The 280,344-nt window shown below is 51.5% G+C and overlaps 9 protein-coding genes, 1 long non-coding RNA gene and 1 other non-coding gene across 35 annotated transcripts in view; 7 read left to right on the forward strand and 4 right to left on the reverse strand.

The window, feature by feature from the left end:
• Positions 1–562, forward strand: part of LRRC8E (leucine rich repeat containing 8 VRAC subunit E) — a 12,876-nt gene extending 12,314 nt beyond the window's left edge. For all 6 annotated transcript variants that reach the window (XM_035284222.2, XM_054249426.2, XM_078360406.1 and 3 more), the window contains one exon: positions 1–562. This exon is cut by the window's left edge and continues 2,816 nt beyond it. The gene's annotated coding sequence lies outside the window, so the exon portion shown is untranslated.
• Positions 563–3,027: 2,465 nt separating this feature from the next.
• MAP2K7 (mitogen-activated protein kinase kinase 7) lies at positions 3,028–13,746 on the forward strand. Of its 4 annotated transcripts, XM_035285390.3 has the most exons (12): positions 3,032–3,221; positions 4,954–5,001; positions 9,118–9,259; positions 9,426–9,492; positions 9,625–9,738; positions 9,818–9,937; positions 10,081–10,188; positions 10,277–10,456; positions 10,546–10,626; positions 10,727–10,869; positions 11,439–11,484; positions 11,617–13,746. In XM_035285390.3, the coding sequence occupies exons 1-12, from the start codon at positions 3,098–3,100 to the stop codon at positions 11,749–11,751; spliced, it is 1,308 nt and encodes a 435-aa protein (XP_035141281.1). In that variant the 5' UTR covers positions 3,032–3,097; the 3' UTR covers positions 11,752–13,746. The 4 variants fall into 4 exon arrangements, with proteins under 4 accessions (XP_035141284.2, XP_035141281.1, XP_035141283.1 ...); XM_035285392.3 differs by lacking the exon at positions 4,954–5,001; XM_035285393.3 differs by lacking the exons at positions 4,954–5,001; positions 9,118–9,259 and having other exon boundaries at positions 3,028–3,221.
• A 1,728-nt stretch (positions 13,747–15,474) lies between these two features.
• Positions 15,475–18,540, forward strand: TGFBR3L (transforming growth factor beta receptor 3 like). The gene is given in 7 exon segments (XM_035285398.3): positions 15,475–15,625; positions 15,627–15,774; positions 15,852–16,163; positions 16,697–16,817; positions 16,920–17,078; positions 17,268–17,340; positions 18,371–18,540. Coding segments are annotated over 6 exon segments (924 nt in total). The 5' UTR covers positions 15,475–15,509; the 3' UTR covers positions 17,336–17,340; positions 18,371–18,540.
• A 1,214-nt stretch (positions 18,541–19,754) lies between these two features.
• On the forward strand, positions 19,755–22,655 carry SNAPC2 (small nuclear RNA activating complex polypeptide 2). 3 transcript variants are annotated; one of them, XM_035285395.3, is made up of 6 exons: positions 19,755–19,963; positions 20,868–20,987; positions 21,152–21,220; positions 21,487–21,796; positions 21,893–22,208; positions 22,476–22,655. In XM_035285395.3, the coding sequence occupies exons 1-6, from the start codon at positions 19,781–19,783 to the stop codon at positions 22,483–22,485; spliced, it is 1,008 nt and encodes a 335-aa protein (XP_035141286.3). In that variant the 5' UTR covers positions 19,755–19,780; the 3' UTR covers positions 22,486–22,655. The 3 variants fall into 3 exon arrangements, with proteins under 3 accessions (XP_035141286.3, XP_035141288.3, XP_002761724.3); XM_035285397.3 differs by lacking the exon at positions 21,152–21,220; XM_002761678.6 differs by lacking the exon at positions 22,476–22,655 and having other exon boundaries at positions 21,893–22,352.
• Positions 22,656–23,869: 1,214 nt separating this feature from the next.
• Positions 23,870–25,542, reverse strand: CTXN1 (cortexin 1). Its single transcript, XM_002761679.6, has 2 exons — positions 25,337–25,542; positions 23,870–24,924 (listed from the first exon to the last, which is right to left on the reverse strand). The coding sequence occupies exon 2, from the start codon at positions 24,902–24,904 to the stop codon at positions 24,656–24,658; it is 249 nt and encodes an 82-aa protein (XP_002761725.1). The 5' UTR covers positions 24,905–24,924; positions 25,337–25,542; the 3' UTR covers positions 23,870–24,655.
• A 550-nt stretch (positions 25,543–26,092) lies between these two features.
• Positions 26,093–44,128, reverse strand: TIMM44 (translocase of inner mitochondrial membrane 44). 3 transcript variants are annotated; one of them, XM_035285394.3, is made up of 14 exons: positions 44,069–44,128; positions 42,229–42,324; positions 39,445–39,541; positions 37,260–37,430; positions 34,556–34,636; positions 33,755–33,904; positions 33,530–33,669; positions 33,153–33,238; positions 32,503–32,595; positions 32,294–32,418; positions 30,770–30,820; positions 27,430–27,519; positions 27,015–27,125; positions 26,093–26,678 (listed from the first exon to the last, which is right to left on the reverse strand). In XM_035285394.3, exons 4-14 carry the CDS (start codon positions 37,341–37,343, stop codon positions 26,559–26,561), a joined length of 1,131 nt encoding a protein of 376 aa, XP_035141285.3. In that variant the 5' UTR covers positions 37,344–37,430; positions 39,445–39,541; positions 42,229–42,324; positions 44,069–44,128; the 3' UTR covers positions 26,093–26,558. The 3 variants fall into 3 exon arrangements, with proteins under 3 accessions (XP_035141285.3, XP_002761726.3, XP_008985374.3); XM_002761680.5 differs by lacking the exon at positions 39,445–39,541; XM_008987126.5 differs by lacking the exons at positions 39,445–39,541; positions 42,229–42,324.
• A 3,928-nt stretch (positions 44,129–48,056) lies between these two features.
• LOC118150346 (U6 spliceosomal RNA) lies at positions 48,057–48,163 on the forward strand. Its single transcript, XR_004738458.1, has one exon. It is a non-coding gene; the product is annotated as a U6 spliceosomal RNA (small nuclear RNA).
• Positions 48,164–49,316: 1,153 nt separating this feature from the next.
• Positions 49,317–51,651, forward strand: LOC128930435 (uncharacterized). Its single transcript, XR_008478471.2, has 2 exons — positions 49,317–49,452; positions 51,534–51,651. It is a non-coding gene; the product is annotated as an uncharacterized LOC128930435 (long non-coding RNA).
• A 6,996-nt stretch (positions 51,652–58,647) lies between these two features.
• ELAVL1 (ELAV like RNA binding protein 1) lies at positions 58,648–103,496 on the reverse strand. 3 transcript variants are annotated; one of them, XM_035285402.3, is made up of 6 exons: positions 103,397–103,496; positions 89,022–89,209; positions 78,158–78,261; positions 70,477–70,630; positions 64,184–64,409; positions 58,648–60,184 (listed from the first exon to the last, which is right to left on the reverse strand). In XM_035285402.3, exons 2-6 carry the CDS (start codon positions 89,191–89,193, stop codon positions 59,860–59,862), a joined length of 981 nt encoding a protein of 326 aa, XP_035141293.1. In that variant the 5' UTR covers positions 89,194–89,209; positions 103,397–103,496; the 3' UTR covers positions 58,648–59,859. The 3 variants fall into 3 exon arrangements, with proteins under 3 accessions (XP_035141293.1, XP_035141292.2, XP_035141291.2); XM_035285401.3 differs by lacking the exon at positions 103,397–103,496 and adding an exon at positions 102,948–103,110 and having other exon boundaries at positions 64,184–64,319; XM_035285400.3 differs by lacking the exon at positions 103,397–103,496 and adding an exon at positions 102,948–103,110.
• On the forward strand, positions 103,228–143,317 carry CCL25 (C-C motif chemokine ligand 25). Of its 11 annotated transcripts, XM_078360411.1 has the most exons (10): positions 103,228–103,422; positions 123,815–123,922; positions 128,500–135,350; positions 135,482–135,550; positions 135,754–135,808; positions 135,978–136,079; positions 138,611–138,728; positions 138,826–138,959; positions 140,195–140,308; positions 142,891–143,317. In XM_078360411.1, exons 3-10 carry the CDS (start codon positions 135,330–135,332, stop codon positions 142,896–142,898), a joined length of 621 nt encoding a protein of 206 aa, XP_078216537.1. In that variant the 5' UTR covers positions 103,228–103,422; positions 123,815–123,922; positions 128,500–135,329; the 3' UTR covers positions 142,899–143,317. The 11 variants fall into 11 exon arrangements, with proteins under 11 accessions (XP_078216537.1, XP_078216536.1, XP_054105402.2 ...); XM_078360410.1 differs by lacking the exons at positions 128,500–135,350; positions 135,482–135,550; positions 135,754–135,808 and adding exons at positions 104,453–104,816; positions 105,776–105,868; XM_054249427.2 differs by lacking the exons at positions 128,500–135,350; positions 135,482–135,550; positions 135,754–135,808 and adding exons at positions 104,617–104,816; positions 105,776–105,868.
• Positions 143,318–145,962: 2,645 nt separating this feature from the next.
• Positions 145,963–233,823, reverse strand: FBN3 (fibrillin 3). Its single transcript, XM_035285142.3, has 64 exons — positions 233,683–233,823; positions 231,550–231,733; positions 231,337–231,419; positions 230,319–230,417; positions 230,055–230,150; positions 229,086–229,181; positions 225,887–226,084; positions 225,663–225,788; positions 221,326–221,478; positions 221,052–221,234; positions 220,088–220,234; positions 219,892–220,011; positions 219,662–219,791; positions 215,419–215,693; positions 214,029–214,304; positions 213,701–213,754; positions 211,761–211,886; positions 211,550–211,675; positions 208,794–208,913; positions 208,549–208,686; positions 208,352–208,402; positions 207,951–208,076; positions 206,149–206,373; positions 205,821–205,946; positions 203,941–204,069; positions 203,048–203,173; positions 201,189–201,314; positions 200,894–201,016; positions 199,805–199,930; positions 198,319–198,444; positions 194,853–194,975; positions 194,548–194,670; positions 193,970–194,095; positions 193,757–193,879; positions 192,538–192,660; positions 192,132–192,293; positions 191,061–191,129; positions 188,766–188,891; positions 186,515–186,640; positions 185,392–185,541; positions 180,960–181,031; positions 177,608–177,733; positions 177,200–177,325; positions 176,456–176,581; positions 175,977–176,093; positions 175,177–175,305; positions 174,251–174,370; positions 171,267–171,392; positions 170,204–170,356; positions 169,997–170,062; positions 169,648–169,773; positions 168,957–169,076; positions 168,722–168,844; positions 166,521–166,655; positions 165,372–165,497; positions 164,802–165,008; positions 162,772–162,897; positions 161,706–161,828; positions 161,338–161,454; positions 155,628–155,756; positions 155,418–155,537; positions 153,451–153,685; positions 152,457–152,607; positions 145,963–146,814 (listed from the first exon to the last, which is right to left on the reverse strand). The coding sequence occupies exons 2-64, from the start codon at positions 231,714–231,716 to the stop codon at positions 146,473–146,475; spliced, it is 8,589 nt and encodes a 2,862-aa protein (XP_035141033.3). The 5' UTR covers positions 231,717–231,733; positions 233,683–233,823; the 3' UTR covers positions 145,963–146,472.
• Positions 233,824–280,344: the final 46,521 nt, after the last annotated feature.

The following is a 280,344-nucleotide window of genomic DNA, read 5'->3' on the forward strand; positions in this document are numbered from 1 at the left end:
GAAAGACTGACTCAGGAGGTTTGGATAGGGGCCAGGAGTCTGTTCCTAAGTAAGTGTTCCAGGTAGTTCTGGTGTAGGTAAGTGGTCCTGGGATGGTATGTTGGGAAATGCTGATGTAAAGGTATCAGGGCTGGGTGCTGTGGCTCATGCCTGTAATCCCAGCACTTTGGGAAGCCCAGGCAGAAGGACCAGTTGACCTTAGGAGTTCAAGATCAGTCGGCAACATAGCGAGACCCCCACCTCTGCCCCCCCACTAAAAAAAATCCAAGTATCTAAATTCTGATCCCTTTTGAGGTCCTAGACCCTTTGAGAAACTGATGAAACCAGGCACCTCCTTCCTCAGGAAAATGCTGGTGTACAATACACACAAAGCTCTTCAGGCAGCAGAGAGATTTCCCCAGAGAGCTATTCAAGGACTTCCTAAGGTGGGTGGATTCCAGGGTTAGGACACTTGCTAGAGAGGTGACATTTTTCCAAGGACAGGCAGGGACTCTGGTCTTGACTGTTCCCTGTGAGAGGGAGCACATGTCAGTGGGTACTTAATAAATAATAATTATGTGAATTCAAGTTTTGATCTCTTTCTTTTTGAGACAGAATTTTGTTCCTGTTGCCAATGGCACAATATCAGCTGACCGAAACCTCCACTTCCCAGGTTCAAGCGATTCTCCTGCCTCAGCCTCCCAAGTAGCTGGGATAATAGGCACATATCACCACACCCAGCTAATTTTGTATTTTTAGTAGAGATGGGGTTTCTCCATGTTGGTCAGGCTGGTCTGGAACTCCCGATCTCAGGTCATCCACCTGCCTTGGCCCCCCAAAGTGCTGGAATCACAGGCATGAGCCACTGCACCTGGCCCTAGTTTTGATCTCTTATGTGCACTCCTGTCATTGTCTCAAACCTTTTATTAGGGCCAGGCATAGAGGCTCATGCTTGTAATCCTAGTGCTTTGGGAGGCTGAGGTGGGAGGATCACAAGCTTATAAGTTTGAGACCAGCTTGGGCAACATAATGAGATCTTATCTCTATAAAAACATACAAAAAATAGTTGGCCAGGTGTGCTGATGTGGGCCTGTGGTCCCAGCTACTATGGAGGCAGAAGCAGGAGGACTGCTTGAGCCCAGGACCCAGGAGGTTGAGGCTGCATTGAGCTGTGATTGCACCAATGCACCCCCAGCCTGGGCAATAGAACAAGATACTGTGTCTAAAAATAAGTAATTAATATTAACCTTTTATTTATTTTTGTTTGTCTTTTTGAGATGGAGTCTCGCTCTGTTGCTGAGTCTGGAGTGCAGTGGCATGATCTTGGCTCACTGCAACCTCTGATTCCCAGGTTCAAGTGATTCTCCTGCCTCAGCCTCCAGAGTGGCTGGGATTACAGGCACCCACCACCACACCTGGCTGCATTTTGTATTTTTAGTAGACATGGGGTTTCACCATGTTGGCTAGGCTGGTCTCGAACTCCTAACCTCAGGTGATCCCCCTCCCTTTCATCCTCCCAAGGTGCTGGGATTACAGGTGTGAGCCACCGTGCCTGGTCTATTTGTTTATTTCTGAGACAAAGTCTTGCTTGCCCAGGCTGGAGTGCAGTGGTAAGATCTCGGCTCACTGCAAACTCTGCCTCTCCGATTCAAGCAATTCTCCTGCCTCAGCTTCCCAAGTAGCTGGGATTACAGGCTCCGAAAATACCATGCCCAGCTTTTTTTGTAATTTTAGTAGAGATGGGGTTTCGCCAGTTTGGCCAGGTTGGTCTCAAACTCCTGACCTCAAGTGATCCGCCCACCTTGGCCTCCCAAAGTGCTAGGATTACACGTATGAGGCACCGTGCCCGGCCATAATATTAAACTTTTATTTCATGTGGCCAAGCAACTCCCGTGTGCCAAAATCAAGGATGAGTCTCTTGTTCTCAGAGCAGAGGCACAGAAGGCCACCTGGAAGAGGGGAAGGTAAAGATCTCAGCTATAACTCTACGTTTGTTTGCACTCCACCCACAAGTCGTCACCAGTGGAGTTCCGACAAGCCTGGAACGCTCATCCCAAAGTGTTCACTCGTTGGACCAGGAGCTGGAAGGGTACTTAGCACAGTCCACCTGGTCCTGGCCACCTCCCAGATGTCTCTGCAAAATCGGAAACTTTCTGGCATCTAAGAGCAGAGGGAAGCTGCTCTTGGGGGAACCCTGCGTTTCAGATGGGACATTTCCCCAGCACGCCTCAGGCTGCCGGGGCCCAGGCACCGAGCACCTAACCCGAGGGCCCGTCCTCAGATAGGAATTCTGCACGTCCAGGCGCTGGGCTCACGTTTCAGGTGTGACAGCGATGAAGGGGGAGACTTGAGGTTTCATGTGGGTAAGGACAAGAACTCTGGCCTTGACCTTGGCCCGGTCGCCGAGGTCAGCGGTCACGCCGCCGTGTTCCCACGGCCGTCCCCTCCTGCCTGGCTTTAGCCAACTCTGAGCCTGGTGGGACCGGCAAGAAGGGAAAGGGCTCCGCAAGGAGCCTAATTACAGTGAGGAGCCGGCACCCCGCTGCCAGCGGGAGGCTAGGACGCAATTAAACACAAGAGGAATCCTAACAAAGCACCACTGGTGAGGAAGGCATTCTGAAAGGACGCCCAAGCCGACCGGAAGAGCGAGGACTGGGCTGAGGCTGCACAGCCGTGGGGACCAGGTGTAGATCTCTACTTCAGAAAGAGGTTGCAGGAACACGCATGCACAGAAACCACGCGCGCAAACACGGTTTCCCCTCAGTATGCATGCGCGCCGCTTTCCCCGCCCACCGCCCTCGCTAGAACGGCGGGTTTCCTCGCAGCGCCTCTCTCCGGAGCACTCGGGAATTGGTGCATGCGCACCACGGTGGTGGCGACAAGGGGGGTTGCACGTTGCCTGCCTCGAGCTCTAGGTGGCGTCATCCTTCGGGCTGAGCCGAAGCACGCACGCGCGGAGGCTCGCAGCTGGGGAAGGGCGGGTGCGCGCCGCGGGCATGCGCCATGAGGGGCGAGACGGCGGCTCGGCGGGGTCATCTAGGCGCAGGCGCAATGCGGTGTTTGTCTGCCGGACTGACGGGCGGCCGGGCGGTGAGCGGCGGCTGTGGCGGCGGGGAAGATGGCGGCGTCCTCCCTGGAGCAGAAGCTGTCCCGCCTGGAAGCAAAGCTGAAGCAGGAGAACCGGGAGGCCCGGCGGAGGATCGACCTCAACCTGGATATCAGCCCACAGCGGCCCAGGCCCAGTAAGCACGGCGCCGTGGGGGAGGGGGCGGGCGGGGCGGGGCGCGCGCCGAGGGAGGCCCCGCCCCTGTCGCCAGGCCCCGCCCCCGCTTCCGGGGCGCTCGCGCTCCTCCTCTCCGTCTCCCCCGTTGTGGGCTCACGGGGCGAGGGTCACGGTGAGCCGGGGGGGGCGTAGGGCCGGCGAGCTCCGGGGGATTCCCACCCTCAGGGCCTGGGGGCCCAGTTCCCGGACCCAGGCGAGGCCTCCAGCTGATGACCCGCCCCCATCGCCGTCATCCTTTGGGTCGGGCTCTCCGGACTCCACGCGTCCGTGATCACGTCCAGGTGGCCCCTAAAATACAGACACGTCCCTTTTGACCCGATGTTACCACTGCTGTCATCTCAGGGACTGTCCAGCGCGCCCCACCCCTGGCCTAGGAGCTTGTCAGCCCTTGTAGCGGACGATCCACGCACACGCGCACGCCTGCCCTGGGGACACCTGAGGTCACTTGACCACATAGAGCCCCTCCCCATCTCTTCTGACCGGAGGATTTTCCCTCTCGCTCTCCCTGTGACCGTGTATGGGGTGGGAGGGTGGGACGGGGGTCCCTTCTTCCCCCTAGCGACAATAACCTTGGCTCAGCAGACCCCCCCCCCACGTATACCAGGCCCCCTCAAACCCCTGTTAACAGTTTCACTGCCACCATTTTGGTGAGCGTGTGTCTGACCTCTCCAGAAATGGATATCAACCCCCAGCCATCACAGCAACTTTGTCACCTGGGTTCAGGTGATGGCTTCCTTTCCTTCACACCCACCTGACCTGGGAACACCTGAGGCCAATGCGACTCTATCTAGGCCTGCTCCGCACCCCGCAGCAGACATCCACCTGTTTTCTGATGAATCCCACCAAATTGGTACCTACCTCCCTGACTTCTTATTTTCCTAGATCAGTACTTCCCACTCCACATGCACCTGACCTGGGAACACTGACCACATCTAGTCTCCCGGCATTTTCCACAAGAGCCTGGTCTCTGAATTATCTGGGCTGGAGAGAATCAGCTTTTCAAACCCTGTGAACGCCACCCCTGACCCATGATCCTTTTTGTGTCTTTCTTGACCCAGTGAAATGTTCTCATGTCTCATCCAATAATGACCTTTGTAGTTTATGTAGCTCTCTATGGAGTCATTATGATAGGGGAAGAAGGTACCCCCTGTATCGGGGCATCCCACGCATTCGCTGGTCACCCAACCTGACCATCACAGCCTGACACCCTCCTGTGCCTCCCTCTCCTGACCTGAGTCAGCATGGGATCCTCCTTGGGGAGTCTCTTGGGGGCCCAGATAAATCGTGGAGGTGGAGATTCTGGCGTTGGATACTGCCTGGAACAAGAAGCCCTCAAAAGACAAGGGAGATCCCTGCTAGCCCCTGGGCGCTGCCCTCCCTGGCACCTGAGTAGCTGAGGCAGGGTTGGGTCTAGGGCCCCAGGTGCCTTCAGGGGTGGCCGTTTCCATGTAGAGCTAGGAGGCCCTTGGCAGGCAGGCCCCCGAGGAGTCCCCTCCAGGCGTTTGTGTCTGTGTCAGCTCCATCCCATCCTCCTCGTCCTCCCCATCTCTGTCGGTTCCCAGCCATCTCTGCAGTCCGGTGCCTCCCGCTCCTCCTTGTTTATGATTTGATTTCTTTTCTTTTGGATGAATTGGTCGTTTCTGTTGTGATTTATCGTGGTGTTGTTTTTTTTCTTCCTTTTCCCCATCCAGTTATTGTGATCACTCTAAGCCCTGCTCCTGCCCCGTCCCAACGAGCAGGTACCAGCCTTTTTATCATCGCTGCTTGGACATGTGCACCATTGACCTAACCGCTCCCCTAGCCGCAGAATGCCGTCCCCCAGCCCCCATGCTCTGTGTGTCCCCCCCATGTCCCCTACCCTCACTCTCACTTTCTCTCTCATTCTACTCGAGCAGCAGTCAGCCCAGCCCGGCCTCCTCTGTGTCCTCCACCCTTCTCCCCTCCCTTCCTCTCGGCTCCACTTTGGACTCCCTGGAGGAGGAGGTGGGCTCCCCACTGAATGGGAGTCTGTGGCCTTCAAGGGGGTGCCTGCCTGTGTGTATGTAACTGAGAGAAAGAGAAAGCTGGGCCTGGTGGGTGGCCTGTGCCTGTGAGTCTCTCTCAACGACATGAATACATAGCACCGTCCTGGGTGCGACGCCTGCCCTGGCGCCAGGGACACAACAGTGAATAGAACAGACCGAGCCCCTCTCCTCTGTAGTGGGGCACACTGGGCAGGGAGCACATTCCCACTAGAGAGAACATTCTAGCTGGGTGAGTGGCCCTGCATGGGGCCAGTCTCGGGGGAACCTCTGGAGAAGGTGGGGTTTTGAACAAAGCCTGTGGGGAGGCCAGGCACAGTGGCTCACACCTGTAATCCCAACACTCCGGGAGGGGAGACAGGAGGATCACCTGAGCCTAGGAGTTCAGGACCCGCCTAGGCAACGTAGCAAGATCTCTCTACTAAAAACAATTTTATTTTTAATTTTTTTAGAACAACTGCAAAAAAATTTTTTAATTAGTCAGGTATGGTGGTGCACACCTATAATCCCAGCTGCTTGGGAGGCTGAGGCAGGAGGATCACCTGAGCCTGCTAGGTTGAAGATACAGTATGCCATTATCGCACCACTGCACCCCAGCCTGGGTGACAGAGCCAGATCCTGTCTCAAAAATTTAAAAAAACAGGCCAGGTGCAGTGGCTCATGCCTGTAATTTCAGCACTTTGGGAGGCGAAGGAGGGTGGATCACTTGAAGTCGGCAATTCTAGACCAGGCTGGCCAACATGTTGAAACCCTGTCTCCATAAAAAATACAAGAGATTAGCCAGGTGTGGTGGCAGACACCTGTAATCCCAGCTACTAGGGAGGCTGAGACACAAGAATCTCTTGAACCCAGGAGGTAGAGGTTGCAGTGAGCCAAGATTGCACTACTGTACTCCAGCCTGGGTGACAAAGCAACACTCCATCTCAAAAAAAAAAAAAAAAGCTGTGTGAAGTGGCTCACTCCTGTAATCTTAGCACTTTGGGAGGCTGAGGCAGGCGAATCATGAGGTCAGGAGTTCGATACCAGCCTGACCATGGTGAAACCCTGTTTCTACTAATTTTGTATTTCTACTAAAAATACAAAAATTAGCCAGGCATGGTGGTGTGCACTTGTAATCCCAACTACTCAGGAGGCTGAGGCAGGAGAATCACTTGAGTCTTGGAGGCAGAAATTGTAGTGAGCCGAGATTACACATTGCGCTCCAGCCTGGGCGACAGAGTGAGAGTCCATCTCAAAAAAAAAAAATTTTAAACCCGTCTTGAAGGAGGTGAGGGGAGAGAAGACAGCCCTGCCAGGGCCCCGAGCTTGCACACCTGTGTTGGGAGAGAGACTAGATGGGATGTCCGGCCCTGTGTGTGGTTGTGAGTCTGTGTGTGTGTATGTGTGTGTGTGTGTGTCCAGTGGGCAAGGGGACTGTGTCCTGGTTGCATGGATGTTGGAGCCACAGCACCCCCCCCGTGTGTGTTGTGCGTGTGTGCATTTGCACGATGTGTGCGTGCATGTTGACGGGGCAGCCTGCACACCTGTGGCTCCTGTTGGCAGATGCGTGCCCTCCAGCCTCTCACTGTCTCTCATCCGTTCTGTCTCTCTCTCTCTCATCCTCACCCTCTTGCTCTCACTCCACCCTCCTGAGCCGCCATGTGGCCGTCACCACCTCTGTGGCCGCTGTTCTCAGGGCCTTTGTATACCTCCTTCCTCCCATGCCAACCCGAGCCCTCCCCTACCTGCATCCTCCTGTGCTCCAGTCTGTGGGCTGGCAGCCTCCTCCCTGGGCTCTGGGGCCACCCTCAGAAGGCCTGGTGGGCTGCGCCAGTGAGGGGATCCACAGGACTCCTCGAGGGATGTGGTCCTTACCCCATGAGAGCTGATGGTGCGGGGCGGGAGCAGGACTCGGATAGTCTCTGAGGGCGAGAACCAGGCAGTGTCTGAAGAGACACCAGGTGCAGAGGGGTTGGGGACTGGGGACTGGGTATGCAGGGAGCATAGGCCCTCAGGATCCAGAGAGGGATCAGGGCTGTGGCTCAGGCCACGGGCAAAGCAGAGGCGCCAGGGACCTGAAGAGGCAGGGGGAGAAGCCTAGCCAACACAGTGAGACCCCATCTCTTCTAAAAATACAAAAATTAGCTGGGCATGGTGTCGGGTGCCTGTAATCCCAGCTACTCAGGAGGCTGAGGCAGGAGCATCACTTGAACCAGCAGGTGGAGGTTATAGTGAGATGAGATCACGCCACTGCACCCCAGCCTGGGAAACAGCAAGGATCTATCTCAAAAAAAAAACACAGGGGGTGCTGATGTGGTGGTGCCGAGGCTGCAGCGGCCAGGACAGCGGGAGGGGCACAGGAGGCAAGGCCTCTAGGCCAGTCATGAATGCTGGGCCTGGCTGTGTCCTGGGTTCCCCAGAGCCCTTCCCTGGCTCCTGCATGGTCCTCTGGGAGGGGAGCTAAGGGGCACAGCTGCTGCAGGGGCTGGCGGGACCAGGTGGGGGCAGTGCTGGACCTCACATTGGGACTGAGGTCAGGGTCTTCCTGCCTCTCCTGCTGGTTGAGATCAGGGTCCCAGGCCCACAGCAGAGGGATGGAGCCCAGCTGCCAGCATGGGGTGAGTTTGTCTGAGTTAGACCAGGAACCTGCAGAACTGTGGAGAGAAAAGGCAGATGAGGCAGGAGGAAGAGAGGAGGAGAGAGGGAGAGGGGTGTCCTTGGAGGGCTTTGGCAGGATGGCAGGCCCCAGCCTCTGTGGGAGAGGTGCCTTGGGAGGTGCTTGTAGCCGTTGCCAGGGCCTCTAGGATGTGAGGTGTCAGGATTGGCTTCTCTGGAAGCCACGTTAGCCTCCTGGCCTCTGTTCCTGCACCCGGTTGCCAGCCCAGCCAGGGAGACCCCTTGCACCTCTGGGAAGCTGCTCTCCTATCCCAGGCCCCTCTCTGGCCTGTCTCTGCAGCGCCTCCTCTGGGCACCTGGGCCAAGTCTCGGCTCCTATCTGTCTGTCTCCTGCTCTCCCACACCTAATACTGCCTTCCTGCCCCGGGGTGCCCGCTGCCTGCCTGCCGCCTGCCCACCTGCTGTAGCATGCCCAAGCTGCCCGCATGCAGGCTGCTGGATGAGCCGACCCCCGCCTGGTCCAGCATTGCCCCCACCTCGTCCTGTCAGCCCCTGCAGGAGCTGTGCCCCCGAGTTCCCCTCCCAGAGGATGCAGGCCCCCTGAGGTTCTGTTCTGCCCCCATGCAGAACAGCTCTGCAGGCCAGGTCGGGAGGTCCCCATGTTAGCCCATGGGCCCAAGGGGGTCCTCCCCGACCCCGGAGCAGAACGTGGGGCAAGGCAGCCTGAAGCCTGAGTCTCGTGCCCACTGCCTCCTCAGGGTGGCTCTCCTCACTCTTGTCTGGGTGCCACGTTCAGTGCTACCAGCAGGGCCATTGCCTGGGCCAGCCCCGGCAGGCACTCTGCCCTCGCCTATCCAGCCTGTGGGCACTGTGGCCCTGGGCCCGCTTCCTGGGCAGAAGTGGGAGGAAGTGGACACACCTGCCAAGGAGGCTGCCCACCCAAGGGACACCCCAGCTTCCCGTCTCGTTTCTCTTTCAGTGTAGACTTGGGGCCCATCTCTCTGCCAGCCTCCTCCATGTCCTTCAAGGTCAGGGGATGAGAGAAGGGACTCTGAGGATAGTCTGGGTGGGAAGGAGACCCCAGCTCCAGCCCTGCAGGGTGGGGGGCTGTGCCAGGCTAGCTGGGGAAGTGCTGTAGGTGAAGGTGAGGGTCCTGACCCCTCCCTGGAGCGCCAGATGTGGAGCTGAGACCAGCTGGGTGCTGACCCCCCTTCCCCGCCACTGGTCTCACCCCCCCAGCCCTGCAGCTCCCGCTGGCCAACGATGGGGGCAGCCGCTCGCCATCCTCCGAGAGCTCCCCGCAGCACCCCATGCCCCCCGCCCGGCCCCGCCACATGTTGGGGCTCCCGTCAACCCTGTTCACGCCCCGCAGCATGGAGAGGTGAGCCAGGGGTCCCACAGGGTGGATGGGCAGCAGCGTTGAGGGGGCCGCCATGCCAGTCCCGGGAGGAGGATGGTTAAACCAGTGGGAACCCCAGTGTGGGGGTCTGGGGTGGCCTTAGGTTGGTCAGGACCTGTCTCCACCAGCACCTGCTCTGTGTCCCCAGCATTGAGATTGACCAGAAGCTGCAGGAGATCATGAAGCAGACGGGCTACCTGACCATCGGAGGCCAGGTACCACCTTCACTGAGGCGGTGGGAGGGAGGAGGCCCAGCCAGGCAGGGCCCATCCTGGGGGCACCAGTGGGGGGGCAGGGGTGTGGTGGCAGAGGCCCCGGGGATCTTCCACCTCTCCCTCTCCTCCCAGCGCTACCAGGCAGAAATCAATGACCTGGAGAACTTGGGCGAGATGGGCAGCGGCACCTGTGGCCAGGTGTGGAAGATGCGCTTCCGGAAGACGGGCCATGTCATTGCCGTCAAGGTGAGCCTTGGCGGCCACTCGGGCCAGGCCCTGTGTCCCGGGCTGGTGCTAAGGCTCCCTCCCGTCCCTGCCCGTGTAGCAAATGCGGCGCTCGGGGAACAAGGAGGAGAACAAGCGCATCCTCATGGACCTAGACGTGGTGCTCAAGAGCCATGACTGCCCCTACATCGTGCAGTGCTTCGGGACCTTCATCACCAACGTGAGTTCCCGGCTGCGCCAGGTTCCCCCTGCCCCCCACGGTGCAGGCTCTCCACCTCTCTCACCCGTTGTCCCTTCCCTGGGAGCAGAGCTGCTAGGGGGAGGGCCAGAGACACAGCTCCCCTGCGTGCCCCCTTCCTGCAGACAGACGTCTTCATTGCCATGGAGCTCATGGGCACCTGCGCTGAGAAGCTCAAGAAGCGGATGCAGGGCCCCATCCCCGAGCGAATCCTGGGCAAGATGACAGTGGCGGTGAGTGGCCAGGTGGGGCAAGTGCTGGGTGGGTGGCCTTGGACTATGCCCCTGCCCGTCACACACAGCCTCCCCTGCTCACCTGCAGATTGTGAAGGCGCTGTTCTACCTGAAGGAGAAGCATGGTGTCATCCACCGCGACGTCAAGCCCTCCAACATCCTGCTGGATGAGCGGGGTCAGATCAAGCTCTGCGACTTCGGCATCAGCGGCCGCCTGGTGGACTCCAAAGCCAAGACTCGGAGCGCAGGCTGTGCCGCCTACATGGCCGTGAGTGGGGGCCCTCCAGCAGGGGAGGGGTGGGGGCTGGGATGCTGGCCCCAGCCTTGGAGGTACATCTTCCTGTCCTCCCCTTGCAGCCCGAGCGCATCGACCCCCCAGACCCCACCAAGCCTGACTATGACATCCGGGCTGACGTGTGGAGCCTAGGCATCTCATTGGTGAGTTAGTGCTCTGCCCCTGTCCTCCAGCTTCTGTGGGACTTGGAGGGAGAACACGACCCTGTCCCGGCTGGTCCACCCTTGCCCGTCTCCCTCACAGGTGGAGCTGGCAACAGGACAGTTTCCTTACAAGAACTGCAAGACGGACTTTGAGGTCCTCACCAAAGTCCTGCAGGAGGAGCCCCCGCTTCTGCCTGGACACATGGGTTTCTCAGGGGACTTCCAGTCCTTCGTCAAAGACTGGTGAGGACCTCCCCTCTGGGAGGTCGGGGCAGCCCGCAGCTCTGGGCAGCTGGGAAGGCCAGGGCGGGAGGGGAACGGAGGCCCCACACTGGAATGGAGTGGGTGCAGCTGTGGGCAGGCTCATGGCTGCCAGACAGGAGCTGGTGCCCAGGGAGCCCCGAGTTGAGTTTGGACCTGGCCCAAGGGGACAGCCAGCCCTGTGGTGTTTGTTTGGCAGGGTGGCCATGGGAGGTCCTGGGGACCCTTCTTCAAGCACAGCTACAAGTGCAGGAGCTCCACATCTGATTCTCTCAGGAGAGCCCCACCTGCCTCTCTGGGGGACCTCAGCCAGTTTTGGCTCCCCAAGCCAGGCCCTTGCCACCTGGCCCTAGGCCACGAGGCTCAGAAACACACAGTTGGTCCCAGCTGTTAGCAGGGGTCCTGAGGACGTCTGCAGCTCTTTCCCCCACACAGAGCCAGGGGACCCCTGGCTCCTTGGGGAGGACCTGAGCATAGGGGCGGTGGGAGGTGGTTGGCCACTATCCCCTCCTCCCTCGCTCTCACATCTGTCTTCACTTTTCTTCCTCTAGCCTTACTAAAGATCACAGGAAGAGACCAAAGTATAATAAGCTACTTGTGAGTACCTGTGGTGCTCCCAGTCCCGGTCCCCATCCCCATCCCCAGTCCCCATCCCCATCCCTGTCCTTGTGGAGGCTCGAGGCCAGGAGGGAAGACCTTCTCCTAAGCCCCACCCCCTCGGGCCCACAGGAACACAGCTTCATCAAGCACTATGAGACGCTGGAGGTGGATGTGGCGTCCTGGTTCAAGGATGTCATGGCGAAGACTGAGTCACCGCGGACTAGCAGCGTCCTGAGCCAGCCGCACCTGCCCTTCTTCAGGTAGCCGTGTGGCATCGGCCAGCCCCACAGGGGGCCAGGGGCATGGCCAAAGGCCCCCTTCCCCACCCGGCCACCCAGCTGCCCTCAAGGGGAGACCTGGGACCTGGACAGCCACCGAGGGCTGAGGACAGAGGGGGGGGTGCCCATCCACCCCCCGTCCTGGGCCAGCCAGGCTCCAGCCCTTCCTGCCCTGGGGTCAGCCGGCCACGTGCATCCCCCGACAGACACTGTGAACGGAAGACAGCAGGCCGAGAGCAGAGTTGCTGTGCATTCAGCTGCAGCTTCTGGGCCAGGGCGGCCCCCAGGGGCCAGGAGAGAGCTCCCAAGTCCTGCAGCACCAAGCTCCCAGCGTGCCATGCCCTCCACCACCCCCACAGGCCCGTTCCCCCTCTGTTGCCCTCTGTCCCCCGCTCTACCTCTCTGTCCCTGTCTGGCTCTCCCATCACCCTTCCTGCCTCTGTCTCTCTCCCGGCCTGAGCTTGGGCCCAGCCCCCTCCGGATGGGACCCCTGGGTCTGCCTAGGTCTCCCATGGAGCAATGAGTCAGTGGCCCCCAGAAAGGCGGTGTGGGCATTTGGACTGCGGCTGGACAGGGCTGCACTCTCTCTCTCTCTTTGATCTCAGGGGGTCCTTTTTGGAGTTTATTGTATTTTATTGTACTTGGTGGGGTGTTTGGGGTGGGGGGTGGAGGAGAGCTTGTTCTCAAGGGGTTTGTCGGTACCTTCAGAAACTTTTACCAAAGTCACGTTTAGCTGCTTGTGGTGGGGCCCCCAACCTCCTTCAGGCACTGGGAGGCTGGGGCTGCTGCTCTGGGGTCTCTGGGTGCCACAGCTTGGGGATGAAGACCTTGGGGTGCAGTGGGGTCTGCGGGGCCGTGGCCACACAAGATGGCCTTCAGGGAAGGTGGGCTTGGGGCATGGCGCAGAGCAGGTGACCAGAGGGACTTGGTGACAGAGTAGGGCCATGGGGCCGAGGGAGGGGTCTGGAAGGAGTCAGGGATCGAGGGTAGAGAGAGTGTATGTGGGGGTTCAAGGATGTGTGACAAGCTCCAGCAGGGACAGGGGCCAGGCTGAGGGTGGGGGTGTGAGGCCATCACCCTCTGTCATGCCTCTGGCGGTCCCTCTACTCATGCACACCTGGCCCAGCCCGTGATGAGACCTGGGACTGGGAAAAATCGGTTGTGCACTGGGGGCCCAGGCCAGGGTGCTCCCTAGAGCCCACTGGGGTGGCCAGAGCAGGAGGGGGTGTGTTTCCTTTTTGTGGGTGTTGCATGCAAATCAAGTGGACAAGAAACAAAACAAACAAACAAAAGAAAACCCCGTGAAACCACAAAGAAAAACCAACACGAAAGGCGGGGAAGCCGGCCGGCCCTGGTGGAGGCCGCGCAGGCGCAGCATCGCTCTCCTCTCATCTAGCCTGTTGACTCCCGTTACGATATTCACAAAATGCCGCATGTTTAAAAAGTCATAGATGTCATGGTCTCTCTGCCCCCAGGGGCAAGGCCACCTTCTCTTGCCCGTTGGCCTGTGTCAGGGGCGAGGGTCTGCTGGGCGGGAGGGAGCGGTGCCAGTAAGCCTAGCCCTTTCCTCCTCCCCTGGGTCCAGCTGTGGGGGCCTCTGCATATTGCTGGAAGGTCACATGGCTGGTCCCAGGGCCCAAAGAGGCCCAAGACCAGGTTGCCTGGTTTTATTTAACTATTTTGTTTCCTGAGTGTGTGTCCGCCCACCCTCACCCTCTTCAGTGTTAATTGGGGAGCCCTGGGGGAGTCTTATGCCTCCCTGCCTCTCTCCCAAGACCTCCCCGCTCGTCACCAGCCATCCCTCTGGATCAGGCAGAGGGCGGACCGGGTGGGCAGAGGCCCGGGGGCGGCTCAGGCCAGCCCACCAGCCAGCGGACCCCTCCTCAGGCTGCCAGTGTTGCCCTGCCCCTTTTTAAAACAAAATGCCCTTGTTTGTAAACCCTTAGGCGCTTGAGAATAAACCCCTCCCTTTTCTTCCACAGTCTGTGGTGTGTTGTGGGCCTGGCAGGGTGAGGTGGAAACGGGGTGGTGTCTGGTGGGGGGGGTCGGTCATTCTAGTGGATGAGGCCTTTGCATTGAGGGGAGACTGAGGCAGGTTTGGGAGCTGGGTGTGAGGTATCAAGCAGCCAATGTGAGGGACCCCCTGCCCCCATTAGCCCCAGGTCGGGCAGCAGAGGATCCCTTAATCCACCCAGGCCTTGGTCATTGGCTCTGGTGTCAGCCCCTGTCTGCCACCCCCGCTCCCTGCATCCTTCCTGGCCAAGGACAGGGCCACCTGCCCACGTTCAGGGCCTTCGTGCTGTCCAGCTGGTGTGTCTGCTCTGGCCCCAAACACTCCAACCTCAGCCAGTCAGCATGCTAGGTACTGTGCTGCTGCTGGCCCTGCTACCGGGGATCAGCACTGTGTCCAGCGGGCCACCTGGTATGTATGGGCAGGGAAGTGATGGGTCTGTCATGCTCCTAGCCCTGTGTCACTCTTTTTTTTTTTGAGATGGAATTTTGCTCTGTCGCCCAGGCTGGAGTGCAGTGGCGCGTGATCTCTGCTCACTGCAACCTCTGCCTCCCAGGTTCAAGCGATTCTCCTGCCTTAACCTCCTGAGTAGGTGGGACTACAGGTATGCGTTAGCACGCCTGGCTAATTTTTGTATTTTCAGTAGAGATGGCATTTCCCCATGTTGGCCAGACTGGTCTGGAACTCCTGACCTCAGGCAATCTGCCTGCCCTCAACCTCCTAAAGTGCTGGGGTTACAGATGTGAGCCACCGTGCCCAGCCATCGTTCAACTAGACCTCTGGTCCAACCCCCCCCCCTGGAGGGGGCGGGAGTGGGGTGGGGTCTTCCTCTGTCTCCCCATCCCAAGGATGGCTCACATCCCCACTTCAGCAAAGTCCCCTGCAGTCACAGAGAGGGCCAGGGTTGTGGGAAGCGTCCAGGCTACCCAGGTGCTCTTCAGAAGTCGGGGGTGGGGATGGAGGCAAGGAGCTCATGCCTATATTCCCAGCACTTAGGGAAGCCAGGAGTTGCAGACCAGCCTGGGCAACAGAGACTCCATATGGCTGTGGTGGCGTCTATGGTCACAGCTACTCCAGAGGCTGAAGCTGGAGGATCACTGGAGCCCAGGAGTTGGAGACTGCAGTGAACAGCATTCACACCACTGCACTCCAGCCTGGGCGACAGAGGGAGACCCTGTCTCAGAGGAAGAAAAAAAAAAAAAAAAAAAAAAAAAGGATGTGATGTGCAGGTGATCTTTTGTGTTTGGAGCTTATCCATCTTACCAGAACCCTGCTCAGCACCTCCTGAAGGCAGACATCAGTGTGTGTTTAGGGTCACGGAGAGGGCAAGGGACCCCATGGTTACCCTCAGCCTGGACAAGGGGAAGACTCCCAATCTTGGTGGCCTAGCTGGGCTTTGGCTGTGCCTGCGAGAGTCTCTAGGGAGGGTATTCTCTTTACTTCCCTTCCCCGTTGGTGACAGCATCTGCATCCTCTTAGAAAGGGGAGCTGCCGGTCCTGCTGTGTCCCCGAGAGCAGCCAGGGGGAAGATGGGGGCCTCTCACTTCACTCAGCCTGATCCCACCATCTGGTGCTCCTCACTGTTTCCCTTCCGTCCCAGGGAGGCCCTCGCCAGCTTCTGAGGCTTCTCTTGGGGTGCACGGCTTTGCACCCTGCTCAGCTGCTGGGCTGTGCGGGTCGCTGGGGACGGCAGGGGGCGCATTACCGTCGGGGAACGTGGCGCGGAGCCCGTCATGGGTGAATCCGCTACCGCAACCACATTCCTTTTCCAAAGGCGGCGGCGGGGGCGAGGTGGTCGGGCCAGAGGCCTAAAGGGTAGCGCACGTTCTCTCTCCTCCGGGCCGACCTTTACCCCCACCAGCGCCCCAGTTCCCCGCGGCGCCTGGCCCCTGGCTGCGCAGACCCCTCTTCAGTGTGAAGCTGTCGGACACAGAGGATGTCTTCCCGCGCCGCGCGGGGCCGCTCGAGGTCCCGGCCGACAGCCGCGTGTTCGTGCAGGTGGTTACTCCGTGGACACCAGGGGCGGATGGGGACGGTGGGGACGGGCAATCTCTGATGGCGCCTTCGTCCCCCAGGCGACCTTGGCCCGTCCCTCCCCGCGCTGGGGCCTGGCCCTGCACCGCTGCTCAGTGACGCCGTCCTCACGCCCGGCCCCGGGGCCGGCCCTGGCGCTGCTTCGAGAGGGCTGCACCGCCGACGCCTCGGTTGCCTTCCCGTCACCGCTACCGCCGAGCCCGAGTTCCACCCGCCCTGTGCGCTTCAGCTTCCGCCTGCGCCCAGTCTTCAACGCCTCAGTGCAGTTCCTGCACTGCCAGCTGAGCCGCTGCCGCCGCCTCCGGAGAGTCCGCCGGGCGCCTGCATCCCTGACTCCCCCGCCGCCATCGCGGGTGCGCAGCGCAGAGCCTGGAATCTGGGCGCCGGGGCCCCTCGGGAGCTGGGCACGAGCCACTCTGGTGGTGGAGAGAGGATACCCTCCGGGTCTGAGGATATGGAGGTTGGGGTGGAGGGGTTAGGTGTAGTGGCCCATCTCTGTCAACAGAGTTTCTCCGGGGATAGTGTGGGCACTGAGTTCCCTCATGTACAGCTCTGGGATCCTTCAGAGCTGGGGGCTGGATGCAGAAAGCCACAAAGGGGACACATTTCTGAGAACCTGGGGTTGGGTCTCACATTCGAGGTGCTGGGAGAGCCGGACCATGTGATCTTGTGGGGCTGGGATTTTGGGTCCTGAAGGGCTGGGTGGCTAGCCACTTGTATGCATAGCCACTGGGTTCAGGGACCTCTAAGCGGCCGAATTTCCAGGGGTTCCATCGTGGCTGTGGTGGAGAGCTGGACTCAGGTCTCTCTCGGGGGCACTAGGGACCAGAGCCAAGATCCCGGGGCCCTAATGTCCCCGGCTATTTCCCACCTTCCTCTCCCCCAGTGTCTGCCTCAGGATGAGGCTTGCACCGGCGGTGGCAGCGTTGAGAGCCTGGCTGCCAATGGCCCCCACCTGCACACGCTGACGCAGCCTATCGTGGTCACCGTGCCGCGGCCGCCCCCCAGTGAGCACTAAGTCTTCCTCCGAAGGGGACCGTGGGGCTGCAGTGGGGGGTGGGAAGGACACCTGGGTCCTGGACCCAGTCTCAGCGTGGCACTTCCCACAGGGCCGCCCAAGATCATCCCTGGCCGCGCCGTGCGCCCCGAACCTCCGGCGCCGGCCCCCGCGGCCCTGGAGCCCGCGCCGGTGGTGGCGCTTGTGTTGGCAGCCTTTGTGTTGGGCGCCGCGCTGGCCGCCGGGCTGGGCCTCGTCTGCGCGCACTCAGGTACAGACCTCCGCCATGCCCCCAGCCTATTCCGGTGCGTCCGGACAGGGGGCGGCCGCGATCCCTCGTGCAGGGCCTGATCAGCCCTAGCTAGACCTGCCTCTGCGATATCCACAGCAGCCCCCAGGGGTCGCCCTTAGCCTGGCCTGGCGCGCAGCAGCGCTTCTGCATCCCGCCTCTTCCTTACAGCGCCCCCAGCCCCCGGCGCGCCCGCGAGAGCCTCGCCCGGCGGCCCCCATCCCAGGAGGCCCCAATGAGGAAGGTAGGTATGGAGGTGGGGGGAGCTGAGGGAGGAGAAGATGACAGTGCCCCCCCCCCTTTTTTTTTTGAGACAGAGTCTCCTTCTGTCGCCAGTCTGGAGTGCAGTGGCGCGATCTCGGCTCACTGCAACCTCTGCCTCCCGGGTTCAAGCAATTCTCCTGCCTCAGCCTCCCGAGTAGCTGGGATTACAGGCCAGCTAATTTTTGTATTTTTAGTAGAGACAGGATTTCACCATGTTGGCCAGGATGGTCTTGTTCTCCTGACCTCGTGATCCGCCCGCCTCGGCCTCCCAAAGTGCTGGGATTACTTACAGGCATGAGCTACCGCGCCCGGCAGCCTTTTTTTTTTTTTTTGGGGGGGGGGGGACTAAGTTTTGCTCTTGTTGCCAAGGCTAGAGTGCAGTGGCGCGATCTCGGCTTACTGCAACCTCCGTCTCCCGGGTTCAAGCTATTCTCCTGCCTCAGCCTCCCGAGTAGCTGGGATTACAAGCATGTGCCACCACGCCCGGCTTATTTTGTATTTTTAGTAGAGACGGGGTTTGGTGGTCTCCATGTTGGTCAGGCTGGTCTCGAACCTCCAACCTCAGGTGATCCACTCGCCTAGGCCTTCCAAAGTGCTGGGATTACAGGTGTGAGCCACTGCACCGGCCCCCAAGCACAGGAGTAAATGGTTTACGCCTATGAACTAACCGAATTCCCTTAACAACCTCCAGGTGGACACTATTATAATCCCCATTTTAGAGAGGAGAAAAATGAGGCATTCTCTGAATTAAATAACTTGTCAAAAGTCACAACACTGGGTGGAACTCGAATTCGAACTCAGGCAGTGGGTCACCCCCAGCTGGCACAGACTCTGGGTCGAGCCAAGGGCATCAGGTGAAGAGAGGCATTAGGTGAGGAGAACTCAGTAATCAGACCCGGCTCCCACTCTCACCGGACATACAAACTGATGGAAGAGGCCAGTGGTCTGCTGGGAAGGGGGTGGCCCACTTAGCGTCCCCTCCCTCGCTGAACCTCAGCTGCCCCTCCCAGGGATGATGCGCCCCCAACATGATCCGGTGATGCACCCAGCTACCACTTCCAGACCAAGACCAACAGGACCGGACCCGCCTCCCTGGACCTCGACCCGATGGGGCTACGACCCCTGCACTTCTCTCCTCCCCGTCCCTTCCACCTGTGCTCAAAATAAACCTCTAGACTAAGTTGTGGTGCAGTCAGCGAGTGCGCAAGGTGCGGGGTGGGGAACGGGTGGGGAGGCTTGGGGAGAAAGCTGGGAGCAGGACTTTGTGGGGATTCCTGAGAAATCCTGACAGAGGAGCAGAGCCTGTGGTCGGGAGCCATATGCCCATATATTCGTGTGCACTCAAGGGCTATGGGACCCTCAAGGGCGTTTTGTCTCAATCAGAAAGGGACACCCGGCCGGGCGCTGTGGCTTACACCTGTATCCCAGCACATTGGGAGGCCAAAGTGGGTGGATCACTTGAGGTCAGGACCAGCCTGGCCGACATGGTGAAATCCTTTTCCTACTAAAAAAAAAAAAAAAAAAACAAAAAAATTTAGCAGGGCGTGCCTGTAATCCCAGCTAATTTGGAGGCTGAGGCAGGACAATCACTTGAACCTGGGAGGCGGAGGCTGCAGTGAGCCGAGAGATCGCGCCATTGCACTCCAGCCTGGGCAACAAGAGCGAAACGCCGTCTCAAAAAGAGAAAGAAAAGCAAGAGACACCCAACCCGACAAGCCTAAGTTTTAAAATAAGTCCTCCCCGTTCCCTCCTCTCCTTACCCGGACACCTGCCCATCGGCCTCCTGTGATCTTCTTCAAGCCAGGCCTTCTCCGCTCTCCACTAGCCCTGCCCGGGACCCTGCCCTCGCTCAGCCTCGACCTTCTGCCTCTGCTCCAGTCTCTTAGTCTGGACTTCGCCCTCTTCTTAGACTGTCAGTCTAGTCTAGAGCTCCTTAAAATCCTTCCTGCCCGAGCTTCACTCTCCTCTGCCTAGACAAGAGTGGGACTGACTACCAGCTATAGTTTACAAAGGAGGAAACTGAGGCTCGGTAACGCTAAATCACTTGCCCAAAGTCCCTAGGCCTGTCTGATCCCAGAGCCCAGTCTCTTGACCACAACTTGACCTCTACTCTGCAAGAAGCAAAGCACACAGTAGTAGTACTTCATGAGTTAGTCCAGCATCAGAGGGAGGCACGAGGTCCAAGATGTTGTCTCTACTTCATTAATGAGATAAGGTGCAGGCTGAGGGTCTCCTTCGCCCCGCCCCAGTTCCGGTGCCAATTCCCCCTTCACCATTGGGGCAGGTCCTCGGGCCCTGTAAACGCGGAGCCACGCCCCCACGTGCGTTCGCCTCTGCGCGATGCTTTATGGCCTCGGCGGCCCCCGTAGCTCCGCCCACTGGGGAAGCGGCTTCAGAGCGCCTGCGTCTTCGTGATCGGCATGAAGCCACCTCCCAGGCGGCGAGCGGCCCCGGCGCGCTATCTGGGCGAAGTGACCGGCCCCGCGACCTGGAGCGCTCGCGAGAAGCGGCAGCTACTGCGACTCTTGCAGGCGAGGCAGGGTCAGCCGGAGCCGGACGCTGCTGAGCTGGCCCGGGAGCTGCGTGGACGGAGCGAGGCTGAGGTGAGATGCAGTTCTGGGGACCGGAGCGAGGCTGGAGGCGGGGCTAGGGTAGGGCGGGGAGTGGGAGAAGCTGCAGCAGGCGCAAGCGGGACGGGGCCAGGAATATAGGCGGTCGGGGGCGGGGCGTGAGGCTGAGGTTGGGGGCGGGGCGTGGGGCTGAGGTTGGGGGGACGTCAGTGGGTGAGCTTGGGCGGGGCGTGGGTGGGAAGAGAACGAGGCCTGGGGGCGGGGTATAAGTGAAGCGGAGGGGCGGGGCGATGCTGGGGGCGGGACGTGCGTGCCGCTGAGGGTTGGACTGTGGGTGGGTGTTTGGGGGCGGGGCGGGGCGAGAGCAAGCCTTAAGGTTGAGGCGAGCTTTAGCGTAAGAGGCGGGCGGGGCATAAGCGAGGCAGAGGGGCGGGACGAGAACGAGACTTAAGGACCGGGCCGGTTTGGGAGTAAGGCGTGGGCGGAGCGTGGGAGGGATGAGCGCCAGCCTTAAAGGCAGGGCTAGCCCCGGAGTAAGGTGTGGGTGGGTCGACAGCGAAACTTAGGGGCGGAATGAACTGGGGATAAGATGCAGCAACTTACGTTGTTGGACCTGGTACAAGGTTGAAGTGAGAGTCAGGGAATGGGGCAGAGTGGACAAAGAAGGGAGTTGAGTAGGGTAGTAGTCAGCATAGGGTTGAGTCCTGGCTGCGGGGAGGAGCCGGAACGGGCCTGGGTCTTACACCTTCCTTAGGAAGCTGGTCACACTCTGGATGGGGCTGGGGCCTGGGCAGTCACTGGGACCCCAACACTGGACTAGCAGGAGGTAAGACGCAGTGGCTGGGCCCAGAGCAGGCAAGGCAGCGGGCTTTAGCTTTTGTGCTGCAGCCCTGAGCTCACAAAAGCCTCATTAGCCCTCCTCTGCTGTCCTTCCTAGATCCGGGTCTTCCTCCAGCAGCTCAAGGGCCGTGTAGCCCGGGAGGCCATTCAGAAGCTGCATCCGGGTGGCCTTCTGGGACCAAGGCGCCAGGAGGCACAGCCCCCAGCTCCCATAGAGGTGAGGCAGATGAACAGGACGAGGCTGCCCAGGGCCGGCCCCGGGGGGTAGGTGGAAGTTGCAGGGATAACCTGGTTAGGGTATCCCCAGGAGGGGCAGGTCTTGGGTGATCCCTGCAGGCTGATCCCTGGGCTGACCTTGTACCTCTGGCTTCACTCACTCAGGTCTGGTTGGATCTGGCTGAGAAGATAACAGGGCCACTTGAGGAAGCCCTGGCAGTGGCTTTCTCACAGGTACAGCCATCCCCCAGGCAGGTCTGGGTGTCCCAGAGGACAGGGTCACATGAGCCAAATCATGTGAGCCTGGGTCCAGGGCCTTTCCCGTTGCCAGCTCTGTGGCGTCCATCAGTCACTGGACACCTGGAGCCTCAGTGTCCCTGGCTCTGAGGCCATCTGCTGTCTGAGCAGTCTGTCTAACGGTGGCAGGGAGGATGGGGGAATGTGTAGATGGTGGGAGGACTTCCCAGCTCCCCTTCCTACCTGATTGCTCTGCCTGCCAGGTACTCACCATCGCGGCAACGGAACCCATCACCCTCCTACACTCCAGGCCCCCCAAGCCCACGCAGGCCCATGGAAAGCCACTGCGCCTGAGCGTCCCTGGAGGGCAGGAAGATGCTGCCCCTGAGATACCTAGCTCCGCCCCCAAGGCACCTAGCTCTGACCCAGAGACTTCTGGCTCTGCCCCTGAGAAACCTTCTGAGTCCTTGGCTGGTCCTTCCACTGAAGACTTCACTGTGGACTTTGAGAAGATCTACAAGTACCTGTCCTCTTTCTCCCGCAGTGGCTGTGGGCCTGAGCTCTCAGCAGCTGGTGAGAATGGTGAAGGAGGGGGCAGGGGCAGAGGTATCAGAGTTCCTGGTGGCAGGCAAGGGTGTCCCCTTATCCCTCTTCTCCATCCATTGCTAGAGTCCGCTGTGGTCCTTGACTTGCTCATGTCACTTCCGGAAGAGCTGCCTCTCCTGCCCTGCACAGACCTGGTTGAGCATATGATGGAGACATACCTAAGTCTGACAGCCCCCCAGCCCAGCCCCGCTGGAGGGAGCCTGGGGCCTGTGGCTGAGGGGGACAGGGCTGCCTCCAAGGCACCAGAGGAGACCCGCCCAGCCCCCGAGAAGGCAGAGCACAGCAAACTGAAATCGCCCTGGCAAGCAGCTGGCATCTGCCCCCTGAACCCTTTCCTGGTGCCCCTGGAGCTTCTGGGTCGGGTGGCCACCCCTTCTAGGTGAGGGGCATGGTGGGCAGCAGGCACACCAGGCCCCCTGCTCTGGGCCTTGGTTCTGCTCAGCTGGCACTGGCTCGTTCTGAGGACCCTGTCATGGGGGAAGGTGATGGCGCTCAGCTGTGGGGTGGGCCTCAGATGTCCCATCCTTTAGGGGTCCCAGAAGTGGAAACCCCATTGTACAAGGGTTTGGTGGGGGTTACAGGACTCCACTCACTAGCTGCCTGACCTCCAGGACAGGCAGACAAGGCTGTGCCTTGTTCTCTACAGGGGGCCATAGCTGGCAGTGCACACCATAAACCCCCAAGCACAGGTTCTTCCTTCTTGTACCTCAGGACCAGCATCCCACCTTCTTCAGAAACTGACCAGTCACAGGTACTCCCTGCCAGCAAGGTTCTTCCCCCTCCTGGGGGTGTTCTGTGACCATGAATAAAGTTCTTACCAATCTGCTTCCTTCTCTTTTGCCTGTGACTTAAAGGTGGGCGTGGGGGCCCTAAAGTGCCAGAGCTTGGGGTTACAGGGCTGGGGTATGAACCAGGGAGGAGAGCTGCCATCCCATCTGGCCTGATAAGGCCTGGGGTGAGGAGCCCTTTGGCAACTGTGGAGGTGACAAGTGGATGGGAAGAGGAGAGCCAGCAGGGTATCTCGGGGACAGGTGTCAGGGATGGGTTTCAGAGTAAGGCAAAGTCACATTGCGCAGATGGAGGGGAGAAGCCAGCAGAGTGGGGTGGCCTGGTGAGAGGAGTAGTGCCCCAGGCTGGGCGATTGGAAGAAGGTAGGGGTGGGCTGCCCCAAGTGGCAGGAGGCTGGAGGGAGGGAAGTGTGTCCCCTGGGGTGGCCTTGGGACCTCAAGGTTCGCTAGAAGTGGGGAAGGATGGGCACTGGAATTGGGGCTGACCCTAAATCCCTGCGGGTGCTGCTGGGTCCCACCTGGGGCCCCTCCATCAGTTTCACCTGTCCTGTGGGTGTGGACTGAGGGTCAGGTCTGGGGGAGGGAAGCAGATGTCCTCCCACGGCACTTCGCCCAACGCCCGGCTAGTCGTCCAAGTCAGTAAATTTGCTGTTGTGGAACCTGTGCATTCACCAAGCCTTCCTTTTATAGAAACACTCGTTCCTCCCAACACACACTGCACACAGCTCCCCCAGGCTGCACATCTCCTGGGAGGGCCTTGGAGCCAGCGTACTCCATCCGATGGCGGTCACTGTCCCACCGTGCCAGACCCATAAACGCTGCCAATGGTGGTGGACAGGGGGAGGAGGTTTGGGCTGCAGGTGCGGTCCTAGCCTCCCTCCAGGGCTGGTGTAGGGTGCTTCTCCCACCTCCCCGCAGGGTTGAGTATCTCTCACCACCCCCAGGTCAATACAATTGTGTGTGGAGAGGGAGTGGGGAGCATGGAGATGGTTACACACCAGCCCCCACAAAGCTGGGTGAAAGGTGCTTGTGATCTTGGTGTCTTTGCATCTCTGGGAAGCTTTAGAAACATGCAGAAGCCAGACCTGGGTTCCACTTCCAGCCCTACCAGACTGGGCTAGTCACGAGCTGCCTGGCCCTCAGTCCCTGAGCTTGTAGAATAGGAATGCTAACGGGGCCTGGCTCATTCTCACGATCTCTAAGGGGAGACACGCTATAAACAGGAGGCGCCAACTCAGCACGCTGCTTGGCATGCAGTAAGCGCTCAATAATAGCTTTTATTATCATCTTCGGCTCAGAGGCAGGGAGGAATGGAACGGCATGGGAGGGCTGTGGGAGGCGTGGCAGGAGAATCAGGAGGAAGTGGCAGGAAGGCGGATGGGGGGCAGCGGTGGGCACCGGGGCAAGGCGCGCTGACCTGTCCTGGGGCCCGGGCTGGGGGCAGGAAGGTGCCTGCCCGCGTTCTCCCGCCATGGCAGGCGCCACGCATCCTCGACGCAGCCGCCATGGCAGGCCTTCCGGCTCCGTCTCCAGGACAGGCTGTGCAGGGCATATTGGTATGCAGTGTCCACCCCGTGGGCCCAGGAGAGCCTGCCCCGCAGGGCCAGAGCCCAAGGACGGGCTCAACACTCAGTCAAGGTGGGGTTGACGACGGCCAGACGGCAGGGGAGAAGGGACAAGAGGGTCCCCACTTCCAGGAACGCACAATAGCAGAGCCACTTAAACGCTGGGGAGGGAGCGGTGCGGGGTCTTCCTCCCTCCCGGGATTCAGAGTCGGGGTGGGGCAAGCCGGGCGGGTGAGATGCGCAGAGAGGAAGGGACAGGGCGGATAAAGGCACGAGGTGGGGCTCCGGCCAGGCCAGGAGGGGACATGAGAGGGGTCTCGAGGGGGAGGGGCTGAGCTTCTCCCAACTCCCTCCCCAGTCCGGGCTGGGGGCTCCGGGGAGGGATCCTGAGGGTAGTCCTGGCCCCGCGGCGCCCCCCGCCCGGCCGGGCCTAGGAGACCCCGCGCAGGGCCGGCTGGGGGGCGCCGCGCCCCTCACACTAACGCGTAGTCGAACTGCCCGCGCTCGAGTGCCTCCTTGTGGTCGGTCCAGGACGAGGCGGGCATGCGGCTGTAGGGGTCGAGCAGGATGCGCACGCAGCGCACCATCAGCAGCACCAGCACCACGAGCAGGCAGAGCACGAAGGCGAACACCGTGCGCTGCTCGGCGTCCAGGCCCGCGCCCACCGGGGGCCCCGTCGACGGCGGCAGGGGCTCCGGTGACAGAGTCCACGTCGCGCTCATGGCTCACATCGCCGCGCGCCCTGCGGAGGAGGGGACCCGCCCGGGGCGCCGGGGCTGAGGCTGCGCCCTCCCTCCCGCGCCTCCTCCACTTCGCCCCCTCCTGCCGCCGCCGCCGCCGCCGCTCCCCTTACCGTGCCCGACCCCATCCCCCGCCCGTGCCTCAGTTCCCGGGCTACGCCCATGCCCGGCCAGCCGGATCGCCGCCACCACCACGCGGGGACCCAACTCCGGCCGTGAGCGCAGGTGGGGGCGCTGAAAGCAGGGAGAGGGAGCCGCACCCGGCCCGAGCCGCGCACAACAGGTGCGAACGCGCGGCCGCCGCCAGGGCGCGCGGCGTGGAGATGGTCCCTGCGGTCCCTGCTCCCCACTCCCTTTGTTCTCGGCGGCCCGGGACCCCCTCCCCCACCGTTCCCGCCCAGGCGCGCCCCTCACCCTGGCTGCGACCTGGACTAGGACCGACGGCCCGGCGGCCGCACTCTCTCCGGGACCCGCGCGGGCTCCGCGTTCGGCCTCTCCCCGGCGGCGGCGGCGGTGGCGGCGGCCTGGGCTCTGGCGCAGCCCACCCCACCCGCCCCTGGAGCGGCGGAGACCGAGGCAGGCAAGCAGCGCGCGAGCCGGGCCGCCGCGGCTGTTCCCATGGCGACGAGGGCGGGGCCGCCGCGGGGGGCGGGGAAACGGGGGGCGGAGGCTGCGCAGGGAGCGGCGCACGGGCCCGCGACCCCGCCCCGGCTTGCGGGAGGGCCGAGTCCCCGCCCCGGCGACCCGCGAGCACCCGGGACCTCGCTGGGGCGTGGGCAGCTGCCACTCCCACCTCCAATGCCATCTCGGACGCCCCATCCAGCCTGCGCCTGCATTCTCCTCCACCATAGACCCCACTCCAGACTCCCTGTTTGGGAAGGGGACCTCAGTGTCCCTAAAACACTCATATGGGCACTCAAGCTCCCCAGGCCCTGGGGACCTCAATCCTCAGAGAGCTCCGGCAGGTCACTGTGACCAGCAAGGCCCCTAGTTTTGTCTGTCACTGGCCTCCTCCCTAGAAACAGGGTCCAGCCCTGGGCACAGCATCCACACGCTGCGGCTGCAGTTCCTTGCTCGACCTTGACAGCCTCCCAGAGCAGCCGCCTGCTCTCACCCCCAACCTCACTACGGCCACTCCCGCGCCAGGGAAGACACTTTAGACTCCGGAGCTGCTCTTCTGCACTTCGGTGTTTTATTCTTTCCAAATCTCAGGCTTATGCACAGGTTGGAAGAGCATTGTTAAAATAAAAAATGGACCTAAAGTGGCTTGGCTGAGATGGCCAGTGGGCCACTGAGTGGTGGGGCCCAGGTCCCACCCTGCTGCTGGGGGAGTCCCTGGAGCCTCTTGGCACTATGTGGCCTGTGTGCACCCCGGGTGACCAGGTCCGGGACCCCTGCAGGGCAGAGCGACAGGGCAGGGGCCGACCCTAGGGGGAGTGTCTCCAGTCGCAGGGAGAGTATCTCTAGCAGCCACCCGCCACCCACTCCCCAGCCAGCTGCTCCTGCATCCATTCTGGCAGAGCTGGGGGCAGAGCCTAAAGTCTTGTTCCCAGAGGTCTGGAGTTGCCGCAGGTGGTATCACGGTGCCTCTGCGCCTGATGACCCAGCCTGGGGCTCCTTGGCTTCCAGGCCATACTCAGAGGATCTGCTCTGTGCTGGAGGCTGAGATGTCCAGGAGCCGCCAGGCTGCATAGGGGTTGAGCTCATCCTGGTCTCGGCAGAGTGCCCACACGTACAGCATCCGCAGCACCTTGTCCTGTGGGGTGGGAGTGGCATAGTTTAAAGACGTGCAGGGACCCAGGCAGCTCTGGGAGGGGCCAGGCTCTGTGGGGCAGGAGCCACCCACAACCTCCCCAGGGGCTGGGAGCAGAGGCCAGCACAGCCGCCTCGACTCAGGAAGCACTCAGGTTTTGGTAAGGACGGGTCTGCTGGTCTCTGACCTCCCTCAACCCCAAACTCTGGCTCAGGTTTCTCCGTATCCCCACCTGGTCCCAGAGCTTCCAGCTCTGAGCTGGTGTCCCTGCCGGGTGGCCACACATACATCCTGGGGACAGGCAATGCTGTGCCTGCCCAGTCCCACTCCCTCACTCACCGGGTCACCTTCCACCACCTCGCCTTTGGGGTTCCTGACCAGCATCACCAGCTGCGCTTGGAAGGTGATGATCAGCACTGGCCCTTGCTCCATCATCTTGCCCATGGCCAGCTGCAGAGGGGCCAAGAGGGCGGGTGGGCTTCAGAGGACTGCCCAGCTGCTCCCCTGGAGGTGGAAACCCCTGCACCCAGGCCCTGCTGGGAGAAGGCTCCAGTACCAGGCCCAACACCACCCCCTCCCCCTGGGCCCTGCCCCTTAGACCAGGCCTCCCTCAAGACCCTCCACTCAGACAAGCCAAGGCCTCTGGAATTGGAACACAGCCCCCAGCCCCTGGCAAGGCCACCTCCTGGGCCCTGTCTGGGCCAGAGTCCCCACCCCTGATGGTGGCCCAGGCCCTGGAGAAAGAGGTGCTCACATCAACGTTGTCGATGTCTAGGATGCGAGAATGGAACTGGAGGCCCAGCGCCTTGGCCTGCTGGATGGGGTGGGCCAACTGGCTATAAGTCTGCAACGAGAGACCAACCCACCTGTATGATGCCACCCAGGGCAGGCGCCATGCCACACAGAGCCACTGCCCACACACCCTGGCGCCCAGGTGCCCTGCTGCCAGCCAGCAATGGCAGAGGCCAAGAACCCAGGTCCAAGCGGGGAGGCAGCACCACCCACTTACTGGCCCAGATCACACATTTCCCTCTCCTGGGAACGGCACTCTCTCCACATGAACCAATGAAATCAGGATTAATCAGCAAAGTGGGTGATTCTCTTGGAACAAAATCCCAAATCCACTCCCAGGGCTAAGCGGGCGGCCCCTTGGCTGATCTCTAATACTTTCATATTCACCGCACTCTGAATCTTGGCCTGAGATCAAACGCCTCTTCTAGGATCTATCCTCAGCCTGAGGCTGGCTCTGTCACTGACCAGCCCCCAGTGTCACCCTCAACCCCCTTGTGCCTGCGCCTGCGCCTGCGCCTGCGCCAGGCACCGGAAGCAGCCCCCGAGACACGTTTTCACTGGAAGCTTCTCTGGACTTGGCATGAAACCGTAACAGAGAAGATGTTCTGATAGCATCTACTTTTTATGGAAATGACTGATCTGCTGAGGAGAGGGAAAAAAAAAAACAAAGAAACCCAGCCAATCCTAATTGTTCGGTTTCTTAAAGGTGACATTTTAAAAACAACACCTCTGTGGACGTGGCTGGACCTTCAGCTGTGTTTTCGGGGGCACCAGGAGCTCCCTGGCAAAGCGAGTCAGCTGTGGCGTGATGATCCCAAGGTAAAAACAAAACCAAAAGCCAAAAAAAAAAAAATCCACATCGAAACTCATAAATGCCTGCTGGATTAGTCACCATGCAGGGGAGTATTTAAAAAGAAAATCTGACATGTTCTCCTCTGCGTTTTCCAAGTTGTTTATGAGCTGGGTACAGAACAGAATTAGCCAAGAAAGATTCTGGATCGCTTAATACGAAGAAGCTGGGGCAAGAAAGCACACAGGTCAGGGAGCGAACAGGGTGAGACGAGGTGGCGTGAAGACACAGGAATTGGGAGCCCCACAGGGATGGGGACAGGGGCAGGGATGGGGAGGCTGCCAGGGATGGGGCCAACAGCTGGGCACGGTGCTGCCAGTGGCCCCAGGACCCCAAGCCTTGACTCCGAGAAGTAGCTGGGGCCTCATCAGGACACACAGCTCTTTCCCGGTGTGCAAAGACTGTCAATGTTTTGTTTTGATCTGTTTCAGGATCGTGTCATGAGGACAGCTAATGGGTGTGAGACACTCAGCACACCCTGGAGGCTCCCGGGGCCTGTGCCCCACAGGTAGGGGCTAAGAGTCACTGCGGAAAGTTCCCGCCATCTTTCCAGGGCTGTCTGGTTGCCAGGGTTACTTTTGTGGGTTTCTTCTGGCCGGGGGCCAGCACTGCCCTGGTTTCTGTGACCACACTTCATTGTCACAACCCCTGGGAGGTGAGCACAGGGACTCTGCTCTGGCCTGAGAAGTGGGGTGGGTGACACGTTCAAACCCCACTTGGCTCCCACGCCCCCCAGTCACGTGTGAGACACACATTCACCCTGACCCCCGGCCCCAGCCCGAATCCCAGGCCACTGCAGCCACCTGAAACAGGGTAGTCAGGCCCCACTGGAGACCTCGTTTTATTTCATGGCTACAGTCACCTCTCCTGGGACTCCCCTCACTAAAATTATTATTATTATTATTTGAGACAGTGTTGCTCTGTCACCCAGGCTGGAGTACAGTGGTACAATCTTGGCTCACTGCAACCTCTGCCTCTCGGGTTCAAGCGATTCTCCTGCCCCAGCCTCCTGAGTAGCTGGGACTATAGGGCACCTGCCACCAGGCCTGGCTTCTTTTTCTATTTTTAGTAGAGATGGGGTTTCACCATGTGGGCCAGGCTGCTCTTGAACTCCTGACTCAGGTGATACGCCCACCTTCACCTCCCAAAGTGCTGGGATTAACAGGCGTGAGCCACCGCGCCCAGCCTACTATTTCCTTAATAACAATAGGTGACAGTGTCTTGCTCTGTCGCCCAGGCTGGAGTGCTGTGGTGTGATGACTCTCTATAGCCTTGACCTCCTGGGCCAGGTGATCCTCCCTCCTCAGTCTCCCGAACAGCTACGACAACAGCTACCTGCCGCCACACTTGACTCTTTTTTTTTTTGGATACAGAATCTTGCTCTGTCACCAAGGCTGGAGTACAGTGGCATGAGCTGGGCACACTGCAACCTGTCTCGCAGATTCAAGCGATTCTGCATCAGCCTCCCCAGTGGCTGGGATTACAGACGTGCTCCACCATGCCTGGCTGTTTATTTTAGTAGAGATGGGATTTCACCGTGTTGCCTAGGCTGGTCTCAAACTCTTGAGCTCAGGCAATCATCTGCCTTGGCCTCCCAAAGTGCTGGCATTACAGAGCCACCAAGCCCTGCCACTTGGTTCATTTTAAATTAGTTTGTAGAGACAGGATTTTGGTATGTTTCCCAGGCTGGCCTTCAACTCCTGGGCTCAAGTGATCTCTCACCTTGCCCTGCTGGGACTGCAGTCACGGGCCACTACGCCCAGACCTAACCAAAATTATTTTAAGATTGGAGGAAGGCTGGGCACGGAGGCTAACGCCTATAATCTCAGCACTTTGGGAGACCAAGGCAGGCAGATCACGAGGTCCATGAGACCATCCTGGACAACATGGTGAAACCCCGTCTCTACCAAAAAATACAAAAATTAGATGGGTATGGTGGCACATGCCTGTAGTCCCAGCTACTCAGGAGGCTGAGGTAGGAGAATCCCTTGAACCTGGGACGCAGAGTTTGCAGTGAGCCAAGATCATACCACTGTACTACAGCCTGGTGACAAGAGCGAGCCTCCATCTCAAAAAAAAAAGACTGGAGGGAAAAAAAGACCCAGTAAAATTGGCAGCTTTGTGACCTCTCACGAGCATGGGGGACACCCCCAGCCATCTCTTAGACACAAGCCCAGAGAGGGATTATCCCTGAGGAGTTTAGTCTGGAAGCAGAGGACTGGCGGGTGACACGGTGCCTAGCCTGAGAGCCCAGATGTGTCACACGCTGAGGAATAGGAGGCGGGGCGGGGCGGGGCGGGGTGGGGTGGGGTGTCAGGCACTGGAGAGACAGGAGGATCCCCCCACCGGGAGCCCAGGTTCTGTCTGTTGGGAGTTACCCCAACAGAGCCACTGAAGCAGAACTTCTCCATGGTAATTTTTTAGGCCTTAAAGAGAAAAAAAAATTACTCACAGCTTCATAGCACCAGTCTTTGAGAATGTCAAGCTCTCCAGAAATCATAGCCTAAAAAGGAAAGAGAAAAGGAAGTGCCAGAAGGACAGTGGGCTATTAAGGCATCAGGCAAAGTCCTGAGAACATTCTCCAGTGGTTCTCAGGTAGGTGGGCTGCCTGCCCTTCTACCTGGCCAGGCGCAGAGGCCCCTCAACCGAGGCCCTAAATTATGGAGGCAGGCGGTGGTGGTAGTGGGTGGGGGGGTTTCTTGGATACCCCTGGCTGCCACCTGTGAAGTGTGGGTGGAGCTGTGGCACTGGGTGTCCCTCCCTAGGCCCTGGGAGCCAAGACCCTGATGGTGAGTGCCTGGCTCTCCTGGGTGCAGGTGGAGGGCAGGCTGCAGGTGACCACCCAGGAGGCAACCCTCGGTAGGACCCCCTGGAACCTGGTGCAGAAAGAAGGTGGCTGGGGACCCAGCTTTCAGCCTGGCCAGGAATCCGAGCCAGGGAGATGAGGACCCACACTGTGGCTCCAGTGGGCCCACATCCTCTGTCCCCCCAGGAGACCACATTTTGGACTGCAAGGCTCACCATGGGACTGACTGCCTCCTAACGGCTAGGGGCAGCAAGAGGGAAGGGTGGGCTGTAGGGGGCAGCCTAGCCAGGAGCTGTTTCCACAGGATCCCAGAGCTAAGGCTGGATCCGGTGAGGGGGAGGGAGGTGCCTGGAGCAGGGAGAAGAGCGGGAAGGAGCCGGATGCCTGTGGTGAAAACTGTGAGCGGCAGGGCGAGGGTGGCCAGAACACTCGGCACCCATCACCCACCCTGGAAGGCACTGCAGCACTCAGGCTGCTGTTTTGGAGCATGGCGCCCATCTGCACCACCTCTTAGCCCTGCCTGAAGTAGGGAAGGACAAAGGAAACCGGAGGAGGAAAAGGAGGGTCAGGCGGAGGCCGGTGGGGCCAAGGGTGGAAAGTCCCATGAAGGAACTCCTTTGACTGGGTGGAAGGTGTCCAGGCTCCTCCTGCATCCCCAGGGCTGCAGAGAGGCAGAGACTGCAGGGAAGAGGCCACCAAGCTCGGGGAGAGGCTTGTGGGGGTCAGGCTGCAGCATGACCTTGAGCAAGACCCAAGGAGGGCTTTGGTGGCCAGGGACAGCACCATGAAGGAACCCCCTTGGCTGCAGGTCTGGGTCAGAGGCAGCCCAAGGCCAGCTCTGATGCCTGAGGACAGACTCCCACTTCTCCCAAGGGTAAGAGGCTCCAGGCACCTTGGAGACAAACTCTAGCCTCCAGCAGCTACTCCCAGCAACCTCAAGGGAACAGCCTTAGGCAGGAGGAGTGAGGGAGACTGGAGGCACCAGTAAGGCCCAGGAGGTATGTCGGGCACAGCCCTGGGGCAGCTGCAGCCAGGCAGGAGCCCGTGTGCAACCAGCCTCCTCAGAAAACAGCCTCCGCAGTAGAGTTCCCAGCAGCACCCAGGATGCCAGCTGAGGTCGGGGAGGTGGTGGAACCAGGCCCTGCGGCCTGGGAGGGACACGGCACCCACCTCCAGGACGTTGGGGATGATGTCATTCTCACACTGCTTTAGAAACCGGTCCTTGTCGAAGGCCGGGTCCACCCGGAGGATCTCCGTGAGTGCCTCTGACATCTCTGTCTTCGAGAACAGGCCCCCTGCAGGGAGCAGAGCCTGGAGTTCAGCCGGGCTGGGGACCCCGCCCCACCAGCAGCCTGCAAGCCTGGGGGTGACTCACTCACCGAGCAGGTCGGTGACCTTGTCCGTCAGGGCCCGGGACGCCCGAATGAGCGCATTGTCGCTTTCGTCATACTTCACCTTCATCTCGAAGAACCCTGCGGAGGATGGGGCAGGTGCTAGAGGAGAAGGGGCCCCTTTCAGAAACACGCCCCTCCCTTGAAGCTTCCAGGGGCTCCCTGTGGCCCCTGAGGAGTCCATTCTGATGCAGGTGGGATCCAGGAGGGGTCGGCTGTGGGCCTGTGTCTTCATCTTTGCTTGGGGACCGCTGCCTGCCCACCTACCTGGCCAGGCGCAGAGGCCCCTCAGCCGAGGCCCTAACAGGGCTGTGTAAATTATGGAGCACCACCCCGCTGGCTGTTGTTGCTTTCACTACAAAGGAAACACACGCCTCTAGCGGTCCGCACAGGACAAGGGACAGGGGCCTGCTGCTGGTTCTGGGGCCCTGACTATGTTTGAGGGAGCACCTGGCTTCTGGCAGCAGAATCTACAGCCGCACCATCAGGTGACCCGAAGGAAGTGACTGGCCCACTGGGACCCCAGTCTCCTCTTCTGCAAAATGGGGCTGTCTTGCAGCCAGTGCAGGGGGAATCACTGTGTGGTCCGCTGGCCGCCCGGGCCACAGCCACCCGCCCCCCGAGGTGCCCTCACTCACGGTTGAACACCACGTTGTTCTCCTTGAAATCCTTCCACTGCTGGTACCACCTGGAGTCCTTATGCAGAACGACTCCCAGGGCCTCCCTGGGGAAGAGGGTGGGTGCTGGGGGTAAGCGGAGGCTTTGGGGCCACCCTGTGTCCTCCTGGGTCTATAGGGAGGGACAGCAGAGGACAGCAGGCAGCTGAGACCTCAAAGCCAGGGGTTGCAAGGACCCTGCCCTCACCTCTCACCCTCCAATTCAAGGGAGCCGGAAAGCTTGCGCAGAAGGCAAACTTGAGAAATGGCCTCCGGAAGGAACCTTCGACAGGCCCCCAAAATAGACAGTAGTGACAGCGCCCAAAATGGGGCGGCGAGGGCCACGGGCTGGCACCTACTCGTTTGGTTCAAACACTTTCTCCTCCTTGAACTTCTCTCCTGCAAACTCTGTCCTCTTTCGGAGTCGCTGGGGCCTTCGGTAGGGCCCTGTCTGCCCCAGGACACTGTCGTCAATTTCCTTCTTCACGGACTCCACCCCCTGTGAGAGAGGCACAACAGGCCTGCGGTGGGTGTCTGGGTTTGGCAACCCCGGGCCGCACACCCTGGCCCAGGCCTGGGCTCACCTGGGAGAGGGCTCTGAAGGCCGCTGTCCTACCCAGCTTCTCCCCGCCTTTGGACATCGACTCGGCTGACTGCTTGGCCGTCTTGGCCACTTCCTCCACACCCTCCTTGATTTTCCGGCCAAGATCACTTTTACTCACTTCATGAAGGCTCTACTGAGACAGACAAAGGGGGGCGTTGGCACCAGACCCAGGGGCAGGGGATGCAGGAGGAATGAACTCCTGCTGGAGGGAAGGGCAGATCTGGCTTCTGAGGCCAGCATAGGCCTTCTGTGCTCCTGTGGCGCACAGAACCACCAGAGCCACGAGACCACCACCATGGCTTCCTGGGTGCTGGTCCCTGGGCGAGGGGTGAGATGCTGGGTCAACTGGCCCCTCCTGAAAATGGGCAGGAGTCCTCTGGAGACAGAGGAAGTGCTCGGACCCCATGCTGGGCAAACCCAGATAGAACAGGTGACAGAGGAGAGCCTGCAGCACCCCAGGAGGCCTCCCTCCCGCCTCCACCCTTGCCTGGGGATGGAAGAGGCCCCTCCCCTCCTATTTTCAGGCTGGAAAAACATTTTCGTTTTCTCCTCGTCCTGGCTTACTGCTGCTGAGTTACAGGGTCAACTGTCATGCAAGGTCACGAGTCTGACCTCATCCTGTGTGTGCCTGGGGAACTCCAGAAGCCTTCCCGAGGGTGGTCCCAGGCCCCATGTCACCCAATGCTGCCAAGTCACCCCCCACCTGGGAGCCGACTCTTCCTTCAGCAGCAGGGGGACTGCGGTGGCCCCCAGGGGCTCTAGGTGGGTGTGGGACTCTTACCTCCTTCATGGTGCCTGTCAGCTCCCCAAGCTTCTTCCATAGCACCTCACTTGTCCGCATGGTTTCTGACTCCATGGTTTTCTAGGTAAAGAGTGTTGTGTCTTTGCCCGGCTAATTTTTGTCTTTTTAGTAGAGATGGGATTTTACCACCTTGGCCAGGCTGGTCTCAAACTCCTGACTTCAAGAGATCCACCTGCCTCAGCCTCCCAAAGTTCTGGGATTACAGGTGTGAGCCACTGCATCCGGCCAAGCTTTGTGTCTTTAAGTCTGTTTTGATATAGCAGTGCCATTTCTCTTACAGCCAAAGGTCCAAGAAACATTTTCTCGGCAGCCCCTCCCTCCCCACGCCTGCCACCATGCGCTGCCTCCGGGGCCCCTGACAGCCCATGTGGCTTGGATTAAGGGTCTCAGCGGCTGGGAGCTCCCTGCCCAGAAGGCTGGCAGACTCAGACTCTGGCGTGGCAGCTACCTCCTGAGAACAGGAGGCCCAGTTTGACTTTCACTGGGTGGCAGGAGGTGACCTTGCCTGTCATCACTCTGCCCCTCATCCAGCCTCCAGCCACCACAGCTTGGTCTTATGTCTCCCACACCATCCATCCCCCGTAAACCCAGCCTGCACTGTCCTCAGGTGGCCCCTGCCTTAATGCTAAAGAGGGGCTGGGCATGCAGCTATAGTCCCAGCGATTTGAGAGGCTGAGATAGGAGGATCGCTGGAGCCCAGGATGGGAGACCAACACAGGCAACCCTGTCTCTACAAAAAATAAAAAAAAATCAGCCAGGCATGGTATCCCATGCCTTTAGTTACACCTTCTCAGGAGGCTAAGGTAGGAGGATCACCTGAGCATGGGGAGGTCAAGACTGCAGTGAGCCATAATCGCACCACTGCACTCCAGCCAGGGTGACAGAGCAAGACCCTGTCTCAAAAAATCAAACTAGGCCAGGCATGGTGGCTCATGCCTGCAATCCCAGCACTTTGGGAGGCCAAGGTGGGCGGATCACCTGAGGTAGGATTTCCAGACCAGCCTGGCCAACATGATGTTGGCCTCTCTCTACTAAAAATACCAAAATTAGACACTCGTGGTGGTACATGCCTCTAATTCCAGTTTTTTGGAAGGTTGAGGCAGGAGAATCATTTGAACCCAGGAGCCAGAGGGGCAGTGAGCTGAGATCGTGCCACTGTACTCCACCCTGGGCGACAGAGCAAGACTCTGTCTCAAAGAAAACACACACAAAAAACCCCACAAACTAAGTCAAACGAAAACAAAACCCAAGGGACCTGTGGCAGGTGCCTGCATCTCTGAGGCTCAGCTGCTCATTGGTAAGCTGGGGACACTTGCACCTGCCTCGAAGGGCCCTGACAAATAAAGGAAAGCAGAGCCATTCCCAGAAGCCAGGCCTTGGCAGCTGCTCAAGAAGAGAATTAATAATCACAGGCTGGGAGCAGTGGCTCACGCCTGTCATCACAACACTTTGGGAGACTGAGGAATGCAGATCACTTGAGGCCAGGAGTTCAAGACTAGCCTGGCCAAAATGGTGAAACCCCTTTTCTACCCAAAAAAAACCAGATCACTTGAGGCCAGGGGTTCAACGCCAGCCTGGCTAACATGGTAATACCTGTCTTTACTAAAAATACAAAAATCAGCTCAGTAGTAATGCCTGTAATCCCACCTACTCAGGAGGCTGAGGCAGAAGAATTGCTTGAGCCTAGGAGGCAGAGGTTGTGGTGAGCTGAGATCGTGCCACTGCACTCCAGCCTGGGTGACAGAGTAAGACTCTGTCTCAAAAGAAAAAAAAAAAAAATAAAGAAAAATCAGCTGGGTGTGGTGGCAGGTGCCTATAATCTTAGCTACTCAGGAGACTGAGGCAGGAGAACAGCTTGAACCCAGGAGGTGGAGGTTGCAGTAAGTCAAGATTACATCACTACACTCCAGAGCAATGATGCCTGGGTGACAGAGCAAGATCCCATCTCATAAAGTAATTATACCAGCACCATCACCTAGTTTCCACCCGGCTTCACTCAGGGGGCGACAGCTGGGAGCTCTCAGGAGCGCTGCATCCCACGGCTGATGTGCATGTGTTGCCTGCGGTCCTGTGAAGATGTGAACGCTGGCCTGGCAGTTTGGGAGGGTGTGAGCCTCTGCATCTGGCACCCACTCCCAGGAGCAGCCACAACTGCTGGTCTGGGGACCATGCTTGAAGGTGCACAGAATGCTACATGGTTTCATGGCAGAACCCAGAGGCCCGGAGACCTGCTCCTGTCCCCTGGCTGCCTCTCATTAGTGCATCAGAGCAGTGACCTCACGAGCCACCCTGCCCCCAACCGTCTGGCCCTGAGCTCCTCTGGCTGAAGCTGGCCTGGAGTAACCCTGGCTCTGGAAACAGATATGTCAACCAAGAAAAATAAGAAACAAAGGCGCCTGACAAGGTGGCTCACGCCTGTAATCTCAGCAATTTGGGAGGCCCAGGCGGGCGGATCACCTGAGGTCGGGAGTTTGAGGCCAGACTGACTAACAGGGAGAAACCTCGCTTCTACTAAAAATACAAAATTAGCCTGGCGTGGTAGCATATGCCCGTAATCCCAGCTACTTGGGAGGCTATGGCAGGAGAATCACTTGAACCCAGGAGGTGGGGTTTTGGTGAGCCAAGATTGTGCCACTGCACTCCAGCCCAGATGGGGGAAAAATAAAGCAGCAAAGGAACTCACGTATTTCCTTCTGGCCTCCTGGAGCGTGTCTGATTCTTCCAGCCTCCTGGCCTCATCGCGAAATTTTTTAATACTTTCTTTCATTTCTTCGTTTTTGGCTAATTCTTGTTTGATATTATCTAGCAAGCCGGACAGAAAGCCTTTTCTGTTTCCAGAAGAATATGATTTGGACTAGAAAGAACGCAAAAGAAAAAAACATTTAAGGAACACAGTAGGGCCGGGTGCGGTGGTTCACGCCTGTAATCCCAGCACTTTGGGAGGCTGAGATGGGTGGATCATGAGGTCAAGAGTTTAAGACCAGCCTGGCCAACATGGTGAAACCCCCTCTCTACAAAAAATACAAAAATTAGCTGGCCTGTAGTCCCAGCTACTCACGAGGCTGAGGCAGGAGAATTGCTTGAACCCAGGAGGCGCAGGTTGCAGTGAGCTGAGATCGTGCCACTGCACTCCAGCCTGGCGCCTGGCGACAGAGCAAGACTGTGTCTCAAAAAAAAAAAAAAGTAAAGAACACAGTAGAAGAACATACAACAAAAAGCCCCACAGAGGGACTCTAAGGGATTTTTGTTCTGTTTTGTTTTTGTTTTGAGAAGAGTCTCACTCTTTCGCCAGGCTGGCGTGCAGTGGTGAAATCTCAGCTCACTACAACCTCTGCCTCCCAGATTCAAGTGATTCTCCTGCCTCAACCTCCTGAATAGCTGAGACTACAGGTGCCTGCCACTGCGCCCAGCTAATTTTTGTATTTTTAGCAGAGATGGGGTTTCACCATGTGGCCAGGATGATCTCCATCTTTGAACCTTGTGATCTGCCTGCCTCTGGCCTCCTAAAGTGCTGGGATTACAGGCATGAGCCACTGCGCCCAGCCTCTGAGAGATTTTTTTTAAATGTTCTCTTTTCTGTTGATATACATTTAATGATGATTAGCTATCTCTTTTATAATAATAATAATAAAAGACAGGCCGGGTGCAGTGGCTCACGCCTGTAATCCCAGCACTATGGGAGGCCAAGGCGAGTGGATCACAAGGTCGGGAGTTCCAGACTAGCCTGGCCAACATGATGAAATCCCATCTCTACTAAAAATACAAAAAAAAAAAAAATTAGCCGGGCATGGTGGCAGGCGCCTGTAGTCCCAGCTACTCAGGAGGCTGAGGCAGGAGAATCGCTTGAATCCAGGAGACGGAGGTTGCAGTGAACTGAGAGAGCACCACTGCACTCCAGCCTAGGTGACAAAGTGAGACTCTGTCTCAAAAATAAATAAGATACAATAAAAGACAAAAAGACAGCAGGTGAAAGTGTGATATATCCAGATAACAGAATATTATTCAGCGCTGAAAAAAAATGAGCTCTCAGCCGGGTGCTGTGGCTCACACCTGTAATCCCAGCACTTTAGGAGGCTGAGGTGGGAGGACTACTTAAGGCCATGAGTTTGAGACCACCCTGGGCAACATAACCCTGTTTAAAAAAACAGGCCAGGGGCGGTGGTTCACACCTATAAATCCCAGCACTGTAGGAGGCTAAGGTGGGTGGATCACCTGAGGTCAGGAGTTCGAGACGAGCCTGGCCAAAATGATGAAACCCTGTCTCTACCAAAAATGCAAGTCAGCCAGGCATGGTGGTGTGCACCTGTAATCTCAGCTACTCTGAAGGCTGAGGCAAGAGAATTGCTTGAAATTGGGAGGAAGAGGCTGCAGTGAGCCAAGATCACACCACTGCACTCTAGCCCGGGTGACAGAGTGAGACTCCATCTCAAAATAAATTAAAAAAAATTTTTTTTCCACATATGCTTTCACAGACAAAAATTTTTTTAATAAAAAGGCAAACTAACAAGAAATAAGCTCGCAAGCTATGAAAAGACCTTAAAGGCATATCACACTCAGTCAAAGACGCCAATCTCAAAAGGTTACGTACTGTCTGACTCCAACTACAGGACGTTCTGAAAAAGGCAAAACTATGGACACAGTAAAAGATCAGTGGTTGCCAGGGGCTGGCGGGAAGAGGGTGGGACAAGTGGGTGGAACACAGACAAATTTTAGCACAGTGTAACTACTGTTATCATACGGTAATCATGGATACATGTCATTACATATCTGTGAGAGCTCAGAGAATGTACACCACTAGGCGGGAACCGAAGGTAAAGCATGCATTTGTTAATAATAATGTATTGGGGGCCGGGCATGGTGGCTCACACCTGTAATCCAAGCACTTTGGGAGGCCGAGGCAGGCGGGTGGATCACGAGAGGTCAGGAGTTCAAGACCAGCCTGGCCAACATGGAGAAACCCTGTCTCTGTATAAAAAAATTTTTTTGTTGTTAAAAAAAATAATAATAATGTATCAACATAGAGTCAGTTGTAACAGATGCGCCACACTAATGCAGGAGATGGAGAACAGAAAACTGTGTGCCCATGGGAGGGGGGGGTGTGGCAACTCTCTGTACTTTGTATTCAATTATCTGTAAAACTAAAACTGCTCAAAAAGATAAAGCCTTGTGACCCAGCACAGTGGCTCATGCCTGTAATCCCAGCACTCTGGGAGGCTGAGGCCGGTGGTCAGGAGTTCAGTACCTGCCTGGCCAAGAGTTAGCAGAGACAGGTGAAACCTCAACTCTCCTAAAAATACAAAAGTTATGTCTATCTCAAGAAGAAAGAAAGAAAAAAAATAAAGCCTTGTCAAAGTAAAAGCAAGGCCAGATGCGGTGGCTCACATCTGTAATCTCAGCACCTGGGGAGGCCAAGGTGGGCGGATCACTTGAGGTCAGGAGTTCCAGACCAGGTTCCCCAACGTGGTGAAACCCCGTCTCTACTGAAAATACAAAAATTAGCCAGACATGACGGTACGTGCCTGTGATCCCAGCTGCTCGGGAGGCTGAGGCAGGAGAATCGTGTGAACCCAGTAGGTGGAGGTTGCAGTGAGCTGAGATCATGCCACTGCACTACTCCAGCCTGGGTAACAGAGTGACCCATCTCAAAAAAAAAAGCAAAGTAAAATGCAGGCTGCTTTTCCAATAAAAGAAACACAGAAGACAGGAGACAGCCTCGCCCTGGAGCCCTCAGAGCCCTCAGCGTGACTCAAACCAGGCAAAGGTCAATACCCAAAGGGGCCTCATCACAGTGCTGGAGTGGGAAGGACTCTGCGATTCCTGATCGCAAAGGACACAGCACAGGGGATTCCTCCCTAGGATTCTGGGGCTGAGAGGATTTCCTGGTCCTAGAATCCTGCCAGTCCCCCCAGGAGAACTGGGGCCAGACCTAACTCATGTGACCCATGGGCCTGGGGCCTGGCCCAGAGCTCCCTCTCAGCCTGCAGGATGATAGTCACAGAGAGCCCCAATTGATGTTTCTCCCCTTGGGGAAAACCAACACACCTGGGGGCCAGCCCTAGGGAGGTCAGGAGAGAGGCCAAGGCTCAGCTCTGCATGAAGAGCCACTCTTGCAGACTGCTCAAAGACACAGCCTTCAGCGCCTGTCCGAGAACCAGATTCACAGCCCTGTTTCATCATGTGCATAACAGTGGTGGGCTCAAAAAAAGAGACAGCAGCTGGCGCGGTGGCTCACACCAGAACCCAGCACTCTGGGAGGCCAAAGCGGGCGGATCGCCTGAGGCCAGGAGTCCAACACCAGCCTGGCCAACATGGTGAAACCCCATCTCTACTAAAAATACAAAAATTAGCTATGTGTGGTGGCGCATGCCTGTAATCCCAGCTACTCAAGAGGCTGAGCAGGACAATCACTTGAACCTGGGAGGCAGAGGTTGCAGTGAGCTGAGATCTCGCCACTGCACTCCAGCCTAGGCAACAGAGTGAGGCTGTTTCAAAAAAAAGAACAAAAGAGAACCAGCTTAATGAATGATCATAGGATAATCAAATCAGGGGGAAGTGGCCACCTGTAGTCAACTTTTCCACAGCTGTGTTGGGTATACGAGCTCCAGGTGGGATCCCCTCTCTGGCTCCTGTCAAGCCACAAGAAACAGCTGCATCCAGCTTGGGGCTTAGGTGTGGAGGCGCACACCTGTGGTTCCAACTACTCAGGAGAATGAGATGGAGGATTGCTTACGCCCAGGAATTCAAGGCTGCAGTGAGCAGTGATTGTGGCACTGCACCCCAGCCTGGGCCACAGAGTGAGACCCTGTCTTAAAAAAAAAAAAAAAAGCCCAGTGCTGCTCCCCAGGACAAGTGGCAGCCTACTGGCAGGCTGCAGTCCCATTCAGACACCACCCTGGCCAGCCTTTCTCCAGGGAAGACCAGGTTCTAAGCAAGACTATCCAGAATCATACTCCCTTACAGCAGCCCTGCCAGAGACTCTCGGGCTATAAACCTCGGGTGTGTGTGACGGGGGACTGGAGAAGTAAGGCAAAGAGTCACAGGTCCTGTCCCACACCCACGATGGCCCCAGGACAGGACCAAGGCGGCAGCTGAACTGAGGCTCTGGGTGCAGAGAGAGAGCGAGGGAGACAGAATGTGCACACTGCCCAAATGCACGGCTCTAGGGAAGAGAGTCACGTTTTGGGTTTCTGTCCTCACGATGCTGAGACATCAACAGAAGCAACACAGTTGAAGAGGAGCAAGCAGGAGAAACTGAGGTCTGGGTGTGACAAGTGACCGACTCTGTACCAATGCTCAAAGCGCTATCTCCCAGAAAAGGAAATAGCCATGTTGGTGAGGGACCCATGGGCAGAAGTCACAGGGATGTAGAGTTCAGTTCAATACAGGGGTCTCTTCCAAGCCGGAGAACCAACACAACAGGCTATTGTGATAGCATCTTATTCCCTAACATCAAGCAAGAGGCAGGTCAGGTGCTTCTGGGACCAAGAAGGCCAGGCACACTGGGCTCTGTCACTCTCAAGACCCCGGACACAGAAGGCCCACCAATGAGATGGTGTGAGCCGCCACCGCAGCTCCACCCGTCTCCTGCCAACAGGATCTGAATTTTCAGGTCTCCCCTGTGTCTGCTGTCCTGAGCAACCTGAGTCACTCACCAGTGGCAGCTCTCTGCCCGGCCGGCGCATCTGATAGGTCAACCCATGGGGTAGGCTGTGGCTGGAAAAAAAGTGGATTCCACCGCTGAGGCATCTCTAATTGGGGGGAGAGAAAAGATCCATTCTAACAAGACGTTGACTGAGAAGTAAGCAGACCATACACAAAACAGCAGGGGTCACCTGCGACTCACTGGCCAATTTTTTTTTTTTTTAATGACATAGTCCTGCTCTGTTGCCCAGGCTAGAGTGCAGTGGTACGAACTTGGCTTACTGCAGCCTCCGCCTCCCAGGTTCAAGTGATTCTCCTGCCTCAGTCTCCCGAGTAGCTGGGATTACAGGCATGTGCCATCACACCCGGCTAATTTTTGTATTTTTAGTAGAGAAGGGGTTTTGCCACGTTGGCCAGGCTGGTCTTTAACTCATGACCTCAAGTGATATGCCCGCCTCGGCCTCCCAAAGTGCTAGGATCACAGGCATCAGCCACCACACCTGGCCTTTTTGGCTAATTTCTATCTTATGCCTGATGCATGCCAGGCACTCTGTAATCTTCCCAAAGTCTGAGAATCGAGTAGAAGCTGGTGGAAAGAGAAAATGTTGTGTCTGTACTTCCAGGGCCTACATCTACCCTTGTGCCCCTGAAACTGGGGTAAACAGACAGGTCCTAGGAAATGCCAACCCATAGTGGGAAGAAGGCTAAATGTACCAGTACAATTTAATCCTGTAGCCTGAGAGTAGGCACATTAAGCTTCTATGCTAGTGGCAAGCAATCTTCTCTCGAGAGCCCACCCCATTTCTGCCAGCCTCCAAAGATGAGAGAACTGGATTTTCAGAGACAAATGTGGATAACTTATTGCTCCAGGGACAACTCTGGAATAAACCTACAATGTCCCGCTCAAGGGTTGGGCTATAAACAGAGTAATGTAGGGGAGTCACTCTGGGCAAAGACTCGGCTGACCTGATGTAAAAGACACATTCTGGCTGGGTGCAGTGGCTCACACCTGTAATTCCAGAACTTTGGGAGGCCAAGGCTGGTGAATCAAGAGGTCAGGAGTTTGAGACCAGCCTGGCCGAGATGGTGAAACCTCGTCTCTACTAAAAATATAAAAATTAGCCGGGCGTGGTGGTGCACCTGGAATCCCAGCTACTCTGGAGGCTGAGGCAGGAGAATCGCTTGAACCCGGGAGGCGGAGGTTGCAGTGAGCTGAGATCGCGCCGCTGCACTCCAGCCTGGGCGACAAGAGCGAAACCCCGTCTCGAAAAAAAAAGCAAGAAAGAAAACTAAAAGAAAAAAGAAGTAACTTGGAACGTGAGCAATATGAAGTGCTACTTTTTGGGTGCGCGTTACACGTCTTGACTCCCACTGCCCTGTGGACCCAAGAGCCTGCCAGGGCGCGAACCACCTCTCCCACGTCCACAAAGAACGTTAGAAGAAACGATACAGGAAGAGGAGGACCTTGCATCAGCGAGCTGTTAATGTCACGGGTTTTTTTGGTTTTTTTTTTTTGCCTTCCCCAGTCTACTTTTTACCCAGCGGGCGCCGCCGCCCCGGCTACCACTCACTCTCCCGTGCATTTGGGTCTGATAAGAGGGTGAAGGGTGATCAGCTCCTGCCAGGCTCCGCGCATCGCCGCCCCCTGCCCGGTGCGCTCGGTCCCTTCCCTCAGGCCTCGCTCTTTGCCCCGTGTCCTGGCCTCTGCTGACCCAACGACCCAACCCCAAGCTTTCTACTGAGCCCAAGCAAGGGTCGCGAGGGTCAAGGGCCCGAGAAGAAGAAAGCCTTGGTGGCCGAAGGCCCAGAAGACCCCTAAGCCCGCCCTGCCATCGCCGCATCGCCGCTCACCCGCGGACAGCGGCACCAGCCACTCCGTAGCGCCGCCGCCGCCATGTCGAAGGACCGTGTGACCTTCTCGCCGCGCGGCCCGATTGCGTCATCTGCCGCTTCATCCTGGAGTGGTGCAAGCCTGGGAAAAGCCAGTGGGGGGCGGGATTTCGGAGAGGTCCGGCCCTCGGATTGGGTCCGTCATGGGGGCGGGGCATTAAATGGGTGGGGAATTCCTAGAGAGCTTGGTCTCTGATAGGGCAGGGTTTTGGAAGAACCGGGCCTGTGACTAGATGTGGCACCGCGGAAGCGTGCACTCCTGGAAGGATCAGATCTATGATTGGGAGAGACTATGAAGGGGCGGAACCCAGGGGCGTCGTTTCCGTCTCCTGCGGTGATTCGGCTACAGATCGCACCTGGCGGTGGTCGCAGGCGGTACTGGCACGTGGAACCACCCACCGCAGGGACAGATTCAAATGGATTCTGACTGACCGGCGGCGGACCAGCTCGTGAGTGATAGTCTATGGCTGTCCCCGCAACGATTGATTGACAATGACTGAGAGACCAGCAAGTCAGTCACTCCAGGAAAGCGAAGGATCCCACTCTTGTGCCGCGCTTTGGGAAGACGCCTGTCGGTTTTGGCCGGGAATAGGAAGGAGAAGCTGAGATCAGGCTGACTGTGGTCCAGTCCTACTTCGATTCAGTGTGAATTGCCACTCTCTGCCCTGAAGACGCCCAGGCCGTTGTCATTTCAGCACACCTGATGCTATTTTCCATTTGAAGAATGCCGCCACCAAGTGGCGGTATTTTAACATAGCCTTGCAATCCGGGGATGAGGAAGGAGAAGGGTTGGTCCCCTGGGGAGCTAATGCTGTATGTTGCTGTTGCTGTTTGTCTTACTGAAGCCCTTTGCTTTTTTTTTTTTTTTTTTGAGTGAGAGTCTTGTTCTGTCACCCAGGGTGCAGTGTCGTGATCTAGCTCACTGCAGCCTCCAGCTGCAAGTGATCCTCCTGCCTCGGCCTCTGAGTCCCTGGGATTACAGGCATGAGCTACCGCGGGCGGTGCTTTTGCACTGTTAAGCTGTGATATGGGTTTATGGGACTTCATTTTTTGGAAGGGAGGTAGGTTGGCCCTGGAGGGCATGCATTCCCTGGCTTCTGGGCTGGACAGACGTGTTCTCCATCTCAGGAGCTGCCCCTCGAGGTGGGAGTAAGAGATGAGGGCCTTTACTCTGGCTTTTTTCGAGATATCTTTATGCCAAGAGGAGCAAACTAGTTAAGTGGTTGGTGTACACAAGTGTGTTGCTGAGAATAAAGTCTGGGCTAAAAGAAATTGGGTTTTTTTTTTTTTTTCTTTCTTTCTGAGACAGAGTTTTGCTCTTGTTGCCCAGGCTGGAATGTGAGGGTGCCATCTCGGCTCACTGCAACTTCTGCCTCCTGGGTTCAAGCGATTCTCCTGACTCAGCCTCCGAGTAGTTGGGATTACAGACATGCGCCACTGCACCCAGCTAATTTTGTATTTTTAGTAGAGATGGGTTTCTCCATATTGGTCAGGCTGGTCTCAAGCTCCTGACCCCGGGTGATCCGCCCACCTTGGCCTCTAAAAGTGCTAGGATTATAAGCATGCTCCACCGTGCCTGGCCCAAAATTTGGATTCTTAGTTGTGGTTGAAACTATGGAGTTTGGCAGGTCATGGTGGCTCATGCCTATAATCTCAGCACTTTGGGATGCTGAGGATCTCTTGAGCCCAAGAGTTTCCAGCCTCAGCAACATAATGAGACCTCGTCTGTACAAAAAATACAAACCATTAGCCTAGTGTAGTGGCACGTGGTTGTAATCCCAGCTACTCAGGAGGCTGAGGTGGGAGGATCGTTTAGACCACTTAGGAAGTTAAGGCTACAGTGAGCCGTGACTGTGCCAGTACACTCCAGCCTGGGCAGTAGAGACCCTGTATGAAAAAAAGAAAGAAAGAGAAAGGAAGGAAGGAAATGACATGAAACGACAGCATTAGACAAGGGCACCCAGGGGCAGTGAGTGTGTTCCATGAGCATGTCAAAGGCCCAAAGATCAAGTGGGGACAGAAGAGTCCTTTAAGCTAAGATCCATGGCTCAGTCCTATTATCCCAGCAACTCAGGAGCCTGAGGCAGGAACGTCACTTGAGCTCAGGAGTTCCAGACTAGCCTGGGCAACATAACGAGATCCTGTCTCTACAAAAATAAAAAAATAAGCCAAGTATGGTGTCTCTCACCTGTAATCCCAGCTACTCAGGAGGCTGAGTTGGGAGGATCACTTGAGCCCAGGAGTTGGAGGCTGCAGTGAGCTATGATCATACCACTGCACTCCACCCTGGGTGACAGCATGAGACTGCCATCTGTTTTTTTTTTTTTTTTTTTGAGATGAGTTTTGCTCTTATTGCCCAGGCTGATGTCTAATGGCACCGTCTTGGCTGGTCTTGAACTTCTGACCTTAAGTGATCCAACTGCCTCAGCCTCCCAAAGTGCTGATATTACAGGCATGACCCACCCAGGAGTTGGTTGTAACTGCAGAAGCCCGAGTGTGTTTTTATGCTGTGCTGGTAGGGAGGAAGGAGTGGAGGAGATAGAGTAGGGCTGGGGTGCCCTAGGGAGCAGTGTGTCCATGCCCGTTTCTCCGGGAGGGAGTGGAGAGAGGAGAGAGCAGGGGCTGGGAAGTTTGCTCATAGCCTGAAAGGATGTAGAAGGAGTGTGGATTTCTGCTTTGCTCCAGTCTGGGAGGAGATGGGAATAGAGAACCCCTGCGCTGTGGGAATGGGAAGGGAAGGGGCTGGTGCAGGTAGGAGGATGCTCTTCTGGGAGCCCCAGGCAGTCACTTGGGGACCTGACCATCATGTCTTTTTTTTTTTTCAGATTCAGATGGAGTCTCACTCTGTCACCCAGACTGGAGTGTGGTGACACAATCTTGACTTACCTCCACCTCCCGGGTTCAAGCGATTCTCCTGCCTCACCCTCCTAAAGCTAAATTTTGTATTTTTAGTAGAGACGGGGTTTGGCCACATTGGCCAGGCTGGTCGCGAACTCATGACCTGAGGTGATCCATCTACCTCAACCTCCCAAAGTGTTGGGATTACAGGCATGAGCCACCACGCCTGGCTATTTCAAAATGAATGAAAGAGCCTCTGCTGGCACGGTGGCTTACTCCTGTAATTCCTGCACTTTTGGGAGGCTGAGGCTAGAGGATTACTTGAGGCCAGGAGTTCAAGACCAGCCTGGGTGACATTGTGAGACCTCATCTCTAAAAAATATTTTTTTTAAAGAAAACTAGCTGGGTGTGGTAGCACATGCCTGCCTGTGGTCCCAGCTACTTGGGAGGCTGAGGCAGAAAAATAGCTTCAGCACATGAGAGTGAGGCTGCAGTGAGCTATGATTGTGCCACTGCACTCCAGCCTGGGTAACAAAGTAAAACCCTGTCTTTGTTGAGTGATATCAACACCAGTAAACATTTATTAGCACTGCTCAGGCACCAGGTTCTGTACCAAATGCTGACCATGTGTCATCTCTTTTAAATCTTCCAACAATATTAGCTACTTGGGAGGCTGAGGCAGGAGGATTGCTTGAGGCTTGGAGGTGAAGGCTGCAAGTGAGCTGTGATCATGCCCCTGTACTCCAGCTTTGGTGACACAGCAAGAGTGAGACCCTGTCTCCAAAATGACAAAAACAAATATACATTCCTCTAACAATCTTGGGTAGATAGAGTATTAATTTTTCTATTTTTTTTTTTTTTTGAGATGAAGTTTTGCTCTTGTCGCCCAGGCTGAAGTGCAATGGCGCAATCTCAGCTCACCATAACCTCTGCCTCTTGGGTTCAAGTGATTCTCCTGCCTCAGCCTCCCGAGTAGCTGGGACTACAGACAGTTGCTACGACGCCTGGCTATAATTGTTCTATTTCTGTATAACAAATTACCACAAACTTAGATGCTCAAAACAATAGCCATTTATCATCTTGCCGTTCTGTAGGCCAGAATTCTGGCTGGGTACTTGCCTGGACAGTGCACATGCTGAAATTGGAACAAGAGTGAAAAAATTAGCATGGCCCTTGGCCAAGGATGACATGCACATTTGTAATGCATTCTAGATTTTTACAACAATGTACACATAGTTAATGCTGCATTGTACACTAAAAATTTGGTGAAGAGGCTGGGCACGGTGGTGCATGCCTATAATCCTAGCACTTTTTGGGAGGCCAAGGCAGGTGGATCACCTAAGGTCAGAAGTTCAAGACAAGCCTGGCCAACATGGTGACACCCCATCTCTACTAAAAATACAAATTAGCCGGGCATAGTGGCACACGCCTATAACCCCAGCTACTTGGAAGGCTGAGGCAGGAGAATTGCCTGAACCCAGGAGGCAGAGGTTGCAGTGAGCCAATATAGCACCACTGCACTCCAGCCTGGGAAACAGAGAGAGAGAGACCCCGTCTAAAAAAAAAAAAATTAGTGAAGAGTAGCCAGGCATGGTGGTACATGCCTGTAATCCCAGCTACTCCGAAGGCTGAGGTAGGAGAACCACTTGAACCTGGGAGGTGGAGGTTGCAGTGAGTGAGCTGAGATCGTACCAGTGCACTCCAGCCTGGGTGACAAAGTGTGACTCCATCTCAAAAAATAAAATAAAAGTAAAAGTAAATAAACAAAGTACAATGAGATTATTAGGGTATGGGCCCTAATCCAGCAGGACCAGTATCCTTATAAGAAGCAGAGATTAGGCCAGGCAATGTGGCTCATGCCTGTAATCCCAACACTATAGGAGGCCAAGGCAGGTGGATCACAAAGTCAGGAGATCGAGATCATCCTGGCCAACATGGTGAAACCCCGTCTCTACTGAAAATACAAAAATTAGCTGGGCATGGTGGCGCGCACCTGTGGTCCCAGCTACTTGGGAGGCTGAGGCAGGAGAATCGCTTGAACCCGGGAATCGGAGGTTGCAGTGAGCCGAGATCGTGCCACTGCACTCCAGCCTGAGAGTGAGACTCCATCTCAAAAATAAATAAATAAATAAAAATTTAAAAAGCAGCAGAGATTAGGACACAGACACACACAGAGGGACGACCATGAGAAGACACGAGAAGACAGCCATCTACAAGTCAAGGAGAGAGGCCTCAGAAGACACGGACCCTGCCGTCACCTTTATCTCAAACTTCTAGCCTCCAGGACTGTGAGACAATGCACTTCTGTGACTGAAGCCATGCAGCCTGGGTGCTCTGTTAACTGCAGGCAGAGCCAACCCATGCAGGTGCCCCTCAGCCTCCTTCCTCTGGCTCACAGCCCCTACCCACTCACACTGGCTACTGCCCGCAGGTCCCTGCCATCTGTCTGCCTTCTGCCTGGCCTTTCCACCCAGTGGACTCCTCCATCTCCAGTTCTCCTTCTCGAGGTATAATTATAGCTGCTGGCACTAGTGCCTACCACCACTGTGCCAAAGCGTCTGCCTGGCCTTTGGAGGCTGTATCTTATTTAACCTGGCAGCCCCGGGAGACAGGGATTATCATTAGCTCTCTTATACCAATGCAATGCAGCACCCAAGGCTTCCCGAGCAGAAGGGGGTTGCCCAGGGCCACGCTGCTAGCATACAAAAGAGAATCTGTCAGCTGGGCATGGTGGCACATGCCTGTGGTCCCAGCTACTTGGAAGCTGAAGTGGGAGGAGTGATTGAGCCCAGGCATTCGAGGCTGCAGTGAGCTGTGATTGCACCACTGCACTCTCACCTGGGCAACAGAGGGAGACCCTGTCTCAAAAATTAATGTAAAAGCCAGGCATTGGCCGGGCACGGTGGTTTCACACCTGTAATCTCAGCACTTTGGGAGGCCAAGGTGGGTGGATCACAAGGTCAGGAGATTGAGACTATCTGGCTAACATGGTGAAACCCCATCTCTACTAAAAATACAAAAAATTAGCCTGGTGTGGTGGCATGCACCTGTAATTCCAACTGCTCGGGAGGCTGAGGCAGGAGAATTGCTTGAACCTGGGAGGCAGAGGTTGCAGTGAGCCAAGACCATGCCACTGCACTCCAGCCTGGGTGACGGAGTTAGACTGGCTAGGAAAAAAAAAAAAGCCAGGTGCAGTGGCTAACACCTGTAATCCCAGCACTCTAGGAGGCTAAGGCAGGTGGATCACAAGGTCAGGAGTTCAAGACTAGCCTGGCCAACATGGCGAAACCCCATCTCTACTAAAAATACAAAAATTAGCCAGTCATGGTGGTAGACACCTGTAATCCCAGTTACTCGGGAGGCTGAGGAACAAGAATCGCTTGAACCCAGGAGGCAGAGATTGCAGCGAGCCAAGATTGCGCCACTGCACTGCAGCTGGGCAACAGAGCGAGACTCCATCTCAAAATAAATAAATAAAACAAAATAAGGGCTGGGCGCGGTGGTGGCTCAAGCCTGTAATCCCAGCACTTTGGGAGGCCGAGGCGGGTGGATCACGAGGTCAAGAGATTGAGACCATCCTGGTCAACATGGTGAAACCCCGTCTCTACTAAAAATACAAAAAATTAGCTGGGCATGGTGGCACGTGCCTGTAATCCCAGCTACTCAAAAGGCTGAGGCAGGAGAATTGCCTGAACCCAGGAGGCGGAGGTTGTGGTGAGCCGAGATCGTGCCATTGTACTCCAGCTTGGGTAACAAGAGCGAAACTCAGTCTCAAAAAAAAAAAAATAGGGTGTGGTGGCATGTACCTGTAGTCCCATGTACTTGGGAGGCTGAGGTAGGAGGATCTCTTGAGCCTGGGAAGTCAAGGCTGCAGTGAGCTATGATGACATCCACTCTAGCCTGGGCGACACAATGTGAGACTCTGTCTCTACAAAAATTTCAAAAAGTGGCTGTGGCCAAGGTGTCATTTCCTCCCACTTGGATTCCAGACTTTCCAAGTGGAATCCCTATGGGGGGTTTGGGCATCTCTCTTTAGAGGCCCCAGGTCCATTATAGCACCTCACCTGGCTTTTTTTTTTTTTTAATGGAGTCTTGCTCTGTCACCCAGGCTAGACAGAGTACAGTGGCATGATCTGGGCTCACTACATCCTCCACCTCCCAGGTTCAAGTGATTCTCCTGCCCCAGCCTCCTGAGTAGCTGGGATTACAGGCATGTGCCACCACGCTCAGCTAATTTTTGTGTTTTTAGTAGAGATGGGGTTTTCACAATGTTGGCCAGGCTGGTCTTGAGCTCCTGAGCTCAAGTGATCAGCCCACCTTAGCTTCCCAAAGTGCTGGGATTACAGGCATGAACCACCGTGCCCGGCCTCATTTTTACACTTTTTGTAGAGACAGGGTTTCAGCATGTTGGCCAGGCTCTCTAACTCCTGAGCTCAAGTGATCTGCCCGCCTCAGCCTCCTAAAGGGCTGGGATCCCAGGCGTGAGTCACCGTGTCCGGCCGCTATGATGTGATTACTGTGTATCGCATGCCTGTATCAACATATGTCCTGTAGCCAGTGAGTATATTCACCTATTATGTACCCACAGATTTTGAACTCCTGAGCTCAAGCGATCCTCCCGCCTCGTACCAGCTCTCAGGGCAAGTTGCCGGAAAGTCCTCAGGCTCTGTCCACCCACCCCCAATAAAAACACACTCATGTCATGACTCGGCTCACAAACTGTGGTTTTCTGGACAGTGCAGGTGTCTACGTTTCTTCTTCTCTTCCAGAAATCCTTTTACATTGTGCTAAGAAATTACTGAGGTTGAAACACACACACAAAGCCCATGGGAAAAAGGATGCAGGCCTCAGACCCTCAACCTTGAAGGGAGCAAGGAAAATAGCCCTCACAGAGGCAGGGGTCCGGAGGGTCTGGTGGAGCTTGAGCATCCACCGCCAGGCACAGGGCCCTCACTCGGGGCTGGGCCTTTCGGGCCCTGAATATTGCAGTGAGGCGGGGATCAGAAACCATCTCTTCTCCTTGGAGGGGCTTGAGGGGAGATTTCCTTGCTTGCTTTGCAGTGGCTGCAAGAACTGTGGCGAGAGCTTGGGGGTGTCCAGGACTCTCTGGTGTCTGACCCTGAGCCCATAGGCCCCTTGTGCCCCTGCAGGTCGTGCAGGCAGTACTCAGCCTCCTGCTCACCCTCAACTTCCCACCCATCTAAACCTTGAAAGTTCAGAGGCACAAAACTAAGGGGGCGGCCGAAAGCCATGATGCTCTACGCCAAACTAAGAAAATGACTGCCAGCACAGCGTGTGCTTTCCAATCCGCCGAGTTCCGCGGTCTCATCTGTGAAATGGGTGCATGAGGTCAAGTACTGTGTAAAGCAAAAAGCTAACATTAGCCATCGCATCCTTCCTGGCACAATGTTACTCCCCTAAATACCCTGCCCCCGCTGCTCAGAGCACCCTGAAACTCTGCTCCCCTACTGTGTGGGGTAGGGGTTCCCAGTCTGCTCTCCCTGTTGCTCAGTGGGTGGGTCCTCATAGGTTGGCCCACCTGGGTGGGGTAGAACATTTTTAAGTCCTTAACCTGGGACCAATGCTCTCTTGCCCACAGGGCTGTTGCGAGATTTCAAGGTGGCTTCCCAGCCCAGAGAGGTGGCTCATGCCTGTAATCCCAGCACTATGGGAGGCCAAGGTGGATCACCTGAGGTCAGGAGTTTGAGACCAGCCTGGCCAATATGATGAACTAGAGATGGGTCTCTACTAAAAACACAAAAATTAGCCGGGTGTGGTGGCACATGCCTGTAATCACAGCTACTTGGGAAGCTGAGGCAGAAATGCTTGAACCTGGGAGGTGGAGGTTGCAGTGAGCCAAGATTGTGCCACTGCACTGCCTGGGCGACAGAGCAAGACTCCATCTCAAAAAAATAAAAAAAAAAATGGCTTCCTGAAGTCATTATGGCAGAGGACCCAGGGCAGCAGAGGGTCAAAGGTCTCTTTGCTGCACCCCCCCACCCCCGCCAATAAAGACACTCTCACGTCACAACTCAGCTCTCGTATTACTAAACACAAACTGTGGCTCTCCGGGACAATGCAGGTCTGTTTCTTCTTCTCTTCCAGAAACCCTTTTAAATTGTGCTAAAAAAAAATGATTGAGGTTGAAACACACACACAAAACCCAAGGACAAGAGGATGCAGGCCTCAGACCCTTGACCTTGAAGGGAGCAATGAAACTGGCCCCCATAGAGTCGAGCGTCTGGAGAGGTCTGGTGGAATGCAAGCGTTGCCCGCCATGCATGGGAGGCCTCGCTTAGGGCTGGGGCCTCTCGGGCTCTGAATTCTGGGGTGAGTTGGGGATTGGAAGTCATCCCTGGAGCAGAGGGGTAGATGGGGACTGTCAGGTTTCATTAAGGTTCGTCTCACAAATGAGACTCTCCTAAATTTATTGCTTCTCAAGGTGAGTCTCTGACCCTGGCATCACCAGGGAGAAACAGGTTTTCAGGCCAGGCGTGGTGGCTCGTGCCTGTAATCCTAGCACACCCAGCACTCTGAGGAGATCACCTGAGGCCAGCCTGGCCAACATGGGGAAACCCTGTCTCTACTAAAAATACAAAAATTAGCTGGGTGTGGTGGTGTGGGCCTGTAATCCCAGCTACTTAGGAGGCTGAGGCCGAAACTGCTTGGGCCAGGCAGGCAGAGGTTGTGGTGAGCTGACTTGTGCCAGTGCACTCCAATCTGGGCAACAGAGCAAGACTCTGTCTTAAAAAAAAAAAGCCGAGGGGCCGGGCGCGGTGGCTCACGCCTGTAATCCCAGCACTTTGGGAGGCCGAGATGGGTGGATCGTGAGGTCAAGAGATCGAGACCATCCTGGTCAACATGGCAAAACCCCGTCTCTACTAAAAATACAAAAAATTAGCTGGGCATGGTGGTGCGTGCCTGTAATCCCAGCTACTCAGGAGGCTGAGGCAGGCGAATTGCCTGAACCCAGGAGGCGGAGGATGCAGTGAGCCGAGATTGCGCCATTGCACTCCAGCCTGGGTAACAAGAGCAAAACTCCATCTCAAAAAAAAGCCGAATCTCCTTTGAAATGATGCTCCCCTGGGGGAGGCAGATGCATTCTTAATTTGGGGAGGTGCAGACACCCAGACCCTTTCTCCTGGGTTTACAGGTTGGTCAGGAGATCCACTAGCCTGAGCCTGAAAGTTCCAGGAGCCCCAGCCGTTGGCTCCTGGGGTCTGAACACCAGAAGGATGGCCCTGCGTGCCCTCTGGCTGGAAGACAGCCCTGGCCCTTTGGCCCCAGGTGGTGTCGGACAACACAGGGTTTTCCCAGAAGTCGAGGGATCATTTAGCCATGTCTGGAAGAGAAGATGAATGCACACCCACCAGACGCACACATAATAAACTAGCAACTTGAAAACAGGCTCCGTAAATGCCTTCTGAGAGGCCCACCCGCAGGCTGATGTTAGCTCAGCTCTCTGGGTGCTGAACGTGACCACCTTGTCCTTCTGATTATTGGTAGCAGCTGTCACCATCCCTACTTGATCTCATTTTCCTGAGGATCTGGAGGGGGTGGGTAGCGTGGACCCATCTCACAGAGGGGAGAGCAGAGACTTGGGGAGCCAGGGACTTTCCCCATGTTGCACACGAGGGAGTGGTGGCAGAGCCAGGATTCAAACCTGGACTCTCCAACCTTGAGACCCCTTTGCTTGTAACCATTCCCACCCCCCAGGAGATCAGTCTCACAGAGGGGACACTCCAGATGGCCCCAGGGCTCAGGAGTAACCCAACTGTGGTTCCACATACAGACGGGGGAAGAGGCAGGATCCTCAGGTCACTGGTGGGGAAGCGCTGGAGTGGGAAGCAGATGGAGGGGGGCCATACCCAGGGGCCACTCACTGGGCCCACTGACCTGTGAACCTGGAGAAGAGGGGCAATGGGTCTTGGGGGAGAAGAGGAAATATTTGGGTGGGAGCTGAAGGGCCAGGGGTGAGCTGGCACAGGGCACACCTGCATTGGGCTTCCCCTGGAGGGGTCAGCTGTCTTCAGGCTCCACCTCCTGGGGCCTGGCCCAGCCTTACCTTGGAGGAAAGAGGTCCCCTGACCCCTGGCACTCTATTACTGGGCTGTGGGCTGCTCACAAGTCACACACCATCACCCCTACACCAGCACATCTCAATGATCCCACTTCATTTATTACCAAAATATCACAGAATTCCAGTCATAGTTAACATACAGCGTTTAACACAAACCTGATCCCTGTAGAAAGAACTGAGTATCTGGACAATTGAGTCGTTTGGAACCAAAAGCCACGCCCCAAACCGCATCACTCCATACTTCAAAAATACGCTTTTTTGAGAGCTTTGGAAACTGAATTAAAATGTCTACACAGCTATGAACAATTGTTTAATAAAACTTTTTCATGTTTCCATTACATGTAAATATATCAATTTGGCATCTCTATAAAAACTCTGAAAATGGTGCAAAAGTTTCATTCTCTTTGAGAAAGCCATTGACAAAAAATATTCACACTTCACTAAAATTTTGAAAAATGGTCTTCTTTCAAAGCTTCTTTATTAATCTGAAGTCTTCTGGGTTATCAAAATCTAGGTTTGCTTTTTCCTCCTAAAACACTAAGGAACATTTATTCACAAGGATTTAAAAAAAAATAAAAAGGCAATGGGGTGATGGAAAACTGATAAGGGGTTTTGTTTTTTTTTCTGAAAATAATTTAAAAAGCTTAAAAGTTACATAAGCATCTTCAAAAGAACACAATGGGATTCATTTTATTGTTGACTTTTGGACACCAGTGTCAGACTTTATTGAAAACAAACCCATGTAAAAACAAAGTTAAAATGAAAAATGGCACCTGAAAAATAAATTATTTTATATAAAACAAATCAATAACTTAAAACACACTAATATACAAAAAGTCTAACCATCTACTGTACAACATGGGAATCGTTTGAGAGCCTCCCCCTCCCCCAAAGCAAGTCACTGTAAACGGAACATCACGTGGTCATGGTCAAAGAGGTGGCCCCAAACCAACGGAAAAGGCTTCCCTTCTGATGAAAGAAAAATCCAGTCCTGTCAAAGTCTCCGTTAGCCTACCTTAGGTACTGGCAGTGACTTACAAGCGAGAAAAAGAAAAAAGTTTTTTAAATGGCCAAGAAAAAAACCCCTGAATTATGTCACTGAAAGGTTGTAGAAAAATAGGATACGGTCATTAGAGGTCAGGGGAAAATCAAAAGGTTTGGAAACGTGAACCCTGCCTGGGATTCAAAATTCAGGTTCTATTGCCATTGTTAAGAATGTGCCAATTGCCAATGCCACTTAAAAGAAAGCACTTGTGACTTCAGGGCTGTCTTGGGAAGTTTGGGGACAGGATCCCCCCCAGCCCCAGAGTCTGCTGAACCCTGGGGATTCTCTCCTAAGGAGCTGTAGGTGAGGTAGGTCAGGGGAAGATGGGAGGGGATTGAAGTCAAGGGGTGAGTGGAAAAGATGGAGGATAGAGGCCTTCTGTCAGCTGAAATTCTTATTCTCTTTTCATCCAATCATAGGAAGGCTGTGAAAAGCACATGGGGCTGAATCTGATGTGAAATGTAACAGCTGAAGGATGTCAATTTCAATTTTCAAGTCCGATGCCGGACTGGGTAGGTCATGTCTTTCCAATGCCTGGTGGACAAATGGCACCAGTTTGGAAGCAAACCGGGTAGAGGAATTGCCACTAACCGTCTTCGGGTGCTTCTGTTTCTCTGATCCAGCAGGGACCCCCAGGGCTGCCGGCTCCAAAGGGCCGGCCTTGGCTCCCAGCAGCAGCACAGTTCAGTTCCTGGAGGCTGGGTCTCCAAGACTAAGGCCAAGTGCAGACTCTCAAGAGGTTAAGGCAGCTGCCCGTGGCCAGGGAAAAGGGAAAGGCTCACCTTCCAGGAGAAGGTGGCGGAACCCACCCAGCACCACCCACGGGTGGGCCCCCAAGGAAGCCCATAAATTTCAGGATATTCACGCATGATGGTGGCTGGGGAGGAGGCTCAGCACCCGGGAGGGAAATCAGTCACAGAGCTGCGACTAGAGGCACAGCCAGCACATAAAACTGTGGCTTGGCAAATTACACTGGAAATGAAGTAATGGCAGAGCCAAGGGGAACAAGGGAGAATTCATTTAGAAACAGGTTCATAAATTCAGAGCTGTGTGGGGTCTAACTACCAGAAGTTACACAGGTCAAAAGAGAATTCAATCAAAGCCTCTTTGGTATTTACCAAACCAGATTTTTGATATAAATGAACATTATCTACTCTGAACGCTTTTTCATCAAAATTCCCAAACAAAAGGAGAGCACTCATTTTTGCTAAATACAAATACGACTGATCTATGTAAAATGTTCTAACAAATGGTTTCTTTTGGGTTGTGCCTTTTAAGAAAAGGGGTCTCCCCTTTGCAAATAGGCCTTGGTAAGATGTAATGCACTTTGAGGACACAGGGCCAGCAACTAGAACCTCGATGGGAATGAAGATTGCTTTTCAGCAGTGACAGTTCAAAAGCTAAATCCTTCCACAAGCTTGTTACTCCCAAAGAAATGCATTGTTTTTGTTTGTTTTTAGCTAGAAGGCTGTTCAGACAGCGGAGACCACATGAAATGAGAATTTCCTGAACTGAGAAACTTCAGGGAACTTTCAAAGGCTCATACATGTCACAGTTTCTTCTCACCTGTCCCAGCATCAGAACAATGGATAGGATTCAGACAAAAGGGAGCGAGGAAAGAAGCTGAGGTGCTGGCTACAGGCCCGTCATCATTTTCACGGTTGAAGCTTAAGACAGAGTTCTCTATTGAACGCTAGCTATAGGCATGTGGGGAGTGAGACTTGAGGATGAGTTTCAGAAGCGGGAATCCCACCTTCCATCAGAAGATGTTGGCCTGGGGAAACCTGAAAGGCTTATTTTTCCAGGAAAACATTCTGGTCCCAGGGTGGAGAGTGCTCTGGGGCAACAGAGCAGCAACCCTCTTTTGTGTTGAATCCAGGCAAACAGGCCTTGGCTCTGGCTTTTCCTGAGTATCTGGGATTCTGTGGGAGGAAGGAGGTCCTCCGTGGCACCAGGCCGACTTTTATGAGACAGGGCCTGGGTATGGATGGCAACATTGTCAATTTGCAAGGATCGTGCACACAGCCCCTCAGTAAAAGATCAGGGAAAGGGGAGGGGACGGGCATCCTCAATTGTACAGGCGCCTCTCAAGATGCTGACCTGCTCTGGGGATGGCGGTGCCTGCCTATTGCTCAGTTTCCCACTTCAATAAATAAATAGACATAAATAAACAGATAAATACAGCCGTCATCTCATGATAGCAGTTACTAAAAAAAAACAGCCTAATGTCACGTTTTAGTCTTGCGTCAAGGTTAAAAACTGCTGGTACTAAGTTATCCTGTTTTTGATTCTCTCTGTATACTAGTTATTTATAAAAACCAGATCCCAGTCCTGAGGAGTTTTGGGAGATCTGGCTCTGGCTATCTCACAGGCTTTCTCTTTTACCCTTCCTCCGGGCTCCCGGTTTAAAAGCCACTAGTCTGTGACTGCACATTCCTGCGTCACAAATTCAGAAATGCTTTTGCTTGAGGCAAGTATCGGTTTCTTAAGATCTTATGACTCCTCCCTGAATGTTGGGCCGTCTGCACCTTCCCTAACCAAAAAGAAAGAAAAGGTAAAATAAAAAACAAAACAAAATTCGAGCAAAACAAAATCAAATTTAATGGTCTTAAATGCAAAAGTAAAAACAAACAAAAAACACAAAAAAGCAAAAGAAAATTAACAGAACAGAACAACCCAAAATGTCAAGGCAGTTATGAAGAGAACTTTGAGGGTTAATCTTTAAAACTACAAATCAAAGGTTTTGGTTAATAGATAACTGGCAAGAAGTAAGTACTTTTCTGCTGAGTGTTCATACAAAAGCAAAATTTCAAAACAAAATCCGACTAAAATAGAAAAAGGTCTAAGCGCTCACGAGAAGGGATGCGAGAAATACAATGCTCAAATGTTTCTGTGTTATTAAAATACAGAGCCATCTTACGCCTCCAAGCTATGTTAAATGCTCTTAGAAATGGGAGAAATGGTCGTGAACAAGAGTATCCAATGTGGGGGGCGCCATGCATGCAATGTGTGGACAGAAACTCGGGGCGTCAGAGTAGCAACACATCTTCAGGCGTGCCTGGAGCTTAGATCTGACTCTGGAATATACTGGAGTTTCCCTGAAACTCTTTGGTCCGTTCCCATTGGTGCCTGGGCTTACAAAACACGTTTGTGTCCTTCTCTGGAGGGCCTGGCCCGGCATGTGGCCCCAGCCCCAGTGGTGGCCCACACTGGACGGGCCCGCTGCCATTCCCAGGACCACTCGGCAGAGCCCGGGACAGAGTGAGCAGGAGGTGGCAACGGGACCTGCTTGGAGAAGCAACTTCCTGTCAACCAAAGCATACACATTGCTTAAAATGGTGAAGCGGTTGAGAAAACGCACACTCAGCATCTGTCTAACATCTTTAGATTCAAAACTAAAACTAAAAGGTGATTTTTTTTTTTTTTGCTACCCGGTCTGTGGAGACACTGAATGAAACGCGTGTTAGACAGTCTTAGAGGTTAAAGCATGCTTCAGGTTCACCACCATCCAGAGGGACTGGTTAGTCAATGCAGTTCTACTTAGATTTCTGTTTAATAGATACCTTAAAGGAAATAACTTACGAAACTTAAGATTGGTCTAACATTGTGGGATTTCAAACATTTGAACATGTCGGTTGCATCCCAGAGTATAAAAACCTTCTCACTTCTCATTCAGACAAAGACAAACACTTGTGAAAACTGGCGCAAAATGAGTTGTACACTAACAAGAAAAGTTTCAACGCCTTCACTCTTAATTATCTATTCCGTACAAAAAAAAGCATGAGCGAGTTATTTGTGGGACTTGTTGGTTTTGAAGGAAACCTGTAAGATCTTGTCCCCCAGGCGGTAGCCATTCAGGCTGGCTATGGCCATCGCGGCTTCTTCATAGTTTGTCATGGTCACAAAGCCAAACCCTTTGCACTTGTTGGTGTTGAAGTCGCGGATCACTTTCACATTGGTGACGGCGCCAAAGGGCCCAAACATCTGCCAGAGGATCCCCTCGTCGGCGTCCTGCCCCAGGTTGTAGATGAAAATGCACCAGCCTGAAGAGGCGTTTCCGGGCACGTTGACGCCAGAGAGCCCGCTCATGTGATCGACACCCATGGGGGAGAACCTGGCGAACAGAGAGCACAGTGTCAGGCCAAGGTTGGTGCAGGTGTCCTGGGGATGGGGCTTGGCCTGGATGCAGGCTGACCATGGCCGCTGGGCCCCTTCCCGCTCTGCGCGGCCACGAGGTGCTCACGGTCGAGACACTGCATGGGTCAAAACCATGACGTTTTTAAACTGGGAAGAATTAAATATGGTAGTGGAGGGTGGGACCCTGTTCTGTGAGGAGCTGACTTGAGAGGCTGGCTGGTGTCCTCCACTCTTCCCACTGTGTATGTGGGGGGGGTCTGTTTAGTGGCTTCTGCAGCTGCCCACAGTTTAGATGATGGGCACTTCTCCTGGTTCTTTTTTTTTGAGATGGAGTTTCACTCTGTCATCAGGCTGGAGTGTAGTGGTTCGATCTTGGCTCACTGCAACCCTCACCTCCCAGGTTTTAAGCGATTCTGCCTTAGCCTCCCAAATAGCCGGGATCACAGGCATGTGGCACCATGCTGGGCTAATTTTTTGTATTTTAGGAGAGATGGGATTTCACCATGGTGGCCAGGCTGGTCTTCATCTCTTGACCTCGCGATCTGCCCACCTCGGCCTCCCTAAGTGCTGGGATTATAGGTGTGAGCCACCAGGCCTGGCCTCCTGGTCCTTCTTTGAGGGTAAAAATACTCTAACAGCCTCAGCTGTCCCTGGAGGAAACTCTTCGCGTACTGTGAGGGTGCGTGCAGGGACTGGAGAACTCCTTTTTCCAAATTTTGCACCTTCCCCTCATCATGACCCACCCCCAAGGGTTCACAGTCCAGTGGTCTCTGGTTAGAGTACATCTATGCCACAACCACTGCAGGCATAAGAATTCATTCCCAAGCACCAGGCAACCAACCTTCTGTAGCTGGGGCCCAACATCCCATGAGGGCCAGGGGCCAAACCACTGAGGGCTGAGAACTCAAGGGACAAGGATGGGCTCTGGGACGCCAGCAGCTGCAGGCTCACCAAACTTGACCACACACATGGGGCTCTTTCCACAGCAATACTTTTATTCACATAAAAAACACCAGGCATGGTGGCTCAAGCCTAGAATCCCAAAACTTTGGGAGGCCAAGGCAGGAGGATCACTTGAGAGCAGGAGTTTGAGACCAGCCTGGGCAACACAGAGAGACCTCATCTCTAGGAAAACAACAACAAAACCTCAGAAAACTGAAACTCAACTAAAATAAAGCCTTCTGAAAATGTATAGATGATGCGATAAGGATTAAGGTAGATGACAACAGTTCCTAAAGCCATGCTGCCCTCTACAACTTTCTCAAATTACAAAACTAAAGGTCTGAGGGTCAGCTTGGGAATATCTGAGTACCAGCATCTGTGAAGCCACACGATGCATGCAGAGAAGCATTGCCTGTTCCAAAATAAAACTGGGCTTCAGGCTGTGGCCCTGTCAGCCAAGTGCAGCCCCTTCAGGCCCCATCTGGGGTCAGCGAATGCCTTCAAGTGTCATTAAACAGATTCACCTTCTCGACAAACATGAGAAGACACCAGCCCCCAAGGGACAGCTCACTAGCCCAAGGATGATTTTCTTTCTTTTTTTTTTGAGACAGGGCCTCACTATGTTGTCCAGTCTGATCTCAAACTCTGAGGCTCAAGTCATCCTCCTGCCTCCTGAGTAGCTGGGACCACAGGTACGTGCCACCATGCTGGGCTAATTTTTATATTTCTTTGTAGAGTCAAGGTCTCACTATGTCGTCCAGGCTGGTCTCAAATTCCTCGGCTCAAGTGACCCTCCTACCTAGGCCTCCCAAAGTGTTGGGGTTACAGGCTGAGTCAACACACCCAGCATTCTCAGAAATTACTCTTGTTGGTAGTTTCTCTCCTGCTGATTTCTTCGGTCTTGACAGTCATAAATCTTTACCCCTCTTTTCCTCCAACCCCAATTCTTTTCCATCCCTTACCTCTGGGCTTTTCCAGACGTGATAGGAACTGACTGTAGACTGCCTGCTGTCTGGGTCTTTCTTCCTCCTCTTCTCTCAACCTCCTGTGGCAAATCTTCTCTTCTTTCCCTCCGGGCTCTCCTGTCCTTCCCGCTTCCTTCTATCACTTTGTCTCGGTGGTTGCCCTGTCACTCACTTTCCTGCTAGACCAGAAATGTCTGCTCCTCTGCTTTCCCCTTTCTTTTCTCATTCTCATTACTGGGACCAAAGTCCTGCGTCTCCTCCTCCAACCTTCCCTGTTTTCCTTCTAGGCTAAGGAATAGTTCACCCAATGCCACCACCCACATGGCCTGCCCCATCAAGAGCACTGCCGACTATACGATCAGATTTCCATAGCTGAATTTTAAAATTCAGCTCCATTCTGTCCAGAGGAGCTTCCCTAGCCTTATCTTCAAACCAGAATCATCAAGGCAGGCAGGCCAGCTTTGGAACTTGAGCTAGGCTGAAAACGCTGGGTAACAGCCATGAGAATAACACCTCTCACCGCAGCATGTGTGGCAGTGAGCAGCACCCACCCAGCCTCACTGTTAAAACAATTATGACTATAATTGAGCCAGGCTCATGACTATACCCCCAGAACTTTGGGAGGCCGAGGTAGGAGGATCACTTGAGGCCCGGAGTTTAAGATCAGCCTGGGCAACACAGTGAAACCCCATCTCAACAAAGAAAAAAACATTAAAAATAAAAATAGTGGGAAATCTGTTCTTGTCATACCTGACAAGAACAAGTGTCAGTGCCCTCCTTGAGGTTTTGTCAAAAACAAAACAAAACAGCCCTGACATTGAGACCTCTGCTGTTTCTGAGGCTGCAGCACACCTGCTCCTGGAGTCCAGGGCACTGACTCTCACCGTCTCTATCCCACTTGATCCCATAGTCAGAACCATTTTCAGGATGGAAGGACTAAGAAATCCAGGAAAACTGCTCCCCTCTAGGACAGGGCTTATAAACAGAATGCATTCATCCAGCGTTCACCAATGCAAATGACTCCACAAGGCAGGTGTCTGAAAAAGGTCTGCCTTAGGGCTGCTGATCAAATGTCTAAAAGCTTTGGAAGATCTGCTCTCACCTGAGTATACCTAAGGTAACGTCTTTTCTCCCACAGATAAGAAACATTCAGTATTCTTTTTTTTTGAGAAAGGGTCTCACTCTGTCACTCAGGCTGGAGTGCAGTGGTGCAAACAGTTCACTGCGGCCTTCACCTCCCGGGTTCAAGCAATCCTCCTGCCTTGGCCTTTCGAGTAGCTGGAACTAAAAGCCAGTACCACCATGCCCACTTAATTTTTTCATTATTTTTTGTAGGAACAAGGGTCTCACTTTGTTGCCCAGGCTGCTCAAACTCGGGGCTTCAAGTAATCCTCCCATCTCAGCCTCCCAATAGCTGAGGTTACATGCCCCCCACACTGGGCATGAAACCATCCTTAAAGCTCGAGACTCCATTCTCCCGTTACTCGGAACTGCGCACTGAGCTCTAAGTGCTCATGCTCCCAGGAGCCAGTGGGAACCGGTGCTGTATTTTTTTTTTTTTTAAGACAGGTTCTGGCTCTGTGGCCCAGGCTGGAGTGCAGTGGTGTGATCATAGCTCACTGCAACCTCAACCTCCTGGGCTCAAGCCATCCTCCCACCTCAGCCTCCTGAGTTGCTGGAACTACAGGAGCACACCACTATGCCTGGCCAGTCCTGTATTTCTTGTAGAGATGGGGTCTCGCAATATTGCCCAGGCTGGTCTTGAACTCCTAGGCTCAATCGATCTTCTCTCAGCCACCCAAGGCACTAGGATTACACACATGAGCCACTTTGTACAGGCTGGTGTCACTGTTTTGATTCCCATGAAAAACAACACCTGGCTGGAAGTAAATGGCTTTCCTACAGACACCTTTCTGATGGAGGCTGTGGTGTGGCGCTGCAGAGTGATTCTGAAAGTGCTTTCTGATGGGATCAGTCTAGTGTTCCTGTGGTTTCCATTCTGTGGCTGTGCAGTCACCTGCCACTGGGGGTACATGTGGCTTTCAGGAGTGCGCACCCTCCCGACCCACCTGAATCTCTGCGCCTGGTGGTGAACGGGGCCTCCAAACCGTCGTGCTGGCGAGTGGTACAGCTGCGAGAGGAGTGCCACATTTTTGTTCTGGTTGGGATTGGCTGCAAACTTCACTGTGATGGGCTCAGAGGAACCTGGGGGTTTATGACCATTGAAACTGGTAATTGCCTCTTCTGCCTCCGACCGTTTGTCAAACCGGATAAACGCAACCCCTCTGGACAAACCTTTTTAACAAACCAACAAAAACGGAGTTAGGGGGAAAAACGCTAGGACTTTCAAAACTGAAAAGCAAAAGTCAGGTCAGTCTACTGTGGGCCAGACTGGAAGCCTGGTTAAGGAAATAAACAAAAATCAAACCTAAAAGTGAAAACAAATGGATGGAGTAAAGAAAATCAACAACTAACAGAAGATTAAAGTTTTAGACTTTCTTCCTGGTTGAAGCCACAACTCCAGTGTTGGCGCCCAAAGATACTTTGGTGACAGACATCCCCAAGAGACACCCAAGGCTCTTATTTGGAAAAAAGCAACATTAGGAAACAGCACATCCGCCGTCACTATTTAGCCGCCAGGTGCCTGCCACAGAATGGGTATGTGGATGTACTGTGGGGTCGGTGGGTAACAGGGTTGGGGTGAGGGCTGCGTCTGAGAAATCCTCCCTGGGCTCTGGGGCCACCCACCTGGCTGCTGTCTCTGGGGCCCACTGTGACAGTGGGCCTCGTGGCTGAGCCTGCCGCAAAGGTGCCCAGCTTAGCCTGCGTGCCTTCTCCTTCACGCCAGGAGGGTGTGGGGTCCTGTGGCTGTCCCCTTGCCAGGTCTGTGCTGCTGCTGTCCCCTCACTCTTGTCTTGGGATATTCCACTCTAAGGTCCTGCACCCTCCTGTGGGCCCCAAATTGCCATCAGAATCAAATGAGGCCAGAACGCTGTTCAGGCTTGCAAAGCAGAGCTGAACCTACCCACAGGCTCACCAGGCAGGTCTGGGGTCCCTGTGTGGGAAGGGCCAGTCCTGGATCCCCAGCCCAATCCTGGACAGAGCAGCATGAGACCTGAGGCCTGCCCTGGTGTGGGCGGCACTGGTCAGCCGGGCACAGGTGTGAGATGCCGAGCAAGGCAGATGGAAGGAGAACATGGCTGTCCCCCACCTCTGCCTGTCCATACGCTAGGCCCGGGAGGGAAACACGAGTAGCACCATCCCTTGAGGAACCTGGGGAGCAGGCTGGAAACTGGATGCAGTTGAGGGAGATGGGAGTGAGGGTACACTGGGCAGTGGACTAGCTCCTTCTCCTGGGGAGAGGACATGATGAGGTCAGAGGAAGGCCCAGGTGGGAGAGGTGACAGCTGAGGGGCCAGTCTGAGAGTGACATCACTGGGTGGGAGTCATCGGTGTGTCCTGGTGGGAGAGGCTGCCGCAGATGGCCCAACCCAAACACCCTGGTTCTTAAGACTTTTAGTTGAGCCAGGCCAAGGCTTGTGCTTGTGGTCCCAGCTACTCCAGAGGCTGAGCCGAGAGAATTGCCTGAGGCCAGGAGTTCAAGACCAGTCTGGACAATATAACAAGATATCACCTCTTAAAGGGGGAAAAAAAAAAAGACTTCTAGTCAAAGGGTGTCCTAAGTCAGGTTTTTTCTTCTAGGTAAAGGCCTGTGGTGCATGGTAAAGAACAATGACCAGGCCAGGCGCGGTGGCTCACGCCTATAATCCCAGCACTTTGGGAGGCTGAGGCGGGTGGATCACGAGGTCAAGAGATCGAGACCATCCTGGTCAACAAGGTTTTAGTACAAACCCAGTCTCTACTAAAAATACAAAAATTAGCTGGGCATGGTGGTGCGCGCCTGTAGTCCCAGCTACTTGGGAGGCTGAGGCAGGAGAATTGCTTGAACCCAGGAGGCGGAGGTTGTGGTGAGCCGAGATCGCGCCATTGCACTCCAGCCTGGGTAACAAGAGCGAAAACTCTGTCTCAAAAAAAAAAAAAAAAAAAAAAAAAAAAAACCACAATGACCAAAGCCAGGCAGCCTAGGGCCTTGGGTGACCTGTCCAGCAGGCACCCAACTGTCCCCATGTCCTGTCTCCATGTCTCACCTGGCACCTTACTCCACCACTTCCCAGAGGGTCCCACCAGCTGCCCCATAATCCCAACACCTCAGGCCCCAGGTGAACACACAGATAGCAGCCTTAGTAAGGTCACACCTAGCGCTGTGCACATGTGCCAGGAATATTCTGGGGCTCAGGCCCATTTCTGAGCTGCTGCTCAGAAGGAACACCTGAAAACATAACCCTGGCAGATGCTGCTTTCATTTATTCTCACACAACATGAATGACAGCTTAGTCAGTCTTGGAAACCTAAACAAAAATCTAACTTTAGGCAAATACGACTGACAGTTGACGCTGGCTGGCTCTTAGGGAAGCTGGCTCCAAGCAGATGGCATCATTCTGTTTCTAAAGACCCTGCAGCCCAACAGAGAGAAGGCATGCATGCAAGTGTGGGTTCCTCATCTGGTGTTGTAGAGTGGCTTTCAAATGCAAGCGAAATGAAGAAAACTTGAGTAAGCAGGGCCAGAAAGGATGCTGTTTAACACAGGGAATAGCAATTCACCATATTATTTTTTTCTGAGACAGGGTCTCGCTCTGTCACCCAGGCTGGAGCGCAATGGCTCAATCTTGGCTCACTGCAACCTCCACCTCCTGGGTTCAAGCGATTCTCCTGCCTCAGCCTCCCAAGTAGCTGGGACTACAGGCATACACCACCACACCCAGCTAATTTTTGTATCTGTAGCAGAGACAGGGTTTCACCATGTTGGCCAGGCTAGTCTTGAACTCCTGACCTCAGGTAATCCACCTGCTTTAGCCTCCCAAAGTCATGGGATTACAGGCGTGAGCCACTGCACCCAGCCACAATTCACTATATTATTTAAGGAATGTATACTTTCTGAACTTGGCTCTGCAATTTTGGTTTTTGTTCTCCCAGTGTTTTCTATTTTTTATATTTAATATTTTTTGAGATGGAGTCTCACTCTGTCACCCAGGCTCAAGTACAATGGTGCAATCTCAGCTCACTGCAATTTATACCTCCCAGGTTCAAGTGATTCTCCTGCCTCAGCCTCCCCAGTAGCTGGGACTACAGGTGCCTGCCACCATGCCCAGCCAGTTTTTTTTTTTTTTTGAGACGAAGTTTCGCTCTTGTTACCCAGGCTGCTGGAGTGCAATGGCACGATCTCGGCTCACCACAACCTCCGCCTCCTGGGTTCAGGCAATTCTCCTGCCTCAGCCTCCTGAGTAGCTGGGATTACAGGCATGCGCCACCATGCCCAGCTAATTTTTTGTATCTTTAGTAGAGACGGGGTTTCACCATGTTGACCAGGATGGTCTCGATCTCTTGACCTCGTGATCCACCCGCCTCGGCCTCCCAAAGTGCTGGGATTACAGGCTTGAGCCACCGCGCCCGGCCCAGTTTTTATTTTTAGTAGAGATGAGGTTTTGCCATGTTGGCCAGGCTGGTCTTGAACTGCTGACCTCAGGTGATCTATCTGCCTCAGCTTCCCAAAGTGCTGGGATTACAGGCGTGAGCCACCACGTCCGGCCTCCTTGTGTTTTTAGAATTTACCAGCAAAGTCCAAGAAATGGCATAATCTCCAGATGAATACATTATCTTTTTTTTTTTTTTTTTTAAGAGTAGGGGTCTCACTATGTTGGCCAGGCTGTTCTAAACTCCTGGGGTCAAACCATCCTCTCACCTTGGCCTCCGTAAGTATTGGAATTACAGGCATGAGCCCCCACGCCCAGCCATCCCCATCTCTTTAACACTAAAAAGCCCATCACAGGAAGACAAACTTCACACGCTGCCCTGCTACACACTTCTCTTCCCTGCTGCCCACTGTGTACCTCATGAGGTGCCAGCAACAAGCACCCTCTGTCCCCAGCAGGGAGAGCCACAGCCCCGGGACAGGAGCCTCATCTTCCTACCAATTCTGCACCCTGGGGTGGGAAGCAGGGCTGGGGAGACCCTCCCGGCTCCCTTCTCTCTGCTTCCCTCACCCCCCTGCAAAGATGCCAAAGGTTCCTTCTGCCACCTTGAGTTTCACAGTGGGTGCTGGGGGGCAATACTGAGATACCCCCAACAGCCTGGGAGACACTACCTTGGAGAGGGAAAGGAGGCAAAGTCCCCAGTAGCTGTGTGCAGGGGTGTATTCCCCCAGCCTGTAGCCTGTGTGTGCCTCAGAGACTAAGGATAGTCCCAGGAGAGTTGGGTGTCTGGGGGCGTGTTCTTAGACGCTGGGGGCTCCGAGTGGAGAGCAGGATCCCCTCATTAGAGCTGGGCTATGGCTGGAGGGGAGTGGACTGTGGGGCAGTGAGGTTGGCTCCCCCGGCCCCAGGCACTGCGCAGCCAGCTCAGATGCCCCAGTGCAGAGTTGGGGGCAATGAACCCATGCACTGGCCCAACAGGATCGTTCTCTCAGCTGGCACTTCTAAGGTAAGTGAGGGGACTTCAGGGACCACAGGACTCTTCTGGTGCAGACCAGGGGATTACATCAGGTAACTGGCATCCCCCGACCCTCTTTCCAGAGCGAAGGCAGAACGGAGGAGGCTGTGTGAGTGAGCCCTCTCCTTTAGCACTGTCTAGTGCCAGGGCATGAGTCTGTACTAGGCTATTTGTGGTCCCCAAGAGCCCCCATAAAGTGCACAGCGGCCCCTTCCCTTCCTTGGGCCCCAGTGGGACTGAAGGCTGGCAGTGGCAGGGCCAGTGCGCACTAGGGGGGCTTCCCACAGCCGGCCAGGAGGAGGGAGAGAAACTGATGAGGCTGCCCACCACAAAGCATGTAGCTCAGGGGATGGAGGACAATGTGCGTGTCCCTCCACCCTGCAGGCCAGGAAGGCCCCACCCGTGTTCGAATGAAAGGTGAGGTTCTGGGCTGCTGGGGGAGCACTGCTGTTCTCTCAAAAAGAGGTCATCTCAGAGCATGACTTCCTGTGGTGCAACTACTCGGTGTATTTGAACACCACAGCCAAGGTGGGAGGAATATGAAAACCACCCACACAACGCCCAGGCCTCGCTGGGTTTGGCGAGCAGACTCTTCCCTCCTGGTTGGTCAGCACACTCCCACTCCTACTCCAAACAGAGCTGAGCGATCTGAAATCCCCTCAGCGTGGCCTGAGCTCCCCATCCCCAAGGTGGGGCCATGTGCAGGGCTTGGCACATGGATGTGGTGGTGTACCAGTTTCTAGCCTAGCAGGGCAGGCGGGCCAGGCAGTGGGTCGGGAGCACAGCTGTGAGTGCGGGCGTGTCCCCAGCTCCTCACTGCCTGATGGTGTCACACAAAACCCAGAGCCCATGTTCAGTGCCAAGACAGCCTGGAGGGGCCAGTGAAGTGGCCAGGACTGCCTGTCCAAGAGAGGAATTCACCACCATGTGTTCTGTGCACTTTAGATGTGCTCCCCAGAGAGGAGCATCTGAATTCTGGGGATTTGGGGCCATCAGATTACTGCACCCCAAACACCTGCAATGAGAGCCACAGTGGACAAATGTGCAGCAGCGTTTTTTGTCCCCAAGAAATAGGGTCTTGCTCTGTTGCCCAAGCTGAAGTCCAGTGGCGCGATCATGGCTCACCACAGCTGTGAACTCCTGGGCTCCAGCAATCCTCCTACTTCAGGCTCCTGAGCAGCTGAGACTACAGGCCTGAACCACCACACCTGGCTGTGGTATCCAATTTTTTTTTTTTTTTTTTGAGACAAGTCCCACTCTGTTGCCCAGGCTGGGGTGTACTGGCGTAATCTCAGCTCACTGGAACCTCCACCTCCCAGGTTCAGGCAATTCTCTTGCCTCAACCCCCCAAGTAGCTGGGATTACAGAGGCTTGCCACCATGCCCAGCTAACTTTTGTATTTTTAGTAGAGATGGGGTTTTACCATGTTGGCCAGGCTGGTCTTGAACTCCTGACCTCAGGTGATCCACCCACCTCGGCCTCCCAAAGTGCTGGGGATTACAGGCGTGAGCCACTGCACCTGGCCTGCAGTGTCCTTTTCACCCCATTCATGGGCAAGGCCAGGACATTCACCTGCCTGAGGGAAGGTGTGAGAATTTCTTGGTGCTTTCACCGTACATGAAATGCTGGCCTAATCCCCAGCTTCTTTTAATGCCATCTTACCTCCTCAAACCAATGCCAACTTTTCTCATTTTGGTACTGTCCTCATTTGTAGAATAACTAATGACATTTAAAATCAAATGGTGATCTGCCTTCCCCAGACAACCCAGTCCCCACCTAGGGAATACTGTCCCCATGCCTCAGGCCCCTGTGGTACCTGTGGTCTGATCCACGAGGACCCTTGAGTTGATGATCCGCCCAAACCGTGAGAACATGTCCTCTACGTCCTTCTGGGTCATGGTCCGAGGGAGCCCACTGATGTACAAGTTGGCATCTTTGATGACCTCTGAGCTCGGGCGAGCGTATGATACCTTAAAAACACAAACACTTTCTGGATTAGGACAGGCATGTGGCCAAAGCATTGAGGGGGGTGCTACATTTTGGGGTTAGGAAAAGCCAACACTGGGGGTAAGAAATCATACAGGGAATGATTCTCATCGCTGACGCTGACCACCTGCAGCTGCGTGGTAACTCACTGCAGGATAGGCTGTGAGCTGGGGTGCCTGGAGTGCTTCCTCACTGGGTGCTCACCATCCCCAAGGAGGCAGGCCTGACTCCCATGTCACAAAGCCCAACTGAGGGCCCACAGCTGGTAGTTGGTCACCTCTCTGATGTGCTGGACAATGAGTTGGTGCTAGAGATAAGACCTGGTGCCTGAAAGAAGCCAGTAATACAGTGGGCCAGCTGGGAGCTGCTGGGAACACACGAGACTCCTCTGCCAAAGAGCAAGCTTGCCACAAAAGCCCTGATGGGGGCTGTGAGTTCTGGGAGGACCCAGAGTTTGTACTCAGATCCACTCAAGTGTACACTATTAAACGACTCAATGTCTTTTGGACTTCTATTTTGCAAAGTCAAAGAAAACTTAAAGAGAACCTTCTGGGTGCTTTGACAAAATGGCACAGTTATCATTCGTGTGTGGAGGGTGGTGAGGGGAACCCAGAGGCCAATGCAAGAAAAGGCCTTCGGTGCTTTCCCAGGTTGGCGCTGATGGCCTTGCAGACCCCACAGCCCAGAAGGAGGAAGAGGACAAGGGTGGAACCTTTCTGTTTGTGAAGGGGCAGTCTGGCAGGACTCTCAGCCGTCTGGAGGTTGGAATATGGAGGAGGGGGCAGGAGCCATGTGCCCAGGAAGGGTGGGGACTTGAACCTGTGTGAAAGGAAGTTCATTCCCTTCGAGTGAGGGGCACAGAACTTATGAGCCGAGGTGAGACCAGAACACAGGGAGAAACTGCCGCTCAGGAGTCACTGGGCAGAATCTGTGTGCCGAGAACACACAGGCAGCATCCTTTGAGAAGCTCCTATCATGTTCCAGAGAAGGAACGACAGACATTGCTGCTGCCCATAGGGCAGCGGGCAACCCAGCAGGAGAGCATGAACCCCATGAGGAGAGGAGTGGTGGGGCTGGAGGCCAGCTCCACCTGGTGGCAGTGGGAATCGAGGGAGCCCGTCACTATGGGGCCCATGAGGTCTCTGGGGACACCATGCTGCTCCCAGGCCTGGGGCACTTCCATAAGCCTGTGCGCAGGAGCTCTGAGGGCACTTGGTCACCCTGTGATTTGGCTTAGGGGTTGCCAGTGCTGTCCCCAGAGAAAAAGAGGCTGCCTTGGCCCCCAGCCTCCTCTACAGTGTCCAGGCCTGCCTTGGCTCTCTGCAGACCTGTCTGGACTTGGCAGTATTTGGGGGCCTGCCAAGCCATCACCCTGGTGCTGGTGAAGCGGAGCTAAGGCTGGCACTGACTGGACCTACTGACGTGCTTGGATGAAGACCCAGAGGAGAAGTGCCCTAGAGCCAAATGCTGGGGAAAGCTCTGATGCCTCCCAAGGACAGGTGTTTCCAAGGACCATGGGAACTCCGCTTTCCTCTTCTCTCTAGACACTGTCATGTTCAGTCAGGCCAGATCAGAGCAGCTGGCGCACTGCGGGCGTGCACCAACCTGGGGCTCCCCGACCCCTCAGCCAGAACCCTCTTTCCTAAGCTCCCAACACTGCTTGCTCGCTGGCGTCAATAAGGTCTTTTTCTAGCTGCCCATTCTCGAGAATTCATTCAGTGAGGGGTTCAATTGTGCTCCCCCCCATCCAAATTTACATGCGGAAGTCCTAATATCTCAGGACCTCAAAACGTGACCTGATTTGGATACAGTCATCATGGATGTAATCAGTTAAGATGAGGTCACACTGGTACAGGATGATCCCTAATCAAATGTGACTGATGTCCTCATAAAAGGGGGAAATTAAGGCCAGGTGTGGTGGCATAGGCCAGTAATCCCACTGTTTTGGAAGGCTGAAGGGGAGAATCGCTTGGACCCAAGAGTTCAAGACCAGCCTGGGCAACATGGCAGGACCCCATCTCTACAAAAAATAAAATTAGCTGGTCATGGTGGTGTATACCTCTACTCCCAGCTACTCAGGAGGCTGAAGTGGGAGGATCGCTTGAGCACAGGAGTTTGAGTCTGCAGTGAGCCATGATTGCACCACTGTAGCCCAGCCTGGGTGACTAAGTGAGGCCCTGTCTTTTTTTTTTTTTTTTTTAAATGGAGTTTCGCTCTTGTTACCCAGGCTGGAGTGCAATGGCGCGATCTCGGCTCACTGCAACCTCCGCCTCCTGGGTTCAAGCAATTCTCCTGCCTCAGCCTCCTGAGTAGCTGGGCCTACAGGTGTACCACCATGCCCAGCTAATTTTTGTATTTTTAGTAGAGACGGGGTTTCACCTTGTTTGACCAGGATGGTCTCAATCTCTTGACCTCATGATCCACCAGCCTCGGCCTCCCAAAGTGCTGGGATTACAGTGAGCCACTGAGCCCGGCCCGGCCCCGCCCAGCCCGGCCCTGTCTTTAAAAAAAAAAGAATTCCATTTAGAAAGGGGAGAAATGTGGATATAGGCACTCGCATAGAGAAGTGCTGGTCGAAATACCCTCATCCCTGCCTTGGCCTGCTGTGTGAAGATGGAGGCAGAGACTGGGGTGACACTTCTCTAAGTCAAGGAACTCCAGAGACTGCCAGCCTTCACCAGGAGCTGTGAGAGGGGCCTGGGACAAATCCCTTCCCAGTGCCTTCGAGAGAAACCAACCCTGCCGACACCTTGGTCTTGGGCTTCCAGCCTCCATAACTGTGGGTCGATACCTTTTGCTGAAACAGCCTGGCCTGCAGGGCTTTGTCACGGTAGCTGAGCAAACTCCTACCCTTCCCTGGCCACTTGGCTTGCCATGGATCCCTCCACTCGCATCAACACCGAGTTCCTCCTGTCTCCATTTAGTTCTTGACTGCATTGATCATGACCTGACACACTATGTATTTTACTTACTTTTCAAGTTTTTTGTGGAGACAGGGTCTCACTATGTTGCTAAGGCTAGACTTGAACTGGATTCGAGTGATCCTTCTGCCCTGGCCTTCCAAATGGCTGGGATTACAGACATGTGCCACCCTGCCTAGCACCTATTTTACTTATGTAACTTCTAATTTTGCAAACAGACTGTGAGGCTCAGACTTGTGTGTTTCCTGCTGTATCCAAAGCACCCAGAGCAGCCTCAGGTGAATGGCAGGCATCTGGGGACCACTGCTGCATGAGTGGAGCAAGCAGTTGTTAAGAACGCCTGCCTATCTGCACTGCAATCCCCAGCGCTGGCTTCTGTGGGTGACAGGAGTTTTGCTGTTCTGGTTCCTGAGGCGTGGATTTCACAAAGTGCTGGGGAAGCCTCCAGGTGACAGCATTAAGTGCCTATAGCCACACATAGTACCCGGTTTCACACCCTGGCTTTGCTCCTCCATCCCTCCGTGACCTTGGCAGGGCTGTTTTACTACTCGAAACATCAGCTTTTTCCAACCAAATCTGGGGACCATCCTTTATGTGGCTATAAGGAGGGCAGGTGGGATACTGGACGGAAGGCCTGGCCCACTGTTGGCCTTTGGTAAGCACTGGCTGTGTGTGGCACACAGGGACCCAGCAGTGACGTAGAGCTGTACACAGACACTCTGCAACGTCCTGGCAGGGACACCAAGCTGCACCTGGGCCATGCTCAGCCTGTCACCTCCATGCAGGAGCACTCCCACTGTGGCTGCCTGGCTGCTACTATGGGGAAAAGACTAATAGGGATGAGGAGACAGGACACCTCCCTCTCGACTCTGCCACCAAGGGAATGACATCAGGATCAAAGAGAACAGAGTGGACAGGATGAAGGCAAGGGCATATCTGGGCTGTCTGTGAAAGGCTAGGGCTCTGGGAAGCCCTGCCTGCAGGGAGGAGTGTGGGGCAGAGGTGTGGTTCCCAGGATGTGCTTGGGTCTCCTCTAGGATGCTACCCTCGCCCTGTGCCCCTGCAGGTCCTGCTGCTTAGAATACCCTCATCCCTGCCCAGGCCTGGCTAACTCCTCCTCCTCCATATCTCAACTCTGGCTTTCTTGAGGGAGCCTTTCCTGGCACTGGCCACTATTATAGGCTCCCTGAGACCGTCCTGGGGCCACCTAACACTAAACAGTGGGCACCGCTGGGCTCCCTGAGGGCAGCCACAGGCCAGGGACCCCCAGCACATAGCAGAGGGCTTGGCCCTAGCCCATACTGTCATAAAGGATTTGTCTGGGGGTCCTAAGGATTGTCATAGAGGATTGTCTGGGGGATTTGTCTCTGTCCCAGATTCCTAGGAGGGAGCTTCTAAAACTCCTGGAATTTTCTCTTTGTTACTGTGAGGACTTGGCTCCCACTTGAGTTTGTGCTAAGTAATGGCTTGGGATGGACTCCAATACCAGAAAGACCAAGCATGTGACTAGAGGGTTGAGGTGATACTGGTCTGACCTCCAGGGTGGGGGAGGGGAAAACGGTGCTAGGGATGGAGTTCAATCACATCCGAAGACTCAATCAATCATGCATTCACAATGAGAGCCCAGTAAAAACACTAGACACCAAAACTCCATGGAGTCTCCTGGCAGGTACACAAGTCACATGCAGGGAGGGTGAGGCACCTGACCCCACTGGGTGTGGACTCACGAGCTCTGTGCTTGGGACCCTCTTGTGTGGCTTTGTTTGGCAGGCCCTGAGTTGCAACCTTTATAAACAAACTGCCACTGGAGGCATGAGTTCCAGGAGTCATTCTAGTGAGTTATGCACCCTGAAGGAGTGGCGGGAACCTCTGAATTTGAGCCAGTTGGCCAAAAGTGCAGGGGCCTGGGGACCCCCAAAGGGCGACTGGCATCTCAGGTGAGGATGGTCTTTTTGGGGGACCAAGGCCTTAAATTTGTGGGGGCTGTGCTAACACTGGGTGACTGGTGTCACAATAGAACTGCAGGACACCAGGTGGCATCAGATCAACACCGAATAAAAAAATCCAGGATGAGCTGAACACACAACTCTATACAGGCCCTTATCCCGCTGCACAAATGAGTCACCCTTACATTGAAGAGGGCAAGGGATCCGAAGTCCCTTTCCCTTGGTCTCAAAGTATCTGGCCCAGCATTGGACACTGGCCGGGGGTTCAGTAAACGTTTGCAGAATGAATACGCTTGAAGCACAGAGGACCCCAGGGCCATGCCAGAGGAACTGCCAGAGAAGCCAGGCCCGGACAGCTTCGGGGAAGCCCCAGGGAGAAATGACTGAGGACTGTCACATCCCCTCCAGGCTGGCCTGTTTCTGCAGAACTAGGACAGTGGTGAGAAGCCACTGAGAACCAGATTCTGCCAGCAGAGGGCAGGGCTGCTGAAGGTGAGTCAGGCTTCTGCACACATGGCTGGGATGACAGGAAGGGATATCTGTCTAGGCCTGCGACCCTGGGGTCCTGCACGGCTCTGGCTTCAAACTCAGGCAGCCACTCCCCAGTCTTTCCTACCAACTTCAATCCTAGAGAGGCAAGAGAGTCCTGTTGACACAATTGCATTGGCATCCAGCTCTTGCATTTGAGTAAATGGAACTGCTGCACAAGAGTAACCAACTGTTCTGTTCCACACCTCAGCCTGGCTGCCTCAGAAACAACCTTAAATATTTTCTTTTTTTTTGAGGCGGAGATTCGCTCTTGTTACCCAGGCTGGAATGCAATGGCGCGATCTCAGCTCACTGCAACCTCTGCCTCCTGGGTTCAGGCAATTCTCCTGCCTCAGCCTCCCGAGTAGCTGGGATTACAGGCATGCGCCACCATGCCCAGCTAATTTTTTGTATTTTGAGTAGAGACGGGGTTTCACCATGTTGACCAGGATGGTCTCAATCTCTTGACCTCGTGATCCACCCTCCTCGGCCTCCTAAAGTGCTGAGATTACAGGCTTGAGCCACCGCGCCCGGCAAAAATATTTTCTAAATGGAGGAGAGAACTCCTAGGAAATAGGGAGTCCAGGGCCAAGGATCAACCACCGGGGGCTGGAGGTGAGGAAGAACTATCTCTGCTCAGGTGGAAATGCATGGTGCTGGGCTGCCCTCACCAGCCCCTACAGTGGAAGGCACCTTTGGGGACCTGCGCTGGACACGAGGATGCAGCACTGGTGCACCTGCCCTCAGGGAGCCCACAGCATACCATGTTCATGCTGCTGGCACAGGGTGGGTCTGGGAGAGCTGCTGCTGAGCAAGGGTTTGGCCACTGAGTAACCAAGATCATGGGGCAGTCCGAGGGCAGGGACAGAGGCCTCCTCTTAGCTGAAGGTGCTGCCACCACCAGGTCACAGGACCCTTCCTAGTGGGTAGGCAAAAATCCAGGCTCCCAGGGTCTGCCCTGCAGTGACTCAGGAGGCCCCTCTGTAGCCTGGGAATCTGTATTTTACAGCTCCCCAGGGAGCCCTGGCAATCAGATAAGCTGAGGAAGAACAGCCGCCGTACAGGTCCAAGAGAGACCCTTCTGGGCACCTCATGTGATTCAGGGAGCACCATTCTCTGGGGTAGGGGCATCTAGCAGATCTAAAGGTTCACACAGGCCCACCACATTCCAAATGGCCTCGGAGAAGATGACGGGATTCTGGCCGATGAGCCTGCATGTCCATGGGTACCTTGTGAAGGCAGGCACCAAGGGCGGGTGGGCACAGTGGCTACTGCAGGAAGCCTGGTCGGAAGGACCTCTGCCTGGGGCACAGGAGGCTCAGGGAAGGCTCAGCAGCTCCCAGGACTGACAGGAGACCAGGGAGCAAAGGTCGGGAAAGAAATGAGGCTTGATTCAGGCGGCAGGAGCTGCCCGTGATCAGGGGAGCCAGAAAGCAGACACTTGGGGATGGGCGGATGTGGGGCTTGAGGCTGACAGCCTCAGTGTATGAGGGAGTGGGCCAGATAATGATGACAGAGGAAATCCATCTGTGTAACCTAGAGGAAGGACCTACCAACTCATCCCAGGAAGCCACCACAGCCCTGCTGGAGGTGCCACTTCCAGGCTGCTGCACAGTTGGCTTCCTCAAGTCACCTGCTGCTGTGAAGTCTCCACATGTGGCACCCACCTGTCACATGTGGCTGTCCTCTTGTCTACTATTTGCAGCCCCGACTCATGGGGGCACTGAATTTGTCTGTTTTGGTCACTGTGGGGCACACAGTAGGTGCTGAGTGAATGCTGGCTGAATGGGCAAGAGGAGGGTTACAATGGGCCCCAAGGAGCTTAGAGGGAGCACTGTGCAGGCTGGGGGTGGATGGAAACACAATGAGCCAGGCAAGACAGATGGTGGGGAGGCCTGGGAGCTGACGCACCCTAGGGACACCCTGGGCAGGAAGTGGGCCCTGAGCCACCCATGTGAGGCCTGGGATGGTCACCACCTGACCAGGGTATCTGATGGGAGCCCTAAGGAACGACTGTGCTCACAGTCCCCTGGAGAGAGACCGTGAGGCCGGGTGGGCTCAGCACAGACCTGTGCCCAGGCCAGGAATGGACATGGTGGTGATCAGATCCCTTTACCTTAATGGTTTTTGACTGGAGCCTCAGGCCGTTCAGCGTGTTGATTGCTCTCTCTGCATCCTTTGCAGTCACGTAGTTCACAAAGCCATAGCCCAAGCTGTGTCCTGTGCAGGAGAACACAAGGACATTGGTAAGTTGACTGCCTGCGAGTGAGAGGTACAGGGAAGTCAGGCAGCACTGTATCTGCCCAGCATCTGGAAAATGGAATTATAGGTGCTAGCAAACTTTCTTACTTTCTTCGGCAAACACGTACATTTTCTGGAATGAACACAGGTTACTTTTTTCTTTTAAGAGACAGGATCTTGCTCTGTCACCCAGGGTGGAGTGTAGTGCTGAGATCACAGCTCTCTGCCACTTCAAATTCTTGGGCTCAAGAGAGCCTTCCACCTCAGCCTCCAGAGTATCTGGGACTACAGGCCCACTCCACCAGGCCCAGCTAATGTTTAAAATTATTTGTAGAGATGGGGTCTCTCTATGTTGCCCAGGCTGGTCTAAAACTCCTGGGCTCAAGCAATCTTCCCACCTTGGCCTCCCAAGTGTTGGGATTACAGGTGTGAGCCACTGTGCCAGGCCAAGGTTTTATTTTTGTAATTTAAAAAGCCCTAAAAGTGATTTAAAAAGGAATATTTAAAAATTGAAAAAAAACCTGCTATGGACGACATCTTTCTGAATGATCAGTCCTGTGGGTGCCAGCTGCTCTGTGGGGCCTGGGTGGTGAGGATGAGGAAGGTCATGGCGGTGGACAGGCTAGTGGACCCCAGTTTGTGTCGCTGTTGCTTTGCCACTTTCTTCTCCAGAGCAGGAGGGCCTGCTGGCACCACCCAACACCAGTTTCATTTATCTCCCCAAGCCTGAGACCAGCCCGGACCCGCTGTGGGGCAGAAGAGGATGGGGAGCCCAAGGAGAGGCCAGGGGCTGAGAACCCCCAGCCCCGCAGGGCAGGCCCTGCCCTGGTGTCATAGCCCTGGCCATCTCCTGAGCTTCTCTCGGCAGTGGGGGAAAACCAGGGTCACAGGCAGGTGTCCCTGCACCCCCTCTATGAAACACTCAGCACAGGTACAAGTGAACACCCACTCACTGGATACCACAGGAGGGAATCAGGATGGTGGGGGCTGGACCAGAGGGGACAGTCACTAGGGTGGGGGTTCAGAAGGAGCTTCATAGAACATCTGGCCAAACACCCTCACTGAAGGAGAAGTGAGGAGGCACAGGGAAGAGCGCAATCCCTGTCCTCCCCCGAAGCTTATCCACTCAGTTGCAAGGCTAGTGAGCATCAGCTGTGGGTGGCCAGCCCGGCAGGCCTCACCAGCACTGTTCCATTCCCGAAGCCGGCAGAGAGTGACAATGAGCAGATTGCTGAAGAGGAGGAGGCCTGGAGCCTCACTGAGGCAGAAGGCCATCCACAAGACTGACTCTGAGTTATTTTTTAACAGTTTTATGATATGCTTGGGTAGGCTTATAACTTGGCTCCTCCAAACAATACTTTTCTTTAGAAAACAGGTCCTGTGGAGAGTTCCTTCTATCACGTTGCTTTAGCTTAACCTATTTCTAGAGGACTAGTACTACAGGAGAGGTAAAGTTCAAAAAGTAGATCCTATAAGACGTAACATATAGTTTTCTTCTAAACATCAAGGTATTGCTCAGGCACACTTCAATAACAAGATCTGGTCTACTAAGGAATCCAGCATGATAGCTAAACACTTTAGACCACAAACTTACCATACATCTTACAACACATGTTACCCTCCTGGCACCTGGGCCAGGGGCATCCAGACCCCTCTCACTGATAGCAAGATTACAAATCCGCCAGAGAGCCTAACCCAGGTTTGCTACTTTCTTTTCTCTCATTTTATTAATTTACTTTTTGCCACTTTCTTTTTAAAATAAATTTTATTTTTCAGAACAGTTTTAGGTTTACAGAAAAATAAGAGGGATAATACCAAGTTCCCATACAGCCCCTCCCAGTTTCCCCTATTGGTACCACTGCACGTGAGTATGGAGCACTGATGACAATGAATGTTCCCATTAACGTCAGTCCACGCCCCATCCACTTCCTTAGTCTTTCCCTCAGGTTCTTTCCCGCCCCGGGATCTCATTCAGGATCCCACGTGACATTAATAGTCATGTTTCCTCAGGCTCCTCTAGACTGTGACCGTTTCTTGTTTCTCGTGATCCTGACAGTTTTAAGGACTGGTCAGATATTCTGTAGACTCTCGATTGGGTTTGATGGAGTCTCTGTCATGGTTGGAGTGGGTGTTGGCATGGAAGAACATGCGTGGAGCGCCCTTCTTGTCATACCATGTCAAGGGCACAGGCCACTGATATGACTTATTGCTGCTGTCGCTGACCCTGATCAACTGGGCCGAGGCGGGCAGTGTTCCAGTTTTTTTGGCTATAAAGTGACTCCCACCCCTTTCCACTCTGCCCTCTGCAGAAGGAAGTCAGGACACACAGCCCATGCTTAAGGAACGGCTCGGAAGAGTTCCGCTCCCCCTCTGCAGGAGGCAGCAGCTACAGAAATGATGTGCTGTTAGCTCTGCACAGGCCACTCTTTCCTAAAGAACAAAACCACACTCAGATCCTCTAGACCCGTGTTTGTAATAAAACTACATGGGGCTGAGAGACTCAGCTCTGGAGCCCTGGACAAAGTGAGAACATGGAGCAGCAAGATGGCAGGACCAGGCCCGTGTGGAGTGAGTTGGGATCACAGCTCAGAGAACAAGCAACAGAGCAGCACAGCCAGGTCAGCATGGCCAGGGCCTCTGCAAGCACCCCAGACGGTAGTGTGAAACCAGACCACAGAACGTCTGTGATATGGATTCCTGACCAACGATGCCAGCCTGGCTGGGTTTTTTCCTTCCTGAACACCTGCTCTCCAACTGCTCAGTGCCATCTGCATTCGGGCCCCATCTTTCTGCCCCATCCACAAGCCTGGACCACCTGCCTCCTTGGCTGTGGCAGCTCAGATGGACTAAGAGCTGCTTGAGAAAGTCACACACCAGTAAAAACTCAAGCCCCAAGCCCTGGTCCTGTGTCCTCAGTCACAGCCAGCTCCTCTCAGCACATAAACGCGGGCCCTGCCTGGCCCAAGTCCCTGCTTCCTCGTCTCCCAGGTGCTGGGTGGTCCTGGCTGATCCCCTAGGATGGTCACTGCCCTGGGGACCATTTCAGGATGTGTCCCCTGAGCTTTCGGCAGCTTGGGGTAGGGCCCACACTCTTGGGATGCCCCTCCTCTGAGATGTGGAAACCACATCAGATTTCCATCTCCCTGACTGTCTCTGCTCAGGCTCCTCATCCCCTGTCCATTCCATGGAAACCCACGGGCCCCAAGGATCCACCTTTGGCCCTGTCTCTGCCATATGCTCTTCCTCACCACACACGTGCCCAGGCCTGTCAACATCACTGAGGGAGTTGCACACCCTTGGACAGCCCCTGTTGCCTTCCCTGGTAAAGCTCCTCCTCTGTCTTCAAGGAGCTGATGCATTAACTGAACACCTACTATGTGTCAGGCCCTGTGCTCGGCTGGGGGTTAGTGATGCATGACAGAGGACAGTGGCTGCCATCATGAAAGCTGTCACATCCCTGTGGGCAAGTCAGACAACATTGTGGAGAGAAACTGACAAGCGTTAGATAGGGGACAGGAGGGCCCGTGGCGGAGGAGATATTTGAAACAAAACCTCTGTGTGGCTGGTGTGAGCAGTCCAGACAGAATAGCAGGTGCCAAGTCTCTGAGGCGGAGATGATGCCAGTGTATTCCCAGAAAGAGGTGCCCTGTATGGCAAGAGGCCTGGGAAGTGGCCCCTGGCAGCAGGGCAGAGCCAGTGTGGAGCCAGTGGGCTGGTGATCTAACCCAGATAGGAGATTTGGGCTCTGTGCACAGGCCAGGGCAGCAAAGGAATGCCCCACCCAGAGGACTGCGCCTGGGGTAATGGGGAATGGCTCCTGACCTCCCTACAGGCTGGACCTTGTGGGTCAAGGCCTGGCTTCATCTCCTATGTCTGCTCTCCTTTCTGTGGTGGGTGCCTGGAGGCAGTCACAGGGGAGGCAGGTGAGGGACAAAGGTGCCCTGGTTTCCACCCACTGGGTGAGGCCATCAACTGGAATGGCTTCGTCCAGCACCTGACCGCCCACTTCCACCCTTGCCTCCAATACAAACTAGTCTGGGCAGCTTTTTAAGCCTCCACTGACTGCTCAGGCCACGCCCCCAACCAATGAAGTCAGAAAAGGAGAGGGGGTTGCCAGCTGGCCTCAGTGGTTTTAAGACAGGGTCTCAGTCCGTTGCTAAGGCTGGAGTGCAGTGGCACAAGCTTGGCTCACTGTAACCTCTGCCTCCTAGGCTCAAACAACTCTCCTACTTCAGCCCCCCTCCAAGTAACTAGAACTACAGGACCTCACCACCATACCCGGTTAATTTTTGTATTTTTTTGTAGAGATGGGGTTTCACAGTGTTGCCCAGGCTGGTCTCAAACTCCTGAGCTCAAGCAATCCTCCCACCTCAGCCTCCCAAAGCGCTGGGATTACAGGCATGAGTCACTGTGCCCGGCCTCCTCAATGGTTTTCTGTGGGAAGAGATGGCCAGAGGCAAACCTGTGTTACTTACAGTTAAAGGATTACAAGCTTTTAAAAGTTTTTAAAGCTCCCTGGCAATTCCAATGCATGGGGGGCACAGGGCTTTCCATGGTTATGCAGAGGCAGCCGCCAGAGGAGAAGTAGAAGTGGCCCCCAAGTTAGTTTCTCCAGGTAGCGTCCATAAGCTACCTGCACCAGGGGCATCTGGAGTTTAGGGCAACAACTTGGCTCCCTAGATGCCCCCATCCCAGTCCAGGACCCAGGATGTCCAGCAGGCATGGAATTCCTATCTCCAAACTCCTTAAGGATGCTTCTCCTGCCCACTAGCAGCAGAGCCTATCAGAACCCCTGTCTGGAGACGAGAGATCAGCCCCGAGATAGGAGGCCTGAGGGCTTGTGAGGGAGCAGGAGGACAGGGGCCTGTCTGGTGTGCTAGGGGGCAAAAGGGGCCCCTGGGATGGGAGGTGGAGAGGCGGGGAAGCAAGAAGCAGAGACTGGCAGGGAGGAATGCCTAGTTCTCACTTCCCTCAGCTGAAGGAAGAGCACAGGGCAGAGGTTCTGGGCTCTGGTTCTCTGCCTGCCTGGCAACAGCATCCCCCTCCAGGAAGGTTAAAGCACAGATGGTCAAACACACTGAGTTGCTGACTCAGGGGCCTGGGAAGAGCCTGAGACTTGAATTTCCCCAGGTACCCTGATGCTGCTGCCGGCCCCAGGACTGCAGCCTGACGAAGACAAAGCTGCCTCTGCAGGGAGCACCACGGATGCCTTACAGGGCACCCACACCCCGCCTGCCCCGGGCAAACGCTGGCTAGTGCTCTCCAATTTCCAAACACATTTCCCTCTCTTTGGATGAAGGTTAGGATTGAAGAGCTGGTTCCCTGTCTTCTGCTGCCAGACACAATGCTTCCATCCCTCAGTGCTTCTTGTAGCTAGAAGAGCCCTGACTTGATGTGGGATGCAGGGCTGAGAGGGGCAAGTGCCCTGTGGATGAAACCCTCCTCTGCACCCTGAGGCTAGGTCCCATGAGTTCTCTCTTTAAAGGTCTACAGGGGATTAAGGGGAGACTTCACTGAGAGACAGACAGTGGGGAATGAATTAATTCAGCAATAAGAAACAGCCAAGGTCCACAAAAGAAATGGGCAAAGGACAAGAAGGGTATTTTACAAAAGAAGTACCAATAGCCACTAAATACAAGCAATGATGAGCTTCACTAGAAATGGGAATCAACCCGATCGGATTTGTTCGTCCCTCACAGGGTGGCAGAGGTGAGAAACCCTGCCAAGGGCTAGTAGATCAGGGCCAGACAGAAAGCAGGGTGAACTAGGCGTCCCCTAGAGAGCGAGTTGGCAACAGGGACCAAGAGTCTTTAAAAGGTATACTCTCTCATCTGCCACTTCGCAGGCAGGAAGACTTTCTATGGAAATAACCAGTGAGCAAAGATTTGTGCCAGAACATTTATCTCAATGGGGCTTTCAAACATCAACACATGGGGAGCTGAATACTATGCAACTGCATGACGATGGGATCGCGAGATATTCAGTGAAGAGGAAAAATGTCCAGATACAGGAAGGAAAGTCGATCCGCAGCTTGAAGGGTGAGCCAATTCTGCAGAGGTGTATGACTGCTTATGGCCATGAATACATAAAGAAAGTCGTCTGGAGGTTCACATGTCCAAAAGCTAACAGCAGTGTGATTGTGGGTGATTTTTTTTTTTTGCTTGGCTCATGCTTAAGTTTTTTTCTGTGAGGATCAAGCATGACTCATAGTAAGAAAAAAGCAGCCAGGATGGGAAAGTCTGGAAGGGCATTCCTGCACAGGGAACAGTGTTCAGAGAATCACCAGCACCCAAGAGTAGGGCTTGACTGGAGGGGTGCAGGGTGTACAGCAAGTGGTGAGAGAGGGCAGGTGCCCAGGGGTCTCGGGAGCCCCTGGTAGGGGTGCAGGCTTTAACTCAACCAGAGGTAAACAAGACAGATCCGTGAATGGGGCTGCAGCTGGTGGCTTCAGCATGGCAGGCCATCCATGATGGTGGAGAGTTGATTCCTTCTGATCCCCTGAGGGACATATGGGGCTACTTCGGAGAGACCAGACACCAGGGCAGGGCTGCCCAAGAAGGCAGAAGGCAGGACAGCCAGGCGCTGCAGCAGCCTCCTTAGCTGGTATTTGTGGGTGGAATGGCCAACAACCAACCAACGCCATATCCCCAACATAAGGACAAGGGCCAGGACAGCCAGAAACATTCTGAGCTTTGAGGGTGGCAGTCCCTTCCTCTCAGCCATCACCATGCTCCTCTTTCCTCCTGCCTCCAGTGCCTAGCCCTTGGTTGGCACACAACCAGTATTTGCTGAATGAATAGATGTCCATGATGATCTGCACTCTCCCCCATTCCCAGCACCATTCATTTACTCATTCATTCACTCTGCAAACACGGACTGTGGCTATGTCTAGGCCTACAGAGATTAATGAGGCTCCTGCCTCCAAGAACGATACCGACGTGCTGGACCAGAAAGCTCCAGCTCAGTCGTGGGTGGAAACCCCGCAGTGCAGGTTGGCCTGGGTGCCATGAAAACCCACAGTAGAGCATCTGACACTTGGGCCAGGGGAAGCCTCCTTAAGTAAACATGGCTGGGACCTCAACAGTTTGAGGAGGGGAGTGACAGGGTCACATTTGGGCTATCAAAGAGGCCCCTCTGCTGCAGTGAGGAGGGCAGTCTTCAGGGAACGCAGGGGGCCAGTTAAGAGGCGAAAGTGATAATGTGGGCCACAAATGGTGATGTCCTGGGCTAGGATGGTGGCTGATGAGAAAGAGGAAAGGGATGGACTGAGAAACACCAGGAGAATGAGAGCCAAGGACACTCCTAGATTTCTGAGCAGAGCCATCAAGTGGATGGTGGTACCACTGGCTACAGTGGGGACAACTGGAAACAAGTGGCTGGCTTTCGGGAGAGTTAGGTCAGTTTGGAGTACACTGAATTTGAGGGACTGAAGGCATCTGGACCTCAGAACAGCTTTCTGGTCAAAAAGGAGGTGGCAGACAGAGGGCAGCTGGAAGCCACGGGATGACTCTGCCCACCCCAACTGTCGGCTTTCGAAGAAGAAGGCAATGCATAACTCCAAGAACCAGCTGAGTCAAAGGCTAGGAGAAAGGCGCTAAAGACAGAGAGGGCATGGCCTCAGGGCAGTTAGACAGGACGGGGGAGGAGGTGCTTCTGAAAGCCAGTGGAAGAGGATACTTCTGGAAGGGGGTGGAGACAGGGAACAGGACAGTCGGTGGGTGAGAGGCCAACACACACAGCAGTGGCTCTCGCTGGGGAAGACTGCCTCCTAGAGGACATGTGGCAATGCCAGGACATTTTCAGGTTTCACCAATGGGAGGTGCTACTGGGACTACATGGGTAGAGGCCCCGGGCCAGCACAGTGTCCAGAGCACAAATGTGGAGGAATTCTGAGCTAGAGGAAGCTGGAACTCTGGAAGGAATTCCTTTCAAGACACTCGAAGCCCAGGAAAGGTAGGTACTTGGAGAGCCCGAGGCTCCTGGGAAACCAGGAAGGGAAGGAAGGATTGGGCTGGAGAGGTGGAGACGCTGTTAGTTCCACTGTGAAACAGGAGGCGGTTATCAGCTGAGGGTGAGGGAGGGTGGACAAAGGCCTGAGGAGGCAAACAGGGAAATGGCTGTTGTGGGACTCAGGGACAACTGTGTGGTGAGTGGAGCTAGGCCAGGGATAAGATTTGCTGGGGTGCCTGCCTGGCCATGTGAGAGGCTGTCTTGCGGTGTTGGGAGAAAGCAGTTGGCTGGAGAGAGGGGTGGTGAGACCTAACGCTGTGCCCCGGGCCCTGCCAGCAAAGAGGTTTGCCCACACTGGCAGCAGGATGAGTAAAGCCAGGCTGCAGCATGTTCTCCATGAAGCTCCAGTCACTCACTTCAAGAGCTACTAGCAAGAGGCTGGGCCAGTAGCTCTTGCTCTGTCATTTGAAAGCCCAGGCCCAGACACTCCACAACTTCTGGTGCGCCCATTACTAACTACTGTCCAAAGATAAGACAGGGCTCATCTCTGAACTGAACTAATTCCCAAATTACACTTTTGCAGCCTTAGTTGGTTCTCAAAACCAGTTTTCTACAGACTGAGCCAAATCTAGGTGTTCCTATTAGCATAGCTCACATTCCTTTGAAAACCACAACGAGGGAACAGAGAAATCAGGTTCCAGGAGAAGGACGGCAAATTCTGCGGTAATGCTTGCAAAATCTCTGGTGCCCAGGAATACCAAGGAAAATTCCCTTCCACCAGAAAGTAGGAGGAGAAAGGCGAGACTTGTTAGTGGCACAGGAGAATTTTTAAAACCTTCTCGTATTCAGGATGGTCTCCTGGCTTCTACAATATTCTAACACATAAGTTTGTATATTGCATAAAGTCCCTACTGAGAAGGCGTTAATTAAATCAGACTTTCAGAGATGAAGGACAGAAGGCTTCTGTATTCAGTGCCCCCATCTGAAGAGCTAATTTTCTGTACAGACACCAGACAGGCTCTTTGGGAGGCATTTAGGGGTCAGGTGTCTTAATGTAACCGGGGAAACACTGAAGATAAAGTGTGATGATGGGCACATTAGGTTCAACACATCACTCTATGTTCAGGTATGCTTGAAATTTTCTGTAACAGAAACTTTTTCTTTTTTTTTTGAGGTGGAGCCTCACTCTGTCGCCAGGATAGGGTGCAGTGGCATGAACTCAGCTCACTGCAACCTCCGACTCCCTGATTCAAGTGATTCTCCTGCCTCAGCCTCCTCAGTAGCTGGGATTATAGGCATATGCCACCATGCCCAGCTAATTTTTGTATTTTTACCGGAGACAGGGTTTCGCCATGTTGGCCAGGTTGGTCTCCATCTCCTAACCTCATGATCCACCTGCCTCAGCCTCCCAAAGTACTGGGATTACGAGCATGAGCCACCGTGCCTGACCCTTAACTTTTAAACTAGTTTTCTTTTTATTTTTTTGAGACAAGGTCTCACTGTTGCCCAGGCTAAAGCACAGTGGTGCAATCTCGGCTCACTGCAACCTCCACCCTTCAGACTCAAGTGATCCTTCTGCCTCAGCCCCACAAGTGGCTGAGACCACAGACACGGACCACCATGCCCAGCTAAGTTTTTGTCTTTTTGGTAGAGACGGGGTTTCACCATGTTGCCAAGGCTGGTCTTGAACTCCTAAGCAAGTGATCCTCCCACCTCGACCACCCAAAGTGGTGGGATTACAGGCATGAGCCACCTGGCCTTAAATAAGTTTTCAGTATAGGAAATCACAGTCCCCAAACCCAGGATAGCAGCCAGAGCACCGGGAGGAGTGACCATTCCTTGGCTTTCTAAAGCAGGGCAGAGATGAAAAGGAAGGGGGGTGGTGGTAGAGGAAGGGGGAAGAAGAGAAGAGCAGGCGTTGGGAGAAGGAATGGGGAGGAGGGGGAGGAGGGGGAGGAGGAGGAGGAGGAGGAGGAGGAAGAGGAAGAGAGCTCCCCACATGGTCTGTCCATAATTCTCTCCAGAGTCCTTGAAGTCATGCTGTCGGAATGGAGGCCACTCTGTAAGTAGGGCCTTAACAGGTGCCAGGCCCTCTGCAAACACCCATGAAGTAGGGACCATCAGGATGTAGGAGCCACCATCTCCACATTCCGGATGGGGACACAGAGGCTTAGAAGTTCTACTGTGAGTGAGTGGAACAGCAGGGCTTTCAGCTGCCAGACTCCCGCCCCTCTGAGAGTTCAAGCTCAGCGTGGTGCAGAAGTTCAAGTTGATGACGTTGACAGTAAAGAGAGCAGCCCAAACATAACGAAGGGCTGTCCAGGAGATCCTCCGTGTTCTGCTGACCTGGGCCTGACCAAGCACAGGGGCCTCAGCGGGCAGACAGGGGTAGGCCTGCCTGCGCCTACCCTGGACAGGACACTCGCCAGGGTCCTTTCCACACATGGGACCCAATCAGCCCAGGCCAAGCCAGGTCAGGCTGTGCTTCTCCAGCCCCTTCCAGCTTTCAGAATGCCCTGTCTCTGGTTCCTTCCTCTCCTCCCACTGTCCTATTTTGTACATGCTCTCTGTCTTAACAATGAATTTTTCCTCTTTTGGGAACTTATGTCCGATCTCATACAAGAGCAAAGGACAAATGAAGTTTGAAATGAAAATGAAACTTCACAGTCAACGTTTCAAGGCTGCAGTTATCCTGCACTGTGGAACGTCACAGAGTCACAGGCAAAGGAGACAGTGCCCAATGGGACAGCCACCAATACCGCTCTTAAAAAACGCCTCCATTTCTTTACCTGCTACTTTATCCCGAATAAGTTTTGCAGATTCAACTTCACCAATGCTGCTGAACAGGCTTCGTAACTCATCCTGGGTCATGTTCTGAGGGAGGTAGTTGACGATCAAATTCGTTCTCCCAATGTCACCCCTGCAGTCTTCGGCCATGTGGTCTTCATAACCATTAGACATTGTATTTTTCAAATATCTGCACAGGAAAAAAGAGCAAGTAAACTCCAAATGTTCATACTGCAGTATATGAAAGCAAAACTAGTAAGTGCATTTGCACTCGATTTTTTTCTTTCTTTCTTTTCTTTTTGAGACAGAGTGAGACTCTGTCACCCAGGCTGGAGTGCAGTGGCATGATCTCAGCTCACTGCAACCTCTGCGTCCCAGATTCAGGCAATTCTCCTACCTCGGCCTACTGAATAGCTGGAATTACAGGCGCCCTCCACCATCCCCCGGTAATTTTTGTATTTTTAGTAAAGATGGCTTTTGCTGTGTTGGCCAGGCTGGTCTCGAACTCCTGGCCTCAAGTGATCCTCCCGTCTCAGCCTCCCAAATTGCTAAGAGGTGTGAGCCAGGGCGTCCGGCTCTGCAGTTAGAGATTCTTTTCTTTGCTGCATATTAACTTACAGTCACACCAAAATCTGCATGTGGATGTTTACAGCGGCTTTATTTATAATTGCTAAAACCTGGAAGTAACCAGCATGTCCTCCAGTGGGTGAATGGATAAACAGACTCCATTTATGTGGTTCTGTACACGGGCATATTTTTTTATGATAAAAAGGAATGAGCTATTAAGCCAGGAAAGGCATTTAAAGAAACTTTAAATGCGTCTTGCATGTTCTGCACATGTACCCCAAAACCTAAAATGCAATAAAAAATTAAAAAGAAAAAAGAAAAAAAAAAAGAAACTTTAAATGCATATTTAAGTTGTGATTAAATCTGTGTGATTCCAAGTCTATGACCTTCTGGAAAAGGTACACTACAGAGAAAAAGATCAATGGTTGCCAGGGATGTGAGTGGGCGGGGACAACAAACAGTGGAACCCGGAATTGTCAGGGTTTTAGGGCAGTGAAACCATTTTGCACAAAATGTAATGGTGGATGTGGACAATACATGTTTGTCAAAATCCACAGAATGAACAACATACAGAGTGAACTGAACTCTGAATTACGGGCTTTAGTTACTAATAATGTGTCAATATTGATTCACCAAGAATAAAAGAGGTACCATGTGAATGTGAGATGCTAATAATGGGTGTGGTAGCACCATCACAGCTCACCATAGCCTTGAATTCCCGGGCAATCCTCAAGCGATCCTCTTATCTCAGCCTCCTGAGTAGCTGGGAATACAGGCACGCGCCACCACACTTGGCTTATTTTTGAAACTTTTTGTAGAGATGGTATCTCGCCCAGGTTGGTTTTGAACTCCTGGCCTCAAGTGATCCCTCCATCTCAGCCTCCCAAAATGCTAGGATTACTGGCATGAGCCACTGTGCCCGGCTTCTTTTTTAAAAATTTTTTATTCAGCCAATACTTCATTCTAAAGCCAAGGAATGAGCGTTTTCCACTTTACAATTTTTCTGTAAATATAAAACTGCTCTAAAAAACCATCTAGGAACACAAAACAGAACAACTCTAAGTCCACTAGGAGGGCTTCGAAGAGATCTACAAACAATTCCAGCACCACAATTTAAGATCCTGTAAAAAAAAGCCTTTGGGTTGTCTCTCGAGAACATTCCAGATTTCCAACTGCGTTCTCCCCATGTCCAGAGCCTGTGGGGTGTGCTGAACCCCACGCCTGGACACCCTGTTGCCGAGGGGGCAGGCAGGCAATGGTCCTCTGCACCTGTTTATTCCCAAAGACGCAGTGACTGAGCTGGAAAAAGGTGAGGGTTTCTGTACCAGTCAGAGGAACTTGGTCTTCACAGCTTGCAGGCTTTGAAATGTCTTTCTCAGTTGCTGAAGTCTTTCCTTTCGGTGATAAACATCAGAGCCAGTGATGGCTTCGGAGAAGAGTCTGGATCAATGCGGCCGAGAGTGCCAAGTCTGCCCTTCTGAAAGTGTGTCGCACACTGAGCTCGCTCCTCAGAGGTCCCTCGACCCTGCCTCTAAATATGCAGGTAGTCACCCGTGTATGACCACACCCTGGGAGGTCTTGGCGAGAGCCCACCCGTTTCTCTAGATCCCTGTTGCTCAGTTCTCTGTTATGTTTGAACACCCAGTGCCCACGGTCACCCGCTTTTGGCCTTCTCTAAAAATAGCCTTGCCAGCGGTTACATAAAAATCTGAACACATCTCTCACATGGAGACTTCCTACCTACTCCCTGAATCAATGCCAAGGGAAGAATTAGGTCTGGTTTCTTTTTTCCTGGGGGAAACATCCAGGTCTTCCCTACCCTCCTACTACTCTCAGATACTGTGCAAAATCAGTAGAATTTCCTAGCATTTCTTTTACTTGAGGATGTCCTATGCTCCTTGCTCTATAAAAAGTAGGTTAGCATCAAAAGCCATAGAAGAAAAGATTGAAAAGTGAGACTCCATAAAATTAAAAACTTCTGTACGGCAAAAGGCATCATAGACCAAGATGAGGAGAAATAGCCTGGGAGAAAAGATTCACTGCCTATTCTATCATTTAGACCTGTAGTTCTCACCCTGTGTCATTCTGCCCCCTAGGGGACACTATGCAATGTCTGGAGACATTTTTGGTTACCGTGACTGTGTCAGGACCAGAGGTTGTGAGGCGCTACTGACATCTGGTGGGTAGAGGTCAGAGAGCTTTAAAGCATCACAAAACCAAGAGGGAGGTAGATAAAGGATATTAGTGGCAATTTATAAAGGCCTGAAATTCACATGGCTCATAAGTCCAGAAAAAGACACTGAACTTCATCTTCATGAACAGTGAGGAAAATGAAAAAGAAAATCAGATGCTACTTTCTGTCAGATGCATAGAATAAAATCCAGTGCAAGATCACCTGCTACTGATCTGAGTATGAGAGGGGTACAACCTTCTGACTCACAACTGCAGGAATCTGTTCTAAAGAAATAATCTCACAAGTGCAGGAGTTCAAGACCAGTCTGGGTGACAACGTGAGACCCTGTCTCTAACAAAAAATAATGTAGTGAGCATGGTGACCCGCACCTGTAATTTCAGCTACTCAGGAGACAAGGGCAGGAGGATCACTTGAGCCTAGGAGATCGAGGCTGCATGTGATCCAGACTGGGAAAAAGAACAAGACCCGGTCTCAAAACAAAACAAAACAAAACAAAAAAAGTGCAAGGAAGTCACTACAGCATGGTTCGTAAGAGTATAAAACTGGATGTAATCTAAATATTTGTTAATGGGGGATGGCCAAATAAATATCAACTTTCAGTACCAGCTCGGGATCACTAGGATTACAGAGTTTAATCATGAGAAACTCCATGTGTCTGTTACACTATCTGTGGCCATGAGATTTTAAAATAGATCACTGGCTCAAAAACAAACAGGCAAAAACACTTGCTGGAGGCTGATCCAAACAGAGCACAAGGGTTAACTCTGAAGAACTAAGTGCAACTAAAGCTTGCTCAAAATGTGATTCCAAGCATTTCCTTTCTTTCTTCCTCTTCTTTCCTTTGCCTTTCCTTCTCTTCACCCTTTCTCTAAGAGTTAGACATCTACTCTGCTTTTTCTCTCATTCTGCTTTCATGGAGAGTGAAATGGACAATGGTTGCCCCATGCTTACTGCCCACAGTGTGGTATCCTCTAAGCCTGGGAAAAAGTGGACCTTCTGAAACACACATCATGGCCTGTGGGACAAATCTAGCCCACTGCCTGTTGTTATAAATAAAGTTTTATTGGAACACAGCCTGTCTCATTTGTTTATGTATTGTCTGTCTATAGATAGTTTTGTACTACAATAACAGAGTTAAGTAGTAGCAACCGTATGGTCTAAAAAGCTGAAAATATTTACCATCTGGCTCTTCACACACACAAAAATATGCCGACCTCTGTTATAAAATGTAAAAAGACAAAATTTCTAGGAGAAAAATCTTTGTGGCGTTGGGCTGGGCAAAGATTTCTCAGCCATAATACGGAAAGCCCATTTCATTAAAAAAAAAAAAAAAAAGATAACCCAGATATCATCAAAATTTAAAACTTTTGCTCTGTGAAAGACACTGCTAACAGAATTCAAATCCACTGACTGAAGTAAACATTTGCAAAAAGGACTTAGAGTCAGAATACTTGTTTTTGTTTGTTTTTTGGAGTCAAAGTCTTACTCCACTGCCCAGGCTAAAGTGCAATGGAACGATCATAACTCACTGCAGCCACAAACTCCTGGGTTCAAGCAATCCCCCTGCCTCAGCCTTCCAGCTAATTTTTTATTTCTTGTAGAGATGGGGTCTCACCATGTTGCTCACACTGGTCTCAAATTCCTGGTGTCAAGTGATCCTCCCAACTCAGCTTCTTAAAGTGTTAGAATTATAGGCGTGAGCCACCTTGCCCAGCCCAAAACACATTTTTTTAAGCTCTCAAAACATAATAAGCAGGTCAGGTGCAGTGGCTCATGCCTGGAATCTCAGCACTTTAGGAGGCCAAGGTGAGGGATCACCTTAGGTCAGGAGTTCGAGACCAGTCTGGCCAACATAGTGAAACCCTATCTCTACACACACACACGTGAGGCATGGTGGTGCGCATCTATAATCCCAGCAACTAGGGAGGCTGAGCGAGGAGAATCACTTGAACTCAGGAGGCAGAGGTTACAGTGAGCCGAGATAGTGCCACTGCACACCAGCCTGGGCGACAGGGTCAGACTCCGTCTCCAAAGAAAAAAATCCAAACAAACAAACAAACAAACAAACAAACAAAAACCAACAACAACAACATCCCAAAAAACCCAACACAATAAGCAAACTACCTTGTTTGAAAAATGGCAAAGATTTGAACAGATACTACACCAAAGACTACATATGAATGGTAGACAGGCACATGAAAAGATGCTCAACATCATTAGTCAGATTAAAATCACATCGAGACACTGCTGTCCACCTATCAGAACGGTTAAAGCAAAATAAAACAAAAACAAACAACAACAAAACAGACAATGTCAAGTGCTGGCAGGGATGTGGAGCATATTCATGCACTGCTGGTGGGAATGCAAAATGTGAAATGTGACAGCCACTCTGGAAAACAGATTGGCAGTTTCTTATGGTAAAATATACACTTAGCTTGGGATCCAGCAATCCTACTAGTATTAAGGCAACAGAAAGGAAAACCTATGTTCACACAAAAAGCTGTACACAAATGTGTACAGTGGAATTATCAATAACCACCCAAAACCGCAACAACTCAAATATCCCTCAAGCCATTAATGAATAAACTAGGATACACCATACGACGGAACACTACTCAGCAAAAGAGGTACTACCAATTCATGCTACTTGTGTGAATCTCAAATACGTCTTGCCACATCATTTCTATGCCTTCCTGGAAAGGGCAAAACTGTAGGGATGGATCTGTGGTCACTGGGTTAGGAAGTGAAGGGAAAAGTTGATTACATAGAGACAGGAAAAAGGAATATTTCTGTTTCTGGGAGTGTGAACTTTCCAATCTTTATTATGATAGCAATCAAACAACCCTATCCATTTGTCAAAACTCTACTCCAAAGAATAAATTTTCCTACATGCACATTTAAAAATAAATTGGCTTAGTGTGGTGGCTCATGCCTTTAATCCCAGCGCTTTTGGAGGCCAAGGTGGGAGGATTGCTTGAGCCCAGGAGTTTGAGACCAGCCTAGGCAGCATAGCGAGATCCCATCATTACAAAAAAAATAAATAAATAAAATAAAAAATTACCCAGGCTTGGTGGTGCACACCTGTATGCAATCCCAGCTAATTGTGGGGCTTGGTCGGGAGGATCACTAGAGCCTAGGAGGTCAACACTGCAGTGGGCTATGATTGCGCCACTGCAGTCCAACCTGGGCGACAGAGTGGGATCCTGTCTTAAAAACAAAAACAAAACCACAATAAAAGTAAATGTTAAAAGGTTTAAAATGAGAACTTCTGCTTTGCTGCCCTATTCCTCCTGACACCTGGAGTCAAGGCTGAGCAGCCCCTGCAGGTCAAGTTCTTGGTCAACTGGCAACAAGACAGAAACCACAATCCGCACCCCCTCCAAAGCAGTTTCATGGCGTTTCCGGATCCCATCCTGCTCTCTGGAGGCCCTTCCCTTGACCATCTCCGAATGTGAATCACCGATCCGGGGCCAAATCAGCTTCTGTCCCACAAGCTCCAACCCTAGCCAGGCCTGGTCACTACTCAATTATCAATGACCCCAAGTTGGAGCCACCTCTGTCTCTCTTAAGATACAAGGCCTGCACAGTCCCGCAATCAAGACGCTCGCGCCTCTGGTCTCCCCTGTCAGTAGTGTCACCCTCTGCGGAGGCTCGGAGATCATGCTATAATGCTCACGGTCAGGTATGCTGTTAATAAGCGGTCTTGGTTGGCATGGTGGCTCATGCCTGTAATCCCAGCCCTTTGGGAGGCTGAGGAGGGCAGATCACCTGAGATTGGGAGTTTGAAACCAGCCTGGCCAACATGGAGAAACCACGTATCTACTAAAAATACAAAAAGTTAGTCAGGGGTGGTGGCACATGCCTGTAATCCCAGCGACTCGGGAGGCTGAGGCGGGAGAATCGCTTGAACCCAGGAGGTAGAGGTTGCAGTGAGCCAAGATTATGCCACTGCACTCCAGCCTGGGCAACAAAAGCAAAACTCCGTTTAAAAAAAAAAAAAAAAAGTGGCCATGAGTTGTTGTGACACTGCAGTTTCCCAGGGGTGAGACACAAGGCCTTTCACGATCAGGCCCAGGCAGTTCTCCAGCCTCAGTTGCCATCCTCCCTTCCTGTTCACTCCAGCTTCTTCCAAATTTACTACAGGCCTCTGTTTTGGCTGTTCCCTCTGCAGGGTACAAGTGTCCTCTCCTTCATTTCCCCGCTCATTTTAAAAAATTAATATTTTATTTTATTTTGAGACAGAGTCTTACTTTGTCTCCAGGCTGGAGTGCAGTGATGCAATCTTGGCTCACTGAAACCTCCACCTCCCGGGTTCAAGTGATTCTCTGCCTCAGCCTCCTCAGTAGCTGAGATTACAGGCGCGCACCACCACATCCAGCTAATTTTTGTATTTTTAGTAGAGACGGGGTTTCTCCATGTTGGCCAAGATGGTCTCCATCTCCTGACCTCATGATCTGCCCGTCTTGGCCTTCCAAAGTGCTGGGATTACAGGCGTGAACCACTGCATCCAGCCATAATATTTTATTATTTTTTAAAAAGAGATGGGGTCATGCTTTGTTGCCCAGGCTGGTCTTGAACTCCCAAGCTCAAGCAATCCTTCCACCTTGGCCTACCAAAGTGTTGGAACTGCAGGTGTGAGCCACCATGCCTGCCTCCCAGCTCATTTTATTTTTACTTACTTACTTACTTATTTATTTATTTATTTAGAGACAGTCTTTCTCTGTTGCTAAAGCTGGAGTCCAGTGGCACAATCACAGCTCACTGCAGCCTCGAACTGCCTCAGTTTCCCAAGTTGCTGGGACTTACTGGTGTGTGCCACCATGCCTAGCTAATTTTTATAATTTTTTGTAGAGATGGGGGTCTCATTTTGTTGCCCATGCTGGCTTCAAGTCATCTTCCCACCTGGGCCTCCCAAAGTGCTGGGGTTATAGTTGAGAGCTACCGTGCCAGGCTGGCTCATCTTTAAAAAGCTACCTTCCTGGCCCAGCGTGGTGGTTCATGCCTGTAACCCCAGCACTCTGGGAGGCCGAGGCGGGCAGATCATCTGAGTTCAGGAGTTCGAGACCAGCCTGGCCAACATAGTGAAACCCTATCTCTACTAAAAATACAAAAATTAGCCGGCCGTGGTGGTACAGGCCTGTAGTCCCAGCTACTCATGAAGCTGAGGCAGGAGACTTGCCTGAACCTGGGAGGCAGAGGTTGCAGTGAGTCAAGATCACACCACTGTACTCCAGCCTAGGCAACAGAGCGAGAATGTCTCAAAAAAAAAACCAAAACCACCTTCTCCCAGGACAACAGGTTACTCTAGTTCTCAGTGCCTCCATGCCACTGCTGTAAACCTTTGTTACTGTCCCAATCACTCCTGTCATTATCTGCCTTATACTCAATGACCAATGTCAATGGTGAGAACCTTGAGGGCCCAGGTTATAACACTGCCACCTAACAGTTGCCAAGTAAACCTAGGGTATGCCACACAGCAAGACCAGAGGCTGGTGGCTCTCAGACCAGGCTGGAGTGCAGAGGCATGATCATGGCTCACTGCAGCCCTGGCCTCCTGGCCTCAGGTGATCCTCCTACCTAAGCCTCCCAAGTACCTAGGACTACAGTTGCACTCTACTGTGTAGTCCTACTAAGTCCACTATGTAGTCCTGGCTAAGCTTTTTTACATTTTGTAGAGAGCGGGGTCTCACTTTGTCACCCAGGCTGGAGTGCAATGGCACCATCTTGGCTCACTGCAACCTCCACTTCCTGGGTTCAAGTGATTCTTCAGCCTCAGTTTCCCAAGTAGCTGGGATTATAGGAGCCTGCCACCACGCCTGGCTAATTTTTGTATTTTTAGTAGAGACGGGGTTTCACCATGTTGGCCAGGCTGCTCTCGAACTCCTGACCTCAATTGATCCACCTGCCTCGGCCTCCCAAAATGCTGGATTACAGGAATGAGCCACTGCACCCAGCCACATTTTTATGTTTTGTAGAGAGGGGTGTCTTGCTATGTTGCCCAGGTTGGTCTTTAACTCCTGACCTCAAGTGATCCTCCCATCTTGGCCCCTCAAGCACTTGGCTTAGAGGCAAGAGCCACCGTCTGTGCCTGGCCTCAGGGATAAGTCTTGTTTGGATGATCTTTGAGGGTTTTTTACTCCAATGCACTATTTCAAACAATTCTGACTGTCTATGTGACATCAGTGATGTTGTTCACATCTGCAGATTATCCAGTGCATATACAGGGGAGAGAAAGGTGTGTGTCTTTATGTATGACAGAAAAAGACAGAGTAAAGCAGTGAGGCTGCTTTCCACCAGGCATGCATGAGAATCAGTTTCATTGCATCATATCAGAGCAGGTATTCTAAACCACTTGAGCCAGAGCAAAACTAGAACAGTCAAATCTATCTTCAGGCTCAATCTTGACACTTCACACATCATCTGACAGGGCTTGGACCAAATAATTTTAAAGATCCTTTCCAGATGCAACATTCTGAGTCTTCAAGGTAAAAAAGTCTTAGGTCATTCAGAAAATGCTCTGTTGCCAGAAAAAAGCCCAAAGCACCACCTGACCCAGTTATAACTGCCATGCAAGGAGAGATCTCAGGTGGACATGGCACCAGCTCTTTCCAGGCCCCTGCCCATGGCCCATGGAGGGGTGGGATACCTGGCTGGAGCAGCTCCAGCTAAGTGACAGCAATTCTCTATCAGCCGGGCTGAGAAGCCTGGGGCAGAAGCAGGTCAGATGTGACTGGCCTGTGGCCCAGTCCAAGTGCCCCACAGCCCTGCTAAGAGCTCTGGCTTCTTTCTGGCTGGTCAAGGCCAAAGGCCACTGTGGGGATCTTGCAGAGAAGTGCAAAGCAACAGGGCACAGCAGGAAAAAATCCTGGGCTCTGGAGCTGGCAGGCCTGAGCTGGGCACTAAGTCTCCTGCTCATCGGCTGAACTGCTATGCAAAAGTCACTCCACTTTCCAGAGCTCAACCCCGCTCTCCCCCTGGCTCCACGGCACCTAGTACAGTGAGAACCTGTCTCTAGTCCCATTTCATGAACAAAATCAAGGTGAATATATGTCTCCCCAACCTCCCTGTCTGCAGCTACTAACACCTTCATCTCCTCTCCTCCTGTCCTTGCCCTCTCTTCAAACCATCTCCACCGCCTGAATTATTTCATTTGGTGGCATGGCCCCACCTGTCCCCCAAGCTACCTCTCTCTATCCCTTGGACCTAATCGGGCACCATGTCCTACCAGTTTGACATGTGAGATCTGTCTTTCACTGTCCTCCCACCTCTCTGCCACCATCCCTATTCAGACTCCTGTCTGCTCCTGCTAGACTAACTCCTAAAAGGGATTTCAAACTCAGTGTCTCTAAACCCAGCTTCATCTTATTCTTCCTAGTCACTTCCCTTCCTTGAGTCTGCCTGTTTCTGTTCACGGTAACATGAGTCTGGCCATCGAGTTGTTCAGGACTGTTCTCTCTCCTGTGATTCTTTCCCCTTATATAAATGTCTTGCTCTTAAAAAATTTGTTTTTGTAGAGATGGGATCTCACTATATTGCCCAGGATGGTCTTGAACTCCTGGCCTTGAGCGATCCTCCCGCCTTGGCCTCACAACCTGTTGGGGTTACAGATGTGAGCCATCATACCCAGCCACAGATGTCTCTTTGACAAGTACCTGGATCCAGTCACTTCTGAGTGTTCTGCTAATCTTTCCTTCCCCTGGTACAGACAAAATATCAACCACGTGCCAGGCACAGAGTAAAGCATCAGGCACACAAAATAAAGAAGTCCCAGTCCTGATCCTCAGCGGTTCAGCCATTACAGGGCCACCTTGGTACTGCAATAGCCTATGACTGGTTTCTCCTTGTCTCTTCCCCCAGCCTCTCGACCAGGGTAAGCAGTGAACTAAAACTGCTCAGTAGCCACCCCGGCCTAGCCGCAGGATAACTCGCAAGTCCTCACCCAGTGGACACCTGAGCACTCCTGCCACAACTGTCCACTTCAGCCTTTCTGCCCCTAAAGACCCCACGTGGCTCTCTGAACACACTTCGATGTTCCCACCTCTGGGCTTTGCTGTGTCCTACAAAGCCCCACCCTACTATCTTTGCCTGGCTAGCTCCTCTCCACCTGTCCTGCCTCCTCTCCACCAGGAAGCATTCTGGGATCTCTTGTGCCCACCCAGGTCCCTTTGCTGGGCTTCCAGATCAGTCAGGACAAAACTCTCACCGCACTCACCAGAGTGGGCTGACCTATACACGTCATGCACACTCTAGAGCCGAGCGGGGGCCCAGGACACAGTATCAGAGCAGGTGTGTAAGGAAAAGTCGTTCAGAGAAGGGAGCGAGCCTCACTTCCCTCCCACGGGCTGACTTCCGTCAGTCTTCCCCTGACCCACAGCTCGGGTCAGCCGTGCCGCCTAGCTACTGCCACCTAGGGGCGCCAGCCGGGTGCTGTGCTTCTCTCACCATTCAGCCTTGAATTCGATTCAATAAACTGAACGGGATAGAAACACTAAGGAGGGAGCAGTTGATTCCGGTGGGGGTGGAGGAAGGGTGGCCATCAGACGAGGCTTCAAACAGCCAGTGAGCTCTGGGCTGAGCCATGGAGCATGAGCAACCGATATCCAAGTGGAAGAGATCTGTCTCCTGGTGGAGGTTGCAACCAGCAGCAAGGGTTAGAGTTTGGGGTCTATGTCCAGGGACAGGGAGGGTTAGGGTGTGAAGGAACTGGCACCCCAAACTAAGGGCTTCTAGCTTTATGTTTTAAGCCACCAAAGAGGTCAAGAAAACGTGTCTTTTTTCTGCCCAAAGACTTTAAACCAGAAAGGACACATGAGATGTGCATTTACAGAAGAAAACTCCTGCAGGAGTGTAGAAAGAGGGAAGAGATGGGAAGCAGAGAGTGAGAGAGGCAAGAAAGCACGAGGAGGCCAGTGTTTTCATAATTCTCTCATTTCTTTTACTTGAAATAGCATTAAGGGCTGGGCATGGTGGCTCACGCCTGTAATCCCAGCACTTTGGGAGGCCAAGGTGGGTGGATCACCTGAGGTCAGGAGTTCGAGACCAGCCTGCCCAACATGGTGAAACCCCATCTCTACTAAAAATACAAAAAGTTAGTCAGGCATGGTGGCGGGCGCCTGTAATCCCAGCTCCTCAGGAGGCTGAGGCAGGAGAATTGCTCGAACCCAGGAGGCAGAGGTTGCAAATGCAGTGAGCCCAGATGGCGCCACTGCACTCCAGCCTGGGTGACAAGAGTGAAACTCCATCTCAAAAAAAATAAAAAGAAAAAGAAATAGCACCATGATCTCAGACTCAATACATCCGAACTGAAACTCTGCCTGCTCAAAACCAATGTGTCAACATGAACAGTATTATTTCCTTCCACATTTGGAGACGTTCATATATCTCAGACTCTTTGTGGGCTTTGAAGTTGCAAAATTTCATAATACATCCCAGCACAGAACTTTGCATACAGAAGGTATTCGATGACAACTGAGTGGTGTGCCCTGGAGCCTTGAGATTTTAGGAGCAGCACAACCCGGTAGTTACGAATAAGGGTTTTTAATCAAAGGGCCCTGGCTCAGCCACGTTAGTGCATGAGACTGGTCATATCAAGCAACCCATCTAAGCCTCAGTTTCTTCATCTCTAAAATGGAAATTAATGGAAATTGTAACATCACCTGCCTCAAGGACTGGAGACGAACGTCCACAAAGTGTCAAGCACATAGTAAATCCTCAATAAAAACTGGTGGTTATGTGTAACATTTATTCAGTGCCTACCAGGCACAGACCACGGCAATGCAACGGGTTTCTCACACCCTTCAATGTGCACCACACTTTTGTCCTTCCCATTTTACAGACAAGAAAACTAAGAGGCAACAGAGTCGCGCATGTTTGAGGTCTTGGAAACATCTTCCAGGGGGCCCGTAATTCCAGCTACTCGGGAGGTTGAGGCAGGAGAATCGCCTCAGATTGGGGCTACAGGAACTTCTGCAGGAAGGTTATTTAGTTCAGTGATGGTTCTCACCTGTGTGTGTGCGCGAGCGCGGAGGAGACCGCGACCACCCGCCCCCCCATCCCCCCATCCCCCCCCCCCCCCGCCACACACACCCCCCACGTAACTCCGGACATCTGGCACTGTTTGGAGATATTGTTGATCCTCACGATTTGGGGGATGGGGATACTGCTGGCATCTAGTGGGTAGAGGCCAGAAATACTGCTCAACTTCCTAAATTGCACAGGGAAGCCCCCCCACCACACACAACCAAAAACTATCTGACCCCAAACATCAGTAGCACCAACGTTAAGAAACCTCTGCCTAGCCAGATCGTTCTCCTGATCTTCCTACTTCTGGAGCACTGGCCATCCGGATCCCAGATGAACACTTTCTAGCAAGGGGGCTCAGTCCCGCCGCGGGAAGCCCGTGTAGAAGTTGAGCAGAAGTTCTCCTTCTCAACCTGCCCTGCACACAGCAGGGACCAAAACCCATTTTAACAAGCCCCGCAACCCAGAGCACCGGAAAAGGAAGAAAGAGCATCCATCCTCCATTGTTCAACTCCGGGCAGCTTGTATCTCCAAGACACACACATATTTCACAAATCCTAACGTCCCACGCCCCACAAACAGCTTTGTTAGAGATGGCGCTCAAAAAAAAAAAAAAAATAGATGCAGTTTAGATCCCCACCCCCCCGGACTCCCAGTGTGCCTACTGAAGGGTTGCATGCTTCTCAAAGGACCTCGCACCGGCCACGGTGCTCTGACAACGACCACAAAAGAATCTGTGGGATTTCCCGGGGGAGCGAGCCCGTGGGCCTTGACCTCCGCGCGCTCAAAGCGCTCCCCGCGCTCCCCCGCCGCTGGCCTCACTCTTCCGCCCCCGGAGCCCGGGCTTCCAAGACGACCGGGGCCCCGGCGGTGCAGCCCGGCCCCCTGGCGCGTGCCCACGCCGTGTCCCCCTGGCCCGTCCCTCGAGGTGCCCGAGGAATCCAGCCCCGGGGCCTGTGGCCGGCGCCCACATCGGTCCGCCCCGGCCTGACTGCCACGGTCCCCATGCGCGTCCCCTCCCTCGGTCCGGCGCGGCCTGGGCCTCAGTCGGTGCAGGCCCGCGGGCGCCCAGCGGCCAGGCCAGGCGAGCTCAGGCCTGCCGCGGCCTACCCCGTCGGGCGCCGCCGAAGGCTCCCCACCGCCTCACCTGGACGCGGGCGGGCTGGCCCGGGGCTGCTCCGGGGCGGGCGGGCGGCGGCGGCGGCGCGGCGCTAACGGCTCCGCTCGGCCTCGGTAGCGGTGGCGGCGGTGGCGGAGACGGCGACGGCGACGGCGGCAGCGGCTCCTCCTCAGCGCGCACGACCCGCTCCGGCCCGCGGCCCGGACACGCCCCCCCGGCGCGCGCGCCCATTGGTCGGCATCCGCCATGGCGTGCTGCTCATTGGTCAGCGTAGCTGTCGCGGCGCCCCCAGGCGAGCGGGGGAGGCGGGACTTCCGGTCGGCGCCGCCTGCGAAGGACTCCGCAACCGGCGGAGACGCGGGCGGCCAGCTATGGCCGCGGAGGGGGCGAGCTGGGGTCTGGACCTTGGAGGCTGACAGAAGGCGGTGACTGAGAGGCGCCTCTAGTCGAGCGCTCGCCGTGTGTTCCGCACCTACCTTTACTGCCGCCGCCTCCCATGAAGGTAGGAACGGTCAGCACGCCGAGGTTACGGGGACAGGACCTGTGTTCGAATCCCGGCCCAGATGTTTCTGCACTACGTGCCGTTAAGCAGGTGCTGACGTCATCTCGCCGGGCCTCAGTTTCCTTCTCTGGTGTACTGAGGAGGCGGGGCATGGAACGTGGTCAGCTTCACATTGCTCTTTGAGCAAGCCAGTTTCTGAAAGCTCAGCCTCTTATTCATTAAAATGTCATTGAGCGCCTACTGTGTGTCAGTCACTGTATGGGCAGTGAGCAGAAAAAAAAAATACCTGGCCTTATTGGGCTAACATTCTAAGCCAGCGCTGGCTTTAGTAGAAATAGATGCAAGATACATGTCTAATTTTTTTTATAGAGATGAGGTCTGGCTCTGTTGCCCAGGCTGGTCTTGAACTCCTAGGCTCAAGTGATTCTCCTGCCTCTGCCTCCCAAAGAGCTAGGATTACAGGTGTAACTGCACTATGCCTATTTTTTCCTTTTCTTCCACACCACCCTTTTTTTTTTTTTTTGAGACAGGATCTCACTCTTGCCCAGACTGGAGTGCAATGGTGTGATCATGGCTCGCTGCAGCCTCAACTTCCCTAGCTCAGGCAATCCTCCAACTTCAGCTTCCTGAGTAGCTGTGACTACAGGACATGTCACCATGCCTAGCTAATTTTTTATTTCTTGTAGAGATGAGGTCTTGCTATGTTGCCTAAGCTGGTTTCAAACATCTAGACTTAAGCCATTCTCCTGCTTTAGCCTCCCAAAGTGTTGGGATTACAGGCGTGAGCCATGGTGCTCAGCCTATTTATTTTTTTAATTATATGTTTTTAGAAAAGTTTATTAGAGATTAGGTCTCACTGTGTTGCCCAGGCTGGAGTGCAGTGGTTCTTCACAGGCCCAGTCATCCCACAGGATTAACTCCTGACCTCAACTGATCCTCCTGCCTCAGGCTCCCAAGTAGCTGGGACTATAGGCACAGGCCACCACACCTAGCTCACATGGGTAATTGTTAAATTTTTTTTTTTTTTTAGATGCAGTTTTGCTATTGTTGCCCAGGCTGGAGTGCAGTGGTGCAATCTCAGCTCACTGCAACCTCCGTCTCCCTGGTTCAAGTGATTCTCCCGTCTCTGCCTCCCGAGTAGCTGGCATTACAGGCATGTGCCACCACACCTGGCTAATTTTGTATTTTTGGTAGAGACAGGGCTTCTCCATGCTGGTCAAGCTGGTCTCGAACTCCGGACTTCAGGTGATCCACCTGCCTTGGACTCCCAAAGTGTTGGGATTACAGGAGCGAGCCACCACGCCCGGCCATAATTGTTAAATTTTAAAGTAGCCAGCATTCTGGGTCATCACCGTGCAGTAGAAGTATAAGCCAGCCACAGATTGGTCAGTGAGGTATGTAATTTAAATTGATTAAATTGTTAGCCTTGTTTAAAATGAAAATAAAATAAAAAACAGGTAATGTTAATTGTAATAATGTGTTTTATTTATTTACTTTTTGGCAGAGTCTCGCTCTGTTGCCAAGGCTGGAGTGCAGTGGCGGGTTCTTGGCTCATGAAAACCTTTGCCTCCCTTGTTCAAGAGATTCTCCTGGCTCAGCCTCCCAAGTAGCTGGGATTACAGGCGCCTGCCACCACACCCCTCTAATAATTTTTTTTTTTTAGATGAATCTCGATCTGTCTTGCCCAGGCTGGAGTGCAGTGTCATGATCTCAGATCACTGCAATCTCTACCTCCCACGTTCAAAGCAATTCTGCCTCAGCCTGCCCAAGTAGCTGGGATTACAGGCACAAGCCACCATGCCTGGCTAACTTTTGTATTTTTAGTAGAGATGGGGTTTTACCATGTTGGCCAGGCTCCTCTTGAACTCCTGACCTCAGGTGATCTGCCTGCCTTGGCCTCCCTCCCAAAGTGCTGAGATTACAGGCGTGAGCCACCTCACCCAGCCTAATTTTTGTGTTTTTAGTAGAGATGAGGTTTCACCATGTTGGCAAGGCTGTCCTGCATGCTGGCTGTTTGTTTGTTTGTTTGTTTTGAGATCGAGTCTCACTCTGTTGCCCAGGCTGGAGTGCAGTGGTGCCATCTTGGCTCACTGCAACCTCCACCTCCTGGGTTCACATGATTCTCCTGCCTCTGCTTCTTGAGTAGCTGGGATTACAGACGTGCCACCGTGCCCAGCTAATTTTCTGTGTTTTCAGTAGAAACAGTCATTATGTTGCTCAGGCTGGCCTCGAACTCCTGACCTCAAATGATCAACCTGCCTTGGCCTCCCAAAGTGCTGGGATTACAGATGTGAGCCACCACACCTGACCCCTGCATGCTTTTGAAATCCAGTATGTATTTTATACTCCACAGCGAGTGCATCTCAAGTTGGACCGGCTACATTTCAAGGGCTAAACTATCACATGTTGCCAGTGGCTGCTGCATTAGACCGTGCCACGCTGGTTGGTGAGTCAGAAGGGAAACCAAGTGGATTCCATGTCAAGTGTTGAACAGGCTAAGAAGAAAAGTAAATTAGGGAAAGAGCTTGGGGAATGTTGGAGTTGCTGTTTGAAAGAGGATGGTTGGGATGGTTGAAGAGCTGTCATTTGCAGTTGGACCCAAAGGAGTTGAGAGCACTGAACAAATAGTTACATTCTTCATTGTCTGGTGCAGTGTCATCCAGAAGAACTTCCCACGATAATGAGCATGTTCTGTATCACACCGTCCAATTCAGTAGCCCCTGGGTCCACAGGGTTTTCTTTTCTTTTTTCTTTTTGAGACAAAGTCTCAGTTGCTCTGTCACCCAGGCTGGAGTGTAGTGGAATGATCTTAGCTCGTTGCAACCTCTGTCTCCTGTGTTCAAGCGATTCTCCTGCCTTAGCCTCCCGAGTAGCTGGGACTACAAGCATGCACCACCATGCCCAGCTAATTTTTATATTTTTATTTTCATTTTTTATTATTATTACTTTTTGAGATGGAGTCTTTCACTGTTGCCCAGGCTAGAGTGCAGTGGTGTGATATCGACTCACTGCAACCTCTGCCTCCCGGGTTCAAGCAACTCTTATGTCTTAGCTTCCTGAGTAGCTGGGACTACAGGTGCCTGTCATCATGCCTAGCTAATTTTTTTGTATTTTTAGCGGAGACAGAGTTTCCCCATGTTGGCCAGGCTGGTCTTGAACTCACAACCTCAGGTGATCCACCTCGGTTTCCCAAAGTGCTGGGATTACAGGCATGAGCCACCACACCTGGCTTCCGTGTGTGTGTGTGTGTGTTTTATGTGTTTTTGTTTTTTTTTTTTTGTACTTGACACATGGCTGGCACCACTAAAGAACTGACTTTCTGGCCAGACAACAGTGGCTCATGCCTGTAATCTCAAGCACTTTGTGAGGCCGAGGTGGGAGGATCACTTGACACCAGGAGTTCGAGACTTTATTGAGTTGTGATCATGCGATAACACTTCAACCTGGGCAACAGAGCAAAATCCCATGTCTTTAAAAAAAAAAAAAAAAAAAAAGGCTGGGCACAGTGGCTCACACCTGTAATCACAGCACTTTGGGAGACCAGGCGGATGGATCACAAGGTCAGGAGTTCAAGACCACCCTGGCCAACATGGTGAAACCCCGTTTCTACCAAAAGTACAAAAATTAGCTGGGCATTGTGGTGGGCACCTATAATCCCAGCTGCTTGGGAGGCTGAGGCAGGAGAATTGCTTGAACCTGGGAGGTGGGTTGCAGTGAGCTGAGATTGCACCACTGCACTCCAGCCTGGTGATAGAGAGAGATTTCATCTCAAAAAAAAAAAAATTGACTGTAATTTTTTAATTAATTCAAATTTAAATTTAAATAACCACATAGGGCTAGTGGCTCCTGTAGTGGATGGCATAGGATTAGTACTGTGGTAAGCACTCTGAATTGAATGGGTCCATGGCAAACACTTTATGGACATCCCCCTGTGAAATTCAAGAAATAGCTCTGTGACATAGGAGTTGTAATCATTGTTGCCACAATGGAAAATAAGATACTTCATCCATTCATCTATAGTATTGTTGATAGACTTTATTTTTTAAGCTGGGCACTGTGGCTCATGCATATAATCCCAACACTTTGAGAGGCTGAGGTAGGCAGATCACTTGAGGTCAGGAGTTCCAGACCAGCCTGGCCAACATGGTAAAACCCCGACTCTTCTAAAAATACAAAAATTAGTCGGGCATGGTGGTGGGCACCTATTTGGGAAGCTGATCACACCTACCTGGGAGTTTAAGACCAGTCCTGGTAATGTAGCAAGACCCCCATTTCTAGTAAAAATTCTGAAAATTGGCTGGGTGTGGTGACATACCTATGCTCCCAGCTACTGAGGAGGCTCAGGTGAGAGAACTGGTTGAACCTGGGAGGTCAAGGCTACAGTGAGCCATGATTGTACCATTGCCCTCCATTCTGGGTGACAAAGTATGAAAAGAAAAAAGAAAGAAAGAAGAAATAAGAAAATCTAAATTTTAGATTTGCAGAAATACTGCCAAAGTAGCACTAGAGTGTTACCAGGCCTGCTGCAGTGGCAGGTACTTATAATCTCAGCTACTTAGAGGCTAAGGTAGGAGGATCTCTAGAGTCTGGGTACCATAGCCAGACTCTTCCCTTTTCTTCTTTTTTTAGAAACTGAGTCTTACTCTGTCGCCCAGGCTGGCGTGCAATGGTGTGATCTTGGCTTACTGCAACCTTCTGGATTCAAGCGGTTCTCCAGCCTCAGCCCCAGCCTCCTGAATAGCTGGGATTACAAGCACCTACCACCATACCTGGCTAAGTTTTGTATTTTTAGTAGAGACAGGGTTTCACTATATTGGCCAGTCTGGTCTCAAACTCCTGACCTCAGGTGATTAACCTGCCTTGGCCTCCAAAGTGCTGGGATTATAGGCATTAGCCACCAGACCCTGTGTTAAAAACAAACAAGCAAAAAACAGAGTTACCATTATTCCCTAATAGTAACATATTTTAATTACAAATTTTTAACATATTAGTAACAAATTAATATAATGTAATGGACCAATACTGATACTTTGCTATAATTTAATGGACCTATACTGATACTTTGCTGTTAAGTAAAGGTCATAGTTTATTTAGTCTTCCTTTGTGTTTCCCTAATATCTTTTTTCTCTTCCAGGATCCCACCCAGCAGACCATCTCACTTTTTTTTTTTTTCTTTTTTTTTGAGATGGAGTCTCACTCTGTCACCCAGGCTGGAGTGCAGTAGTGCGATCTCAGGGGTGCTGTCTGTTCACTGCAACCTTCACCTCCTGGGTTCAAGTGATTCTCCTGACTCAGCCTTCCAAGTAGCTGGGATTGTAGGCATGCACCATTATGCCTCCCTAAATTTTGTATTTTTAGTAGAGACACAGTTTCGCCATGTTGGCCAGGTCTTGAATTCCTGACCTCAAGTGATCCACCTGCCTCGGCCTCCTAAAGTGCTGGGATTACAGGTGTGAGCCACCGTGCCTGGCCAGTCCATCTCACTTTCAGGGATCTTGTTAGGCTCTTCTTGGCTGTGACAGATTCTCAGACTTCCCTTGTTTTTGATGACCTTGACAGTTTTGAGGAGTGCCAGCCAGTCAAATATTTTGGTACAGTGTCCATCCCTCTATTGGAATTTATCTGGTGTTTTTTTTGTAAGAATGGGATGATGGGTTATTGGCACCAAGATCAACGAAGTAAAGTGCTGTTTTCATCACACCATATCAAGGGTACATCCTATCAACTTCATTATTTATTTCTTTAAAGAGACAGGGTCCTGGCTGGGCATGGTGGCTCATGCCTGTAATCCTAGCACTTTGGGAGACAGAGGTGTGTGGATCTGTTTAGGTGAGAAATTTGAAACCAGCTTGGCCAACATGGTAAAACCTAGTCTCTACTAAAAAAGTACAAAAATTAGCTGAATGTGGTGATGCACACCTGTAATCCTAGCCACTCTGGAGGCTGAGGCATGAGAATTGCTTGAACCTGGGAGGTGGAGTTGTAGTGGGAGGCAGGGGTTGTAGTGAACCAAGATTGCACCACTGCACTGCAGCCTGGGGATTATGTGTGCACCACCATGCTCAGCTAATTTTGTATTTTGTAGTAGAGACAGGGTTTCACCATGTTGGCCAGGCTGGTCTTGAACTCCTGACCTCAGCTGATCTACCCGCCTCGGCCTCCCTAAGTGCTGGGATTACAGACATGAGCCACCATGCCCAACCCTCCTTTTCATTTTGGATATTGTGGAAGGAAGTCACTATGTGTAACTCATACCTATGGTATGGGAGGTTATACTCCATTTCCTTAAGGATGGATTGTCTGTGTAATTTTTTTTTTTTTAATTTTAGAGACAGAGTCTTGCTCTGTTGCCCAGGCTGGAGTGCATGGCTCACCGCAGCCTCAACTTCCTGAGCTGAAGAGATCCTTCTGCCTCAGCCTCTCTAGTAGCTAGAACTACAGGTGCGTACCATCACACCTGGCTACTTTTTGTATTTTTTTGTAGAGATGGGATCTCACTGTGTTGCTCAGGCTAGTCTGGAACTCCTGGCCTCAAGCAGTCCAAGCCTTGGCCTCCCAAAGTGCTGGGGTTACAGGTATGCATCACTGCATCTGGCCCTACATAAATTATTATTTTTTAAGCTTGCCCACAGCTGAAACAAGTTTTCTAGAATCCTGCATGGGAGATTTATCTCACTCTCCCCCATTTATTGAATTCTATCAGCATGGACTGCTGGATATTTATTTTATGCTTTAGATTATAACCCAATACTCCTTTATTTTGTCTGTCAGATTGTCCCAGCTTTGGCCATCAACCACTCTAATTTGGCTTCTGTGGCCCTTTGACATAGTCCCATCAATGTGTTTTTCAGAGTTTTGTTTGTTGGTTTGTTTTATTTGGAGCAGTTCCTTACTTTGTGGCAGCACAAAATGCTCCAGGCCTGTCTTGTATATTTCTGGCCTTTATTCTAGTAGCAGCCATTTTTCCAAGGGGCTGTGGTTCCTTTTCATAGAGAACGGTGTGGGAAGGCAACATCTGTCACGCCAAGAGTGTTCATGGCTACTGGAATGTCATTTCTTTAGATATTTTGATTACCAATAGATTTTTTTTTTTTGAGACAGAGTCTCACTCTGTTGCCCAGGCTGGAGTGCAGTGGTGCCGTCTTGGCTCACTGCAGCCTTAGCCTCCTGGGCTCAAGCCATCTTCCCACCTCAGCGTCCCGAGTAGCTGGGACTACAGGCGCACACCACCATACCCAGCTAAATTTTTGTATTTTTTGTAGAGTCAGGGTTTTAGCATGTTGCCCAGCCTGGTCTAAAACTCCTGAGCTCAAGTGATCCACCCACCTTGGTCTTTTCAAGTGCTAGGATTACAGGCGTGAGCCACCAAACCCACATCAATAGCTTTTTTTCTTTTCTTTCTGTTTTTTAGAGAGGGTCTGCATTCACATCATTTATTCTTTCTGAGTTTCAGTTTCCTCATCTCTAAAATGGGGGTGGGCCGGATGCAGTGGCTCACATCTGTACTCCCAGCACTTCATGAGGCTGAGGCAGGGAGATCATTTGAGACCAGGAGTTCAAGACCAGCCTGGCCAACATGGTAAAACCCCATCTCTACTAAAAATACAAAGATTAGCCAAGTATGGTGGTACACACCTGTAATCCCAGCTACACGGGAGGCTGAAACAGGAGAATCACTTGAACCCGAGAGGGAAAGGTTGCAGTGAGCCGAGATGGCACCACTGCACTCCAGCCTGGGCAACAGAGTGAGACTGTCTCCAATAAACAAAAATAAAATAAAATAAAACGGGGATGATTGTAGTACAGGTGATTTTTGAACAACCCGGGTCTGAACTGCACAGGTCCACTTACAACGGGATTTTCTTCCACCTCTGCCACTCGTGAGACAGCAAGATCAACCCCTCCTCTCCCGCCGCTGCCACCACCTACTCTGAGTGATGATGACGAAGATAAAAACCATTATGATCCACTTCCACTTAATGGATGATGAATGTATTTTCTCTTCGTAATGATTTTTTTTCCCTTGGAGACAGGGTCTCACTGTATCCCCCAGGTTGGAGTACAGTGGCGTGATTTGGCTCACCGCAACCTTCGCCTCCCAGGTTCAAGCGATTCTCCCACTCCAGCCTCCTGAGTAGCTGTGATTACAGGTACCCACTACCATGCCTGGCTAATTTTTGTATTTTTAGTAGGGACAGAGTTTCACCGTGTTGGCCAGGCTGGTCTCAAACTCCTGACCTCAGGTGGTTCACCTGCCTTAGTCTCCCACAGTGCTGGGATTACAGGTGCGAGCCATGGTACTTGGCCTTTTCCTAATTATTTTTTAAAGTACATCTTGTTTTCTCTATCTTACTTTGTAATAAAAATAGAGCATATGGTATAAATAAAATACAAAATATGTGTTAATGGACTGTTTATGTTATCAGTAAGACTTCCAGTCAACAGTAGGCTATTAGCAGTTAAGTTCTGGGGGAGTATGTGTTCAAGGTCAGCTGTAATTCCTGAGGGCACTGTGAGAACTAAATTAAATAACCCACTTTTACAATCTTTGGAACTGAAGGCAGGTGCTGGGACTCACACCTGTATTTCCAGCACTTTGGGAGGCTGAGGCAGGAAGATCCCTTGAGACCAAGAGTTTGAGACCAGCCTGAGCAACAAAGCGAGACTCCATCGCTACAAAAATGTATAAAACTTAACGAGGCATGCTGGCATGGGCCTGTAGTCCTAGCCAGTCAGGTGACTGAGGTGGGAGGATCCATTGAGCTCAGAAGTTTGAGGTTGCCATGAGCCATGATTGTGCCACTGCACGCCAGCCTGGGTGACAGCAAGACCCTGTCTCTAAAATTTTTTTTTTTTTTTAATTAAAACCTAGGTCTGCTTGGTCTCAAATATCTTTATTTTCCTTCTCTGATTTTGAGATAGGAAGTTCTTGTCTGGTTTTGCTTTTTTTTTTTTTTTTTTTTTGAGATGGAGTCTCACTCTGTCACCCAGGCTGGAGTGCAGTGGCACAGTCTCAATTCACCACAACCTCTGCCTTCTGGGTTCAACTGATTCTCCTGCCTCAACCTCCCAAGTAGCTGGGATTACAGGCGTGTACCACCACGCCCAGCTAATTTTTTTGTATTTTTAGTAGAGACGGTTTTGCCATGTTGGCCAGGCTGGTCTCAAACTCCTGACCTCCAGTGATCCACCTGTCTTGGCCTCCCAGAATGCTAGGATTACAGGTTTGAGCCACTGTATCTGGCTCTGGTTTGCTTTTTTTTTTTTTTTTTAGTCAAAAGCATAGTTTTGATCCTGGGGAGTAGGAATCAGCCACAGTAGTTCTGGACATTCTTACACTCCTCTCAGTCCCTGTCCATTCCTTCAGCATAAGCTGTTGTGAGTCCAGACAGTCAGGAGACACAGAAGCTGATTGAGCCTGAGTCCCTGCTCTAGAGGACATCACTGCCCTGAGGCAGAGATGGACACATGGACACATATATCCACCTAGGGTGGCAAGAGATGGGCACAGATCAGCCTCTCACAGAGGGCAGTGTTGGGCCACATTAATCCATGAGGAAGGGTCGGCTGGGCAGAGAAGAGAGGTGGAGAGTTCCGGATAGCGGGACCTGCAGGAGCAACGGCACAGATTTATCGGGGACGATCATTCAGGGAGCAGAGGTGCCAGCTTGGAAGGGAGATAACTGAGGTGGCACTGGCCTTGAGGGGCCTGGAAAGTTGGGCAGAGAAGCTGGGGTGGGATTCCATAGCCCATGTAGTCAGCCTAATTCGGCCCATGCCTGTTTTCTGGTGGCCCGTGAGCCAAGAATGATTTTTCCATGGTTGAAAAAATAACAATAGTATTTTGTGACGTGAAAATTACATGAAATGCAAGTTTCAACGTCCATAAAAGTTGACAGTTTAACACAGCCACGCCTCTCCTTTGTGTGTGGCCAGGGGCCGCTCTTGAGCTGTAACAGGCAGAAGTTGTTCAGATGGGACCCGCTTCATGAATGTGCAAACTGCATCACTTGGGGCCCTGCTCTCCCACTTTTGCCTCTCTGAAGTTCTTTATAGTTAATGAATGAAGGGCCCCTCGTTTTTATTTTGCATCAGGCCATGGAAATTATGTAGCCGGCCCTGGCAACAGAGACCATGTACCGTACAATGCCCCAAATATTTGCTATTAGGCCCTTTAAATAAAGCATTGGTGGATTCTCCCCCAGAGATTTCTCCTAATACCCTGGAACCCATGAATATGGTACCTCACACGGCAGGGTCTTTTTTTTTTTTTTTAATGAAATGAAGTCTTACTCTGTCACCCAGGCTGGAGTGCAGTGGCATGACCACAATTCACTATAGTCTCAAACTTTTATAAGCTCAAGTGATCCTCCTGGCTTAGCCTCCTGAGAAGCTGGGGCTTTAGGCATGATGCCCAGCTAATTAAAAAAAAAAATTTTTTTTTTTTTTAGAGATGGGGTCTCACTATGTTGCCCAGGCTGGTCTTGAACTCCTGGCCTCAAGCAATCCTCCCAACTCAGCCTTCCAGTGTTGGGATTACAGGCATGAGCCACCATGCCAACCTGGTTAAAGATCTTGAAATGAGCCAGGCGTGGTGGCTCATATGTATAATCCTAATGCTTTGGGAGGTTGAAGCTGGTGGATCACCTGAGGCCAGGAGTTTGAGACCAGCCTGGCCAACATGGTGAAACCCTGTCTCTACTAAACTACAAAAATTAGTCAGGTGTGATGGTACATGCCTATAATCCCAGCTATTTGGGAGGCTGAGGCAGGAGAATCCCTTGAACCCAGGAGGCAGAGGTTGCAGTGAGCTGAGATCTTGAAATGAGCCAGGTGTGGTGGCTCATGTCTATAATCCCAACACTTTGGGAGACCGAGGCAGGTGGATCGTTTATTTAAAAATAAATAAAGTTAAGCCTGGTATTTCTGTGCCTGCTCCAGGACCAGCCTCTTTGGGTCAGAACTGTGTGCCAGTGACCCGTTGGCTGCAAGGACTCTGCACACAGCACACCGTGGCCACCTGCCACTCCAACTCTGACCTCATCTGGGACATGAACTCCAAACTTCTGCTAACCTACCTGAAAAGAAACTCAACTGCCTGAGGAAAAAAAAAAATCAAGCCTCCAATCTTCCCCTTACAATCCTTGGGTCAGAAGTCTGAAATTAGTTCTTACTATGTTCTAAAATCAGTGTGCATAGGGTTGGTTCCTTCTAGAGGCTCCAATGGAGAATCCATTTCCCTGCATTTTCCAACGTCTAAAGGCCGCTTGAATTCTTTGGCTTATGGCCCCTTCCTCCACCTTCAAGCCAGCAGTGCAGTGTCTTCCAATCTCTGATTCTGACCCTCCTGCCTCCCTCTTATAGGGACCCTGTGATGACATTGGGCCACCCAGATCATCCAGAATGATCTCCCATCTCAAGATTTTTTTTTTTTTTTTTTTTTATATAGAGTCTCGCTTTGTTGCCCAGGCTGAAATGCAATGGTGCAATCTCGGCTCACTGCAACCTCCACCTCCCAGATTCAAGTGATTCTCCTGCCTCAGCCTCCCAAGTAGGTGAGATTACAGGCACCTGCTACCACGCCAATCTAATTTTTGTAGCTTTTTTTTTTTGAGATGGAGTTTCGCTCTTGTTACCCAGGCTGGAGTGCAATGGTGCAATCTCGGCTCACCACAACCTCCGCCTCCTGGGTTCAGGCAATTCTCCTGCCTCAGCCTCCTGAGTAGCTGGGATTACAGGCACGCGCCACCGTGCCCAGCTAATTTTTTGTATTTTTAGTAGAGACATGTTGACCAGGATGGTCTCGATCTCTTGACCTCGTGATCTGCCTTCCTTGGCTCCCCAAAGTGCTAGGATTACAAACGTGAGCCACTGTGCCCAGCTGTATTTCTTTATTTAAGACAGAGTCTTGCTCTGTCACCCAGGCTGGAGTGCAGTGGTGAGATCTCAGTTCAACCTCTGCCTCCTGGTTTCAAGCGATTCTCTTGCTTCAGCCTCCTGAGTAGTTGAGAGTACAGGTGCCCGCTACCACTCCCAGCTACTTTTTTTTGTATTTTTAGCAGAGATGTGGGTTCACCATGTTGGCCAGGCTGGCCTTGAACTCCTGATATCAAATGATCCACCCGCCTTAGCCTCCCAAAGTGTTGGGATTACAGGCCTGAGCCACCGCACCTGGCCACCAGGTTTTTTAGGAGTCACTTTATTTTCCCCAGCCCCAGTTTGCTTATTTGTACAAGGCAGGCAGTACCCATGTCACCACCATGAGAGCCTGTTTAGAGCAGGCACCCAGCAGGGCACTTAATGTACCGTCTTGGTGGCTGTCCAGTAAACAACACGGGGGTCAGCCACACAGAGGACAGCCACACAGACCTCTCCACTGCTTGTCACAGAATTGCAGCCTCTCTAACACTACGCGTGAGATAACGCAGGTCACTGGCCTGAGCCAGCTTGGGAAGTTTTCCGGAGTTCACTTTCTGGATCTAACCTATATATAACCTTTCCATTCCAATTGCTTTCGTTTGTTTTACTTTCTCTCTTTCTTTCTCTCTCTTCTCTCTCTCTCTCCTCTCTCTCTCTCTCTCTCTCTCTCTCTCTCTCTCTCTCTCTCTCTCTCTCTTTCATTGATGGAGTCTCACTCTGTCACCCAGCTGGAGTGCAGTGGTGCGATCTTGGCTCACTTCAACCTCCTTCTCTTGAGTTCAAGTGATCCTCCCGCCTCAGCCTCCTGAGTAGCCAGTACTACAGGCATGTGCCACCACACCGGCCTAATTTATATATATATGTATAAAATATATACTTTTTTTTTTTTGAGATGGAGTTTCGCTCTTGTTACCCAGGCTGGAGTGCAATGGCGCAATCTCGGCTCACTGCAACCTCCGCCTCCTGGGTTCAGGCAATTCTCCTGCCTCAGCCTCCTGAGTAGCTGGGATTACAGGCACGTGCCACCGTGCCCAGCTAATTTTTTGTACTTTTAGTAGAGACAGGGTTAGGTTTCGCCATGTTGGCCAGGCTGGTCTTGAACCCCTGACCTCGAGAGATCCACCCACCTTGTCCTCTCAAAGTGTTGGGATTACAGGCATGAGCCAACACGCCCGGTCTCCAGAACATTTTCATCACCCCAGAAAGAAGCCCTGTACCCATTAGCTGTCACTCCCCATCCCTGGAACCCACTAGTCTACTTCCTGACGCCATGGAATTTTCTACTCCGGATACTAAATATAAATGGAATATTATTCAATGCTTTCATTTGTATCTGGCTTCTTTCATTGAAGATGTTTTTAAGGTTTATGCACTATTGTAGAAGGAGTAAGTACTTTATTCCTTTTTAGGGTTGAATATAATTTCATCCTATGCCGGAGGCTGAGTCAGGAGGGTTACTTGAGGCCAGGAGTTCCCTTAGGCAACATAGCAAGACTCTAACTTTAAAGTATCTTTTAAAAATTAAGCCTGGGCGGGGAGGTTCACGCCTGTAATCCCAGCACTTTGGGGGGCTAAGGCAGGCAGATCACCTGAGGTCATGAATTCCAGACCAGCCTGGCCAACATGGTGAATGCCTATCTCTACTAAAAATACAAAATTAGCTGGGCATGGTGGTGGGCACCTGTAAGCCTAGCTACTCGGGAGGCTGAGGCAGGAGAATTGCTTGAACCTGGGAGGTGGAGGTTGCAATGAGTGGAGATAACACACCAGTGCACTCCAGCCTGAGTGACAGAGCAAAACTCCATCTCAATAACTAAAAATAAAAATTAGGTGGGAATTGGCTGGACACAGTGGCTCACCCCTGTAATAACACGCTGGGAGGCTGAGGTGGCCTAATCACCTGAGGTCAGGAGTTCGAGACCACCATGGCCAACATGGTGAAACCCCATTTCTACTGAAAATACAAAAATTACATGGGCGTGGTGGCAGGTGCCTATAATCCCAGCTACTCAGGAGGCCAAAGCAGGAGAATTGCTTGAACCTGGATGGCACAGGTTGCAGTGAGCCAAGATTGCACCATTGCAGCAAAACTCCATCTCAAAAAAAGCACTTAGCTGGGAATAGCGGCATGCACCTGTAATACCAGCTACTCAGAAGACTGAAGTGGGAAGATCACTAGAGCCCAGGAGTTCAGGGCTGCAGTGAACTGTAATGCCATTGCACTCCAGCCTGGGCAACAGAGCAAGACACCATCTCTGTAAAATAGATGCACGTATTTAATTGCATGGATAGACCACATTTTGTTTGTTCATTCATCTGTTCTTGGACATGGGTTGTTTTCACCGTTTAGCTACTGGGAATAGTGCTGCTATGAATGTTCGTTTACAAGTTTTGGTGTGGACATACATTTTCATTTGGGGGGTGGGCATATACCACTTGCTGGGGCATGTGGTTATTCCATGTTTCACTTTTTCTTTTCTTTCTTTTTTCTTTTTTTTTTTTGAGAAAAATCTCTTGGGCTCAAGGTATCCACCCACCTCAGCCTTCCAAATTTGTGAGACTATAGACCAGGCACCATGGCTCACACCTGTAATCCCAGCACTTTGGGAGGCTGAGGCGAGTGGATCACCTGAGATCAGGATTTCGAGATCAGCCTGGGCAACGTGGTGAAAACCTGTCTCTACTAAAAATACAAAAATTAGCCAGGCGTGGTAGTGGGCGCTTATAGTCCCAGCTACGCAGGAGGCTGAGGCAGGAGAATTGCATGAACACCGGAGGTTGCTGGGATCTGTGATGATGCCACTGCATTCCAGCCTGGGTGACAGAGTGAGTCTCCATCTAAAAAAAAGAAGTTGTGAGATTACAGGCATGGGCCATCACTTCCAGCCAAGAAAATGAATTTATTTCACAGTTCTGGGGGCTGAGAAGCCCCAAGTCAAGGGGCCACATCTTGCTAGTGGGACTCTCTGCAGAGTCACGAGGCAGCGCAGGACATCACGTGATGATGGGGCTGAGCATGCTATCCCAGATCTCCCTCTCTATTCTTTCTCTTTCTTTTCATTTTTTCTTTCTTTTTTTGAGACAGAGTCTGCTCTGTTTCCCAGGCTGGAGTGCAGTGGCACGGTCTCGGCTCACCACAACCTCCTCTTCCTGGGTTCAAGCTATTCTTCTGCCTCAGCCTCCTGAGTAGCTGGGACTACAAACATGCGCCACCATGCCTAATTTTTGTTTTGTTTTCTTTTCTTTTTTAAGTAGAGATGGGATTTCTCTATATTGGTTAGGCTAGTCTCCAACTACTGACCTCAGGCGATCTGCCTGCCTCGGCCTCCCAAAGTACTGGGATTACAGGCATGGGCCATCTTGCTTGGCTAATTTTTGTATTTTTAATAGAGACAGAATTTCACCATGTTGGCCAGGCTGGTCTCAAACTCCTGGCCTCAGGTGATCTGCCCATCTCAGCCTACAGAAAGTGCTGGGATTACAGGTGTCAGCCACCGTGCCCAGCCTTCTTCCTGTTCATTCAAAGCCACTGGTTCCCCTCCTATGATAACCCATTATGTATTAACCCATAGATCTATTAATCCATGAATGGATTAATCTGTGCATGAGGGCAGAATTCTATGACCCAGTCACCTCTTAAAGGCCCCACCTCTGTCAACACTGCCACATTGAGGATTAAGTTTCAACATGAGTTTTGGAGGGAACGAACATTGAAACCGTGGCACCAGGTGTTACCAGTCTATGAAAAGCTCATTCAAATTGATAAACACCAAAGGAGCAAAGATCAGAAACGGACAATTCACAGGAGGAGAAGGGGAATCTAGGAGCCTGAGGGAGGATGTATCGGGCATGAAGTGAGAGAGGGCCTATGGGCCAGGGTTGGTCACAGCAAAGGATCATTCCAATGTTCCCGGGACCCCAACAGTTGCTATCAAAGGGGTGGCTGCCACTTCAGTGAGAGAAACCCTTTTGACAATGCATACCCAGCTTATGAGAGCGTTCACAGGCTAGGCATGGGGGCTCTTGCCTGTAATCCCAACACTTTGGGAGGCTGAGACAGGAGGATAACTTGAACCCGAGAGTTCAAGACCAGCCTGGGCAACATAGCAAGATCCTGTCTCTACAGAAAAAAAAAAGTTCGGGTGTGGCTCATGTCTGTAATCTCAGCACTTTGGGAGGCTGAGGTCAGGAGTTCAAGACCAGCCTGGCCAACATGGCGAAACCCTGTCTTTACTAAAAATACAAAAATTAGCTGGGCCTGGTGGTGTACACCTGTAATCCCACCTACTGGAGAGACTGAGGCATGAGAATCCTTTGAACCTGGGAGGCAGAGTTTGCAGAGCCAATTGTGCCATTGCACTCCAGCCTGAGCAACAGAGCAAGACTCTGTCTCAAAAAAAAAAAAAAAAAAAGTGAGTTACCTTCTGGTTGGAAACTGGCTAAATACCCAGCAATCAGGCTGGCCCTGTAAATCAGGCATCCACTAGGAGTGACAGTCAGGAGGCCTGTGACTCTGTAGAGTAGTAGTGGCTCTGGGACCCTGGGCGGAGCACTGTGCTGATGCCCTGAAATCTTCATGGTAACATCCTGTTTCATTCTGTTAGCCTCATTTTACAGCAAGGGGCCACTCTGGGGGAGAGGAGGAGCTCAACTGGGTGGGAGGTCATGGGTTCATGGTGCCATCTGTGGGTGCTATTTCTACTCCATCCAATCAAGGGCTTGAGGCTTGAATTTGGGGGAGACAGAGATATTCTCAATGGTGCAGTTAAAACAGTGGCTTCAGATCCAGATGGGAGAGGAAGAAACTGAGGCTGGGAAGAAGGGATGCGTTGGTCTTTTTCTTTGGAGACAGAGTCTTGCTCTGTCACCCAGGCTGGGCTGGAGTGCAATGGCATGATCTTGGCTCACTGCAACCTCCGCCTCCTGGGTTCAAGCGATTCTTCTGTCTCAGCCTCCCCAGTAGCTGGGACTACAGGTGCACACCACCAGGCCCGGCTAATTTTTGTATTATTTTTGATAGAGATGGGGTTTCACCATATTGGCCATGCTGGTTTCAAACTCCTGACCTTGTGATCTGCCCACCTCAACTTCCTGAAGTGCTGGGATTACAGGTGTGAGCCATTGCACCCAGCCTCGTCCTCTTCTTTATAGCATTGCACCCTGGTTTGTTTGTTTTTAGTGACAGAGGCTTGTTCTGCTGCACAGACTGGAGTGCAATCTCAGCTCACTGCAACTTCTGCCTCCCAGATTCAAGTGATTCTCCTGCCTCAACGTCCTAAGTAGCTGGGATTACAGGCGTGTGCCACTATATCTAGCTAGTATTTTATTTTATTTATTATTTTATTTTATTGGAGATGGGGATTCTCCATTTTGGCCAGGCTGGTCTTGAACTCCTGGCCTCAAGTGATCCTCCTGCCTCGACCTCCCAAAGTGCTGGGATTATAGACATGAGCCACCACGCCTGGGCCCCAGAGTTTTCCTTACCCAGATCTCTGCTGCCTTCCCTTCCTGTGGCTGACGCCTTACCCTGTCCTCCAGAAATGCAGCTGCTCTGCCCTCAACCACAGCCCCTGCATCCAGTGCGGGGCCTGGCTCCTGACTGACACATCAACAAATGTGAGCCCTGCTCTCCTGAGTCACTGCAGGTTCCTTCAGGAAGGAGGCAGGGATCTGTTCCCCTTGGCATCCCCAATGCCCAGCATGGGGGGCCTGGCACCCATAAGGCAGCCAAGGCTTGCTGACTGGATGAACAAGCTGTCTTGAGGACACCAGGCTGGTTTATGACATCCCAGTGGACATGAGGCTCGCAGGGACGTGTCCCCCTCTGGCATTGGCACCAGGGCCCCTGCCCCTCTGGATTAGCCCCCCCCCAAGCCTGGGGTCCGTTTCCCAGTAGGCCAGAGAGGCACCCCACTCCCGCTCCAGCCCAAAGAAAACCTGCCTACTCCAAGGGGTGGCCATTGAGGGGATCGGTGACATAAGTCCTACAGAGGTCACAGGGACATGGAGCTGCAGGGAGAACAAGGCAGGCCTGAGGTGAGGGGCGCTGGCAAGGTGTGGAACCGCCACCCCAACCCAGCCCCTCCTCTGCAGATCCCATCACCTCTGACCTGCGCTCCCATGAATGAAGCAGCTCATTCCCCAGCCCAGTGGTTAGCACAGGCTAGAGACGTTTCCCTTGGATGTTGTCTGCCTGACCACCTCTTCCAGCACAGTGAGGGGCCTGGGATTCAGAGGCCAGAGCCAGCCAGGCTTGGGGGTGGGGAGAAAAATGTCACTATTCTTAGATACCTCATCCTGCAGGGCCCTGGGGCCAGGCCCAACACATTCCAGAGGTAGCAGCCATCGGGCCCACACAAATGCTTCTGTTCCCGGAGGAGGCCTAGGGTCACCAGGAACTAAAATCAGCTTTTCCCAAGAAAGGCGGGGGGTGGGGGACAGGGCTAGAAAGGCCAAAGGTCACCCAGTAGAAACTTTCCAGCTGCCCCTGGTGGGAAGGCCCCTCTGAGTCCAGAGGGATGGGGACAGAAGGATTATGCCCCTCTAAGCTACCCTGCCGGCTGGGCGATTCTTTCTGGTAGGGGGCAGTCCTGTGCATTCTAGAATATTTAGCAAGTCTCTGGCACCCACTGCCCCCTCCGCCTAGTGGAGACAGCCAAATCTCTCTCCAGGCATGGCCAGGTGTCCCCTGGAGGCCAAATTGGCCCCAGATGAGAACTGCACTCTGCCCAGCAGAGCTTCCAGGTCACGCCTGGGGGAGGCATTTAGGAGCCTGCTGTTCTATGGACCTCCTCCCTCAACCTGGAATCCTCTACTTTCATAGCACCGTTCCCCACTGCCGCTGCAGCCCTGCAATCTTCCAGAACTAAACCCACACATCACCTCCCGAAGAGTGTCCTGTGGGTCCTCCATCTTGTTTTTTTTGTTGTTTAAGATGGAGTCTTGCTCTGTCCCAGGGTGGAGTGCAATAGCTCCATCTCGGCTCACTGCAACCTTTGCCTCCCGAGTTCAAGTGATTCTCCTACCTCAACCTCCTGAGTAACTGGGACTGCAGGCACCCGCCACCACGCCTGGCTAATTTTTGTATTTCTAGTAGAGACAGGGTTTCACCATGTTGGCCAGGATGATCTCGATTTCTTTTTTTTTGAGATGGAGTTTCGCTGTTGTTACCCAGACTGGAGTGCAATGGCACGATCTCGGCTCACCGCAACCTCCGCCTTCTGGGTTCAAGCCATTCTCCTGCCTCAGCCTCCCGAGCAGCTGGGACTACAGGCACGCACCACCATGCCCAGCTAATTTTTGTATTTTTAGTAGAGACGGGGTTTCACCTTGTTGAATGGATGGTCTCGATCTCTTGACCTCGTGATCCACCCGCCTCGGCCTCCCAAAGTGCTGGGATTACAGGCGGGAGCCATTGCGCCCAGTCGGTACCCCCATCTTATGAGTTTGACCCCCACTGGTGCTGTGGTAAGTAAAATAATGCCCCCTTGGCTGGACACGGTGGCTCACACCTGTAATCCGAACACTTTGGGAGACCAAAGAGGGAGGATTGCTTGAGTTTAGGAGTCTGACACCATCCTGGACAACACAGCAAAACACAGTCTCTACAAAAAAATTAAAGAAATTACTGGGCCCGGGTGCAGTGGCTCATGCCTGTAATCCCAGCACTTTGGGAGGCAGAGGCCAGTGGATCCCTTGAGGCCAGGTGATCCAGACCAGCCTGACCAACAAGAGGAAACCCCATCTCCACTAAAAATATAAAAGTTAGCTGGGAATGGTGCCACATGCCTGTAGTCCCAGCTCTACTTAAGAGGCTGAGGCAGAAGAATTGCATGAACTAGGGGGACAGAGGTTGCAGTGAGCTGAGATTGGGCCACGGCACTCTAGCCTTGGCTACAGCGCGAGACTCTGTCTCAAAAAAAAGGAGGCAGGAGGGTCACAGTCACAGAGAGACTCGAAGAGGCACACTGCTGGCTGTGAAGGGGGAGGAGGAAGGGGCCTGAGACCAGGGCTGTGGGCATCTCTAGACACTGGGGAAAAGCAGAAAATGGAGCCTCCAGGAGGAACCAGCCTCATCAATGCTTTAAGTTTAGAACATCTGACCTCCAGTGCTGTAAAATCATGTCTTGTTGCAACCTCTGCCTCCCAGGTTCAAGCAATTCTCCTGCCTCAGCCTCCCAAGTAGCTGGGATTACAGGTGCGTGCCACCATGCCTGGCTAATGTTTTGTACTTTTGGTAGAGATGGGGTTTCACCATGTTGGCCAGACTGGTCTTGAACTCCTGATCTCATGATCCGTCCGCCTCAGCCTCCCAGCTGGGATTACAGGTGTGAGCCAACACACCCAGCTGAGAAGACCCAAAGCTTTCACCTCCATTTGATCTTTAGACTTAGCACAAGCAGGCAGTAAAGTCTACAGCAGATTTGTAAACAGTCTGCATTAGTGGTTGTTTTGTTTGTTTGTTTTGAAACAGAATCTTACTCTATTGCCCAGTCTGGAGCGCACTCGGCTCACTGCAAACTCCGCCTCCCAGGTTCAAGTGATTCTCCTGCTTCAGCCTCTCGAGTAGCTGGAAACACAGGTACATACCACCACCCCCTGCTAATTTTTGTATTTCGGTAGAGACAGGGTTTCACCATGTTGGCTAGGCTGCTTTTGAACTCCTGGTCTCAGGTGATCCACCTGCCGCCTCGGCTTCCCAAAGTGCTGGGATTACAGGCATGAGCCCGAACGCCTGGCCTGCATAAGTGCTGAAGGAGTGCCTGGCTCAGAGTCCATCTGCAAAGACTGAGAGTACTTTGTACTTTTTCTCTTTCTGCACGCCACCCCCACACCCCTTCTTTTGGCTCTAGGCATTTATGAAATTTCTGTCAAATCACTACCTGATCAGAAACTAAAGGACCATACTCTATAGACCACACACAACAAGAACTACATTTTTTTGTTGTTCTTTTTGAGACACGGTCTAACGCTGTTACCTAGGCTGGAGTGTAGTGGTGCTATCTTCGCTCACAGCAACCTCTGCCTCCTGGGTTCAAGCAATTCTCGTGCCTCAGCCTCCTGAGTAGCTGGGATTACAGGCGTGCACCACCACACCTGGCTAATTTTTCTTTTTTCTTTTTTTTTAAGATGAGGTTTCACCATGTTGGTCAGGCTAGTCTTGAACTCCCGACCTCAGGTGATCCGCCTGCCTTTGGCCTCCCAGAGTGCTGGGATTACAGGCGTGAGCCACCTTGCCTGGCCACCTGGCTAATTTTTCTATTTTTGGTAGAGAGAGGTTTTTTTCCATATTGCCAGGCTGGTCTCAAGCATCTGACCTCAGCTGATCCAACCACCTCAGCCTCCCAAAGTGCTGGGGGTTACAGGCATGAGCCACTGCACCCAGCCAAGAAATACAGTCTTTAGAAAACAATTTAGGTATTTGCAAACTATTCACTGGATAAGGAATTAATAACCAGAAGATAAGGAACTCCACTCAACAGCAAAAAGCCCCAAATAATCTGATTTTTAAATAGGCAGAAAAACTGAATAGATATTTCTCAAAAGATACAAAAATGGCCAACAAATATATGAAAAATGTTCAGCATCACTAATCATCAGGGAAATGCAGATCAAAACCACAATGAGATTTCACTAGGCATGGTGGCTCACGCCGGTAATCCCAGCACTTAGGGAGGCTGATGCGGGTGGATCACCTGAGATCAGGAGTTCAAGACCAGCCTGGACAACATGGCAAAAAGCTGTCTCTACTAAAAATACAAAAAAAAAAAAAAAAAAAAAACAACTATCCAGGCGTGGTGGGGCACACCTGTAGTTCCAGCTATTTGGGAGGCTGAGGCAGGAGAATCGCTTGAACCCGGGAGGCAGAGGTTGCCGTGAGCCGAGATTGAGCCATTGCTCTCCAGTCTGGGCGACAGAGTGAGACTCAGTCTCAAAAAAGAAACACAACACTTGGCTTGACTACCCTGATCAAATTACAAATTCCTCATCTCCAGAATGGGAATCAGTATCTGGCTTACCTTAACACGTCACTGTAAGGACCTACTGCAACAGTGCATGGAAAGTTAACTCAGAACAAGGGAGGCACACAAGCGAGTGCGGAGTGTGCGGGGAAGTGGGAAAGCTGGGGACGGGGGGCCGCAGAAGACATTTTAAAAAATGTATTTTATTTTATGTATTTGTTTTGTAGAGACAGAGTTTCACTCTTGTTGCCCAAGCCAGAGTGTAGTGGCGTGATCTTGGGTCACTGCAACCTCCACCCCCTGGGTTCAAGTGATTCTCCTGCCTCAACCTCCCAAGTAGTTGAGAATACAGGTGCCCACCACCACGCCCAGCTAATTTTTTGCATTTAGTAGAGATGGGGTTTCACCATGTTGATCAGGCTGGTCTTGAATTCCTGACCTCAGGTGATCTGTCCATCCCAGCCTCCCTGAGACGGGATTACAGGCATGGGCCACTGCACCTTGCCTTTTAAATTTATTTGTTATTTTATTTTATTTTGAGACAGAATTTTGCTCTTATCACCCAGGCTGGAGTACAATGGTGTGATCTCGGCTCACTGCATTGTACTCCAGCCTGGGTGATAAGAGCAGAATTCTGCCTCAGCCTCTCGAGTAGCTGGGATTATAGGCAAAAGCCACCACGCCTATCTAATTTTTTTGTATTTTTAGTAGACAGGGTTTTGCCATATTGGCCAGGGTGGTCTCAAACTCCTGACCTCAAGCGTTCCACCTGCCTTGGCCTCCCAAACTTCTGGGATTATAGGCATAAGCCACTGCACCTGGCCAGGCCTGAGAAGAGTTTACAGTGTGTTGAAGGGCTGGACAAGATGAGAACTCCCTTTGGCACTTGGGAGCCTGCAGCAAGGAGGCTTGGTCCACCCGCCAGTCTGAAGTGCTTGCTCGGACTCTGTGGGGAAGGGGAACATCATAGGCAAAAGAGATGATTGAAAGACATCCCTTCCATGAGACTTGGTGGCCTTGAAGTGGAGGCACATACACAATAGGATTTCAGGGCCAGACAGATATGAACAGGGCAGTCCCAACAGGTGGCAGAGCCCAGAAGCTGAATACATAATCCCAGCCATGCTGGCTGCCTGGAGATGGACAGAGTGAGGGCTTGCCTGGTAGAGCACCCTGCTGGGGCAAAGGCTCAGCAGGAGACAAGTGGAATTGGGAGCCCTGGGGGAACAGCAGTTGCTGTGAGAGAAGAGGCAGGAAAGAGGAACCATGGAGGTGGTGACCCAATCAATCCCCCTGTGCAGCCTCCTCTCCAGCACCTTACACCAAGGACTGGGTGGGAAACTGGCAGAATTTTTTTTTTTTTTTGAGACAGAGTATTGTTCTGTCACCCAGGCTAGAGTGCAGTGGCTCCATCTGGGCTCACTGCAACCTCCGCCTCCTGGGTACAAGCAATTCTCCTGCCTCTGCCTCCCAAGTAGCTGGTATTACAGGTGTGTGCTACCATACCTGGCTAATTTTTGTATTTTTAGTAGAGATGGGGTTTCACCATGTTGGCCAGGCAGGTCTCAAACTCCTGACCTATGGTGCTGCACCCACCTTGGCCTCCCAAAGTGCTAGGATTACAGGCGTGAGCCACAGTGCCCGGCCATGGCCGATCTTAATCCATGTGCTTCACATCAAACAAGGCAGCTCACTCCTGTAATCCCAGCATTTTGGGAGGCTAAAGTGGGCAGATCGTCTGAGCCCAGGAGTTGGAGGCTCCAACAAGCTGTGATAACACCACTGCACTCCAATCTGGGTGACAGAGTGAGACCTTGTCTCTAAAAACAAAAAATTGGCCGGGTGTGGTGGCTCATGCCTGTAATCCCAACACTTTGGGAGGGCAAGGATCACTTGAGGTCAGGGATTTGAGACCAGCCTGGCCAACATGGTGAAACCCAATCTCTACTAAAAATACAAAAATTAGCCAGGTATGGTGACAGGCACCTGTAATCCCACTACTCTGGAGGCTGAGGCAGGAGAATTACTTGAATCTGGGAGGTGAACGTTACAGTAAGCCAAGGTCACAACACTGCACTCCAGCCTGGGTGACAGAGCAAGAATCTGTTTCAAAAAACAAAAACAGAAAAAGAACCAGCAGAAGACAGGGATTGGGGGAGCAGAGGTGAAAGAGTGGACAGGCTCCCTAAGCCTCCTAGGTTCTGTTTCCATGCATGGCTGGCCTACTGGACTGCCAGGGTCCCCAGGTTTGAGAAGTAGATAGCAGTTGGAGGTTTGTCTGATTCTCCAGGGAGCTAGGGAGACAGCTCAGATTGCCCCTGTCATTCCAGAGAGAGATCTAATTCTAGGATCTGCCCTCCTTCCAGTGGGTCCAGCGTGCCACTTCTTCTTTGATTTTTTTCAGAGGCAGAGTCTTACTCTGTCGTCCAGGTTGGAGTGCTGTGGTGCAATCATAGCCCACTGCAACTTGAACTCCTAGGCTCAAGCAATTCTCTTGCCTCAGCCTCCTGAGTAGCTGGGACTACAGGCCCATGCTACCATGCCTGACCATACCCGGGCTGTTGACTCTCCGTGCCCTCACCTCGCTCTCTTCAGCACCTTCCAGATGACCTTGGCAGAGCTCAGACGCAGACTTGACCACAACCCTCCCCTGACTAAATATATCTATGCAGGCTGGGTGCTGTGGCTCATGCCTGTAATCCCAGTACTTTGGGAGGCTGAGGCAGGGGGATTACTTGAGGTCAGGAGTTGAGACAAACCTGGCCAACATGGTGAAACCCCATCTCTACTAAAAACACAAAAATTAGCTCGGCGTGGTGGCATGCATCTGTAATCCCAGCAACTTGGGAAGCTGAGGCAGAAGAATCGCTTGAACCCAGAAGGTGGAAGAGGTTGCAGTGAGCCGGGATCATACCCCACCGGAGATCATGCCACTGCACTCCAGCCTGGGCCACAGAGCAAGGCTCCATCTCAAAAAAACAGTAAATAAGTAAATCTATTCAGCAGCTCCCACAAGGCCTCTGGATGAAGGTCACCCTTCTGTGGGCTTGGCATGTGAGGCCCCGAATAGCTTCTCCCCGCCTACCTCATCTTCCGCTATCCACCCCCTCATCTCCCATCCCAGACATTCTGCACTTGGCAGTTCCTCTAGCATCCTGCTCTGCTGGTCTCTGACTAACACTGGGTTGTCCTTCAGGTCACCATTCAGCTGGAGGTCCCCTGGGAGACAACTGGGATGCCCTTCACATCCCCACAGTGTGATGAAGATGTTCCTCCAGGACACTGATCAGGAGGTGTGGCAGCCTAAGGCTGAGCGCGGTAGCTCAGACCTGTAATCCTAGCACTTTGGGAGGCCAAGGCAGAAGGATCCCTTGAGCTCAGGAGTTCAAGACCAGCCTGGGCAACATAGGGAGATCCTGTTTCTACAAAAAGTTACAAATTTAGCTGGTCATGGTGGCGTGCTCGTGTAGTCCCAGCTACTCATGGGGCTAAGGAGGGAGGATCGCTTAAAGCCAGAGGTCAAGACTGCAGAGAGCCGTGATCACACCACAGCACTCCTGGCAATAGAAACATTATCTTGGCCAGGTATTGTGCCTCATGTCTGTAATTCCAGTACTTTGGGAGGCTGAGGTGGATGGATCACTTGAAGTCAGGAGTTCGACACCAGCCTGGCCACCTTTGTGAAATCCTGTCTCTACTAAAATATAAGAATTAGCCAGTGTGGTGGTGGGTGCCTGTAATCCCAGCTACTTGGGAGGCTGAAGTGGGAGAATCGCTTGAGTGGAGGAGGCAGAGGTTGCAGTGAACTGAGATTGCGCCACTGCACTCCAGCCTGGGTGACAGAGAGAGACTCTGTCTCAAAAAAAATAAATAAATAAAAAGTAAAAGGCATCCAACCCATCCCTAGACTCTTCCAATCACACCAGCACTGGTGACAGTGATCCTCATCTGAATATTGTTTTTAAAAATTTTTTAAATTATTTTAATTAAAATTTCTTTTTTTCTTGTTAGCAGAAAGTCGCATCTGAATGTCTTGGTTCAATACTTGCCACTTCTCTTGTCTACAACGCTACTAGATATGGAGCACATGGGACTGACTCCTTCACTGCTTGTCCCCAACACCCAGCCCAGTGCTGGGCAGACAAAATGTGCTCAATAAGTGTTTGTTGAATGAATAACAAATTGTCCCACATAGGTGGTCCAGGAGGTGTCAGTGACATCAACATCATCATTTTTTTTTATTTTTTTGAGATGGGTTCTTACTCTGTTGCCTAGGCTTGAGTGCAGTGGTGCAATCATATCTCACTGCAGCCTTAAACTCCTGGGATCTAGCAATCCTCCTGCCCCAGTCTCCTGAGTAACTAGGACTATATGTGTGGGCCACCTTGCCTGGCTATTAAATTTTTTTTTTTTTGTAGAAATGGGGGTCTCACTATGTTGCCCAGGCTGGTTTCGAACTCCTAGGCTCAATTGATCCTCTTACCTTGGCCTCCCAGTGTTGGGATTATAGTGTGAGCCACCACACCCAGCCAGTCACCATCATTTTTGATGGCTGCAATGTGTCTGCTTGCTCACTGCAGTCACCCTGGGGCCAAGCATGTGGCTGGAACATAAGGGATACTCATAAAATAGATGTGGAAAGGGTGAGTGCAGCTTAGCATCTTCAAAGAGGGACTCAGGACCCTATGGGACCCTCTCCCCAAGGCCTGACACCCTCTCTTTCCATGCAACCCCTCCTCTACCCCAAGCAGCAGGGCCAGTATCAGGCAATCACTCTTTCCAGCTGTCTGGACCCTGCACATCCTGCAGGGGCAGGAGAAGCACAAGGACCAAAGCCAAGGTCATGAGCTCAGTAATACCAGTAGTCTGTTTCCCTCTGGAGAACCACGGCCCCTGCCTAGGCCACTGCTGCAGCCACCCGCTGGAAGACAGAGGCTTCTGGTCAGCCTGGGGAAGGGAGCCCCTCAGAACTGACTTTCCGGGGGCCAGCAGAGCCAGCTAAATCGGGGACTTAGGGTTCAGTTTAGAGTTAACCAAATTCTGGAACATCAGGCCAAGGGCTTGCAAGATATCCTAGAGAAACCCTTCTTCCTTTCCTCCTTCTCTTCCTCCTCCTCCTCCTCCTCCTCCTCCTCTAGTTGCTGGGCAACCACTATGCATCTGCACCAAAGCAAGAGACAGCTAGTTTAAAGACACACATAGACTGAAAATGAAGGGAGGCAAAAAGATTTTCTTTGAAAATGGAAACTGAAAGAGATCAAGGGTAGCTATACTTGTATCAGACAAAATAGTTTTTAAGTCAAAACTCTAACATGAGAGGAAGAAGGTCGTAATAGAATGAAAAAGGGGTCAGTTCATCAAGGGGATAAAACAATTGTATATATATGCACCCAGCTTCAGAGCACCTAAATATATAAAGGAAATATGAATAGATCTGAACTGCAATACAGGAATAGTACTGCACTTTCAACAATGAACAGCCTGGGCAATATAGCAAGATCTCATATTCACAAAATTAAAAAATATATTAGTGGGGTGTGGTGGTGCCTATCTGTAATCCCATACTTGGGAGGCCGAGGCAGGAGGATTGCTTAAGCCCAGGAGTTCAAGGCTGCACTGAGCCATAACCACACCACTATACTCCAGCCTAGGTGACAGACAGACTCCGTCTAAAAATAAAGAAATAAAAATAAAGCAATGAACAGATTATCCAGGCAGAAAATCACTAAGGAAACATTGAATTTGAAATACACTGGAGAGCAAACAGAACTAATGACTTATGTAGAACATTCCATTTGACAGCAGCAGACTGCATATTCTCCTCCAGTGCACAGAGGGCATACTGCAGGATAGATCATGTTAGACCACAAAACAAGTCTAAACAAATTTAAGATTACAATTATATCAAATATCTTTTCTGATCACAGTGATATGAAACTAGAAATTCATTACCGGTAGGAATTCTGGAAAACTCTCCTGTGAAAATTAAGCAACGCACTCCTAAACAACCAGTGCGCCAAAGCAGAAATTAAAAAGGAAATTAAAAAATACTTGAGGCTGGGTGCAGTAGCTCAGGCCTGTAATCCCAGCACTTTGGGTGGCTGAGGCAAGAGGATCACCTGAGGGCAGGAGTTGAAGACCAGCCTGGACAACATAGTGAGACCCCCATCTCTACAAAAAATAAAAGCCAGGCGTGGTGATATTGTAGCCCCAGTTATTCAGGAGGCTAAGGTGGGAGGAACACTTGAGCCCAGGAATTGGAGGCTGCAGTGAGCTATGATTGTGCCACTGCATTCAGCCTGGGTGATAGAGGGAGACCTATCTCAAAAAAACAAAACAAAAAACATTTGAGACAAACTGAAATGGACATTCAACATACTTAAACCAATGAATGCAGCAAAAGTGGTTCTAAGAGGAAAGTTTATAGCGATAAATGAATGTCTACATAAAAAAGAAAGATCTTTCTTTTTTTGAGACAGAGTGTTGCTCTTGTTGTGCCTGACCATAAAAAGATCTTTCAAATAACCAAATTATCTTAAAAAAAGAGGTAACTGGAGGCTAGGCAAGGTGGTTCAAGCCTGTAATCCTAGCACTTTGGGAGGCCAAGGTGGGCAGATCACTTGAGGGCAGGAGTTCGAGACAAATCAGCCTGGGCAATGTAGTGAAACACAGTCTCTACTAAAAACACAAAAATTAGCTGGGTGTGGTGGTGGGCACCTGTAGTCCCAGTTCCTCGGGAGGCTGAGGCAGGAGAATCGCTTGAACCCGGGAGGTGGAGGTTGACATAAGCCAAGATCATGCCACTGCACTCCAGCCTGGGCAGTAGAGCGAGACGGGGCACCAGGATGTGGATTGCTCCCTACAAGACTGACCATGCAGGGCAGTGGGGGCTCATCAGAAGCCAAGAGTCTCATCCGGGACCTGGAAGCACCAGAATTCAGGAGAGCTGCAGGCAGCCGGGGTCTGAGATGCAAAATTGACTGCAGGAGGACCCCCACTTCTGCTCATAATGTTCCCCCAGTGCCCTTGTGCCTTTGCCAATGACCTTCCAGGCATCTGCTCTGTGGCCCTTCCCCATTGGAGGACTGTCCTTTTCTTCACAGTATTTAAGAAATAAAAATTAGATTTTTCTCACCAACAAAAAAAGTAAATAACTTGGCTTCTCTGACCCTCAGTCTCCTCCTCTGTACAATGATGAGCACCCAGGAGCAGCCTTCATCCCACTAGAGGTGCCTGCCACTGAGTGGGGCAGAGGTGGTGGTGCAGGCTTCCCAGAACATCTCCATGCTCCTGCCCACCACCTGGCCACTGCAACTGACTGGGCTTGTCTAAGGAAGACACCTGCCTGCCCTCCCAACCCTGCAGACTGTGGGGTATTAGTCTCTGAATTTAGCTGAGCCGCAGGATGGACACCACCCTCAACTGCTCCGATCATCAGAGATGGGGACCAGAAGTTTGGGGGTGGGAGACACTTGTTTCCCCCAGCTGTGCTGATTTCACACTGGCGGACAAGAGGTCTTCCGCTGATAGCAGATTGATTACTCTTTAATTTTAATTTTTTTATGAGATGGAGTTTTGTTCTTGTCACCCAGGCTGGAGTGCAATGGCAAGATCTCGGCTCACTGCAACTTCCCGGGTCCGGATTCAGGCAATTCTCCTACCTCAGCCTCCTGAGTAGCTGGGATTACATGCGCGTGCCACCACGCCCGCCTAATTTTTTTGGTATTTTTAGTAGAGACGGGGTTTCACCATGTTGGCCAGGCTGGTGTCGAACTCCAGACCTGAGGTGATCCACCCAAGTCGGCCTCCCAAAGTGCTGGGATTGCAGGCTTGAGCCACCGCGCCTGGCCCACAGCAGATTACTCTTAATGCCCCCAGCAGCTGCAGGAATGGAAGAGGCCAATTCAGCCCCGACTGTTAAGATCTGGCCTTCACTCACAGCAACTGTAGTCCTCAGAACTCCGGGTTTTAACTTGGGGCCCCAACTCCCGGATCATCCCATCCCTTGCTCCAACCCCCGGGTCCCAGGTGTCCCAAGCGCGCCCACCCCAGTGCACCTTGCATGCTGGTCCCTTGAGGACCCCCTCGCTGGGAACCCCTCCTCCGTGAAGGCTGCCGGTGAAACCAACGGTGAGGGGTGAGGCCGGGAGGGAAATCACAAGTTGGGGCCATCCCGCAAGTCAGGATAACACCGTCTGGGCCGCAGCCCGCGCGGTCTGGGCAGGTAGGGGTCAGTGGGCCGTAGCGGAGAGGCTGACCCCGGCCCGCCACGCCGCTTACCCACGCCCGCAGCCACGCGGAGCGGCGTCCTGGCGCAGCCTCACCCACCCAGAGAAAGAGGCGGAGGAATTGGAGCAGCGCCCGAGCCGCCGGCGCACCCTCAGGATCATCTTAACTGCTCTGGTGGGGCGGGGCTAACCGTGAAAGCCCCACCCAAGACTAAGCCCCTCCCACAAAGCCCTGCCTCTTGCCCTAAGCGCCACCTGTCAGGCTCCGCCCACTGCTTTAAATCCCGCTCTTCCTTGCCCCTGACTCAGAGCTACGCACCAAGCCCCGCCCATAGCCATAAACCACGCCCACTCTGCCCTGCTCCTCGGCCCCACGTGTCATATCTAGTCACGGCCCCGGCTAGAAGCAACACCCACCTGGCCCCGCCCTAGCTCTAAGCCCCACACACCGGCCCTGTGGTTTGGGACGGGGAATTAGGCTAGGGGACCGCCACCCCTGAGCTCCCAGTGGAAGAGGTGAAGTGAGAAAGGGTTCAGGGTGTAATAAATACCCCCACAAAGGTCAGATGTAGCTATGGATGGCGGCGATGAAAAGTTTAAAACAATCAGCTGTGTGGCCTCTGCAGCGCTGCTTTCACCCTCCCTAATCTCCACCTCCTGTCTCCCCTAGTACCTGTGTCCTGGGTGGTTCCCACTCGCCCAGGGAAAGAAGACATGCCTTCTCCGAGAACGTTGCTTTGCTTCCTGAGGGCATGGCTACCCGGGGCTCGTGGCTTTTCTTCGAAAAACCAACCAATTCTTCCTTTTCTTTCTTTTCTTTCTTTCTTTCTTTCTTTCTTTCTTTCTTTCTTTCTTTCTTTCTTTCTTTCTTTCTTTCTTTCTTTCTCCTTCCTTCCTTCCTTCCTCCCTCCCTCCCTCCCTCCCTCCCTTCTTTCTCTCTCTTTCTTTCTTCCTCTCTCTCTCTCTCTCTCTCTTTTTGAGACAGAGTTTCACTCTTGTCACCCAGGCTGGAATGTAGTGATGAAATCTCAGCTCACTGCAACCTCTGCCTTCTGGGTTCAAGCAATTCTCCTGCTTCAGCTTCCTAAGTAGCTGTAATTACAGGCACCCATCACACTTGGCTAATTTTTGTATTTTTAGTAGAGAGTGTGTTTTGCCATGTTGGCCATGCTGGTCTCAAATTCCTGACCTTAGGTGATCTGCCCGCCTTGGCCTCCCAAAGTGCTGGGGTTATAGGTGTGAGCCACTGTGCCTGGCCACCTTTTTTTCATTTTTTTGAGACAGGGTCTTGCTCTGTTGTCCAGAATGGAGTGCAGTGGCGTGATCACCGCTCACTGCAGCCTCAACCTCCCGGGCTCAAGCAATCCTCCCACCTCAGCCTCCCAAGTAGCTGGGACTACAGGTATGCACTACCACATTGGGTTAATTTTAAAAAACTTTTTGTAGAGACAGGGGTCTCTCTATGTTGCCCAGGTTGGTCTTAAACCCTGGGCTCAAGTGATCCTCTGGCCTTGACCTTCCAAAGTGTTGGGATTACAGACATGAGCCGCTGTGCCTGGCCTAGAGCATTTCTTTCTTGTTGGGGTTGTTCACTGGTGGGAAGTGTACCATTCTGCCTTGCTAACTATATTCATAGCGTTATGTACCATCGCTCTCATCTAATTTCACAACAAAAGGAAATCCATACCCTCTCCCAGTCACTCCTTCATTCTCCCCTTCCCCCATCCTATGACCACTACTAATTTACTTTCTCTTTCTATGGATTTGCCTGTTCTCACAACTAGGGCATTTCTGTGATATGCTAAGTTACCTTACCATGGTATGGAAGGAGAGGGAAATGGAGTGAAGTTGGGGACCTACCAGGGAACACGTAGCTTGAGGCAGCCGGGAGAGGGCAGGGAGTGTGAAGGTAAGGGCTTGCTTTGGGGGCTCAAGGCAGCTTGTTTTCAGGTAGCCAGTGTCCACCAGGTACGTGCAGGTGAGGGAAACAGGAAAAAGGGCGATTTTTGGAGAAAGCAGGTGAGCTGGTTGGAAGGCCTGGGATGGGGAGTGGGGAGGCATGAGGGCCAATGGGTCAAGGTCAGAAACTGCCGTAGAGGAGGGAGAATCCCAGAGGCTGAGAGTGCAGGTGGGGAGGAGGAGGAAGAGAGGAGGGTGGACAGGGGGGTGGCTGGGTGGGGCTCTGTCTATAAAGAGTGAAGCTCAGTGTGTTGGTCCTGCAGACAGGGCTGGCATACAGCCCAGAGGGGATCAGCTCCCTTGACCCAGTGAACATCGGTGAGTCTTTCCCTTGACCTTGACTGAGACGAGCAGCTTGTCCCTCCAGCTGGACTTGTTTCCATTTTATGCGACCTCCTTCCCTTCCTGTATGCCTGGGGCTTAAGACAGGGGTGTTCCCAGTGCCCACTTCCCTCCACGACCCCAGGTAGCCCCATTGTTCTTCCAGGTGCCCGGAGAGGAGAACCCGCCTGCAGCATGAACCTGTGGCTCCTGGCCTGCCTGGTGGCCGGCTTCCTGGGAGCCTGGGCCCCACCTGTCCGCGTCCAAGGTACTGTCTACGGCAATGCGCACCCCCAAGTCCCCCTCTCCCTGTGCCCCCACCCACTCCTTCTGTCTCTCATCTCTTCCAGAACTCTCCTCAATCCCATCTCCACTGAATTCTCCTGCTCCTGACATGCAGGAACTCCTGGCGTTTGGGTAGCTCCTGGGATGGGGTCAGGGAAATGGAGGGTTCCCAGTTCCTTTCTTCCAGAGCTCCATGGAGTCCTTTGCAAGACTCCTACAGCCTAGAGACATGAGGAAGCAGAAGGTGGCTTCCAGTTGTGGGCACAGCCAGTTACTGCCAGGGACACATTGCAGAGTCCTAATCCTGCTGAGACGGGGTGGGGTTGGAAATCAGGGCCCTGGAGACGGTTGGGAGGGGATTCCCATCCCAATCCCCCCATGCAGTCAAGTGGAGAGTTCGTGGCTCCTAAACCTTTTTTTTTTTTTTTTTCAAGACAGAGTCTCGCTCTGTCATCCAGGCTGCAGTGCAGTGACGCGGTCTCGGTTCCCTGCAACCTCCACCTCCTGGGTTCAAACAATTCTTCTGCCTCAGCCTCCTGAGTAGGTGGGACTACAGGCATGTACTACCACACCTCGTTAATTTTTGTATTTTTAGTAGAGCTGGGGTTTCACCCTGTTGGCCAGGCTGGTCTTGAACTCCTGATGTCAGGTGATCTGCACGCCTCAGCCTCCCAAAGTGCTAGGATTACAGGCATGAGCCACTGCGCCCTCCTCCTAAACCTTTAGGAGCCTTAATTTTCTCAGCAGGAAAGTGGGAATCTAAAATTCCCACTGCATGGCTTTGACTTGAGGGTCCAATGAGCTCATGCTTGCAAAAGACTAGGCCTCAGGTCTGGTAGCAGCAATAATAACCATTTCTGTCATTAACAGGGAACTCTTTCCTTCTTCCCCCACTCCCTACCGCAGAGTGGCCACTTGAGGATTCCAGTCACCAAAGGACAGTTCCTGGGCCTGTGGTGTCCCCACAGAAGCCCTGACAGTGGGTCCTACATCCTCTTGAGTTTCAGCAGCTGGCCAAAGCAGGGTCCCTGGCTGGGTGGCAGACCAGGTGGGGCGGGGGGGGGGCAGACAGGTCCCCATCCTCCTGCCCTGTTTGCCCCCACCTGCCCCACCTGTTTCTCGCCTGGGTCTGTTGGGTCCAAGTCCTTAGCCTTTGCCCGGGAGGGGGCTGGGCTATGGTCTGATTGTTCTGCTATCAGAGCCAGTGATAGGCAGGCCCAGCCCCGGCCCTTTGATACCTGGGGGGAAAGGTGGCCCTCAGCCTTGGGAACTACCTGCCTGGCATTGCAGCCTGAGGTTCCAACAGAATGCACTGCCCTTGCCCTCAGAGGCCAAGGTTGGGAGACACTTGGAGGGCTTGAGTCCTTCCTCTGCCTGCTCCCTCTGGGCTGGGCTCTGCAGGGGACTCAGGCTTGGCCCCTGGAGGTTAGTTCTGGCAGAGGTGGGATTGCAGAGACCTTCAAAGGCCATTTGGGCAGCGACTTGTGCCCCAGCTTCTACCACCATCTAATCAGCTCCTCCTCGACTCATTCATTCCACCTGCTCACCCTCCCAGAACTTTCTGGCAGCATCACCTCCTGCTCTGGGCACCCCCAACAGTAGCTGTGCTTCACCTTCTCTGCATAATTGATTTCCCTGTCTCCCAACCAGGCCAGGGGCTTCCTGAAGACAACACTAGGTCTAATTCGTCTGTGTGTTTCATCTCTGTCTAGCCTTTTTTTTTCTTTTTTGAGAGGGAATCTCACCCTGTTGCCCAGGCTGGAGTGCAATGGCGCGATCTCGGCTCACTGCAACCTCTGCCTCCCACGTTCAAGCAATTCTACCTCAGCCTCCCAAGTAGCTAAGATTACAGGCATGTCCCACCACACCTGGCTAATTTTTAATAGAGACAGGGTTTCACCATGTTGGTCAGGCTGGTCTTAAACTCCTGACCTCATGATCCATCTGCCTCGACCTCCCAAAGTGCTGAGATTACAGGCATGAGCCACTGCGCCCAGCCAATTTTTGTATCTTTAGTAGAGACGGGGTTTCACCATGTATCCCAGGCTGGTCTCAAACTCCTGACCTCAAGCAATCTGCCCACCTCAACCTCCCAAAGTTCTGGGTTTACAGGTGTGAGCCACCGCTCCAGGCCTCCCATCAGCTCACTGTTAGGAGGTTAGAACTTGGCTGGGGAGGGGTGGTGTTGACCTCTCCTCATGGTGCACCTGCACTGTGAGTCACCTTCTTCCCCAGAGCAGGAATGGAGATGGTCTTGGTCCCCTGCTTATTTGCTGGTTCCACACCCTTTCCAGCCAGGACCCAAGGGCCCTCTCCAACTTCTGGCTACCCCAATATCCAGAGCTAAGGGGTGAGCCAGGAGGCTGTCTTTTCCCAAGGCTGTCCCTCAGCCTCTGCTGGGCCCGGAAGGGTTGTGGTAGGAGCGTATGTATGCAGCCAGGTTCCATGCCTGTGGCTGCCCCTGCCAAGTTCACATGCAAGGATGCAAGTATTTGGGCGGCTGTGTGGTTGCAGGTATCTTTGAGGACTGCTGCCTGGCCCACCACTACCCCATTGGTTTGGCTGTGCTCCGGCGCGCCTGGGCTTACCGGATCCAGGAGGTCAGTGGGAGCTGCAATCTGCCTGCTGTGATGTGAGTGAGGCCGTGGGGGCTGGGAGATGGGGTGCACACACAGCTTTGCTCCCAGCCTGTGCCCTAACCTGGGGTGTGCCCCCTCTGCTCACCACAGATTCTACCTCCCCAAGAGACACAGGAAGGTGTGTGGGAACCCAAAGAACAGGGAGGTGCAGAAAGCCATGAAGCTCCTGGATGCCCGCAATAAGTCTTTTGCAAAGCTCCTCCACAACATGAAGAACCTCCCAGGTGGGCAAGACCCCTGCTGAGTATCTAGGGGGCCCTGAGGGAGGGAATTGGAGACCAGAATACTACAGCGGCCTGAACCCCAAAGAAAGTCCGTTGCTGGTCGGCGAGCATCAAGTGAATGACCAACTGACTGCGTCATTGTCCAGTTTTTTTGTTTTGTTTTGTTTTTGAGATGGGGTCTTGCTCTGTTGCCCAGGAGTGCAGTAGCATGATCATAGCTCACTGCAGCCTCGAATTCGTGGGCTCAAGTGATCTTCTCACTTCAACCTCCCAAGTAGCTGGGATTGCAGGTGTATTCCACCAGTCCAGCTCTTTTAGTATTATTTTGAGACAGAGCCTTACTCTGTCACTCAGGCTGGAGTGCAATGGCACCATCACAGCTCACTGCAGCCTTGACCTCCTAGGCTCAAGCAATCCTCCTACCTCAGCCTCCCGAGTAGCTGGAATTACAGGCATGTGCTACTAATCCAGCTCACTATTATTATTATTATTATTTTGAAATGGAGTCTCACTCTGTTGTCCAGGCTGGAGTGCAGTGGTGCAATCTCAGGTCACTACAACCTCTGCCTTCTGAGTTCAAGAGATTCTCCTGCCTCAGCCTCCTGAATAGCTGGGATTATAGGCACCCACCACCATGCCTGGCTAATTTTTGTATTTTTAGTAGAGACAGGGTTTCACCATGTTGGCCAGGCGATCTGCCTGCCTCGGCCACCCGAAGTACTGGGATTACAGGCATGAACCACCATGCCCGGTCTCAGCTCATTATTATTATTATTTTGAGACAGAGTTTTACTCTGTCACCCAGGCTGGAGTACAGTGGCACAATCACAACTCACTGCAGCCTTGAGTTCCTGGGCTCAAGTAATCCTCCCATCTCAGCCTGCCAAGTAGCTGGGATTACTGGTACACACTACCATGCCTGGCTGATTTTTTATTTTTATTTTGCAGAGACAGGGTTGTGCCATGTTGCCCAGGCTGGACTGGAACTCCTGGGCTCAAGCAATCCACCTGCCTTGTCCTCCCAAAGTGCTGGGACTACAGGAATGAGCCACTGCACCCAGCCAGTCCACCTCTTTTAATCAGGACGCTTTCCATTTGTGCAGATGGAAAGCTCAAGCACACGGGACACTCACTGGCTTACATAACCAGCCAATAGCTTCAGGCTCAGCTAGATCCAGGAGCACAAAGGGTATTGGCAAAGCTCTTGCTTATTTCTCTCTCCATTTCTCCAACAGGCTCTCATGCTGTAAAGTTTAGTTCTGGAAGCTCCAAGCTATCATCGTCCAAGTTTAGCAACCCTATCAGCAGCAGCAGGAGGAATGCCTCCCTCCTGATACCATCTAATTCAGGTAAGGACTATTGGTCATGTGACTGTCTCCCATCCATCACCTTTGCTGAGGGTTGAGGGTTCATGATAGGCTCAAACTGGGACAGGGGATTCACCTCAGGACCAAGGAGGGCTGGCTGTGTGGTCAGTGCTGCAGGTTCACAGGGGAGGGGCCTTGGTGGCTGTCCACTGCCATGACCCAGCCCAAAGAGTCTACAGCAAGTGCTGAAGTGAAGCCCCAGGGGAGTGATCCTAGAGCTCCAGGGCCCTCTACACCCAACAATTCTCCAGCAGGCACCAGCTGGGTGTCCTGCAATTCTACTGAATTCTGACATTGTATATATATATATACGTATTTTCTTTCTTTCTTTCTTTCTTTCTTTCTTTCTTTCTTTCTTTCTTTCTTTCTTTCTTTTTTCTTTCTTTCCTTTCTTTCTTTCTTTTTTTGGAGATAGAGTCTTATTCTGCCACCAGGCTGAAGTGCAGTGGCACAATCTCAGCTCACTGCAATCTCCACCTTCCAGGTTCAAGAGATTCTCCTGCCTCACCCTCCCAAGTAGCTGGGACTATAGGTGTGCACCACCACATCCAGCTAATTTTCAAATGTTTAGTAGAGATGGGGTTTCACCGTGTTGGCCAGGATGGTCTTGATCTCTTGACCTCGTGATCTGCCCATCTCGGCCTCCCAAAGTGCTGGGATTATAAGCGTGAGCCACTGGCGCCTGACATGTATATATATATATATATTTGAGACAGGGTCTCATTCTGTTACCAAGGCTGGAGTTCAGTGGCATGATCTCAGCTCACTGCAACCTCTGCCTCCAGGGTTCATGTGATTCTCGTGCCTCACCCATCCAAGTAGCTGGGATTGCAGGCATGTGTCAACACGCCTGGCTAATTTTTGTGTATTTAGTAGAGATGAGGTTTTGTCATATTGGTCAGGCTAGTCTCGAACTCCTCAAGCAATTCTCCCACCTCAGCCTCCCAAAGTGCTGGGATTGCAGGCATGAGCCACCACATCCGGCTGACATTGTCTATCTGGAGGTAGTGACACAACTCACAGGATAAGGACTCGGTCCCACAGGACTGTCCCCATTTCAGATGCTGGTTGCAAGTAGCAAGTTGTCACCTGTACTTCTGACTGGTTGGCTGTAAGTCAAGGCTTTCACCTCCTGTCGGATTATTTGTTAGAGTAGATCACAGGACTCAGGGAAATGCTTTACTTATGTTTACCATTTTATTGTAGAAGATTACAAAGGGGCTGGGTGCAGTGGCTCATGCCTGTAATCCTAGCATTTTGAGAGGCTGAGGCAGAAGGATCAATTGAGCCTGGGAGTTTGAGACTAGTCTGGAAAACATAGTGGGATCATCTCTCAAGAAAAAAAAATTTTTTTAAATTAACTAGTTGTGGTGGCATGCACCTGTAGTTCCAGCTGCTTGGGAGGCTGAGGTGAGAGGATTACTTGAGCCCAGGACGTAGAGGCTGCAGTGAGCTATGATCATTCCACTGCAACTTCAGCCTGAGAGACAAAATGAGACCCTGTCTTGGAAAAAATAAAAATAAAAAAGATATTACAAAGGATAAGCATGAATAAGCCAGATGGAAGAGGTGCTTAGGGAGGCAAAGTCTGGAAAGGGCCCAAGGGCAGGAGTTTCTGCCCCCGTGGAGTGGGGGTACACCACCCCTCCCACACACATGGATCACAAGCCCTGAAGCTCCCTGAACCCCGTAGTTCAGGTTTTTTGTTTGTTTGTTTTTAAGAGATGAGGTCTCATTCTCTCCCGTGAGTGAGTGGTGTAATGATAGCTCACTGCCTCACTCAGTAGCTGGGACTACATTGCTCACTGCCTCAGCCTCCTGAGTAGCTGGGACTATAGGCCTGTGTCCTCAGCTCAGCAGGGAATTTTTTTTTTTTTTTTTTGAGATGAAGTCTCACTCTGTCGCCCAGGCTGGGGTGCAGTGGTGCGATCTAGGCTCACTGCAACCTGCACCTTCAGGTTCAAATGATTTTCCTGCCTCAGCCTCTTGAGTAGCTGGGATTACAGGCACCTGCCACCACGCCTGGCTAATTTTTATATTTTTGGTAGAGATGGGGTTTCACCATGTTGGCATGCTGGTCTTGAACTCCTGACCTCAGGTGATACATCTGCCTCTGTCTCCCAAAGTGATGGGATTGCAGGCATGAGCCACTGCACTCGGCCTTCACCAGGGATTTTTTTAGCAGCTTCATCAAATACTAGTGAAGGATGATTCACTCCATTTCCAACCTTCTTCCCCTTCCTGGAGAATGGGAGATGGGACCGAAGGCTCCAAGCTTCTAATCACTGGCTTGGTCTTGCTGGTGACCAGCCCCCACCCAGAAGCCCACCAAGAGTCACCTCATTAGAATAAAATATGTTCCCATTACCCAAGAAACTCCAAGTGATCCAGAAACAGAGTTGAAAGGCCAAATATTAGCACAAAAGATTCCAGCACTCCTCTGGCTCAGAAACTCACGAGGGTTTTAGCTCTGTGCTAGGGACTAGAGTTAGAGACCGGTGTATATACTTGCTATTATTTCACAGCCATCAATTTCACTTCGGCCTCTCTAATTGTTCCTGCAGGACCGTGAGCCGCTCCTTTCCAGGGGCCATCGGCACAGGAGGGGCTGAATCTCTGGATCTTTCTCTGCTGAAACCATCACGCTACAGATCCAGCTGTCCCCACGCCTCTGTCTTAATCCCTGTGTCTGAGTTGGTCCTCTCTCTCCACTCCCACCACCTCTTGCCCCTCTGGTAATTGGGAAGAGGGAGTTGGCCTGATTTTAAGCCTTTTGCCACTCCAGGGACCAGCGTCAACCCTGGGCAGGCAGTGGCTCTTGTAGAGAAGACTTTAGATACTTCTCTCACCTGCTGTTTCTTGCGACCAACCAGGGCCATGCCAGTGTGTTCTTCTGGGTCCCGGTGAAGCTCTGGTCAGTTCAAGGATGCCCCTCCCAGGCTATGCTTTTCTATGACTTTTAAATAAACCTTGGAGGGTGATGGAGTCATTCCTGCCTGTTACGTTTCGTGATGAGGTGCAAGTTGCTGCTGCCCCAGCCTGGGGTGAATCCCATGTGATCTCTGCCACCCCAGGCTCTTCTAACAGAAAGCTCTCTAGGGGCCAAGCAATAGCTGCTGGCTGCAAACTGCAGTTCCCAGCTGGTGGCCTTGAGCCAATTGCTCACTCTCCGGGTACCTCCGAGCTTGTCTGTAGAGTAAGGGCCACTGTGCTTGCTTTGCTTAGATTCCAGGGCTGTAGTGAGTCCAGCTGATGGACACAGAGGCCCTCTGCAAGCTCTTACGGGCTGTCTGGAGGCCACTGGTAAGTCAGGCGGGCCAGGATAGAACTGAGGACAGAACTCTGGGGTCAGGCACTAGTGACATTTCTGCAGGTGGAGGCCTGCGTCACCACCGATTATGTTGTCCTTGGCAACCTCAGTTTCCATCACAACAGAAAATGATCTGGATGAAAACCAAGCACATTGGCTGGGTGCAGTGGCTCACGTCTGTCATCCAGCACTTTGGGAGGCTGAGGCAGGTGAATCACCTGAGGTCAGCAGTTTGAGACCAGCCTGGCCAACATGGTGAAACCCTGTCACTACTAAAAACACGAAAAAGTTGCTGAGTGTGGTGGCGGGTGCCTGTAATCCCAGTTACTTGGGAGGCTGAGGCAGGAGAATTGTTTGAACCTGGGAGGCAGAGGTTGCCGTGAGCCGAGATTGCACCACTGCACTCCAGCCTGGGCAACAGAGCGACTTCGTCTCAAAAGAAAAAGCAAACCAAGCACATACTCTCTTAGGGGACACCATGGTGGTTTGGGGCCAGGGACTGGGATGAAGTTGCAGAAGAAATGGAGTCACATTCAGTGTTCAGGCTCCACCGCGCACTATGTAGGTGACCTGGAGAGGCTCCACAAGCTCTCTAAGCCTCAACTTTGTCCCCCTGGAAAATGGGGGTGATAATATTGCCTGCCTCATAGTGCTTTGTTGGAAACCAAATGCACTGTGATGCGTGACACGCACAGAACACAGTACATGCTAACTGCGTGTTTATTAACACAGTGAGTATCTTGGCCATCGAATTTGAATCTGCCTGGAACCAGTGTGGGGGCTGATGGCCCAGGAACATGCCCAACTTTTTTTTTTTTTTTTTTTTTTTTTTGAGACAGTCTTGCTGTCTCACCCAGACTGGAGTGTAGTGGCACAATCTCAGCTCACTGCAACCTCCCCTTCCCGGCATTCAAGTGATTCTCCTGCCTTAGCCTCCTGAGTAGCTGGGATTACAAGGACATACCACCATGCCTGGCTTTTTTTCTTTTTGTTTTGTATTTTCAGTAAAGACAGGGTTTCAACATGTTGGCCAGGCTGATCTCAAACTCCTGACCTCAGGTGACCTACCCACCTCGACCTCCCAAAGTGCTGGGATTATAGGCATGAGCCACCATGCCTGGCCAGGCTACCCAGCTTTCAACCTAGCCCGACCTTGGCCGAGGTATTGAACCCCTCTGAGCCTCAGTTTTCCCTGTAAAACGGGATGGTAGCAGCATCTATTCCGCGAGGTTGTAGTGACAAACACAGTGGTCAATAACCGTAAAATACTTAGATACTCATGCCTGTAATTCCAGCACGTTGGGAGGCCAAGGCAGTAAGATCACTTGAGCCCAGGAGTTCAAGACCAGTCCGGGCAATATAGGGACACACCCTCTCTAAGAAAAATAAATTTTCGGCTGGGCATGTGGCTCACACCTGTAATCCCAGCACTTTGGGAGGCATCGAGGTGGGTGGGTCACCTGAGGTCAGGAGTTTGACACTAGCCTGACCAACATGGTGAAACCCCGTCTCTACTAAAAATACAAAAATTAGCTGGGCATGGTGGTGTGCACCTGTAGTCCCTGCTACTCAGGAGGCTGAGGCAGGAGAATCACTTGAACCCAGGAAGCGGAGGTTGTAGTGACACTGCACTCCAGCCTGAGTAACACAGTGAGGCTGTCTATTAAAAAAAAAGAAAAAGAAATTTAACGCCTATAATCCCAGCACTTTGGGAGGCCGAGGTGGGTGGATCACGAGGTCAAGAGATTGAGACCATCCTGGTCAACATGGTGAAACCCCGTCTCTACTAAAAATACAAAAAATTAGCTGGGCATGGTGGCGTGTGCCTGTAATCCCAGCTACTCAGGAGGCTGAGGCAGGAGAATTGCCTGAACCCAGGAGGCGGAGGTAGCGGTGAGCCGAGATCGTGCCATTGCACTCCAGCCTGAGTAACAAGAGGGAAATTCCGTCTCAAAAAAAAAGAAAAAAAAAAAATTAGCCAGGCGTGGTGGTGTGCACCTTTGGTCCCAGCTACTTGGGAGAGGATGAGGCGGGAGTATTGCTTGAGCCCTGGAGGTGGAGACTGAAGTCAGCTGTAATTGCACCACTGCACTCCAACCTGGGCAGCAGAGCACAGAGCAAGACCCTGTCTCGAAAAGAAAGAGAGAGAGAGAAAGAAAGAAAAGAAAAAGGATGATGTCTGATACGTACTACATGATCAGGAAGCGTGAGTTATTATTACCATTATGGGGAGCCCACAAGCCCTTCTGCTTCCCCAGGCACAAGATCTGCCTGGCCCAGTCCGAGGGCAGCATCTACTTACTTCAAGAACTTGCCAAGGGGCAGGCAGACTTAACCCAAAATAACTTTATTATTATCTCCACTTTGATATAAAAGCATTCTCCAAATGGGGACAAACGCAGCAAATCACTGTGAGGTCTGGAGCCCCTGTACACCCTTCTGCTCCGAGAAGCTCTGTGCCCACCCCAGTTGCCATTGCCATGTCCCGCCAAACCTCCCCCTGACCCCAGGCAAGCCACAGTGCAGTACAGAAGCTAAAGCCTGAGATTGACCAGACACGATGACCACAGGGCTCTCCCTGACCTTGGCTGTGGGGTGGAGGGTGCAAGCTGCAGCTTCTTGCGGTCTCCAGGAAAGACTGAGTAATTGGAGGTCTCCTGGAGCTGGCACAGAGGCCCAGGCAGAGGCCGGGCTCGCCTGAAGTTGTAGTGTAGCATGTTACTCTTCCTGAGTTTTTGGGTTCCATCTGGTCAGTCATCACCGCTGGGGATCAGTCCCTCCCAGTTCCAGAATCTTCCTTCACTGGACAGCTGGGGCCCATCAGGCCTCCTTCCAACTAAAGTAATTGCAGCTGCACCTTCAGCCTCAAGGCCTGGCCCCATGGCCCTGGCTGCCCCTCTGGCTGGACACCCCAGGGTCCTGCCACATTGCTCACCAGCTCCAGTTGGTAGATTCCAGGCCCTGGCCGCCTCCGCCCCAGCTTCAGGGAGCTGCAACCACGGATGTGATGCATGCGAAAGAAACCTTGTTCATTTCCCTGGGCAATGACATACCGGACCCGGCCCTCCAGACCTTCTAGGGCCGGCCGGAGCTCCAGGATGTGCTCAGCCCGGCCCAGGTGTGAGAGATTCAGGCCCAAGGTCAGCAGGGCCTCAGAGTCAAGGGTGGCCAGGCTCACCTGGGGAGAAAGACCAGGGGCATGGTCAGAGCCCAGGAGAATTGGAATGTGGTGTGGGTAGGGGTCCTGGGATTGTGGCCAAAGAGGAGATTTTGGCTAGTCTCTAAAGTGGAGGAGAGAGCCATAAAAAAGAATGAAATCAGGTCATTTGCAGCAATGTGGATGCAGCTGGAGGTCATTATCCTAAGCGAATTATGCAGAAACAGACCAAATACGGCATGTTCTCAGTTATAAGTGGGAGCTAAAAACTGTCCATGGGTATCATGGACACAAAGATGGGAGCAACGGACACTGGGACTACTAGAGCGGGGAGAGAGAGGGAGACCAGTGTTGAAAAACTGTCTATTGGGAACTATGTTCACTGCGTGGGTGACGGTATCAGCAGAAGCCCAAACCTCCTCATGGTGCAACATACCCATGTATTAACAACAAACCTGCATCTGTACCCTCTGAATCTAAAACAAAAAACAGGCTAGGCACAGGGGCTCATGCCTATCATCCCAGCACTGTGGGAGGCTGTGGCAGGAGGATTGCTTGAGGCCAGCATTTCTTTCTTTCTTCTTTTCTTTCTTTCTTTCTTTTTTTTTTTTTTTGAGATGGAGAGATGGAGTCTTTCTCTGTCACCCGGACTGAAATGCAGTGACGCGATCTTAGCTCACTATAATCTCTGCCTCCCAGGTTCAAGAGATTCTCCTGCCTCAGCCTCTCAAGTAGCTGGGACTACAGGTGCCTGCCACCATGCCTGGCTAATTTTTGTATTTTAAGTAGAGACAGGGTTTTGCCATGTTGGCCAGGCTGGTCTCAAACTCCTGACCGTAAGTGATCTGCTCACCTCGGCCTCCCAAAGTGCTGGGATTACAGGTGTGAGCCACGGTGCCCAGCCAAGGCCAGGATTTTAAGGCCAGCCTGGGCAGCAGAGTGAGACCTCCTCTACCTACAAAAAGTAAAAATATTACTGCTGGCATGCACCTGTAGTCCCAGCTACTTGGGACACTGAGGCGGGAGGACCCAGGGATTTGAAGTGGCAGTGAGCTGTGATCACACCTCTACACTCCAGCCTGGATGACAAACTGAGACCCTGTCTCAAATATATATATATATATATATATGTTTATTAGGCACCTACTGAATTCCTGGCAATCTTTGAGGCACTAAGGGTTCAGCAATGAGCAGATAAAAATCCTTCCCCTTAGGGAGCTTACCTTCTAGTAAAGCAAAGTAGATAGTAAACAAATAAATAAAAAATGAAGAGGTGACAAGACGTGCTATGAAAAAACATGAACTTGGCTGGGTGCGGTGGCTCACACCTGTAATCCCAGCACTTTGGAGGCCAAGGTGGACAGATTGCTTGAGTCCAGGAGTTCGAGACTAGCCTGAGTAATGTGGTGAAACCCTGTCTCTACTAAAAATACAAAAAATTAGCCAGGTGTGGTGTTGCACAGGATCCTTTGAACCCAGGAGTTCAAGCTGCAGTGAGCTCCAGGAAAAGAAAATTAGCCAGGTGTTCAGGGATCCTCCCACCTCAGCCTCCCAAGTAGCTGGGACTACAGGATTGCACCATTGCATTCTAGCCTGGGTGACAGAGTGAGACCCTGTCTCCCCTAAAAAAGAAAAGAAATGGATTTTAAAAATCAATAAATAGGCTGGGCATGGTGCTTTTTTTAGTAGAGACAGGGTTTTGCCATGTTGGCCAGGCTTGTCTCAAACTCCTGGACTCAAGTGATCCACTGGGTTGGGCACGCCTGTAATCCCAGCACTTTGGGAGGCTGCGGTGGGTGGATCACTTGAGCCCAGGAATTTGAGACAGCTTGGGCAACATGGAGAACCCCATCTCTACAGAAAATACAAAAATTGGCTGGGAGGGCATGTGGTGCATGTGCCTATGTTCTCAGCTACTTGGGGGATTGAAGTGGGAGAATTGCTTGAGCCCAGGAGTTCAAGGCTGCAGTGAGCTATGATTGCACCACTGCACTCCAGCCTGGGTGACACAGTGAGACCTTGTCTTTCACACACACACACACACACACACACACACACACACACACACACACAATCAGTCAATAAAAAATAAAGTGGAGAAAAACACGAATGTAAGCTTCCCTTGGCATCTCAAGTCTGGCTCTTCATCCACAAGGCCAGCGGTCAATGTGAGCTGTAGACTCAGTGGCATAAGGCTGGGCTGCTTCTGAGAGAGGCTGGGACAGACCCCTAGTCTCAGCTGAGGGACCTTGCTCAGACCCCTGCCAGCCTGGGCCAAGGGAATCAAAGATTTGCTCTCAGAGACCCAGCAGCCAGGGGATCATTCCGATGACATTGGACATTGCTAAGGTCGCTCAGAGGTGTCCTGGGATGGCTGGTGTTAGGAACAAGGGCCTTTCAGCAGAAGCCAGCCCCTAAAAGGATGCCAGAGCTGACAGTGAGAGAAACGGATGCCAAGCAGGGCTGGAGAGGAGAGCGCAAAGGACCAGACAGAAGAGCTGCCTGATGGCTTCCGCTATGCTTCCTGCATCTGGCTCGCTTTGAGAGCTCCCTGTGTGCCAATGACAAACCCTTCTTTATTTAAGCTCCTCTGAAGTGCCTTCCTGGTCCTGGCAGCTGGACAAGGCCCTGAATAAGACAGCAAGCCTCAATGGCGGGCTACCCCAGGGCTGGGTGACGTATTCAATCCCACAGAAGGTCATCTGTGTTTTCTTCTCTTTTGCTTTGAGGAGTGCTGTGTTTGCTTGGCCTCATTGATATGCCAATGGAGTGCTTTGCTGTTGCATTCAAGTGAAAGTTATTCCTGTTCCCCATCCCCTCAGTTCCGGAGATCTCGGGCCTTCATCTCATGGAATGCTGTTCAGATTTTTGCTCTTACTGACACCTGCTGGCAATCAGTGGGTATTGCAGGCAAAGGCACAACACAGCCCTATTTTTGAGACGGTCTGTCACCCAGGCTGGGGTGTGATCACAACTCACTGCTGCTTCGAACTCCTGGGTTCAAGCAATGCTCCCACCTCAGCCTCCAGAGTAGCTGGGACTAAAAGCACAGGTCACCATGGCCAGCTAATATTTATACTTTTTGTAGGTGGAGGTCTCATTCTTGCCCAGGCTGGCCTCAAAATCCTGGCCTTGGCCAGGCATGGTGGCTCACACCTGTAATCCCAGCACTTTGGGAGGCCGAGGTGAGCGGATCACTTGAGGCTAGGAGTTTGAGACCAGCCTGGCCAACATGGCGAAATCTTGTCTTGACTAAAAATACAAAAATTAGCCCTTCTCTATCTTAATCTACTTTTTCCCTGGGGCCCTTACAATCACTCCATTCACTCTTACTGGTACCAAGGGGTGGCAATACAAGAGTAAATCCTACAGACACCGCTCTACCCTTGTGGAGTTTACAGAAAATACCAGTAACTATGCGATAATATATACATCCACAGTTTTTCCTAGCAAGGGGAAAAAAATAACTAGAGGGAAAAAGGACAGGGTAATACACTCACATTTTATCTAACACAGAAAGCCTCTCAAGCCCAATAACCCTATTTCATGTCTTACTTTGTTTCTCCTTATAGTACTTATCGTGTATCATATTTGTCATGTGTTACAAAATATGATATGTTTTACATATTGATTTCTTGTGTGTCTCCATTTTAGAATATATGCCTCATGAGGGCAGGTGTTTTCTTTGTTGTTGTTTACTGTTGCTGCATTACAGTGCCCAGCATGCAGTAGGTATTCAGTAAAATCTGTGGAGTGAGGGAGCTTCATCCTCAACGTCAGCAGCTGGGGTGAGCTTGGCGTAGTAGTTTCTACGCTCAATTATAATTGTTTGGGAAACAATGTAAAGTGACGGCTTCAGAAGGCAGAAGGGCCCAGCATGGCTTGCCATGAATGCCAAGGCTGCTTGTAAAGAGAAGTCCATGTGCCACGGTCATGGAATCTCTGCGCCACCACTTTCTTTCTCTTTTTCTTTCTTTCTCTTTTTTGTAAGATGGAGTCTTGCTCTGTCGCCCAGGCTGGAGTGCAGTGGTGCGATCTTGGCTCACTGCAACCTCCGCCTCCTGGGTTCAAGCGATTCTCCTGCCTCAGACTCCCAAGTAGCTGGGACTACAGGTGCATGCCACCATGCCTAGCTAATTTTTGTAATTTTAGTAGAGATGGGGTTTTGCCATATTGGTCAGGCTGATTTCAAACTTCTGACCTCAAGTGATCCTCCCGCCTCAGCTTCCCGAAGTGCTGGGATTATAGGCGTGAGCCACCGCGCCCGGCTGCCACCACTTTTAAGTTCTGTAACTTGGGAATGAGCCCTAACCTCTCTGAGCCTCAGTTCCTCCGTCTGTAAAACGGGGAAAATAGTGGCATGTACACTTTCCAGGGTTGTCATAATATTGAGAGGCTGTGAGTACAGAGCATTTTGAGTGATACCTGCATACAGCAGGTGCTTAATACATGTTTGGCTTTCAGATCCCTTGGGAGATGGTTGCAGGGCTGACCCATAGTCAGGGACTCTCCAGTTGAGGGGCAAGCAGCTGGCATCTGTGGCAAAACTGCCCTCTCTGCACATCCTGATGGGGTGGCCTAAAGAGGCAGGAGGGACGGAGCCATAGGCCTGGCCTATGGCTTCTAGGTGATGTGTTGAAGATACCTGAGATTCCTAGAGACAAGGCAGGTTCAGGAACTCCAAGGGCACCTCAGGCACAGGACGGGGACAGGGCAGATGCTGAATGGGTATGTCAGGTTGGGGCCCTGATGCTCCTAAGGGGAGCCTTTGCTGGGGTCCCCAGAGAAAAGACTCACCTCCCCAAGGCTCAGGCAGGGAAGGAGCTTGAGCTTAACTTGGGCCAAGGGTTTGTGAGAACAGCTCAGAGGGATGCACAGAAAAGATGGGAAGAGCTCTGGGACAGAGGCCACTTAGGGCCCCACTGGAAGTAAATCCCAAAGGGGTCCGGAGGGAGGACTTCACCAACCAGGAGGTGAGGGAGTGACAGATTCCAGGGTGCAGGCATGGTTGGAGGGGCCCAGGAACTTCTCCAACATCCAAGTGCCTTTTTAAAAGGGACCCATGGAGGCTGGGCAAGGTGGCTCACACCAGTAATCTCAGCACTTTAGGAGGCTGAGGCAGGTGGATCATGAGGTCAGGCAAGACCATCCTGGCCGACATGGTGAAACCCTGTCTCTACTAAAAATACAATAATTAGCCAGGCGTGGTGGTGGGCACCTGTAATCCCAGCTACTCGGGAGGCTGAGGCACAAGAATCACTTGAATACAGGAGGCAGAAGTTGCAGTGAGCCCAGCTCATGCCACTGCACTCCAGCCTAGGCAACAGAGTGAGGCTTCGTCTCAAAAAAAAAAAAAAAAAAAAAAACAGGACCCGTGGAAAGCCCAGCCAAGGTCTGCATGGAAGATTCCTGACTCGTCACCAGGAGTGAGGTACAGTGCTCAGGGGATATGTCCACCAGAGACCCTCCCCACAAGAAAAATCCCAGGGCCAAGAAAGTACAGAAAGGCCCCAAGCTGGCAACCATGACACGGGGAACATGCTGGGATGTGGAGCCTGGTGCTCCTTCTTGGGGGGCTGACATGACTAAGTCAGGTCCGAAGCCTCTTTCCCACACTCACCCCGTTCCCTGGCCACCCCTGCCCAGTGCAGCACCCATGTCACCTGGTGGTCCCTGGGGACACTGCGTCGTGGCCGGTCCCGAGGGGAGAGGCCATTGATCTTGCATTCATAGCAGGCTTCAGACGAGAGCAGCTCCTCTTTGTCTGGGGCATCCTGGGGTCCGGGGCTGAAGCCCAGGCCGGAGACACAGTGCCTGGGCCAGGATGGACAGGGTGGAGGGGTTTCAGGGGTGGGCTGGTGGGACCTCCCCCAACCCTGCTCCACCCCCATACTCCATTCCGAGTCATGCTCTAAATGCCCACGAATTAATGTGCCTCTGAGCGTGTGCTGGTGTGGCTGTGTGCACGAGTGTGTGCACCATGTAAGGGTGTGCATGTGTGCCCCTTGGTTCACCTGGGCATAGGTGTGAACACAGGAGTGAGAGGACGGGCACAGGTTGGGATGGACAAATGGACGTGAGCATACCCAGGAGCATGTGCATGTGCCAATCTGTGTGTTCACATGGGCAATAACTCATGCAGGTACCTGTGTGCTCATAGGAATGTGTGAATCTCCCTGAGTGTGCCTGGGGGTTTGTGTAGAGTGTGAGCACTCACAGAAGGCTGATGTGTGCCTCACCTGTGCAAACCAGGATGTAACAATGGCCCAGTGCCCCCAGGGGTGCATGAGCCTGTGTGCACACTGGGACATGCATACACATGTGCACGCACACACACATGCATGTGCACATGCTGGGATCTGTGAATGCATGAGGGTGCCCAGGAATGCTGGCACAGGTGTGTGCCATGTGGACAACTACACGTTAGTGGTGTGAGCCTGCGTATGCACAGATTCAGGTGCTACTCTACCTCTGCGTGTCCAAGATTCTGTGCATATGTGGGTACAGGCCTGCGTGCACAGGCCAAAGAACTCTTCTGGTAAATTCTTGGCATGCACAAAGCCCCGTGTGTGTGTGTGTGTGTCCACGCGCGTGCACGCGCACATACATGGACGCTTGGAGGACATGGAGTCTGCCTGCCCCACTCCAGCTTCTCACCCTTGCCCAGCCCGGAAGTAGCCTTGAGGACAGCCACACAGGAAGCCACCGGGCGTGTTGGCACAGCTGTAGCTACAGGGGCCGCCCCGTCCAGCACACTCGTCCACATCCTGGCAGCCCCCGAGGGCCTGATCAAAGTCAAAGCCAGAGGGGCAGACACAGCGGAAGCCACCAAGAGTGTTGCGACAGGAGGCACTCCCGCAGGTGGGGGGCAACAGGGCACACTCGTTCTCATCTGTGGGAGGAAAGGAGGAGGAGAGGGAGGACACAGAGGTAGGGGCGGGGCAACCCCCAGAGCCCTCCACCTGGAATGCCCTCTGTTCAGAGCCCAAGTCCAATGTCAAAGCCTCCAGCAAGCTGGCAATGAGCCCTGAGATTAAATCGGCCCCAGAGCCCCACGGCCTCAAACCTTATGGTTCTCCTCCATAGCATCTCAACGCTTCCCCTAAACCCCAAAGTGTGGGATGATCTAGAATGAGCTTTCTCACCCTCAGTGCTATTGATGTTTGGGGCTGGATTATTCTCTAGGGCGGGCCATCCTTGCACTGCAGGACATTGAGCAGCTTCCCTGGCCTCCACCCACTTGATGCCAGTAATACCCATCTGGCTCCAATTGTCTACTTAGAGTTGGGTTCTCACTCTGTTGCCTAGGCTGGAGTGCAGTGGTGCAGCCATAGCTCATTACAGCCTTGACCTCCTGGGCTCAAGTGATCCTCCAGCCTCAGGAGAATCAGTAGTTGGGACTACAGGTGTGCACCACCATGCCTGGCTAATCTTTTAACTTTTTGTAGAGATGGGAGTCTTGGTATGTTGCCCAGGCTGGTCTTGAACTCCTGGCCTCAAATGTTCCTTCTACCTCAGTGTTCCACAAGAGTGAACTACCCAGGCTGGGTCCCAACTGTGATGATCAAAAATGTCTCCCAGACACTTCAAAATGTACTATGGGGGGTAAAATGGTCCCCTGTTGAGAACCTAATTAGGGGTCTAATTAATCCCTGTTTCCTCTGCTGGCTGAACAACTCAAGGCAGAAATGGTTTTTCAGTTCGCTTCTACATCTGAGCTCAGGTCCTAGTGCAAGGGAGGTCTTTGGCAGACAAATGGGGAAAGAATAAATGAGTCAGTACAGGGAGGAGGAGACAAGTTGAGAAGGAGGAGTCGCCAGCAAAGACTGATGGTAGGATCCCCAAGATCCCCAGGGGACAGGCGTCTTGCCTGGAGGGGAGGCGGTTGTGTGATGTGGAAAGCCTGAGAAGAACTTAACTGAAGACCCACCGTGAGAGACAGGAAGAGGGGACAGAGAAGGCAGTGCCTGTGAGACAGTGGGAGACCAGGGACAGCTGCATAACAGAGGCCACAGGAGAGAGTGTCCAGGAGGGGCAGGCTGTGGTGCCCAGAGCGATAGAGGTAGAGGATGGAGGCTGAGGAGAGGTCTCAGGAGACAGCAAGTGGGCCTGAAAATGGTAGAGGGTGAAAGCTGCACTGTAGGGGAGGAATGAAGAGAGTAGTGAAACAGGCTGCTAGGAGGTCATGGAGCAGCCAGAATATGGGGGAAGGTCGGGGGGCAGAAGGCTAGCCCCTCAAATGAAAGGTCTCTGCAACAACTATGGCAATGATATAGCATGCACACCTCCACTGCCCCTTGCAGCATCCGTGGCAGACATCACTAATCAAGCACAGCCCTCTTTCCCTGTGATTACAGAATTGCAGACTTCAGGTCTCAGAATCTTTCTCAACTGAGTCCTCTAGGTCCCCATGCCCTAAGGAATGAACTCAGACACTTTTCCATGCTCAAGCTGCTGCCCCTTGACTCCCCAGTAGTGGGGAACTCACTGCCTTCTGGGTTGGCCTGTTCAAACTTCAGATAATTGTACTTATCACAACATCTTGCAAGGTGGTGGCTGTTAGTCACCTGCTCTGAGCAGATTCTGGTGGGGGACTTGGCTTCTTCCCAGCCCCTTCCACTCACCCACACACTGGGCCCATTGGGAGTGCTGGGTGAAACCCTGGGGGCAGCTGCAGCGGTAGCCCCCCAGATGGTTCTGACAGCCGTGCTGGCAGTGGTGGGGGCCGTCACATTCATTTACATCTGAGACATAGGGAGGGAGAGAGGGTTCATGAGGCGGCTCTCAGGACCAGCACCCACAAGCACTAGACCCCAGTCAAAGCTAGGCTGTACCTTCACAGCCGTGGCCTGAGCTGTCCAGGGTGAAGCCTTGGTGGCATTCACAGCGGAAGCTGCCTGGAGTGTTGTGGCAGTGCCCACGGGCACCACATGGGCCAGGCTGGGCTGAGCACTCGTCATTGTCTGCAGAGGAGAGAGATTGGGCAGGGTTGCCCATTGGTTAAGGAACTTGTATCAGGTGACACAATGCCAGTCCCATCACTGTGTGGCTTCAGGCAAGTTGCTCACCCTCTCTGTGCCTGTTTCCCACTCTGTGAAATGAGATCTGTAACAGTTCCCAACTCACAGAGTAGATGCCAATGTTTGAGATCCTACACATAAAGGATCTCATCTCCACCACCTCAAAGCTGTGTTTCCTTGGGCAACTTACCCTCTCTGTGCCTCGATTCCCTCAGCTCTAACATGGAGATGATAATGTCTATCTCATTGCATTTTTGTGTATGTGTGAGAGAATTAAATTAACCTAATCATGTAAAGGACTTAGGACAGTGCCTGGTAAAAGTGTAAAAGATTCACAAAACCTTTTTTCCTTCTCCCATGGAAAAATGACATTGGGTTGCCTGGCAAGCTTTGTCCTCATGGAAACCCAACAATAGTGTGAGGACAGCTGGTGCTGTGGACTGAATGTCTGTGTCTCTCCAAAATTCTATGTTGAAGCCCTAACCCCCAGTGGGACGGTATTTGAAGATGAGGTCTTTGGAGGTGATCAGGGTTAGATAAGGTCATGAGGGTGGGGCTTTTATAATGAGAACAATGCCCTTACAAGAAGAGACACCAGAAAGCTTGGTCTGTCCAAGTGAGGGCACAGCAAGAAGGCAGCTGTTCGCAAACCAAGAAGAGAGCCCTCACGGAACCAACCAGGCTGCCACGTTGATCTTGAACTGCCCAGCCTCCAGCGCTGAGGGAAAATCAGTCCCTGTAGTTTAAGCTACTAGTGTATGGGGTGTGTGTGTGTGTGTGTAAGTTATTGTTTTAAATACAGTAGTCTGTAAACATCTTTCTGTGTTTTTAAATATTCTTGCTATTTTAGGGGGATGGGTTCCGTGGCTCACGCCTGTAATCCCAGCACTTTGGGAAGCCAAGGCAGGTGGATCACCTGAGGTCAAGAGTTCGAGACCAGCCTGGACAACATGGTGAAACCCCATCTCTACTAAAAATACATAAAAATTGAGCCAGGTATGATGGTACACACCTGTAGTCCCAGCTACTTGGGAGGCTGAGGCAGAAGAATTGCTTGAACCTGGGAGGTAGATGTTGCAGTGAGCCAAGATGGTGTCACTGCACTCCAGTCTGGGTGATTGATAGAGCAAGATTCCATTTTAAAATATATACATATATATTTTTAAATATGTGAATAAATATGTATCTATATATACATGCAGATATTTTTTTCTTACTATTCTTATTCACATAATTTTAAATGGCCACCACATCTTTGCTTGGTGTGGATTTGCTCTGCTTTATTTAACCAATTGTCAGTTTTTTCTTTTTTTGTTTTGAGACAGAGTCTTGCTCTGTCGCCCAGGCTGGAGTGAAGTGGCGCCAACTCAGCTCACTGCAACCTCCTCCTCCTGGGTTCAAGGGATTCTTCTGCCTCAGTCTCCTGAGTAACTGGGATTACAGGCACGTGCCACCACGCCCAGCTAATTTTTTAATTTTTATTTTTAGTAGAGACGGGGTTTCACCATGTTGGTCAGGCTAGTCTCAAACTCCTGACTTCATGATCCACCTGCCTCAGATTCCAAGTCTTGGGATTTTAGGCATGAGCCACCACTCCCGACCAGTTTTCTTATTTTTAGACAGGATTTCATTCTGTGTCCTGGGCTGGAGTGCAATGGCATGATCTTAGCTCACTGCAACCTCCACCTCCTGGGCTCAGGTGATCCTCCCACCTCAGTCTCCCAGGTAGCTGGGACTACAGGTGCACAAGACCATGCCTGGCTATTTTTTATGTTTTTAGTGGGGACTGCACTGTCCACTATGTTGCCCAGGCTGGTCTCAAACTCGTAGGTTCAAGGGATCCACCCACCTCAGCCTCTGAAAATGCTGGAATTACAGGCTTGAGCTACCACCCCCAGCCCAACTGCTAAATAAAAGACACTAGGATTTTTCTAATTTTTCACCATTTTAAACAATACAGAGGCTAGGTAAATCTTTGTCTGTTTCTGTGATGATTTCCTTAGAATAAGTTCGTAAAAATCAAATGGTAGGCACAGAGGTTCATAGTTGTAATTTTTATTTTTTTGTAAGAAATGGGGACCAGGCGCGGTGGCTCAAGCCTGTAATCCCAGCACTTTGGGAGGCCGAGGTGGGTGGATCACAAGGTCAAGAGATCAAGACCATTCTGGTCAATCTGGTGAAACCCCAGTCTCTACTAAAAATACAAAAAAATTAGCTGGGCATGGTGGCATGTGCCTGTAATCCCAGCTACTCAGGAGGCTGAGGCAGGAGAATTGCCTGAACCCAGGAGGCGGAGGATGCGGTGAGCTGAGATCGCGCCATTGCACTCCAGCCTGGGTAACAAGAGCAAAACTCCGTCTCAAAAAAAAAAAAAGAAGTGGGATCTTGCTCTGTCACTCAGGTTGTAGTGGAGTGGTGTGATCATGGCTCACCACAGCCTCCAACTCCTGGGCTCAAGTGACCCTCCCACCCATCCCGACTAATGGAGACTACAGGTGTGCACCACCAGGCCTGGCTAATTTTTAGAATTTTTTGTAGAGATGAGCTCTTGCTCTGTGCCCAGGATAATCTCAAACTCCTGGGCTCAAGAGATCGTCCCGCCTCAACCTCCCAAAGTGCTGGGATTACAGGTGTGAGCCACTTCACCCAGCCCAGTTTTTGGATTTGAATTTGTAGTCTGTGTATGGCAGCCTGAGTTGACCCAAATGGTCAGGTTGCCAGAGAGCACTGTTACAATGGTGGGAGCCTATGACTGGTATACAGCATTTGAACTGGGATTTTGGGGAATGAACAATACATTCCTGATGGAAAATCCTGCTTTTGGCTTTCTTGAGTACAGAGATTCTTGATACTAGGCATATATCTATGGAGATGTAAAGTCTCTCTTGGGCCGGCACAGTGGCTCATGCCTGTAATCCCAGCACTTTGGGAGGCTAAGGCAGGCGGATCACCTGAGGCTGGGAGTTCGAGACCAGCCTGGCCAACATGGTGAAACCTTGTCTCTACTAAAAATACAAAAATTAGCTGGATGTGGTGCTGCATGCCTGTATCCCAGCTACTCAGGAGGCTGGGCAGGAGAATCGTTTGAACCCAGGAAGTGGAAGTTTCAGTGAGCTGAGATTGTCCCGCTGCACTCCCCCCTGGGCGACAGAGTGAGACTCTGTCTCAAAAAACAAACAAAAAGTGAATATCTCTTGGGAACAACTGACATGGGCACATGCAGCTTCTAAGTAGGAGTGGCTCCTGCAGTTGCCTGAGCTGTCACTTGAGGGGCCACGGAGAATAGCTCTAGACTCAGGCCAGAAAGAAATGTCTGGCACAGCCTGGCACTGTGGCTTACACCTGCAATCCCAGCACTTTGGAAGACCAAGGTGGGCAGATTGCTTGAGCCCAGGAGTTTAAGACCAGCCTGAGCAACATGGCAAAATCCTGTCTCTACAAAAAATACAAAAATTAGCCAGGCGTGGTGGCGCACACCTGTAGTCCTAGCTACTTGGGAGGTTGAGGCAGGGGGATTGCTTGAACCTGGGAGGTGAGATTGCAGTGAGCCGAGATTGCGCCACTGCACTCTAGCCTGGGCAACAGAGCAAGACTCCATCTCAAAAATTAAAAAATGTCCAACAGCACCTGAAATTTCTTTCCCTTAAATCTAGCAAAGCAAACCAAGTGTCCAGTTGGCCTACTGTGGTCATGTGGGTTTGATCTTCTATTAATAGTTTAGTCACCAGCAAACTAGAACACTTGAGACAAAATCCAAGCCACTGTCTGTTGTACCAATAAAGTTTTATTGGCACACAGACGTGGTCTTCCATTTACATATCTTTTGGGCTTCTTTGATGCTATCTTGGCAGAGTTCAAACATTGTGACAGAGAACATATGAACGACAAAGCTGAAAATATTTACTCCTCTCAGCACCTTTACAGAAAAAGTTTGCTGACTCTTGATCAAGTTAAGCCTCACACCACCACCTGCCTGGCTGAGGATTTAAACTGTATTCTAGTGAGAGAAGAAGTCACGTGTGAACATGCTACCTGGATGGTACCCATTGGATGCATGTGCCTTGGTCCATGCAGCTGCTCACACATCCAGTACAAACTTCACTTTTTTTTTTTTTTTGACACAGAGTCTCACTCTATTGCCCAGCCTGGAGTGCAGTGGCGTGATCTTGGCTCAGTGTAACCGCCAACTCCCAGGTTGAAGTGACTCTCCTGCCTCCATCTTCCGAGTAGGTGGGATTACAGGTGCCACCACCACGCTCTGCTAATTTTTATATTTTTAGTAGGGATGAGGGTTTGTCATGTTGGCCAGGCTGGTCTCAGACTCCTGACCTCAAGTGATCTGCCAGCCTCAGCTTCCCAAAGTGCTGGGATTACAGGTGTGAGCTGCCGCACCCAGCCACAACATTCTGTTAATTTCTTGTTGTGTCTGCTTCTAGTCTGATTATTTGCTAGAAGGAAAGTTCCATGATGGAGGAGCCCTGCCTCTCATATTTGTTGCTGTACCCCCAGGGTCTATAACAGGGCCCGACAAACCATTTCTGTTTCTGTAACAGGCTCTGTCGCAAGACTCTTCTCTGCCAATATAGTGCAAAAGCAGCTGCAGGGAATTGTAAGCAAGTGGGCTTGGCTGTGTGTCAATAAAACTTTATTAACAAAAGCAAGCAGGGGGCCAGGCTTGGCTGGCAGGCTGGGGTTTGCCACCCTTTGGTCTGGAGCACTGCCTGGTACACAGCAGTTGCTGAGTAGGTGCTGTCTGGGTAGATTAGTGGGAGCATGAATGGGGCCACCCTTGGCTAGGCTCTGCCTTTGGGGAAGATTGGGTTCCCTGGGAGCCACAAGACACTAAGAAACAATGGTGGTAGCAGATGTTCTTGGGGATTTAGCTGTTGAACTGATTTCCTCTTGGAACTATGTGAGACCTTGGATTTCAGGAGCACTCTTGGGAGGCTCTGGAAGGCAGACCCAGTAGGGAGTTGTCAGGGGGAAGGCAAGATGTCATGAGCCAAGGCCAGAGAGTCACGCTTTTCCCAAAGGAGAAGAAGGAGGTTCTAGATGCCCCTTCTTCTAGGAAGGAAGTACTGAGAAAGCAACGATTTTGTTCTGATTGCCCCCATGTCCCCAATCTCTAGCACATGCCCAGTGCTTGATACTTCTTTTTTGAGATGGAGTTTCATTCTTGTTGCCCAGTCTGAAGTGCAGTGGCGTGATCTTGGCTCACTACAATCTCTGCCTCCCAGATTCAAGCGATTCTCCTGCCTCAGCCTCCCAAGTAGCTAGGATTACATGCACCCACCACCATGCCTGCCTAATTTTTTGTATTTTTACTAGAGACAGGGTTTCACCATGTTGGCCAGGCTGGTCTCCAACTCCTGACCTCAGATGATTCACCTGCTTTGGCCTCCCAAAATGCTGGGATTATAGGCATGAGCCACTTAGCCTGGCCAACTCGATACCTTTTTGGTGAACAAAAGTACTAAGGCTGGGGTCGTGCACCAACTCCTGGTGACGGGGAAGGGCTACTCACCGAAACAGGCCTGGTGGCGCTGGGTGAAGCCGGGGGGGCAGCGGCAGGTGAAGGCGCCGACAGTGTTGACACAGAGGAACTGACAGTTGTGCTGTCTGGAGGTGCATTCGTCCAGGTCTGCAGCACAGATGGTCCAGCAGGCTCAGAGCAGGGCTCAGTGGGGGCTTGGGAGACTTCCCAGAGGCTGCCCTTGCAACCTCCAGGCAGAGGGGTGATAGGAGAAAGACCCCAGAGATAGTGCTTGACTCCAGGCAGATGGGAAGGAGTGAGACTGCAGGACACATGTCTTGGGCATCCCTTTGGGGACAGGAGTGGGGCCCTAGAGTGCATGCAGCAGCAGGGACAGGGGTGAGTTGAAAGGACATCACCTTTGCAGGTCCTGCCATCGTCCTCCAGCAGGTAACCTCGAGGACAGCTGCACAGGAAACTGCCCTTTGTGTTTTTGCAGAGGAAGGTACATGGCTTGGGGACCTGGCTGCACTCGTCCTCATCTAGGGAAGGACAGCGGGGTGTGGTGGGGGCAGAGTTAGAGAGACATTCTCTGGGGATGTTCAGAAACTGGAGTCTCCACTCAGACCCTGACCATCCAGAATCTATGGACTTACATAGGAATTAGCATTTTTTTCTGCAAAAAGTCAGATGGTAAATACATTTGGTTTTGTAGGCCACACCATCTCAGACACAACTACTCCATGTGGCCTTTGTAGCAGCAAAGCAGCCATTGAGGGTAAACAGACAAACGTGCATGGCTATGTGCTAATAAAACTTTACTGACAAGAACAAATGGAGGGCCAGACTTGGCCCTCGGGCTGGAGTTTGCCTCCCGCTGACTTAGATGTACACTTGCTACAACATGTAATTGAAAAATCTCAGGATGTGCAAAATAAAAGGAAGAAATAACAGCAGGAAAGTGGCCCAAATGGGATAGGGTGGGAGAAGGAAAGGATGTTTCCTTCCTTCCTTCCTTCCTTTTTCTTTCTTTCCTTTTCTTTTTCATTTTTTAAGAGACAAGGTCTCACTCTGTCACCTAGGCTGGACTGCAGTGGCACAATCATAGCTCACTGCAGCCTCGGACTCCTGAGCTCAAGCAGCCTCCCCACTTGCTGGGACTATAGGCGCATGTGGGACTGTAGGCCACCGCTCCTGTCAAATTTTCTTTTTAAATTTTTTGTAGTCATGGGGTCTTGCTATGTTGCCTAGTCTGGTCTGGAACTTCTGGCCTCAAGCAATCCTCCCATCTCCACCTCCCAAAATACTGGGATTACAGTAGCGAGCCATCACACCTGGCCCTCAGTTGTCTGTACAGTTCAGGCACCACTTCGTAAATGAAAACCTAACATTGCAAACTGGAAAGTCTCAGGGAATTTGGGGTCGGGTTTGCGCAGAAAGTGGCCAGGCTGGGCCAAGGGTGCAGGGGCAGAGGGCAGGGCTCACCCAGGCAGGTGGTGGTAGTAGCATCTGGCGTGTACCCCGCCTGACAGTGGCAGTGGAAGGAGCCGAGACTGTTGATGCACTCCCCGTGGGCACACAGGTGAGCGAGCATACGGCACTCATCTACATCTGGGGAAAAACAGGGTGCAGATGGGGTTGGCTGGCCGCCGAGACCCATTGAGGCATGTCTCCTTCTCTCTGCTCGGCAGCCCTCTTCTCGGAGGCAAGTCCAGCCTCCTTTCCATACCTGCCACTGCACCCCAGCCCACATGGACCCCATCCTCAGGCTGTGGATGACACCTACCCACCCTCACCACCAACCTGCTCCACCCCTACACGTCCCACCAGCCTAAATAGTGACACCTCCTCAGTGCGCCAACACGCACAACAGAGACACATGGGTGCGGTGACTCACACCTGTAATCCCAGCACTTTGGGAGGCCGAGAGCGAGGCAGGTGGATCACAAGGTCAGGAGTTCAAGACTAGCCTGACCAACATGGTGAAACCCTGTCTCTACTAAAAATACAAAAATTAGCTGCGTGTAGTGGTGGGCGCCTGTAATCCCAGCTACTCAGGAGGCTGAGAATTGCTTTAACCTGGGAGTCAGAGGTTGCAGTGAGCTGAGATTATGCCACTGTGCTCCAGCCTGGGTGACAGACTCCATCTCAAAAAAACAAAAGAGAAATTATGTAGATTACGAGGTCAGGAGTTCAAGAGCAGCCTGGCCAACATAGGGAAATCCCATCTCTACTAAAAATACAAAAATTAGCCAGGTGTGGTGGTGGGCGCCTGTAGTCCCAGCTACTCGGAAGGCTGAGGCAGGAGAATCACTTGAACCCAGGAGGTGGAGGTTGCAGTGAGCCGAGATTGTGTCACTGCACTCCAGCCTGGGTGACAAGAGCAAGACTCTGTCCCTCCGCAAAAAAACGCACACACACATTCGCAAACAGAGACACAGTGCATGCAACATGACACAACAGCCGCACATCTAGGTGCTCCCGCAGAAACATACAAACACACACTCACACTCAGGGACTCCCAGGTCTCCCCCGAGACACACCCTTGAAAAGCCATTTCCTCCCCAGTGCTATTGATGTCACTTCTGGTCACATAGATAACCCGTCTCACTCTCAGTGACACGCTCAATGAGACACGCTGATGGCCTCACACTCACTCACACATGCACACACTCACATACCTGCCCTTGTACACTCACCCAAGCCCAGAACACACAGGCTTGCTGGCTCCCTCTCACTGCCTTCTAGTTCACAGATGAACACAGTGTGTACTTCTCGCCCAGCTGACACAGACACACACCAGCTCCCACGCAGTCTGGAATGAGCTCTCACAGACAAAGAACACACACTGGGCCGGGCACAGTGGCTCATGCCTGTAATCCCAGCATTTTGGGAAGCTGAGGTGGGCGGATCACTTGATGCCAGGAGTTCGAGACCAGCCTGGCCAACATGGCGAAACCCCATCTTTACTGGCCGTGGTACAGCCAGCCTCTCCCATGGTCCCAAAGGGCACCTTTGGGTCTGTCTAGGCCCTCTTGCTTTTTATTTTTATTGGTTTTGGAGATGGGGTCTCGCTCTGTTGCCCAGACTGGAGTTCAGTGGTGCCATCCTCACTCATTGTAGCCTCAAATTCCTGGGCTCAAGCAATCCTCCCGCTTTAGCCTCCCAAAGTGCTGGGATGACAGGTATGTCACTGGGAGGCAGAGGATGCAGTGAGCTGAGATTGCACTGCTGCACTCCAGGCTGGGTGACAAAGTGAGTGTCTCAAAACACACACACACACAGGCTCTCACACACACACACACACACACAGGCTCACACACCTCCCTCACCCCCCCGAGTTTTTGCACACATACAAGGCACGTACTGGTTCTCATATCTGCTAGCACAAAGACACACACACATACACACAGAGTGACTCACACATTCTAGCACCTGCTGGAGTACAGACACATGACCTTGAGCAAACTCCCACGCTCCCTGCCTCCCTGGGTCCTGAGGGCATGGACACCCACCTCGGCCCTCGGTGGTGTAGCCTGAGCCGTGGGGACACAGCTTCCTGTAGGTGGAGGTGCTGGGCAGGGGACAGAGCTCACAGTGGGGCCCCCAGGCCCGGCCGCCCCCACAGCAGCACTCAGCCCTGGTGACAGCCTCACTGTCGCTGGACAGAGCCTGGCATGTGGCTTGCAGCACCTCGGCGAAGCAGGGCCCCTGCCGGATGTCTGCGGAGAACAAAAGGAAGGCCAAGGGTCACTCCAGGAGGCTGGCTTGGGGACAAAGACTGAGCTTGCTTTGGGGCAAGCTGTATTTTGGGGATGTTGGGAATTGGGGTGTCCAGGAGGGAGTTGGATACACAGGACAGATGGCGCTAGTGGGTCATGCGCTGGGGTTAGCTCTCAGGAAGTGGGAGATCTGGGGAAGGTGGGTTCCAGGGTGTGGCGTGGTTCCAGTGAGGTTGGAGGAAGCGTGGAGGAGGTGTCCCAGAACCCATCCTGCCTTGGGGAGCTCCCAGGCAGTGGGAGCAACAGGCAGTGGTGCCCCGAAGTGGGTGCCTGCATCCACTGTGTGTGCCTGGCCACACTCACCATGGCACTCGGTGAGGGCGGGGCTGGGCTGGAAGCCCTCATCACAGTCGCACCGGAAGCTGCCCACGGTGTTGACGCAGCGGCCACTGACACACAGGTCAGGCTGAGCGCGGCATTCATCATCATCTGAGAGGGCAGGGAGGAGGCAGGCCGGGGGGGAGGAGGAGGAGAGGCCACAGGCAGCCAGCCTCTCCCACAGCCCCAAAGAGCCCCTTTGGGTCTGCCCAAGCCCTCTTGCTTATTTTTATTTATTTATTTATGTATTTATTTATTTTTTTTTTGAGACGGAGTTTCGCTCTTGTCACCCAGGCTGGAGTGCAATGGCGTGATCTCGGCTCATGGCAACCTCCGCCTCCTGGGTTCAGGCAATTCTCCTGCCTCAGCCTCCTGAGTAGCTGGGACTACAGGCACGTGCCACCATGCCCAGCTAATTTTTTGTATTTTTAGTAGAGACAGGGTTTCACCATGTTGACCAGGATGGTCTCGATCTCTTGACCTCGTGATCCACCCACCTCGGCCTCCCAAAGTGCTGGGATTACAGGTATGAGCACTGCACCCGGCCTTATTTTATTTTATTAATTTATTTTTATTTTTATCATTATTATTTTTTTGAGACAAAAGTCTTGCTCTTTCATCCAGGCTGGAGTGCAATGGCGCAGTCTCTGCTCACTGCAACCTCCACCTCCTGGGTTCAAGCAATTCTCCTGCCTTAGCCTCCCAAGTAGCTGGGAACACAGGTGCCCGCCATCAAGCCCAGCTAATTTTTTTTTATTTTTTTGTATTTTTAGTAGAGATGGGGTTTTGCCATGTTGGCCAGTCTGGTCTCAAACTCCTCACCTCAGGTGATCCACCCACCTTGGCCTCCCAAAGTGCTGGGGTTATAGGCATGAGCCACCGTGCCCGGCCCTATTTTTATCTTTATTGTTTTTGGAGATGGGGGTCTCACTCTGCCACCCAGGCTGGGGTGCAGCAACACTGTCCCAGTTTATTGCAACCTCCAATTCCTGGGCTCAAGCCATCCTCCTGCCTCAGCCTCCCAAAGTGCTGGAATGACGGTCTAATTCACCGTGCCCGGTCCGACCCTCTTGCTTTAACCTCTCCCTTCCACAAGGGGATCTCTGCCCTCCTGAAGCTCCGGTGCCCCCATACCTGTGCAGCCCTCCCCAGAGCTGGGCAGGGGCCGCATGCCTGGGGGACAGACGCAGGTGAAGGTACCGATGAGGTTCTTGCACTCCATGCCCCGGGCGTGGCAGTCCTGCTGACCATCTGCACACTCGTCCACATCTTCGGATGACCAGAGACAGATGGTTAGCCAAGGCCAGGCACCCGATGACTCTGGGGACCTGGATTCCACTCTACGCCAGCCCCGGTGGGACATGAGTGAGTTCCCTGCAGGCCCTGCCAAGGGTCTGTCCCTCCTAGAAAGGAAGCCCCCAGCTCCTGCCCAGCCCCAGCCTCCAAGAAGCTGAGGGAATCAGGAACTGCCCCCAAAGCTTGCATCCCCTGCTCACTTCAGGGTCTGTGAGTCTGCTCATGGACCCTGGAACAACGACCCTGAAACAGCCCCAGAGACAGAGTCTCAGAACAGGGTCTGCCACCCTTGACACATGGACATTTGGGATAGGAAAGTTCTTTGCAGTGGGCGGCTGCTCTATGTGCATTGCAGGATTTTTTTTTTTTGAGATGGAGTTTCACTCTTGCTGCCCAGGCTGGAGTGCAATGGCATGGTCTCGGCTCACTGCAACCTCCACCTCCTGGGTTCAAGTGATTCTCCTATCTCAACCTCCTGAGTAGCTGGGATTACAGGCATGCACCACCATGCCTGGCTAATTTATTGTGTTTTTAGTAGAGACGAGGTTTCTCCATGTTGGCCAGGCTGGTCTCAGATTACAGGCATGAGCCACCTCGCTCAGCCCTTTCTTTCTTTCCTTCCTTCTTTCTTTCTTTCTTTCTTTCTTTCTTTCTTTCTTTCTTTCTTTCTTTCTTTCTTTCTTTCTTTCTTTCTTTCTCTTTCCTTCTTTCCTTCCTTCCTTCCTTCTTTCTCTTTCTTTCTTTCTTTCTTTCCTTCTTTCTTTCTTCTTTCTTTCTTTCTTTCTTTCTTTCTTTCTTTCTTTCTTTCTTTCTCTTTCTCTCTCTCTCTCTCTCTCTTTCTTTTTTTTTGAGGGAGTTTTGCTCTTCTTGACCAGGCTGGAGTGCAATGGCATGATCTCAGCTCACTGCAACCTCTGCCTCCCAGGTTCAAGCGATTCTCCTGTCTCTCAGACTCCCAAGTAGCTGAGATTACAGACATGCGCCACAATGCCCAGCTAATTTTGTATTTTTTATTTACTTGTTTATTTTGAGACTGAGTTTCACTTTTGTTCCCCAGGCTGGAGCAGTGGCATGTTCTTGGCTCACTGCAACCTTTGCCTCCCAGGTTCAAGTGATTCTCCTGCCTCAGCCTCTCAAGTAGCTAGGATTACAGGTGCCCGCCACCATGCCCAGCTAATTCTTTTGTATTTTTAGTAGAGACGGGGTTTCACCATGTTGGTGAAACTGGTCTTGAACTCCTAACCCCCAAGTGATCCACCTGCCTCGGCCTCCCTAAGTGTTGAGATTTCAGGTGTGAGCCACTGCGCCCAGCCACACTGAATGATACTTAGTAGCATCCCTGGCCACTCAATGCCAGGAACCTCACTCCCTGTTGTGACAATAAAAACATCTCAGGCATGAATGCATTATCCCCCGGGAGGTACTGATTTGCTATTCCTGCCATTCTACCCACTCAGGGCAGGTCTAGCCCCTCCTGTCCTGTTAGACTCTGGATGATCCAGGGAGATGTTAGTGCCCTCCCCCTCGTCCTTTTTTTTTTTTTTTTTTAAGATCAGAGTCTTCCTCTGTTGCCCACGCTGCAGTACAGCAGGGCAATCATAGCTCACTGCAACCTCAAACTCCTGGGCTTAAGCAATCCTCCCACCTCAGCCTCCAGAGTAGATGGAACTACAGGCACATGTCACCATGCCCAGCTAATGTTTAAATTTTTTGTAGAGAGGGGGGTCTTGCTATGTTGTCCAGGCTGTTCTCAAACTCCTGGGCTCAAGCGATCCTCCTGCCTTGGCCTCCCAAAGTACTAGGTTTATGAGTGTGAGACACCATGCCCGACCTCTTCACTCACTCTGCTTCCTTGACTGCTCATTCCCCAGCTCAGGGATGAGGGCTCTTATTCCTCTGTTTGGGGGACAGGAAGTGGAAGAGCTGAGATCACACCTAGATGTGCTGGACTCCAGGGTCCAGGATGTTACTGACATCCAGTGGGGGGCTTTGGGATCAAGGTATAGGGAGCCCCAGGACCCTGCCTGTGTGGGACCTACCTCGACACATGGCCCCGTCCTCCCGCAGGGTGTAGCCGGCTGGGCAGGTGCACAGGTAGGAGCCCTCAGTATTGTGACAGCGGAAGGCACAGAGCAGTGGGTTCAGGGAGCACTCATCAATATCTGGGGAAGCCAGTGAAAGTACCAACTGGGTGGGGGCTGCTGGTGGGACCCCCACTCCCTCCCCCAGGCATCTCTGTCACATGGCCCAGGTGCTGGGCAGGGAGAGTTGTACCCTCGCAGGTCATGATGGGGCCAGGCTCAAAGCCGTCCGCACAGGCACATTTGAAACCTCCGATGATGTTGGTGCATGTGCCTTGCCCACAGGGGTGGCCGATGGAGCACTCGTCTGTGTCTGGGTGGATGTAAGGGAGGGGTCAGTGCCTTCAGAGGGTCCCCCAACCTCAGTAGCATCCCATCTGCCTGCCCGTTGACCACACCAGATCAGATGGGGCCAGATTAATGCCCCCCTAGTCTGGCTATGGGGCAGGCAAGCGGTAAGTGTTCAGTGAATAAATGAGTGAGGTGTGAATGAATGAGGAAGTGAGTGCATAAACAAGTGAAGGAATGAGTGAGCAAAGGAGTGAATGAGTGAGGGGGGAATGAGTGAGGAAGCAAAGGAGTGAATGAGTGAATAAGTAAATGAATGAGCCAGTGAATGAATGAGGTGTGAATGGAGGGAATGAACAAGTGAAGGAATGCATGAGCAAAGGAGTGAATAAGTGAGCGAATTAGTCAGTGAATGAGTGAGGGAGATAATGAGTGAGGGAGCAAATGAGTGAATAAGTGAGTGAATGAATGAGCCAATAAATGAATGAACGAGGTGTGAAAGAATGAGGATCTCGCCCACTGCCTGGGAGTGTCTTCCCTGCCCTGCTCTGCTCCTTTCTGTCCTGGGAGGGGCTGGGACAGCGCAGGCCACTCACCCACACAGCTGATACCGGTGAAGTCCAGGCTGTAGCCAAAGGGACACTCACAGCGGAAGGATCCATCGGTGTTGACACAGATGCCGTTAGTGCAAACGCCAGGGTTCTCCACACACTCGTTCACATCTGCGGATGGCAGGCATTGCAGACATGGTTCCTGTCACCAGGCAATCCCCAGTGTCCTGGCCACACTCAAGGTCCCAAGGGACAAGAGTCCACACCCCAGGCTGGCAGGGTCCAGGGCAGCCCATGGGTCTCAGGGGGAACCTGAGACTCAGAGACCCAGGCAGTGCAGAGATGGAACTGGGTAGCTCAGAAGGGGCTCTTAGCACATGGGTGAGAGGCTCACCTTCTCGGGAGTTATCCGGGCCTGGGACTGCCCCGTGGCCAAAGGGGCAGAGCTCCTGAAAGGCAGCTGGATGGAGATAGGGAGGGGAGTCAGAATCAGGGGCCACGTTCAGCCCCCAGGTGTGTGCAGGGAAGGGTGAGGGAAGAGTGGGAGAGGAAGGAGAAAGCGCGTCATGACAGGGGAACCTGGACAGGGGTGGGCACTCACCACTGCCCTCCTGGGGACACAGCTCGCAGGGGTCTCCCCAGCCCTCCCCAGGCCTCTTCCTGCAGCAGCACCGCGTCTTGGTGGTGTTGAAAGCTTTGGGCACTGAGCACTTCCCGGCCTCAAAACGAGTGAAGCAGAAACTCTGCCGTGTGTCTGTGGGGCGGGGGCTCCATTACCCTGATTGAGGGCCACAGGCAGTGCCCACCTGCCTCTCTGACCTCCTGCACCCCAGTCCTGGTGAATGGGCCGTGCTGATCTTGCCAGTGGCCAATCAGAGCATGCCACAAACCTGGCCATGGTGATTGGTTTGAGGATGGATATGTGACCTACTCTGTGCCAATGAGGATCTGCACTGGGACTTTGGGGGGGGCAGCTGGAATCCCATCCCACTTCATTGCTTTGGGGTGTTCCTGTGCCAGGAAGAAAAATCAAACTTGGTGGTTACCCTTGAATCAAAAATCCCTTCCCGGAGAGGCCAAATGACTGATTCCAGAAAGCCAGAGGATCTTGGAATTCAGACCCCAAACCCCCAATCCTTAGCTCTGGACTCCATCCATCTGACAAGTCCTCACCAGCAGGCTGGGGTCCCAGCCCTCCAGAATAGCAAACATTGCTTGAGGTGAACTGCAGGCTCTGCTTTCACCCTAATTGCCCCTGACCAGTGAGAGAACAGGCTGGCTCAAGCTGGGTGAGGTTGGCCCACAGTAGACAAGGCTGGCCCAGCTGAAATGGCGCCAGCCCAGAGTAGTCTAGTCTAGCTCAAACTGGACAAAACCAGTCCATTGAAGAAGACTGTGGCCAATACAGGAAAACCTGAACGAAGCACACCCAGGCTAGCTCAGAATGGACCAGGTTAGCCCTCCATAGACATGACCTCTATAGCCAAGAGGTTGCCGATACTAGGATAACCCTGCTAATGCAGAGGGGCACTTCTGCCTGGCCAGAGCTCCCAGAGGGTCATACAAGAAACCACAACCCTCTTTTCTGGATGATCTGACCCTTCCCCTCCCCACTTCCCACCCTCTTTCCTAAGCCCTGTGTGATTCCTGGATTGTGGACTCACCAAAGCAACGGTGCCCATTGTCAGAGAGGACAAAACCAGGTGGGCAGAGGCACTGGAAGCTCCCAGGACTGTTGGTACAGGTGCCAAAGAGGCAGAGGTTGGGCTCCTCTGAGCACTCGTCAATGTCTGCAGGGGCAGGGATATGAGCTGGGTGGGGTGCAAGTAGGACCTCCACCAGTGGGGAGAGGACTCATGTGGGAAGTAGAAAAGTTCCTCTTTAAAGTTTCCTTTTTTGTTTAAGAATAAATCGTAAGTGTGCTAATAACTCTTTGTTAAGCCCTATACTACATAGCTGTTAAACATGCCATGCTTACAGGCACGTAGTACATTCTATGTCTTTGTACTTTAACCAAAATATCTGTGCTGGACGTGCTTACAGGCATGTCTCAGCTCTCCATTGCTTTTATCTTTTTTTTTTTTGAGACGGAGTTTCGCTCTTGTTACCCAGGCTGGAGTGCAATGGCGCGATCTCGGCTCACTGCAACCTCCACTTCCTGGGTTCAGGCAATTCTCCTGCCTCAGCCTCCTGAGTAGCTTTTATCTTTTTAAAAAAGTTTCAAGTTATTAGCCAATCAGGTTTTAGTTTAGATTGTGAGGTCTGGCTCCAGCCAACGGAGATCAGACACGGCAGTAAGGACGACCCCAAAGGCATAAGGGATAAATATGTTCACTTTTCCTTTGTTCATTGTACTCTCATGGCAAGATGGCTAGCGAGAGTACCCTTCCTGCAGTCCAGGAAGTAAAAATTGCTTTGCTGAGAGATCCACTGTCTTAGTGCTAGTTTTTATTTGCAGCATTGAGCATCTGTTTCCAACTCAGCTGTGAAGAGGGGCAGATGGAGTGCAGGTCCAGCCAGGGGCTACAGCAGGGCTGGGGTCCTGAGAGCTCAGTATGAGCTGTAGCATGAAGTGGGCATTGTGTGTGCATGTATGTCCTTCCTGGAAAGTGTCTCCAGAGCAAAGGCCATGGTTAGGAATAGTTCATGATTAGAGACTGAAATTGTACATAGTACAACCACTGTGGGAAACAGTGCAGAGATTCCTTAAAGAACTAAAAATAGAACTATCATTCAATCCAGCAATCCTACTACTTGGTATCTATCCAGAGGAAAATAAGTCATTATATGAAAAAGACACATGCACATGCATGTTTATAGCAACACAATTCACAATAGCAAAAATATGGAACCATCATGTTTATAAATGCCCAGCAACCAACGAGTAGATAAAGAAAATGTGGTATGTATACACCACGGAATACTACTCAGCCATAAAATGGAATGCAATAGGCCGGGTGCAGTGGCTCATGCTTGTAATCCCAGCACTTTGGGAGGCCAAGGCTGGACAATCACTTGACTGATTCCAGAGAGCCAGAGGATGGAGGTCAGGAGTTCAAGTGATCATGTAGCTGGTCAACATAGTGAAGCCCCGTCTCTACTGAAAGCACAAAAATTAGCCGGGCATTGTGGTGGCACGTGCCTGTAATGCCAGCTACCAGGAAGATGAGGCAGGACAATTCCTTGAACCCAGGAGGTAGAGGTTCCAGTAAGCTGAGACTGTGCCACTGCACTCTAGTCTGGGTGACAGAGCGAGACTCCATTTCAAAAAAAAAAAAAGAATAAAATAATGTCCTTTGCAGCAACTTGGATGGAGGTAGAGGCTACATCATTCTAAGTGAAGTAACTCAGGAATGGAAAACCAAATAGCATATGTTCTCACTTACAAGTGGGAGCTAAGCTATGAGGATGCTAGGGCATAATAATGATATGAAGGACTTTGGGGACTCCCAGGGATGGATGGGAGGTCGGTGAGGGATAACAGACCACATACTGGGGTACAGTGTATAGTACTCGGGTGATGGGTGCACCAAAATCTCAGAAATCACCACTTAAGAACTTAGCCATGTAACCAAAAACCACCTGTTTTCCCATAATTATTGAAATTAAAATAAGAAAAAATAGAAAAAAAATTAAATCTTAAAAAAATAAAATTGCACAAAGCTAACTGAGATTGACATATTTAGCCTACACTGGGTGGGGTTAGCTCATGTTGTACTAAGCTAGCCCAAATAGAATAGTTCAGAATAGAACGGGCACAGTGGCTCACACCTGTAATCCCAGCACTTTGGGAAGCCGAGATGGGCAGATCGCTTGAGGTCAGGAGTTTTAGACCAGCCTGGCCAACATGCTGAAACCCTGTCTCTACTAAAAATACAAAAATTACCCAGGTGTGGTGATGAGTGCCTCTAATCTCAGCTACTTGGGAGACTGAGGCAGGAGAATCTCTTGAATCACTAGGTGGGGGTTGCAGTGAGCTGAGAGTAAGACTCCATCTCAAACAAACAAACAAACAAACAAAAAAGAATACATCAGAGGAGGCCAGGCCAGACTGGTCCAAGTTAGCCCAGATTATACAAGCCTAGCCCAGATGGAAGCCCGAATCAGAGGTGCTCAGGTCAGACTGGTTCAGGTTAGCCCAGGCTAGCCCATCTGCTCAGGCCAGACTGGTCCAGGTTAGACCACAGTGAACAAGGTAGCTCATCTGCTCAGCCCAGGATGGTCCAGTTAGCCCACAGTCTCTGAGGCTAGCCCAAGTGGATAAATGAACCAAAGAAGATCAGGCCAGATTGGTTAGTCTAGACTGCATGAAATCATCTCTATGGGTGATTACACCAGTGAAGCTTGGGCAGACTGGTCCTTCATCACCAGTTAGCAAGTGAAGAGCTCTACATTTGGATGCACTGAGAAACGGTGAGACCCCACATTCATGTTCATTTCACAGGATTCACGAGGAAGCCTGTGGGCACCAGAGACAGAGTCCTGAGTTGGGAGTCCAGAAACAATCAGAATGACAATAGTTTATGAAGCTGTGTTTGGCACTACATTAATCACATCTCCACCTTCATCACAACCCTAGCTGGTATTCTCATTTTACAGATGGAATGAGTTCTGGCCCCAGAACTGGGAGTTGGGGCTGGACACTCACCGATGCAGTGGTCACTCAGCACCTGGAAGCCAGGGGGACAGATGCAGCGGAAGGAGCCCTCAAGATTCTGGCAAGTGCCTGGTAGGCAGGTTCCTGCAAGGCTGAGGCACTCGTTGGTGTCTGTGAAAAGGAGAAAGAAGGGTCCTTGTTCCAACCAAGATGCAGGGGGCTCACCTGGGACTGGGATCAACACCTGCAATCACTGCATGATGGCTGAGGGCCTCAAGACAAGCCCTCCCAATGGCAGTTCTGGCTCCAGGGCAAGGGCTGAGACTCAGGAACACAGGGACACCTGGGGAAGGTCACCTGGACTCACGGGGTTATAAGTAGGGCCAGATGGTGTCTAGTGGGAAGAGGCAGCAAGATTCCTAATCTGGCACCACCACTGGATTCCTTCCATGGTATCCATTTAGCCCTTCTACTATTCTTTGCTTATGGAAACTTACCTTTTCAAGACAGCTTCACCCTACACCACAAACCCCATACATAAAAACAGGTTTGATGTGCTGGTTTTATAATTATTTTATTTATTTATTTATTTTGACATAGGATCTTTTCTTGTTGCCCAGGCTGGAGTGCAGTGGTGTGATCATAGCTCACTGCAGCCTCAAACTCCTGGGCACAAGTGATCCTCCTGCCCCAGCCTCCTGAGTAGCTAGGACTACAGGCAGGAGCCACCACTCCTGGCTAATTTTAATTTCTTTGTAGAGACAAGGCTCACTATGTTGCCCAGGCTGGTCTCAAACTCCTGGCCTCAAGCAATCCTCCCACCTCAGCCTCCCAAAGTACGGGGTATCATTTTTTTAAACCTTAAAATAAATGCTTGGGTAATAAATGGATCTATGCTCACCCAGAAGTACCAAACTATGGTATACATGGAGCAGGGGGCTGGCTGAGATGCCTCTGAGCAGTACAGGGAGACTCACCAACACAGTTCTTCCCATCAGCTGTGAGCTCAAAGCCTTCCTTGCAAAGGCAATGGAAGGAACCAGCTGTGTTGAGGCACTGGCCAAATCGGCACACCTGCTCCACCAGAGTAGTACACTCATCAAAATCTGTAGAGGGGAGATGGGCGGGCCAGGTCACCCACAAAACTTGAAAGGATCAAGCCTTCCTTGTACTTCTGTCCACGACTGAGTTGAGAGCATTGACTTCAACCTGAGCACTCAGTGTATAGACTGTGTATATTAACTTTCCACCTACCTTATGAGGCAGGTGATGATATTTTCTAATATAACCATGTAATACTACAAATTTGCCTCTAAGTGCTTCCTTAGCTGCATTCTAGGTATGTTCATGTTATGCTTTCATTTTCATTTTCTTTCTTTTTTTTTTTTTAGATGGAGTCTCACTCTGTCACCCAGGCTGGAGGGCAGTGGTGTGATCTCAGCTCATTGCAATCTCTGCCTCCCAGGTTCAAGCAATTCTCCTGCCTCAACCTCCTTAGTAGCTGGGACTACAGACATGCACCACCATGCCTGCCTAATGTTTTGTGTTTTTAGTAGAGATGGGGTTTCACCTTGTTAGCCAGGATGTATTTTCTTTTACTTCAACATATTTTCTAATTCTCCTTATGATTTATTTAACTATTTATTTAGGAGCATGTTATTTAATTTATAAATATTTGGGGACTTTCTGGGCATCTTTCTGTGATCAAGTTCTAGATTTACTTCCTTAGATTCTGAGAACCTACTTTGTGGCCAGCCTGCCAACTGAGCTGACTCACCCACACAATCCCCATTGTGTGTCACTACAAAGCCAGGGAAGCAGAGGCAGTTGTAGGAGCCAATGATGTTCTTGCAGGTCCCATTTCCACAAGGCTGCTGGTCACATTCGTCGATATCTGCAGAAGCAAAGCCCGAGAGCCCAGCCCAGCTCACCCAGGGGATTGGGGGACTTGGGGAGTGAGAGACCAGATGGACCTAGCCCTCCTCCCCTGTACCTAGCCCTGCCTAGATGACTGAGCAGTGGCCCCTGAAGGTGAAGGCTGGGAAGTACACCTGGTGTGATATATCACCCCCATTTACAGATGGGAAAACTGAGGCACAGGTAGGCAGATCAGTCATTTACCCAAGATCTTAAGGTCAAGGCTCAAACTTGGATCTGTCTGTGAACTAGGATGGGCGGAAACACCACTTCCATCCTCGGGGAGGTGTAGACCCCAGGCAGCCTGGCTTGAAAAGAGGGGGAAGATGAGGGTCTCACCCATACACAGGGTATGATCTGTAGAGGCCTGGAATCCACGGTGACACAGACACATGTAGCTGCCGTCTGTGTCCATGCAGTTGCCATGGCTACAGACATCTGGGATCTCCCGACACTCATTCCGTCCTGGGGGTGCAGACAGCATGGTGTCCCCAGGGCCCTCACCACAGTGTTTGCCTGAGCTCTCCCCTACTGCAATAGGGAATCCAGAACATGCCTTGAAGTCCCCCACTCAAATTTCCACCAGGGGTGTCAAGCTGTCAGCATGGACCTGAGCTCCCACTTCTTTTTTTTTTTTGAGACGGAGTTTCGTTCTTGTTACCCAGGCTGGAGTGCGATGGCGCGATCTCGGCTCACTGCAACCTCCGCCTCCTGGGTTCAGGCAATTCTCCTGTCTCAGCCTCCCGAGTAGCTGGGATTACAGGCACGCACCACCGTGCCCAGCTAATTTTCTGTATTTTTAGTAGAGACGGGGTTTCACCATGTTGATCAGGATGGTCTCGATCTCTCGACCTCGTGATCCACCCGTCTCGGCCTCCCAAAGTGCTGGGATTACAGGCTTGAGCCACCGCGCCCGGCCTGAGCTCCCACTTCTATCACATCCTATTGGCACACTCTCAATACATTTCCCACTGCCCGAATAGTACAGATAAAGGGGAAGACCCAGACAGAGCCATAACCCATCTATGTCCCCATGGGTGACAGAGCCCAGCTCCTGCACCTCCTCCCAGGGATCCTGCTCACCCACACAAGCCCCGCCTGGTGACGGTTTGTACCCTCGGGTGCACTTGCAGCGGTAGCTGCCAGGGATGTTGATGCAGTCGGCATTCTGCTGGCAGGGACTCTCCCTGCTGCCACACTCATTGACATCTGGGAAAATACAGAAAAAGAGGTGGGGGTGACAGAGAAACCCATCCTGACAGAATCAAACCTGAAACCCAACTGACTGCTTCAGAGCAGGTGGTCTCTCTGGAAGCAGCCAGAGCTGGAGTGAGGGTGGTTATACGAGATGGAGGCCCTTGGAAAAGTGTTAGCCCATTATACAGATGGGGAAATGGAGGCTTACAGAGTGTTAGTGACATGCCCAGATTGCACAGTGGGGGACATGCAACCCATCCAGATCCCGGGCCTGGGAACAGGGAGAGGTGGCACCTTCACAAGCCAGCAGGATGCTGTTGTACTTGAAGCCTGTGGGGCACTTGCAGCGGAAGCTCCCGATCTGGTTGATGCAGATGCCATTGGCACAGATGGCGGGGATCTCCCCACACTCATCAATGTCTGCAGAGGGCATCTGCCATCAGGGGCAGCCCAGACCCCTGGGACTTCCAGTGACCCTGAGCGAAGGGACCCACTAGTCCTGCAGTCTGGTTGAGAATGTTGTGACCACAAACCAACACACATTTAAAAAAATCTTGCTGTGGCCGACGTACATCCACTTACACCAGAAAGAGATCAGGATGTGGGAGGAAAGACAAGAGCAGAGAGAGAGTGTGTGTTTTTCTCAATTGAAAATGCACGTTTCCTGACCCAGCAACCCTACTGGAAAGTAACGGCCCTAAGTGTGAGCAGGATAGTGGTATGAGATGCTATTTAGCAAGAAACTGGAAACATCAATTGAATGCAGAGCAAAATATGGAATGTCTGTACTGTGGAATGTTCTTCAGCCTTATTAAGGAATAAAGCCCCATAACACACAACGACGTGGTTGAACCCTAAAAACATTCTGCTAGGAGAAGTCAGACACAAAAGAACAAATACTGCATGACTCCATTTAAAGGAAAGGTCCAGAAATAGCAAATCAATAGAGACAGAACGTTGATTTGTGGTTGCCGGGGGCAGAAGGGAAGGGGTAAAGGAAGTGACTGCTAATAGGCACAGGGTTTGCTTTTGTGTGATGAAAATGTTCTAAACTTAGACAGAGGTGATGGTTGTGTAACACTGTGAATGTACTCAAAGCCACTGAACAGGGCACTTTAAATGGGTGACCTGTATGGTGCATGAATTATATTTCAATAAAGCTGTTATATATAAACAGCCTAAGTGTTCATCAGTGGGGGACTGGAAACAACCTAAGTGTCCATCAAAAGGGGACTTGAAACAAACTAAGTGTCAATCAATCAATGGGGGACTGAAAGCAATCTAAGTGTCCATCAGTGGGGGACTGGAAACAACCTAAGTATTCATCATTGGGGGATTGTGATGAAGATGTTCTTTTTGTGTGATGAAAATGAGTTCTAAACTTAGATTGAGGTGATGGTTGCATAGCTCTGTGAATGTATTCAAAACCACTGAATAGGGCACTTTAAATGGGTGAGGTTTCATCTCAATAAAACAGTTATATATAAACAATATAAGTGTCCATCCATAGGGGACTGGAAACAGCCCACCTATCTATCAATAGGGGACTAGAAACAACCCAAGTGCCCATCAAAAGGGGATCTGAAACAACCTAAGTGCCCAGTGGGGGAGCTGGGATGTATCTGCACCATGAAACACTTCCGGGCAGGGCAAAGAGAGAGGCTGCATTGCAGATAATAACCTGGCCAGTTCCTCAAGATACATTTTGGATGACAAAAGCAAGTTGTAACCAACATGTCAAACATTACATAATTTACATAAAACGCCCCAGAAACCAGTGCCATACATTTTCAGTGGGGGTCCTATTATGTAATGAAAGAAGAAAAAACTAGAAAGCAATACCCCAGTCATAAAACATAAGAACGTCCAGGGAGGGAGAAAGGGACAGAGTTTAGGTGGAGACGGGAGGAGAAGGGAGTTTTATTTGCCATACTTTGATTTTTTTTTTTAAGAAAATGAGAATATATTCAGAGGATTAAAACAAATGAAATTAAACAGTGCATGGTTGAAATTTGGCATGCAGGTGTTAAATTGTGCAATACCGCATTAGACTTAAAAAGGGAGCATTTGGCTGGGCAAGGTGGCTCATACCTGTAATCCCAGCACTGTGGGAGGCCGAGGTAGGTGGATCACTTGAGGTCAGGAGTTAGAGACCAGCCTGACCAACATGGTGAAACCCCGCCTCTACTAAAGTACAAAAATTAGCCAGGCATGGTGGCAGGTGCCTGTAATGTTAGCTACTCGGGGGGCTAAAGCAGGACAATCGCTTCAACCCAGGAGGCGGAGGTTGCAGTGAGCTGAGATTACACCATTGCACTCCAGCCTGGGCGATAAGACTGAAACTTCTTCTCAAAAAAAAAAAAAAAAAAAGGATTGTGGGGCAGTTTGACACAAACTACAGCCTAAGTGTCCATCAAAAGGGGACTTGAAACAATCTAAGTGCCCATCAATAGGGGACTGGAAACAACTAAGTGTCCATCAATGGGGAACTGCAATTTGACATAAACTACAACTCGGATGCACCTTGAGGACATTATGGTCAGTGAAATAAGCCAGACACAAAAGGACAAATCTTATGTGGTTCCACTCACAGGAGGTCCCTAGAATCATCAGATTCACAGAGTCAGAAAGTAGAATGGTGGGTTCCAGGGGTTGGAAGGGGGATGGGGAGTGAACGTTTCATGGAGACAGAGTTTCGGTTGGAGAAGATAAGAAAGTTCTGGGGCCAGGTGCGGTGGCTCACGCCTATAATTCCAGCACTTTGGGAGGCCGAGGCGGGTGGATCACGAGGTCAAGAGATCGAGACCATCCTGGTCAACATGGTGAAACCCCGTCTCTACTAAAAATACAAAAAATTAGCTGGGCATGGTGGCTCGTGCCTGTAATCCCAGCTACTCAGGAGGCTGAGGCAGGAGAATTGCCTGAGCCCAGGAAGTGGAGATTGCGGTGAGCCGAGATCGCGCCATTGCACTCCAGCCTGGGTAACAAGAGCGAAACTCCGTCTAAAAAAAAAAAGAAAGTTCTGGAGATGACGGTGGCGATCGCTGCAAAACCACGCAAGCGTACTTAATGCCGCGGAACTGCACGCGTAAGAATAGTTCAAATGGTAATTTTTTTTTTTTTCTGGAGGCAAAGAAAAAAAATTCTCACTCTATCCCCAAGGCTGGAGTACAGTGGTGAGATCTCGGCTCACTGCAACCTATCCTTCCTGGGTTCAAGCGATTCTCATGCCTCAGCCTCCTCTAGCTGAAATTACAGGATCCCGCCACCATGCCAATTTTTGTATTTTTAGTAGAGACAGTGTTTCACCATGTTGGCCAGGCTGGTCTCAATCTCCTGACCTCAGGTGGTTCATCCACTTTGCCCTTCCAAAGTGCTGGAATTACAGGTGTGAGCCACCGTGCCTGGCTAAAATGGTAAATTTTATGTTGCATGTATTTTACCATCATTAAAAAAATGGATAACAGTTTAATAAAAATAGTGTCATTCTTTTTTTTTTAAAAGTGTTTTTGAAGGCAGGATTCCTGGGGAGTTGAAGGTGTGTGGGGTGAGGAGGAAGGAAAAGAGCTCAAGGGAGGGGAGGGGTGGGAAAAAGCAGACCTAGGTGGGTGGGTGCCCAGAGACGGAGCAGGGACTGCTCACTCACCAAGGGGTTTCCCCGTGTGGATGTCAATGATGAATCCCGGGGCCTGGTTTCCGCACAGGATCTGGTAGTCAGCTGTGGAAAGGGGAACAGAGCTGAGTCTGGGGCTGCAGGCCTGATAGACTCCCCTCCTGGAGGGGACACCTCATCCCTGGAGCCCAGCTCTCATGTGGCCACCTTGAACTTTTTTGGCTCTCCCCACTTTCCCTCCTTCTACTTTTTTTGTTTTTTTCTGAGACAAAGTCTCACTCTGTCACCCAGGTTGGAGTGTGCAGTGGTGCAATCGCAGCTCACTGCAACCTCAATCTTCCTGGCTCAGGTGATCCTCCCACCTCAGCCTCCCAAGTGGCTGGGATGACAGGCATGCACCACCACACCTGGCTAATTTTTGTATTTTTAGTAGAGACGGAGTTTCACTATGTTGCCCAGGCTGGCCTCAAATTCCTGGGCTCAAGTGATCTGCAATCTGTCTACCTCAGCCTCCCAAAGTGCTGGGGCTACAAGTGTGAGCCTCCACACCTGGCATCCTTCTTCCTCTTCGGCCAGCACTGGAGTAAAGGCTTTCCACCACACAGACAGGACGTCCCCCATCTGTTTCCTGTATGGGCACCACTAACCAAGCTCACCGTCCTCACCAGGAAATTCAGACTCCCCAGTTTGAACCTCAAGACCTTCCCCCAAACCCACCCATGTCCCCACTTTCCCTCTACCTGGGACACCTGCATTCTTGCTGCACCAATGTACATGCACATCTGAATGCAACCTGCTCCACCATGACACCACACCTTTGTCCAGGCCGTTCCATCACTGCCCAGGGCCAGAGCAGCACCACCTTTGGGCTTAGTGAGCGATTCACTCACCAATTAATTCCTGATAAAGATGCTACTCAGATGCTGCCTGCCTGACATAATGCCTTGGTGGGGCCGCAGTTCCTGGAGCCGCCTACAGATGTGGGCAAGCACCTGGCCAGTGCCATGTTGCCACCTTTCCCTGGGTCCCTGTCCTAGCCCTTAATCACACATCTGCCTTTGTGATGAGACCAATCTCAGCAGCCCCTTGGCCAGTGTGCACTTAGCTGTGTCATATCCTACCTGCATGTCAAACTCAGAGGCACAAGATTGGGGCAGGTACCTAAGTCCCAGTACAGAACTTGTGGGTGGCATCTGATCTGTCTCAACGACTCCATGATCAGAACCACCTGTGAGCAGCTTCCTCCCAGACCGCACAGCATGGCAGGAAGGGCTGAGTCCTCCTTAGACTCATTCCCTGGAACTCAGCACAGGGTCTGGCGTTTAGAGATGCTCCACAATGATCCCTCCTTGTCAGACTGTGCACTGGACTGAGCAATGTCCCCCTGATAATTCACATCCACTTGGAACCTCTGAATGTGACCTTATTTAGAAACAGGAGCTTTGCAGATATAATCAAGAGGAGGTTGTCCTGAAGTAGGGCGGGCCTCAAATCCAGGGACTGATGTTCCCAGGAGAAGAAAACAGAGACCCTGGGAGAAGAAGCCATGTAATGACAAAGGTCAAGTGGGGGATGGAACCTAAGTGTCTATCAGTGGGGGATGGAAAATAACTAAATGTACATCAATAGGGGACTAGGAACAACCTAAATGTCTATCGATGAGGGACTTGGAAATAACCTGAGCATCCATCAGTGGGGGACTGGAAACAACCTAAATGGCCGTCAGTAGGGGACTAGAAACAACCTAAATGTCTATCAATGGGGAACTTGGAAGCAACTTAAGGGTTTATCATTGGAGGACTGGAAACAAACTCAGTGCTCATCAGTGGGGAATGAAAAACAACCTAAGTGTCCATCAGTAGGGAACTAGGAACAACCTAAATGTCTGTCAATGAGGGACTTGAAAACAACCTGAGTTTATCATTGGGGGACTGGAAACAAACTAAGTGTCCATCAGCGGGGGACTAGAAACAACCTAAATGTTCATCAATGGTAGACTCAGAACAATCTATCTATAGGGGACTGGAAACAACCTAAGTGTCCATCACTAAGGGACTGGAGGCTGGGTGCAGTGGCTCACACCTGTAATCCCAGCACTTTGGGAGGCTGAGGTGAGCGGATCACCTGAGGTCAGGAATTCCAGACCAGCCTGGCCAAAATGGTGAAACCCTGTCTTTATTATAAATACAAAAATTAGTCATGCATGGCAGCACACACCTGTAATCCCAGCTACTCAGGAGGCTGAGACAGGAGAATTGCTTGAAGCCAGGAGGCAGAGGTTGCAGTGAGCCAAGATCATGCCACTGCACACCAGGTTGGATGACAGAGTGAGACTCTTTAAAAAAAAAATAAGTGACTGGAAACAACCTAACTGTCCATGAGTGGGGGACTAGAAACAACCTAAGTGTCCAATAGGGGACTGGAAACAACCTAAGTGTCTATCGATGGGGAACTGGAGACAATCTAAGCATCTATCAGTAGGAGACTGGAAACAAACTAAATGTCCATCAGTGGGAAACTGGAAACAACCTAAGTGTCCATCAATAAGGGACTGGAAACAATCTAACTGTCCCTCAATGGGGGACTAGAAACAACCTAAGTGTCCATCGGCAGGGGACTGGGAACAATTTAAGTGTCCATCAATAAGGGACTGGAAACAGATTTGTCCATCAGTTGGGGACTAGAAACAACCTAAGTGTCCATTGATGGGGGACTGGGAACAACCTAAGTGTCCATCAGTAGGGACTGGAAAGAACCAGCTATAAGCCAAGGAATGCCAAAGAACATCTGGAGCCACCAGAAGCTGGAAGAGGCAAAGATTCTCCACCAGAGCCTTAGAGGGAGCATGGCCCTGCTAACACTTTGATTTAGCAGGTTGGATGTGGTGGTGCACACCTGTAATCCCAGCTACTTGGGAGACTGAGAATTGCTTGAACCTGGGAGGCGGAGGTTGCAGTGAGCTGGTATCATGCCACTGCATTCTAGCCTGGGTGACAGAGTGAGACTCCATCTCCAAAAAAGAAAAAAACAGACAGGGTCTCACAAGGGCATGATCATAGCTCACTACTACCTCCAATGCCTGGACCCAAGTGATCCTCCCACCTCAGCCTCCAAAGTAGCTAGGATTACAAGCATGAGCCACAACATCAGGTAAGCCACCTAGTTTGCAGTAATGTTCTGCAGCAGGCCTGGGAAATGAATACAGCTGTAAAGCCCTGGATGCCCCCTTCCCATCACTGCCCCACTCCTGCAGCTCCTTCTGGTGCCTGGGCTGGCTGCTAGATCATGCCGACAGGTCTCATTCCTGCTGTCAACACACTGCTGTTCGGTCCTGCCTCCAGGCCTTGGGTCCTGCTGTGCCCCTGCCCAGAACACCTTCCCTCAACCTGACCGATGTTCCCATCAGGGTCCCTATCTTGGCTCTGAGCTTCTCCAGGTCTTCCCCTTCCCCAGCCCAGGGGGTCTGTGGTCTTTCTATGGTCTATGGTCATTCCCCTCCCTACCACCAACCCCCTCCAACCCCACCTCACCCCATCCCCAGCTAGTACTGTGAGTCTTCAAGGGCCTTTCCCACCAATGAAAACTCCATTGATCCATCCTGAATTCTCAAAATCTACAAAATGGAAGAAAAGCTGCCTTGCCTACTTTAAAGTATCCCTTTCAATACATGGGGACTGACACAGTTTGGCTGTGTTACCACCTAAATCTCATCTTGAACTGTAGCTCCCATAACCTCACGTGTTGTGGGAGGGACATGGTGGGAGGTAATTGAATGGTGGGAGGAGCAGGTTTTCCTGTACTGTTCTTGTGACACTCGCGATAGTGAATAAGTCTGGTGAGATCTGATAGTTTTATAAAGGGCCATTCCCCTGCACATACTCTCTTGCCTGCCACCATGTAAGATGTGCTTCTCCTCCTTCACCCATCTGCCATGATTGTGAAACTATGAGTCCATTAAACCTCTTTTTTTTTGAGACAGTCTTGTTCTGTCTCCCAGGCTGGAGTGTGGTGGCATGATCTCGGCTCACTGCAACCTCTACCTCCTGGGTTCAAGTGATTCTCCTGCCTCAGCCTCCCAAGCAGCTGGGATTACAGGTCTGCACCACCAGGCCCAGCTAATTTTTTTTTTTTTTTTTTGTATTTTTAGTAGAGACAGGGATTCACCACATTGGCCAGGCTGGTGTTGAACTCCTGACCTCAAGTGATCCACCCACCTCAGCCTCTCAAAGTGCTGGGATTACAGGCATAAGCCACCACACCTGGCCAAACCTCTTTTTCTTTGTAAATTACCCAGTATCAAATGTTTCTTCATAGCAGTGTGAGAATGTACTAACAGAGGGACGTAACTTCAACTTTCTGGTTCTCAGAACAAGGAGGATTAATCTAAGAGCCCTGAGAGCACTGTGTTTCCTTAACCTTAACCAGGAGCAGCCAGGCTAGAAGGAAGGTTGTGGGGGTTACTCACGGCTGGTGGGAGTGGGGCAGGCCTCACAGGGTCTATTCCAGGCCTGGCCAATGTTGTAGGAGCAGCAGCACATCTTCTGGGTCACGTTGAAGGCCAGCTCATTTTGACAAGTGCCGTTATAGTGCCGGAAGCAGACACTCTTCCTCATATCTGTAGTTGGGGTAAGGGAGAAGAATGTGGGTAAGGGTCACCTAAATCAGTGGAAGATGGAGCCAAAGACATAGAAACTCATTCACTGATTCATTTGAAGATTACTGGCTTGGCTGGTTGTGGTCGCTCATGCCTGTAATCCCAGCACTTTGGGAGGCAGAGGCAGGAGGATCCCTTGAGGTCAGGAGTTTGAGGCCAGCCTGGCCAATATGGCGAAACCCTGTCTCTACTGAAAATACAAAAATTAGCTGGGCATGGTGGTGCACACCTGTAATCCCAGCTACTTGGGAGGGTGAGACAGGAGAATTGCTTGAACCTGGGAGGTGGAGGTCGCAGTGAGCCAAGATTTTGCCACTGCACTCCAGCCTGGGCAACAGAGCAAGACTACATATCAAAAAACCAAAAACAGCTCACGTGGCGGCTCACACCTGTAATCCCAGCATTTTGGGAGACTGAGGCAGGTGAATCACAAGGTCAAAAGATCAAGACCATCCCAGCCAACGTGGTGAAACCCTGTCACTACTAAAAATGCAAAAATTAGCTGGGTGTGGTGGCAGATGCCTATAGTCCCAGCTACTCAGGAGGCTGAGGCAGGAGGATCGCTTGGACCCGGGAGGCAGAGGTTGCAGTGAGCTGAGATGGTGCCACTGCACTTCCAGACTGGCAACAGAGTGAGACTCCATCTCAGAAAAAAACAACCATAACAACAACGACAACAAAAAGATTACGGCTTGGTGTCTCTCCCTCAACACACTTGGGGTGTCATTCAGTTTTTCAGCCTTTTTGATCGGTGTATAACCTGAGCAACTGTTCATGGCAGCTTTGAGTTCTGCAGCTTTGTTTACTGCTACATATCAGCATTTCATGTATACTTATCCTTCCTCTCCATAGGTGTGAAGGCTCCCAGCACTTCCTCCCACATCCAGGTGCTGCTGCTGTGACTGCCAGTTCCCTAGGTCGTCACGCTTCTTACCCATGCAGTTGTTGCCACCATTGACTTGGAGGTACTCTGCAGGGCAGACACAGGTGTAGTTCCCCAGGGTGTTGTAGCAGGTGCCAGGGCCACAGATGCCCGAGTGAGTGTAGCATTCGTCAATATCTACAGAGAAAGGGGGATGGAGGGGAACAGCAGCCAGTGTCCAGGAATTGTCTGAATAACTCCCCGCCAGAGACTCGGCCAGGCCAGTTCACCAGGAACTTGAGTTTGGTTTCAAAATCAGCTTAAAACGCACACATATCTTAGTGATGAAGAAAGATATAGTATGGGCCAGGTGTGATGACTCATGCCTGTAATCTCAGCACTTTGTGATGCTGAGGCGGGAGGATCATGTGAGCACAGAGTTTGAGACCAATCTGGGAAACATAGCAAGACCCCATCTCTACTAAAAATTTTAAAAAATTAGCTGGGCATGGTGGTGCATGCCTGCAGTCCCAGCCACTGGGGAGGCTGAAGCAGGAGGATCACTTGAGTTCAGAAGGTTAAGGTTGCAGTGAGCCCCGATCATGCCTCTGCACTCCAGCCTGGGTGCAGAATGAGATCCTGGCTCTAAAAAACACAGAAAAACAATATGACATTAAGTGGGAAAAAAAGTTTACAAAACAACCCCAGTGCTTTGGGAGGTCAAGGCAGGAGGATCATTTGAGGCCAAGAGTTTGAGACCAGTCTGGGTAACATAGTAAGGTACCATGTCTACAAAAAATAAAAATTTAGCTGGGCATGGTGGCACACACCTGTGGTCCCAGCTACTTGAGAGGCAGAGATTGGAGGATCACCTGAGTCCAGGAGGCCGAGACCACAGTGAGCTCTGATTACACCATTGCACTCCAGCCTGGACAACAGAGTAAGACAGTGGCTCTAAAAAAAATTAATAAAAATAGAGCTGATGATGATACTGCTTCTATCAGGAACAAAATGACCTGACTTCATGAGTCAGTTTCATTATCACTAAGAACGGATCAACCATGTCTTCCTAATATGATATGATAGAAAGCAAGAACCTTATGGATAAATATTCTTCCGAAAAAGAAATGGATTTGCAATCTGATCAATACTCTAGTTCAGGGGCGGTAAACTTTTTCTGTAAAGGGCCAGATCATTTTGGTTTTGCGGACCAAACTACAGTGTGTCATGATTATTCAATCTGCCAGTGTAGCAAGAAAGCAGACACAAACAATATGTAAACACACTGTGGCATTCAGGGGCTGTGCTCCAAGTAAGTTTTATGTATGGACCCCTGAAGTTTGAATTTTATATAACCCTTCCTTCCTTCCTCTTTCTTTCTCTTTCTTCTTTCTTTTGTTCTTTCTTTCTTTCTTTCTTTCTTTCTTTCTTTCTTTCTTTCTTTCTTTCTTTCTCTCTCTCTCTCTCTCTCCCCCCCCACTTTCTTTCATTCATTCTGATAGGGTCTCGCTCTGTCACCCAGGCTGGGGTACAGTGGCACAATCACCGCTCACTATAGCCTCTACCTCCAGGGCTCAAGTGGTCCTCCTGCCTCAGCCTCCCAAGGAGCTGGGATTACAGGCGTGAGTCACCACACTGAGCTAATTTTTAAATTTTTTGTAGAGACAAGGTCTTGCCATATTGTCCAGGTTGGTCTTGAACTCCTAACCTCAAGCAACCCTCCCGCTTCAGCCTCCCAAAGTACTGGGATTGCCAGTGCGAGCTGCCACACACCCAGCCTTGAATTTCATAAAATTTTCATGTGTCACAAAATATTCTTCTTTTGGTTTCTTCAACCATTGGGAAAAAATGTAATAAAGTATTCTTAGCTAGCATGCAAAAATAGGTGGTGGAATATTAGCATGCTAAGAGTGATGTCGCCCAAAATAGCAGAGTAGGGAACTCCAGGGCTCCATTCCTTCACAAAAGCAACTATTGAGCTGGCAAAACTGACAAAAATCAACTTTTGCAGAACTCTGGAATCCAGTCAAAAGCTTACAACCATCCAAGAGATGGTGAAGAAAGAAGCTGCTGTACTTCAGCAAGAGAGTGTCGTGGCGTGTTTAAGGGCCTGCCTACCATCCCCCACGCCACAGATCCACAGCAGCCATGAACATCTTAAAAGCAGCAAGAGGGAAGTGACAGATCACGACAAAAGAGGAAGCAGGGAGCAAAGGCCTTTCCACGAGGCCTTTCCTTCTCGACCTTCGTGAGGCTTGGAAGGGCAGGAAGGCAGGGAGAGAGGGGAAGAGCCTGACCCACCCCAAAGGCAGTCCATGCTCACCCTCACAGATGCGTGTGTGCTCACTGAGGTGGTAGCCAGGTGGGCACTCACACTGGAAACTGCCAAAGGTGTTGGCACAGTCACCCCCCTGACACAGCCCTGGTAGCTCTTGGCACTCGTCGATGTCTGTCAGGAAGTAAGGAAGCCTTGCTTGGGAGCTAAACACGTGCAGAGGACTTAGGGGGCACCCACACCATGCTCTTGGATGTCCAGGTCCCTCTCGAGGATCCCCAAGAGCTGTCCCATGGCTGATAGACATTTGAAGGGTCTATCTTGATGGCTGGACATAGACTCTCTTGAGTTAATGTTACCCTAAATTCAACTCCATTCCCTTCATCTGTTAGTCCATTCTCCCATCCACCACATAGTTTTCTCTAGATAGAGGAATAGATAGCCTTACTCCCCCAGATAGAGGATAGTCTTCTCCAACCTCGTCACTCCCTATGGAAAGGGTGGATGGGAGGATGAATGAGTGGATGGATGCATGGACATGAAAACAGTGGATGGGTAAATAAGCAAGTGGTTAATGAATGAGATGATGAGTGGATGGATAGGAAGGTAGATGGATAGGTGAGTAGATAGATAAATGGGTGAATGAGTGGATAAGTGGATGGATGGATAAATGGAGGATGGGGATGAATGGATGAATAGATGGGGGATGGAAGATGGATGGAAGGGTGGATGAATGGAGGCAATAAAAAGGGAGTAGGGGGCCGGGCGCTGTGGCTCAAGCCTCTAATCCCAGCACTTTGGGAGGCCGAGGCGGGTGGATCACGAGGTCAACAGATCGAGACCATCCTGGTCAACATGGTGAAACCCCGTCTCTACTAAAAATACGAAAAATTAGCTGGGCATGGTGGCGCATGCCTGTAATCCCAGTTACTCAGGAGGCTGAGACAGGAGAATTGTCTGAACCCAGGAGGCGGAGGTTGCGGTGAGCCGACATTGCGCCATTGCACTCCAGCCTGGGTAACAAGAGCGAAACACCGTCTCAAAGAAAAAAAAAAAAAGGGAGTAAGGAATGGGTGGATGGGAGATGTGTGGATGAATGAATGGAAGGATGGATGGATGGATTGAGGATGGATGGGTAAATGGGGGATAGATGGATGGGTGAATAGATGGATAAAAGAATGAGAGATAGATGGGTGGGAGATGGATGGAAGAATGGGAAATAGGTTAAGGATGGACAGATGGTGGCTAGATGAAGAACGGGGAATGGATGGATACAAGAATAGCAGAGGGATGATTGGGGGATGGATGAATGGGTGGATGGAGCATGGTTGGATGGAAGGATGGAGGGATGGATGAATGGAAGGATGGTTGAATGAGCAAAGGATAGTTGGATGGAAGTTTAGAAGAAAGGACAGATGAATGGGAAGATGGAGGATGGTTGGGTGGAAGGATGAGTGGATGGAAGGATAAATAGACAGAAGGATGGGGATAGACAGAAAGATGGAGAATTGATGAAGGGTGGGGGATAAATGGGTGAATGGATGGATAGAAGGATAGGAGAGGAATGAGTGGGGGATGGATGAATGGTAGATGGAGAATGGTTGGATGGGTGGAAGGATGATAGATAAAAGGATGGGCAGAAGGATAGATGAGTGGATGGATGGATGGATGGAAGAATGGGTGGATGGAAGAATGAATGGACAGAAGAATGGGGGATGAAGCAAGAATGGGGGATAGACAAAGGATGGGGGATGAATGGGCAAATAGGTGGATGGATAGAAGGATAGGAGAGGGATGAGTGGGGGTTGAATGAGTGGGCAGATGGAGGATGGTTGGGTAGAAGAATGGAAGGAATGATGGATGAATGGGTACATGAAGGATGGCTGGATGGAAGGATGGATGGAAGAATGAGCAGAAGGATAGATGGATGGATGGAAGCATGGATGGATGGATGAATGGGTGGAAGGATGGATGAATGGGTGGAAGGATGGATGGATGAATGGGTGGAAGGATGGATGGGTGGAAGGATGGATGGGTGGAAGGATGGATGGAAGGATGGATGGGTGGAAGGATGGATGGACAAAAGAATGGAGGATGGATGGAATAATGGGGGACAGATGAAAGGATCAGTAAACCAACAAGTGGAAGAAATGGCTGAAAGAATAGATAAAAAATTCAACACAAACTAAAAGCATACTGTGGTCCTGCTGCCCAGCCTCCAAGTGGGAAGATCTGCCCCATCCCAGGACAAAACTGCTCAACTCTGCACTTTGGTGAGGTGGAGATGAGAGAAAAGTCAGTCTCTAGGCAGACAGATGGGTGGACGGTCTGCCAGGAACTCACCTTCCAGAATTACAGTGATGGGGTTAGGCCGGAAACCCTCACCACCTGGGCACAGGGTTCTGTACTCAGCTGTAAGGGAAACAGGCTCCTGTGAGGTGGGGTATTTGGGCAAAGCTTAGGAGAAACAGGGGACAACAGCAGGAAGCCTAAAAAGGACAAGAGTGGGCCCTCATCCTTCTACTGTACTAACTTCATTCCCATATCTCTAGCCTCTTAGGGCCAAGAGACTTTGGCCAGTCCTGGCACTGCTTGTGTGTGTGTGTGTGTGTGTGTGTGTGTGCGCGCGTGCGTGTGCATGTGTGTGTGCATGCATGTGTGTGTATAAATGTGGGTTCCCATTCAACATGTGAGCAGATGAGTCACGTGGCAGTGGCTGGGGATAGGAAGGAGAGAAGATGATTCCTTCTGCTCCAAAACCGTATCCTAGTGTAACTGCAAGTTTCCCCCAGGCAAGGAAGACCCTGGACATACACACACACACACACACACACACACACACACCTGAATAGATGGGCAGGTACCTCCCTGTTTCATACATGAGGACTTTGCACATACTGTTCTCACTGCATTGCACATCATTCCCCCTACTCTGCCAGGAAAACTACTACTCATCCTTCAAAACCTCACACAAGCCTCCTCCCCTGGAAAGCCTTCCCTTACCCTCTTCTCTACCGCTTTCTCCTGAGCTACGGCTATGCCTCAAAAAAACCCTTAAGACAGCTCTACTCTCATAGTCCTGAAACTAGTGGTTGAAGGCTGAGGGAGAAGCAGTGTGCAGAGGCTGTGGCTCATCCTTCTCTGAGTCACCAGCCCCCAGCAGATGACACAGAGGAATTCTCAATGTTTGTTGACTGACTGAGTGATCAAGTTACTATAAACACAGATAATTTACAGAAAGCAACCTTGGAGAGAGGCCCAGCCAATGAACTACCAAGAGTACCCTGTGTGACCCAAGATGAGCCCCTTTCCTTCCCCAGTTCTCAGTTTTCCTGTCACCTAAGGGCCCCCCTCATTTAGCAGAGATGACCCCCTAAGCTCCCAGGTCTCGGTGGCTCAGGTTACGGTGCTCACTGGTGTTGGTCACAGGGCACAGCTCACAGGGGTTGCCCCAGGCCTGGCCCAGGGAGCAACAGCAGGAAGCCCGGGAGACACCAACTCCGATCTCAGCACTGCAGGAAATGCCGCCATCCCCTCGGTCATGCGTCTCCAGGAAACAGTTTCCGACCCGAGTGTCTGAACAGGCCGAAGAAGGGGATGGTTAGCAGGTGTCAAGGGGAAAGCTGTATATGTGTGTGTGCATGTATATGTCTGTTTCAACAGGTGACAAGGACAACCACTCTTGCTGGATACCAGCAGACGTCCCGTTTGTCAGGAGCAGGTAGATTTGAACACATTGACATCCGAGTTAACTCAGAGGGCAGTCCCACCCACCTCCGCTGACCCTAGAACCCTGATCTGGAGCTGAGCATGGACTCACCCACACAGCCCACTCCGCTGGGGTTCAGCTCAAAATCCTGGGGGCAGCTGCAGAGGTAGCTGCCGGGGGAGTTAATGCACACGCCATTGATGCAGTTCACTGGGTCTGCACATTCGTTGATGTCTGTGGGGAGGAGGCGAGGTCCTCGGCAGGAAGCCCTCCCTTGGCCCCCTTCCCTCCTGGCTTCATCCCAGGAAACTGTAGCCTTTGCTCAAGGTCAACTTCTGGGCACTAGATTGTGGGACAATGTCATGTCCTTTCCTAAGAAGAAACCTAAAGGGACAGGAGCCTCCAGTCTGTCCTGTCCCCTCCAACCCCATTCCCTCTCCTGCACTGTTCTGCTTGGCAGTTTTGCTCATTGAACTCTACCTGCCCAGGGTTCCATATAGTCAACATATGAAAACTGTATCTATTTTATTTACTTCATTTATTGATGTTTAGAGACAGGGTCTTGCTGTGTTGCCCAGGCCAGACTGCAGTGGTACAGTCATGGCTCACTGCAGCCTCAAACTCCTGGGCTCAAGGGATTCTTCTGTCTCAGTCTTTGAAAGTAGCTGGGACTGCAGGTGTACCCCACAATGCCCAGCTAATTTTTTGTTTTTGTTTTTTAGAGGTCTCACTGTGTTGCTCAGGGTGGTCTCCAACTCCTGGCCTTGAGTGACCCTCCCACCTTAGCCTCCCAAAGTGCTGAGATTATGAGCATGAGACACCACACCCAGCCAAAACCCATGTACTGAAAATACTTTCAAACCATGAGTTAGCAAACTCCAAGCTATAGGCCAAATCTGGTCTACCACCTGTTTGTGTCAATAAAGTTCTATTGTTACAGGGGTCACATTCATTCATTTACGTATTGCCTGTGGTTGCTTTTGAGCTACAATGGCAGGGTTAAATCATTATGACAGAGACTGACCATGTGGTCTGCAAAGCCAAAAATATTTACCATCTGCCCATTTATAAAACACACAGAGGTGGGGGACCCTTTTGGCATCTAGGGTGGAGTGGCCACTTTAATCACTGAACTTACTCAGCAGGGGAACAGGAAGAGGAAACCATGGGGACATCAGGCAAGTGCCCCTCCCGGCCCCCACCACCCCCACCAAGACTCGGCCGGGGGGGATGCTTGAGAAGAGATCTGAGCACAGTGAGGGAGCGAGCCATGTCCCCTGTCCCAACTCCTGGTCTCTCCTCTCCCCTCCCAGCCCAGATGACCTCACACCTGTGCAGTTGCTACCCCCTCGGTCCAGTTCGTAACCACCATCGCAGTTGCAGCGGAACATTCCAGGCAGGTTCTCACAGCTCCCGAACACACAGAGGTTTCCTTGCACACACTCGTCCACATCTGCAGGGACCCTGGGTCAGCTTGCCCCACCCAGAGTCTGCGGCAGGGACCCACCCGCTCTGTCCTCTGCCCTGCTGGGCCCAGTCTCACCCTGGCAGGCCCGGTGATCCTCGGTGGGGTGGAAGCCCATCTCACATTCGCAGCGGTACCCACCAGGCACATTGAGGCACTGTCCATTGTCACAGAGGTCCACATTCTCTGCACATTCGTCCCTGTCTGAGGGGTCCCAAGATGCAGAGGGCTGGAGGCTGGTGGGCCAGCACCCACTCAGGGTGGGCAGGAGGCTTCAGTCACTGGAACACTTTGCTGTTACCCAGAGTCCCAGGCAAGTAGTTCTGGGGACTCAATCCCTGACTCGGGGGTGGGAGGCAGGTAGGGAAGGGAGAGGTGGTTTGGGCCCTTGGGCTCCAGAGGGGACCCAGTCACTCTGGATCCAGGGAGGAAGGCAGCCAGAAAGTAAGTGTCCCGTGTATTTAAGTATTCAAGGGAGCCATGGGCAGGCAGCAGCACCCCCTGGGCTGAGGACACAGCCTCTCTAGCACCCATGGAGCGGTGAGTGAGTCAGAAGGAGTCAGGAGGTCGAGTCATGGTGCCATGGCAGGCACCATGAATTGAGCCTCTGTGGCTGTCCCTCTGGGGCTCCTGTCCTCCCACACCTCCAGTCTCACCTTCGCAGGAGAAACCATCTCCAGCAAAGCCCTGGCGACAGGTGCAGCGGTAGGAGCCGGGGACATTTTGACAGTTGCCTCTCGGGCTGCACCGGTGCTCCCAGGAGACACATTCATCCAGGTCTGCAGGAGATGGAGCCCAGACCATTCACCCCATAGTATGTGCATTGGGTGGGGGCAGAAGGGAGAAGGACCCTCCAAAGCTCCAACCCTGACTCCCCCCACTGCAGACACCCCGGACCTCACCCCTTGCCCCCCACCTACCTCTTCTGCTTTGCCCTGACTCCTTGACCCCAGGTACTCACCATGACATTCGAAGCCATCCCCCACCCAGCCTGGCAGGCACCTGCAGCTGAAACTCCCCGGGATGTTGAGACAGGAGGCGTGGCTGTCACAGTTGTGCCCTCCAACCTCGCATTCATCCACATCTAAAGGGAGAGGAGGCACAGTGGTGAGACCCAGTCACAGGAGCAAAGAATCGGTACATTAGCAGCTGAAAGGGCAGGGACTCTTCTACTCTAGGGGAGAGCTGGCCCAGAAAGCCTCCTCCCACCCACCTGGGGAGCTTCCATCTTTACCCAGAGCCCAGAGAAAGACCCCCAAACCTGACAGGCATGACTCCCAGCAACCCTCAGAAATGGTCTGAAATAGCAGCACGAGAGACTTGGGGTAGACATTAAGAGTGGCTGTCTGAATGAACACGCCCCCTTTCCAAGCCATGATTTCCCTGTGCACCAGCATTTCCAATCCAGGTCAATTCTGCGTCCCCTTTATAATCTCTGCCATGTTCAAACCTGGGTGAGCTACTGTCACTCAACGTTTCTTTAGCACACTTCTGTTTTCCCTGACATACACGTGTTTTAAAAGACAATTTTGGATCAACATAAACAACCTCTAAGAAGTCATGGGCTTAATGCTGTTATGTAACATTTGTTTCTAATACACACGAAAATAACCACGTAACTGGAGTGGATAGAATTATGTCCTTAAAAGGTATGTTCAAGTCCTAAACCCTGCAACCCGTGAATGTGACCTTATTTGGAAACAGGGTTTTTGTGGATGTCACTTAGTTAAGATGAGGTCATCCGGATTAGGGTAGGCTCTGATCCTGTGACTGGTGTTCTTCCCAGAAGGCTGTATAGCCAGATGCAATGGCTCACACCTGTAATCCCAGCTACTCGGGAGGCCGAGGTGGGAGGATCGCTTGAGGCAAGGAGTTTGAGACTCAGACTGGGCGACATAGTGAGACCTGTTTCTATAAAACCCCCTTTTTTTTTTTTTTTCCGAGGCATGGTTTCACTCTGTCACCCAGTCTGGAGTGCAGTGCAGTGGTACAATCATAGCTCACTGCAGCCTGGATCTCCTGATCTTAAGCAATCCTCCAGGCTCCACCTCCTGAGTTGCTAAGACTACAGGTGAGCACCACCACGCCTGGCTGATTTTTAAATATTTTTATTAGAGACAAGGTCCTGCTATGATGCGTAGGCTGGTCTCGAACTCCTGAGCTCAAGCAATCCTTCCACTTCAACCTCCCAAAATGTTGGCATTACAGAAATGAGTCACTATGACTGATCGACAAAAACTTTTTAAAAAATTAGTTCAGCATGGTGGCATGCACCTGTAGTCCCAGATACTCAGGAGGCTGAGGTGGGAGGATTGCTTGAACCCAGGAGCTTAAGGCTATGAACTAGTTCATGAGCTATGATCACACCACTGCACTCCAGCCTGGGCGACACAGCCAGAGTTCATCTTTAGAAATTAGATACTGCTGGGTGCAGTGACTCGTGCCTATAATCCTAACAAAATGGGAGGCTGAAAATTACTTGAGTCCAGGAGTTCAAGACCAACCCAGGCAAAAAAGTAAAACCTTATCTCTACCAAAAAAAAAAAAAAAATTAACTGGGCGTGGTGGCACATGTGGGAAGCTGAGGTGGGAGGATCACCTGAGCCTGGAGAGGCGGAGGCTGCAGTGAGCTATGATTGCATCACTGCACTCTAGCCTGGAAGACAAAGTGAGACACTGTCTCGATAAATGAATTTTAAAAAATGAAATAAATGTAAAAATATGAAAAATAAAAAAATAGATATACAGAGGGAAGGCCTCTGAAGATAGAGTTAGAGACTGGAACGACGCATCTACAAGCTGAGGAACGCCAAGGAGTGTGGAGCAGGCTCTCCCTCTGCACCCAAGAAGGCACTAACCCTGCAGACACTTGGATTTCAGACTTCCGGCTTCCAGAGCTGTGGCCTGAGCTGGAGTAAAGTGGCGCGATCTCGGTTCACTGCAACTTTTGCCTCCCAGGTTCAGGCAATTCTCCTGCCTCAGCCTCCCAAGTAGCTGAAACTACAGGTGTGCCCCACCACACCAGGTGAATTTTTTTGTATTCTTAGTAGAGACAGTGTATCACCATGTTGACCAGGCTGGTCTTGAACTCCTGACCTCAGGTGATCCACCCACCTCAGCCTTTCAAAGTGCTGAGATTACAGATGTGAGCCACCCTGCCCAGACTGATTTTCCAAATTTTTGGCTGGGTGCAGTGGCTCACACCTGTAATCCCAGCACTTTGAGAGGCCAAGGTGGACAGATCACTAGAGGTCGGGAGTTCGAGATCAGCCTGACCAATATGGAGAAACTCCGTCTCTACTAAAAATACAAAAAAATAAAATAAAATAAATTAGCTGGAGCTGGTGGCACATGCCTGTAATCTCAGCTACTCAGGAGGCTGAGGCTGGAGAATCGCTTGAACCCAGGAGGTGGAGGTTGTGGTGAACCACGATTGCACCACTGCACTCCAGCCTGGGCAACAAGAGTGAGACTCCATCTAAAAAAAAATTTTTTTTTAAATAGAGACGCGGTTGCTATCTCTATTAATGTTGCAATATGGCCGTATTGTGATGTATGTATCCATGTTGCCCGGGCTGGTCTCAAACCCATGGGCTCAAGCAATCCTCCCACCTTGGCCTCCCAAAGTGCTGGGATTACAGGTGTGAGCCACCTTGCCTAGTGGAGAATCAATTTATTTATTTTCTTTTGAGACAGGGTCTCACTCTGTCACCCAGGCTGGAGTGCAGTGGCACTATCTTGGCTCACTGCCACCTCCATCTCCCGGGTTCAAATGATTCTCCTGCTTTAAACCTGGGATTACAAATATATGCAACCATGTCCGGCTATTTTTTGTATTTTTAGTAGAGATGGGGTTTCACCATGTTGGCCAGGCTGGTCTTCAATTCCTGACCTCAGGTGATCCGCCTACCTCAGCCTCCCAAAGTGCTGGGATTACGGGCATGAGCTATACTGTCCCTGGCCTAGAGAATCAATTTCTAAGCCACCAATTGTGTGAGCATTTGTTATGGCAGGCACTATTCAAATGTTTAAGTGTTCATCCTTGCATCACATAAAAATTATCAGGCATTCACATTTCAGAAATGCCGCTGCAGACACTTGGGGCTTCCCCTGCTGAGCTGTTTAGGAGAACCCCAGGGCACTGTATAGGACTTTATAATCCCAGTTACTTGGGAGTCTGAGGCGGAGAATGGCTTGAACCCAGCAGGCAGAGGTTGCAGTGAGCTGAGATTGTGCCACTGTACTCCAGCCTGGGCAACAGAGTAAAGTTCTTGCTTTAACACAAAAAGCCATCCGTGGATATTTGCGAGAATGAATTCTGGCTGTGCTCTGCCCTGGGAGATGGAAACAGACCCCATGATTCTCAAAATAGCTCCATGGCATCCCCTCTGTCCGCATCACTGACCACCAGACCACTGACCACTCACCAGAGCAGCCCGTGGCCCCCTTCCTGACCGTGTAGCCCAGCTCACAGTGGCAGACAAAGGAGCCCTTCGTGTTCTTGCAGTCCCCGTGGAGGCAGATGTGAGGGTTCAGGTCACACTCATTCACATCTGTTGGGGAAGAGGGCATGAGGTCTGAGAACTGGGTATAGGGGTGATGGGAGAGGAAGTGGGTAAGGGTGGGAGGGAGAGCACCAGCATTCCTGACTGTCCCACCACAAGGGTCCTCTCTGCTAGGATTCTCTTTCTTTTCTCCAGGGGCTGGAAGCTCCCTCTGTGTCCACTGCTGGGCAGCTGGGAGTGTTCTGTGAGTGTTTCTCACTGCACAGTCCAAGGAAGACACCAGGTATGTGTTTCCAAAAGTATTTTATGGTCAAATACATTTAGAGAAGGCTGGGATAGACAAAGCTAACCAGCGTTTCCCCCTGCAGGACTTTTCAGAGCCTTTATGCCAATATGCACAGTGGATCTGCAACAGGGGCATGGAGCACACCACATACCCTAAATGCATTTGCTCACAAGGCCCATTACTGACGTGCTTGCTCTCCAAGACTCCTATAAGCTGGAACTCTCTAAGCTCTTTAAGCTTCACTGGGTTTCTTGGCAGGGAGTTACACTGTTACTTCCTGGAACTTCCACATGCTGGCCTGCCTCATCTTTGTCCTGATAAGGCACCCAGTACACATCTGCTCCCCAGGCCCCAGGATGACCTGTAGCCAGGTGAGGACAGCAATCGCCACCTTAGAGAACACAGTTCTGGCCGTGAGGACAGCAATCACCACCTTAGAGAACACAGTTCTGGCCGGGCATGGTGGCTCATGCCTGTAATCCTAGCACTTTGGGAGGCTGAGGCAGGTGGATCACTTGAGGTCAGGAGTTCGAGATCAGCCTGGCCAACATGGCAAAATGCTGTCTCTACTAAAAATACAAAAATTAGCCCGGTGTGGTGGTGTATGCCTGTAATCCCAGCTACCTGGGAGGCTAAGGCAGAGAATTTCTTGAATCCAGAGGCAGAGGATGAGGTGAGCTGAGATTGTGCCACGGCACTCTAGCCTGGGCGGCAGAGTGAGACTCTTTTCAAAAAAAAAAAGGGAACACAGTTCTGAGTTTCTTTCCCACCTTGTACACTGTCCTCTGCCAGAAACCCCTTTGTCTTTGGTGATCTTGAACAGGACACAATCCTCTGACAGGTGTTGGGTATGTAGTATTAAACAAATGTCATTACAAAGAGCAAGGTTTGGCGCATTCTGCTTCCGCTATGTAAATGAGATCTCATGGGCTTTGGAGAGCAGGCTTGGGGGACTGGAGGCTCCTAAATGGAACACAAAGCGCTGTTACAAAGCCTCATCTCCCTACCTGCAAATGGCAGGAGTGGGACCTGGCATCTCTCATGCCTATGTGCCACCTAATGGAAGACCTGGTGTGCAAATTTTGACACCGCCTCCTCCACCCCACCGACCCAGCTCCTCACCAACACACGTCCTCATGTCTGGAGTGGCCATGAAGCCATCATAGCACAGGCAGCGGTGACCCCCCAGCACATTGCTGCAGTGGCCTTGGTCACAAACGCCAGGGTTCTCGTCACACTCGTCCACGTCTGAGAGAGGAGGGTTGGGGACTGTGCTCAGCTTAGCCCTGATAGACCACCCAGTACACATCTGCTCCCCAGGCCCCAGGATGACCTGTAGCCAGGTGAGCACAGTGATGGTCACTCGAGTAGCCTGGGGGTGCTCAAGCAGTTCTGAGTCTCTTTTCCACCTTATTCACCCTCCTCTGCAAAAACCCCAGGGTTTCTCCCACAGTGGCAGCAGCCTGCCTAGGGCCAGGACCACAGGTCAGGCAAGGGGGATGCCTCAGGTCTGGCTGGCTTCACTATGCCCCTTACCTGTTTAAAAAAGTTTTAAATTGTTAGCCAATCAGGTTTTACTTTAGATTGTGAGGTCTGGCTCCAGCCAATGGAGATCAACACAGCAGTAATGACAACCCCAAATGCGTAAAAAATAAATACATCTGCTTTTCCTTTGTTCGTTGTAGGCTCGTGACAAAGTGACTAGCAAGAGCACCCTTCCTACAGTCCAGAAAGTAAAAACTGCTTGCTAAACAATCCTTTGCTTCAACCAGGTGCGGTGGCTCACACTTGTAATCCCAGCACTTTGGGAGGCCGAGGCGGGAGGATCACAAGGTCAGGCGTTTGAGACCAGCCTGACCAACATGGTGAAACCCCATCTCCACTAAAAATACAAAAGTTAGGTGGGTGTGGTGGCAGACACCTGTAATCCCAGCTACTGAGGAGGCTGAAGCAGGAGAATCGCTTAAACCCTGGAGGTATAGGTTGCAGTGAGCCAAGATGGCGCCACTGCACTCCCACCTGGGCAACAGAACAAGACTCCATCTCCAAGAGAAACTAAAATCCTTTGTCTCAGTACTATTTTTCTTTGCAACACCAAGCATCTGTTTCTGACAACTATGCTGGGCTAGGCTCTGGGCCAATGTACAGCCGGGCTGAGCCCTCCTCCTCACCCCCCACGCCAGGCAGTGAGAAGAGGCTGTGCCCACCTACCTGCACATGCCCTTCCATTGGGCATCAGCGAGTAGCCCTGCCCACAGCTGCACCTGTAGCTGCCCTCAGTGTTGATACAGTGCATGTCACACCCACCATTCTGGACCTGGCACTCGTTGATGTCTGCAGGATGTAGGGCAGACAGGGGCTGGGGTTGGGGGAAGGGGGTCCAGCATGGGGTGGAGGCTAGTTTGGGGGCGGGAGCAGAGTGGAGTTGAGGTGAGGGTGGGAGGGGCTGCTGCTATGGCTGGGGCTGAGTTGGTGACCAGGGGCCAGCAGGTGGGCACAGTCTCACCCACACAGCCCTGGCGGTCAGGTGTGCCCTGGAAGCCGGCATGGCAGGAGCACTGGAAGGCACCGATGACATTGACACACTGGCCGTGGGGACACAGGTCATCCTTCAGGGAACACTCGTCGATGTCTGTGGGGGATTGCGGGTGAAAAACAGGCCTGTACGCTATCTGCCATCTGTGGGACCATGAGACACACTGGGGCACGCACGCTTGCTAAGGAGCTCACACTGCTGGCATTGGCACAGCCCCAAGTGTGCCTGTCCAGTCACATTCACTCACATGCAAACACACTCACCCTCATATAAACACAGACACCCAGACACACACCCATGTGACTGCTAACACAGACTCACAAACACACCTTTGCACCCACTCGTGTGAACACACTCGCCCTTGACTCGACACACACATGCACACTCAGATACACACTCACACTCAGGTGCACACTCCTACATTCACAACACACCTTACATCCACTTGCACACAAACACACTCACCCTTTATAAACACAAACACCCAGATACACACCCCATGTGCTCACAGACTCACAAACACATCTTTGCACCCACTCACGTGTGAACACACCCTCATATAAGTGTATTTATAGCCAAATAGTAGATGCATTCATAGCCAAATACACACTCAAACCCTCTTGTGTGTTCACACAGATGCACAGACACACACTTACATCAACTCACATGCAAACACTCCCCCTTGTACACAGACACCCAGATACACACCCCATGTGCCTGCTTACACACTCACAAACACACCTTTTGCACCCACTCACATGTGAATCCACTCGCCCTTGACAGACACACACACACTCAGATACACAGTACATTCACACAGACTCACCCACACTTGCCCTTGACACACACACACACTCAGATACACACACTCAGGTGCACACTCCTAAATTCACAACACACCTTACATTCACTTGCACACAAATACACTCACCTGTGTGTAAATATGCATAAACACCCAGGGGCACACACACCTATATGCACATACACTCATGTGCACACACAAACACAAACACATGCACACTCACACAGATACACACATAAACCCTCAAACATACCTGTCCTTGTGCAAACACACATCCATAGCCAGACACCCACATCCACAGGTATACCCACACAGACCCACTCACAAACACATCCTCACACCCATACACAAACACACCTTCTTTGTATAAACATGCATTTGCATCCAATTACAAATCACATGCTCTTGCACACACACACAAGACTTACATACAAACACACCCACTCAGAAATTAGCCAGGCATGGTGGTGCATGCCTGACGTCCCACCTGCTGGGAGGCTGAGGTAGGAGGATCACCTGAGTCCAGGAGGTCGAGGCTGCAGTGAGCTGTGATCGTGCCACTGCACTCCAGCCTGGACAAAAGTGAAATCCTGTCTCAAGCAAAACAAAGGAAAACAAACTAAAACACAACCATGCACATGCAAACACACTTGCCCTTGGTAGATGCATTCATAGCCAAATACACACTCAAACTCTCTTGTATGTTCACACAGATGCACATACACACACTCACATCTACTCACATGCAAACACTCCCCCTTGTACAGACACACACAGTCATACAAATGCACAAATGCTTGCCCTTATACAGGCACTCACACATGTGTGTGCTCCTCTGGACACACAAACACACTCCCAACATCTTGTATATAAACCCATTTACACATACAGGTACACACTGACACACACTTGCACACTCACACACAGGTATGGCCTCAGAGAGACATACATATGCCCGCCCTCTCACTCATCCAGCCCACATTCACCAAAGGCCCACTCACTTTCACACACCCAGATGCACACTCACCCTCACAGGTGGTGCCCTCAGCTGTCAGCTCATGCCCAGGGGGACACTGGCACTTATAACTCCCATCCATGTTGGTGCAGGTGCCTCCCCGGCAGAGCAGCGGGTCCCTTGCACACTCATCCACATCTGAAGGTTTGTGTGGAAAGAGAGAGCAGGTGTGAAGGTGCTGACACTGGGAGGTAGTGATGAGCCTCATGCTGGCTTCTCCCCACCACCTCTCCATCCCCCTTCACCCCAGCGGGAGCCAGCAGAGCCTGGAGGCTCCTGGCTGGGATGACCCAAGGGAATGGGGTCTGCACCAGGAGCAGAGACCAGCCAGATGGGGAGGGAGGCTGAGAGTCTCAGAACAAAGGCCATGAAACTGACCCTTTTGGGGCCACCGGGAAAGGCACTAAGAAGCCCTCCTCCATGCCCTGCAGAACACAGCAGAGAGCTGAGGCCCAGTTACACCAGGATTCAGGGAGGGGAGCAGGCAGCCTCGCCATGGCCTCATCACTCTTCAGCCACACAGGCGTCCTTTCATCCCTCAGACCCACCCCAGGGCCTTTGCACATGCTGTGCTGTTTTCCATTGTCTTCACCCTGTTCACCCCCATTCTTTTTTTTTTTTTTTTTTTGAGACGGAGTTTCGCTCTTGTTACCCAGGCTGGAGTGCAATGGGGCGATCTCGGCTCACTGCAGCCTCCACCTCCTGGGTTCAAACTATCCTCCCACCTCAGCCTTCAGAGTTCTGGGACTACAGGCAGGCATCACTGCACCCAGCTAATTTGCAGCTCCTCCCTCCTTCCGCCCCCTCTATCCACATCCATACAGCACCGCTGTCCACATCCTCCCTCTCCTCAATGCCCCCCCTGCCTGGGGTGCCCACCACACCCCTGCCTTGCAGTCACCGACCCAGGCACTCCTTCATCATCATGAAGCCGCTCTTGTAGCCGGGAAAACAACTGCACTCAAAGCTGCCCGGGGTGTTGACACAGGTGCCCTGGCCACAGAGGTCAGGGGAGATGCGACACTCGTCGATATCTGTGGGGAGAGGGGGCAGAGGCTGGAGGGGCTGTGTGTGCTGGATCAGGAGGCACAAGGCAGGGGGGGGGTCCCTGTCCTTTGATGGGGGTGTGGGCTAGATGAAGCCTGTCTGCCGACATAGGAGGCACAGGCCAAGAGGGGAGGGGTCCCTGGATGCAGACAAGTTGGGGCACCAGATGGAGCTATCAGATCTGTAGCTATGACAGGCGGAACAGAAGCCCCCAAAGGAGCAGAGGAAATCCCTAACTCAACATGACAAGGGCAGGTAGTTTTCTCACAGCCCGGAGCTCTCTATTTTCTTTATTTTGGCGGTAGATTTGTTTATTTTATTTTTGTTTGTTTATTTATTTTTTTTTAAGAGAGAGAGTCTTATTCTGTCCTCCAGGCTAGAGTGCAGTGATGCAATCTCGGCTCACTGCAATCTCCACCTCCCAGGCTCAAGCGATTCTCCTGCCTCAGCCCCCTGAGTAGCTGGGATTACAGGCATGTGTCACATGTCTGGCTAATTCTTGTATTTTTAGTAGAGATTGGGTTTCACCATGTTGGCCAGGCTGGTCTCAAATCCCTGACCTCAAGTGATCCTTGCCCTCCCAAAGTGTTGGGATTACAGGCATGAGCCACCACACCCAGCCTTTATTTTTATTTTATTTTATTTTTTTTTGAGGCAGAGTCTTGTTCCGTCACCTGGGCTGGAGTGCAACAGTGTGATCTCGGCTCACTGCAACCTCTGCCTCCTGGGTTCAAGCAATTCTCCCACCTCAGCCTCCCTAGTAGCTGGGATTACAGGCACACATTGCCATGCCAGGCTAATTTTGTATTTTTAGTAAAGATGGGGTTTCACCATGTTGGCCAGGCTGGTCTTGAACTCCTGACCTCAAGCAATCCACCTGCCTCAGCCTCCCAAAGCGCTGTGATTAAAAGATGTGAGTTACTGTGCCCAGCCTGTTTTGTTTTTTTAGAGGCAGAGACTTGTTCTATCACCCAGGCTGGAGTGCAGTGGTGCGATGTCAACTCACTGCAGCCTCAACCTCCTGGGAGCTCAAGGGACCCTTCTGCCTCAGCCTCTAGAGTAGCTGGAACTACAGTTAGTGCCGTAATAATTTTTTATTTTTTGCAGAGATGGAGGTCTCACTGTGTTGCCCAGGCTAATCTTGAACTCTTGGGCTCAAGCTGTCTTCCACCTTGGCCTCCAAAAGTGCCAGGATTATAGGCATGAGCCACCATGTTGGCCCTGGAGGTCTCTAAAGGTCACCTTTGTCAGCCCCTTCTTTCATATTTTATTTTTGAGACAATCTCATTCTGTCACCCAGGCTGGAGTGCAATGTTGCGATCTCAGCTCACTGCAACCTCTGCCTCCTGGGTTCAAGTGATTCTCATGCCTCAGCCTCCTGAGTAGCTGGGACTACAGGCACCCGCCACCACATTTGGCTAATTTTTGTACTTTATGTAGAGACAAGGTCGACCATGTTGGCTAGGTTGGGCTCAAACTCCTGACCTCAAGTGATCCATCCGCCTCAGCCTCCCAAAGTGCTGGGATTACAGGTATGAGCCATCGTGCCCGGCCCACCCCCTTCTTTTATAGTCGGGTTCTCTGCAGCCCAGCAAGGGCAATGACATGCGCTAGGTCACATAGCACAGAGGTAGATACAAGAAGTGCCTGAAGAACTGGCATTGTCTCTATGTCTTATTGAAGGCCCCTATCCTTGCTAAGGATCACTCCCTCTCCAAGAGGCAGGGGTGGCACCTACCTGTGCAGTTCCATTCCTGGGCATCCAGGGCGAAGCCCCCGGAACAGGTGCAGTGGAAGCTGCCCACCGTGTTTCGGCAGGTACCGTGTGTGCAGAGGCCAGGGAATGCCTTGCATTCATTCACATCTGAAGTACAGGGCCATCAAATGTCACCAAACCACCCTGATGTCCCCAGGCTCAGGAGCCATACACCAAGCCCTCCCTGGGTGTTTAGTGCCCGGCCCTGCCCACATCCCCTTTTCCCAGACACACCTCTCGACTCCAGGCTTCTGCCTGTGCCATGCCCCTCCCCATTCTTCTGGGGGCCCGTCCCCTTCCCCAACCGCACCTTTATAGAAAGGTCGACCCGATAGGAAGTCCCGGCTGGCAAAGCCCTGCCCCCGTGGGCACAGGCTGGTGAACTCCAGGGACTCGGGATCCGGGCAGGCCTCACACTCAGCTCCCCACGCAGCCCCGATGGAGCAGCAGCAGACATCCATCCGGTACTTGCCAGGCAGGGCGGCCCCACACTCATCCTCATCCCATTGCAGGAAACACTGTTCCAATCTCATGTCTGCACAGGGGAACGGTCACCAGGTCCCCACCCCTGCCAACCTGTGCCTGCTGCGAGACAGGTGTGCCACTCACTTGCTCTCAATCGGAAGCTTTCTCCCAATGTAGTCAGGTTGAGGGGCAGAGTGAAAAGGGGTGACTTTCTCTGGAGGTGGCAGGCACTATTCTAAGCCCCTCTATCCATTTTTTTAAAATGATTGATTGATTTTTTTTGAGACATCTGTCAAAAACAAAACAGATAGTCTCGCTCTGTTGCCCAGGCTGGAGTGCAGTGGTGAAATCTTGGCTCACTGCAGCCTCCACCTCCCAGGTTCAAGCAGTTCTCCCACCTCAGCCTCCCGAGGAGCTGGGATTACAGGCATCTGCCACCATACCTGGCTAACTTTTTTGTATTTTTAGTAGAGACAGGGTTTCACCATGTTGGCCAGGCTGATCTCAAATGCCTGAGCTCAAGTGATCCACCTGCTTTGGCTTCCCGCAGTGCTGGGATTACAGGTGTGAGCCACCGTGCCTGTTTTTTGTTTGTTTGTTTGTTTGTTTGTTTGTTTTGTTTTGTTTTTGACAGTTTCACTCTTGTCACCCAGGCCGGAGTGCAGGCTCGAGTGCAATGACACGATCTCAGCTCACTGCAACTTCTGCCTCCCATTCAAGCGATTCTCCCACCTCAGCCTCCCGAGTAACTCGGATTACAGGCACCTGCCATCATGCCTGGCTAATTTTTGTATTTTTGTAGAGATGGGGTCTCACCATGTTGGCCGGGCTGGTCTTGAACTCCTCAGGTGATCTGCTCTCCTCGGCCTCCCAAAGTTTTGGGATTCCAGGTGTGTGCCACTGTGCCTGGCCACTAGGGATTTTTAGGGCTGTGAAACTACCGTGTATGACACTACGTGGTGAACATATGTCATTATACATTTGTCCAAACTCATAGAATGTCCAACACACCAAGGGTAAACCCTAAAGTGCTCTATGGACTTAAGAGATGATAACGATGTGTCCATGTGGTTTCATTCATTGTAGCAAACGCACCTTTCACTCCAGTGCAGCTGTGATACTGGGGGAGGCTGTTCGTGCGTGGAGGGCAGTGCTATGTGGAGCATCTCTGTACTTTCTGCTCAAATTTGCTGTGAACCTAAAACTGCCCTCAAAGGTCAAGTCTGGCTATAATCCCAGCACTCAGGGGGGCTATGGTGGGGAGTCTGAGACCAGCTTGGACAAGATAGGGAGACCCTGTCTCTACAAAAAAAAAAATTACAAATAAATAAATAAATTAGCTGGGTGTGGTGGTGCATACCTGTAGTCCCAGCTGCTCAGGAAATCAAGGTACAAAAATCACTTGCACCCCAGGAAGTAGAAGTTGTAGTGAGATGAGACTGTACCCCTGCGCTCCAGCGTGGGTGACGGAGTGAGACCCTGTCTCAAGAAAAAAAAAAACCCCACCCAAATGTCTTTCATGATGTGTTAGCCAGAGGTGGAGGATCTCAAATGATGCCTTAAATCTCTCCTGTTCTTTGAGTCGCTGAGAGTGGAGGGAATGAAGCAAGGGTGGACGCCCCGTGTTCGGAGCTTGCCTGGACTCACCCATGCACAGCCGGCCCGAGGCGTCCAGCATCAGGCCTTCGGGACACTCGCAGCGGAAAGACCCAGCAGTGTTGATGCAACGTCCGTTGGGACAGACCCCCGGGAAAGACTCACACTCGTTCACATCTGGGCAGTGGAAGGCAAGGAGGAGGGGAAGCTTGAGGGTCCAGGGATGGGCAGGGTGCTGGCTGGCCATTCCCTGGGGTCTCAAGTTGTCCTTGGGGAGGAAGGAAGGGGACCGGGGGCCTGGGGACTCTCAAGAAGGCCTGGGTCCAGGGAGGGAGAACATCTGTCCCCATCTCAAGACTCCAGGGCAGGGCTGGAGGTAGCACCCGTGACGTGAGCTTGCTTGTGTGAGGGTTCTGGAGTAGGGGGTGAGCTGGACATGGGCAGGGAGTTACCATCACAGGTAGCACCCGTCATCCGGGCAAAGCCCCGGGCACAGGCAGGGTCTGCAATTGAGAGAACAGGAATGAAGAAAGGAGTCACTCTTTCATGCCAGCCCCATGGGGGACCCACTGCCCCATTCAGGGCTTTACCCATGGGGGCCTGGGCAGGCACCGTGGCCACGCCAGGGAGGCCTCGAGGAGAGTGTTACCAATCTCGCAGCGTTCGCAGGGGCTCCCCCAGGCTGCCCCGAGGGTGGCACAGCACTCGGACCGCAGGGTGGCTCCCTGAAGGTTCACCTCACAGCGGCTCTCCTGGATCTTCAGCCAGCAGGTGCCCTTGGTGCTGTCTGGGGAGAAAAGGCGGGTCACCTGTCTTACCAGCTGGGCCTACACCTGCACCCTGACTCACAGACGCCCAGCCTCTTGAATGCCGTCGGGCTCCGGGGCCACTCACCTAGGCAGATGGTACCAGAGGGGCCCAGCCGGCTGCCAGGGGCACATCTGCAGGTGTAGGAGCCAGCCACATTCTGACAGATGCCATTCACACAGGGGCTAGACAGGCACTCGTCGATGTCTGTAGGGACAGCCCCCACCAGGTCCTGAGCAGCAGGAGGAGCCGGACCTGGCCAGGACCCCTCCTCCCCAAGGGGCTGCTGCACCCGGTGGCACGGGGTGCACCCAGATGCACAAGTGTGCAGAGGGCACTGGAATCAAATGTGCATGCAAGGACATGTGTGTGCTGCGCTTTGTGTTTTGCGCTGTAAGAGACAGGAAATGCCAAACTGTTTTCTCTTTTTTTTCTTGAGAGTCTTGCTTTATCGCCCCAGGTTGGAGTGCAGTGGCACCATCCTGGCTCACTGCAACCTCTGCCTCCCAGGTTCAAGCGATTCTCATGCCTCAGCCTCCCAAGTGGCTGGGATTATAGGCATGTGCCACAATGACCAGCTAATATTAAAAAAATTTTTTTTCTGAGACGTAGTTTCACTCTTGTTTGCCCAGGCTGGAGTTCAATGGTGCAATCTTGGCTTATTGCAGCCTCCGCCTCCTGGGTTCAAGTGAATCTCCTGCCTCAGCCTCTGGAGTAGCTGGGATTACAGGCATACACCACCACACCTAGCTAATTTTTTGTATTTTGAGACAGGGTTTCTCCATGTTGGTGAGGCTGGTCTTGAACTCCCAACCTCAGGTGATCCGCCCATCTCAGCCTCCCAAAGTGCTGGGATTACAGGCATGAGCCACCACACCAGCCTTTTGTGTGTGTGTGTGTGTGCGTGTGTGTGTGTGTGTGTGTGTGTTTATTAGAGACGGGGTTTCACAATGTTGGCCAGACTGGTCTCAAATTCCCAACCTCAGGTGATCCTCCCGCCTCGGCCTCCCAAATTGCTGGGATTATAGGTGTGAGCCACTGCACCTGGCCCAAACCATTTTCTTACTCTCACCTTCAACACAACACAGAACACATCAGTGACCAGATGTGGGTTTGTTTGTTTTTTTCCAAGCTGCCTAATTCTCTGACATCAGCAGGGTATCCTATAATTCAATTCTGGCGCTATCTGCCTGGAGTTAAAATCTGACCCCATGGGTTGAGGGCTCAGTCCCACAGGACTGTCATTCACTTCAGATGCCAATTGCAAATCCAGGCCTCCAGAATTTCTGATAAAGCGGCTCACAGGTCTCGGGAAAATACTTAACTTTCATTTACTAGTTTATCATAAAGAATATTATAGGCTGCGCATGGTGGCTCACGCCTGTAATCCCAGCACTTTGGGAGGCTGAGGCAGGTGGATCATTGAGGTCAGAAGTTCAAGACCAGCCTGGCCAACATGGCGAAACACCATGTTTTAATTTTCTGTTAAAAATACAAATTAGGCCAGGTCCGGTGGCTCATGCCTGTAATCTTAGCACTTTGGGAGGCCAAGGCAGGCGGATCACGAGGTCAGGCGAACCTTTATTAAAAATACAAAAAATTAGCTGGGCATTGTGGCAGGCACCTGTAATCCCAGCTACTCAGGAGGCTGAGGCAGGAGAACCGCTTAAACCTGGGAGGTGGAGGTTGCAGTGAGCTGAGATTTCATCATTGCACTCCAGCATGGGTGATAGAGCGAGACTCTATCTCAAAAAAATGAAATAATAAAGGATATTAAGGATATTACAAATGATGGAAGAGATGCGTGGTGCAGAGTATCTGGGACGAGACGTGGAACTTCTGTGCCTTGTCCAGGCATGCCGCCCTGCCAGCACACAGATGTGTCCATCCACCTGAAAGCTCTCCAAACTCTGTAGCTAGAGTAGCAGGACTTCCTGGGATGTGTGTACAAATGTGTACCCTTGAGTGTGTACAACCGTGTGTGACTGGGGAGTGCAAGTGTGGGAAATGTGAGAATGAGTGTATGAGCCAGGTGTGGTGACTCGAGCTTGTAACTCCAGTACTTTGGGAGGCCAAGGCAGGTGGATCACTTGAGGTCAGGAGTTCGAGACCAGCCTGGCCAACATGGTGAAACCCCATCTCTACTAAAAATACAAAAATTAACCAGGTGTGGTGGTGCACATCTGTAGTCCCAGATACTTGGGCAACTGAGGCAGGAGAATTGCTTGAGGTGGAGGTTGCAGCAAGCCAGCATTGTGCCATTGCATTCCATCCTGGGTGACAGATCAAGACTGTCTCAAAAAAAAATGAGTGTGTATGTAAATGTGAGTATATGTGTGTCTTTGAGTGTGTGTGTGAATGTGTGTGGATATAGGTACGTATGCAAGTGTCTATGGGTACGCATGTCTGGTGCACATGCGCACAGCATGTCTGAATGTATGTCTGTGTATGCAGCATGTCAGCGTGTCTGGTGTATGTGTGCATGATGCATGCGACGTGCATGTCTGAATGTGGATGTGTGCATGATGTTTCTGAGTGTGTGCCTGTGTGTCTTGTGTAGCTGCCACATGCAGCATGGGTGCATGTGTGTGTGTCCACACTGCACGCAGCATGCATGCTGAGTATGTGTGTGCATGGCTCTGTGTCCACACCTCATGCAGCATGTGTATCTGAGCGTGTGCATATATGTGTGTGTGCACACTACAGAAAGCATGTGTGTATGTGAATAGAGGTAACATGTAAGCATCTTTGAGCATGTACATGCCTATGTGTCTGTGTGCACACACCACATGCCGAGTGTGTCAAGGTGTGTGTGCAGATCCATGTGAGCTGGGACCCTGTACCTTCGCAGGTCTTCGTGTCCTGCCAGAAGCTGAAGCCCTGGGGGCAGGAGCAGCTGTAGCTGCCAGGGCTGTTCTGGCACCACCCGTTGTCACACAGGAGGCTGTTGAGGGCACACTCATCCAGGTCTGCTGGGTGCAGGTGGGAGAGAGGGGTGAGGGGTCTGCAGCAGGAGAGGCTGCCCACACATTCCCTGCCAGGTGCCATGCTCACCTGTGCAGTCCTTGCCCGAGGCACCTGCCTCATAACCCAGGTTGCAGATGCAGCGGTAGCTGCCCTGAAGGTTCTCACACATGCCATTGGCACAAACCTCAGGGTCCAGAGCACACTCGTTGATGTCTGTGGCAGGAGGGGTGTGTGTCAGCAGTGGCAGCAGGAGGGTGTGTCCCAGCACACCAGGGATCTATAGAAGTCAGATTCCCCAAGGCCAGAGTTCCAGCCCAGACCCAGCCTCATTTGCTCTAAACCAGGGTTTCGCAGCCTGGTCACTGCTGACATTTGGAGCCGGATCATTTTTTGCTGCGAGGGGCCATCCTGTGTATTTTAGGATACCAACAGTTCCCGTGGCCTCCACCCATGAAACATGAGTAGCACCCCCCCGCCACCAGTATTAGTCTGGACATTGTCAAATGGCCTGGGTGGGGCAGGAGGCAAAATTACTCCCAGTTTGGAAATAGTGGAGCAAACATCCATACAGTGGTGCCGTAATAAAAATAAAAGCAATTCTAGGCTGGATATGGTCGCTGTCACCTGTAATCCCAGCACTTTGGGAGGCCGAGGCGGGTAGATCACGAGGTCAAGAGATCAAGACCATCCTGGCCAACACGGTGAAACCCTGTCTCTACTAAAAATATAAAAAAATTAGCTGGGTGTGGTGGCATGAGCCTGTGGTCCCAGCTACTTCTGAGGCTGAAGAATCGCTTAAACCCAGGAGGCAGAGGTTGCAGTGAGCCGAGATTGCACCACTGCACTCCAGCCTGCTGACAGAGCGAGACTTCGTCTCAAAAAAAAAAAAAAAAGTAAATTTTTTTTTTTGAGACAGGGTTTCACTCTGTTGCTCAGGCTGGAGTGCAGTGGTGCAATCTTGGCTCACTGCAACCTCCGCCTCCCTGGTTCAAGCAATTCTCATTACTGAGCCTCCCAAGTAGCTGGGATTACAGATGTCTGCCACTGCTCCTGGCTAATTTTTGTATTTTCAGTAGAGATAGGGTTTCACCATATTGGCCAAGCTGGTCTGGAACTCCTGGCCTCAAGTGATCCACAACCCTCGGCCTCCCAAAGTATTGGATTACAGACGTGAGCCATGGTGCCTGGCCGAAAATTAAATTTTTTAAAAAGTGGCTGGGCATGGCGGCTCATATCTGTAATCCCAGCACTTTGGGAGGCCAAAGTGGGTGAATCACTTGAGGCTCACAATTCGAGACCAGCCTGGACAACATGGCAAAACTCCATCTCTGCTAAAACAAACAAACAAACAAAAATTAGCTGGGTGTGGTGGTGCATGCCTGTAATCCCAGCTATCTGGGAGGCTGAGGCAGAAGAATTGCTGGAACCCAGGAGGCAGAGGTTGCAATGAGCTGAGATCACACCCCTGCACTCCAACCTGGATAACAGAGCAAGACTCTGTCTCAAAAAAAAAAAAAAGAGGGAGAAGAGAAAAGAAAAGAAAAACAAATTAGCAGGTCATGGTGGTGACTGCCTATAGTCCCAGCTACTCAAGAGGTATTGCGTGAGCCCACAAGGTCGAGGCCGCAGTGAGCCATGACTGCACCACATTGCTCCAGCCTAGGCAATACCGAAAGGTCCTGTCTCTAAAAAGGGTGGGGGGAGATTGGACACAGGGAGAATGCCATGTGAATATGGAGGCAGAGATGGGGTGACACTTCTATGAGCCAAGAAATGCCAAAGATTGCTGGCCACCACCAGAAGCTGGGGAGAGGTCTGGGACAGATTCTCCCTCAAGGCCTCCAAGGGAAAGGGCCCTGCCTGCACCTTGATTTCAGACCTTGGCCTCCAGGAGGGTGAATCAACTTCTGTTGTTGAAGCCGTCCAGTCTGGGGACCCTGGGCAAACTCCCACAGCCCTCAACCACAGCTCTCCCCACATCTGGTAGGGCAGGCTGGCTGCTGCATGGAGGGGCTGGGCTCACTTACCTCGACCATCTGTGGTAATGCCAAGCCCACTGCTGCACAGCGCCTGGAACTCCGCTAGAGGTACGGAGGAACAGAGCGAGATGGGTCAGGGAGCTTAGCCATGGCTTGGATTCAGCCATGGGCAAGGACAAGCCCCCCGATCTTGAGCAAGAGTGTGGGACTAAGACGCAACTCCACACCCCTGTAGGGGGAGAGCAACACCCTTCAGCCTCTTTTTGAAAACAGCCTCCACTCCACAGGAGCCACGACCCCCCACCACCGCACTCAAGGACCGATGGAAGCACTCAAAGCTATGGAGGCAGTGGGGACCGGGCAGCTGGATGCTCACCAGAGTTCTTGGCAGGACAAAGCTTGCAGGGCTCCCCAAAACTGTGGTCCGGGTTGGCACAGCAGCACTCAGACTTGGTGACGGTGTCGGGGAAGGGGCGGGCGCAGGAGCCCTTCTCAATGGCCCCGTAGCAGGTGCTGCGCACATGGGTGTCCACACACATTCGGCCGTCCTCGCCCATTGCCAGCCCCCCCAGGCACTGACAGTGGAAGGAGCCCTCAGTGTTGGTGCAGTGGCCATTCACGCAGATGCCGGGCAGCTGGCACTCGTCAATGTCTGCAGAGGCCATGGCGGCACGGGGATAGGTCCCATCCTGTTACTATCCTCCCTTCCCTCCCTGTCTCCCACCCTTTCCATTTTCCCAGCCATTGTTTCTTTCCTTTCCAGTTTTCAGTTGTCTGTGTCTCTGTCATCTCCTCCTCTTGTATGCCTCCTCACCTCCTCCTCCATTTCTCCCCATCTTTCTTTCTCTCTCTCCACCTTTAAACAATTTTCTTAAAGGCAGGGTCTGCCTCTGGGACTGGAGTGCAGTGGCGTGATCATAGCTCATTTCAGCCTCCAACTTCTAGGCTCAAGTGATCCTGCTGCCTCAGCCTCCCGAGTAGCAGGGAGTGAATATCCATGTTCGGCTAATTTATTTTTTTTGGTAGAGATGAAGTCTTGCTGTGTTGCCCAGGCTGGTCTCAAACTTCTGAGCTCAAGTGGTCCTTCTGTCTCAGCCTTCCAAAGTACTGGGATTACAGGTGCATGCTACCATACCCAGCTAATTTTTTTTTTCAGGTAGAGATGGGGTCTGGCTATGTTGCCCAGGCTGGTCTCGAACTCCTGGCCTCAAGTGATCCTCCCATCTCAGGAGTGCTGGGATCACAGATGCACCTGGCCCCTCCCCACCTTATAATCCATCTCCTTTTTTTTTTGGAGACAGAGTCTCACTCTTGTCACCAAGGCTGGAGTGCAATGGCATGATCTGAGCTCACTGTAATCTCCAGCTCCCAGGATCAAGTGATTCTCCTGCCTCGGCCTCCCAAGTAGCTGGGATTAAAGGTGAGCACCACAACACCAACTAATTTTGGTATTTTTAGTGGAGATGGGTTTCACTGTGTTGGCCAGCCAGCCTTGAACTCCTAACCTCAAGTGATCCACCCACCTCGGCCTCCCAAAGTGCTGGGATTACAGGCATGAGCCATGGCACCTGCCTCTTCTTTTCTTCCTTTTCTTGTTCTTCACTTCTTTTCTTTTTCCCCCTCCTCCTCTTTCTCTTCCGATCCCTTCTCTTCTCCTTCTCTCATGCCCGTCCCATCCCTTTTCGATCCCTCTACACTTCCTCCCCCTCCCTCTGCTTCCCCATCTCCCTTCTCCCCTCTACTGGCCAGTCTGGCTCGAGCCTCACCCATGCAGTAGTGGCTGTCAGGAGCCAGCAGGAAGCCAGGTTTGCAGAGGCAGGAGAAGCTGCCATCCTCGTTGAGACATACACCGTTGGTGCACATGGTGCTAGTGGCACACTCGTTGTGATCTGGGAACAGTAGGAGAGACTGGGTCCAGACAGGGGGCCAGGTGCCCACCGCACACTGGGACCCTCTCTCTCCCTTCTTCAGGCTGCAGGGCTGAGCTCCCCAGGATCCCTCCTTGAGGTGTGAGAGGCAAACAAGCCATGGTTGTCTGTGACTGTGTTTGCTTGTATATTAGTCTGTCTGATGGGATGTGAGTTCCCTGGGACCTGGCCCCTATCTTGCTTGGACTGCATACAGTAGGTGCTGCATAAATATTTGCTCAAAGCTGAATAAAAGTGGTGGTAGTGGCACATTGGAAATTTATTAAATATCAGTGAATTGTTCATTTTTAAATGTTTAAACATTTTTTTAAATACAACATTTTTTTTTAAGACCAAGTCTCACTCTTGTCGCCCAGGCTAGAGCACAATGATGTGATCTCAGCTCACTGCAACCTCTGCCTCCAGGATTCAAGCAATTCTCTTGCTTCAGCCTCCCGAGTAGGGTTACAGGCATGCACCACCATGCCTGGTTAATTGTTTTTGTATTTTTAGTAGAGACGAGGTTTCACTATGTTGGCCAGGCTGGTCTTGAACTCCTGACCTTGTGATCCGCCTGCCTCGGCCTCCCAAAGTGCTGGGATTACAGATGTGAGCCACCTCGCCCAACCTCCTGTTCACCTTTAAATGATTAAATTTAGGTTGTGTGAGTCTCACTTCAATTTTATAAAAAGGAAAGGGGAAAAAAAGTTAGTAAGAACATGGTCTAATTTCATGGAAGGTGGCAAGTGCAGAAATGAGTTGCTTTCCAAAATGTCAGTTTTCAACAATAAAGGACAGCACGTACATTAAGAAAATAAATGCATGAAGTGCCACCACAAAAGTTTGCACATGAACATTCACAGAAGCATTATTCCTAACACCAGAAAGTGAAAACAAACCAGTGTCCATCCACTGATGAATGAATCAACACGCTGTGGTCTATTCATGCAAGGGAACTTCATTCAGCCATTAGAAAGAATGAAGAGGCCAGGCACGCTGGCTTCTGCCTGTAGTCCCAGCTACTCAAGTGGCTGACGCGGGGGGATTGCTCGAGCCCAGGAGTTCAAGTCCAGCCTAGGCAACACAGTGAGACCCAATCTCAAAAAAACAAATACATGGCTGGGCGAGGTGGCTCACACCTGTAATCCCAGCACTTGGGGAGGCCGAGGCAGGCGGATCACCTGAGGTCAGGGGTTTGAGACCAGCCTGGTCAACATGGTGAAACCCCGTCTCTACTAAAAATACAAAAAATAACCAGACGTGGTGGCATGTGCCTGTAATCCCAGCTACTAGGGAGGCTGAGGCAGAAGAATCGCTGGAACCTGGGAGGCAGAGGTTGCAGTGAGCCAAGATCACACCATTGCACTCCAGCCTGGGTGACAGAGCAAAACTCAGTCTCAAAAATAAATAAATAAAATTTATATATATATATATTTGAGACAAGGTCTAGCTCTGACACCCAGGCTGGAGTCCAGCGATGCAAACACAGCTCACTGAAGACCCAAACTCCTGGGCTCAAGTGATCCTCCTGCCTCAGCCTCCCAAGTAGCTGGCACACACCAACATGCCAGGTAATTTTTGGGCTTTCTGTAGAGACAGGATCTTGCTATATTGTTCAGGCTGGTCTTGAACTCCTGGCCTCAAGCAACCCTCCTGCCTCAGCCTTACAAAGTGCTGGGATTACAGGTATGAGCCCCCAAGCCTGGCATAAATTTCTTTTTTTGTTTTGAGACTGAGTCTTGCTCTGTCTCCCATACTGGAGTGCAGTGATGTGATCTTGGCTCATTGCAGCCTCCATCTCCAGGGTTCAAGCAATTCTACCTCAGCCTCCCAAGTAGCTGGGATTACAGGCATGCGCCATCATACCTGGCTAATTTTTGTATTTTTAGTAGTAACAGTTTCACACATGCTAGCCAGGCTGGTTTTGAACACCTGACCTCAAGTGATCCTCCCACTTCAGCCTCCCAATGTGTTGGGATTATAAGCATGAACTACCATACCTGGCATAAAAATGTATTAAATTTTTTTTTAAAAATGAAGCACCAATACACACTACAATATCATGGACCTTGAAAACATCATATTCAGCAAAACAAGACAGTCACAAAAAGCCACGATTCCCTTTTATCCAAAATGGGCAAATTTACTGAGTCAGAAAAACAATTTGCCTAGTGCCCAGGGCTGTAGGCGAGAACAGAGAATTTGCGGAGTGACTACTAATGAATATCAGGTTTGTTTCCGAGGGGAGAAGGGTGTTTTTAAGTTGGGCTGTAGTGATAATTGTCCACCTCTGTGCATATACTAAAAACCACTGACTAGTACACTTCAAATGGCTAATTTTATGCTATATGAATTATATATCAAAAAATGCCAAAAATGTCTTTTTAAATGAAGGAATGCAGAAAGGATAAGATCCTTCCACCCGAGGGAAGACTTGAAGGTGGATCTCCTGAGATAAGGTGACAGAGTCAAGGGGTCCCTTTTGGTTATAGGTTGTGGGAGCCAAGTCCCCTCTGGCCCCCACAAGCCATAACCCAACTGTACCCCAGAGCAAGCTGATGGGGTGCTCTCCAAGGTACTGATCTCAACCGTCTGTCCCCCCCCCACCGCCATATATATATATATATATATATATATATATATATATATATAAACATTGGCCAGGCTGTTCCAAGCCATCCTAGGACATGGAGGGACCCTGCTTCAGGCCAGGGTCAGGCATTGCCAGTGTGGTCTTGCCCAAAAGACCCTTTCTTTTTCTTTTCTTTTTTTTTTTTTTTTTTTTTGAGACGGAGTTTCGCTCTTGTTACCCAGGCTGGAGTGCAATGGCGCGATCTCGGCTCACCGCAATCTCCGCCTCCTGGGTTCAGGCAATTCTCCTGCCTCAGCCTCCCGAGCAGCTGGGATTACAGGCACGCACCACCGTGCCCAGCTAATTTTTTTGTAATTTTAGTAGAGACGGGGTTTCACCATGTTGACCAAGATGGTCTCGATCTGTTGACCTCGTGATCCACCCGCCTCGACCTCCCAAAGTGCTGGGATTACAGGCTTGAGCCACCGTGCCCGGCCTTCTTTTCTTTTTTTTGTTGAGACTATTTCACTCTTGTTGCCCAGGCTGGAGTGCCATGGCATGATCTCAGCTCACTGCAACCTCCGCCTCCTGGGTTCAAGTGATTCTCCTGCCTCAGCCTCATGAGTAGCTGAGATTCCAGGTGTTTGCCACCACGCCTGGCTAATTTTTTGTATTTAGTAGAGATGGGGTGTCACCATGTTGGTCAGGCTGGTTTCAAACTCATGACCTCAGGTGATCCACCTGTCGTGGCCTCCCAAAGTGCTGGGATTACAGGTGTGAGCCACCACACCCAGCCTTCTTCTTCTTCTTTTTCTTCTTTTTTTTTTTTTATTAGGAGATGATATCTTGCTCTAAACAGCCAGGCTGGAGTACAGGGGCATGATTACAGTTCACTGCAGCCTCGACCTTTTTGGCTCAAGAGATTCTCCTGCCTCAGCTTTGCAAAGTGTTGGGATCACAGGCATGACCCACCAAGGCTGACCCCAAAAGGTTCTTCCTTGCAATTCACAGAATAAATTCAGGAAGGAAGAAATGAAAAGGGGAATCAGGGTGGTCAGGAGATAAGAAGGGTCTAAGGTGGACTGCTGAGTTCAGAGGTGAGCAGAGGAGACATAGTAAAAATGGAGGTGGGTTTTGGGGCAGAGTGAAGGTTTTTTGTTTGTTTTTCTGAGACAGTTTTGCTCTGTCTCCCAGGCTGGAGTGCAGTGGTGCAATCTTGACTCACTGCAACCTCCACCTCCTCCCAGGTTCAAGTAATTCTCCTGCCTCAGCCTCCCAAGTAGCTGGGATTATAGGTGCGTACCACCATGCCCAGCTAATTTTCGTATTTTGAGTAAAGACAGGGTTTCACCATGTTGACCAGGCTGGTCTCAAACTCCTGACCTCTGATGATCCACCCGCCTTGGCCTCCCAAAGTGCTGGGATTACAGGCGTGAGCCACCGCACCTGACCAGGATAGTGAAGATTTGAGGTGGCTGAAAAAGGCAGCAATGGGGCCCAGAAGCCCCTGCCTATCCTCCCATCCTCAACTCATCCACACAGTTCTTGCCATCAGGGCTGAGCTCAAAGCCTGCGTTGCAGACACACTGGAAGCTGCCCTCCGTGTTGACACAGCGGCCCAGGTGACAAAGGCCACCACTGACAATGCACTCATCCACATCTGCGGGGAAGGGAGGTGGGCCATCAGGAGGTGCCCCCCACCTTCCAAGCCTGGGCCAGACCCCCCACCATCACCTCCACTCTCGGACGGATGGCCATACCCACGCATGCCTGCCTGGTGAGTGTGGCCTGGAAGCCCGGGTGGCACCGGCAGTGGTAGGTGCCAGGGATGTTGACGCAGTCACCGTGGTGGCAGGGGCTGCTGGTGCATTCGTCTACATCTGAGGGGAGAGGACCCTGAGCCCCAGCCCCAGCAGGGCAGTGAGAACCCACCCCTTTCACCTGGCGTGGGCTCACCTATGCACTCGCCACGCACGTCCTGGATGTAACCCACGTTACACTCGCAGCGGTAGCTGGAAGGCGTGGGCAGGCAGCGGCCATTCAGACACAGATTGGTGAAGTGTCGGCAGATATCAGTGGTCTGGTTCAGGGTAGCAGTGCCTGCTGGTGGGGCCCGCAGAGGCATCTGAGCAGCTGATGGTCCCTCCCCAGTCTGGAACCCAGATGCCCCCTCTGAGCCTGGGACCCTGCCCTGGCTTAGATCCTGCCCCCTATACCCTGGAGAGTCCTGCCTTAGATTCAGAACTCCAACTTGGGCCTGGATCCCTCCAACCTGGGCCCAGAGATGCCTGTGGACTCCCACTCTGTGCCCAAATCCTCACTGTGGGGCAAGAACCCACCCCAGGCCTAAATCCTCCATCTCAGACCCCCACATCAGGCCCAAACTCCCCACCCAAAGCCCAAACCCTGACTTATTTTTATTTTTAGAGACAAGGTCTCACTCTGTCACCCAGGTTGGAGAGCAGTGGCACAATCACAGCTCACTGCAGCCTCCAACTCCTGGGCTCCAGCAATCCTCCTGCCTCATCCTCCTGAGTAGCGGGGACTACTGGTGCGCATTACCACACCTAGTTAATTTTAAATTTGCTGTAGAGACAGGGTCTTGCTATGTTGCCCAGGCTAGTCTCAAACTCCTGGCCTCAAGCCATCCTTCCACCTCGGCCTCCCAAAGTACTGGGATTACAGGCATGAGCCGCTGTGTCTGGTTCAGACCCTAACTCTGAGGACCAGATTCTCCAGTTACCTCCATCCTCATCCACTATGGGCACTTTCATTCCTGCTAGCCGGGCCAGGAGCACCCCCTCTAAAGCCCTGATCCTCTCTCTGAGGCCTGGACACCCTCCCCTATTCAGAGCTCTCTCCCCAGATCCAAGTCCACCCTTCAAGTTTTGGAACTTTCCTCTCAAGCCCCAGGCCTCACCAATATTAGAGTTGCCAGGGCCCAGGCTGGGGACCCCACGCCCATTGGAGCCATGAGGGTTGAGTCGCGCTGGCCCAAGGGCGGGACCCATGCCATTGGATCTGAAACCCAGGAGGCCAGGGAAGAGGCCAGGGTGGCCAGGTAGCAGCGGCAGCGCTGGGGTGCACAGTTGCTGGAACTCATCTGCAAGGAACCAGGGTTAAGGCCAGGCCCTAGGTCCTGCCCTGTCCCCTCCTCCCCGCGCCCAGCCCTGCAGGCTGCAGCTCTTACTTACTGGAACCCTGAGGAGGACACAGCTCAGGGGTTGGGCCAGCCACCCAGCACCTGCCCTTGTCGCAGCAACACTGCCTGTGAGTGTAGTAGCCGGTGAGATCTCCGGCACAGCGGCCCCCAAAAAGCACGGAGAAGCAGGTGCCGACCCGCTGGTCTGCAAAAGATCAGAGTGCGCCCATGAGCACAGGACATTGGTGGCCAGACCTGGATCCAAAAACCAGCTGTAGCAGCACCGTCTGTAGGACGGGTCTGTTTGTCTGTGCCTCAGTTTCCCCTCCATAAAATGGGGATTCTTGGAGCATCCGTCTCACCTGGGAAAAGTATTACCTGGAAGAAAAGTCTGACATAGTCCAGATGCAGTGGCTCACACCTGTAAACACAGCACTTTGGGAAGCCGAGGCAGGTGGATCACTTGAGGTCAGGAGTTCAAGAGCAGCCTGGCCAACATAGCAAAATGCCATCTCTACTAAAAACACAAAACTTAGCCAGGAGTAGTGGCTAGCACCTGTAATTCAAGCTACTTGGGAGGCTGAGGCAGAAGAATTGCTTCAACCTGGAGGTGGAGGTTGCAGTGAGCCGAGATCTCACCACTGCACTCCAGCATGGGAGACAGAACAAGACTCTGTCTCAATAAATAAATAAATAAATAAATAAATAAATAAATAAATAAATAAATAAATAAAAATTTGACATGTGGCCAATGCCCGCTCAGTGCCATCTCTTATTACCAAAATTTCCAAATTATCACACAGAGGTAGTGAGCTCCCCATTGCTGCAGGCATCCAACTGCACTGAGGAAGACCCACTGGCAGGGAAGGACTGCCCCCGTGGGTGACCAGGCAGGGACACCAAGATCTACAGCTGTGTGTCTTTGCTTGCTGGCTGTAGGCATTACAGGGAAGCCTACGAGACTGTGAATTTCAGAAAGGGGCCCCAAGGAGTAGAGGAGTGGATTGACGGCCACTGCCCTAGGGAGGCTGAGGCAGAGAGGCTCCCGAGGTATGTGAACCACCAACACTCTTCCACTTCCCACTGACACCTCAAGGTCAATGGCTTTAGGCAGCGACTGGATTTCTCAGGCTCTGGCTTAAAGAGAATATTTTTAGGCTTAAAAACACACAAAGCTTGGCAGGTGGCCTACAGTTTAAAAAGCTCCTCCCAGCAGCTGGGAGGGCCACTGACAGCCGCCCCTGACCTGCCCCAAGCTGGGAAAAAATGCAAATGTTTCCACCTCCCTGGTCCCTGCCCTGTGCACCTGGGGGCTCCCAGGTACCTGTGTGGGAGTCAGGGTTTTTCATTCTCAGTCCCATCATAGCCCCACAAAGGGGGCTGGGCCTGCCTAGACAAGGTGAGGTCGACAGACTCCTCCAAAGTTACACAGCTGCAAAAGCAGGAGGAGGACGGGAAACCCAATTTCCCAATCTCAGGGAATCCAACAGGCAACACCCCCTCAAGCAAGAAAGATAGAATATAAAAAAAATTTTTTTTTTTTTGAGATGGAGTTTCGCTCTTGTTACCCAGGCTGGAGTGCAATGGCGCGATCCTGGCTCACTGCAACCTCCACCTCCTGGGTTCGGGCAATTCTCCTGCCTCAGCCTCCTAAGTAGCTGGGATTACAGGCACGCACCACCATGCCCAACTAATTTTTGTATTTTTAGTAGAGACGGGGTTTCACCATGTTGACCAGGATGGTCTTGATCTCTTAACCTCATGATCCACCCGCCTTGGCCTCCCAAAGTGCTGGGATTACAGGCGTGAACCACCGCGCCCGGCCAGAATACAAAAATTTTAACAAAAATGGTTGGGTGCAGTGGCTCATGCCTGTAATCCCAGCACTCTGGGAGGCTGAGGCCTGAGGTCAGGAATTCAAGACCAGCCTGGCCAACACAGTGAAACCCCATCTTTACTAAAAATACAAAAATTAGCTAGGCGTGCTGGTGGTGGGCACCTGTAATCCCAGCTACTCAGGAGACTGAGGCAGGAGAATCACTTGAACCAGGGAGACAGTGGTTACAATGAGCCAAGATCCAGCCTGGGGGACAGAGCGAGACTCCGTCTCAAAACAAGAAAATAAAAGAATGTTAACAGAAATGATCCTGTGATTACTGTAAGTTTACACTGTGAGTTAAGTGGTCACAGCCTCCACCTCACCTGGTGTCGGTGAATGTATGTGTCCTAAGTATTCTCGTAATACTTAATGCAAATTACTTAACGCAATTACTTAATACTTAATGCAAATTACTCCCCAAATTATATCTTACTCAATCTTCACTGAGCTAGATACTGCTACTAGCTACTATTTTATAGATGGGAAAACTGAGGCACAGACAGGTTGTCACTTGCCCAAGGTCACAGGGTCTGCGAGCAGCTCTGGGTGGGAACCCCAGACTGATTCCAAAGACTATGTTCAGAGGCTGGATTTTCTTATTTATTTATTTATTTATTTATTTATTTTTGAGACAGAGACTTGCTCTGTGGCCAGGAGGCTGAAGCGCAATGCAGTGGCGCCAGCTCGGCTCACTTCACCTCTGCCTTCTGGGTTCAAGCCTCCTGCCTCAGCCTCCTGAGTAGCTGGGATTACAGGCACACGCCACCACTGTCAGCTAATTTTTGTATTTTTAGCAGAGACAGGGTTTCACCATGTTGACGAGGATGGTCTCGATCTTTTGACCTTGTGACTTGTGATCCACTCACCTCAGCCTTCCAAAGTGCTGGGATTATAGGCGTGAGCCACCAAGCCCGCCCAAGAGGCTGGTTTTTCAAATCCAGGGTCTGCTCTTTAGCAGCTGAGAGAAGCCCCCACAGTCCAGGGGATGTGTCCAGAGGTACCCCTAACGCCGGCTATGACAGCCCCCCATGGTGGACACCTAGAAAGCCTGGAGTTGGCCACAGCATACTGGCTGAACTCCAAACACAATATTCTCAGTCCTGCCAGGTAGTGGCCTAGCCTGAGGGCCTGGGGTGACGCTGGAGGACCTCCAAGCCTCCTCCTGTCTCCCCAAACCAGGATGCTGCCCATCCTCCAACACCATCGTTCAGGTTCCTGGCCAGTCCTGTTGATTACAGGCAGCTTCTAGGGCCTGATGCCCAGCTCATCAAGACAGCAAAAGAAGGCCAGGCAAGGTGGCTCATGCCTGTAATCCCAGCACTTTGGGAGGCTGAGGTGGGCGGATCATGAGGTCAGGAGATTAATTTTTTGTATTTTAGTAGAGACGGGGTATAATAGAGACAGGTTAGCCATCCTGGCTAACACGGTAAAACCCTGTCTCTACTAAAATACAAAAAATTAGTCGGGTGTGGTGGCACATGTCTGTAGTCCCAGCTACTCAGGAGGCCGAGGCAGAAGAATCGCTTGAACCTGGGAGGCGGAGGTTGCCGTGAGCCGAGATCGCGCCACTGCACTCCAGCCTGGGAGACAGAGCAAGACTCTGTCTCAAAAAAAAAAAGCAAAAGAAGGAGTGAGAGCTCTAAGGGTGGATTTCCCCTTGGCCAGGCCAAATGTAGAGGGGTTGCTAAAGGGTGCGCCTCCAAGGGGAGGGACAGCCCAAGGAACTGCCACCCTGGCAGGGAATCTGCGGAGTTGAGTGTGTTCCGGATTCGTTGACTGGACTCAAGCAAACCTCTCCTTTCTGGGCTTCAGTTTCCCCATCTTAAAAATGAGAGTGGGGCCAGGTGAGGTGGCTCACGCCTATAATCTCAGCACTCTGGGAGGCCGAGGAGGGTGGATCACTTGCAGTCAAGAGTTCAAGACCAGCCTGGCCAACATGGAGAAACCCAGTCTCTACTAAAAACAGAAAAATTAGCCAAATGTGGTGGGTGGTGCATGCCTGTAATCCCAGCTACTCAGGAGGCTGAGGCAGGAGGATCTCTTGAACCCAGGAGGTGGATGTTGCAGTGAACTGAGATCACACCACTGTACTCCAGCCTGGGTAACAGGGCAAGACTCTGTCTCAAAAAATAAATAAATAAATAGAAAGAGAGAGAGAGAGAGAGAGAGAGAGAGAGAGAGACAGAATTGAACAAGGAGTCTCTCTCCTACCCGCCCTCTCCCCCTCCAGCCCCTCGGGCCCCGGTTCACCCAGGCAGTGGGTGCCATCCAGGCTGCTGGCAAAACCCCAAGGACAGGTGCACACGTAGTTCCCAACAGTGTTGGTGCAGTCACCCCCAGAGTAGAGGCCTGGCACGCTGAGACACTCATTCACATCTACATAGACAGGGATGAGTTCAGAGCTGGGCACCTCACTAGCCTGACCCCTCTGCCCTCCTGCAGGGGAGGTTGAGCTGTCCAGGACATGAATCACAGGTGAGGTCCCAGGTCGTCCCCCTGCGGTCACCCACCTTCACATGCAGCGCTGCTGTCACTGAGCCGGTGTCCAGCGGGACAGCGGCAATGGAAGGAGCCCACCGTGTTCATGCAGCTGCCTCCCTGGCACAGGCCTGGCACAGCCTGGCACTCATCCACATCTACAAGGACAAAGCCCAGCAAGGGAGTGAGAGGCCCCTCAGAGGGAAGAACCAAGGTGGCCAAGGGCTCCCACTCAGCCTTGACCCCCACTACTCACCTTGGCAGGCCCCTGTGTGGATATTGGGGATGAAGCCGCGGCGGCAGGGGTGTGGCTGTGCAGGGCAAAGTTCACATGGAAGGCCCCAGGCACGGCCCACAGTGGCACAGCAAAGTGCCTTGGTGCACACGAGGCTCGTCAGCTGATGCTGACACCCCTCGGGGCCCACTCGGCCAAAGCAGGGTCCCATCCGATAATCTGCAGGGCAGACAGATGTGGGCACCTGGCTGAGGGCTAACACCTTCTCAGCCTCCCGGCACCCACACCAGGCTTTACTTATGCTGTTCCCCTTCCTGAATAGAATGACTTTCCTCCCCTTTCCCTACCTAAGGAACTCCTATTCACCCTTCAAAACTCTTTTTCTTCAAAGCATTTCCTGACCAACTTCCAAGAGAGACCAGGACTTCCAAGCCCATACAGCTCAGGGTCTGTCTGAACACCCTGTCTAAACTGATGGGAATCCTTCCCCAGGCCCGTCCTCCCTTCAGGCCTAGGCAGAGACTCGTGGATGCCCAGCTACAAAGTATGTCTAGTCCTTGCACACACGCCTGGCCCTGCCATATCGCCCAGATTTGAGGAGGGATCTATTAGCTGCCCAGATTCTCTGGACCCCCAACATCACATCCCCAATCCCCACCAGGCCAGCCCAAGATGACTGCATTGGTTCCCCCAGCCCCAGTACATGAGCCCAGATGTGACTTTTTGTCTCTCTTCTCCAGATGTTTCCGATAAAGGAGTTAGCTCTCAAACAAGGGCAGCCCCTCCCAAGAGAAGAAGCCAGAGTCACTCCCAACCCAGGCCCCATAAGGAGGAGGGGCTTCACAGAGACCCCCCCCATCCCCACCCCCTCACCCCCCGGCTGTCCTGATGCCCCAAGACAAAACCCAATGCCTGGAACCTCCCCCCTCCCTCTTCCCCTCCCCTTCACTCTTCCTCTGCCACCCAGAGCTTGGCCTGCCTCCAACAGCCCATATTCCAATTCCACAGTTTCCAAAAGCCCACCCTCGAACCCGGGTCATTTCCCCAGCCCCTCCAGCTTCCATTCCCCGGGTCCCGCCCATCCTCGCCTTCCTGGGACAAAACACCACAGCAGGCACTCGGATGCCTCCTGCAATGGAAACTCTCACAAGCCTGGACTTCCCTGACGCTATCCACTCCTCTTTCTCTTTCTCAGCCTCCCGTGGGCTCTGTTTTTTCTGTTCGTGTTTAAATGCCCAGGTGGCCATCTCTTCTGGCCCTTCCTTCTCTCCTGGGGATCCTCCGCTGCGCCCTGGGCTTCAGTCCCCACGGACAGAGCAGCCCCCCCACCGCTGTCTCCACCCCAGGCCTGAGTGTCCAGCTGTGGACCCTCAACCAACACTGAGCTCAGAGTCTTCCTCCTCCCTGCCAGGGTGTGCTACTACCTCCCCTGCCCCCAGCTTTCAAATCAAGCCTGGGGTTCATCTTGACTCCTTGCCTCTTCTCTCCCTGCCCCTGCCACACCTCACTGCTCACAAAAGACATCACTGTGTCCACTCTCCACTCTCCTTTTTTCCTTTATTTATTTATTTTTTTGAGACAGGGTCTTGCTCTGTCTTCCAGGCTGGAGTACAGTGGCACGATCTTGGCTCACTGCAACCTCTGCCTCCTTGGATTCAAACAATTTTTGTGCCTGGGACTACGGGACTCTAGGCACGCACTACCATGTCCAGCTAGATTTATTTTTGTGGCCTTTTTTTTTTTCTCCCCAAGATGGAGTCTAGCTCTGTCGCCGAAGCTGGAGTGCAGTGGCACAATCTCAGCTCACTGGAATCTCCGCCTCCCAAGTTCAACCGATTCTCCTGCATCAGCCTCTCAAGTAGCTGGGACTACAGGCGTGTGCCAGCATTTTTAGTAGAGACGGGGTTTTATCATGTTAGCCAGTATGGTCTCAATCTCCTGACCTTGTGATTCACCTGCCTCTGCTTCCCAAAGTGCTGGGATTACAGGCATGAGCCACCGCGCCCAGCCTTTTTCTTTGGTATTTTTAGTAGAGACGGCTTTTGCCATGTTGGTCATGGCTAATCTCAAACTCCTGGCCTCAAGTGATCTGCTTCCCAAAATGGTGAGATTACAGGCATGAGCCACCATGCCTGGCCTCTTCTGTCTTCTTGTTCTTCTTCTTTTCTTTTTAAGAGCGATAGGGTGTGGTTCTGTCGCCCAGGCTGAAATGCAGTGGCTCTACCATGGCTCACTGCAGCCTTGAACTTCTGGGCTCATGCAGTCCTCCCACTTCAGCCTGAGACTACAGGTGTACACCACCACGCCTGGCTAATTTTTCACTTTTTGTAGCGATGGCGTCTCACTATGTTGCCCAGGCTGGTCTCAAACTACTGATACATCCACCCTCTTAATTCTGGTAACAACCTCTCAGCAGGCGATCCCACCCATCTTAGCCCTCTTAAAATAGGATCAAGTTTACGAGTTAGGTTGACAGGCGCAGGGGCTCACGCCTGTAATCCCAGCATTTTGGGAGGCCGGGGTGGACAGATCACTTGAGGCCAGGAGTTCAAGACCAGCCTGGCCAACATGTCTCTACTAAAAATACAAAAATTAACTGGGCTCGGCGAGGCACGCCTGTAATCCCAGCTACTTGGGAGACTAAGGCAGGAGAATCTCTTGAACCTGGGAGGCAGAAGTTGTGGTGAGCCAAAATCGCGCCACTACTCTCCAGTCTGGGTGACAGAGCAAAATTCCATCTCAAAAAAAAAAAAGTCAGTGTGCAATAAAGAGGGGGTGTGCCCATCTCATGAGGTCCAATCCACCCTATTATATCCAGCTGAGGGGTCTCCTCCTCCAGGAAGCCCTCCCTGACTCCCTTGCATGGAGCAGATGGTTTCTCTGTCCTTCACATGCTCCTGGGCTGCCCCAACCCTTGTCTTAACCTTGATGGCCCCAGATGAGAATCTTCTGCTTGCAGTTTCTTCTCCCTGCCAATCAGACCGGCACATCTTCTGTCTTTCCTACCAGACTCCAACACAGGCCCACGATCAGAGCCAGTGAATAACAGATGTTTTGCAGAAAGATGAGCAAATGAAAGAAATGTCCTCACACTGCCCCAGCTGCAAGAAGGAGGCCAGCTGGGCCCTCTCAAGGCCTGGCCACGTTTCAGGGCCTTCCAGGAAACCTTCTTCCCTCCGTACAGTCCCCTGTCTGCCCTCCACCCACATGTGCTTGGTACCTCTTTCACACTGAGGTCCCATGAAGCCGTACACACAGGCACAGTGGTTGGGGCCAATGCAGCGACCCCTGTTGTGGCATCCACGGTCACAGATGGCTGCAGAGGGAGAGAGGGAGGTGGCCAGAGATTCCCCCCCTCCAGCAGCAGAGAGAGCTGGGGTTCACAGCAATCCCATCTTTACCCAGGAATCCCCAGGATCTGGCCTAGGTCGAATGATAAGGCTGGGTGTGGTGGCTCATGCCTGTAATCCCAGCACTTTGGGAGGCCAAGGCAGGTGGATCACCTGAGCTCAGGAGTTCGAGACCAGCCTGACCAACGTGATGAAACCCTATCTCTACTAAAAATACAAAAATTAGCCAGGCTTAGTGGTATGTGCCTGTAGTCCTAGCTACTCGGGAGGCTGACTCAGGAGAATTGCTCGAACTCGGGAGGCAGAGGTTGCAGTAAGCTGAAATTGTACCACTGTACTCCAGCCTGGGCAGGAGACCGAGACCATATCTCAAAAAAAAAAAAGGCAGGTGTGCTCATGCCTGTAATCCCAGCAGTTTGGGACGCTGAGGTGGCTGGATCACAAAGTTGAGACTAACCTGGCCAACATGGAGAAACTCCATCTCTACTAAAAATACAAAATATTAGCTGGGAGTGGTGGCAGACACCTGTAATCTCAGCTACTCGGGAGGCTGAGGCAGAATTGCTTGAATCCGGGAGGCAGAGGTTGCAGTGAGCCAAGATCATGCCATTGCACTCCAGCCCGGGTGACAATGCAAGACTCTGTCTCAAAAAAAAAAAAAAAAAAAAAAAGAAAGAAAGAAAAAGACTGTGAAGACTGTGACAATAAGCATGTCCCCTGCAATCTCCAGTCCAGGAAGAAAGACCCCTGGGCAGTAGGCAGGTAGTAGCAGAGACCAATGCTCTGGGATCACAGTTCTGGGTGTGCATAGGGGCAGGGAGTCCCACAGGGATACTCACGCTGACCACACACGGTGCCCGTGTAGCCCCTCTGACACAGACAGGATGCCCCACGGCAGGTGCCCCCATTCATACAGCTCACACTGCACCCTAACCCTGGGAACAGGAAGGTGGAACACAGAGTAAGCTGGAGACGGCCCGCAATGCCCTTCCGGGAAAGCTGCGGGACCAGGTGAGCTCAGCCCCACTGCTGTCTTTCAACAAAAGCAGCCCGGAACTCTGTGATCTTCTTCTCCCTCCCCCAAGAGGCCACTCCTTGCTCACCTAGGCTCACCCCGCAGCTGGGAGCCAGCGTCCCATCCGCACAGGTGCACAGGTTGGGCTGGGAGCAGAATCCCTCATGGCAGGTGTGCCTACAGATGGCTGGGTGGGTGCAGCAGGTGGTAGTCAAGACCAGGACCGAGCCTGGGCCGTCCCTGTTTCATCGGTGTCCAGACTGGCCGGAACACCTGGCTGGACTCTGCTAGTCATCTGCCTCCCCGGCTCTGCTCATAGCACACCCCACCCCCGTTTTCATGGACGTCCCCCCACTCCAGGGCTGAGCTGAGCAGGTGGTGTGACCCAGGCTGTGGGTTGAGGGTTGTGTTAGAGCCATCGGGACAGAACGCTCTTTGGGCCAGAACTGCTGAGCTGTGAGGACAGAGCTGGAGATGCTGGGGTCCTGGATACTGTGATGGGGTGTCTCCTGGGAAGTGGAGTCAGATTCTGGAGACACAGACAGAGACAGAGACAGAGGGTGAGGCCAGAGAGAGACAGAGAGAAAGAGACTCAGAGAGAGAGAGAGAATCAGATAGATAGACAGTAACCAACAGAGAGAGGCCAGGTGTGGTGGTTTACACCTGGAATCCTAGCACTTTGGGAGGCTGAGATGGGAGGATCACTGGAGACCGGAGTTCGAGATCAGCCTGAAGAACACAGAGACCCCCATCTCTAAAAAAAAATAATAATAAAGAAAAGAAACCAACAGAGGGAGACATGAGCAGAGATGAACAGAGAGAGGCAGAGACAAAGCAAGGGAACCAGAGAGACAAACAGCGAGACAGAAGCAAAGGGAGGGAACCAGGCAGGCAAACAGCAAGACAGAAACGAGGAGGTTTTAGGGCAAAGGAAATGAACATGGCACTTTGGCTTGGAAGCCTGAGGACAGACACAACCATCGTTCCTGTGGTTCAGCCAGTGGCCCCTGGCAGAGTCCCCTTGTAAACAGAGCTGGACCTGCAGGCAGGTAAGACTGTGGCTGGCCTGTGCCCCGCCCCCACCTCCAGAAGGCAGCAGCACTCACGCACGACACACTGGCTCCTGCCAGGGAATGTCCTCCAGCCGGGACAGCAGTAGGCGTGGAAACGGGAGCCACACACATTCGGCCTTTGGGGACAGCGAGATGTGTCTGGTGAGCCCCTGGCCGGGTTGACAGCCCCCCCACCAGCACTCCCCTGGCCCCAGGACGGCCCAATCCACACCAAAGGGTTCTCCCAGCATCCCAGGTACCACGCACCCCTGCAAGATGCCCGGGCTGCCCCGCCTCCGCACACGTCCAGGACCTGAAGCCTCTGAGGCCCCATCCCAGCGGCCTTGGCCACCTGCCATGCATGACAGGGCTGAGCAGGCCAGCAGGAGCCGGGCCAGTGGGCCCCTTGCCAAACACAGACCCTCCAGAGTCATGACGTGTCCCCTGGAGGCTGCGGAGAGGAAGCAGAGTCAGCCCCAGAAGAACCCTCAACCCTGGCCATGGGGCACCCCACACAACTAGGAGGCTAGGGTGGTTGCCAAATGGGGCAGCCCCGGGGCCTGTGGGAGCCCAGGGAGGCATTCAGCCCTGACCAGGGAGCAGTGAACAGTCAGAGGAGGTGTGATGTTAGAGAAGTGTCTTGGGGCTGAGGCTGCACAGCCGAGACAAGACGGGCATGGGACATGGAGGGGAGGGGACATAGGGCCAGGTGGGGCCAGGCGTTGCAGGAGTGGGCATAGCTTTTATGGTGCTATAGTGTCCTAGAGCATTTGCTTGTTCGCCAAGGGCAATGAAGGGCCCTTGAAAAGCTTACCGTGGGAGAAGCAGGGTCAGAAATGCATGCTAGATGGAGTGGGGAAGGGCGGCAGGGCCCCCCGGGGTAACAGGGGTGTCAGGAGGCTGGGGGCTGTCCAGATGGGAGAGAGAGGAGAGGAATGGAAGATTCCCAAAGTTCTGGCTGGGAAGGTGGAGCCGGGAGAGAGTCCAGGGTGGGAGGAAGGTGGCAAGTCCATGGGAGGCAATCACCCCACTGTCCCTCTGTGACACAGATACTCCCATTCTTGCCACACTTGACCCCACCTGGCCCTGTGTCCCCTCCCCTCCACGTCCCACACCCATCTTGCCGTGGCTGTTCACCTTCAGCCCCAAGACCCTTCTCTAATAGCACACCTCCTCCAGGAAGCCTCCTCTGACTGTCCACTGCTCCCAGGTCAGGGCTGGATGCCTCTCTGAGCTCACACAGGCCTCAGGGCTTTCTCAGGCAACCACCCCACTGTCCCTCATTGCAGGCAGCGGGCCCAGGCAGGGTCCGGAACTTCCCAATGCAGAGCATAACCCTGTGCTCAGCAGGGAAGGGATCGCTTCTGTGCCCATTTCACAGATGAGCAAACTAAGGCCATCACATCATGAGTGAGGGGCTAAGCTGGAACTTAGGCCCATGCAGAGAAGGACGGGGAGAAGATCAGGAACGGAACTTGCTTCTGCTCCCCCTGGCTGGATCCTGCCTGGGCCATGAAGGATGGGAGGGAGGAGAGGGGGACAGGAGACAACCAGCCAACCTTTTAGAGGCTGGCGGCAAAATACTTGAGGGATAGATGCCACACCAAGTGGCCTTCCCGTTCCATTCAGGTCCCAAGGAGGAGAGAAATTGGACCTAGGGGGAGAACAGGCAAGGAGCCCCGCTGTGTGGCCTTGGCCATGCCCCTCTCTCAGCCAAAGAGGGGTCCCAAAGAGAGTTGGTTGGCTGGGGAGCGGCATCCTCTTTCGCTTCTGAGTTGTCCAGGTCAGTCGGCACTGAGGTTCTGTGGACTCCTCCAGGCAGCCTGGGGGCCTGCAAGCCCTCCTCCTTCCTCCCCCATCCCCCACCCCTGCCCCTTGCCTCGGGTGGGGTGGGGGAGTTGGGTGGGGGAAGTCTCTGGCCTGATTTGCCTCGGCCCCCCTTACACTCCTCGGTCCCCCTTACACTCCAGCCACACCCTGGAGTTTGTGGAATGAATGAGCAGAGAAGGCGCGCCGGGCAAGGGGTGGGGAGGCTGACGGCCGAGGAGCGAGGGGTCCCGAGCTCCACCGACGGAAAGGGGGCGCCCCTGGAGCCCGCCGGCAGCGATCTCCACCCGGCAGAACCCCCGGCCGCGTCCACGCTAGGCTCCGCCCTCACCTGTGGGTCAGGGGCCCCGCGCCTGGCCGAGCCCCTCCCGCCGGGTCCCCGCGCCCCCGCGTCCCACTGCGGCGGGCGCCACTAGAAGGCGGAGAGGGGAGGGGGCTGGGCCCGGGGCTGCCCGGCTGCGAACAAAGGAATCCCCTCCCCCTCTTCCTGCCGGCCCCCGCCCCAGCCCTCGCCTTCCCCACCCTTCAACGCCCCCGATCTCGCCCCACCGTGGGCCCCGCGCCTTCACCTACCTGCGAGGCTGCGAGCGTGGGGCGGGTGGACGCGCGCGGCTTTGCGCTGCAGGGCCGGCTCCTGTGGCGCCCGGGACCCGGGACGGGAACGCGAAGCCGAGAGGCCGACCCCGCCGCGTTCCCAGCCCAGAGCTGCCACTCGGGGGGAGTTGGGGCGGGAGGAGTTGGAGGAGGGCGCGTTTGCACCTCGTAGCTCCCAGGGCGGGAACGGGGGGCTCCGATCCAGGGCGGGGAGAGAGGCTGCGGCTGGGGGGAGGGCCTGGGGCTCCTGGTGAAAACTCCGAGGGGCTGGAGGGATGGGAGGGCGGGCTGGGGGCTCAGGGCTAGGGGCACCTTGTAGGGGCTACGGGGGCCTCGTTTCCGGATCGAGATTTTGGGGGGGCCGGGCCTCGACGACAGTCTGGGCAGAGAGGTCCCGGGACTCACCTGGGCGGCCCTCCCACGGCCTCCCAAGCTGCAGCCTCGTCCCTCGGGCAAGGAGAATTCTGAGGGTGACCGACGTTGGAAACTCACCTGGCCCTTGGAGCCTGGATTCTTAACTAGGCTGATATCAGGGGCCCCTAAATATGTTGGCAAAACAATGAACAAAGATATGTTTCCCAGGGAGAAGGGCCCACGTTTTTCATCTGGTTCTCAAAATGAAGAGGTTAACAGTTCAAACTGTGTAAGCTTTCAAATCTCTTTGAACCTGTTTCTCCACCTACCAAAAGGCCCAGACAAGAATTTCAGCTCCCTATCTGTTGTCTGTACTCCAAACAAAAATTTCTAGGCTTTTCCACCACCTTCCCACCTTTGAGAATAGACCCTTAACATGGGGATCTGTCAGAAGCCGTGTGTTGAGCCTGAAGCTGTTACTCTATCCAGCAAACTCCTACGCATCTGTCAAAGCCCAGTTCAAAAATTCCCTCCCTACCTGCGAATTGTGAACTTACTCTATTGAATTCCCAAAGTTCAAAAGATTGTGCTGAATATCCCCCCACCATGGCACTTCCAGAATGTAATAAATAAGCCCAACAGGCTTGAGACCAGGATTTCAAGACTAGCGTGGGTAACATATTGAGATCCCATCTCTACAAATAATAATAACAAAAAGAATTAGCCAGGCATGGTGACATGCACCTGTAGTCCCAGCTACTCAGGATGCTAAGGCAGGAGGATTGCTTCAGCCTAGGAGGTTGAGGCTGCCGTGAACTATGATCCGGCCACTGCACTCCAGCCTGGGCAACAGAGCAATACCCTCTCTCCAAAAAATGGAAACCCTATCTCCATTCCAAAAGTGCTGTGGTGGGAGTATATTCAGCACAGTCAGCTTTGGGAGTTCAGTAGGGTAAACTCACAATTTGGGTGTAGGGAGAGGATTTTTGAACTGGGCTTTGACAGTTGCATAGGAGTTTGCTGGAGGAAACAGAACAGGCAAAGGCCTGGAGAGGAGAGAACTTAGAATAAACATGCCTGGATGGAGTGAGGTTGGAACTTTAAGGGAGAGGAGAAGGGGAGGGAACAAGAGGAAGGTGGTAAACATAAGAATAAGCTAGAGGATGGGCGTGGTAGCTCATGCCTATAATCCAGCACTTTGGAGGCCAAGGCAGGTGGATCACCTGAGGTCCGGCGTTCAAGACCAGCCTGACTAACATGGTGAAACCCCATCTTAAAAATAAATAAATAAGGAAAAAAAAAAAGAAGAGGCTAGAAACACCTAGGGTCTCCCCAACCCCCGCCTCTGAGGGGAGGCACAGCAGACTCACAGGAAGGGAAGGCTCTCCCACAGCTGCACTTCCAGGTCTCAGCCTGTGTCCAGGGAGCATCGAGGGTCCCAGGGCTGGGCTGGGGGAGCACATCGGACAGAGGCCAATTTCAGGGACAAGAGTCAGTCATCCTGGCCAAGGAAGGGGACCCTGGACCCTGTGAGAAGGGTCAGGTGGGGTAGCGGGTATGGGGAGGGTGAACTGGGGAGGGAACCCCAGGGTCGAGGTGGCCCAGCAGAGACAGAGGGGTGGGGTTTCTGTTGGGGGGTGGGCCCAGGGGCTGTTGTGGACAGGCCAGTTTCCCTGGCCACCTTGGACACCTCCTTCCAGACTCCCCCGCCAAAGTCCACCCAGATTTGTTCTGCAACAAATGTATCTTACCTGGGCATGGGGACAAGCACCCAGTTCCCTAGAAGCAACCCAGCATAGGTACAAAAGGTGGCGAAAGATTGTTCCATCCCCAGGGACACTGCACGGCTGGTGTTGCCATGGCCAAGTCTGGAGCAAGGCTTTCCTGGAAGAGCTGTGGGACAGGCAGTGACTCCATCCTAGAAGTCTCCCTACCTGCTCTCCAGAAGAGGGAAGAAGGAAGCCAGAGGGTGTGTCCAGACCAAGATGTGGAGCTGTGGGAAGTCCCTGCACCCAGAAGTTCTCAGTGACAGCAGGGAGCAAGCACTGTTCTTCACAGCCCCCGACCCAAGCTGCTGTCCACACCGTGTGCTGTGGCTTCAACTTCCCATGCTGCCGCCTGGTCTGTTGTTACTGCCAGTTATTGACGTGGCGTCACAGATACTGTCACCCCCCACTGTATCCTCATTACATCACACTTTAGGAAGGGACACTTAGGCTGGGTGCAGTGGCTCACACCTGTCATTCTAGCACTTTGGGAGGCTGAGACAGGCAGATCACCTGAGGTCGGGAGTTCGAGACCAGCCTGACCAACATGGAGAAACCCCATCTCTACTAAAAATACAAAATTAGCCAGGCATGGTAGTGCATGCCTGTGATTCCAGCTAGTCTGGAGGCTGAGGCAGGAGAATTACTTGAACCCAGGAGGCGGAAGTTGCTGTGAGCCGAGATCTTGCCGTTGCACTCCAGCCCAGGCAACAAGAGCAAACCTCCGTCTCACAAAAAAAAAAAAAAAAAAAAAAAAGAAGGGCTGGGCGTGGTGGCTCACACCTGTAATCTCAACATTTTGGGAAGCCAAGGCGGGCTGAACACAAGATTAGAAAATCAAGATCATCCTGGCTAAGAGAGTGAAACCCCGTCTCTACTAAAAAATACAAAAAAATTAGCCAGGTGTGGTGACACGTACCTGTCGTCCCAGCTACTTGGGAGGCTGAGGCAGGAGAATCACTTGAACCCGGGAGGCAGAAGTTGTAGTGAGCCGAGATTGTGCCACTGCACTCCAGCCTGGGTGACAGAGCGAGGCTCCTTCTCAAAAAAAAAAAGGGACATTTAGGCTCTCAGTCTTCCTTCGTATCACAGTCCCCCACCAGGACTGTACAAAGCACTCACATAGTCTCCCCATCAAAACTGCATAATCAGCCGGGCACAGTGGCTCACATCTGTAATGTCAGCACTTTGAGAGGCTGAAGTGGAGAATCCTTTGAGGCTAAAAGTGCAAGGCAAGCCTGGGCAACATAGCAAGACCCTATCTCTACAGAAAAATTAGCTGGGCATGGTGACATGCACCTGTAGTCCCAGCTACTCAGGAGGCTGAGGTGGGAGGAGTGCTTGAACCCAGGAGTTTGAGGCTGCAGTGAGCTACGATGTTGCCGCTAGACTCCAGCCTGGATGACAGACGACCTTGACTCTAAACACACATCATCATCATCGTCATTGTCATCACCAAGTTCCTATTGCACAGTCACTTGTCACTGTGACCCTGTCTCATTGTCACCTGTCCATGTGACACCCTGCTCTTTTCTGGTTGCTCCACTACCTGGGACATGCATGCCTCTTGTCACCTTTACACCTTCATCTTTCTGCCGTGACACAGTCCCCTGCATATGGTAGTACCATCACCCAGAGTGTCAGGTCCTTAACATCACAATCAACTGGCATCAGCACCAGCCAGGCTCAGCAGAAAGAGTGACCAAGCTCAGTGATGCCAGAGCCAGCCATGTTGACCCACGTCACATGCAGATTGGGCCCCAGGAAGACACCATGGATTACCACCTAGCACAAGCCCTGATGCTGCTCAAGGATCTGAGATGCTGGCAGCAGTGCTGCCCACCCTCAGCAAAATGAGGTCCATGCACTCCAATGGGGATCTGGTGTTTTAAAGTTCTTTTTTTTTTTTTTTTTTTTTGAGAAGGAGTCTCACTCTGTAGCCCAGGCTGGAGTACAGTGGTGCCATCTCAGCTCACTGCAACCTCTGCTTCCCAGTTCAAGTGATTCTCCTGCCTCAGCTTCCCGAGTAGCTGGGATTATAGGTAAGCACCACCACGCCTGGCTAATTTTGTATTTTTAGTAGAGACAGGGTTTCACCATGTTGGTCAGGCTGGCCTCAAACTCCTGACCTCAAGTGATCTACCTGCCGTGGTCTACCAAAGTGCTGGGATTACAGGCGTGAGCCACTGCACCCGGCCCCTAGTGGGTGGTGTTTTGTTTTGTTTTTTCCCCTGAGATGGAGTCTTGCTCTGTCACCCAGGCTGGAGTGCAGTGGCGGGATCTCAGCTACTACAACCTCCACCTCCTGGGTTCAAGCAATTCTCCTGCCTCAGCCTCCTAAGTAGCTGGATTACAGGCATGGGCACACCACCACGCCTGGCCATTTTTATAAACATATATATATTTTTAGTAGAGATGGAATTTCACCATGTTGATCGGTTTGGTCTTGAATTCCTGATCTCGTGATTTGCCCACCTCGGCCTCTCAAAGTGCTGGGATTACAGGCATGAACCACCCTGCCCAGCCCCTAGGGGGTTTTAAAATTACAGTGTCACCTGTTGCTGTCAAAATGCCTCCTCATCATTCCCAGTTCCTGTGACATTGTCACCTGTTGCTGTCACATTGTCACACTATTAATGTTCCCCAGAGCTTTCCCCACCTCTACTGCTGCCGCTGTCATCCCGTTAAGGTCACTGTGAGTCATTCCAGCCCCACCCTCTATCTTTCTGAGCAGTCAGGGAAACCTGTCATAGACGGGACTTGACTGTGTGCTCCCGGGCCAGCAGACCCCAGATGTCCATTAGCACGGGCTCGAGGAAGGCATGGAGACAGGGGTGGGCAGGGTGTGCCCAGGAGCACAGGGTCAGGGCTGGGGACAAGGAGGTGGGAGGAGGGATGGGGAGATGCCTGCAGCCTGTGGTGTGTGGAGTGCACTGGGCCAGCCTAGGCCAGGGTGGCTTGGGGACAGAGCCCTCTTTGTATAAGCACAGGAAGCAGCTGGGAGTAGGAGCATTGAGTACAAGGCCAGGAGTTTGGCCACATGCCCAGGAATGAGGCTTGGAGCAGGGAGAGAGGCCGTGGAGGTCCCATGAGAGCTCTGAGGAAGAGGTCGGGCTCACAAAAGACCCCCCATGACAGGCCCAGCTATCATCCTGTTACACAGATGAGGAAACTGAGGCACAGAGCCACCAGATCACTCACTGGGACCCCACAGCCAGGAAAGAATACAGGCAAATCTCAACCCAGGCCACAAAGCTGGAAATCTTTCCCATGGCCTTGGGCCCTCACCCACACCCCTGCCCCATTGCCTTGATGTTCTGGACAGGAGACCTGTCTAGGGTCAATATACAATATATTCTCTCTCTTACTAATAAACACAAATGTTTGCACCTTTAAACATTGTTCTGTATTTGCCTTTTTTCATTTTTTGTAAAAATAATTAAAAAAAATATATAGGCCGGGCACAATGGCTCATGCCTGTAATCCCAACACTTTGGGAGGCCGAGATGGGTGGCTCATGAGATCAGGAGTTCAAGACCAGCCTGGCCAACAAACCCCATCTCTACTAAAAATACAAAAATTAGCTGGGCCATGGTGGTACGTGCCTGTAATCCCAGCTACTTGGGAGGCTGAGGCAGGAGAATTGCTTGAACCAGGACCTGGGAGGAGGAGGTTGCACTGAGCCAAGATTGTGCCACCACATTCCAGCCTGGGCTACAGAATGAGACTCTATCTCAATAAAAAAAAATAGGGTCTCTATCTGCCACCCAGGCTGAAGTGTAGTGGGGAAGATCGCAGCTCACTGCAGCCTCAAATTCCTGTGGTGTGTGGAGTGCACTGGGCAATCCTCCCACCTCAGCCTCCAGAGTAGCTAGGACTACAGGCACACACCACGTGTCTAATTCTTAGGTTTTTTTTTAGAGATAGGGTCTCACTATGTTGCCCAAGCTGGTCTCAAACTCTGGGATCAAGTGATTCTCCCACTTCATCCTCCCGAAGTGCTGGGATTACAGGCATGAGCCATCATGCCTGGCCTCCTTCTCTCTCTTTATTTCTTTCCCTCCTTCCCTCCTTCTTTCCTTCCCCCTCCCCTCCCCTCCCCTCCCCTCCCCTCCCCTCCCCTCCCCTTCCCTTCCCTTCCTTTCTTTTTCTTTCTTCAGATGCAGTTTCGCTCTGTTGCCCAAGCTGGAGTGCAGTGGCACGATCTCAGCTCACTGCTACCTCCACCTCCCAAATTTAAGCGATTCTCCTGTCTCAGCCTTCTGAGTAGCTGGGATTACAGGAATGTGCCACCAAGCTTGGCTAATTTTTTTTTGTATTTTTAGTAGAGATGGGGTTTCACCATGTTGGTCAGACTTATCTCGAACTCCGGACCTCAGGCGATTCGCCCACCTCAGCCTCCCAAACTGCTGGGATTACAGGTGTGAGCCACTGTGCCCAGCCTCTACATTCTATTCTCTGCGGATCTGCGTGTCTGGACATTGTATGCATTTTTATTTTATTTTATTATTTATTGAGATGGAGTCTTCCTCTGTCACCCAGACAGCTGAAGTGAAGTGGCACAATCTCGGCTGACTGTAACCCCCGCCTTCCAGGTTCAAGCAAGTCTCCTACCTCAGCCTCCCGAGTAGCTGGGACTACAGGCACTCTCCACCATGCCTGGCTAAATTTTTGTTTTTTTCTTTTTTTTTAAATTTTTGTTTTTAAAATTTTTGTTTTAGAGATTGGGTTTCATCGTGGTGGCCAGGATAGTCTCAATCTCCTGACCTCATGATCTGCCCACCTTGGCCTTTAAAAGTGCTGGAGTTACAGGTGTGAGCCACCACACCTGGCCTCTTTTTACTTCTCAATACATCTTGGCAATATTTTCATGGGAGCAGGGGCTCATGCCTGTAATCCCAGCACTTTGGGAGGCCAAGGCAGGCAGATCCCTTGAGCCCAAGAGTTGGAGACCAGCCGGGGCAACAGAGCAAAACTCCATCTCTACAAACAATACAAAGATTAGCCAGACATAGTGGCATGTGTTTGTAGTCCTAGCTACTCAGGAGGCTAAGGTGAGAAGACCACTTGAGCCCAGAGTTCGAGGCTACAGTGAGCTGAGATCATGCTTGACTGGGAGACAGAGCAAGACCCTTTCAAAAAAAGAAGAGGGAAAGAAAAGAAAGACAGAGAGGGTTGGACATGGTGGCTCACGCTTGTAATCTGAGCACTTTGGGAGGCTGAGGCCAGTGGATCACAAGGTCAGGAGTTCGAGACCAGCTTGGCCGACCCAGTGAAATCCCATCTCTACTAAAAATACAAAAATTAGCTGGGCGTGCTAGTGAGCGCCTGTAATCCCAGCTAGTTGGGAGTCTGAAGCAGGAGAATCGCTTGAATCTGGGAGGCAGAGGTTACAGTGAGCTGAAATCACACCACTTGACTCCAGCCTGGGCAACAGAGCAAGATTCTATCTCAAAAAAAAAAAAAGAAAGAAAGGAAGAGAGAGAGGGAGGGAGAGACTGAAAGAGAGAGAGAGAGAGAAGGAAGGAAAGGAAGGCAGTCAGGGAGGGAGGGAGGGAGGGAGGAAAGAAGGAAAAGAAGGAAAGAAGGAAGAGGCTGGGGGTGTAGTGGCTCATGCCTGTACTCCCAGCATTTTGGGAGGCCAAGGCGGGCTTTAAGGTCAGGAGTTCGACTTCAACTGGATTAGAATCAGTCCTACTGGGAGAAGGGAGGACCCTCACACCACCCACTGCCAGCCCTGCCATCTGCACCCACTTATCTGGGGCCCCAGTGCCCGCCCAGCCTCTCTCCCTCTGGTCCCATCCCCGATGACTAAAGCTGCACTGGCAGCTTTCTGCCCTGCCCCCTAAAACCTTAAGGGGGCCATTAGTTAAGTCAGATGAGAAGACTGAGGCTCAGAATAAAGTTGGTTAAGTGCAAACCGTCATATCCAGAAATCTGAACATCACTGATCTTCAGAAAATGCACACGTGCCAGAGCATTCACAGGCACTCAATAAACGCTGAAAGGAATGAAGTTGCTTGTGGAGAGCTGAGCAGGACTCCGATTGAAAGGAGTCTTGAAAGCCAGGGGCATGGACATGACCTGGCGGCAGCAGGGAGCCCTGGCGGGTTCTAGGCAGGGAGCCACGCCATCCTATTTATGAGGACTTAACTGCCAAGAGGATGTTAATTGAATCTGTCACTAGGGGGCACTCAAGTCTTCCCATAGATTGTTAGGTGGCCACCGATCACGGAGCTATTGAGCATTTGAACCAGTTCAATGGAGATTTAAGTGTGAAGGCCATATGGATTCGCAAGCACTTCATACAAGAAAAAGGATGTCGGAAGCCTCAAATAGCCATGACAGGGTGAAATGCTGGTATTTTGGGTACAGTGGACTAAATAAATTATATTATTAAAATATCATCTGTCTCTTTTTACTTTTTAAAATGTGGGTTCTAAAAGAGTTAAGATTGTCGGGTGGTGGCTCTCGCCTGTAATCCCAGCACTTTGGGAGGCCGAGGCTGGCAGATCACCTGAGGTCAGGAGTTCAAGACCAACCTGACCAACATGGAGAAACCCCATCTCTACTAAAAATATGAAATTAGCCGGGTGTGGTGACGAATGCCTGTAATCCCAAATACTTGGGAGGCTGAGGCAGGAGAATTGCTTGAACCCGGGAGGCGGAGATTGTGGTGAGCTGAGATGGCACCACTGCACTCCACCCTGGGCAACAGGAGAGAAACTCCATCTCAAAAAAAAAAAAAAAAAAAAAAGAGTTGGTCTATGTTGGTTGCATTAGTTTTTATTTTATTTATTTTTTATTAGACAAGATCTCTTTCTGTTGCCCAGGGTGGAGTGCAGTGGTGTGATCATGACTCACTACAGCCTAAACCTCTCAGGCTCAAGTAACCCTCCCACCTCAGCCTCCCAAGAAGGTGGGATTACAAGTGCATGCCACCCCACCAAGCTAATTTGTGTGTGTTATGTAGAGACAAGGTTTCATCGTGTTGCCCGAGCTGATCTCAAACTTCTGGGCTCAAGCGATCCTCCCGCCTCAGCCTCCCAAAGTGCTGGGATTATAGGCATGAGTCACTGTGCCTGGCCCTGCATTCACATTTCTATTGGAGGACAGCACTTGTTTAGAAATAGGAGTTACTAATTTTTCAACAGTCATCAGGGGTTGAACTACCCTGTCTTTTTCTCTTATTTTCTCTGACTTTGGTCATTCTTCAAATTAACAATCTACCAGGTTGTTCTCTTTGTTCACTGAATGAAGGCAGATGTTCATAAATATGTAGGCCAAAAAGAGAGAATGGGGTCATTGTTTTATAAATATAGAATAATATTGAATATACTGTTTTATTCACAGGACTTTCTGGAAACTACTTAGACCACCTACTAAAATCTGAATTCATTCTTTTTCATTGCTTGACAATCTTCTACGGTGTGGATGAAACTTAATTTATTCAACCATGCCCCATTTATGAGTTTTCACTTGGTTAATGGGTTTTATTCCCCACCACTACAAAAAAGAAAAATTTTAAATGCTGCAGTAGGAATTTTTTGACTGGGTGCAGTGGCTCACACCTGTAATCCCAGCACTTTGGGAAGCCAAGGCAAGAGGATTGCTTGAGACCAGGAGTTCAAGACCACTCTGGACAATGTAACAAGACTCCTGTCTCTACAAAAAAAAAAATTTTAAATTAGCTGAGCATGATGGCATACGCCTGTAGTACCAACCACTTGAAAGGCTGAGGCAGGAGGATCACTTAAGCCTGGAAGGTTGAGGCTGCAGTGAGCCATGATCACACCACCGCATTCCAGCCTGGGCATTAGAGCAAGAGCCAGTCTCTATAAAAATTAATTTTATACCCATGCCCATATGTGCTGATGATTTTCTTTCCAAGGGAAAGATTTCTAGCAGTCAGGTTGCTGGGTGAAGGACTTCTATATTTTTAATTTTTTTTTTTTTTTTTGAGATGGAGTTTCACTGTTGTTACCGAGACTGGAGTGCAATGGCACGATCTTGGCTCACTGCAACCTCCGCCTTCTGGGTTCAAGCAATTCTCCTGCCTCAGCCTCCTGAGTAGCTGGGACTAGAGGCACGCATCACCATGTCCAGCTAATTTTTGTATTTTTAGTAGAGACGGGGTTTCACCTTATTGACCAGGATGGTCTCGATCTTTTGACCTCGTGATCCACCCACCTTGGCCTCCCAAAGTGCTGGGATTATAGGCATGAGCCACCGCGCCCGGCCTATTTTTAACTTTAATAGATGTTGCCAGGTTGTAGATACTGACAAACTGATTTTAAAATTAATACAGAGTGGAAAGACTGAGAATAGCCTACAAAACATCAAAGAAGAACCAAACTGGAGGACTGTCACTACCCAATATCAAGACGTTCTGGAAATATGCAAGAATCAAGACAGTATTGGCAAAAGAAACAGATCAACAGAATAGAGAGTCCAGAAATAGATCCATGCAAATATAATCAATTGATCTTTGACAAAAGTGCACAGGCAATTCAACAGAGAAAGGACAGTCATTTTGTTATTTAGCAACCAATGTGCTCCCTGCCCAACGCACACAGAGGCCAATACATGGCATCAGCTTTTGAGAAAATAAAAGCTTTATTGCAAGTCAACTTCCACGGGACTGGAAGAACCACCCAAATCTATCTCCTGGAACTGCAGGATGGGTCAGCTTTTATAAGCGCAGGGTAATGAGGTGTGTTCTGATTGGATCTTGCATTGAAGTGATGCTGGGAGGCATGATCTGATTGGATCCTGCCATGGGGTGAGGCCAGGGCTCTCTCTGATTGGATCCTGAGTCCTGTCAGGCAGTGCCCACTTCTTAATTCAGTCTCCACCCCTCTCTCCTCAGAGGGAGCATTTAGGTTCCACCTGTGGTTATGCTCTTAGTTCACCCGGACCTGCTCAGGTTATGTGACCTTCAGCCTAGGGGTCTGTGGCAACTGAAAAACAACTCAACTTTGCTACGTAAAAGTTGAACCATTAGGAGGCTGAGGTGGGTGGATAACCTGAGGTCAGGAGTTTGAGACAAGCCTGGCCAACATGGTGAAACCCTGTGTCTACTAAAAATGCAAAAATCCGCCCTGTGTGGTGGGATGCACCTGTAATCCCAGCTACTTGGAAGGCTGAGACAGGAGGAGCATTTGAACTCAGGAGGCAGAGGTTGCAGTGAAGCGAGATCGTGTCACTGTACTCCAGCCTGGAAGGCAGAGTGAGACTCCATCTTCAAAAAAAGAAAAAAACTAAAAACGAAGTTGAACCAGATGTTGGTCTGGTGTGGTTACATTTTCCACAGATGGTGTGAGAACAATCAGATGTCCATATTCAAAAAATAGGCACAGACTTTACACCTTTCATAAAAAATGAATACAAAACAAAAATGAACACAGGCCAGGCAGGGTGGCTCATACCTGTAATCCCAGCACTTTGGGAGGCCGAGGTGAGTAGATCACCTGAGGTCAGGGGCTCAAGACCAGCCTAGCCAACATGGCGAAACCCCATCTCTACTAAAACTACAAAGATTAGTTGGGCATGGTGGTAGGCACCTTGAAATCCCAGCTACTCGGGAGGTGGAGGCAGGAGAATCAATCGCTTGAACTCAAGAGGTGGAGGTTGCAGTGAAGATCATGCCACTACACTCCAGCCTGGGCAACAAGGGTGAGACTCCATCTGAAAAAAAAAAGAATACAAAAGGGTGTTGAGAAATGCCGAGTGTATGATAAAATTATATTGTTTGCTAAGAACGGTGGTAAGGAAAACCTAGCCGGTCTCTCCAAGTGGAAAACTGCTTGGGGCATTCTAAAGTAGAAAACAGTATATGTATATATATCATACACCGGTTAAAACGATTCTTTAAGCACGGGATATGTGAGCCTGCCCTGATGGCTCCCTTGTGGAGAATACTTTCGGCTTTGTCCTTGATCAGTGGTAAGCAGGCACCAGCTGCCTACCTAGTTGATCTTGGTTCTATGAGAAAACACAGAACACCTGTTTGTTAATGATAATCACCTGTTCAGAGGGAGAATAAATATGTGGATCAGCGTCTGCTCAAGGCCCTCACGCCTCTGAGGCTCTCCGCTCGGAAGGCTGTTAGCCCCCAAATACTCCCACTTTGCTGTTCTATCTGGGTGTCTGCTTCTTGAGGCCTTCAGCGCCGCCTGGGTGGGATCCTCTACAGCAGTACTGGTCTCAGTAAAAGGGAGGATAGCGAGGTACCTAGAATAGGAAAATTCAGAGACAGAAGGCAGAACAGAGGTTACCAGGGGCTGAGGGAAGAGGGATGAAGTGTTATTATTTAATAGGTACAAGGCTGGGCATGGTGGCTTTCGCTGTAATCCCAGCACTTTGGGAGGCTGAGGTGGGTGGATCATTTGGGGTCAGGAGTTCAAGACCAGCCTGACCAACATGGTGAAACCCTGTCTCACTAAAAATACAAAATAAACCCAGGAGGTGGAGGTTTCAGTGAGCCAACATTGTGCCACTGCACGCAAGCCTGGGTGACAAAGCAAGACTCCATCTCAAAAAAAAAAAGATACAGATTTCCTGTTTGGAAAAAGTTCTGGAGATGGATGGTGAAGATATTGCAGGAAAGAGCTCCCAATCCAGACTCCGAGAGAGGGATCTTAGATCTCACACAAGGAAGAATTCAGGGCAAGTCTGTAAAGGGAGAAAGCAAGCTTATTAAGACAGTAAAGGAATGAAAGAAGGCCTACCCCACAGAGCAGCCACAAGGGCCGCTGGCTACCCGTTTTCATGGTGATTTTTTGATGATATGGTAAACAAGGGATGGATTATTCATGTCTTCCTTTTTTAGACCATATAGGGTAACTTCCTGATGTGGCCGTGGTATCTGCAAACTGTCATGGCGCTGGTGGGAATGCAGCAGTGAGGATGACCAGAAGTCACCCATGTCACCATCTTGGTTTTGGTGAGTTTTGACCGGCTTCTTTACTGCAACCTGTTTTATCAGCAAGGTCTTTATAACCTATATCTTGTGCCAACCTCTTGTCTCATGCTGTGACTTAGCATGGCTTAACTGTGTGGGAGTGCAGCCCAGCATGTCTCAGCCTCATTTTACCCAGCCCTGATTCAAGATGGAGTAGCTCTGGTTTACATGCTTCTGACAGTGATGACTGCACAACGTAAAAGTACTTAATTCCACTGAATCGCATACCTAAAAACGGTTGAGGACTAAGCTCTGATTTTTACAAATCTTGCCCAAATTCCTATCTAAGGGGTCTGGGTCTGCCCTACAACTATAATTCCTCATCAGATGGGTTTTAGTTAACCCTATATATCGTGAATTACTTTCCAGTCTGACTCTGGCATAATGTTACGCCATGTGGGAAATAAGAAAGTTCCTCTTTAAAGTTTCCTTTCTTGTTAAAGAATAAATCTGCTAATAACTCTTCGTTAAGCTCTATCATATGTAGCTGTTAAACATGCCATGCTTACAGGCACGTAGTGTATTCTATGTCCTTATACTTCAACCAAGATATCTGTGCTGGACGTGCTCACAGGCATATCCCAGCTGGCAGCCTATGCCCCTTAAGCTGTTTAGAAAAGTGTTAAGTTATTAGCCAATCGGGTTTTAGTTTAGATTGTGAGGTCTGGCACCAACCAATGGAGATCAGACACAGCAGTAAGGATGACCCCATATACACAGGGGATGAATATGTCTGCTTTTCCTTGTTCATTGTACCCTGGTAGCAAGATGGCTAGCGAGGGTGCCCTTCCTACAGTGCAGGAAGTAAAAAGTAAAAATTGCTTTTTTGGGAGATCCTTTGTCTCGGTGCTAATTTTTCTTTGTGGCACCGAGCATCTGTTTCCAACACATGACAAAGAAGAAAATCAAAATATTTTACCCCAAAACATGTTTCTTTACCATATTTTAAAATGGCCTTGGGCCGAATGTGGTGGCTCACATCTGTAATCCCAGCACTTTGGGAGGTCGAGGCAGGCAGATGACTTGAGGTCAGGAGTTGTAGAGCAGTCTGGCCAACATGGTGAAATCCCCTCTTTACAAACAATAGAAAAATTAGCCAGATGTGCTCACTTGAACCCAGGATGTGGAGGTTGTAGTGAGCCAAGATCATGCCACTGCACTCCAGCCTGGGCGACAGAGCAAGAGTCTGTCTCAAAAAAAAAAAAAAAAAAAAAAGAAAAGAAAAGAAATGGCCTTGCAAAGCCATCCTTTGTGGGGGAAAATTTGCATTTGTAAAGAATCTCTAGGCCACACATGGTGGCTCATGCCTGTAATCCCAGCACTTTGGGAGCTGAGGCAGGTGGATCACCTGAGATCAGGAGTTTGAGACCAGCCTGGCCAATATAGTGAAACCCCGTCTCTACTAAAAATTACAAAAATTAGCTGGGCGTGATGGCAAGGCACCTGTAATCCCAGCTACTTGGGAGGCTAAGGCAGGAGAATCGCTTGAACCTGGACGGTGGAGGTTGCGGTGAGCTGAGATCTCACCTCTGTACTACAGCTTGGGAGACACTGTACTACAGCCTGGGCAACGAGAGTAAAACTCCAAAAAAAAAAAAAGGTAAATTGTATGCTATATATATTACACCATGCAAAGAAACACAAAGAATCATAGCCCTAGATGTAAAATACAAAGCTATAGGGGATGGTGCAAGAGGAAGGTGCAGGATGGGAGGGAGAGAAAAAAAATAAGGAAGGAAGGGAGGAAAGGAAGGGGAAGAAGGAAAAACTCTACAAAACTCTACAACTTCTAGAAGAAAATCTCAGTAATCTTGGATTTGGTAATGAGACTTTATTTTATTTTTATGTATTTATTTGAGATAGGGTCTTGCTGTGTCACCCAGGCTGGAGTGCAGTGGTGCAATCATATCTCACTGCAGTCTTGACCACCTGGGATCAAGTGATTCTCCCACCTCCACCTCCTGAATAGCTGGGAACACAGGCAGGAGCCATCACACTGGCCTAATTTTTAATTTTTTTTTTTTGTAGAGATGCTGTCTCACTAGGTGGCTCAGGTTGGAGCAATGAGATTTTAACACCAGAAACATGATCTATAAAAGGAAAAAAAATTGGTATTGAGTTTTATTAAAATTGGATATGTTTGTTCTGTAAAAGATACTCTTAAGATAATAAAAAGACAATATTGGAAGAAAATACCTGTAAAACAGATGTCTGAAAAAAAGACTTGTATACAAAACAGATGTTGCCAGGATGAAAGCGTTCAAATCCTATTAAAGAACACATTCCTCCCAGTCATAGGTGACTGCCCATTTTCCTACAGTCTCTCCAGCAGTGAGTGTTACCTCTTTTTTCCATTTTTGCTGGTCTGAGAGAGTGGGACACACTTTTTACTTCAGTTTGCTTTTTGTAATCCCAGACCATTTGAGCATCTTTTCATGTGGTTTGGGTGGCTTGGATTTATTCTCTGGGTTCTGTGTATATTCACTGACTTTGCCCCTTTTGGGGTTATCTCGTCCTCAATTTGTACACACTCTGCCTCTTTGTCACTTGAATTATTGACTTCAAAATTTTGTGCCATCTTTGCCATCCAGAGTTCTTAGTTTTTATTTTATTTATTTGTGTGTTTGTTTCTGAGACAGGTGTCTCACTATATTGCCCAGTCTGGTCTTGAACTCCTGGGCTTAAGTGATCCTCCCACCTCAGCCTAGCACGTAGCTGTGATTACAGGTTTTTAATTTCTAAGAGTTTTTAATTTTTAGCGAGAAAAATGTCTTTGTATTTTTCCACTAGAGCTTTGATTTTGTAGGTTTTTTTTGTTTGTTTTGTTTTGTTTCAGACAGTCTTGCTCTGTCGCCCAGCCTGCAGTGCAATGGCGTGATCTTCGCTCACTGCAACCTCTGCCTCTTGGGTTCAATTGATTCTCCTTTCTCAGGCTCCTGCGTAGCTGGGATTGCAGGCACCCACCACCATGCTCTGTTAACTTTGTATCTTTAGTAGAGATTGGGTTTCACCATGTTGGTGAGGCTGGTCTTGAACTCCTGACCTCAGGTGATCTGCCCACCTCAGCCTCCCAAAGTACTGGGATTATAGGCATATACCACCACACCTGGCCCAAGTTTGTAGTTTTGAAAGTCTCTTTGGTCCTTTGGTTACATAGGCAGCTGCTTGTATTTTCTTTTTCTTTCTTTCTTTTTTTTTCTGAGACAGAGTTTCACTCTTGTTGCCCAGGCTGGAGTGCAATGGCAAGATCTTGGGTCACTGCAACCTCTACCTCCTGGGTTCAAGGGATTCTCCTGCCTCTGCCTCCCAAGGAGTTGGGATTACAGGAGCCAGCCACCACACCTGGCTATTTTTTTGTATTTTTAGTAGAGACGGGGTTTCACCCTGTTGGCCAGGCTAGTCTTAAACTCCTGGCTTCAGGTGATCCACTGTCCTCAGCCTCCCAAAGTGCTAGGATTATAGGTGTGAGCCACTGCACCCAGCCAGTTAGATTTTCTAATAGAATTTTTATTCTTTATATGTATTTTTTATTTTATAAGTGTATCGATAATCTATATATGTTTAGAGATGGAGTCTTGCTCTTTTTTTTTCTTTTTTTGAGACAGAGTTTCACTCTGGTTGCCCAGGCTGGCATGACCTTGGCTCACCACAACCTCCACCTCCCAGGTTCAAGCACTTCTCCTGCCTCAGCCTCCCGAGTAGCTGGGATTCTAGGCATGTGCCACCATGCCTGGCTATTTTTGTATTTTTAGTAGAGATGGGGTTTCTCCATGTTGGTCAGGCTGTTCTTGAACTCCTGACCTCAGGTGATGTGCCCACCTCAGCCTCCCAAAGTGTTGGGATTATAGGTGAGCCACCATGCCTGGCTGGGTCTCACTTTTTTGCCCAGGCTGAAGTACAGGGGCACAATCACAGCTCACAGCAGTCTCGACCTCTGGGGCTTGAGCCATCTTCACACCTCAGCCTCCTGAGTAGCCACCGCCACAGGTGCACGCCACCATGTCTGGCTAATTTTATCTTTTGTAGAGACAAGCCCTCACTATGTTGCCCAGGCTGGTCTCAAACTTCTGGGCTCAAGCAATCCTCCCACCTCAGCCTTCTGGGAACCTGGGACTACAGGTGTGTATCACTGTATCTGGGCACAGGATTCACTTGCTTTTCAACAAATTGCAAAAGGAGGTCACAGAGTGATAGAACTGAGATCTGATCCACGTGTCTGCGGAAGTGTAGCTGCCAGACTCTGTGGTGTTATCAAACGTGCAGGTGGGTGGTTAATTTGGGTTCTGCCCCTTAGCCCTAGTAAGACATGCAGGGGAAACCCCTTTCCCTTGCTGCTTGGCCAGCTCTCTGGGGACACAGGAACCAGGTAGGGCAGGGGAACAGGCCCCAGGGAAAGCAAGGTGAAAGGGAAAAGGCTGGACCAGTAGTCCTAGCTACTTGGGAAGCTGAGGTGGGAGGATCACCTAAACCCAGGAGTTCAAGCCTGCATTGAGCTGTGGTCGCCCCACTGCACTCCAGCCTGGGCAACAGTGAGACCCTGACCCAAATAATAATAAATAAAAATGCAGGCCAAGCGCAGTGGCTCACACCTGTAATCCCAGCACTTAGGGAGGCTGAGGTGGGCGGATCACCTGAGGTCAGGAGTTCAAGACCAGCCCGGCCAATATGGCGAAATCCCATCTCTACTAAAAATACAAAAAATAGCTGGGTATAGTGACAGATGCCTGTAATCCCAGGTACTTGGGAGGCTGAGGCAGGAGAATTACTTGAACCCAAGAGGCAGAGGTTGCAGTGAGCCAAGATCATGCCACTGCACTCCAGTCTGGGTGACAGAACAAGACTCTATCTCAAAATAAATAAAATAAAATAAAAATACAGAAAGAAAAAGAAATGATAGCATGCAGAGGAGGCCATAGAGGAGAGAAACAATGAAGAGCTTCCTGGTTTGTGGGTCCTCAGAAGATGGGGCCCCACAGGAGGGGACTGGCCTTTCTGTGAGGCTCACTTGAGGCCAGGAGTTTTTTCCCTCTATTCTGTTGCTTTGGCCTCTTGTGCCTTGCTAATGCTTCTCCTGGAGTTCCCTGATTTCTTCAGGGTTAGCTAATTTGTTCAAGAGTTTACAAACAACTGGCTTGTCCAGGAGCATACAGTTCCTATGCAATGCTGACACCCCACAATCACCTCCTTTGCAGAGCTGTGACACCCCGAGCCCATTGCCCTGACCTGATTAGTTTAGGGCCAGGTGCCAGGCAGTTAGGGACAGCACCCATGCCCCAGAACCTGGAGAAATTGTTCAAACCAGCCCATGGCAACTTTCATCTGCCTCACTGTGCCCTTCCCATGGAAACTACAATAAAGGTTCTTACCCATGTTTCCTCCTGCTCTCTCTCTCTCTCTTTTTTTTTTTTTTCTTTTTTTTCTGAGACAGAGTCTTGTTCTGTCACCCAGGCTGGAGTGCAGTGCTGCAATCTCGGCTCACTGCAACCTCCACCTCCCAGGTTCAAGTGATTCTCCCATCTCAGGCTCCCAAGTAGCTGGGACTACAGGTGGCCACTACCACGCCGAGCTAATTTTTGTATTTTTGGTAGAGATGGGGTTTCACCATGTTGCCCAGGCTGGTCTCAAAATCCTGACCTCAGATGATTCTCCTGCGTTGGTCTCCCAAAGTGTGCTGCAGGTGTGAGCCATCACCCTGGTGTCTGTCTCTCTCTCTCTCTCTCTCTCTCTCTCCCTCCCTCCCTCCCTCCCTCCCTCTCTCTCTCTCTCTCTCTCTCAGTGCAATCACAGCTCACTGCAACCTTGACTTCCTGGGCCCAAGCAATCCTTTCACCCCAGCCTCCCGAGTAGCTGGGACCATGGGGCATACACCATCATGCCCAGTGAATTTTTAAATTTTTTGTAAAAATAGGGTCTTGCTACATCACCTGGCTAGTTTCGAACTCCTGGCCTTAAGCAATTCTCCCACCTTGACCTCCCAAAGTGTTGGAATTACAGGTGAGAGCCTTCTGCTACATTTTAAAATAAGAAACAGGTCAGGCATGTTGGCTCACACCTGTAATCCCAGCACTTTGGGAGGTTGAGGCAGGCAGATCACCTGAGGTCAGGAGTTCAAAACCAGCCTGGCCAACATGATGAAAGCCTGTCTCTACTGAAAATACAAAAATTAACTGGCATGGTGGCAGGCGCCTGTACTCGCAGCTACTCAGGAGGCTGAGGCAGGAGAATCACTTAAACCCAGGCGGCAGAGGTTGCAGTGAGCTGAGATTATGCCACTGTACTCCAGCCTGTGGCAGAGCAAGATTTCGTCTCAAAAAAAAACAAGCTTTGGGTTGAGGTGGCTCACATCTGTGATTACGTCACTTAGAGAGGCTGAGAAAAGAGAATCGGTTGAGACCAGGAGTTTGAGACCAGCCTGGGTGACATAGCAAGAACCCATTTTTGTATTTTTAATAGAGACAGGGTTTCGTTATGTTGGCCAGGCTGGTCTTGAACTCCTGACCTCAGGTGATATGAAAAAATATGTAAGATTTTTTTCATCCAGGCATGGTGGCATGCCTGTAATCCTAGCACTTTGGAAGGCTGAGCTGGGTGGATCACCTGATGTTAGGAGTTCAAGACCAGCTTGGCCAACATGGTGAAACCCCATCTCTACTTAAAATACAAAAAATTAGCTGGGTATGGTGGTGGATGCCTATAATCTCAGCTACTTGGGAGGCTGAGGCAGGAGGATCACTTGAACCCAGGAGGCAGAGGTTGCAGTAAGCTGAGGTCATGCCATTGCACTCCAGCTTGGGCAACAAGAGCGAGACTCCATCTCAAAAATATATATTTTTTTTCTAAGAGAGAGAGTCTCACTGTGTCATCCAGGCTGGAATGCAGTGGCATGATCTCAGCCCACTGCAGCCTTGAACTCCTGTGCTCAAACAATCCTCCCACCTGAGCCTCCTGAGTAGATGGGACCACAGGCATGCACCACCAAACCTAGCTAATTTTTGTAGACGCTGGGTTTCACCATGTTGCCCAGACTAGTCTTGAACTCCTGAACTCAAGATATCCTCCTGCCTTGGCCTCCCAAAGTGCCAGGACTACAGGCATCGGCCACTGCACCCATCTGGCAAAATCAACTTCCTAAATTGATTGAGACCTGACTAAGACACTTTGGGTCTACACAGCTCAATTCACATCTGTTGATGCATTAAATGAATGGATTTTCTGCTCCTGCTCAGGGGCTTGGGTAAAGCTGTAATGAGGATAAAAGGATCAGAGAGATGAAGCGATTATAGAAGTGAGAGTAGTGCCAGGCGCTGTGGCTCACATCTGTAATCCCAGCCCTTTGGGAGGCTGAAGCAGTCAGATCACTCACTTGAGGCCAGGAGTTCAAGACCAGCCTTACCAACATGGTGAAACCCCATCTCTACAAAACTACAAAAATTAGCTGGGCGTGGTGGCAGGCACCTGTAATCCCAGCTACTGAGGAGGCTGAGGCATGAGAATTGCTTGAACCCAGGAGGTGGGAGGTTGCAGTGAGCCAAGATCGAACCACTGCACTCCAGCCTGAGCGACAGAGCAAGACTCCATGTCTCTTTTTTGTTTGTTTTGAGACAGTCATGCTCTGTCACCCAGGCCGGAGTGCCATGGCACGATCTCAGCTCACTGCAACCTCTGCCTCCTGGGTTCAAGCAATTCTCCTGCCTCAGCCTCCTGAGTACCTGGAAGTACAGGGATGAGCCACCACACCCAGCTAATTTTTGTATTTTTAGTAGAGATGGGGTTTCTCCATGTTGGCCAGGCTGGTCTTGAACTCCTGACCTCGTGATCCGCCCACCTAAGCCTCCCAAAATGCTGGGATTACAGGCATGAGCAACTACATCTGGCCTGATTTTTTTTTTTTTTAATCTATACTGCAATGCAAAATGAAGAAGGAGAATGAGTTTTATGGTGTGGTTTCAAGAGCCCTGCAGAAAAAGTATCTTGAAGCAAGTTATCGTTTTTTGTTTGTTTTTCTGGAGACAGTCTCGCTATGTCACCCAGGCTGGAGTGCAATGGTGCCATCTCAGCTCACTGCAACCTCTGCCTCCCAGGTTCAAGTGATTTTCCTGCCTCACTCTCCCAAGTAGCTGGGATTACAGGCACGTGCCACCATGCCTGGCTAATTTTTGTATTTTTAGTAGAGACGAGGTTTCACCATGTTGGCCAGGCTGGTCTTGAACTCCTGACCTCAAGTGATCCACCCACCTTGGCCTCCCATAGTGCTGAGATTACAGGCATGAGCCACCGTGCCCAGCCTATGTTGTTTATTTTTATTTTTGTTTGTTTGTTTTCTGAGACAGGGTTTCACTCTATGGTCCAGGCTAGAGAGCAGTGGTGCCATTATAGCTCACTGCAGCCCCGATCTCCTAAGCTCAAGTGATCTTCCCACCTCAGCCTTTCAAGTAGCTGAGACTACAGGCATGGGCTCAAAACGCTGAATAAAATCACACAGACTTCATTACCAGGAATCCTTAGCAAAGCAAAGCTCATCTACTACTATTTAGTATTTGGTTTATTTGTGAGCGAAACTCCATCTCAAAAAAAAAAAAGAGAGAGAGAGAGATAGGGTCTCAGTCTTTCACCCAGGCTGGATTGGTGCAATAGCATGATCACAGCTTACAGCAACCTGGAACTCATGGGCTCAACAATCCTCCCACCTCAACCCCCTGAGTTGCTGGGACTATGGGCATGCACCACCATTCCCAGCTCATTCATTTTACTTTTTGTAGAGACAGGGATCTCGCTGTGTTGCCAGGCTTAGCATAATTCTCTTGGCACAGTATTCAGGGGGCCAGAGCTTGACATCATCATTCCCCATGAAAGAGACAGAACTGGATTTTGGGCTGAGTGTCACGGCTATAGTGGGACTATGTTTTTTCCCTGTTTGCAGAACAGAGAGCCCAGATCAGAAAACATGTTTGTGCATTTAAGCCAGGTGTGGGGGCTCACGCCTGTAATCCCAACATTTGGGAGGCTGAGGTGGGCAGATTGCTTGAGGCCGGGAGTTTGAGACCAACCTGTCCAACATGGCGAAACCCCATTTCTACTAAAAATATAAAAATGACCCGGCCTGGTGGTGAGCACCTGTAATCCCAGCGACTCAAGAAGCTGAGCCAGGAGAATGGCTTGATTGAATCCAGGAGGTTGAGGTTCCAGTGACCTGGGATTGCACCACTGCACTGCAGCCTGAGTGGCAGAGTGAGACTCTGTCTCAAAAGAAAAACAACAACCTGTACATGTTAGTAGACTCTCTGATAAAAAGTATGAAGTGACATCCTTATCACCTGCTGAGGAGTTATTTAAATACTATCATGTTTGTGCAAATTAAAGATATCTTATCTAAAATTGGACTGGGTATGGTGGCTCATGCCTGTGATTTCAGCACTTTGGAAGGCTGAGGCAGGAGGATCCCTTGAGCCCAAGCGTTTGGGATCAGGCTGGGCAACATAGTGAGATCGTCTTTATAGAAAAAATTATTAGAAATTAGCCATGTGTAAGTCTAGATTCTCAGGAGACTGAGGCGGGAGGATTGCTTGAGCAAAGGAGATTGAGGCTGCAGTGAGCCCACTACGGCTCCAGCCTAGATAACAGAGAAAGCCTCTGTCTCAAAAATAAATAAGTAAAAATAAAAATTTAAAGATATTTTATTTAAATGTTTAAACGTCTTCACATGTCAATATTTTACTTTATTTCATTTTATTTTGAGATGGAGTCTTGCTCTGTCACCCAGGCTGGAGTGCAGTGATGCAATCTCGGCTCACTTACAATCTCCACCCCTGGATTCAAGTGATTCTCCTGCCTCAGCCTCCCAAGTATCTGGGATTACAGGCACCCACCATCATGCCCAGCTAATTTTTGTATTTTTTTAGTAGAGATCAGGTTTCACTATGTTGGCCAGGCTGTTCTTGAATTCTTGACCTCGTGATCCACCCATCTCAGCCTCCCAAAGTGGTAGGATTACAGGCGTGAGCCACCACACCCGATTTCATATATAAAAATTTTCTAAACTCATTTCCTATTATAACATAGCCTAGGCTGTCACAGTGGCTCACGCTTGTAATCCCTGCACTTTGGGAGGCCGAGGCACACAAATCACCTGAGGTCAGGAGTTCAAGACCAGCACGGACAACATGGTGAAACCCCATCCATACTAAAAATACAAAAAATTAGTCAGGTGTGATGGAGCTACATGTAGTCCCAGCTACTTGGGAGGCTTGAACCCAGGAGGCAGAGGTTGCAGTGAGCCGAGCTGGCACCACTGCAGTCCAGCCTGGGTGATGGAGCACAATTCTGTCTCAAAAAAAAAAAAAAAAAAAAAATCACCCTAAGTAAATGTTCTCAGTAGTAGGTAATAGTCAAGGTATTTATTTCAATGAACAAACACAAAATTACCTATATGGAAAAGGTAATCTGATATAGCTAAAATGTAAAAAGTGTAGATTAGTATTTGGTCTCAAATTCTGAAAAATATGGATCTGAAAGAAAAAACTTAACCTTGGATTTTGGTATAACTTATATTTTATAAATCCTATTTGTTAAATCACTTTACTTTAGAACAAAAAAAAAATTATTTTAGAAAAAAGGAAGTGTTGGAAGGAAACATGAAAATTGACTAGCCCTTTAGAATTGTTCTGACGGTTTGGGAACACAAGCATTCTCGTACATTTACATTTTTTTTTTTTTTTTTTTTGAAACAGTCTTACTCTGTTGCCCAGGCTGGAATTCAGTGATGTGATCTTGGCTCTCTGCAATGTCTGCCTCCAAGATTCAAACGATTCTCCTGCCTCAGCCTCCTGAGTAGCTGAAATTACAGGCACCTGCCACCATGCCCAGCTAATTTTTGTATTTTTAGTAGAGACGGGTTTCACCATGTTGGCCAGGCTGATCTTGAATTCTTGACCTCAAGTGATCCACCTGCCTTAGCCTCCCAAAGTGTTGGGATTACAGGCGTGAGTCACCACACATGACCTTAAATTCTTAAAAATATCGTGAGTGACCCTTAGATACCTAATGATTTTCTGGAAAGGAAAAAAAAAAGCTCCAAGTGGTATTATATAATCATGTTCCCAAATGATGTAGTAAAGAAACAGGACTGAATGGTTGTTTTATGGACATGTACAGGGATCTCAAAGCCAAGATACTGTCAGCAAGCCTTTCCATAAGGAGACATTAATGAAAAAAAAAAAAAAAGAAATTTGTTTATAAGACTGGGTCTCTCTGTCACCCCCGCTGGAGTGCAGTGGTGTGATTAGCTCACTGCAACCTCAGCCTCTGGGATCGTGATCCTCCTGCATCAGCCTCCTGAGTAGCTGCGACTACAGATGCATGCCACCATACCCAGCTAATTTTTAGTTTTTGTAGAAATGAGTTCTCACGGCCAGGTATGGTAGCTCACGCTTGTAATCCCCGTGCTTTGGGAGGCTCAGGTGGGTGGATCACAGGAGTTTGAGACCAGCCCGACCAACATGGTAGAACTCCATCTCAAAAAAAAAAGAAATGAGGTCTCAATATGTTGCCAGGACTAGTCTTGAACTCCTGGGCTCAAAGAGTTCAAATGTTTTGAAAATTGTAAGTTACCTTTTTGAGAGATAGACAAAGCCTTGCTATGTTGCCCAGGCTAGAGTGCAATGGCTATTCTCGGATAGGATCATGGCACACTACAGCCTTGGGCTCAAATGATCCTCCTTCCTCAGCCTCCCAAGTAGTGAGGCTACAGGCACGTGCCATCATGCCCAGCTAAAAGTTACTTTAATTAAATGTAATGATCTATAGTAAATGCCTTCTGAAACCCTATCTTTGCCACTGCACTACAACTCTATATTTTTTTGAGATGGAGTCTTGCTCTGTCACCCAGGCTGGAGGGCAGTGGCTCACTGCAACTTACACCTCCTGGTTCAAGCAATTCTCCTGCCTCAGCCTCCACAGTAGCTGGAACAACAGGCATGTGCCATTACACCTGGCTAACTTGTGTTTTTAGTAGAGACAAGGTTTCAGCATGTTAGCCAGGATGGTCTCGATCTCCTGACCTTGTGATTCACCCACCTTGGCCTCCCAAAGTGCTGGGATGACAGGTGTGAGCCACCACACCAGGCTCTATACAGATTCTTGACTATTAAGTCAGCATCTGGGACAATATAAATTCAATACAACTGCTATCTGAATAACAAGCATGGAAAAGTGAGTATTAGTGTGTGCAGATATGGCTCTACAAATGCAGATATAACCTATGGCATTTTCTGTAACCATAGTCAATTTATTCTAGTTCAGTGAGTTGACCCCCTTCATGGGCTGTGTGAAAGAGGTGTTTTATTCATTTATTTTGAGACAGAGTCTTGCTCTGTTGCCCAGGCCGGAGTGCAGTGGCACGATCTTGGCTCACTGCAACCTCTGCCACCTAGGTGCAAGCCATTTTCTGGCCTCAGCCTCCTGAATAGCTGGAACTACAGGCATCTGCCACCATGCCGGGCTAATTTTTGTATTTATAGTAGAGACAGGGTTTTACCATGTTGGCCAGGCTGGTCTGGAACTCCTGACCTCAAGTGATCCACATGCGTCAGCCTCCTTAAGTGCTGGGATTACAGGCGTGAGTCACCCCACCAGACCCAACAGGACTATTACTCATTTGCAGTTTCCTTTTAACCAGCTGGCTTTGTTATCTGCTTCCAATTATGTTGCTGATACAGGCCATCTTCTGTTATCAGATCAAAAAGCAGCAAAGCCAGGCATAGTAATGCACACCTATAGTCCCAGCTACTCAGGAGCCTGATGGGAAAATTGCTTGAGCCTGGGAGGTTGAGGCGACAGTGAGCCGAGATGGCATCACTGCACTCCAGTGGGGGCGACAGAGCGAGACCTTGTCTCAATTAAAATTGAAAAAAAGAAGAAGGAAAGAAAGGGCTGGGCTTGGTGGCTCATGCCTGTAATTCCAGCACTTTGGGAGGCTGAGGCAGGTGTATCACCTGAGGTCAGGAGTTTGAGACCAGCCTGATCAACATGGTGAAACTCATCTCTACTAAAAATACAAAAACTAGCCAGGTGTGGTGGCAGGCATCTGTAATCCCAGCTACTCAGGAGGCTGAGGCATGAGAATCACTTGAACCTGTGAGGCGAAGGTTGTTGGGAAGTGAGACCATGCCATTGCATTCCAGTCTGGGTGACAGGGTGAGACTCCATCTCAAAAAATAAAAAAGAAAGTTTTATGGAATTCCATAATTCCTTTTTCCTTCACTACTTCCTCTACTATTTCTCTTTTTCAAATTATTTATTTTTGACCCCATAATTTTTTGTGTGTAGATGGGTGGGCAGAATGAATCAACAGTACAAATCCTAGCTATAAAATAAGAAAAAAACACCAGGCCAGAATCGGAACTTCCAGGTCATGATACTGATTCTGTCATCAAACAGCTTTGTGACACCAAAGGAGTTTACTAAGTTATTTGGATTTATTTATTATTATCATTTCAGAGTCTCACTCTGTTGCCCAGGCTGGAGTGCAGTGGCATGATCTCACCTCACTGCAATCTCTGCCTCATGGGTTCAAGCATTTCTCCTGCCTCAGCCTCCTGAGTAGCTAGGATTACAGGCACATACCACCGTGCCTGGGTAATTTTTGCATTTTTAGTAGAGACAGGGTTTTACCATGTTGGCCGGGCTGATCTTGAACTCCTGATATCAGGTGATCTGTCCACCTTGGCCTCCCAAAGTACTGGGATTACAGGCATGAGCCATCTCATCCAGCCAGAAATGGATTTAAAATCTCTGAGATGGCTGGGCATGGTGGCTCAAGCCTGTAATCCCAGCACTTTGGGAGGCTAGGTAGGCAGATGATGAGGTCAGAAGTTCAAGACCAGCCTGGGCAACATAGTGAAACCCTGTCTCTACTAAAAATACAAAAATTAGCCAGTTGTGGTGGTGTGCACCTGTAATCCTAGCTACTCAGGAAACTGAGGCAGGAGAATTGCTTGAACCCTGGAGATGGAGGTTGCCATGAGCCAAGATTGTGCCACTGCACCCCAGCCTCGGTGACAGAGTGAGACTCTGTCCCCGCCCCCAAAAAAAGAAAGTCTCTGAGTTGTCAAAGCATTTTCTAAGTTTAAGAGCAGAGGGAAACCTTAGCACAAGCTATTTCATGGGAGTAATAAAGAAAAAAAAAAGAGCAGAGGGAAAAATGGTCAAGTAATCAGGCAATGTATTTAGTTGTCTCTCTTTAAAACTTAAAGAGGAATTCTTGGCCAAGTACTGTTGTTCATGCCTGTAATCCCAGCACTTTGTGAGGCTGAGGTGGGAGAATTGCTTGAGTCCAGGTGTCTGAGACCAACTTGGGCAATGTAGTGAGTCCACATCTCTGCAAAAAATAAAAATTAGCTGAGTATGGTGGCACATGCCTGTAATCGCACCTACTTGGGAAGCTGAGGTGGGAGGATCACTTGAGCCCAGGAGGCTGAGCCTTCTGTGATCTATGACAGTGCCGCTGCACCTAAGCCTGGGCAACACAGTAAGACTCTGTCTGTGAAAAAGAAAAGAGAATGAGGAATCTTTTGTCTATTTTAATCTAATTTCTTTTTCCTGTAGAACCTTACTGCAGCTTGCTGCTTTTTTTGTTTGTTTGTTTTGAGAGAGTCTTGCTTTGCCACAGGCTAGAGTGCAGTGACATAATCTTGGCTCATTATGACCTCCACCTCTCAGGCTCAAGTGATTCTCCTGTCTCAGCCTCCCTAGTAGCTGGGATTATAGGCACACACCACCATGCCCAGATAATTTTTGTATTTTTCATAGAGACGGGGTTTCACCATGTTGGTGACACAAGCTAGTATCAGACTCCTCAGTTGATCCACCCACCTCGGCCTCCCAAAGTGCTGGGATTACAGGTATGAGCTAACACACCCAGCCAGCTTGCTGCTTTTAGCATAAATTTCAGCCTTCTGGTGAGTTCTTGGCAACGTGTACCAAGAATCATTACACGTTTGCCTTCTTCCAGCCACTATTTCCACTGCTAGGAATTCAGGAGAAAGAAATAGGAGCAATAGGCAAAGATTTACATATAACAATGCTTCCGTTATTGTTATTTTAATATTCAATTTGTACAAAGCCTGAGATATGTGGTACACTGTGTACAATCACATGATGAAATTCAATATGCAGTTATTTAAAATGTTTGTAGATTTTCTTTAACAATATGGAAAATGATTTCATATTATTTTTTAAAGAAAAAAGCAGGATATTGGAAGGCCGAGACAGGCAGATCACTTGAGGCCAGAAGTTCAAGACCAGCCCGGCCAACATGGTGAAACCCATCTCTGCTAAAAACATAAAAAAATTAGCAGAGTGTGGTGGTGGGTGCCTTTAATCCCAGCTATTCTGGAGGCTGAGGCAGGACAACTGCTTGAACCCAGGAGGCGGAGGTTGCAGTGAGCCGAGATGGCACCATTGCACTCCGTCCTGGAGAGCACAGATCTGTATCAAAAAAGGAAGAAAAGAAAAAGAAAAAAAGCGCGGCACAGGATAAAACATTGTTTCCTAGATTTTTCTGTAATTAAAAATTTTGGGCCAGGTGCAATGGCTCACACCTGTAATCCCAGCACTTTGGGAGGCTGAGGAGGGCAGATCACGAGGTCAAGAGATTGAGACCATCCTGGCAAACATGGTGAAACCCTGTCTCTACTAAAAGTACAAAAGTTAGCTGGGCATGGTGGTGTGTGCCTGTAGTCCCAGCTACTCAGGAGGCTGAGGCAGGAGAATCGCTTGAACCCGTGAGGCAAAGATTGCAGTGAGCCAAGATCTTGCCACTGCATTTTAGCATGGTGACAGAGTGAGACTCTGTCTCAAAAAAAAAAAAAAATTTGTTGCCTATATGGCCGGGAGTGGTGGCTCCCACCTACAGTCCCAGCATTTTGGTAGCAAAGGTGGGTGGATCACTCGAGGCCAGGAGTTTGAGATCAACCTGGGCAGATGGTGAAACCCCATCTATTAGCTGAGCGTGGTAGTACCTGCCTGTATTCCCCATTACTCGGGAGGCTGAGGCATGAGCAGCCCTTGAGCCCAGGAGGCAGAGGTCGCAGTGAGCCAAGTTACGCCACTGCACTCCAGCCTGGGCAACAAAGAGAGACTGTGTCTCAAAAAAACAAAAACAAAAACAAAAACAAAATAAGCGGTTAGATTAAAATAGACAAAAGATATCTTATTCTCTTTTCTTTTTTAGAGACAGAGTCTTACTGTGTTGCCCAGGCTGGAATGCAGTGACAGCCTGGGTGACAGGGCAAGACTGACTCAAAAAAAAAAAAAAAAAAGGTATTTCCTATATAGCAACAGGAAGTCCCGCTCATTGCTGAGAACTGAGAGAAACACAAGCGAGTACGGCCGCTCTGGAAGACAGTTTGGCAGTTTTCTACAAAGCGGAACATACTCTTACCATGTAAGCAAATAATTTTGCTCCTAGGTTTTACCCAAATGAACTGAAAGCTCATGTCTCCCAGAAAAGCTACACACAGATGTTTACAGCAGTGTTATTCCTAATTGCATAAAACTTGGAAGCAACCAAGAGTCCCTCAGGAGGTGAATGAATAAATAAACAGTGGGACAGCCAGACAATGGGAACTCATTAATTAAAATAATGAGCTCTTGCTGGGCACAGTGGCACAAGCCTGTGGTCCCAGATACTCGAGAGGCTGAAGTGGAGGATTGCTTGAGCCCAGGAGTTCCAGGCCAGACTGGGGGACAGAGAAAGCCCATATCTATAAATAATTTAAGTTACATTAAATTTTTTCTCTTTTCTTTTGACAGGATCTCGCTCTTGTTGCCCAGGCTGGAGTGCAGTGGTGCCATCTTAGCTCATTGCAGCTTCCACCTGTGAGGTTCAAGCAATTCCCCTGACTCAGCCTCTCAAGTAGCTGGGACTACAAGTCTGTGCCACCACACTCAGCTGATTTTTATATTTTTAGTAGAGACAGGGTTTCACTTTGTTGGCCAGGCTGGTCTTGAACTCCTGACCTCAAGTGATCTGCCCACCTTGGCCTCCCAAAGTGCTGGAATTACAGGTGTGAGCCACTGTAACTAGCCAAAAAAACATTGTTTTTAATTATCCAAGCATGATGGTGCACCTGTAATCCCAGCTACTCAGGGAGGCTGAGGCAGGGGGATGGCTTGAGCTTGGAGGTCAACACTGCAGTGAACTGTGAGGGTGCCACTGCACACCAGCCTGGGTGACAGAGCAAGAACCTGGCTAAAAATATATATATAATGGCTGGGCGAGGTGGCTTACGCCTGTAATCCTAGCACTTTGGGAGGCCGAGGTGGGTGGATCACCTGAGTTCAGGAGTTCAAGACCAGCCTGACCATCATGGTGAGACCTCATCTTAAAAAGGAAAAAGATTTTTATTCTGTTTATAAAAAGTTTTAAATTTTTTTAAAAAATATATGCGTATATATAATATTAGAAGAAAAGAGAAGGAATGTGCTCTCAAGCCACGAGAAAACACGGGGAATACCATACACTCTAGACTCAGCAAATGTCAGATAACTGGCTGGGTGCGGTGGCTCACGCCTATAATCCCAGCACTTTGGGAGGCTGAGGTGGTTGGGTCACGAGATCAGAAGATAGAGACCATCCTGGCTAACATGGTGAAACCCCGTCTCTACTAAAAATACAAAACTGAGCCAGGCATGGTGGTGTGTGCCTGTAGTCCCAGTTATTCAGGAGGCTGAGGCAAGAGAATTGCTTGAACCCAGGAAGCGGAGGTTTCAGTGAGCCAAGATTGCACCACTGCACTCCAGTCTGGGTGATGGAGCAAGACTCTGTTTCCAAAAAAAAGGTCAGATAACTGGTGATTGATATAAGGCTTCTGACAGAAAGAGAACTGCCCAGAGGTCACTTGCCATTCCAAAAAAAAAAAAAACTCCAAAAGGCCAGGGGTTCCAAATCACTCCTTTTCCTGCTGCCAAAAGACTTATCTGAAAATGAACCCAGCACTTGGAAATTAACTCACTGTGTAACTCTTTCTAAATAGCAAAACTACGCCAGGTGCAGTGGCTCATCCCTGTAATTCCAGCACTTTGGGAGGCCGAGGCAGGCAGATCACCTAAGGTCAGGAGTTCAAGAGCAGCCTGGCTAACATGATGAAACCCCATCTCTACTGAAAATGGAGAGTTGGGTGTGAGGGCACATACCTGTAGTACCAGCTACGTGGGAGGCTGAGGCATGAGAATTGCTTGAACCTGGGAGGCAGAGGTTGCGGTGAGCCAAGATGGTGCCATTGTATTCCAGTCTGGTTGACAGAGCAAGACTCTGTCTCAAAAAAAAAAAAAAAAAAGTTAAATGGCAAAGCTGGACTCCAAGACTTTCTTCCCCAGGGGCTGTCTTAGCTGCTAGGTCAAATGTGTCCACTGCTGTCCTGTAAAGGCACGAGGCCACCTCAACTCCAGAAACAATGCAGCAAGGAGGGTCCCAATACTTAGCTGCCATAGAAAACAGCAGGACTTTGCAAATGGAAGTTTCCCACAAAGATTGGTATGTTTCAGCTGATTTGCAGGAGGATGAGCGGGTTAAGCGCTAAGTGATAAAGAGCCCACCCATCAGCTTATGCGATGTGCATCTCTTGAGCTTTTTTTTTTTTTTTTTTTTTTTTAACACAGTTTTGCTGTTCTTGCCCAGGCTGCAGTACAATGGCACAATCTCGGCTCACTGCAACCTCTGCCTTCCGGGTTCAAGCGATTCTCCTGCCTCAGCCTCCTGGGTAGCTGGGATGACGGGCACGTGCCACCACGTCCAGCTAATTTTCATATTTTTAGTAGAGATGGGGTTTCACCATGTTGGCCAGGCTGGTCTCGAACTCCTGACCTCTGCTGGGATTACAGACTTGAGCCACTGTGCCTAGCTTTGTTTTGTTTTCTTTTCTTTCTTTCTTTCTTTTTTTGAGACGGAGTCTCACTCTGTGTCCCAGGCTGGAGTGCAATGGTGCGATCTCCTCTCACTGCACCCTCTGCCTCCCAGGTTCAAGTGATTCTCCTGTCTCAGTTTCCTGAGTAGCTGGGATTACAGGCACATGCCACCCATATCCAGCTAATTTTCGTATTTTTTAGGAGAGACAAGAGTTTCACCATGTTGGCCAGGCTGCTCTCTAACTCCTGACCTCAGGTGATCCATCCAACTTGGCCTCTCAAAGTGCTGGGATTACAGGTGGAGCCATGGTGCCCAGCCAGGAGAGCTTTTTTTTTTTTGAGATGGTGTCTCACCCTGTGGCCTGGGCTGGAGTGCAATGGTGCAATCTTGGCTCACTGCAATCTCTGCCTCCTGGGTCTAAACGATTCTCCTGCCTCAGCCTTCTGAGTAGCTGGAATTACAGGCACCTGCCACCATACCCAGCCAATTTTTGTAATTTTAGTAGAGACAGGGTTTTACCATGTTGGCCAGGCTGGTCTCAAACTTCTGACCTTGTGATCCTCCCACCTCAGTCTCCCAATGTGCTAAGATTGCAAGCATGAGTCACCATGCCTGGCCAGGAGAGCTTTAATGTTTCTTTCTGGATGGGCCCAAGAAGGCAGCAATACATATCACTAAGTGGAAGAAGCCCATCTGAAAAGGCTGTGTACTGTAAGATTCCAATTATAGGACATTCTGAAAAAGCAAAACTAGGAGATGATAAAAAAAGATCAGTGGTTGCCAGGGGTTCGGGATGGGGAGGGGGGCGTAGGTAGAGCACAGGAGATTTTTCAGACAGTGACACTAGTCTATGATATTACAATGGTGGACACATGTCTGCCTTTGAATGAACCATAGAACATACAGCACCAAGAATGAGCCCTAATGGGCCAGGCATGGTAGCTTATGCCTGTAATCCCAGTACTTTGGGAGGCCAAGGCAGGCAGATCACCTGAAGTCAGGAGTTGGAGACTAGCCTGGCTAACATGGTGAAACCCCATCTCTACTAAAAATACAAATGCAGGCATTGCAGTGGATGCCTATAATCTCAGCTCCTGGGAGGTTGAGGCTGGAGAATGGCTTGAACCAGGAAGGTAGAGGTTGCAGTGAGCTGAGACCATGCCACTGCACTCCAGCCTGGGCAACAAGACCAAAACTTGGTCTCAAAAAAAAAAAAAAAAAAAAAAAAAAGGAGTGAGCCCTAATGTAAGCTGTGGACTCAGGGTGATGAGGATGGGTCCCTGGGGGTTCCTCAAGTATAACTAATGCACCGATCTAGTGCTGGACATTGATGAGGTGGAGGCTGGGCATGGGGGCAGCTGATACATGGGAAATCTCTGTACTTTCCACTCAGTTTTGCTATGAATCTGAACTGCTATAAAACCGAACGCCAGTGGGCTGGGTGCAGTGGCTCATGCCTGTCATCTCAGCATTTTGGGAGGCCAAGGCAGGAGGATCACTTGAGCCCAGGAGTTTGAGACCACCCTGAGCAACATAGCAAAGCCCCATCTCTACAAAGAAAAAAAAAATGAGCCAGGTGTGGTGGCATGCACCTGTAGTCCCAGCTACTTGGGAGGCTGAGGCAGAAGGGTAGGTTGAGCCCGGGAGGTGGCATTGGCGGTGAGCTGTGATTGTGCCACTGCACTCCAGCCTCAGCAACAGAGCCAGACCTCGTCAAAAAATAAAAATAAAAAAACTACAGTTTTCTTATGCTTGAGTGAAAGAAGCCAGTCTTACAAGGCTGCAGTATGTGACTGATTCCATTCATACTGCAGTCCTGGAAAGACTGAACCGTGTGACAGAGAGCAGTCAGTGGTTGTCAAGGAGAAGGAAGGGAGGATGTGACTCTTCATGGGCAGCGTAAGGGAATTTTAGGGGGCGATGGAGCTGCTCTTTTTCTTTTCTTTTTATTTTGTTTTATTTGAGACTGAGTCCCGCTGTGTCACCCAGGCTAGAGCGCAGTTGTTCTCTGCTCACTGCAACCTCCACCCGCTGGGGTCAAACAATTCTTCTGCCTCAGGCCCCTGAGTAGCTGGGACTACTGGTGTGTGCCACTACCCCCAGAAAATTTTTGTATTTTAAATAGAGAGGGGATTTCACCATGTTGGCCAGGCTCGTTTCAAACTCCTGCCTCAGGTGATCCACCCACCTCCGCCGCCCAAAGATAGGCATGAGCCACCTCACCTGGCATCTCCCTCCCTCCCTCCCTTCCTCCCCGCTTCCTTCCTTCCCTTCCATCCCTCCTCCCTTCCCTCTTACCTTCCTTCTCTCCTTCCCTCCTTCCTCCCTTCCTTCCCTCCCTCCTTCCTTCCTCTACTCCTTCCTTCCCTCCTTCCCTCCTTCCTTCCTTCCTTTCTTTCCTTCTTCCTTCCTCCCTCCCTTCCCTCCTCCCTTCCCTCCTTCCTTCCTCCCTTCCTTCCTTGGCCCCTTCCCTCCTTCCTTCCTTCCCTCCTTCCTTTTTTCCTTCCCTCCCTCCCTCCCACCTATCTTTTCCTCTTTCTTTCTTTCTTGCTCTCTCTCTCTTTCTTTCTCAGAGTCTGGCTCTGTCAACCAGGCTGGAGTGCAGTAGTGTGATTTCAGCTCACTGCAACCTCCGCCTCCCGGGTAGCTGGATTGCAGGCATATGTCACCACACCTGGGTAATTCTTGTATTTTTATAAAGACAGGTTTCATCATGCTGGCCAGGTTTCTCTTGAATTCCCGACCTCAAGTGATCCACCCCCCTCCGCCTCTCAAAGTGCTGGAATTAAGCCATGAGCCATGGCGCCAAGCCAGATTTTTAAATTTTTTTGTAGAGATAGTGTCTTGCTATGTTGCCCAGGCTGAACTCCAACTCCTAGGTTTAAGCAGTCCTGCCTCAGCCTCCCAAAGTGCTGGGATTACAGGTTTGAGCTGCTGCACCCAGCCTAAAACCTTGTTTTAATGCCAAAAAGGAAAACCCTGATGTCTGACCCCTGGCTGTCCTCAGCTGGCCCATAAGACTCTGGTGACTTTTTTTTTTTTTTTTTTTTGAGACAAAGTCTCGCCTGTTGCCCAGGCTGGAGTGCAGTGGCACAATTTTTTTGGCTTACTGCAACCTCTGCCTCCCAGGTTCAAGAGATTCTCCCACCTCAGTAGGAGAAGTAGCTGGGATTACAGGCACCGGCAAATTTTCATACTTTTAGCGGAGATGGGGTTTCACCATATTGTCCAGGCTGGTCTCAAACTCCTGATCTTGTGATCTGCTCACCTCGGCGTACCAAAGTGCTTGGATTACAGGTGTGAGCCACAGCGCCCAGCCAACCCTGGTGACTTTTGTGCTCTGAATTAAGGGTTGGCAGGTCTAGACCTGCTGCAAGCTACAGATACTGAGAACAATGCATGAGGCCGCAGATCCCACACATGATTTCCAGAATCCAGAGCCCACTTGCACACTTTCTTGTAGAGCACACCTTGTTCATGGAACCCCAGGATATAATGGCTGTCTCATAGCTACCTTCCAGCTCTGGAAGGTGGCTCACACCTGTAATCCCAGCACTTTGGGAGGTTGAGGCAAGAGGATGACCTGAGGTCGGGAGTTTGAGACCAGCATGGCCAACATGGTGAAATATCCATCTCTACTAAAAATTAGCTGGACATGGTGGCCCATATCTGTAATCTCAGCTACCTAGGAGGCTGAGGCAGCAATCCAGCCTTGGTGACAGAGCAAGACTCCAGCTTAAAAAAAAAAGAAAACAGCTACCTTCCACGAGCCACAGTGGCTCACGCCCATAATCCCAGCACTTTGGGAGGGCCAAGGTAGGAAGATTGCTTGAGCCTGGAGTTTGAGCCCAGCCTGGACAATGTAGTAGGACCCTGTCTCTTTAAAAAAAAAAAAAAAAAAAAATTAACCAGGCATGGTGGCATACACCTGTAGTTCCAGCTACTCATAAGGCTGAGGTGCGAGCCTGGCTTCTGCCTGGGAAGTTGAGGCTGCAGAGAGCTGTGATCATGCCATTGCACTCCAGCCTTGGCAACAGAGTGGGACCCCGTCTCAGAAGAATAAAGGCTGGGCGCAGTGGCTCACGCCTGTAATCCCAGCACTTTGGGAGGCTGAGGCAGGCAAATCATGAGGTCAGGAGTTTGAAACCAGCCTGACCAATGTAGTGAAATGCCATCTCTATTAAAAATACAAAAAATTAGTTGTGCACAGTGGCAGGTGCCTATAATCCCAGCTACTCAGGAGGCTGGGGCAAGAGAATCACTTGAACCTAGGAGGTGGAGGTTGAAGTGAGCAGAGATGGTGCCACTGCACACTCCAGCCTGGGTGACAGAGTGAGACTTTATCTCAAAAAAAAAAAAAGAAAAAGAAAGAAAGAAGGGCTATCTTCCATGTGGTCACATGGTCTTGCTCAGTCACACTGACCACATGGCTGTTCTGGTCATTTAGTCACATCATACTCTGACCCCTAGACTCCACGGGGCACTGACCTGCTCTCTTTGGCCACTGCAGGGAGACACATTTGAAAGCTACAAGGACCCAGGAAAAAAAGATGACTGTAGTCCCCACGGGGGCCATTACTTTCTTAATCTGTATCTGTTTTTAAGCTGAATTGTATCCATAAGCAACCCAGAGTGCTATTACGTTTCAGGTTTATATAAACGGTATCACACTAAACTAAGATCGCACAACTTGAATCTCTTTTAGAAACAGCACCATGTTGGGCCGGGCGCAGTGGCTCACGCCTGTAATCCCAGCACTTTAGGAGGCCGAGGCGGGTGGATCACGAGATCAAGAGATCGAGACCATCCTGGTCAACATGGTGAAACCCCGTCTCTACTAAAAATACAAAAAATTAGCTGGGCATGGTGGCGTGTACCTGTAATCCCAGCTACTCAGGAGGCTGAGGCAGGAGAATTGCCTGAACCCAGGAGGCGGAGGTTGTGGTGAGCCGAGATCGTGCCATTGCACTCCAGCCTGGGTAACAAGAGTGAAACTCAGTCTCAAAAAAAAAAAAGAAACAGCAGCATGTTAAGATACATTTATGTTAACCAGAGTAGAGCTGGAGGAGTGAGTGTGAGAACAAGGACAAGAGAGAGAAAGTCAGGGAGACACAGAGACAGAGTTAGTTATTCCTTTTCACTCCTGTATAATATTCATTAACTTGCCATTACGTTTCATTCTCCTTTCATTTCTCTACTCCCCCATTGATGGACATTATGATGATTTCCTTTTTTGATTTTTCTTTTTAAAAGATGGGGTCAGGTGGGCGTGGTGCCTCACACCTGTAATCCTAGCACTTTGGGAGGCCGAGGTGGACAGATCACAAGATCAGGAGTTCAACACCAGCCTGATCAATATGATGAAACCCCATCTCTCCTAAAAATACAAAAATTAGCCTGGCATGGTGGCACATACCTATAGTCACACCTACTCAGGAGGCTGAGGCAGAAGAATCGCTTGAACCTGGGAGGCGTAGGTTGAAGTGAGCCAATATTGTGCCACTGCACTCCAGCCTGGGTGATAGAGCAAGACTCTGTCTTAAAAAAAAAAAAAAAAAAAGAGAGATGGGTCTTATTCTATCATGTAGGCTGGAGCGCAGTGGTGTAAACATGGCTGACTGCACTCAACTGCTGGGCTCAGGTGATCTTCCCACCTCAGGCTCTTGAGTAGCTGGGACCACAGGTGTGCACCACCATGGCCAGTGAAGTTTTAGATTTTTAAGAAATGGGGTCTTGCTGTGTTGCCCAGGCTGGTACTGAACTCCTGGACTCAAGCAATCCTCCTGCCTCAGCCTCCCAAAGTGCTGGGATGACAGGTGTGAACCACCGAGACCAGCCTGGTAGTTAAGTTTTGAGGAAGTCAAAAATTGTATTTGGGGGGCTGGCACAGTGGTTCATGCCTGTCATCCCAGCACTTTGGGACGTGGAGGCAGGCAGATCACTTGAGGTCAGGAGTCAGAGACCAGCCTGGCCAACATGGTGAAACCCTGTCTCTACTAAAAACTACAAAAATCAGCCAGGTGTGGTGGCACACACCTGTGGTCCCAGCTACTCTGGAGCCTGAGGCATGAGAATCCCTTGAACCCAGGAGGCAGCGGTTACAGTGAGCCAGAATTGCACCATTGCACTCCAGCCTGGGTGCCAGAAGGAGGCTCTGTCTTAATTTAAAAAAAAAAAAAAAAAAAAAAAAAGTTATATGTGTGTCTGGGTGGGGTAGATCATGACTTTCATCCCAGCACTTTGGGAGGCCATGGTGGGAGTTGACTTCAGGAGTTCAAGACAAGCCTGGAAAACATACCAAGACCCCTGCCTCTATAAAAAATTAGCCAGACATGGTGGCAGGTGCCTGTAGTCCCATCAACTCAAGAGACTGAGGCAGGAAGATGACTTGAGCCCAGGAGGTCAAGGCTGCAGTGAGCTATGATTGTACCACTGCACTCCAGCCTGGGTGACAGAGAGACAGAGAGGGAAAGAATGGAGGGAGGGAGGGAGGGAGGAAGGAAAAGGAAGAAGGGAGGGAAACAAAGAGGAAGGAAGAGGCTGGTCCGAGTGCAGTGGTGTTTACAACTAATTGATCACAACCAGTTACAGATTTCTTTGTTCCTTCTCCGCTCCCACTGCTTTGCTTGACTAGCCTAAAAAAAGAGAGAGGGAGAAAGGAAGAAAGAGGAAGAGAGAAAGCGAGGGCAGGGAGGGAAGAAAAGAAAGAAAATGAAAAGGACAAAAACTCCAAAGAACAAATGAGCCCTTCATAAAAGGTGATCTCCAAATGGCTGATAAGTGAAAGAGGGCTGACCTCATGGATCATCGGAGAAATGCATATGAAACCCAAAATGCCATGGCCCTCCATATCTATCAGAATAGCTCATATGAAAAGCGAATACCAAGTTATATTCCCATGCTTCTGGAGAGAGTGTGAAATGGTGCAACCACTTTGGAAAACTGTGGCAATATCCAGAAAGCTGAAAAAACACCTACACAATATGAACCAGCATTTCTACTCCTAGGTATAAACTTAAGGAATATACATTGTTCTGTAATGTATATTCTTTAAGTTACAGGCTCGCACCTGTAATCCCAGCACTTTGGGAGGCTGAGGTGGGTGGATCACCTGAGATTGGTAGTTTGAGACCAGCCTGACCAACATGGAGAAACCCGTCTCTACTACAAATACAAAATTAGTTGGGCTCGGTGGCACATGCCTATAATCCCAGCTACTCAGGAGGCTGAGGTGGGAGAACCGCTTGACTAGGGAGGCAAAAGCTGCATTGAGCCGAGATCACACCATTGCACTCCAGCCTGGGCAAGAAAAGGGAAACTCTCCCTGTCTCACTCTCTACATATATATGTATGTTGTTGCATTCATCCAGAAACCTGCCAGAAGGAATCTACAGTGTTGCATTAGTCCAGACCTGCCAGAATGTTCACAGCACCTCTGCTCATCACAGCCAGAAATTGGAAACAACCCAAATGCCTAAGGAAGTTTAGGTAAATAAAGTGTGGTAAGTTCACAAAAGGGAAGGCAGCTGTTCCCCACCGACTGGTGGTTTTACCGCCTCTAAGGGGACATTTGGCAATGTCTAGCCATGTTTTGGGTTGTCAGAACCTGAGGGAGGAGTGCCTCCGTCATGCTGTGGGTAGAGGCCAGGGATGCCACTAAATACCTACAATGTGTAGGAACAAAAATTATTCAGCCCCAAATGTCAACAGCGGTTGAGAAACCTTGCTATACAAAATGGCAATGGGCTGGGCATGGTAGCTCACCTCTGTAATCCCAGCAGTTTGGGAGGCCAAGGCAGGAGGATCACTTGAGGTCAGGAGTTCAAGAACACTCTGGCCAACATGGTGAAACCTCTGTCTCTACTAAAAATTAGCCAGGCATGGTGACACGGTCCCATGGTCCCAGCTATTTGGAAGGCTGAGGCAGGAGAATTACTTGAACCTGGGAGGCAGAGATTGCAGTGAGCTGAGATGGCACCACTGCACTCCAGCTTGGGTGATAGAGTGAGACTCCATCTGAAAAAAAAAATGGCAAGGAACAATAACTGTAACCTACAAAAATGTGGATGAACCACACACACCTGTTGCTGTGCAAAAGAAGCCAGACATAAAAAAATCCTGCTTGCTTTCATTTATATAACGTTCAAATAGCAGACCAAGTCAAGATAAGGGTGGGGCACGGTGACGTACACCTATAATCCCAGCATTTTGGGAAGCTAAGGTGTGAGGACTGCTTGAGGCCAGGAGTTCCACTCCAGCCTGGGCAACATAATGAAACCCATCCCTACCAAAAAAAAAAAAAAAAAAAAGAAAAGAAAAGAAAGAAAGAAATAGCTGGAAGTGACGTGAAACTCTGTCTCTATTGATAATACAAAAAAATTAACCCGGCATGGTGGCGAGTACCTGTAATCCCAGCTACTTGGGAGGTTGAGGCAGGAGAATTGCTCAAACCCAGGAGGCAAAGGCTTCAGTGAGCTGGGATGGCACCATTGCACTCCAGCCTGGGCAACAAGAGCGAAGCTCTGTCAAAAAAATAAAAAGGAAGGAAGAAAGGAGAGAGAAAAGAAAGAGAGAAAGAGAAAGAGGGAGGGAGGAAAGGAAGGAAGGAAGGAAAAAGGAAGGAAGGAAGGAGGGAAGGAAGGGTGCAGTGGCTCACGCCTGTAATCCCAGCACTTTGGGAGGCCAAGGGGGAAGGATCACCTGAGGTCAGAAGTTTGAGACCAGTCTGGCCAACTGATAAAACCCCATCTCTACTAACAATACAAAATGTAACCTGGCATGGTTTTGCATGCCTTCAGTCCCAGCTACTCGGGAGGCTGAGGCAAGAGAACTGCTTGAACCCAGGACATGAAGGTTGCCCTGAACCACAATGGCGCCACAGCACTCCAGCCTGAAAAACAGGACAAGATTCGGTCTCAAAAAAAAAAAAAGGAAAAGAAAAAGAAAAAGAAAAGAAAGCAACCAGAGGTTCCTGGGACACACAACTAAGGTTATGTTTCTTCCTGCCCTAAACTCTCCCTATTACCCCCAAGATTAGATCAAAGCCTTTAATGAGACTCCCGAGGACTTCCTCAGCTTCAGCTCTGGTTCTCCTGCAGCCTGATCTCAACCTGCTCTCTCTGCTTCTTATACCATTAACCACAGGCCCAGAACGTGCAGCTTCCAACTTAAGAGGCTTTGCACCTGCAGTCCGATTTGCATAACTGCCTAACTGCCCCTGGTACATTCTTGTTCTTTGAGATTCAACTTAAATGCCCCTGCTCTGGGAAGCATCCCTCTCCTTCAGACCCTCCCTCCCACCCCTACCGGGATCTAGGGACCCAGGTTTTTTTTCTTGTCTATAAAGCCTTTAACCCCCTTGTATACAACTCATGCATTTTAAATGAATAAATGGAAATGTAAGGCTGTGTAAGATGGGTGTTTTAAACTAGAGTGCTGTTGTTTGTTTGTATAGTTAATGCACTACTGAATATGTCTTAAGATGGCCCTGTCCCGGTGGCATTTTCAATAGCCACTAACCTTGCCTGGTATAGCACGAGGGTTGTAAATTGGAATGCAAATTTAAAGCAGGTTCTCGTTGGTGCACAGTACAAATTAGTAATATATGAAGATGGTCGGTTTTTGCTTTCTCTGTTTTTTTTAAGACTGAGTCTTGCTCTATTGCCCAGGCTGGAGTGCAGTGGCATGATCTTGGCTTACTGCAGTCTCCATCTCCCGGACTCAAGCGATTCTCTTGCCTCAACCTCCTGAGCAGCTGGGATTACAGGCACACGTCACCATGCCAGGCTAATTTCTATATTTTTAGTGGAGATGGGGTTTTATCACGTTGGCCAGGCTGGTCTCAAAACGCCTCACCTCAGGTGATCCACCAGCCTCCATCTCCCAGAGTGCTGGGATTACAGGCATGAGCCACTGTGCCTGGCCGAGGTTCCTTTTTCATTTTTTTGTAGTCAATGCATACATATCACACATACCCTGGGGTTTTACAAAATAACAGACAAAGCTCTGACTCATATGCAAAAGTTTAGATGCTCACCCCATGGTCCTTTCCTCCAGGGAAGCCCCCACCCCTGAGCCAGCCCAGGGGACTCCTGGGTTGGAAAGAACTGAGAAACCCCAGACCTCTTGCTCCTCCAGAGTTGCAGTGGGACAAGGCAGGGATCCAAAAGGTCCCAAGACCCTGAGCTTGGACACTGCCCCTCTTTTTCTGCAGCCTCTTCCTGTATCCCCAGCCTGGCACCCATAGCCCCTCCCCCAATGCTGCTGCCCAGCCCTGGCCTCCCTCCCACCACTCATTTCTGGAGGATGCCACAGCCTGTTGCAGAAGTGGGGGAAGTCCAGCCTGGCCGGGGATGTCACAAGGGGGTGGGGTTAGGGCTGTTTTTTCTGTTTTGTTTTTTGCTTTTTTTTGAGATGGAGTTTCGCTCTTGTTGCCCAGCCTGGAGGGCAATGGTGCAATCTCAGCTCACCACAGCTTCCACCCTCAGAGTTCAAGAGATTCTCCTGTCTCAATCTCCCGAGTAGCTGGGATTACAGGCATGCGCTACCACGCCCAGCTAATTTGGTATTTTTAGTAGAGATGGCATTTCTCCATGTTGGTCAGGCTGGTCTCAAACTCCCGACGTCAGGTGATCTGGCCATCTCAGCCTGGGTTTACAGGCATGAGCCACCACACCTGGCCAAGGGCTGTCTTATTTCTAGTTCATACTCGAAGTCTGGGGGACTCACCCCAGCCTGACTCCAGCCACCCGCCTCCACAGCCCAGCCTGCCAGCCTACATCCTCACTGACAGATACCAGGCAGGCTTCCTTCCAGGCCACTTTTTGTCCGTTCTCAACTGGAGTTCATAACCTCACACAGACACATGGGTTTGGAGGGCTACTAACTCACTGCCAGACCTTGGGCAAGTCGCTCCACCTCCCTGATCCTGCTCTTCTGCATCTGAAAAGTGGGGTACTGGCTGGTATGGTGGCTCACGCCTATAATCCCAACACTTTGGGAGGCTGAGGCAGGCAGATCATGAGGTCAAGAGATCAAGACCAGGCCGAGCGCAGTGGCTCAAGCCTGTAATCCCAGCACTTTGGGAGGCTGAGGCGGGTGGATCACGAGGTCAAGAGATCAAGACCATCCTTGTCTTGACCTCTTGTCTTGACCTTGACTTGACCATCAAGTCAACATGGTGAAACCCCGTCTCTACTAAAAATACAAAAAATTAGCTGGGCATGGTGGCGTGTGCCTGTAATCCCAGCTACTCAGGAGGCTGAGGCAGGAAAATTGCCTGAACCCAGGAGGCGGAGGTTGCGGTGAGCCGAGATCGAGCCATTGCACTCCAGCCTGGGTAATAAGAGCGAAACTCTGACTCAAAAAAAAAAAAAAAAAAGAGAGATCAAGACCATCTTGGCCAACACGGTGAAACCCCACCTCTATTAAAAATACAAAAATCAGCTGGGGGTGGTGGTGCATGATGGTAGTCCCAGCTACTCAGTAGGCTGAGGCAGGAGAATCACTTGAACCTGGGAGGTGGAGGTTGCAGTGAGCTGAGATTGTGCCACTGCACTCCAGCCTGGTGACAGAGCAAGACTGTCTCAAAAAAAAAAAAAGTGGAGTATTCAAGGAAGATGCATCTGTCTGTGGGAGAGCAGAAACACAGCTCCTAGGTGCTCGTTCCAGCAGCTCACAGGCTGTATGACTTTGGGCCAGTGTCCTAATCTCTCTGGGCTTCAGTTTCCTCACCTGTCAAAGAGGAATTAAGAGGACCCACCTCATAAGACTATTGCAGGATCAGATGAGTTCATTTAAAATAGTGTCTGCAGCCTGAGCAACATAGTGGGATCCCCATCTTGAACAAAATTTAAAATGTGGCATGCACCTGTAGTCCCAGCTACCTGGGAGGCTGAAGATGGTTTGAGCCTGGGAGCTGGAGGCTGTAGTGAGCTATGATTTCACCACTGCACTCCAGCCTGGGCGACAGTTTTTGTTTTGTTTTTTGGTGACGGGGTCTTGCTCTGTCTCCCAGGTTGGAGTACAGTGGCATGAGAAGTGAAACACGCCCCAGCCAGATGTCTGTCTTGCAGCTAGGACTAGCCTCTCTTCTGTCTTTACCCCAGGGGCCTTCAACTCCCTTCTGAGCAGGCACCCAGGACATCCCATCTCCAGCTCAGACACACTCTGAGATTCCTGTATGTGCACCTCCTACAGCCCCTGGAAGATCCCCACCTTCTTCCAGCCAATGCTGCATCTTCCCTCCAGATCTGCCTTCGCTCTGTGCTCCCTGCCCAGAGATGGCCGTGGAGCCAGGCCCACCTGCCCAGCATAGTCCAGGACGCCGGGTAGACCTCCCCATCCTCTGCCTCCACCTCCTCCCTTCCCCCTGGTCCCCCAGACTCCAGACACCCTCATCTCAGAACCAGGCTTTGTTTTGCTCCGTTCTCTCCACTCACCTTCCACCCTGCAGCCCTCATGACTCTTTTTTATTTTTATTTTTTTGAGATGGAGTTTCACTCTTGTTGCCCAGCTGTAGTACAACGGTGCCAGCTTGGCTCACTGCAACCTCTGCCTCCCGGGTTCAAGCAATTCTCCTGCCTCAGCCTCCCAAGTAGCTGGGATTACAGGCATACACCACCACGTCTGGCTAATTTTTTTTTTTTTTTTTTTTTTTTTTTTTTTTTAGTAGAGACGGGGTTTCTCCATGTTGGTTAGGCTGATCTCTTAACTCCCGACCTCAGGTGATCCGCCCACCTTGGCCTCCCAAAGCGTCGGGATTACAGGCATGAGCCATTGCGCCTGGATCTGACTATATTTTGTATTTTTATTTTTCTTTCTTTTTTTTTAAGGTGGGGTTTCACCATGATGGCCAGGCTGGTCTTGAACTCCTGACCTCGGGTGATTCACCCACCTCAGCCTCCCAAAGTGCTAGGATTACAGGCATGAGCCACCGCGCCCGGTTTATTTATTTATTTTTTTTGAGATGGAGTTTGGCTCTTATCTCCCAGGTTGGAGTGCAATGGTGAGATCTCAGCTCACTGCAATCTCCACCTCCCAGGTTCAAGTGATTCTCCTGCCTCCGCCTCCCAAGTAGTTGGGATTACAGGTGCCTGCCACCATGCCAAGCTAATTTTTGTATTTTTAGTAGAGACAAGGTTTCACCATGTTAGGCAGGCTGGTCTCAAACTCCTGACCTCAAGTGATCCACCTGCCTCCGCCACCCAAAGGGCTGAGATTACAGGCATGAGCCACTGCACCCGGCGTTGTTTTAGTTTTTTTGAGACTGGGTCTCGCTCTGTCGCCCACTCTGGAATGCAGTGGTAACTCCATAGCCCACTGCAGCCTGGAACTCCTGGGTTCAATCGATCCTCCCACCTCAGCCTCCCAAGTAGCTGGGACCACAGCACATGCCACCACGTCCGGGTTTTGTTTTGTTGTTTTTTTTTTTTTTTTAGAGATGGCGGTCACGCTATGTTGCCCAGGCTGGTCTTAAACTCCTGTCCTTAAGCAATCCTCCCATGGGAATTACAGACTTGAGCCGCTACACCGCCCAGGTTTTGTTTCAGTAGAGCCGGTTCTCTCCTTCTGAGAGCACTTCTTCCCGCCTACGCACCCTCTCAAGGGAGGGACACTTCCTTTTTGGGAAGGCCACTCCCTAACCTTTTACTCACCCCCTGAACATCCTGTTCTCACCCACGCCTCCCCATCAAACACCCCGACATTGACCTGGATTGACTAAGGACCCTGCTCATTAGCTTTGGCTCACTGACCTCAGAAAAGAGTTCCCCACTAATTAAACATGCACGAAAACCCCAGAACAGAGGCGAAAAGCATCGATGGGAAATAACTGTATCTTCTGGAAAGTACAAATGATGACAATGAATCCTTTCTAGGCTGTGTAGTTAACAAGATGAGGGCGATAATGGAAAATACAGGCTAACTCTCAAAACCAAAAAAGAAATTAATTCATTGAGAGGTTTTTTGTTGTTGTTTAGGGAAGGCATTCCTTTCCTCTGCAAATTTGTATGCAATAGCTTACACTGAATGTTCCAGTATGATTCTAGAGAGTCAATCAACATGGGGAAAATGAATGCATCCAAAAAAAAAAAAAATGCTTGTAGGGTAGTGTGGGTTGAATTCCGTCCTTCAGAGAGATATGTTAAAGACGGGTACTTGTGAATTTGCCTTTTTTAGAAACAGAATCAGCCTGGCACGATGGCTCACACCTATAATCTCAGCACTTTGGGAGGTCGAGGCAGGTGGATCACGAGGTCAGGAGATTGAGACCAACCTGGCCAACATGGCAAAACCCCTTCTCTATTTAAAAAAAAAAGTGGGGGGGCGGGAGCAGTGGCTCATGCCTGTAATCCCAGCACTTTGGGAGGCCGAGGCGGGTGGATCACGAGGTCAAGAGATCAAGACCATCCTGGTCAACATGGTGAAATCCCATCTCTACTAAAAATACAAAAAATCAGCTGGGCATGGTGGCGTGTGCCTGTAATCCCAGCTACTCAGGAGGCTGAGACAGGAGAATTGCTTGAACCTGGAAGGCGGAGGTTGTACTGCACCGGGATCACACCATTGCACTCCAGCCTGGGCAATAAGAACAAAACTCCGTCTCAAAAAAAAAAAAAAAAAAAAGAAAGAATAGAAAAAGAAACATAAAAGCC

Source organism: Callithrix jacchus, chromosome 22, assembly GCF_049354715.1.
Source record: "Callithrix jacchus isolate 240 chromosome 22, calJac240_pri, whole genome shotgun sequence".
Classification (NCBI taxonomy): domain Eukaryota; kingdom Metazoa; phylum Chordata; class Mammalia; order Primates; family Cebidae; genus Callithrix; species Callithrix jacchus.

Coding starts and splice junctions, on each gene's coding strand:
- MAP2K7 (XM_035285389.3), top strand. CDS start 3,098: ATGGCGGCGTCCTCCCTGGAGCAGAAGCTGTCCCGCCTGGAAGCAAAG. Junction 10,457..10,545: donor GCTGTGCCGCCTACATGGCC/GTGAGTGGGGGC, acceptor CTCCCCTTGCAG/CCCGAGCGCATCGACCCCCC. Junction 10,627..10,726: donor GGAGCCTAGGCATCTCATTG/GTGAGTTAGTGC, acceptor TCTCCCTCACAG/GTGGAGCTGGCAACAGGACA.
- SNAPC2 (XM_035285395.3), top strand. CDS start 19,781: ATGAAGCCACCTCCCAGGCGGCGAGCGGCCCCGGCGCGCTATCTGGGC. Junction 19,964..20,867: donor GTGGACGGAGCGAGGCTGAG/GTGAGATGCAGT, acceptor TGTCCTTCCTAG/ATCCGGGTCTTCCTCCAGCA. Junction 21,221..21,486: donor TGGCAGTGGCTTTCTCACAG/GTACAGCCATCC, acceptor TCTGCCTGCCAG/GTACTCACCATCGCGGCAAC.
- CTXN1 (XM_002761679.6), bottom strand. CDS start 24,904: ATGAGCGCGACGTGGACTCTGTCACCGGAGCCCCTGCCGCCGTCGACG.
- TIMM44 (XM_002761680.5), bottom strand. CDS start 44,113: ATGGCGGCGGCGGCGCTACGGAGTGGCTGGTGCCGCTGTCCGCGG. Junction 30,821..32,293: donor TCATCCCCAACGTCCTGGAG/GTGGGTGCCGTG, acceptor TTTCCTTTTTAG/GCTATGATTTCTGGAGAGCT. Junction 27,520..30,769: donor AAGACTGGTGCTATGAAGCT/GTGAGTAATTTT, acceptor CTCTCGTTGCAG/ACTTATAGCCAGTTGGCCCA.
- ELAVL1 (XM_035285402.3), bottom strand. CDS start 89,193: ATGTCTAATGGTTATGAAGACCACATGGCCGAAGACTGCAGGGGTGAC. Junction 64,410..70,476: donor CCTCGTGGATCAGACCACAG/GTACCACAGGGG, acceptor TTTGTTAAAAAG/GTTTGTCCAGAGGGGTTGCG. Junction 60,185..64,183: donor CACCAGGCGCAGAGATTCAG/GTGGGTCGGGAG, acceptor TCTGTTCGCCAG/GTTCTCCCCCATGGGTGTCG.
- CCL25 (XM_078360410.1), top strand. CDS start 105,826: ATGTTGCCAGTGGCTGCTGCATTAGACCGTGCCACGCTGGTTG. Junction 123,923..135,977: donor TCGAGTAGCTGGAAACACAG/GTACATACCACC, acceptor TTGTTCTTCCAG/GTGCCCGGAGAGGAGAACCC. Junction 138,729..138,825: donor TGCAATCTGCCTGCTGTGAT/GTGAGTGAGGCC, acceptor TGCTCACCACAG/ATTCTACCTCCCCAAGAGAC.
- FBN3 (XM_035285142.3), bottom strand. CDS start 231,716: ATGACTCTGGAGGGTCTGTGTTTGGCAAGGGGCCCACTGGCCCGGCTC. Junction 174,371..175,176: donor TGATGGGAAGAACTGTGTTG/GTGAGTCTCCCT, acceptor TCCTTTTCACAG/ACACCAACGAGTGCCTCAGC. Junction 161,829..162,771: donor TACTACCACCACCTGCCTGG/GTGAGCCCTGCC, acceptor GTCCTTCCCTAG/ATGAGGACGAGTGCAGCCAG.